General features: G+C 37.6%; 7 protein-coding genes, 3 pseudogenes and 6 gene segments (V, D, J or C); 11 read left to right on the forward strand and 5 right to left on the reverse strand.

Annotated features, from left to right (window-relative positions):
- Window positions 1-731: 731 nt before the first annotated feature.
- LOC130415388 (fibrocystin-L-like) lies at window positions 732-48143 on the forward strand. Its single transcript, XM_056741052.1, has 76 exons — window positions 732-817; window positions 929-1006; window positions 1282-1426; window positions 3381-3471; window positions 3569-3626; window positions 3712-3805; window positions 3943-3996; window positions 4073-4146; window positions 4234-4276; window positions 4378-4448; window positions 4538-4648; window positions 4818-4907; window positions 5127-5392; window positions 5852-5931; window positions 6660-6819; window positions 6960-7095; window positions 7199-7342; window positions 7569-7723; window positions 7812-7919; window positions 8074-8199; window positions 8304-8428; window positions 8576-8739; window positions 8865-9031; window positions 9713-9848; window positions 25438-25592; window positions 25867-25989; window positions 26676-26781; window positions 26868-26975; window positions 27159-27323; window positions 27409-27530; window positions 27731-27863; window positions 28148-28340; window positions 28434-28576; window positions 28675-28779; window positions 29262-29450; window positions 30391-30561; window positions 31436-31653; window positions 31804-32779; window positions 32954-33202; window positions 33307-33456; window positions 33689-33863; window positions 34124-34280; window positions 34389-34545; window positions 34678-34887; window positions 35037-35166; window positions 35479-35720; window positions 35839-35975; window positions 36095-37118; window positions 37242-37427; window positions 37517-37668; window positions 38105-38264; window positions 38447-38612; window positions 38698-38807; window positions 38920-39074; window positions 39350-39476; window positions 39619-39737; window positions 39996-40125; window positions 41296-41469; window positions 41728-41831; window positions 41944-42067; window positions 42177-42298; window positions 43034-43124; window positions 43263-43411; window positions 43539-43661; window positions 43859-43970; window positions 44511-44627; window positions 44697-44862; window positions 44966-45198; window positions 45365-45529; window positions 45622-45779; window positions 46011-46146; window positions 46288-46686; window positions 46772-46926; window positions 47095-47241; window positions 47392-47545; window positions 47681-48143. The coding sequence occupies exons 1-76, from the start codon at window positions 751-753 to the stop codon at window positions 47905-47907; spliced, it is 12642 nt and encodes a 4213-aa protein (XP_056597030.1). The 5' UTR covers window positions 732-750; the 3' UTR covers window positions 47908-48143.
- A 6297-nt stretch (window positions 48144-54440) lies between these two features.
- Window positions 54441-55775, reverse strand: LOC130416102 (zona pellucida sperm-binding protein 3-like). The gene is made up of 6 exons (XM_056742215.1): window positions 55360-55775; window positions 55170-55273; window positions 54917-55094; window positions 54736-54853; window positions 54578-54663; window positions 54441-54501 (listed from the first exon to the last, which is right to left on the reverse strand). The coding sequence occupies exons 1-6, from the start codon at window positions 55773-55775 to the stop codon at window positions 54441-54443; spliced, it is 963 nt and encodes a 320-aa protein (XP_056598193.1).
- Window positions 55776-57371: 1596 nt separating this feature from the next.
- On the forward strand, window positions 57372-59128 carry LOC130416103 (zona pellucida sperm-binding protein 4-like). Its single transcript, XM_056742216.1, has 8 exons — window positions 57372-57678; window positions 57750-57937; window positions 57999-58096; window positions 58171-58328; window positions 58419-58611; window positions 58683-58830; window positions 58914-58986; window positions 59058-59128. Exons 1-8 carry the CDS (start codon window positions 57372-57374, stop codon window positions 59126-59128), a joined length of 1236 nt encoding a protein of 411 aa, XP_056598194.1.
- Window positions 59129-61297: 2169 nt separating this feature from the next.
- Window positions 61298-63055, reverse strand: LOC130416104 (zona pellucida sperm-binding protein 4-like). Its single transcript, XM_056742217.1, has 8 exons — window positions 62749-63055; window positions 62490-62677; window positions 62331-62428; window positions 62099-62256; window positions 61814-62006; window positions 61595-61742; window positions 61439-61511; window positions 61298-61368 (listed from the first exon to the last, which is right to left on the reverse strand). The coding sequence occupies exons 1-8, from the start codon at window positions 63053-63055 to the stop codon at window positions 61298-61300; spliced, it is 1236 nt and encodes a 411-aa protein (XP_056598195.1).
- A 1420-nt stretch (window positions 63056-64475) lies between these two features.
- On the forward strand, window positions 64476-66449 carry LOC130416105 (zona pellucida sperm-binding protein 3-like). Its single transcript, XM_056742218.1, has 8 exons — window positions 64476-65171; window positions 65246-65367; window positions 65454-65557; window positions 65633-65810; window positions 65874-65991; window positions 66064-66149; window positions 66225-66304; window positions 66379-66449. Exons 1-8 carry the CDS (start codon window positions 64545-64547, stop codon window positions 66447-66449), a joined length of 1386 nt encoding a protein of 461 aa, XP_056598196.1. The 5' UTR covers window positions 64476-64544.
- Window positions 66450-69823: 3374 nt separating this feature from the next.
- On the forward strand, window positions 69824-71092 carry LOC130416106 (fibrocystin-L-like). The gene is made up of 4 exons (XM_056742219.1): window positions 69824-69947; window positions 70227-70475; window positions 70688-70837; window positions 71058-71092. Exons 2-4 carry the CDS (start codon window positions 70346-70348, stop codon window positions 71090-71092), a joined length of 315 nt encoding a protein of 104 aa, XP_056598197.1. The 5' UTR covers window positions 69824-69947; window positions 70227-70345.
- A 69-nt stretch (window positions 71093-71161) lies between these two features.
- Window positions 71162-101996, forward strand: LOC130415751 (fibrocystin-L-like; annotated as a pseudogene).
- Window positions 101997-104030: 2034 nt separating this feature from the next.
- Window positions 104031-146384, forward strand: LOC130416058 (fibrocystin-L-like; annotated as a pseudogene).
- A 2196-nt stretch (window positions 146385-148580) lies between these two features.
- On the forward strand, window positions 148581-192863 carry LOC130415707 (fibrocystin-L-like; annotated as a pseudogene).
- A 776-nt stretch (window positions 192864-193639) lies between these two features.
- gdf6b (growth differentiation factor 6b) lies at window positions 193640-195947 on the forward strand. Its single transcript, XM_056741578.1, has 2 exons — window positions 193640-194065; window positions 194601-195947. The coding sequence occupies exons 1-2, from the start codon at window positions 193708-193710 to the stop codon at window positions 195488-195490; spliced, it is 1248 nt and encodes a 415-aa protein (XP_056597556.1). The 5' UTR covers window positions 193640-193707; the 3' UTR covers window positions 195491-195947.
- Window positions 195948-205470: 9523 nt separating this feature from the next.
- On the forward strand, window positions 205471-210765 carry LOC130416107 (Ig kappa-b4 chain C region-like). The segment is given in 4 exon segments: window positions 205471-205506; window positions 205573-205635; window positions 209487-209565; window positions 210296-210765. Coding segments are annotated over 4 exon segments (501 nt in total).
- Window positions 210766-211979: 1214 nt separating this feature from the next.
- Window positions 211980-212547, reverse strand: LOC130416108 (Ig kappa chain V region 3381-like). The segment is given in 2 exon segments: window positions 211980-212341; window positions 212467-212547. Coding segments are annotated over 2 exon segments (411 nt in total).
- Window positions 212548-214847: 2300 nt separating this feature from the next.
- Window positions 214848-215363, reverse strand: LOC130416109 (Ig kappa chain V region 3547-like). The segment is given in 2 exon segments: window positions 214848-215158; window positions 215307-215363. Coding segments are annotated over 2 exon segments (357 nt in total).
- Window positions 215364-216033: 670 nt separating this feature from the next.
- Window positions 216034-217380, forward strand: LOC130415773 (Ig kappa-b4 chain C region-like). The segment is given in 2 exon segments: window positions 216034-216138; window positions 216895-217380. Coding segments are annotated over 2 exon segments (423 nt in total).
- A 3341-nt stretch (window positions 217381-220721) lies between these two features.
- LOC130416110 (Ig kappa-b4 chain C region-like) lies at window positions 220722-224996 on the forward strand. The segment is given in 3 exon segments: window positions 220722-220769; window positions 223725-223803; window positions 224536-224996. Coding segments are annotated over 3 exon segments (450 nt in total).
- A 654-nt stretch (window positions 224997-225650) lies between these two features.
- On the reverse strand, window positions 225651-226329 carry LOC130415517 (immunoglobulin kappa variable 4-1-like). The segment is given in 2 exon segments: window positions 225651-226120; window positions 226249-226329. Coding segments are annotated over 2 exon segments (411 nt in total).
- Between the last annotated feature and the right edge of the window lie 2587 nt (window positions 226330-228916).

Consider the following 228916-nt stretch of genomic DNA (forward strand, 5'->3'; position numbering starts at 1 on the left):
TACTATTAATTACTAGATAATTACTATCTGACAACATATTTACATGATGTTTTTCTATAATAGCCTAAATGATGTATAATAAATGATGAAATTCATTTCTTCAGCAAAGAAACCCTCAACGTAGGGAATGTAAAAAAATCATATTGTGTATTAGAAGGGTTTTACAAAAAAAGATATTTAAAAATTAAGAAAGCAAAAAAATAAAACCAATGAATATCTGGAATATGATTGAAATTAACTTCATGCAAAAATATAGAAAAAAGAAACTCTTCCTCATGTTGTGCACTTTCACTTAGATGAATGGGTACAATAGAAAGATCAAATGTTTGTTGACAGCAATTTCATGATTGACACAAAAACTAAACAAAGAAAGTTTCCACCCATGAGGGCAAATTGCCTACTATAAAAGGAGGAAGTTCTTGTTGTTAGTTTCCTAAAAGAGCTTTAACAGGTATGACGATTAATGTAAACTGTAATTAACTTTCAAAACCCCTGACTTTTTAGCATGCATTCTTATTTTGTTACATGCTTATTTGTTTTAATAATTTAATTCAAATTATGTTGGGTTTAAATTACAATATCTTTTATTAATACGATTTCTACACGTGCTACACTAACTAATAAACTGCTGCGTAATGAAAATAAAAACAGATTATAAGTTAAATACGATTTGTGACATAAGAATGTTCATTTATTTTTGGCGCAGAAGTGTGACACTGCTTTGAGTCACATCTGAGTCTATCAGAAAAGATGGAGCGCGCGCGCTGGCAGCTGCATCTGCTGCTTTATGTTTGTGAATTACTGTGGAGCCCGGCGGGTAAGCATCTGCGTTTTCTTTATTTGTATCGTTGCAATTTACTAGTGGTTGTCATTTTGCAAAGGAGACATAAGACGAGATGTAATCAAATATAGATTTCGTTTCATACAGGTGCGCAGCAGGTCATCCAGATAATCCCCTATGTTGGCAGTGTCAGTGGCGGAACGAGACTGACCATAAAGGGTGCAGGTATTAATATCATCATTATAGTCAACGAAAGCATTTGTAAGGGTTAGATCAAATATGGGTTGTTTCATTCCATTGCTGGGTCAAATATAGGGAAACCCAACCGTTGGTTTAAATGAAGAAAAAATAGGCTACAAAATATTGTCTACAAAAATGAGTGAATACATTGTATTTTACAGACTGCTGTATATATTTAAATGACCGTAAAGGAGTATACGAATGTGATCGAGGCCTTCTAGGATTGTTTTTATGTGATATTTGTGGTTTATTTTAATCAGGTTTTGCTCGAGCCAATCAGTTCAGTTTAAAAGCTGAAGATCCAAACATGGGTAACAGTGTGACACTGGTGTCTCGGACGAGATCTATTCCCTGTGATGTAGAAAGAGACACCAGTCACTCAAAACAGATCACGTGTTATACAAGGCAAGTATTAAACTTATCCCAATAATCGTTCGTTTTGTTCCATTTTTCTGCGTCCAATGTGTGTTTTTGTTGTTATAATACTATATACTCTCATAGTTGAAATACTTTAAAAATAGTACGATTTTCCGCAAGTTAATTCAAACTTTGATGTTTTGTCGATGCATTGTGTGATTTCATTGACAACTTGAAGGACTAATTTTAACCTGACATATCCATAGTAAAAACATTCGTTTAAGTCTTTAATTGAAAAGTATTTTATTGAAACCGGTAAAAAAAACTTCGTCTGACTGATCAGGTAATTTTTACAAGCCCTTTAATTCAGCTACTTCACATAACACATAGCTTAAAAAATAAATTGCACTAAAAATACAAATAAAGTGCACTAAAGGAATCAAAAGGTAGGTTAACTTTTACTTCAAAATTCAATTCACAATTCTTTTCCCTCAATTTTATTTACACGATATTTAATCTTTTATAAAAGGGCATAATAGGTACAATTCATCATACCATATTTTTTCATATACAATTTGCCTGCCGAAAAGTATTTTTGTGACAGTTTCCCAAGTGAAAATAAAAGTTCACTTAAATACACTAGTTTTAAGGAAACTTAGTACACATCCGTATAATGTACTAAAAGTGCTCTATTTTCGCACACTTATTTTTTACTTAATATAATAAAACGCTGTATTTAGTAGTTGTTAAGATAAACTTAAGATCATCTAAGCGTTCTCAACTGTGCTATTTTGAGACACCATGAAGTTGAACTAAAATGCACTTTTAACACACTATCTCTGTATTTAATTAAAACTTGAAATACACGTCAAACATTTATAAATATACTTATGATTAATTTTAAGTATAATAGTAATATAATAAAATAATATTCAAAATGTGTTAGGTTAAAAAAGTGCACTAAACTTCACTTAGCCAAATTTAAGCACATTAACGTATAATGTTCTAAAAGTGCTCTATTTTCGCAAACTCAATTTTTCATTAATATAATAAAAAGCAGAATGAAGTACTTGTTACGATTAACTTCAGATCATCTAAGTGTACTCAATAGTGCTTTTTTGAGACACCATGAAACTGAACAAAATTAGCTTTAAATATCTCTGCATTTCAATATGATTTTTTTCAGATATGTGTTATATGTTTTTTAAAACACGATTACCACATAGACAACACAGCAATGGTAGGGTGTGTACAAACAAAGAAAACAGTATTTTAGCTTCATCAAAACACTTTAAACTTTTTGTGCAATCCTTTCACATAAAAACAGATCATATTGTATTCTATGCTGTTTTATTTATTATGTATTTACAATATTTAATCTTAATGAAAATACCCTATATGTCATAGAAAAAAAAATCTTCTCGTATAGTTACAAGGCATAACCTCAAATAACATATCATTCACAGTGTTTGCTAATTCAAATTTTTTACAAGCTAAGCATTGTTTAACTTATGGAGATAATTTTTAAAAAGGGTTGTACACACTGTAAAAAGTGTAATTTTAGTCCAAATATAATGACCTGTTAATCGATTTACCGCTAAATAACATGCAAATACTTCATTCAGTAAAAACTGTTATCAAACTAAACATAATATTCATAATATAATAACAATAACACAATATGTGTTTGTTGAAATTAAAAAGTACGAATGACCATATGTTTGAGTGAAATACACACATTGTATTACACTTTTTTGTACTGTTTAAATTCGTTGATAGGGCCAGCAGGGTGGTACTAGTCCCCTTAGATTGAGTCAATTGATCAAGAGAAGCACAGAATAACTTTTTTACAGGGTTTTCACTTTTTTATTTTAATAGCACCGTACACAAATACAGTTGTTTAATGCATGAACGCTATGCAAAGTTAAACTCTCAGGAATAGCTAAACTGCATGATGTCAATAATATTTTTCAAACAAATCAATGCATTGTGTCTTTATTAGAGCTCTACCAGAAGATGACTATGAGATACACGTCAGCGTGGATGGTGTGCCAATTACACAGATGTGTAACCGGTGGAATTGTAAATTCTTTGTAAGTGAGAAAGAATGTTTGTAAAATCTTTGATACAAGATATCCTCTCAAAATATTACAACATATTTACATTTACATACATACTCTGCTTTTACAGAGTAGAATGTACTACACACCCACCATAAAAAGTCTTAGCCCACTCTCAGGTCTTCCAGGTGGGATTCTCGTTTTAGTTTGTAAATCTTTTATGGTGTGACTTTTTAAAGGGAAGTCATCCTAACTTTTTATGTGAATGTATAGGAACTGTGGTGACAATGAGAGGAAGAATTTTGACTGATGTGTACGGCAGCAGCACGGCCATAAGTTCCAATGGTTGGAATGCAAGATTTGTGAGGTCTGAAAAATCTAATAAAAATGATATGAACTATAACTATTTGTTTTAAAAATATCTGTTAAAATGTGTTTTATAATTACAGTCTCATGATGTTAGGTTTATCCCATTACTGTTTTAAATTTGTTTTCTTTAAACAGGGCATACATGGGTGGCATGCCTTGTGAACTACTGAAACCTAATTCAGATGAAAAGTAAGCATACGTCAAATAATCTAGCAATGAAAATAATGAACGATAAGATAGACTGCAACTATCTTTCATTTCTTAGACATGGCCTGAAATTGGACAGTCGGGGTAGCGAATGGGGATACATGAGTTGCAAAATGACAGGAACTTATGTTGGTGAGGAATTTATATAAAAGTTGAATATTTAAAAAAATGTACATACAATTTTTGGTTGAATAAATTGTTGTTGAACTTTTTCTTTAGGTCATCATAACCTCAGTTACATTCTGGATGGTGAATTTGGGAGGTCAGAGAAGTTTGATGTTACTTTACACCAAATTAACGCTGAAGTTTCTGCATCTCACCAATGTTAGTGAAAGTCTCAACAAAACACATTTTCTTTTCTAGGAGTCTTCCAGACTTTGGGCTTTTCAGTGTCTCAGCATTGAACAAAATCGCCATGTTCCAGACATATGCAGGTGCCGAACATTAATTCTTAATAAACGCAATCTATAACTGCCTGCAAAAACAGATATTTCTGAAAATTAAATATGTGTTTCTCTTTCAGAGGTGACAGGAGTTTCTCCATCTGAGGGCAGTGTGTTGGGCGGCACTTCACTAACTATTCATGGACGCTACTTTGATGAGACCGACCGGCCAGCTGTGGTTTTAGTAGGAGGTAAATTGTAATGCCATTTGTTTGTGGACTGGGTGCATTTTGGATATTTAATGTCAAGACGTGCACACAAAGCAACAAATAGGTGGACTTCACCTATGGTCTATGATCTAGTCAACGCAGTCAATTAACTTCCGCAACAATACGCAATTTTAATTATTATTGTCTACAGGTCACAAGTGTCAGATTAAGAAAATATCGGACAAGAAGATAGTCTGTCTGACTCCTGTTTATGAAAAAACCAACATGATATTGTTTCCAGGTGAGAAATGAACCTTAAATATCATCTTGGAATGGTGACGGCACATTTCTGTCGATATCATTCTTCAGTCTAATGTGCACTTCACAAACACCTATCCATAATATATGATGGTAACAGTTTACAATATTGCTGTGATTAATTAATGTACTTAATAAAAGATGTAATTAATAAAAAAGTATTGTAAGTATTATGGTTAAATGGTTGTGTTTACCTTCACAGGTGGTAGAGGTTTAAAAATGGAGATGTGGAATAACAGTAATCCAAGCAAACTAGACGATGTTCTGACCTATAATTCCAGCAGACCAGGTTATTCTGTACAGTGGCTGGATTCTCTGTCCTATGTGTGGCCCACTGCAACAATCAACTTTGTGGCTCGACTGAGTGGATTCTTTGTTCCGACAGAGACAGACAATTACTATTTCAGAATAAAAACATATGAAAGGTCCATGCTGTATTTCAGCAAGACGGGTCTTCCCAAGGATAAAGTATGTGAATGATAACAAAAAACATTAAATAAGTATTATTTGATTTATTGTATGTTTATGTAATTATGCACACTTATCAATTAAAACTAATTGAACATCGTACCTATATATATATATATATATATATATATATATATATATATACATACATACCTATGTAGAGTATATCTATATATACCTGTGCATACCAGTTTACACTTATTTACATACAGTATACATCTATATGCACATATATACATATATATATAAATAAATATAAATATATATATATATATATATGCAGGATCATGTAGTCAGTATGTTTATGTTTGTTACACCTTCATTTTATACCTTGTACCTTTTTACCTTGTACGGTGCTGTATTCTTTTTTCCACCCATTAATCTGCTTTGAAACAATGCAACATTATAAAAACCGCCTTATAAATCAACTTGGTTTGAATTGTTTTATACTTTTTCCAGGTCTGGATTGCACAACAGTATCCGTACTACAACAGTTTCTCCCAGAACTCGGAGGTCATGCGCTTAGAGAAGGGAAAACCGTAAGTGTTCTGAATCAAACGCAATATGACAATCTGAATCAAACGCAAAATATAAATGGCTATAAATTCATATTTTTGTCCTCTGTATAAGCTGTTATTGTTTTCGTTCTACGATATAATATCATATGTAACAATCTAAACTTGTTATGTAGGCAATAAAGTACGAGAGGATGTGATGTATCGTGAATAAGTCACACATTAATGTCGCTGTTAGGCACAACACAAAGCAGTGCTTATTCACAATAACACTGGAGTACCTATATATTTCATAAAATACTTACCACACAATACAAATATTACTGCGTAAAATGTGCCCTGTAGAAAACCAGTCTAAGGCTTTAAAATCAACATGACCTAACAACCATCAAAGTTTGATTTTAACTATTAATTTCACTGTAATTTCAATCTTTGACATGGCCTTACTCTGTCAATATTAAATATTAGGCTATACTTTTGTTATATTAAGTAGAATGATTTTATTTTAAACAAAACAGTAATCCCTGACTCGGTTTTCACAGGCATGGGTAACAAATGGGAAAAAAAGTCCCTGACCGACTTTGAACAGAAATGTTTCTGTTGCTAAGGGTTCTGGGTAATGATACACATAAGTGTTGGATGAAGCGTGATAGCTCTTTTATCATAATAAAAACAGCAATTGACCAATCAGAATCAAGGACTGAAACAAACCCTTTCCTGATATAAAACCATCTGTTTTCAATGTGCTGCAGGTACTACATTGAGGCTGTAGTGCAGAAATTGCATTATCAAGCTTCAGTCGACGTGGCCTTTTTTAAAGAGATCAGCCCATTCACAGCCCAGCAGACAACAGAAGCTGTTAATGAGAGACAGAGGATAAGCACCAGCTATAATGTTTTACCTGAAAAACAGGTATGTCAGGATAGATGAGAAATTTTTGGAAAATAGTAAAATGATATGCTAGAAGGAAGTTGATGGTTTATAGAAATTCATAACTGGCACTTGCACATGAAAAAACTGTAAAAAGTCTCAGATATAAACTACTGTTATAGGTGGTTACTTTCAAGGGATGGACACCAGTAAGCGCCGTCCAGGAGATGCAGACTTTGAGAATCAGCAGTGGCTGCTTTTCCATGGGCTTCTGTGATAACACATACTTCTTTCTGGCATATGGAGATCATACAACAGGTGCCTTATTATAGTTGTCATTATTATTGATGCAGATCAAGATCAAAATTTAGACAAATCTGTGTTTATGTATTTGTTGTGTTGTTTACCTTGCATTTTGCAGGGCCCATTCCCGTCAGTGCATCAGCGTTGGACTTGCAGAACTCTTTGAATGATTTGTGGACAATAAAACCAGACACAGTTACAGTCACAAAGGAGGAACTGAGCACAGAAGCACTTTACAATGTGACATTCAATTCAAATAGAGGTGAACAAAACGATTACCATAATACACAAGAAAAACTAAGTGAAGGCAATTCCTTAATAGTTTCTTCTTTTTTTAACATTACATGTAGCAGTCATATCTTTCATTTATTTACTAGGTACATGCATTAGCATTTACATTTATTGTGACAGAGTTACCAGCATTAACATTTAGTAAAAGTATTGACAAAATAGTGTATTTTAAAAGCTTGTAACTGTCTTGATCTCAGGTGACTTTGAGGATCTTCAATACTGGACCATGGGGTCAGATGTAAACATCACAGTTACTGAAGTAGTCAAAGGGAAGGCCAGTCTAGAGAATTTCACACTGCTCTGGGGCGGCGTCCCCTCACCTCCTCTGACTTATAATGCATCTGAGGCTGAGGTTTTTATTTGTTTGCATTTGTGTTCAAATGTAAAAGCATATTATGCTCTTTGTACATGTTTTTGACACTTTTGTTTTGTGAATAAAGGTGCTGGCTGCATTAAATGTGATGGTGTCAGCTAAATGTCCATCACAGATTCCAACCACTGAGAACTCCAACGTGAAATTTTTCAGAGATTATGAGGACGGTAGAGCAGTAAGTACAGCTTGTATTGATAACACAAACCAAACTAGTATAAGTTTTGTGTTGGTAATAGAACTGCATCCACAAGGCTTGAAATGACAAAGTTTTATCATAAAAAGTTACTTTGCCCAAATATTGAATTTATAACTTTGTCTCTGTCACCCAGTATTCAGGATCTGTGGTCACTAATTCTGAAGCTTTCTGTGGCCGTTGGTCTTTGAGAAACCCGTATTATATATTCCACTATTCTGACTCCCAGCACAACCCAATAACACTACAGACCTACAATACTGTAAGCATCAAACATCTCCGCAACTAGAAATAAATAGAAAATAAAATTCAGAAATGGCCAGAAATTTTTACATTTAAATTTGTGAAAATTTATTTTTATTATAGTTCTGCTTAGCCTACAAAGGCCAACTGATGAATCAACTTCAAATGATGTTCATGTACCTGACCGACGCAGGTTCTAACACGGAAGTGACTACACAAATCTCTGTGCAATTCGACTCAACGGATAAGTATGTTTATTCCCCTTAACATAGTTTCATTTTAGATCTTCCAATTGGAGTATCTGTTATCTGCTATATATACATACTAAATCCACAACCAGAGTATTTTTTTGTTGTCCTGTGAGCTTAAAGTAACATCTGTTTGGTCATTCTCAGGTGGACATACAAGTGTGTGGATCTCCTGGATACCCTTGAGCAAAGATTCTCAGGCTCCAACTATAGACTTTTTTGGATGAATTTGTTTGGAGAGAACACTAACTCTGTATACTACATAGATACTGTTCACATTGGACGGCCAATGACTGCTTTGGACCCAAACGGTATTTAGGAATTCTTGTGGTCATTTTTAAAAGCTTGTGTAAAATGATTCTGTTATTTACACAAACTGGATAAGATCTGTTCTGAAACATTGACTGCTATGCCTTCTTCGTGTGTTTCTCCTCAGTTATAATGCAGGGTAGACGGCCACCCGCTCTTGCCCGCTCAGGACATTTCATCTCCAACTTTGCAGTGCGCAAACAAGCAAACTCTTCCCAACTCAGTTATGAGATAACAGCCTCACCATACAATTGTGGCTTTGACATCCCATTGCTTAAAATCGGCTTTCTACAGGTGAGCTAAAGGAAGTAGTTAGGGCTAAAACAATAATTCTGTCAATATTAAAGTCCCAGTGAAACGCCTCGGAACGTGCAGCATTATTTTAGGTGTTGATGTAACTTCAAATGAAAAATGCAGATCCGGTGAGACGGAATATCTAGAAAGTTTTGTATGCTTATATCATCTTTAAGGCTAACATATGTTTGATAGAAAGGAAAATCTTTCATTTTGAATTTACTGGGGCTTTCACAAACATACAAAACTAAAGATATAAACTAAAATGAAGTTCATTAATAAAAGTAAACCATAGAATTATGATTACTAATGCATTGTAGCATAGCAGACATTGCAGTGTTTAAGTCTTGGTTACTACTCGCTTATAAGTTATGATTTTCTGTAAACTTTGACTTAAATTACAAAAAACCTCAAAACCTATTTTCCCACAAATATTTGTAGATTCATATTTTGTACAATCAGATTTAAAGGCTTGATTTTCGTGTTAAAGTTTAAACCTTGGACTCTGTTATGGTCTTGTAAGGTTGGTAAAACATTTCTGATATTGGATTAATAAAATATAAACAGATATTTCAATCATTTTTTTACAAATACATTCTATGAGAGTTTAAGTTTAGACTAAAATGTCACATCCATAATGCTGCAATAGCCCCATTCTTAAAACTAAATTATGTTTAACAGAAGCTAGAAAACCGCACAGAGGATCTACTGATTCAAAGCCAGGACAATGCCACAGTCACCATTACCCGCCCACAGAAAGCCACCCCGCCTCTAACTGGAACCTTTAATGTGGAGATCTTCGGTCGACGTGTTGAAGGTATTGTGTATAATTCTGATCATATTCTGTGTACTATGGGGCTTTTTATTTACCCCGATTATAAAGAAGTATTCATAGGAATGTTTGTAACAAAGACGTGTTAGTAGATCAGAAATCACATTAACTTAGAGATGTGTATTGGAGTAGATCAGAGAGTAGATCAGAAATCACATTAACTTAGAGATGAGTATTGGAACGATAAGATTGTTTGAATGATATAATCAATACATTTATGCATGATTCTTGACTTTATGAACTATTTTAATCATTTTCAGTAATACAAAATCCAGGGATGGTGTGAAGGCCAGACCCAAATAAATTATAGCACAGCTCATTTTTGAAAAGCCAGATGGCACAACTTATTTTTTAAAAAATTAAGTCAAGGTTGAGATTCCACTATTAGACATGAAACCTTGTTGCCTAAAGATAATGGTGGCAGACAAGGACAGTTAGGATGATAAAAAATAAAGTTGATAACGGGTAATTACCTGATTGGTTCACCTTTGAAAAGTTTCACTATAAGTAGAGGCTGGAAAACACCAAGTTTTCAGATGTTTTGGGGACTTGGAACATCTCACTTTGTTTGACTTGTACAAATAAAGTTGAAACTTTGACACCTGGACCTTCCTTGTCTGAGCAATTTTTTGAGCTAGAAGATCAACATTTTCCACAACATATTTTTGGCGCCCAACGTGGGGCTGGGCAGAGGCTGAAGGCATCGGACGACACCCGGGGGCGAATCATCCGGCTGACTGCACAGATCAGGTGAGCATGCTTTTGCTTAAAGTGTAAATTTTTATATCTGTGTGGTCTGCCGGAGGTGAGTTCTGGGTAGAGTTGATGTCTATAAAAAGCTTCTCCAGTCTAAGAACTAATTGACACTAATATTGCAGGAGGGCCCCAGGTCTCAAAGTAAAGAATGAACGAAGGCGAATGAATGATGTCTAGACATAATGTAAATAAGTGTTACCTGTTTTGAGAAGGTAACGGCCTTTAGTGAGTGGGCCATGTAAATAAGTGTTACCTGTTTTGAGAAGGTAACGGCCTTTAGTGAGTGGGCCATGTAAATAAGTGTTACCTGTTTTGAGAAGGTAACGGCCTTTAGTGAGTGGGCCATGTAAATAAGTGTTACCTGTTTTGAGAAGGTAACGGCCTTTAGTGAGTGGGCCATGTAAATAAGTCTTACCCGTTTTGAGAGGGTATTTGCCTGCTTGGAGAAGGCATGTATTTATTGTGAATTTACTGCAAAGAAGAGAACCACGTGGGGATGTAGAATAGTTCTGTTTGTCTGTGTCAGTGTCAGTGTCTAAAGAAATGGAGAGAGTAGGAAGGAGGGGCTGCTGGCCACAGTCCCAGAGTGAGCGGTGACTATGTGTGTGTGAGAAAGCATGTGTAAAGGAGCAAGGGAGAGAATAGATAACTATAAAACTATAATAAGTAAAGCTTTTTATTTTAAAAGGAATGAGTTTAAGATATAAATAAGAGTTATGAATGTATTTTGGTAATAATTTGATTATAGATAATATGATACTTTGAAAAAATAAGAAAATGTCATTGTATGCTGATATATTGTGACCAAAGTAAAAAAGAATACGAGGTGTATAGGAGACGATCAGGGCATTGCCTTGTGAGAGCTCATATAGGACAAACACCCAGATAAAAGAAGGTGATATATTAGGGATGATCACGGCTGAAAGGCTGTGTGAGAACCAACATAGGAAAATCACCCATGGTCACAATATGATGCATGTACTGCATTTTTTCTAAGCATATGGAATAATAAAAGATACGATAGTAACAAAAGTTATAAAAGCAGAAATACTTTGAGTCTAGATCTGAAAGTATCTGATTTATTAGTCTCAACCAAATACATTTTTAGTTGAGCTGTAAGAGTATTCCCCCTGGGAAAAATTGAGTCTTATAATTTCTAGCATCAAGTTTTATAAAACTACCCTTCTCCAATAGCTACTGTGTTTTATTTTTATTTTATTGCACCATTGGAGGATTAACATTGAGGTTTTTGATAATTACTCTTCTTATTGATTATTATAAAATGGTATGAAACTCTCATTGCCCATATTGATCAATGATCTTAAATTAATGGTTAAATTTCATGTCTTAAACTTTTTCCCCATTGGTGATTTTTGCTTTATGTTGTTTTTATTTCAGTACACTGCATTACAGTTGCATGGCTGAAGAGGGGCCAGGCCTTGATTATGAAAGAAGAGAGGCCTTTCATACTAAGATACTGACCCTAAGAAAAGTACTTTTTGAAACTAAGGGAATTGGAAATCATTTTTGGGAAGAAGATACATACATTGATGCCCAGGGGATAGAACAAATTCTGTTAGAAGAAAGAAAAGACTGGTACCTGAGTCAACTGACAGAGATTCGAAATCTAGAAATTGCCCAATCGGAGTGGCCTTACATAAATTGGGAAGAGATTGTTAAAAATTGTTGTAAAGTAAATGTATTGAATCACTACCTGAATGAAGTCTGTGCTTACCAGCATAACAGATCTAATTGTCCCTCAGGTCTGACTGCGAGAACTTTATTGGTTCAAAGGATCCCAATTGGTAGGCTCACAGGGGCTTACTTTGAGATAGGAGAGCTGCAGGGGTTTTCCTTAGGGCGAGGACAAACTGGGCGGCTTATTGGTTTCCCCGAGGTGAGAGTCTATGCAGAAACTCGATATGTAAATTGGACAAGCAAGATACTGTGTACTTGGAATGAAATTGGAGAAGTGGTTCCTCAACAGTTTGTGGCAGTATCTTTGAAAAAATTGGTGATGGAAATAGCCCCAGAGAACCCTAGGTCTTGGTTTGCACCTTAATGCTTAAATAAACAAATGAAAAACATTTAAAATCTCTGTATTTTCACTTTATAATAATACATTTAAGAATAATACTGATTTGTGCATTGTTTTAAGTATGTCATCCACCCCTGTAGATTTGTTGGGGTCCAGATACCCGGTATGCAAAAATTCAATAGAAAGAATATCTAAAAAATGGGCCGCAAGAACCAAAAACTTGAGAACAATATGGCCAGAAAATGGTACCTTTGATGTAACAGTGTGTGAGGAAATGGAGGGATTAATTAAAAATTATAAACCAAAAGACAGTAGCAAAAAACGAGAAGAAAAGAGAAAATTAGAACAGGAAGTACTCAACCTGTTCAGAAACGAAGGAGTTAATTTCCTGAAAAATATGAGAAAAATAAGAGAAGTGTTAAAAAAGGATGATGAGAAGAATGAAGAAAACTTTGAGAAAATGACTCAGCCACCTCCCTATGAACCTCCCAGCCAAAAGTTAGAAAAGATACAAACATCAACCCAAATGCCAATGGTAGCAATATCAGGAGATGTCAAAATAGAGGGGCAGGTAGAAATAGGTACAGAATCACCTGATAGAAGGGAAGCAGAAAAGAGAAAAAGTGACAGGGCTAGTCAACAATCCCCAGTTTATAGAGACCCAGAAGATGAGGAAGGCAGAGGTGCATGCAGTCCTGATCCTTATAGAGAACTGGCAGAGGCACTGAAAAACATGACAAAGAGACGTGAGGAGACCTACGAGAGTATGACAGAAGATCTAATGCAAATACATACAGATTCTGCACATGCTTTAAGTCAAGTTTCAGGCAACGCCTCAGAAGAAGAAGATGAGGAAGAAGACGATGCCGTAAAAGCCAGTAGCCAAGAAAGGACACGCCAGCCAGCGAGCAACCAAAGAGTCCGTTCGAGAGCGGCCACAAGAAGTCTGCCAAAAGGGGAGCGAAAGCTGGTCACAGGCAGTCTCTATCTCCAGGATGCAGACCTCGAACCGTGGCCACTGCCCTGGACCCGAACTCCAGAAGGGAGACTGAGAAGATCTGCAAGTACCACCCTCCTTCCTGAAGCCACAATACCGAAGTCACGCGGCACCAAAGAAGGGAAGCAGTTCCCCATACTGATAAAAGGGGCTCAAGCACAATACGTGCCATGGGCATCTCAAGACCTGGATGGACTGGTTGCACGTCTACCAAACCTAGATGAAGGGGCAGGCAAGTGGATAAGGATGCTGGAGGAGGAGACAACAGGGAAGCTATTGGCATTGGGGGATATCAAAGCACTCCTTGCCAAATGCGTGGGAAGTTCCAAGCTGAATGAACTTTTAAGAGCAGCACACATCCGAGCGATTGACATCCCAGATCTTGATGGACACCCATTCGACAGATATAGAAGGGATATATGGCAGGGGTTACGAGACGAATTTCCCAATCGCATCGATCCCAGAGCACTCAAGGGAGAACAGATGGGAGAAGAAGAGAACCCTGCCACATACATACAGAAACAACTGAGGAAGTGGAAGCAAGAACTTGAAAGAGATCCTGAAGAAGACTTATTGATGACGACATTGTTCAGGAATGCTGTTGTTGATGCAATGCCTCCGCTAGTTAAGACCAAGCTGGAAGATGTAGTGGGTCTGAACTCCAAGTCACATAAAGAGTTCTGTGATCATGTGACCCATGCAGTCAGACAGTATAGAAGTAATGAACTAAAGCTGAGGAACCAAGAAAAAGAACTTCAAAGAAAACTGGTACAGCTGCAGCTCGAAGAACTGGCAAGAAAGAAAAAGACGCAAGCCATGGTCAAAGACAAAGATGAAGAAAAAGATCATGCAGCAATGATGGCTCCAGTAAATGTCCCAGTTCCTATGACACAGCAACCGGGTGCAGTCACTGTGCAACAGATACCTGGAAGTGGACCTCAGCAGCCAGCACCTATCGTCATCTATGTGAAGCCTGAACAACAAAATAGATTTGGCCCAAGACCTGGGCAGGGAGAGCAAGGAAGACAGAATAGAGGAAGGAACTCATGCTGGGGATGTGGTCAACAGGGGCACAACAGAAGAGACTGTCCTACCAACCCTTGGAATACAAACCAGCAACAGAGTTCCCAATGGCAAGCAGGCCAACCACAACGACCTCCATGGCAAGGTCAGAGGCAGCAGCGACCCCCAGGGCAGGAAGGGCAACAGCAACCCCAATGGCAAGAGCAGAATCAACAGGGACCCCGCTGGCAGGACCAACAAAATCAACCAGAACAAGGACAACAGCAACAGGGACCAGTCAACCCATGGCGTGGTCCAGATATCGGATACTAGGGCTGCCAAGAAGATCCTACGGGGAGGGGTCAGCACCCACTGATAACGGAAGATGCTGACACAGAACCGATGCTGCAGGTCAATATTGAAGGCAAGAACACACCAATGATGATAGACACTGGAGCAACTTATACCTGTATAAGTTCAAGTCATGCCTCACACCTCCCCATGTCTGGCAAGTTCACAAAGACAGTAGGATTTTCCGGGCAAACGCAGCTAATTCCAATAACGGCTCCAGTGCGTCTGAGGACAAAGGACAAAGAAGTAACTCTGCCTATTTTAGTATCAGAGCAGACCCCTGTTAATCTGCTAGGGAGGGACGCCCTATGTAAACTAAAGCTACAAATATCATGTTCCCCTGAAGGTATTTACATAAGCAGCAAGGGAGTTAGGCAAATGGTAGTCACAGCCCCCCAGGCCAATGCCTACTGGATAGGAGATTTAGAGGAAGAGGTAGGAAAGACAGTGCAAAAATGGGAAAAGTTTGTTAAACAACAACTAAAAGATCCTAAGCTACCTGAATTAGAATTCCACTGTACCATGATATATGACCCACTGAGAAGAATAGACATAGAGAAAAAGTGGTTGCAAGAAACAAAAGACAAGAAAGTTCCCCTCATTTCACAGCACATAATTGTAGGACCACAAGGAGCGGCATTACAAGTTGACAGGAATGATTTTATTAAAGAATGGTTCCAGATCCCAAATTCAGTCCCCCATATAACATTATATTTAGAGCAGGGAAGTGAGAACAAAGAAATAGGCCCAATGATGAAGAAAGCCAAGGGAATACAATGGAAAAGCACAGACAACCCCTTAATTTTTATTTCAGCAGATAAACATTTCATGAAAATTGCATGTGCAACAATTATGCAGGGAACTCCTAGAGAGGTGGAAGTCAATAATCAGAGAAACATGAGTTCGGAAATCATCCTAGAAAAAGAGATGAAACAAACGGAACTAATTGAAGAAATGGAGCAATTAGTTCCTGAAAAATTGTGGTCAAAACATGACACAGATGTTGGGCTGATAAAATCTGCTAGCCCTATAGTCATTAAGACAAAATCAGGGGCTAAGTTGCCACACAAGTACCAATATCCCTTAAAACCTGAGGCAATAAAAGGCATCAGAGGTACTATAGAAGGACTAACCACAGCAGGAGTGCTGTTTGAGACATCCAGTCCTTGTAACACCCCTATATTGCCAGTTACCAAAGCGGATAAAGCAAAATGGCGCTTGGTGCATGATTTAAGGGCAGTCAATGACATAGTAGAAGATTGGCCAGCAGAAGTTCCGAATCCTCACACCCTGCTTACAAATGTGCCGCCTGATGCTAAGTATTTTACAGTGATTGATCTGTGCTCTGCCTTTTTCAGCATTCCATTGGCAGAGAGCAGCAGGCATTTGTTTGCCTTTACTTATGAGGGGAAGCAAATATCCTATACAAGGGTCCCTCAAGGGTTCCGCCATAGCCCTCACATATTTAATCAGCTGTTAAAAGCTGATCTGGAAGATCTAGTACTGGACAGTACACTTCTCCAGTATGTGGATGACTTGTTGATCTGTGCCCCTACACTTGAGCAATGCCACAGAGATTCCATTAAGGTTCTGACTAAATTGGCAGAAGGAGGACATAAAGCCTCCAAGACAAAGCTGCAGTATTGTCTTCCCCAGGTAGAATACTTGGGAAGAATAATTGCATATAAAACCAAAGCAATATCACAAAGTCAATTGGAAGGAATTAGCAAAGTGCCGCTTCCACAGACTGTTGGTCATATGATGACATTCCTGGGCATGACTGGATTCAGCTCAGATTGGATAGAGGATTATGCAATCAAAACTGCCCCATTAAGAGCCTTAATGAAACAGGCAGGGCAGCAAAATCTGAGAACCACACTAACATGGAATAATGATGCGACAATAGCATTTGAATCCATTAAAAGAGAACTGCAAAGTGCTCCAGCTCTCACAAGTCCTGACTATACAAAACCCTTTCACCTCTATGTAGCTAACAGAAAAGAGGGATATGCCTCTGCAGTATTGATGCAGGAGACTTGTAAGGGGAGGGGAAAACAGCCCATTGCCTTTTATAGTACAAAGTTGGACAGTGTAGCACAGGGGTATCCTCCTTGTTATCAAGGACTTGCAGCTGTATATTATGCTTATGAGAAGGCTTCTACTTTGACCATGGGATACCCTGTGATAATATATGCACATCACAAGGTGGTTGAAATGTTGGAACAAGGTAGATTTGTTTTAACACAGGCCAGAACCCTGGCATATTCAGCTCTTTTGACATATCCTGATGTAACATTAAAATATTGTGCTACTGTAAACCCAGCAAATTACATACCTCTGGATAATGAAGGCACGCCACATGATTGTGTGTCTGAATCGTTGGCGTTTACCCGTCTTAGACCAGATTTAGAGTCTACGCCCATACTAAATGCGGCGGCTGATTACTTTGTAGATGGCTCCTGCTTCAGAGACCATTTAGGAAATCATGCTGGTTTTGCTGTGGTCAAACGAGAAGGAAATGAATTTCTTCCTGTAATTTCTCAGCAGTGTGAACAGCCATGTTCAGCACAACTGGCTGAGTTGAAAGCCTTGACCACAGCTTGCCAGCTAGCAAAGGGGCAAGTTGTAAATATTTATACAGACTCTGCATATGCTCATGGAGTTTGTCATCTTTATGGAGCAGTTTGGAAACAAAGAGGGTTCAGGAAAAGTGATGGTTCCCCAATACAGCATGCTGAGCAGATAGTACAGTTAATTTCAGCTATGATGCAACCTAAACTCTTGGGTATTATTAAGTGCCAAGCTCACAAAAAGGGAAATGACTTTGTAATACAAGGAAATAATGCTGCCGACGCAGAGGCCAGAAAAGCCTCAGGGTGCCAAGTTGCTGTAATGGCCCCCATGGTGTTAATACAACCCGAGCCCCGAATTACAGACCTTGCTCGCATACAAGAGCAGGCAAGTGCTGTTGAACAATCAGTATGGCAGCAAAGGGGGGCCACAAGAGATGTAAATGGAGTATGGCGATCTCATGAAGGACTAATCATTGCACCACATGTTCTATTGACTGTGTTAATTTCTGAGACACATGGATTTGATCATTGCGGTCGAAATGAGATACTGAGAAAAATCAAGCAACAAGGATATTGGTCACCTTATTTGCAAGCGACAGTGGATGATTTTCTAACAGGGTGTGATATTTGTGCTCAGAACAATGTGAGAAAAGGGACTTCAGCACCTATAGGACACATCCCTGTACCCGAGGGACCTTTTAAACACTTGGTAATGGATTATGTCGACATGATCAAGTCAGTCAGAGGGAAGAGATACATGTTGGTGATAATAGATAGATTCAGCAGATGGGTGGAAGCTGTGCCATCATCAGACCAGGGCTCTGGGACTGTGATAAAGTTTTTGACGAGAGAAGTGATTCCCAGGTTTGGAATTCCCTCTGAGATCAGTTCGGACAACGGCTCCTCATTTATTCAAAGAACTGTAAAAACTGTCTTGCAACAGTTGCGAATAAAACAGCGGCTAGGGTGTGTCTACCATCCCCAATCTCAAGGAATGGTTGAGAAGGCAAACGGAACCTTAAAAGCAAAGATTAGTAAAATCTGTGCAGACACCAAGTTGAACTGGGTAGATGCCCTACCTCTGGCACTAATGAACTATCGCATGCAAACTAACAGGACTACAAATTTGACACCACATGAGATGCTCACGGGTAGGCCTATGCCGGTGCCCTACTTAAGAGGCCCATATGATGGACCGCCTTTGGAACAGCTGCAAGTTGAGTTAAGAACTTACATGAGACAATTAACTGCTATACATGAGGCTATATCTTCACAGGAGCAACGGCGAGGGCCTAGAGAGGACGAAGAAGCTCCATGTGCAATCGTACCAGGAGACAAAGTGTATCTAAGAGTCTTCAGAAGAAAATGGAATGAGCCAAGACGAGAGGGGCCCTACACAGTCACAAGAGCAACACCAACGGCAGTACAAGTGGAGGGGAGTACTACCTGGTACCATCTGAATCACTGCACCAGAGTACCACAACTGCGACGGCGAGATCCTGAGCAACCTGACGAGGAAGCCGAGGACCTATCGGAGACTTCAGACGAAGGTCAGAGCCAAGATGATAGTCAGAGAACCCCTGAGGGGATTCCAGAGTCCGCGCCAGAGACGCCGAGGGCAGCTGAGGGACCGGAGCAGCTCCCACAGCACGAGCCAGAGCAGAGGACACAGCAGGAGGAGCCACACCAGGAGCCAGAGCCGGCACAGTCAGAGCACGCATCACAGCCAGAGCAGGAGTCCGACGAGCCAAGACAGAGCACAGAACAGAGACACCCGGAGGAACATGCTATCAGGACTTTATACGATCCTGACATACATGGGGAACATAGTGCAGCTCGAGATAGCCGCCATAGACCAGAACCAGACACCACCCCAACCGCAACAGGCGCCGGTGAACCACGGCCGGGCCCAGGTCGGGAGGGAGATGCAGGACCTTATGGTCACGGTACTACTCTTGATGAGCTTGGTGCAGACCATACCACAGACCGAGAGTTTGCCAGCCCAGAATTATCCGACGAACAACTACTGGCAGAAGAGTTCCCAACAATTGACTTGTCAGCACTTGAATGGACACCCTACGAGTTCAACATGTGATGAAGCGCCCCAGTATGAGAGACTTTGGGACATTGCTGTTCAAAATGAATGGTACAGGTGGGCACACTTCACAGTGGACCAGTCGTACATGGATAGTTGCGTGTTTTGCACCCCGTCACCATTGAGCAAACTGTTCGTTGTACCAAACCCATATGATTACAGACATTGCGCTGGACATTATGCAGGGCACTGCAGTGCCAAGAGAAACACTGTTCCTTTTTGCCATGCAGAATGTTTAGCCCTGGCAGGCCGTGAAAATAGGGAACGTTACTATGCTCATTCATTATGGGGAGAGGAGTGTATGGATATTGATGTGAGGATCCCAACAAATATGATTGAAGTTCCCGCAGTTTATGAAATAGATTATACATTGCAGTACGAATGTTACAATAGCACAAATGAAAAAGAGGGCAATAATGTGGGAATTTTTGAAGGGAATTGTATAACTATTTGGCATTTAGATAAGACTATGAGAGGGCAGCAGGGGATAATAAGACAATGGAATAATAAATTTGCTTCCGCTACAATTTCAGATAATTTCACAGTGATAGGATGGGAAAATTGCCCAAAAATGACAATAGGGTGGCCCTTGATTGAATCGTATGAAAATCAGGCTAATGCTATAGCTGATTACTTTTGGGTTTGTGGTGGAGGCAAACTAAGACCAACACTACCAAAACACTGGAGAGGTTTATGTGCAAGAGTAAAGCTAATACAAGATGCCACTATGATCACATGGGATCCGAATGAGAATGTTAAAAGTGAGCCAAAACAGAAAATAGTGAAAAGGGCCTATCAGAGTGACCCAAATGTTTACATAGATGCCATTGGTCAACCTAGAAATATCCCACACCAGTTTAAAGCAAGAGATGAAGTTAAATCTGGATTTGAGTCTATTTTTGTATGGATTACCCCAAATAAGAACACAGAATGGATAAATTATCTGTATTACAATCAACAAAGGTTTATTAACTACACAAATGATGCACTTAAAGCTCTTGGAGAACAACTAGCCCCAACAAGTAAAATGGCATGGCAGAATAGACAAGCTCTGAATTGGTTATTAGCTGAAAAAGGAGGAGTCTGTGTAATGTTTGGAGAAGATTGCTGTACTTACATTCCTAATAACACTGCCCCTGATGGATCTTTTACTCATGCTATGGAGAAGTTGAAAAACCTTAGAGATGAAATAACGGCTAATGCAGGAAGAGATGTGGCATTTGGGACATGGTTTGAGACAATGTTTGGGTCCTGGGGAAAATGGCTGACCAAAGTAGGAATAACGATTGCTGTTGTATTAATGATCTTTGCAATATTGTTCTGTTGTGTTCTCCCCACACTAAGATCGTTGTTGGTTAAGGCCACAGCTAGACAAATGTTACTGCATACAGAGATAAATGTGCAACATGACTCTGAAGCATTTATGTTAACCATGATTACAGCAATGGACAAATGTGAAGAATCTGAGACCCCTTAGCTTGTTAAACAACCAAACCAGAAAAAGGGTGCCACTTTTATTTTGCTATTATGACTCTGTTTGTATATAAGAAAGGGAGAAAGTCTAGAATTGTATTTCCTTTTGGGGCGTGTAGCGTAGTTATATTCTTTTAGATATAAATAGGTAGGAAGATAGCTGATGTTTTGTTTGTTGTTTTTGGCAAAAAACCCTTTCCCCTTGTTTTTGTTGCCCATGGCAGATCCCAAAATGACAATAAGAGGGACATGCATTATGTGTTTCTTTCTTTCTTTCTTTCTCTCTTTCTGCTACTATTATCACAATATAGAGGCCAAGACTGGGTGTGTTCCTGGGAGAGAGTTGCAGGGGATCATCAAACTGACGTCAGCAGCGAGATACAGAAGACGACAGGAGGTTAAGATAGGGTGGAAACGACGCCTTCCACTGCAGGAGGAAGAATACGCATGGGGAAGGCAACAACACTGGAGTGAGAGAGTGGTGCTACATCCTTCACGACCGTGGTACCCCAGACTACACCTAGGACCAGCAGCACGACAAATACTGGAACAAGATCCAGCGGTTCTGGCCGTAGGACATTCAGTCGCTGTTCAAGCCTATTACGACAACCTGGCTGGAATAACTATTGTCTTTTTCTTTACACAACCTGGACAACGACCAGTTATAAATCGAGCGCAGAACATTTTGACAACTACACGTCACAACTTACCTATCACGGAGTGGGAATACCAGTGTGCACATTACCCAAGAAACTAGACCTAAGAAAGGAATACATGATTGATGTCAGCTGCCTTTAAGCAGTTTGCTGAGAAGTTCAGGCCATATCATATGATCGATTCTCCACACCGACAACCACCTGCGGACCGAATAAGAAGGACATCGCTCTATTTTCCATCAAGAAGTGAATGTACTGAGAGACAGTGTTGTTATGACTTGGTGATCTCTGGTTATGTGTCTGCATTTTCAGGACAAAGACAACCACAGTCACAGATAGACACTTTGAGATTGTTACCGCGGGATGATGCTATACTGGCAGTAGGATTTACTTCAACACAAGAGGATACATGGACTGAAAGAAAACCTAGTTGGACTTTGACTGTGTACACCCAATATTTGCTTTGGCCCTCAATTAACCTACATACAGGGATTTTGACATTAAAACCACATAATTGTCATACACGATTCAAAGCGGGATCCAGGTTAAAACCAGGTCAGTGGATGATCTTCAATTATCGTACCGAAGGATACGAGGTGAATTGAACCGTAGCAGCTATCACAATGGAAGGAAAGCGACACCCATGGCATCCCAGGGGGTTTCGAGGACTGTGCGGAGAGCGAGGCATAGCTTCTATGATGTTCATTTTAACATGTGTAATAATAATACCAATTATTATGAGAAACGGCATGAATATGGATCCAAATGACATGGACGTCTTGAACACTACCTTGGGACGGGTGGACTGTGGAGTAAATGGTACATCATCTGAACATTTCTTCGGCGATCTACTGGTTCCAGAGTCTGAGTCAAAGCATCAAAAGAAAAGACGAAGTGTCAACAGCAAGATGAGACAGCCTTCCGACGCATGGATGGAACACCCCAATCCCCCTCATCATTATGCTACTAACATGTGGTGGAGGTTGACGAATCATACCGTAAGAATGAATGCTGCCGGACACTGTTATGTTTGTGCTCACTTTCCTCACAGCACCACCGGAGGGGATTGGTGGCCACATCAGAATCCCAACAACACATTTGAAGCAGCCAAGGCTGCAGTAGCAGCTGCTGGACGAAAGAAAGGCCTTGACGCTAAATTACGAGAAGAAATAGGACTAAAGTTACCCCAAATTGATGAGAATATGATGCACGACACTTGGATTCCACACCCTCTTCCTAATAGACTTTTTGCTCAGATAGCAACTGTTAAACATGTCCCTAACTATCTAGTCTGTTATGAAAGAAAGTCAGGAAGTCATGCTTTGGGGACGATACCAGAGCAAAAATGTTCAGACATCTATAAGCCTATAAGCAAATCGGTGAAACAAAGTTGTATGGCCTGTCTTCGGTATGCAGACGACTTAAATCCCCCTGTTACAACTTTCACCGTTACTCATAAAGTACCACAGCCACTTGTTACCTACCAATATCTTCTTACTTCCGAAAAAGGACGAGCAAAATGTCCATCATGCTCAACTGTGCATGTTCCTGATCGCAAGGGAACTGGAGTCGTTGAAGGATACTATTGGCTCTGTGGCTATCAAATATATTTGTCACTACCAAAGAACTGGACAGGACTGTGTGCTTTGGTTCAGTTACATGGAGGAGTTATTATCTTGCCTCATCAAGCAATGAACAGTCAACGGCGTGTGAGAAGAGGATTGTTCAACTTCCTAACAGACAGCCCAGTGCCAAAAAATCATCACATATGGACAGTTGCAGAAAAGATTGCGGTTGCATTTGCTCCAGCAATAGGAGTAGAATCACTGATGACTGGTTTGGAAATCACTAGATATGAGTTTTCTTCATTCATCAACACAACAAAACTCATGATGAAAGGAATCAAGGAAGAATTACAAGGATTACGTCTTACTGCTCTTCAGAATCGTTTGGTATTGGATCAACTTACTGCATCGCAAGGAGGTGTTTGTGCTATGATTGGAGAGACTTGTTGCACATACATACCAGACAACGATGCAGATGGACATCTCATCGAACAAGGAATACAAAATATTTCAATGCTTTCTGCCATGATGGCAAAGGATGAAGTAGATTCAGATAATTGGATATGGAACTGGCTTAACAACATATTTCCCAATTTGCATAATATATTGATGTTGATAATCTGCATTGTGGCGCCAATTCTGATGTTACTGTGTCTTTGGCCTTGCATAATGCAGGCGGTAAGGAGGATTGCTAGACCTGCTCCTCACCATCAGATGGTAGTATACTCAGTCAGAGACGATCAATTTTTTGCAATCTAATACAGAGGGCATTGTTATTAAGTAAATGGTAACAAGCAGGAGTTGTCCGTGTTACGAGATAACCTAATCGGTCAGATGGATTTCTATTTTTATAGCTTATAAGCATGTCCTTTTAAGGCAATAACTATTATCATTACTGTTGATTATTCTTGCTCACGCACACATATATTCGTTTTGAAGCACACATATATTCGTTTTGAAGCACACATATATTCATTTTGAAGTACACATATATTCGTTTTGTAGAACACATATTTTAAGTAGAAATTCCTCCTCTGTTAGTAATAATCATGTGTGGGACTCTTACGGAGTCCCAAAGGGGGGAATATATTGTGTATAATTCTGATCATATTCTGTGTACTATGGGGCTTTTTATTTACCCCGATTATAAAGAAGTATTCATAGGAATGTTTGTAACAAAGACGTGTTAGTAGATCAGAAATCACATTAACTTAGAGATGTGTATTGGAGTAGATCAGAGAGTAGATCAGAAATCACATTAACTTAGAGATGAGTATTGGAACGATAAGATTGTTTGAATGATATAATCAATACATTTATGCATGATTCTTGACTTTATGAACTATTTTAATCATTTTCAGTAATACAAAATCCAGGGATGGTGTGAAGGCCAGACCCAAATAAATTATAGCACAGCTCATTTTTGAAAAGCCAGATGGCACAACTTATTTTTTAAAAAATTAAGTCAAGGTTGAGATTCCACTATTAGACATGAAACCTTGTTGCCTAAAGATAATGGTGGCAGACAAGGACAGTTAGGATGATAAAAAATAAAGTTGATAACGGGTAATTACCTGATTGGTTCACCTTTGAAAAGTTTCACTATAAGTAGAGGCTGGAAAACACCAAGTTTTCAGATGTTTTGGGGACTTGGAACATCTCACTTTGTTTGACTTGTACAAATAAAGTTGAAACTTTGACACCTGGACCTTCCTTGTCTGAGCAATTTTTTGAGCTAGAAGATCAACATTTTCCACAACAAAGGTAAACATGCTGGCTATAGGTTTATTATCTGAATTAGTTAGCTCATGGAAATTTGGACGCAATGTGACAAGACAGAGGACATTAACACATTGTACCTATTATAACTTCAAATTTTGTCAACACTGGATCTCCACAATCGGTGCAATGCGACAAACCCACCATGTCCTGTCGCATCGTGCCGGTTGCGTCCAATGTAGTCACAGTGTTATAGTTGCAAAACAGACTTTTGCTCTTGTCTTGTTTCTAAAATTAAATTGCAAATAACTGTTTTTTTCATGTCTTCGGTGTGGTGTTTGTACTTTAGGGCTGCCAGTAGACATCAGTGCTGGGGACCTCCAGTACGCACTTCAGGGGATTCCAGAGCTCGGTCAGCTAGATGTGCAGAGATATGGAGATTGTACATATAACATATGGGACATCAGCTGGCTCACCGTCCCTGGCAACCAGCCACTGATCAAGGCAAGAAACAAACTGATAACATCAAAGCAGAATGACAATCATCTGTCAACATAAATCAACTGAGAATGAATTAAAATGAAACTCTGTGCTTAAAGCTCCTGCCTCTCAGATTTCTCTGATAATAATTAATTCTAGTTTTAATTCTAAAAATATTTCTAGTGATTTCAAATATTTATTTTCCAGAATTTATATAGAGATAGATTTAAGTTTCCCCATAGTCTATGCTTTCATTTTCATTGAATAATCTTAAAGGAATACTTTATATGTTAACCAGATTAACTCCTCTGCCGTGGTCGGTGTGAACCCTTCAGTGACATCAGAAAAGATCGAGCAAGGAGGCCTCTTCAAACAAAGAATTATGGGAGACTTTCTGCGCATCCCATCAGATAAACCACAGGTGCTTTTCTCACACTACAGATTTTACAACAATACACGTATGTTCGCAATGCACAGCTCCTTTTAAATCTGTTTCCTCATGTCCACTGAGTGTGCAGATTTCAATAGTGTTACACAGTGTGTCAGCTGAAATGGCTCATACAAAAGCATGAAAGGTTTATCTGTGAAACAGAAAATCCACAGAGAGCCGCCCCAAAGAATCAAGCATTACTTACACTCCTTTATGTTTTCCAAATCATTATGAAACCTTTGACAATAAACGGTTGCGCATGAGTAATGGGTAAATCCGGGCTGTCCAGCATGTACTACAGTGTTGAACGAGGAAAGATATTGCAGCTTTGTGTGAGGAAATATTTGGTTTTCAGGAAGTCTTGGGGCACAGTCTTGCCTGACCGCATGGGTTACCATTTACTTTGATTGAATGGTCTTATGCTACCAATCAAATCTTATACTTCCTGTTTTCCAATATGCTTTTTTTGAAAAATAAAGCTAAGTCGCAGAAATGGGTTGTGGACAACAGTTGCAAAACATGCAAAATGCAACAAACATACGTATAATCATGCATTTTGGACAACAAAATAAAGGACTCTACATTTTAAAACCTTTTGAGGCCATACTTTAAGATGTCTCGAGAGCATTTGCATACAGGTACGATACATGTACACTTACATGCGTGTTATTCAAAAGGTGGAGGTCTTCATCAACGGCATCCCATCATGGTGTTCAGGGAATTGTAGTTTTACCTGGACTGAGTCGAAGACCCCAACGGTGACTGTAGTTTCTCCTACAGAAGGTGTAGTAGGCTATTAATAAAGTTGCACATACAATCAAAGCTGTCTTATCTATTTGTTTTACCATGTTACTGGTATTGCAATTTAGGTTCCAGTGGTTTGGCAACTGTTGTTAACATAACCGGATCTGGATTTGGTGGTGGTAACGTTACTGTCAAGACTGGTGATGTGGAATGCTCTATCCTGAATGTCACCGGTAAGTAAAAAAACAACAAGCTCTGAAGATCTTTTTGTCCCTTGAAAACAAAATAACTGTTTTGTAACTCCTATTCAATGTCAGTTCCCTCTTGAGAGCTTGTATGGGAACTTGTGTAGCTATTCATCTCACACACAATGTAGAAGAAATGTGACCATAAAGTATTTTTGTTATGCGTTCCAGACACATATATAACCTGCAGAGTTGGTCCAGCAAGTGCTGGCATCTATCCAGTGTCTCTGAGTTTCTCTGGCCTGGGCATTGCCCGATACCAGAACGGCACCAGTTTTAACTTCACACACCTGTTAGGAGTGACCTCCATACACCCCACCACAGGAAGTGAAGCAGGTACACAACAATTTTATGAGAAAAACAAACTGCATATTAATGCCTTAAATCCAGATTTTCCAACATGATATTTTTGGCTTCACAGGAGGAGCGATTCTGACTGTGTTTGGTTATGGATTCAGTATCGATACAGCTGTCACCATAGGCACTCAGCAGTGTAATGTTACTGGAGCTGAACTCACTCAACTGAGATGCATAGTTCCTGCTGTAAGTGAAGTGTGAAGGGGTTCATTTTACTTCATTTTCACTAAGATTCATAATTTATCTTATTCACCACGCATATGACTTTGTATTTATATGCTGTACAATCTCAACAAGAAGTCTGTCTGCTAACAGTTATTCAGACGTATAATAATGTTGCAGTTAATGATGCGTATACATATACTCTTGTTTGACATGTCAATCAGGGGTCATCAGGTGAACAGACTGTCACAGTGACCATGGGAGAGATGACAGCAACATCAACTGAATCCTTCACATACAACAACACTCTGATGGCCACCATCACTGCTGTCAGCCCACACACTACAACAGTATTTGGTAATAAATACAATATATTGGTCTGTTTTATGATTACATTAACCATAAAAGAGTAAACCCTCATTTGTCTCTATAACAAAATTACCTTAACATAAACATACATCAAACATACTTGTATTGTAGAACTGTATTAACACAACTATTATTTGCATGAACCCAATAATATTGTAAAATTTTGTACATGGTTCAGAGAAATTTACCCTCATTATATTCACCCCCAGAATAACAAACAAGTAGGATTTTGGTGATCTATTATTTACATTTTCTCTTTGTTTGTGTCAAAGGGCTCAAGATTCTCACAATCTCAGGCACAAATTTTGAAGAGCGGGTCAATGGCAGCTCAGTTCTGGTTGGTGAGACTGAGTGTGAATTGTTGCAGTGGACCAATGAAAACATTACCTGCATGCTGCCCAAACTCACCCCAGCTGTATATGACATCCACGTGAGAGTCGGGAACCAGGGAAACGCCTTAACCAGGTCTCAGATCACTCAATCTAATGTCATATTTTTTATGTTAAAAGCATACAGTTCACAAGAGAAAGATTAAATGTTTGTGTTTTCTTCATGTAGTGCTGGTGTTAACACCACTATAGAGTTTGTTCTGAAGGTGACAGGCTTCTCTCCACCGATGGGCTCTTTGTATGGAGGAACCACCATCACCATCAGAGGCTCTGGGTTCAGCTCGGTCCCATCAGAGAACAATGTGACTCTAGGTAAGTTTATGTAAGAGGTTAAAAGTTCAGAAAAAGTTGTCTGAGCAACTGAACATCTAGTTGTCATGGTTGTTACAAAAAAAAGTTTTTTTTCACAGGAGACAAACAATGCCAAGTAACAGACGCTTCAGAGGAACAACTGACATGTGTAACCCAGCCAACCAATAAAACATACACAGTGACAAATCAAGGTTTCCACCCAGGTAATATATCTTTTCTTTAACATTGTCACCCACATTAGTTAAATACTGCAGTGGCAGTGACACAATGGCTCACATGGCAATGAAAGTATAATAGCTGCCAGGAAAAAAGCAGGACCTTAAGTTCCTAAGTAGTCGTCTAAAGTGTAATTTTCTTATGAAACAAAATAGGCAGGGCCATGCAAGGCGTGCCTTTTTTATATAGCACATTTTATAAACAAAGCAATTCAAAGTGCTTTACATAAAATGATTGACAGACAAAAATAAGACGTATCTTTAAAATGCAAATGATTTAAGATCACAAACACTTTAGATTTTAAAGAAACAATAAAACAGCAATAAAATTGAATAAAAATGTGAGTGTATGTTACAGAAGCACAAATAGCTAAAGACTTGTTGAATGTGCTTCTGTGACCACATGCCTATGTTTGGATATGTGTGAACATTTGACTGAATATATAATCCATTATATTGTGTGTGTTTAGTGTATGGTCGGGGTTACGTCTGGAGCCCGTCTGCACTTATAGTCTCAGTTGGGGACACAGTGGTTTGGAGGTGGGAGGCACCAGCTTTTGTGTCTGATCTGGGCTACAGGGTCTTCAGTGTGTCCAGTCCCAGCAGTACTGATCATGATGACATGGTATTCAAAAGTGGAGAAAGCAAAACGGCCAGAGGTACAAAAACAACATTACCACATGCATATCTAACATATACTGTATCAACATTATTCATTCCAATTTATATTATATTATTTCAATTTCAAAAATCAGCACTTTCATAATATCGCACATTTAAAAAACATTAAACAGGATAAATCAAACCCCCTAAAAGCCTTTTTCTTCATGACATCTTCAACAAATTATGCCATGTCTTGTTTTTGTTTTACTATATAGTCTGTTTAGAGTTTCCTATTAGGTGAATCACAGATTATTAATCGATATATCACACATTTTTCATATTCAGGTAATGTTTTTTGTTTGTGCATGGAGCAATTTAGCACCTGCAGTGTATATTTTATATAAAAATGTGTGTTTTAAGATGAATTTAGGAAAATCATTATGGCATTTGGTTCATGTATCTGTCACTTGTATATTCCTGAGCACGAATAGACAAATTGTGTGCAGTAACGTGCTGAACGTTACATGTCAATGTCAGACGAAAGACAGGATTATCTGCTTTTGTTTTTTCCCAGGTGCCCTTAGAAAGCAACAACGAAAGCAAACATTGTGTATTCATTTTATGTCCGCACAAACTGCAAGCTGTTTTTGGACTTTTGATTGTTTGGACTTTTTTTTGAAGGAACTTTAGAGATCTTTTAAAGCGTGATCAAGACCTTGTTTTTTCATAGTGTCACATATCAGTTAAACAAAACTGAAGGTGTCTACTTTCTATTAATTATAGAACAAGCTTAATTATATACCAGCTTGCCAGTCACTGAAAACAATGTTTTGTGTAATGTTGTATTAAACAGAGCTTATAGATGCATTTAGAGAATAGACTTTGCGGTAAACTAAAGCTGCTTTACAGTAAAGGAAATAAAAGGACAATAAGATTTGTGACAAATGTCAGTTGGGGGAAAATCTGACGCTACTGCTCTTTGTGTTCCTGTTAAAGGATTTTTCAGCTACCGTTTCACATCTCCTGGAGTTTATTACTATAGTAGCGGCTTCATTGACTCTTATAACCAGAAGACGCTACAGGGCGTAGTGACCGTCAGACCTCTGGAGGAGAGACCTGTTGGGCTTCAGGTGTCTGTGGCTGGAATACAGGCCTCTGTGAATTTAGGTACAACAGCAACACTTTCATTCAAGTTAAACATGTTAATGTGTGTTTTCAGTTTAGACAGTTCAATCTTGCATTTTGATCTAGGATAAGTGTTAGCCTTGTCTGTGAAGAAAATGTCCCGCTGGGAAGATCAGTACATAAAAATTCCAATGTGTGCCTACCACACAAAGAGTTTAGTTCTGATTTAATAATTTCCCAAATCCTCCCTCATTAACATCTTCGCCTCATTTTTATTAGGTGACAAAAAGATTTTCATCATAGTTTCCATCAAGAAAAACAATGTTTGATGAAAACCACGAAGAAAATAATTTGGTAACATTGATAACCTTATGATAAAAAAAAAGACTTTTTACCAAAGGTTTCTACCAGACACAGTCAAGTCTCAAAGTTTTTAAACTTTTTTTTCAGTTTTCTATCGTCAGGTAACTGAATTGTCACAATCTACAACAATCCATATTATAAATGGCCACATGAAAATTAAAATAATTTAACACATTTTCTGGTCTATGAAGATTTGTTGGGTATTATTTGCTTTTGTTTTGCACTTTTTAATTCACAGAAATCCTACGAAGTATTTTGACAAAAACATGCATTCTTTTTGTCAGATCCATAAGATCCATAAGATCCATGAATTTTTCTCTCTTTTAAATAGAAAACTCATTCATTGACTGATATTTTTCTGATGTCTGAACTTTATCATCAGGGGTTTATTAAAATATAAACGGATGATTCGATATATTGCTAAGGTTTGGCAAAAAATGTCACATCCATAATGTTGGAGGTGTAGGAGAATCTATAAAAAAAAACATTACATCACAGTATGGTCTTACCCACTGAATACTCACCAAACCGTGTTCTCTTTTTTTATCTACAGCTTCAAGGCAAATGAACTCATCTGAGTCAGCGTGTTCGGCCACTTTTAACTGTGTCCGGAATCAGCTGGTATTTAATGACAGCTCTGATGGTCTGTACTTCACATTTGCCTCCTGTGCCAGTCCAATTGTGGATGACATTTCTCCAGAACACGGCACCACCCATAGCATCATCAGCATCCAGGGATCTGGCTTCAGCAGCATCTCCTGTGCAAATGAGGTGAGGTTTAGAGGTCAATAAAGACATCAAAACTGACCTCACTTTAGGGAATATCAAAGATATAAAATTCATTCCAATAATCAGGGATTCGTCAAGGTGATAATATAGAAAATGTGTATTTATTTAATTAAGTTAAAACCTCTGCTATAGGTCAAAGTTGGAGGTCATCTGTGTCGTATCATCAGAAGCACTTCAACACAGATTAACTGCAAACTCAGTCCTGACAGTGGCGCTGCAGTGGGCACCCTCCTACCCATAAACGTCCGGGTGAACAACTTGGGTACAGCCATCATGACAATTCCGAATGAGAACCACCGCAGATTTGTGGTTCTACCTGTGGTTGATTCCATCTCTCCCTCTGTGGGCAGCACGACCGGCTACACACGTCTCTCCATCTCTGGCTCTGGTTTTGTGAACGCATCTGTGATGGTAGCAAATGTTCAATGTAATGTAGTTTCCATGAACTACTCACAAATAGTGTGTGACACTTCACCGTCTCTGGCTCGCAGAGGAAATGTCACAGTCTATGTAAACACCATCTCCTCCTCTTGCAGTTCTGAGTGCATGTATGAATATTCTCAGTTTGTTACACCAGTTGTCTCCAGCGTGTCACCTGACTCTGTTACTGGAAACTCTACTACTGTTGTGGTCACTGGCAGTGGATTTGGGAACAATGCAGCTGATTTAAGGGTATCTGCTAATAACACTATGCTGGAAGTCACAGGGGTTACAGATGACAACATCACACTTTTGGTCGGTGCTCTGCCCGCTGGGGGACATGCCCTACGAGTGGTGGTCATGAGTAAAGGTCTCGCCACAGGACTATTGACCCTGACCAGCACACCACAGGCCAACATCCAACCAACATCAGGAAGCATTGCAGGAGGAACTTCACTCTTGATCGAAGGAAATGGCTTTGTGGCAGAACATACTGTAGTGAATCTTGATGGCATCCGTTGCCAGATTGTAGAAGTGACCCCAGACAGAGTGAAATGTTTAACACCTCCTCATGCAAAGGGAGAAGTGCGGGTGGATATTTGGGTGTATGGTGTTCTGTACCCGCAACTACGTTTCAACTACACCATCACACAAACTCCAAATGTCATCTCAGTGAGTCCAGTAACAGGTAAGAGTCATTTTATAAAAAATGTATATAATTTAATCATGCAACTAGCAAAAGTCAATGACCTTATGATTTATTGCCAGCTTCATCATTCCTGTTGTTACATTCAAGTGCTGCTTTTACTTGATATCAGCTCATTGCTCACATAATAATGCTGCTGACATGTTTTCATCACAGGTCCTGTTGGAACACAGATCACCATCTCTGGTTCAGGCTTTGGCACAGACGCAGCGCTCGTCTCAGTGAAGATTGATGCTGTGGGTTGTAATGTGACATCCATCACAGAAACACAGCTGATGTGCACTGTTGGGGAACACGCAGGAGGAACGTTTCCGGTTAGGTTATATCATCAGGTCAAAGGTCATGGCTTATCTCAGTCTGTCTTCAGCTATGAGCTGCTGCTGACAGGGGTCACACCAAACGAAGGTAATAAAAATTGCACTGAAATTGTTTTTCTATACACCATCATATATTTTGCATAAATACAGTAATAAGATACTACAGAATACATTTGTTCTGTGTTGTTTTAGGAAGCTATGCTGGAGGAGCTGTTGTTGCTGTTCAAGGTTCTGGATTCGACCCAAACACCACCAGAGTTCTTATCTGTGACAGAGAATGTAACGTAGACATGCAGACCTCCACATCTAACCAACTGAACTGTGAGGTCCCGTACAACAATGGTATGCATGATGATCGAGCATTGCACATGCGCCGTGAAATATGTGGTTTGTGTGACTAACCATTATTCATTATGCCTGTAGATCTGAAATATGTATTATGGTTTTCTGTGAAATGTTTGCCAGGAAGGCTAGGCTACAAATAATTTCCTTTTATGGATTCAAATGTGACCGCTTAGATGCAAGTCATATAACTTCCGATGAAAGATATGACCTGTCTGTTTACATTTTTCAGGGAATAAAACAGAGCAGGTCTGCATGGTTTACGTGATGAATGGAAATGATACCGTCAACATCACAGCGGGCTACACATACAGATCATCTTTAACTCCTGTGATCACTGATGTCACACCACGCAGGGGAGGAACAGCTGGAGGAACCAGACTCACTATTACAGGCTCAGGGTTCAGGTGAACAACAAAGCACACAAAACAAACAAAAAAAAAACTTTATGTATAAGGCTTTTCCTTGTGCACCTGTATGAACTGTTTGAAAGTTAGATTAAAGTTATTTCCAAAATAAATAAGAAAATTATGGATTGTGAGAACAATAACAACTACAGTAAATTTTGCTTTAAGTGGCCAAATACTATTTTAGACTAAAGTAATAGTTTATTCCAAACAGTTGACTTATTCTAATCTTCTGTATCTTTTGCCTGTCTCACCAGTAGTTCAAACACCAGTGAAGTTACTGTGACTATTGCGGGATCTGTCTGTGATGTCCAGTCAGCCAATGAGACACAGATTATTTGTGTGACCAACGATCAACCAAAATCCCAGGAAACTAAAGTTCGAGTCTTGATAGGAAACAGAGGAATCGCCAGAATGGTAACATCTAGATATATTTAATATAATATAATTAGACCATCTAAACTAGAAAAATATACAAATATAGAGTAACAAGCATTGTTGAAAGTGGATTCTCCTATTTTTCAGGATCGTGCTGATTTCTTCTACATTGATGTATGGTCATCTCCCTATACATGGGGTGGTCTCTCTCCTCCTGAGAAGGGCACATTTGCTGTAATCACTGCTGGTCAGACCATCCTGTTGGACACCAGCACCCCTGTCCTAAAGATGCTCCTAATACAAGGTGTGTTCTTTTACACAAATTCTACAATCTTCAATTTATTGTATAAAATCCAAAGGTAAACAACCTTAAGCCAGCACACCAACCCACATTATACACTGACGGCTTTGCGAATGTTATTATGTTTCTTTTAAGGCGGGCGGCTGATTTTTGATGAGGCAGATATTGAGCTACAGGCGGAGAACATTCTGATCACAGATGGTGGAGCTTTACAGATCGGCACAGAGCAGCAGCCATTCCAGCATAAAGCCATCATCACTCTTCATGGACACCTGCGGTCTAAAGAACTTCCTGTTTATGGTGCCAAGACCCTCGCTGTCAGAGAGGGGGTACTGGATCTGCATGGTATGCTTGTACAATACAATATTTACTTTATATACAGTACTGTATGCTGTGTAGACAAGGTTTTCTATAAATAAGACCTTAAGATGACTACCATAGAGAATGACTACCACATGCTTTGTGATGCTTTGTTTATAATCGTGTTTCTTCAGGAATCCCAGTACCTGTAACGTGGACTCGTCTTTCTCAGACTGCACAAAGTGGCTCAAGCACTCTGACACTGATGGATGCCGTCACCTGGAAGGCTGGAGATGAAATTGTCATTGCTTCCACGGGGAACAGGTACATTATGGATGCACTGACAAAAATGAAGCACTGACTGAATTGACTGATGTTTGCTGAATGGAAGCTGATGCACTTATGAAATAAAACCAAATCAGGAAGTACAATTTTCAAATAATTTTTGTCAGCGAAATATGCATCACAAGTTGGCCTTTTTGTCTGGACTGCATAATCCATGTGGCATTATCAACACCTTGGTTACTTTGTTGCCAAGTTATGCTTAAACATTTAAACAAGCAGCTAATAAAAATAGGGAATTGTTTAAGAGACATGTTTGATTTTGGAGCTTATCACTTTATTATAAATCCACAGACACAGCCAGACGGAGAATGAATTGAGGAGAATTGCCTCAGTTTCAGATGGAGGCAGGACCCTCAATCTGACCGAAACCCTCACCTACACTCATCTGGGTTTGTCCGTCAATCTGCCTGATGGGACTGCTTTTCAAGCAAGAGCAGAGGTGGGACTTCTTACCAGAAACATTGTTATCCGTGGATCCAACAACCAGGAGTGGAATGATCAGATTCCAGCTTGCCCTGATGGATTCAACACAGGTTTGAGTGTTTCTCCATCTGAGAGAGTTATTCATGCTCATTAAAACATCACTTGGCGAATCAATCTAGCAACCACATTCCAATAAATTGTATTAATAATACTCATATATTCTTACAGGGGAATTTGCAGTCCAGACATGTTTCCAGGGGAGGTTTGGAGAGGAAGTAGGAAGTGATGAGTTAGGTGGTTGCATCATGTTCCACGCACCACAACCAAACCAAAACCTGGCAATTGGAAGAATTGAATATGTTGAGGTAACAGTTTGATAAAGGACTACAAAAACCCAAATTTACTTTTAGACCTTAAAGATATTCAAAAATGTTTTTTTTTTGTATTATTTTGAAATCATAGTATTATTTCTTTCTTTTTGTAGATTTTTCATGCTGGACAGGCATTCCGTTTGGGACGCTACCCAATTCACTGGCATCTAATGGGAGATGTTCAGTACAAGTCGTACGTGCGTGGTTGTGCCATTCATCAATCTTTCAACCGTGCTATAAGCATCCACAACACTCACAACCTACTGGTGGAGCACAACGTCATCTACGACATTAAGGGTGGAGCCTTCTTTATTGAAGATGGCACTGAGACAGGAAACATCTTGCAGTATAATCTGGCAGTATTTGTAAAACAGAGCACAAGTTTGCAAAATGATGATGTGACTCCAGCTGCATTCTGGGTAACAAACCCAAACAACATCATTAGACATAACGCTGCGGCTGGTGGAACTCACTTTGGATTCTTGTACCGAATGAATGATCCTGATATTGAATCTTATTATACCAGCTGTCAGATGAGGGTACCACTTGGGCAGTTCTTCAACAATACGGTGCATTCTCAGGGCTGCTTCGGATTGTGGATCTTCCAAGATTATTTCCCCGTGCGTAATGGTCTCTGTTACTCTGTAACGCCGGCACCAGCCGTCTTTCGTCGCCTGACGTCCTGGAACAATGAGAAAGGAGCTGAATGGGTGAATGTTGGAGCTGTGCAGTTCAGCGAGTTCCTCATGGTCAATAATGAGAAAGCAGGAGTGGAGGCCAAGAGGATCATTTGGAACTATGTCAGTGGATGGGGCCTGGAAGGAGGTGCAGCTGTGGTAAACAGCACAATAGTGGGTCACGTAGATGAGCTGGGACTGGGAAATGATTACTGCACCACGCATGGTGTTGTTCTCCCTCTGGATGATGGTATGAGTGTCATCAACACCAAGTTTATGAGCTTCAACCGGTCATCGTGCGCAGCTGTCGGGGTTGCAGAAATCATTGGAACATGCACGTACCGCTGTGGAGGCTGGAGTGCCAGATTCAGTGGAATCCAATACTATCAGTCACCAAACAAGGCCAGATTCAGATGGGAGCATGAGGTGGCGCTCATAGATACTGATGGATCCCTGACAGGTACAGACTTATAACACAATAACATTACATATTAGAGATTATAGCAAATAGCAAACTGACATATAAGTGTAAATGCAACTGTAAAAGCTTCTGCGTAACAGTCTCTTTATATTTATAAAAAAGGCAACATGAACTCCAAGGTGGTGCCGATGAGCAACCTGCTCGACCCAAGTCACTGTTCTCAAGCAGCAGATTGGAGTGTTGGAGTAGCTGGAGCAGTATGTGACAACACCACTTACTTCCACCGGCTGGTTTTCTACAGTCCCTCTTCCTTTTGGAATAACAATGCGATTCTCACCAACTCATTTGGTAGGCTGAAATAATTTTCTTTTGGGATGATTGAGAAGTTGTTAGTACAATTCATTTTCAACAATGACAGACCTAACATGTCTCTTTAGGGTCATCTCTGCTACCCTTTCTTCAAACGATGGTGAGCCACTCATATGGTTGGATGGCACTGGTGCCGTCAGCCCAAGCCTACAACTGGCAGTTCGAGCGAGGTTCCCACATCACCAGCATGTCATATAACGCAATGATCTACGGTTTTAAGGTGAAGTGTGGGCATGACACAATGTCTTTAAATTAATGTCGACCACAACTTATGTTCCCAAAAATTAAAATGTTGTCATTATTAACTCATTCTTGTATTGTTTCAAATCCACATGCTGTTATTTTTCTGTAAAATATAGATGTATATATTTAAGCAGCATTTAACCAGCTCATGGTGTACATGACTGTCATAAACCAAACAGTAACAGTTCAAATTAGTTTCTGTGACTTGTTCACAGTCTGCACATGGCATACAACAGGGTAGGCTTCAGAACAAAAGTCAGCTTTACATTTCAAAAACAATACAAATGTGTTTTTTGAGAGCAATACCAACAGGTTTGCAATGGCATGAGTAAATAACAAGCTTTCATTTTTGGGTATACAATTCCTTTTATTTTATTTTAGTGTAATTCTGTGCCTCTTTTCTTCACTGACAGCCAGAAAATTACATCATCCTGAACCACAACTTTACTCAAGCACCTGACATGTTCCGCATTATAGATCAACGAAATGGTTCCTCCCAGCCTCTAAACCCTACAGTGAATGTAAATGGCGACTGGTTCTTCAACGAGTCTTCAAACAGTCTCTACTACATGGGTAAAACTCTTCATCACTTAATACACACATTTGGTTAAGATGCAAAATGTTAAGAGGACACATTTCAAATCAGTTCCAAGACAGTGTCATGTTCAAATGTCTACATAATGAATTATTCATTCAATGCAAAATCTCAATAATGTGGAACCATAAAAATTGAATGCTTGCTATATTTTGACTAGTGTCTGGAAAAGACCGTACAGCTAACAGGAGGAGGAGGAACAGTGTGGACCGGTCGCTTAAAGACAGATATGTGTATTTCTATGTGTATCAGTGTTACTATCCCAAGTGTATCGCACCAACACAACCTCCACCTCCTCTACCCGGCATTTTTCCCTCCGGATCCAAGTATGTTATAGACACACTTGCTCAGCACCTTTATTTTTATATTACCAAAGTATCTGTTGTTTGACTTTGATTATTTAATACACAGCCGCACATATAATGGTTGTAGTCTCTGGTCAAATGAGTCATTTTGGAGGTCAAGCCCAGAAAACAACTTTGCTGTTCCACAAACAGGCTCTAATGTGGTCATTCCATTAGGTAAGCATCTCTAACGCTGCAGGTCCAAAACAGTAAAAGGGTAGTTTATGGTGTATGTATCTAAACCCTAAAAATTGTCACAAATGTAGAAATTTCTCACTTTGTTTTAAAGGGACATGTGTGATTGTAGACACAGTAATTCCTTCCCTGAACAAGCTGACAATACATGGAGTTCTGGAGATTCCAGACACAAATAATGGCACTTCCAACAGCAGCGTTTCCCATTATAACAATGTTATTCTGAACGTCACATATATCTCCATTCAGGTAACAGTCTAGGCTGAATTTCAACCTTTGAATCAAACTCTTTTAGAGGGCTAAATTAGCTTACTAAACAATTCATTCAAACAAATCATTAAGAAAAGTGAAAATGGATCAAATAAATACACTTATTACATAGTAATAAAATAAAACTTATAAAATGTATCTTCGATCATATTTAATGCAGCTTTGCATTTGATAAATAGATATTAAGATACTTTAAGGATGTTGGATGTTTAACTGAAAAATAATTAAAGGAACTAATTTTACTTTGAATCAAGGGTGGACGTCTAATCGCTGGACGGGCTGATCAGCCCTTCAGAGGTGAACTACAGATTATACTGAAAGGAAACCATCTCACACCCGATTGGCTGTTGCCTGACATAAACCAGGGGTCTAAAGTGTTGGGTAAGAGCACTAAATAGATACCACAGTTCCTTAGAAAACAGTCTTAAAAGGGTCTGCGTAAAATAAATTCATGCAGACAACAGACAACGTAGTAAGTGACAAACTTAAAGTTTATATTTATTGGAACATTGCCGTTTTCCAGGTGTGTTTGGATCTCTTGATCTGTATGGCATGCCACACAATGTGTATCACACTAAACTGGAGAGAACAGTCCAGGCAGGAAACAACACACTCTTTCTGGAGGAAGCTGTTGACTGGAAGGTCAGAATCTTTTTAAAGATTACAACCCATCACTTACTGCCCAAGAGAACGACTTACTATGGGTTGCCATTTGAACAAGTTAAATTTAAGAATAATTTGATAGTAATTGTAATTAATTGTGTCATGAACAACTGGTAAAGCTTTCAAATATTAAAAGTATACACATTATATCATTGTGTTCTTCACATTTGCACTTTATACATGCTCTTTTTTGTTTCCATAAAAACATAATGTCATGAATCTTTATTTTACCTTCAGGTTGGAGATAGGATTCTTCTGTCCACCACCAGTTATGACCCATGGCAAACAGAAATCGGCACCATATCCGCAATTTCCGATTATGGCCGCACACTGATCCTGAACCAGCCTGTAACATACACACACATTGGTTTGTACTGTACTTAACACTTAAAATGTTGAAGGACACAAATATGACTTTTTAACCTGGGGACCCACACTTACAAAACCAGCCAATATATCCCTTATATAATTGCTTTTTCTTTTTACACCAGGTATGTTAACCATAGATTGAAAAAAAAGTTGTTTATGCAAGCAGAGGGTGATTCAATAGCTTAGTTTCATACACAAAACTACCCATATGGTAACGATGGTAAAAAATAACTCTTAATAATAATAAACAAAACAGGTAAATTCCTTAAAAAATACAATGCCTATTTTTTCATGAAATATTGCAGCGTCTATTGTAAATATTTTATCAATGTGGCTCATTCTCTTTTAAAAATTGATGTTCCCTCATAATCTTCAGTCAAAATCAGAAAATGCACTTCCATCCTTAAGTGACGTATGTTAGATGGCTTGGGCGGAGCTACTTTTCACTCCACCCCTTTAACTGGCAGTCTGCTACCACTTCAATTTCAAAATGCAACAGCTGTTTTTATACATCGAAACAAATCGCAGATAAAATCGAAAACCACGCCCACTATTTTTGTAATTTAAAAATAAAAATTCACCCGGAAATCAAATCAAAATACGGAAGTAAAAACGATAGCAACTTCCGGTTCACGGGAACTTTAAAATACCTCATTATTACCTCAGACAGTACTCACAATATGTTCACTGTTACGTTTACATAAACTGTTATCTTATAAACTAATATACTTTTTAAAAGTTTTTAATTAACTGGGCGTTCATTGACCTCTATAATTGGTCCGTTTCATAATCGCAGGGGTGTGTGTATAATAATTATAGAAAATTTTGACATAAATGTTTGAAATAAATGTTACAATAGCCCAGTAAATATAGCTCCAAAAAGATCAAGTTGTTCAATTTATACGATTTACTGCAAGACAATTAATAAAGTCAGTTCATACTGTCCTCAATACAAAAATATATTTTTTAAATCCCCAATTCAACAAGCAGTTTTTGTTGGACTCCCCAACAGGAAACATGAATGGAGGGTTGAAGCATAATTGTTTTCCATTTAATGCTAAGTTCTGTATGAAAATATATAACATCTAAGTTGAAAAATGATTGTATACATAATTGTACATCATTGTAAATGTATTATCTAACACAAAATATGGTTGTCGTCATATAGGACAAAGGTACAGTGTGCCAGGATCTTCTGGAAGCTATCAGCTTGCAGGAAATGTGGGTCTTCTGAGCAGGAACATCAAGATCATTGGACAGGAGTATCCAGAAATGAAAACACAGTCTTATGGAGCAAGAGTACTGGTGGGAACCTTCACAGAAAGAGGAATAATATACAGAGGTAAAACCCCTATAAAGGGATTCCAAACCTTTCTGTAATTCTTTAGAAGGTCACCTGCCGGTAACACCGTGTCTACACCGTACGCGACATATGCGTTACGACAGAACCCATTATAATTTCAAATATTGTCCACGCTGGATGTGGCGAGACGGTGTAAGTGACAAATAAAGTAATTAATTTATACCCTTCTACTACAAAAACACATGTGTCAGAATCATCTTTGTAAATGTGCCTGTAATTCTGATGCTTGCATTATAGGAAAAGCCCAGATCAGAAACGTTGAGTTCTACCGCACAGGACAGGAGGGATGGGACGACCCATCAGACCCGCGCTACTCTCTTGCATTTTTTAACCTGAGAAATGTAAGAGATCGTAAATCTTCATTTTGATCCCTGATGGATGTTTTCTGCACACCACATTCAGAACTGTTGTGCATTGCCGCAAAACACTAAAGCAAAATGGTGAATTTTATAGGTGACTGGTGAGTCCTACATCAAGGGATGTGCTTTCCATCATGGCTTCGCTCCTGCTATTGGTGTGTTTGGAACTGATGGACTGAACATCGATGACAACGTGATCCATCACACTGTTGGAGAAGGTGCTGAAAGAATGCCATCTACTGTAAACTATTTTGCAAATGGATTCCCAATGGAGAGTGCCAAAATTATTTTCTCTTCTGCAATTTTCATCTTACTGTATTTGTAAAGGAATCAGATTATGGGGTGACAAAAATGCTGTCCGGAGAAATCTGGTTACTCTGACACTGTGGCCGGGATCCTACAAAGGTGCAGCTGCGACCTTTAACACTGAATGGAATGCAGCCATTGAGGTATTATTTTCAATAAAAATACTGTTGTGACCATACCATGATACAGAAAAAGGATCATGATCATGTATGTATATGACACCCCAGGATACATTCACATTTATTTATTTATAAAATTTAACATCAAAACTATCACCTTAGCCTGGTTTACCTGCGTACAGAACATTCACTCAGTATTGTATCTCCTACCCAGTGTAGGGTAAGTTACTCTGAAAAAGTAATTAATTACTAGTTACTCATTACATATTCAATAGTGTAATTAGATTACTGTCCAAATTACTCTCTCCAAAAAGGAATTTAGTTACTCATTACTAATTACTTTATATATCCTACATCAACCTTGATAAGTTAACATAATATTATTAACTGACCAAAGTATTACAAATGTGAGAATTATAAATTAAAGCACAGATTTTAAAGTAAGACTTTGAATTTTGATGTGAATTACACTATTGAACACGCATATATTTCACAAAGTATTTAGTTTAATTACATCAAAAGTAACTGTAATTAAATTACCGAAAACATATGAGTAATCCCTTACTTTACTTTTTCAAGGGAAAAGTAATTAAATTACAGTAACTAATTACTTAGTAACTAGTTACACCCAACACTGGTCCTACCCTTTCAAAAAAACATGCAATATCATGGTACACTATTTTCTTCAGACAAAAAGAAGAAGAATTTTGCACACCTGAAAAAGCAGGAGCTACCTAAAAATGTTACTGTATATTTTAGGTCAATGAAGCAACCAACGTGATTCTTCAAGGGAATATTGTTGCTGGCTATGAACGAGTGGGATTCAGAATAGATGGAGAACCTTGTCCTGGTATACGATATTTTATATATTTTAAATGAATGGGTTCTTCAAAGAGCAACAGTCATAGTTGTTAAAGTCTTTTGAAGTAAAAAGCTTATATTACACACTTGAGTAATCTTGATTTACTATTTCATATTATGTCAACAGGATCTTCACATTCAGTGGCACAATGGAGTGAGAATGAAGCACATGGTGGTCTGTATGGAGTCTACATGAATAAAGACGGACTTGCTGGTTGCTCTCAAATCCAGGGTTTCACTGTCTGGAAAAGTTTTGATTTTGGCATTTACGTTCAAGTATGATAAACATCTCCCTTATACCCTAAAACTCATGAACTAAAAGGAATTCAACACTTGTTGAATTGCTAATTGTACAAATACAATATGTGATCATGTGAGCTTTATATCCTTTCCTGACCTACAGGTGTCCATGAATGTGTTTATTTCTAACGTGACCCTTGTTGATAATGGAATGGGCATCATGCCTATTATCTACAGACCTCCATCCGTCAGCCACGAGTACGCCAACAAAACCGTCCGTGTACAGGTGATGCAATGATTGGTCCAGTCAGAAGTTTTTAGATGTTACCAAAACATATCTAACTGTTTTCTTATATAATATGGATACATCGGTAATAACTGTGTCAAACTGTTTTTATTTCATGACACAGACATAAACTGTTGGTGTAAATATGATCAGGAACATTAATGTTCACTCATGCATATCTTTCCTGTTTTTTTCAGGGGTCTCTGATTGTGGGCAGCAGCCCCAATTTCAACTGTTTGGACACACTGGTAACAACTGAGACCTATGTTTCACTCAGCGAGAGTCACAGAGCACCGCGACCCCCTAAAGGTACCATGCTTTTGCTGCGTTACATTACTGTGTTACTGTAGTGAACTGCACAAGGGACTCGAAAGGTTGAGGATCCAAATGTCCTAGTCTTTAATAAACGGCAAATCCAAGATCATTCAAATAACAATAAATCCATCCAACAATAAAATGAAGGCAGAAGACATGGAAATAACAAACACCAGGCTTAAAAAAACAGATATTAGACCAATGTAAATGATACACAGGTGAATGAATCATGGGTACTGAGTCCAGCAAAGGGTTATGGGTAATGTAGTGTGATATGGCAGTCCAGGGGAAGTGGGGAGTGCCCTCTTGTGGAGCATTAGGGAACTCCAGCTGGTGAGTGTGACAGAGTTGTTTAAAATATTAGCAATACTACATTTACCTTTACAGATGATTTAATTCAAAGCAAAATGCAGTACATTTAATGGTTACAATTAAAATGCGGTATAGTAGTTGCGTTTTCTGAAATCATTTGATTGTTGAATGTATTTAATTATATTGATGTGATATAAAAGGTGCATTTTCTGGTTGCAACAGGTGGCAGGTCTGGTATTTGCTGGCCATCATTTGAATCTGAACACAACAAAGCACCACAGACACCTCACACTGGACACTTAAGCTATAATGCCATAGCTGGTTTCCTGACAGTCACCGGTGAGACACGTTCTCTCAAAATATGTTCAATTTGGTTACAAACTGCTAGAACTTAATTTCTGTCCCCAGATACAACATTTGTTGGCTTCAAGAATGTGTGTTCCACTGAAAGAAACTACATGTTCATGACCAACCCACGAAATGAGGACCTACAACATCCAATCAGTGTTGAGAGAATCACCAAGATAGACAGCACAGAAGAATCACTCGCATTCATTCATAACCCTGATCTGAGGTAAACTGTTCTGTCCTTTTCTTAACACAATGTGCAATTGTGACACTAAATATGTGCAAAAATACATTCTGATGTAAAAGTGATAAATTTGCTCTCACTGTAGTAAAGTGAACCCGTCAGACTGTGTGGACATGGACTGTGATGCTAAGAAGAAGACCATGTTGAAGGATCTGGATGGAAGTTTTCTGGGTGCAGTCGGAGCAGTGGTGCCCTATTCAGAGTACGAGTGGAACGGGGATCCGCGACATGGACTGGGCGATTACCGCATCCCTAAAGTCATGCTCACTGCTCTCAACGGCAGCCGCATACCTGTCAATCAAATAGCTCCTAATAAAGGTACATGCAATCTTGTTTTTTCCACAAACAACATCAATATATTATGAAACTGCAAATGTTAAATCTTCATCATAACCATAATTTGGTGTTATGGGCATTTTCATTGCTTTAGTAATATTTTTCTCTCTTGCTCTTAACATGTGATTATCATGTTTTATGTGTACAGGTGTAATCAGAGACTCTTGTACTTACATGAGCACCTGGCAGAGCTACAAGTGCTTTGGACTGAATTATCAGATGCTGGTGATCGAAAGTCTAGACGCAGATACACAGACAAGACGTCTTTCACCTGTTGCCATCCTGGGGGACACATATGTAGATCTGCTGAATGGTATAACCAACAGATTTTCCTCTTGATATTCATCATGTCATTGTTATGGTATTCATTTTAAACTTACTGTGGACATCCTTACATCATTACAGGTCCACAAGACCACGGCTGGTGTGCAGGCTACACCTGTAGGAAAAGAGTCTCTCTCTTTCATGCTATTGTGGCCACCAATAAGTCCTTTGACATCTTTTTCACCAGCACAACACCACAGAAGATGAGACTTATGATGCTCAACACTAAACCTACAGAGGTTAGTCAGTTAAGCATCTCCAGGTCAACTTCCCATAATAATTTGATAAAAAAAATATTTTTAATGTTCATGGAAAGAATAAACGCATATTACGCATAAAGAAATGTTTATGTAATCTTTGGGTGAAGAAACATTTAGTAGAACAAACACAGCACCATCTTTGTTGTCAAATCATACATTTATGACAGAAGGAATTTATAGGATTTATACAATTACTTCTGTTCTCTACAGGCTGTTAGAGTGGCTGTATTTTACTCAAGCCCTCAGCGGTTAGACGTCTATGTAAACAACAAACTTGTTGCTCCAACTAACGCTCAGTGGAATGCAGGCAATACTGAATACACAGCACTTGAGCCCACATATCCAGGTAGAGTACAGTAGAGTCATGTAGAATAATACAGCTCCCCTACTGAACAGTTGCTAAACATACAGTAAACCAGAGAAAAAAATACTGCAATGTAAGAGTTTCTCATTGTAATCCCTTTTAATTCCTCTCTGTTCTCTTTAGGTCAATATCTTCCAAGTTTTAACTCTGATCACGGCTCAAACTTCTTTGACCCAGACTACAAAATGTTGTACATACTTCTTCGTGGCTCAGAGCCGGTCCAGATCCGCACCTCGCCGCTTCTTGTCGTGGCCTTTAACCTCCCGGCCATGACTGAAGAACAGTTCTTCGGACCTGATCTGATCAGAAATCTGGCTGCATTCCTCAAAGTACCACAGAACATGATTCGAATCACCAAGATCATCCGTGCGGGCCGCGGGGCAAGAAGACGGCGCTCAACTGGACTGACGGTGGAGGTTGAGATCAGTCTGCCACCTGTACAGACGTTTAGCACCAACAGTACAAACGACATTAACAGCACCGACAGCACGACCAACACCAATAACACCACCGGCACCACTGGTAGGGCCAGACGATGTAAATAAAGCATTCATTTAATTGTAAGATAACTTCACAATGATTGAAATACCATTTTGGATATTTGCAGAAGACGAGCAGCAGTTTTTGATCCTGAAGAATGTCGCTGATGATCTGGGTCGTGCTGCCGTCTCAGGGAGTCTGAGTCAGTCCATCGGCTTCAACGTGTCGTCACTCGAGATGATCCCTCCTCCGCCCTCTTCCAGTGACCCATCCTGGAGTCAAGTAAGATCTTAGTCAGCTCATGTTATCACTAAAGTTGTAATTCATTTTTTATACATACCAGGCAGGAAGTACTGGAAAGTGACAAAATGAATAGTAACGAAAGCAACTATTAAAATGTATTTAATTGAATGATTGTTTTACCTACTTTACCTCTAATTTGTCTCTCAGGCGGCCACTCAGGAAGTGACTCGTGCAGACCAGCAGATGGAGTCGGTCAGAACAGTGTCTTCTTTGGTAATGGTGGTCCAGCCGGTGGCTGCGTTGTATCCTGGACCCCTCAGTGTGCAGCCCAGCATCATGGCTGTGGATTCAGAGGTGAAACAGGACTTTTGCTACGGACGTCATCTTAGCTTTGAAAATAATATCTGTTTAATGTTATGATGTAACATTTTAGGAAAGAAAGATAATAGTATTTGGGCTAAACTGTTCTTTTATAAATGTTTTTGTGTGTGTGTGTGTTTTTAGGGTGCCTGTGTGTCTGTGGGTGTGACGAGTCTAACAATCTCAGCTGTGCTCAAAGATGCTAATGGGAATCCAGTACAGGGACTTTCTGGAAACACCACCATCCTGTTCAGTGGCTGCTGGGCAAATTACACCGACCTCGCCATCATAACCAGCGGTGAGTCATGCCATTTCTACAAACTGTTTGGAAGCAAACATAAAACTATGCATTGTATTGCAGTTCCTAAAAAGAGTTACCAGTTCATTTTGTATCCTCAGAGTCATTTTCCCGCTTTCTTTGTCCTTTCTACAGGTGGAAACTTCATTTTAGCATTTACTCTGAATAAATGGAATGCTCAGTCTAGATCCTTTACTATCAGAGCAGTTACGACTCCTTCACAACATCCAGATACAACTATTACAGTACCCACAGGCTGCATCTTTTTTTGTATCTTTAACTCTGGTAGATCTATCATATCACCATCTGTGTATCTGCTCATGCTGTTAACTGGACTACTCCTCGTGTTCAGACAAACCTAGTGACAACTCAGAGCGAATATTGTAGTTTCTCCATTGGTTTCTGTTAAAAACTATTATTACTTCTCATTTCTTTTTATTGTTTTCTCATAATTATAATATCATGATTTCTAAAGCTATGCCTTTTAATCTGAAGGCATAATTTAATCATTTTGAAATTGAATTTTTGAATAGAAAATCAAATGCCTTTACAATGAATTATATACACAATCTTGTCCAATAAAAATCTATTTACAGCATTCTTGTGTTGTCTGTTATATTTTGATCAATTAATCTGGTCTGGAGCTGTCACTAGATGGCGGTGAAGTCCAATTCTCACACTACACATTCAGAGGCACTAACAAAAAACCCAAATCCTTAATCCTGGTAAAGTTTAAGAGAATAGTTCACCCCAAAATTAAAGTCTGTCATCATTTATTTACCACCATGTGATTTTAAAAACTGAATATGACCCTTTCTGTGTAAAACGTAAGATATTTCGAGAAATGTCTCGGACATACAATGGAAGTCAGCAGGGGTCAATGTTGTTAGTTCTTCAGATCCTTCGTGTTTTGCAGAGAAAAATCATACAGGTTTAAAAATGACATGACAAAACAAATGAAAAATCTTCATTTCTGAGTGAACTGGACCTTAAAAGTGGAACTATTAATGTAGTATTTAATGATTTACGTTTTTAAGCAGCCAAAGGCCATCACTGACAGACAGAAAAAATCATAACCTAAAATCACCCTGGTAGGTATGACAAGAATGTAAAATTAGCTCAAAATTAATGAAATATTTATTTGTCATTCAGAGAACATGGATATTTATCAAATTGACTTAAATAATACACATCAGACTTTTTTGATGTTTAGATATTTAAGATGTTATACTGTGATAGATCCACAATCAAATTATAAACATAATTTGATTTTAAAAGCAAGAGTTTTTTTAAAGCAAGGTTTTAAGAATGCACAGCAGGAATAAAAAGGAAGACTTAAAGGGATAGTTCGCACAAAATTTAAAATTAGAAACCACACAGCAGTACCCATTCACTTCTTTATGGACAAAAAAAACAATGCAAGATACCACTGCTGTTTGCATATCAACTTTCTTCAAAATATCGTATTTTGTGTTCAGCAGAAGAAAGAAATGAATGCAGGTTTAAAATGACTGGAGGTTGAGGAATGACAGAATTTTTATTGTGGGGTGAACTATCCCTTAAAGCTAAAAGAAAAGGTGTGGTTAAACTCTTCTATGGATGTTGTCAGTCGCATAGAGTGCTTGGATGATAGGGGATGGATCTCTGGCAGTGATTTAGTAATAGAACAAGATATCATGTACCCATATTAATTAAAATGATGGCATATTTTTTTTATTGTCACAAATTATAAAATACCAAAACAATCATGGCTGAAAGATATTAACTTTAAAACCTCATTGTCATGAAATGTTTTAAAATGTTTACGCTCAAAGGCAGTCTGCTTCTGCTGTAACAGTTCATTAAGATTTGCTGTGGTCTTGGTGACTTAAGTCCTCTTCACTAACGTTTACTTTTCAAAGATAAATGAGCTCATTTTAATGCTAAAACACTGTGTGAAATACTCTGAGCAAATATTTAAGCAGTGTTGGGTAAGTTGCTCTGAAAAAGTCATTAATTATAAGATGCTAATTACATATTCAATAGCGTAGATTGAATTCTGTTCAGATTACTCCCCAAAAAATATTGTATTACTAATTACTTTCTTTACCTGACATCAACCTCGATTAGTTAAGTGATTCAAGACACGAAACGACTCTTAATTCATTCAAATAAATAATATAAAACTACATAAAGTACTATTTTTAGCTGACTAAAGCATTACAAACGTGAGAAAAATACATTAATGCATGCATTTTAACGTAAGACTTTGAATTTTACTGTCAATTCCAATATTGTATACATACACAGTAATTAGTTCAATTACAACCAAAGCTACTGTAATTCAATTACAGAACAAATAAGATAAATCCATTACTTTACCTTTTTAAGGGGAAAGTAATTCAATAACAGTAACTTATTACTTAGTATACTGTTACACCCAACACTGGATTTAAGAGCCCTAACTTTTTTAAGAAAACAAATCGGTTCTATCTACAAAATAGAATTATAATTTGGTTCTATAATGTTCTTCCTACAAGCCAATCAGCACTTTGAATGCAAACAAGAGGACCAATCAGGATCAGCTGTCTTTGTCATGCGACCAGTCAGTGAGAGTGGGAAATATCTGAGAAAACAGTGCAACTCAAAACCATGTTTAAATGAAACGTCAATGTTGACTGTTGTATTGATACTCCACTCAAGGAGAGCATTTTGTGTAATTCACAAAAACGGTAAATTTCAGTGTTTTAATAATATATATCATGTTTTAAATTATATATCTCCTCAGAAGAGCACTTTCAAGAAGTTGGTATGATAGGGTCTTCATGAAATGTCTGGAAAATATTTAGCTTAAAATCACTCAATGGCTGTAAAAAACATACACAACGAGGGAGCTAGTTTGCTTTGACAGATTTTTCAGCCGAAACACGAATGATTTGAGACGTTTAAAAAAAACACAAGCGTTTGCCCCTGTTCATTGCCAAAACAAACCTTGCTGCTTGCCGCAGCTAAACATATTTATGCACATAATGTATTAACATTCATACAGCTAAACTCCAAGTGTCCATCTGCACTTACATGTATATACAGTGAGTTTAACACTGGCTTTGAAAGTTCCATTTAGCCTGTGACTGACTTTGCTCCCTTCGCTATCATATGCCAACGTTATCCTCCTATATATACGGTACATTTACGTCAATTCAGACTGTTGATAAATTTTTTGTCTCGTTCAGTTGGTCTCGATCCCTCTTGAGAAACAACTTTGAATCTAATCCTGCTTGTATTGTACCAGGTGTAAAAAACTCCGGTTTGAAGTGATTCGCGCATACAAGCAGGTTTTTACTTATTCAACTAAAAAGTAAATACATCCACTTATGTCTCTTCCTAGGTTTGGACTCTGTGCGGTGAGTGCATTGCATGTTGTCCATGAACTATAGCCATGGCGTCACGTATATGGCATGCCGATGGTGTCACAATTACGCCATAGATTAAACGCGTTTGTATCCGAACGCCGTTAAAAAGACGAGAAAAGCCGTCCATAACGCAGCATTTGACGACGTTTTAAGGCGGCCGAAAAGCGCCGCTTATTGCGCCGCAGTCTTGCCATATGACAGCGTAAAAAACAACGTTTTGGTTGCACAGAACCCGCGTCATTTACAGCGTTTCGTCTGTTGTATAATGAGCCCCTCCCACTGATTTCCAAAGCCAGTAAATTTGAACCGTTGTCAACTGAGCCAGACCAGACCAATTTACCACTGATCATTTCACAGCATTTTATTATGTGCGCAGTGTTTGCTAACATTAAACAAATTATTGCTTTCTTTCTGAAGAAACGACTTATTTTCTTTGATAATTTAAGAGCGTATTGCCTACGTAAAAAGCAAAAAAGCAATCGGTTGAAATATTGCATTATATTATCATTATACTATAAATCATTCCTGGTGCAAGCGAAGTCAGACAGAGCAAAAGGTAAACTGCCTTTCCTTTAATGGGTCCTTAGGTCTTTGTCACCACTGATTTACGGTTCGAGGCCCGCTCGGACCACCGGTCTTTTTTTACGTTGTTGGTCTTGATCTATTTATCTGTATCGCTGGGTAGTTTTTATATTTATATTTCAGTACTTAATGCGTGGTCAGTATGAAAAGAAAGTCTGGAATGAGAGATAATTTTATAAAACGGATCTGCACTTGATTTTTGCCGCTGAACTCACACATCATTGGACTTTCATGCTATAAACCGGACGACCGAACAGTTATAGATGTTGTATTTACGGATTTAGCAGACACCATTATCCAAAGCGACTTACAAGGGCCTTATAGTCAATGCATGTCTTTTATCAGTAGCCCAGGTGATTTTAGTTTCTATATTACAAAAATTTAATGACTATAATGATGGACAATAATGTTGCTCAATGATAGTAATGTAACAAGCATGGACTTATTTATTAAATATGGCTAACACAGCCCAAGTCAATGCCAAATCCCTTGCCGTTTACCTCCGTGAAGAGACTGACGCTATATCGTGTCTGCAAAAAAGCATACAATGAACAGACACATTTCCTTTTGGAATGGAAAAATAGTATGCGACTCATTTTCAGCACATGGATATAGGATTCAGGCCCGGTAACCCACCCATGCAATCAAGCCTATGCGAGAACGTAGCAAAATGAGTCGGGATGCGTGCATTTAGCTACAGGCAAAACAAATAAACATTAATTATAAATAAAAGCATATCATGCATATTAACGCACATATTTATTGAATGCTAAATAAAGTGGTTTCATTACATATTACTGCAAAAGCTGCATAGGCAATGTTCACTTCAAGAAGAGCGAGTCTGACTGTTGCGTTAAATGATTTAACATACTGTATACTAAAGAAAATAAAGTGAGGCACTTCATTGACGTTAAGGGTTATTCAAAGATGTTAAGACACAAAAATTATCTTACTGTGACTGAAACATGTATGTGTCTCGCAAACATAATTATGTCTCGATACATAAAGAAAGAAATGTGACCCCTGCTTTTAACCCGTCCAGTGAGTAGTAAACACATGCACAGCAAGTGGTGAACACACGTACACCCAGAGCAGTGGGCAGCTATCACTGCAGCTCCCGGGAAGCAAGTAGGGGTAAGGTGCCTTTCTCAAGGGCACCTCAATCGTTACATGCCGGCCCTGAGGATCCGGCAACCTTCTGGTCACGAGTCCGACTCTCTAACCATTAGGCCACAATTGCCCACGATGAGACCAATAACGATGTAATATTACTTCAGTGGTCAGGGAGGGACTCGAACTGGAAAACTACGAAACACGCAATTTAAAATCATCCAATCTAACCACTCGTCACACGCATTTATTCAAAGCGACTTCAGTGAGCAATAAGGCGATGTGTCATACAAGAGTCATACGTTTAACTCTGGCTGACCTTAATCATTATAGCCTACCAGGAATGATTTCTGGCGTTGGAGAAATCCAAAATTACTTTTTTGCCTTTCACGTAAGCAATTAACAGGGCACTATAGGGCCTATGTAATGATCATGGAATTCGAATGCTATAATTGCGGACCACGCTGTGTAACTTTAGATTTCCAAAAAGAAAAACTCCTTTAGAAAACAAGCTTTGATATGTTCAATGTTAGCAGAGGTACAGTAACTGTTACTGTGCACATAATATCCCGTATATTCAAAGGCATGATTGGTGGTAAATTGGTCAGGTCTGGCTCAGTTCATCAGTGATTGGGTGAGAACAGTTAATTTTTACTGGCTGTGGAAAACAGCAGGAGGGGCTCATATGACAAGCAAAACGCCGTAAATAACGTGCGGTCTGTGCAACAAAAATGGCGTTTTTTACGAGGTCATATGGAAAGCTGGCGGTGCAAAACGCGGCTCTTTTCAGGCGCTTGAAAACGCCCTTAAATATAGCGCTATAGACGGCTTTTCGCGTGTTTTTAAGGCGTTTGGAATCACGATACCGTATTTTGCGGCGGCACTAGTTTTGAAAGCCGTATTTTTACTCTTATTTTGATGCATGACATTAAGCTTTGTATTACTTGAACTGCTTAAAATTTGAGGTCAATAAATGTTCAAATCACATATCGCTGTTAATTGTTTTTTATTTTACGCCTTTTTTGGTACACTCATACTCCATTGGTCTATAACGTGTATGTATATTTTTTTATATATACACAACTTAAAGGTTGTCAATTGCGTTGCTAAAACCCATCTTCCAACTAAAAACAAAGTTGACCAGCTAAAATCTAAAAGCACGTGCATACTAAATGCAACATTGTGTACAATGGCAAGAACTCATCTTCAGCAATATCACTCAAGAATGACTCTAGCTTCAATTAAAACACCACTTACCACATATGCAATGCATCGAAGTAACTGCTAGAGAAGCCATATCATTAACAGAGTTCTTCACAAGCTACATGAGTCTTTGCAAACCTCAAAGCCCAAACTTAAAATGGGCGTTCTTCATTTTAACTTTGATCAAGTCTACATTGACCCTTGGAAAGAAAAAAAAACTAAAACCAAATCCAATTTAGGGAAGAATTTGCAGTTTGTGAAGTTAAGCTCAAAAACAAAGTTCCACACATTTAACCTCAAGGTATAGGGATGATATTTTGGGTAGGTACAGGCTTTTTGTACCTACAAGAATTCAGAATAACACCTGTAACAAGCACTCATCCAAATTGTCGCTTTACAAGGTAAAAGGGCTTTGAGTGACAAATCAGAATAAAAAAAAAAGGCAAACATGTAAATGATATGCAATTCTTCCTAAAGGACGACCACTTATAGACCATGTATAAATCACTAAAAAGATTTTATTCACATGACATGGCCGTTTCAAATTACAGTGGACCATAGCCAAATTCCTTCACATTCAGGGGCCCAACAGATGCTTGCTCCCACCGTTAGCTACAGGTTGAGTCACAGCAGCCACACACCTGATCAGATTCATCCACAGACACCCACCTGCCAAACAAAGTCACATCCTCAATGATAAACGTCAACCTACTGACCCAGTGAAGGCTATTTGGGGGAAACATACCCATTAGGGGAAAACGAGCAAGCCTTCTGCTCAGAATTTGTTGCAGTGGCTACAGGAACCGCCTTCAAAATGCATGTGATGTAGACCTGCAAAGACAACAGGGTTCGGGTTTCCAAACAGTTCACTAGAATGTCCTCAAAACCAAGGCCAATACATACCAGCCCACTGTTCGCTTGCTGGAACCTGAAAGCCTCCAGCTGAAACTGCACCTTATCAATTTGACTGCGAGGCAGGTAGCGAGAACTTGAGCCGGTGAACTTTGCATCAACCAGGCACCTGGTAAAGAAACAAGTTAAACACCGTGGAATACTTCTAGGATAGGCAGAGTAAATGCCTTACCCATTATTCTCAATGAAGGAGTATCTGGGAGCAGAGTTCACATCAGGGGACACAGTGGCTACGCAACGGTCCACAAACACACGCAAAGGTACATGGTTGTAAGTCTTCACAGAGGCCTCAATATTCACAATGTCACCCAGGAAATACTGGTTTGAAGGCCTCTCAAACAGCCACTCATCTGTTTCAAGGAAAAAAAATAGAAAAGGTCTACAAAATTAAGTTGAAGCTACATTAAAAGCTATATGATACATACCAGTCATAAGCTTGAGGGAAAAGACCAACCGCTCTACTGCAACCTTAGTAGCTGCATATGGTACCCAAGTGGGCACCAGGACATTGCTGCTCACATTATGCATTCTGTAGAATATAGAAAAAAGGTTGGTCACCGCAATATCTTTCACTACACGCATGAGAATGCCTCCACCTTGAACCCAGAACCGTACCTTGGATAGTGACACTCAATACTGACCACAGCACCACTACTCCTTACAATTGGAACACCATTTGAATACTCTTGGGGAGTATAGACCATTGAAGCCATTAGTAGTTGTCCAGTCCCAAAGAAGTCCTCCATCACTTCAACATACACAGAATTCTCCCCGCACTGAGCCCCTACACTATTGGGAGACAAAGGGTTCCGCAGCTCAAAAGGAATCTCTGGCTGTACAGGTTCTTCGGGTAGGCTTGGAAAGGTCCACGTCAGTTTAACCATGGGACCCTGCATAAGCTGCTTCGACTGAACACCAAGAGGATCTTGACCGAGATTTCCACCAACCGCACCAGGAGTCTGCATTGAAAACTGAGATGGAAATCTCTGTGGTACAAGCATGGGGTCGTTGGTTTGGGGAAAGTGAGGCATTCTGAATTCACTCTGCTGAGGAACTTGCACTTGTGACCAAGGCCTAAATGTACTAGATTTCTGTGTTTGAGCTGATCTTCCTCGCCATTGTGCATCAGACAAGCCAAATGCAATCACCAGCACTAACCCAAATCCAGCTTGCCACAACCCCATCATTACTGTGCTTGAGTTTCCGTGAAGCAGTTGAAGCCCAGCATTCATTTTTTATACATCTGGAAATCAGGATGGCTCCGCCCCTCTAGTGATTGGCGTAATGCTATTCTAGACCTGTTCATTTACCTATCCAGCTTGCAACAGGTGGATGTTGTTGGACATTTAGGACGCAGATATTTATCTTTGTTTTACTAGCTACCCTTGCCTTTTTAAATTAGGCCTAGTCCACACCTACACAAGTGGAATGAATTCGAAATGGCATACTTCCTCACTATAAAGTATTAATAGTCTGTATTCCCAAAATAGTATTCGAGAAATACCCGGTGGTGGACTATTTCTAACCACCTTTGTCCTAATACACCTACTTACCCACGATGTAGTAGAAGAAAACAGTACTTGGACAGAGTAGCATGTCCGAATCATCAGTATTCATAAAAGAGAAGGCGAGAAATTCCCGGATGGCTTACTGGTGACGCCCAGATTCCGATGCACTCAGCGACAGATACTTCATATACATCTATATGACTATATCCCATGAAACCCATGGGACAGAATACCACGCAGGATCGCAAAACAGTCTAAGCCGACCTTCATGTACAATTAAACATGTTGTTAATTATTGTACAGCTAATGTAACATAAACATAAACATTGACCTTGATTTGTTTTTAAATTGACCATGAAAAATTAAGAGACATTTAAAAATGGTGCAGTTTTATGGGCAAGGAAATAAATGAAGAGATGAGGAGGAAGTGAAACGTAAGCGAGAGCGTGGTCGGATAATATTTGAATAATGTCCATTTTTGGCACAAAAATAACACCACGGAAGAGATTGCCTCAGGTTTTTTTTCTAATACGTCAATAGAATGCATATTAGAGCAACGTATCTATGTGAGTGACATCAACCAATAGACAGAATACAGACAAAAGAATAATACGTCAAGCATTTTCTGTTACAAAAAAAACATTCTATTGGCAAAATCATTCTTCAAAAACTTAAACATTGCTAACTTTTATACCCGCTACCGCCTACTGCCTTGCCACATTACAGTGTTCGTGCCCCTTCAATTAACATTTCGACTTGAAATCATTCTCGAATACTTCTATGGTTAGCAGTCTGATGTTGTTTTATGTACGGCTTTCATTTAAATGTGTCCTTGTTTTGTTTTGAATGTATGGTCAACGAATAAAGGAATCAATAAAAATGACCCAAATTCCTCCCGTTTGTCTCGCCCCACTTTTTCATTTGTGGTTTGGTAGAGATAGGTCAAAACACGATTGTATAAAATCTTGAGAGTGAACAGAATTTAACGTTTGTAGCTTCCAGCAGGTCTGGAGAACAATCATTGTTAATTGATCAAGGAGGAGCTTAAAATTCTGACTGACGGTTTATAGAGTATATAAGACTAAACACACGGCTCTTAGAGTGTCTACTTGTGGTAAGATGGCAGGAAGTACAGGGATGGTTCTTCTTGTGGCTATTTGCATATGGTTTTCTGTGTTCTGTCATGCCGTGCCACAGTTTAGTAATTTTCCCCAGGAGGCTCAATCTCCAGTCTTCCAGCAAACTGAACAACAGTTTTCTCAGAAAATTCCACTTCAGATGCCAGCGGTGCAGTCAGAACCTCTTGACAAGTGTGCTGTAGCTGATTATGAGCAGATCCAGTGTGGACAACCTGGCATCAGTGGTGCAGAGTGTGAAGCTATAAACTGCTGCTTTAATGGACAGCAATGTTATTATGGATTGTCAGGTGGGGTGTAAAACCAGTCAAATGTTTCTTGCCAAGCTGATTACCTGATAACTTCCTCTGTCTCGTTGCAGTCACTGTCCAGTGTATAAGAGATGGTCAGTTTGTGCTGGTGGTGGCTAGAGATGTTACTCTGCCTCGTCTGAGTCTGGACACTGTCCGTCTGCTGGGTGGAAATGAAGCTTCTTGTGGTCCTGTCGGTTCCACGCCTTCCTTTGCCGTATACCAGTTTCCAGTCACCGCCTGTGGCACCAGCATAATGGTAAGTTTGATGAGTTTGATCTCTGGAACCAATTCGATGTCAATCGTGTTTTTGCTTGCAGGAGGAAAATGGCTATGTGGTGTATGAGAACAGAATGACTTCATCCTATGAAGTGGGGATTGGACCTCTTGGCTCCATCACAAGGGACAGTCAATTTGAGTAGGTCATCTGTGTTTTCTCTCAGTATTGTGAACTCTTGAACGGATTCAAGAAGCTCACCGTTTGTTGTCTAGACTTCTCTTCCAGTGTAGGTATTCTGCCACTGCTGTGGAAGCTCTGGTGGTTGAGGTCAACACTGTTCCACCACCTCCACCTGTAGCTGCACCTGGACCCCTCAGGGTGGAGCTTAGACTGGCAAATGGCCAATGTGTCACTAAAGGCTGTGCAGAAGGTAATGATGTGATCTTCATAAATAAAAAGTGCTACTTGTAGCACTTGTCTCACTCTAGCTGGGACCGTAACAGTAAGTGTTCATCCTCAGGAGATGAGGTGTATACGTCCTACTGTGGAGAGGATGAGTATCCAGTCACAAAGGTCCTGCGAGAGCCTGTGTATGTTGAGGTGCGCATTTTGGAGCGGACTGACCCAAATCTTGTCCTGATGTTGGGACACTGTTGGGCGACATCAGCCCCTAGTCCTCTCAGTCTACCCCAGTGGGATCTTCTAGTGAATGGGTGAGTAGGATCCCGAGCATTTGACCAGAAATTGTGATGTGAACGAGTCATGACTGTCACTTCGGTTTTAGATGTCCTTACCAGGATGACCGTTACCTGACAGCACTGGTTCCTGAAGTTGGCTCGTCTGGTCTTCAGTTCCCAACCCACTACAAGCGCTTTGTTGTGAAGATGTTCACGTTTGTGGATCCCTCTTCACTGGCCCCGCTGCAGGAGACCGTATGACTTCCTTGCAGCCTTTTTCATATCCTCTAAATTGCCTTTTTGTATTTGTTGTTAAAGCTGATCTCTTTGTTTGTCAGATCTATATTCACTGTAGTACCGCGGTGTGCCATCCTGCTTCTGGTTCCTGTGAGCAAAGCTGTGCCAGGAAAAGTAGGTGTTTTACTTTGGTTTGTGTACAACATTAAACATTTATCAGTTTCATCTGACTCTCTGTGTTCCAGGGAGAGCTATTGCTGGAAAAAGGAGTGAAGAAACTGTGGTTTCCAGTGGAGGTGTTTTCTTTACGATGTAAATTTCATTGCTGATTTTAATAAAGTTATTAGCCTACACCTGTTGTCAGCATTTTGTTAACATGGTGACTTGGGACAATTGAAGTGTCTTGAGAGTTTTTAAACCGCTTTATTGGATGATTTTTAGCTGTACAGCCCAAAGACGCATTGTGATGCAAGCATGTGCAACATTCTCTAACTGTCTTGATTCCTTGTGACACAAAACTCTATTGATAGCTTTGAAATGCCATACATTTTGGTTTCTATCTTGGTACTCAAAATGAAGACTTTTAGAGGAGTTTTAGGGGACGTTGGGATGTCTAAATGTGGAGAAATTGAACTTGTTCAATACAGTTTTGTTGGTTAACGTTGACCTCAACATTAAGGTGATTAAATGCTTCCATTCACATACAATGTGACCAAATGCTAGTCTGACATCAGCTCGGATCAACTCCACTTAAATTATATCATATGTATTCATTTTGGACTTTGAGGAAAAAATCTTTCATTTGACAGTTTGTACAACTTTAATGTAAAGTTACCCAGAAATATTTTATTGTAATTTTCGTGAAAGTGAAACGTAAACGAGAGTGTGAGAGTGCCCTACATAGCTTGGTTTTCTTTGCTTTTCTCTTAAGCTCCTGAAATGTATCACTGCCATAGTTTGCATAGGCCTACCAGGCAACCTTATTAAAAAAAATCGTTATCTCTTAACCCTCTGGAATTCTTCGATTAGGGGTAAACGGCTTAAAAATGTAAAAAAAATCAGGACAATTGGTGTTGTACGTTTTTGTTCAATAACGTTTTTTCTTGTTTCGTATTTGTAGAGAAATTGAGTAATATCTGTCACAATTACATTTTTACCGACAAAAAAATTAATATACTTTTAAATTAGTTTTCAATTAATGCATTTTATGGTAAACAGACCAGGCTTTTTAAAACCATTACCTTGAACATTTCTGACTAGACCCTTCTGGTTGTATAAAAACAATTGTAATTGCATGTGTACTGGAGTAGGGTTCCAGTACAGCCCTAGAGACGTTTATGAATTTGTAATTGTTCAGATATGATTTAGGATTTGAATTTACATTTAATTTTTTGGATATTTTTGGTCAGATACGTATCAAGCTTTGCATTGATTACCGTCAAACATTAAAATTTGTAATTAAAAACGTCATTACAAAACTCAGAGAGCGCGAAACAAACCCGTTTCTTAGCAAAGGCCTTCAAAGGTAATTCTCAATATTTCGTTTTTTTGATCCTCAGATTCCAGTTCTAAATAGTTATATCTCCGAAAAATAGGTGCCTAACAAACCCTGCATCGATCGAAAGGTTATTTATTCAGCTTTCAGATGATTATCTCAATTTCAAAGAATTTACCTATAAAACAGGTTTTGTGGTTCAGGGCCACACTCAGTTTATAACTAATGAACAATACTTCTATAGCTATTCGATTCAACATTGAAAAATGTCTGCTACAATTGATGAAAATGAGTCATGAACACAGAAATAGTTTGTATCAACCGTAAAGAATACTGTAACTTGTCCATTCAAGAGATTTTTCAGTTTTATTTTAAACTGACATTCAATTTTAAAGTCTCCCTACATTCGACTATGTGAAGAGGCCCAGAAAACTGAATGGAATCAATTGCACATTTTTTGTATAAAGTGTATGATTTATCACAATCCATTCCTTATTTGGTTACATATCTTTATTGTAAAATACTAAGTAACAAATTTTAATGTTTGACGGTAATCATAATGCACAACTTGATACATATCCAACCAAAAAATTAAATGTAAATTCATATCCTAAATCATATCTGAACAATTACAAGGAAATCAAAAACGTCTAGGGCTATACTGGAACCATACACCGGTACACATGCAAGTACAATTGTTTTTGGTTTTTATACAACCAGAAGGGTCTAAACAAAAACGTTCAAGGTAATGACTTTTTAAAAATCCTGGTCTCCGTTTCACCCTAAAATAATGCATTAATTGAAAAATAAATGTATATTTGAATTTTTTTCAGTCGGTTAAAATCTGTAATTGTGGCATAGATATTACCCTCAATTTCTCTAAAACTTTTCAATTGTCCTAAGGGGAAAAACCTCCTGAAAATGCCACTGTGTAAACAAATGCTGACAACAGGTGTAGTCTAGTAACTTTATTATAATCAGCATTGAAATTTACATCGTAAAGAAAACACCTCCACTGGAAACCACAGTTTCTTCACTCCTTTTTCCAGCAATAGCTCTCCCTGGAACACAAGAGTCAGATGAAACTGATAAATGTTTAATGTTGTACACAAACCAAAGTAAAACACCTACTTTTCCTGGCACAGCTTTGCTCACAGGAACCAGAAGCAGGATGGCACACCGCGGTACTACAGTGAATATAGATCTGACAAACAAAGAGATCAGCTTTAACAACAAATACAAAAAGGCAATTTAGAGGATATGAAAAAGGCTGCAAGGAAGTCATACGGTCTCCTGCAGAGGGGCCAGTGAAGAGGGATCCACAAACGTGAACATCTTCACAACAAAGCGCTTGTAGTGGGTTGGGAACTGAAGACCAGACGAACCAACTTCAGGAACCAGTGCTGTCAGGTAACGGTCATCCTGGTAAGGACATCTAAAACCGAAGTGACAGTCATGACTCGTTCACATCACAATTTCTGGTCAAATGCTCGGGATCCTACTCACCCATTCACTAGAAGATCCCACTGGGGTAGACTGAGAGGACTAGGGGCTGATGTCGCCCAACAGTGTCCCAACATCAGGACAAGATTTGGGTCAGTCCGCTCCAAAATGCGCACCTCAACATACACAGGCTCTCGCAGGACCTTTGTGACTGGATACTCATCCTCTCCATAGTAGGACGTATACACCTCATCTCCTGAGGATGAACACTTACTGTTACGGTCCCAGCTAGAGTGAGACAAGTGCTACAAGTAGCACTTTTTTTATTTATGAAGATCACATCATTACCTTCTGCACAGCCTTTAGTGACACATTGGCCATTTGCCAGTCTAAGCTCCACCCTGAGGGGTCCAGGTGCAGCTACAGGTGGAGGTGGTGGAACAGTGTTGACCTCAACCACCAGAGCTTCCACAGCAGTGGCAGAATACCTACACTGGAAGAGAAGTCTAGACAACAAACGGTGAGCTTCTTGAATCCGTTCAAGAGTTCACAATACTGAGAGAAAACACAGATGACCTACTCAAATTGACTGTCCCTTGTGATGGAGCCAAGAGGTCCAATCCCCACTTCATAGGATGAAGTCATTCTGTTCTCATACACCACATAGCCATTTTCCTCCTGCAAGCAAAAACACGATTGACATCAAATTGGTTCCAGAGATCAAACTCATCAAACTTACCATTATGCTGGTGCCACAGGCGGTGACTGGAAACTGGTATACGGCAAAGGAAGGCGTGGAACCGACAGGACCACAAGAAGCTTCATTTCCACCCAGCAGACGGACAGTGTCCAGACTCAGATGAGGCAGAGTAACATCTCTAGCCACCACCAGCACAAACTGACCATCTCTTATACACTGGACAGTGACTGCAACGAGACAGAGGAAGTTATCAGGTAATCAGCTTGGCAAGAAACATTTGACTGGTTTTACACCCCACCTGACAATCCATAATAACATTGCTGTCCATTAAAGCAGCAGTTTATAGCTTCACACTCTGCACCACTGATGCCAGGTTGTCCACACTGGATCTGCTCATAATCAGCTACAGCACACTTGTCAAGAGGTTCTGACTGCACCGCTGGCATCTGAAGTGGAATTTTCTGAGAAAACTGTTGTTCAGTTTGCTGGAAGACTGGAGATTGAGCCTCCTGGGGAAAATTACTAAACTGTGGCACGGCATGACAGAACACAGAAAACCATATGCAAATAGCCACAAGAAGAACCATCCCTGTACTTCCTGCCATCTTACCACCAGTAGACACTCTAAGAGCCGTGTGTTTAGTCTTATATACTCTATAAACCGTCAGTCAGAATTTTAAGCTCCTCCTTGATCAATTAACAATGATTGTTCTCCAGACCTGCTGGAAGCTACAAACGTTAAATTCTGTTCACTCTCAAGATTTTATACAATCGTGTTTTGACCTATCTCTACCAAACCACAAATGAAAAGTTGTCAACATTTGTTTGCTGTTCAAGTTTGTCAAAGTTCAAGTTTCTCAAAGTGTGGCACAGGCCCCACTGGTGGGGAATGGATACATGACAAGTGGGGCGAGACAAACGGGAGGAATTTGGGTCATTTTTATTGATTCCTTTATTCGTTGACCATACATTCAAAACAAAACAAGGACACATTTAAATGAAAGCCGTACATAAAACAACATCAGACTGCTAACCATAGAAGTATTCGAGAATGATTTCAAGTCGAAATGTTAATTGAAGGGGCACGAACACTTTAATGTGGAGAGGCAGTAGGCGGTAGCGGGTATAAAAGTTAGCAATGTTTAAGTTTTTGAAGAATGATTTTGCCAATAGAATGTTTTTTTTTGTAACAGAAAATGCTTGACGTATTATTCTTTTGTCTGTATTCTGTCTATTGGTTGATGTCACTCACATAGATACGTTGCTCTAATATGCATTCTATTGACGTATTAAAAAAAAACCTGAGGCAATCTCTTCCGTGGTGTTATTTTTTGTGCCAAAAAATGGACATTATTCAAATATTATCCGACCACGCTCTCGCTTACGTTTCACTTCCTCCTCATCTCTTCATTTATTTCCTTACCCATAAAACTGCACCATTTTTAAATGTCTCTTAATTTTTCATGGTCAATTTAAAAACAAATCAAGGTCAATGTTTATGTTTATGTTACAATAGCTGTACAATAATTAACAACATGTTTAATTGTACATGAAGGTCGGGTTAGACTGTTTTGCGATCCTGCGTGGTATTCTGTCCCGTGGGCTCATGGGATATAGTCATATAGATGTATATGAAGTATCTGTCGCTGAGTGCATCGGAATCTGGGCGTCACCATTAAGCCATCCGGGAATTTCTCGCCTTCTCTATTATGAATACTGATGATTCGGACATGCTACTCTGTCCAAGTACTGTTTTCTTCTACTACATCGTGGGTAAGTAGGTGTATTAGGACAAAGGTGGTGAGAAATAGTCCACCACCGGGTATTTCTCGAATACTATTTTGGGAATACAGACTATTAATACTTTATAGTGAGGAAGTATGCCATTTCGAATTCATTCCACTTGTGTAGGTGTGGACTAGGCCTAATTTAAAAAGGCAAGGGTAGCTAGTAAAATAAAGATTCATATCTGCGTCCTAAATGTCCAACAACATCCACCTGTTGCAAGCTGGATAGGTAAATGAACAGGTCTAAAATAGCATTACGCCAATCACTAGAGGGGCGGAGCCATCCTGATTTCCAGATGTATAAAAAATGAATGCTGGGCTTCAACTACTTCACGGAAACTCAAGCACAGCAATGATGGGGTTGTGGCAAGCTGGATTTGGGTTAGTGCTGGTGATTGTATTTGGCTTGTCTGATGCACAATGGCGAGGAAGATCAGCTCAAACACAGAAACCTAGTACATTTAGGCCTTGGTCACAAATGCAAGTTCCTCAGCAGAGTGAATCCAGAATGCCTCACTTTCCCCAAACCAACGACCCCATGCTTGTACCACAGAGATTTCCTTCTCAGTTTTCAATGCAGACCCCTGGTGCGGTTGGTGGAAATCTCGGTCAAGATCCTCTTGGTGTTCAGTCGAAGCAGCTTATGCAGGGTCCCATGGTTAAACTGACGTGGACCTTTCCAAGCCTACCCGAAGAACCTGTACAGCCAGAGATTCCTTTTGAGCTGCGGAACCCTTTGTCTCCCAATAGTGTAGGGGCTCAGTGCGGGGAGAATTCTGTGTATGTTGAAGTGATGGAGGACTTCTTTGGGACTGGACAACTACTAATGGCTTCTGGATTTGCACTGGGAGGCTGTGGACCAACCGGGCAGGACAATAATGCTAGAGTGCTTCTCTTTGAATCAGAACTGCATGGATGTGGCAGCATGTTAACGGTGAGAAGACTGATCCTCTTACCAAAAGTGATTTAGTTTTGAATAATTCTTGAGTAATGGACTTGTTTCTTTAGGTGACCGAAGATGAGCTTGTTTATACCTTCTCCCTGGTCTATACTCCCCAAGAGTATTCAAATGGTGTTCCAATTGTAAGGAGTAGTGGTGCTGTGGTCAGTATTGAGTGTCACTATCCAAGGTACGGTTCTGGGTTCAAGGTGGAGGCATTCTCATGCGTGTAGTGAAAGATATTGCGGTGACCAACCTTTTTTCTATATTCTACAGAATGCATAATGTGAGCAGCAATGTCCTGGTGCCCACTTGGGTACCATATGCAGCTACTAAGGTTGCAGTAGAGCGGTTGGTCTTTTCCCTCAAGCTTATGACTGGTATGTATCATATAGCTTTTAATGTAGCTTCAACTTAATTTTGTAGACCTTTTCTATTTTTTTTCCTTGAAACAGATGAGTGGCTGTTTGAGAGGCCTTCAAACCAGTATTTCCTGGGTGACATTGTGAATATTGAGGCCTCTGTGAAGACTTACAACCATGTACCTTTGCGTGTGTTTGTGGACCGTTGCGTAGCCACTGTGTCCCCTGATGTGAACTCTGCTCCCAGATACTCCTTCATTGAGAATAATGGGTAAGGCATTTACTCTGCCTATCCTAGAAGTATTCCACGGTGTTTAACTTGTTTCTTTACCAGGTGCCTGGTTGATGCAAAGTTCACCGGCTCAAGTTCTCGCTACCTGCCTCGCAGTCAAATTGATAAGGTGCAGTTTCAGCTGGAGGCTTTCAGGTTCCAGCAAGCGAACAGTGGGCTGGTATGTATTGGCCTTGGTTTTGAGGACATTCTAGTGAACTGTTTGGAAACCCGAACCCTGTTGTCTTTGCAGGTCTACATCACATGCATTTTGAAGGCGGTTCCTGTAGCCACTGCAACAAATTCTGAGCAGAAGGCTTGCTCGTTTTCCCCTAATGGGTATGTTGCCCCCAAATAGCCTGCACTGGGTCAGTAGGTTACGTTCATCATTGAGGATGTGTCTTTGTTTGGCAGGTGGGTGTCTGTGGATGAATCTGATCAGGTGTGTGGCTGCTGTGACTCAACCTGTAGTGCAAGCGATCAGGTTCATGGAGGTATAGGTTAAAACATGGATTAACTACGTGATTATGGTCTTGGAAGTTTCTCACTGCTTGTCTGTTCTCCATAGACCTACGGTGGGAGCAAGCATCTGTTGGGCCCCTGAATGTGAAGGAATTTGGCTATGGGTCACTAATTTGAAACGGCCATGATGTCATGTGAATAAAACCTTTTTAGTGATTTATACATGTTCTATAAGTGGTCGTCCTTTAGGAAGAATTGCATATCATTTACATGTTAGCCTTTTTTTTATGGTTCTGATTTGTCACTCAAAGCACTTTTACCTTGTAAAGCGACAATTTGGATGAGTACTTGTGGACTTATTCTGATTTTTATTAGGTAATGCATGGTAGGTACAAAAAGCCTGTACCTACCCAAAATAACATTCCTATACCGTGAGGTTAAATGTGTGGAACTTCGTTTTTGGGCTTAATTTCACAAACTGCAAATTCTTCCCTACATTGGATTTGTTTGAAGGATTTTTTTTTTCCAAGGGTCAATGTAGACTTGATCAAAGTTAAAATGAACGCCTATTTTAGGTTTGACGCTGCAATGACTCATGTAGCTTGTGATGAACTTTGTTAATGGTATGGCTTCTCTAGCAGTTACTTCGATGTAGTGTTTTAATTGAGAGTCATTCTTGTGTGACATCGCTGAAGCATGAAGATGAATTCTTGCCATTGTACACAATGTTTTATTTGGTATGCACATGCTTTTAGATTTTTCCCTTATCAACTTTGTTTTAGTTGGCAGATGGTTTTAGCAACGCAACTGATAACCTTTAAGTTGTATATAAAGAACCGTAAATATACATAAGTTATAGACCATACAAATAGAATATAAGCGTACCACAAAAGTAAATTAAAACAATTAAATTACAGCGATATGTAATTGGTGATTTGAATATTTATTGACCTCAAATTGAGACCAATTTAACTAATACAGAAAGCTTGTCACCCATCAAAATATTACACGCCCAAAATTGATGTGTTTACATGAAAAAAGTTTGTGTAAACACAATTAAAAACACAGCCAATAATATTGTGTTATGGCGATACAAACGATCGTGTCTTCAAATAACACGCCCAAAAACAACGGCGGTTGGTAGAACTGTGTAGATTAAGGGGAAAGGTACACCAAACCAACTTACTGGGTTCTTATTTTTCTTGTTTTCTGGGTTGCTAGATGCACCAGGGAACCCGGTTATAACACTTAAACAGAAAAAGTGGGGTCGTGTTTAACATTATTGGTGTGTTTTTTTATTTTTAAGATTGGTTGAATTAATATACTGTTGGGCCGTTTTAATCTACATAAACGAGTCATACTAGACCGTCTCATTTTCAGTTCGCTTCTTGAACTTTTGAGGCTGCGTGCTGTGAAAACCAAGTCCTCTTTTTTTTTAAAGGCGTCATTTGACACAGCTAAAACGAATATTAATGTTTGCTTTAGATGGAATATAATGTGTATACACGATTTAAGGTTAACAAAACGCTGTCTCTTCCACATACCGAGAATGTTTGTATCTCTACTTTGCTCCGCCTCTCTGAAACGCGATGATATTTTACAAAACTCATCGCTCTGAAAAGCGAGGTGTGCTATGATTGACCAGTTCACTAGTGCGTAGTGATTGGTCGAATACAGCACGGAAATGTAACACCTCTTACCATATTTGAAACATCATGTTCAAAAGCATATGTACTGACCTTAGTTGCGTTTAGATTTGGGCGGTCTTAGTCAAATCGTGTTACGAACTGACGTAGATTCGCCGGGGTGTGGTTACACGAGGCGTTTCAGGCAGGTCTGGGTAAAATAGATAAAATACATCTTTTGTTCCGACACAAAAATTTTATCTGTCTAATACATTCATGGGCAACTTATAAAACACCAAAGACAAAAAAATACGTATTTCCGGCGAATCACCCCTTTAAGTCCGCGACCTTGAAGGTTGCAGCCCCTGAATTAGGACACAGCTAATGTCGTGTCGAGCGACCCCGTCAATCACAGAATGTGTCTTTGGAATCAGAATGCAGGACTCTCAAGTCTCACGTATTGGGTGTGAGACACACGCATTTGAACCCGTTGTTGTGTTATATTCAGTTTCCGTGAAAAACTGTTCAATGGGGCGGGGTTAGTGTTGATATTCATTGTTCGTTCCACGGTGGGCGTGGTCTTTGAGCACAAGCGACTTGAATCGAGTGTGTTGTCTGCTCTCTTCCATAGTTTGGTGAAAGATTTTGTTAAAGTAATAAAGAGAATTGTCAAATTCGCTGTATAGATTATTTCATTCACATAATATGATTAAAATGCTTAGTTTTGGCAATGTTTAACTTTTCACTGTGTAGCTTACGTGGATGAAACTTAATGATAGGCCTACTAAATTGAATCGAACACATTAATCTTGTTTTGTTTTTTTTTGGCATTTAATTCAAGCCAAACTGGATCCTAGTCGCTGTGTTTTTTTCTTTTCTTAACTTTCATTGACTGCAATTACTCTTAAGATGTGGTTCCATGTATGTTCAATTTAAGATTTGTTCTCTGGTGTTGATTTGTGTTGACTCTTATAAGATTTTTTGTCAAGAGACTAACAACAATTCAAAAGAACAATAGGCAGGGGATAGGTGTTTATGGGTTTTTTCCCTGTGAGCTAAAAGACAATTTAGGAGAAGGGAGAACAATTGACAATGTGGACATTTTAAACGTATTGCCCATAAATTGCGTTGCTTCTAGTACTTCTAATCGCGCACATGCAGGCGCACCCACACACAAGTTTTCCCATTTCCTAAAAATCAATTTTATTCTTTTTTTTAGTTTAAAAGCAGCTTTATATGACAAAAAAACTAGGAAAGAATTAAAAGAGTATATTCACAGCACAGCAAGAACGAGTGTGTCTGTCAGTCACAGGGATTGTCATCATTCTCAAATGAGTCTGTTAGACTGGAGCTTGAAATAATATGATGATCCTGAGGTAATGTGGAAGGGCAGACAAAGAGTAGTCAACTGCAGTTTATGAATTTTCTTACAGCACATAATCATCATTACTGTTATTTGAATTTAATATTTTACTTTTAAACTGTAGACATAGGATGCATTCTTTAAATTCTGGCTAAAGAGATGTATTTTATTTAAATTAAGGTGATTACTAGCCAAATGGTATGTAGAAATCCTATTCCAAAGTTAAACAGGACCAAGGCCTCCAGGACAATCAAAAACATCCTTTAAATTGGGTCGGTTAACACATTCCCAGTAAAACCATGCTATTGTGGCTTTTCGGTAGCTATATTTTTTATTTAATAAGCTGGTGCATGGCAGGGCCTTCTGAACTCTATGGGGAACTTACTTGATTCCTCTTTTAGCAACACAACTTGGTGGGCATTTTCCTGGAAATTCCTCTGCGTGAGAAATACAAGGTGTGGTGAGTGATCGTGTGAACGTGTGAACGTGTTGAAATGCGTGTGTCTCACGCCCCATGCGTGAGACTTGAGAGCCCTGGCAGTGTCGATTAAGTTTGTAAATTATACAGTTGTTTGTCCTACAGTTGTCTGTCCAACTGCATTCTACTTTGGAGTACGCACCCAAGACTTTTACTCACCACAAAAGTTGATGTGACATTAAAAGTGAGTTGAGTGAGACCTGTAACAGGTAAGATTCATTTTGAATACGACATGCAGCTTACTTCAGGGAGGTTTACAATGTAGCATTTGTAATGATATATTACGATTGCAGCTTTGGTGTAGTATCAAAATCACTATAACATGGTGGTCACTATTCATCTGTTAAGTTCTGACCTTATGTTTTCTAGCCATCTCCATTAGTTTGGTTCCATTAGTTAGTGCCGTTACACCAAATTCAATTTACTTGATTGTAACATATCAGCTCATATACTCACATAATAATGCTGATGACATGTTTTCATCACAGGTCCTGTTGGAACACAGATCATCATCTCTGGTTCAGGCTTTGGCACAGACGCAGTGCTCGTCTCAGTGAAGATTGATGCTGTGGGTTGTAATGTGACATCCATCACAGATACACAGCTGATGTGCACTGTTGGGGAACACGCAGGAGGAACGTTTCCGGTTAGGTTAGATCATCAGGTCAAAGGTCATGCCTTATCTCAGTCTGTCTTCAGCTATGAGCTGCTGCTGAAAGGGGGCACACCAATTAAAGGTAAACAAATACCAAAAAAATAAAATCACTTTCTGAACTCAGATAAATTTTACATCACAATCGTAAATCCAATGTCAAACCGAAATTCAATATAAAATTTGGGTTCCACACCAAATAAAACCCACTCCCCAAATTGTCATTCAAATTGTCATTTTATTTGCCTAAATACAGTAATAAACACTACAGAATAGATTTGTTCTGTGTTGTTTTAGGAAGCTATGCTGGAGGAGCTTTTGTTGCCATTCAAGGTTATGGATTTCATCTGAACTCCACCATAGTTCTCAACTGTGACAGAAAATGTAACATGGACCTGCAGAACTCCACATCTACTCAACTTTACTGTGATGTCCCGTACAACAATGGTATGCACTTCCTCATGTAGCATTTCTCATGCATCTTGAAATGTTTGCACAACAACGTTACCATTAATCTAACAAATATTTCATGTTTCTGTAGATCTTAAATATGTTTTATGGTTTTGTGCGAAACATATGACAGGAAAGCTAAAACAAATCATGTGACTGCTCACAGAGAAATGAAAGAAACAATCTCACTGTTTGTTTACATGTGTCTGTCTTCCAGGGAATGAAACAAACCGGTCTGTATGGTTTTGGTGATTAATGGAAACAATACAAAATAATTAAGATCTTCCTCTTTTAACCTATTCACAGAGCTGAGAACAAATTGTACTAAAGAATAGAAAGGAATCTAAGGCTATGAGAAAAGGTGGGTAGCTATGGATGATGTCAGCAAACCCATTAACTATGGCCATAGTGACTGGCTGAAAAGGAAAGGAGCTCAGTTAGCGATTTAATCATACAAATATGTAGAAGGACCCATGTCTCCAAATGTGCACAAAACTTCATTGTTTAGTACATATGTGACATGGAAACTTGATGATTCCAAATAACGGCATCTATAGTTTTGGAAACACTCACTACAAACGACTGTCTCCCAAGAGTGCTTACAGGGTATGGGGGGTGATTTTGTAAGGATTCCTGATTGGTGCCCTGACTAGTGAACGAGAGCTGAGATGCACTTTTTCACAATGTCAGAAATGTTGTCACATAACTTGTAAAATGTTCTTTGTGTGCCTAAATCTAAATGAATAATGTTCTTGAGCCAAGATATAATTTTGACTGAATTAAGTACATTAGTCGATGATGATTTGTGCAACATTTTGAATACGCTTAAGAGATATTCTCTATAATATTGCTTTAAATGCATGTATTTGTACATACAGGACATGTTTATGTGTGTTGTGCAAACTAAAATAATGGCTGCACGACGCCCCAGGAAAGAATACAGTACATGTTTGTAGAATGACAAAAATGCTCATGATTGACAGACACGTCAAACAAAGAAAGTTTCACCCTGTTGGAAGATATAAAAAGAGGGACTTCTTGATTGATAGTGTGAGTTTCCAAAGTAATTTTAACCGGTATGTTGGTCTGAATGATGTTTAATGTAAACTTTTAAAAACTCTATTTAATTCAAAGAACTCGCTGACTCCTTAGCATAAGTTTTTTTCTTTTGTAATGCACTAATTTACTTTATTAATTTTATTTAAAAAAAATGTTATTCTCATAGCTGCATTTTATATCTTTCATTAATACTAGAATCTCATTAATATAATACTTAACACCTTATTGTCTAAAATTAATAATATTTGTGACCAGTATGCTTGTGAACAGAAGTATCATTGGTGCAGAAGGGTTGGTAACATTGCTTCGAGGCACATCCGAGTCTATCAGAAAAGATGGGGCGCATGCATCGGCAGCTGCATCTGCTGCTTGCTGTTTGTATAATACTGTGGAGCTCCGCAGGTAAGCGTATTCTTGAGTTTTCTTTATCATATCGATTGCAACTTAAAGTACATAATCATGCCATTTTAAAAATTGTTTCAGACCATTTGAGTGCCACATTGTTGTCAATAACAAACGAGATAGACCTATTCAAGCTTTAACTAACTTTCTATCATACAGAAGCGCAGAGGATCCACAGAATTACCCCTTATGTTGGCAGTGTCAATGGTGGAACAAGACTGACCATAGAGGGAGAAGGTATTAAAAGACGTTCATTTAGTATATAAAAGCAATTTTAGGGGTTGATTAAACCCTCTAAAAATGCTGAATTGTTTTGAACCATGGTTGTGTCAAGTATGGACAAACCCAACAGCTTGTTTGTTCTTCAGGTTTTTCTCAGGCCAATCAGTTCAGTTTAAATGCAGACGACCCAAATGTTGGTAACAGTGTGATGCTGGTGTCTCGGACAAGAGCTATTCCCTGTGATGTGGAAACAATCTCCAGTCACTCCAGACAGATCTTGTGCTATACAAGGTATTACCCAGTTCAATTTTATATGTAAATGATGTTTTTAAAGTCACTTCATATAGGTAGTAACAGTAAAGTATCCCACATTGCATGCAATGTTCTTTTAGCTAAAGTTTTTGTCTAAAAGTATAATAAAACTGTTTTCATTCAGCTGCAATACTTTTTGTCATTTCACATAGTAATTAAAATTCTATGAAATGGCATAATTTTAACTAAAGGGAAAGATTCTAGAAACATTTAAAAAATATAAATTCAGGTTTATAATTCAGAAAATAACAATTCAGAAATAAACTGCATAATGTGCAATATGTTTCTTAATCAAATCTTTGCTGTGTGTGTTTTTTAGAGCTTTGCCTGAAGATGACTACGATATACGAGTTAGTGTGGATGGTGTGCCAATTCCAAGTCAGTGCCTTTATTACTACTGGTATTACTGGAATTGTAAATTCCGTGTAAGTGAGAAACTTTTGTTAAAATCTTTACAGCATTTTCTCTAAACTTTAACAACATACTTAAAAATAAATGCTATGCTTTTACAGCCCAGATCGTATTATACACCATCCATACAAAGTCTCAGCCCACTCTCAGGTCTTCCAGGTGGGATTTTTGTTTTAGTTTGTCATTGAACTACAGAATAACAGTAAACCATAAATCAAGGTAAATGGATTGATGAAATTTTATGTGAATGTATAGGGACTGTGGTGACAATGCGAGGAAGGATTTTCACTGATGTGTACGGCAGCAGTACGGGCAGAAGTTCCAATGGTTGGAATACAAGATTTGTGAGGTCTGGAAATATCTAATAGGCCATAAAATTATATTTGTTTTAAACATATCTGTTAAAATGTGATTTAAAATGATAGTCTGATGTTAGGTTTATCCGATTACTGTTTTAAATTTGTTTTTCTTTAAACAGGGCATACCTTGGTGGCATGCCTTGTGAACTACTGAAACCCAATTCAGATGAAAAGTAAGTATACGTCAAATAATTTAGAAATGACAGTGATAAACAATCATATAAACTGCATCGATTACCTTTCATTTCTTAGATATGGCCTGAAACTGGATACGAGCGAATGGGGATACATGAGTTGCAAAATGACAGGAACTTACGTTGGTGAGGAATTTATAAAAAAAAGATGAATATTTAAAAGATGTACTTAATGTTTTTGTGTTTAATAAACTGTTATGGTTGTGTTTAGGTCATCATAACCTCAGTTACATTCTGGATGGTGAATTTGGGAGGTCAGAGTAGTTTGATGCACTTTACACCAATTTTACACTGACGTTTCTGCATCTCTTTAATGTTGTTGAAAGTCTCAACAAAACACATTTTCTTTCCTAGGAGTCTTCCAGACTTAGGACTTTTTAGTGTCTCAGCATTAAACAAAATCGCCATGTTCCAGACATATGCAGGTGCGGAAGAACATTTATTCTTATTAATAAATGCAAACTGTTATTCTTTGAAAAATAAGATATTTCTGAAATATTGGCATGTTGTTGATTTCTGTGTCTCTCGTTCAGAGGTGACAGGAGTTTCTCCATCTGAGGGTAGTGTGTTGGGTGGCACTTTACTCACCATTCAGGGACACTACTTTGATGAGACCGACCGGCCAGCTGTGGTTTTAGTAGGAGGTAAACACAATGTACTGTCAGAGTCCACTCTGAATATCTCTGATCTACATTTTAACTTAATCAAATGTAAAATAAAGATTATTTAAGATTGTATAGCATATAATATAATATTATTCATGATTCATGACAATTAGGTCTACATTTGTTCATTTATCAGATGCTTTTAGAGAGCATTTAACAATTTATCAGACTACAGAAAACATGCCAATGTACAAATGTACTTGATCAAATTATCAGTCCGACCACGTGAAATTACAGATCAGATTTGTTGCAAAGAAAGTATTGATTCACAAAGTTTTACAAAAAAACGTATTAGTTCAGAAATGCACAGAAAGTGAAGTTGCTTAAATGTATTTGAAGGACATCATTTGTGAATTGCTTTCTGTGCATTTGGAGATTCTGGAGTTTTTTTACGCCAAGACATGCACACAAATTCACAAAAGGGCTCCACCCACAGTCTGCTCAGTCCAATTTGGAAACCTCTTCAACAGATTGACCAATAGAAAATATTCTACAGAGTTTTCAATACTCAAAATAAATTGTTTTTCATAATAAGTTTACAATTTCTCTGCTTTCCAAATGTATCCCGTCCCAAACAGACTCGTTCAATTGAAAAGGATTTAAAATAACAGATGTTACCTTTGTACCTTTTTTATTACCTACAGGTCAGAAGTGTCAGATACAGAACATATCGGACAAGAAGATAGTCTGTGTGACTCCTGGTTATGAAAGGACTAACACGACACTGTTTCCAGGTGAGAAATCAATTTAAAATCTGATTTTTAAATGGTGATGGTACATGGTCAAATTCACACGTAAAATGGAAACACTTTGGTTCCATTTGTTAACATTAGCTAACTAAGTTAACCTGAAGAACTAGAGCCGATCTCAGCATATTGGGCCACAGTCACATCATTGAATAGAATATTGTCTTTGAAGAAACACTGGTTGTTTTTAATGATGGTTAAACTGTTGTGTTCACAGGTGGTAGAGGTTTAAAAATGGAGATGTGGAATAACAGTAATCCAGGGAATCTAGATGATGTTCTGACCTATAATTCCAGCACACCGAGTTATTCTGTACAGTGGCTGGATTCTCTGTCCTATGTGTGGCCCACTGCAATGATCAACTTTGTGGCTCGACTGAGTGGATTCTTTGTTCCGACAGAGACAGACAATTACTATTTCCAAAACAAAGGATACTATTATTGCCGACTGTTTTTCAGCAAGACAGGTCTTCCACAGGATAAAGTATGTAATGATAACAATCAATTTATTAATTCATAATTTGATATTTATAGTATGTGTTAGCAATTACACTTCATGTGATATAATTTCTTACCTTAATCTAGGTAAAGATTGCTAACTCTGCCCACCAAAAGTCAGAGGTCATGCGCTTAGAGAAGGGAAAACCGTAAGAGAATGTTTTCAAGAATTCAGATAACCAGACAATCTGTTGAAATTCAATTAAATACAAAAGGATTGGATAAAAAAACATATACATAAACATATACACGTTCCCAGATTATCTTTGCAGCTTTTATGGTTTTTGAATAATATTATATATAATGACATCCTTAATTATAAAATAATGTTCTGCTGCTTTCGATGTGCTGCAGGTATTACATTGAGGTTCTGGTTCAGGGATATTCTTATAATCAGGTTTCAGTTGACGTGGGCTTTTTCAAAGAGATCAGCCTATTTACAGCCCGGCAGACAACAGAAGCTGTTGATGAGAGACAGAGGATACGTGCAAACTATAATGTTTTACCTGAGAAACAGGTAAGTGAGCATACAAAAGAACTTTAGGGAAAGTACAAAGATTATTTCATCATGCTAGAAGGAAGTTAATAATGTTTCGAAATTCCTAACTGGCAGCTCAGATAGGAATTATTGTTTTACTTAAATTATCTGCTGTTATAGGTGGTTAGTTTCAAGGGATGGACACCAGTAAGCGCCATCCAGGAGGTGCAGACTTTGAGAGTCAGCAGTGAGTGCTTTCTTCTGAGCATGTGTAAAAACACATACTATATTCTGGCATATGGAGATCAAACAACAGGTGCATTAATGTTCCTCACTCTCTACTGATATTTTAAGAAGTTGTGAATATTGTGTTTTTGTGTCTAAAACAGTGGTTGTCACACTTTTTCGTTAAAAGCCTCACCTTGTTTGGGCCGCATTGCTTTGTGGCCCCCCAAATAAAGAATTATGATCTTAAACTTAGAATCGTAATTAAACCAAAGTCATATTCAAATATACAATGCAGGAACATCAATTCATTTGGTTGGTAGTCTCATTTTATGATGTATGATTGCACAAAATCTTTGATACATTTCTATATTTCATAAAATGAGACAAAAACTTTGGCCCCCCTGGACCGATCTTGGGCCTCCCCATGGGGCCACAGCCCCCAGTTTGAGAACCAGTAGTCTAAGAGAGCTAAGAGTATACTGTACTTCTCTAATTTTTTTTTATTTTTACCATCTTATAAAGTCTTTACATGTTTATTTGTTGTTGTTTTGATAACATATCATGTTTTGCATATGACAGAGCTGATTCCCGTCAGTGCGTCAGCGCTGGTGTTGCAGAACGCTCTGAATGATTTGTGGACAGTAAAACCAGACACAGTTACAGTCACGAAGGAGGAACAGAGCACAGAATCATTTTACAATATCACATTCAACTCAAACAGAGGTAAAATAAATGATCACAAAAAAAGAGTGATCTAATAAAGACAATTCCTTCATTCTTTTTTGTGTGTGAACATGTGCACCACAGCTACCATTACAAGTACAATTATTATTACAATTTTCACCATTTTGGGTTGTGCACTTGATTTCAGAAACAGAAACAATAGTCTAAATTGGCTTCTAAAAGCTTGTAACTATCTAGATCTCAGGTGACTTTGAGATCTTCAATACTGGACCATGGGGTCAGATGTAAACATCACAGTTACTGAAGTAGTCAAAGGGAAGGCCAGTCTGGAGAGTTTCACACTGCTGTGGGGCGGCGTCCCATCACCTCCTCTGACTTATAATGCATCTGAGGCTGAGGTTTCTATTTGTTTGCATTTGTGTTCAAATGTTAGACAAAGCAATTCTGTATCCAAAATGTCTTTTGACACATTTGTTTTGTGATTAAGGTGCTGGCTGCGTTAAATGTGATGCTCTCAGCTAAATGTCCATCACAGATTCCAACCACTGAGAACTCCAATGTGAAATTTTTCAGAGATTATGAGGACGGTAGAAGAGTAAGTAATGCTTGTAATTGATAATAAAAAAACCTAATTAGTATATATCTTGCATAGACACCCATTGATCGTAAAAAAAATCGAAATAAACATCTATTAGTTTGACCAAACATCAACTTTCTCTCTTCGTCAAGCAGTTTTCAGGATCCCTGGTCACTGATTCTGAAGCGTTCTGTGGCCGTTGGTCTCTAAGAAATCCAACTACTATATTAAATGATTATGAATATACAGAATCCGGAACCCAGTACAACCAAATACCACTGCAGCCGTATAATACCGTAAGCATCACAGTGTCTCCTCCAACCTTTTCTTAAAACCATTTTCCTCAACAAAAATAGAAATATTTATAAAATTTGTGAAATGTGTATTTTTATTGTAGTTCTGCATGGCCTACAAAGGCCGTCTGATGAATCAACTTGGACTGGTAATAGTTTATGACAGAAGCCCAACGTTTTCCCTGTCTGCGAATACAGAAATCTCTGTGCAGTTTGACTCAACCGATGAGTACGCTTCATTTTCTAAACTCTCTAAAGTCATCTATACATTATTTGGTGGATTTGTCACTTGCTATATAAATACTGAAACCAAAATCATAGTCATTTTAATTCTCAAGCTTGGAGTAACATCACTCTGGTCATTTCTCAGGTGGAAATATAAGTGTGTGGATCTCCTGGACCTTCTTCGAATGCAAAACTTCACAGGCTCCAATTTCAGACTCCATCGTCTGACTCTGCATCGACAGAACTATGACGATGTTTACTACGTAGATACTGTTCACATTGGACAGGCTGCTTTGGATCCAGATGGTATTTAGAAAAGTTGGATTTATTTAAGTTGTGGATTAATAAATGACTGTAAACTTAAATGTATGTTGAATTATGATTCTGCTACATAAGATCTGTTTCAAATGTTGTACTTTCTCAGCATTCTCTCAACATTGTACTTACTTTTCAGTTATAATGCAGGGTAGACACCCACCCGCTCTTGGCAGCTCTGGTCCTTTCTTTTCCAACATTAATGTGCACAAACAAACAAGCGCTTTACAAGTCACTTATGAGATCACAGCATGGCCGTACAACTGTGGTTTTGGCATCCCATTGCTTGAAATTGGCTTTCTAGAGGTGAGCTAAATGACTAAAAACACCAAAAATAATTCTTGTTTGCATATAGCTCACTCTTTTCCATACATTTACAATAATAAACAAAAGTGGCCCATAGAACTATATTCTGATAAAATGTATTTGTTGGGTGGTGACTAGACAGTTGGGAGTTTTACATTATAAATAATTGAACATCTTGACATTTTCTCCAGAGTTTACAGATTTTACTATCACTTATTTTCTTGTGGTTTGGTTGAATGTGAAACTACAGTACATTCTTTAAAATATCTTCTGCTGCTTTCCACAAATGATTTTTATATTTCTTACAAATCAATAAAGATATCAATAAACAAATCTTCAAAGATAAAAAAGTGAACAACTTTCATTATAAAGTACTGAAATCTTCCTCATGACTGATGTTTCAAATCACACCCCTATTACTATTTCTCTAAATTACTTCCTGCAGTTTGTACATGTTGTTCCAGGAACAATGTTTTTGGAACAACATTCCAATCAGATTTTAAGGCTTGGTTTAGTGCTTACTGTTTGTTTGTTTTAAATTAAGGACAGGGTTTAGTGCTTTGTTCACAAGTTTAGAAAATATGTTAACCCAGAAACATGCGAAACTTAAGCTGTATACGTGTGTTTCAACATATAGACTTTTTGTGCCAGATACTGCATTCTATTTTCTTAACATTATAATTGTGTTTTACAGAAGCTAGAAAACAGCACAGAGGACCTACTGATTCAAAGCCAGGACAATGCCACAGTCACTATTAGCCGTGTTCACAAAGCCAGTCCCCCTCTTACTGGAACCTTTGATGTAGCAAGCTTTGGCCAGAGTGTTGAAGGTATGAGTTTAAAGGGAACCACAGAGATGACGTATTTTTGTATGAAAAACCCGGAAGTGAGTTAGCATTTCACAACTTCGGGTCACATCGCTCCAAAGTATGTTTTTTTATGCTTTTTGGTAAATCGTCTGAAATACTTTAAGGTCGGTGGTTAACAAACCTAAAATTATTTTCACGTTTTAATCTATGAAATGAAACACACCAGTTACAACCTAATCATGATTTTTAAAACCCTAATTGTGTCTTTTAAACGGCGAATACATCTTTTGACAATATAAATCTCACAAATAATGGGGATTAATTTACATAGTTATTATTTACCAGGAAACACGTTTTTAATAAAGTTTGAAAATGTTTTCGGTGTTGGTGATGTTGAAATCGAGCGACCATGGTGTAGTCTATTTATAGCTTCATGTTAGATTTTCAATCTGGCGACTGTATTAATCTGGCGACTTCAAAGGTAACAGATGTTGTGTTAATTTGTAAAGATCATCTTGATAGACAAATCGTTGTAAACATTATAAACCTTAAAAAAAACCATTATAAACCTTTGTTAATCACAGATTTTTGTGATCTTCCAAAAGTCTATGGGAAAAATGCATATGGCTTTGGTCGAGACAACCAGCGCTAACTTCTTGATTGGCATACAAAAATACGATCCATTATTTAGTTCATGGGAATGTAGTTGCGTAAGAGACCTGTGCTCATGTTTTGTTCCTGAAATCAAACAACAGTGAACTACAGTTGATTTTCCTCTTTACATGAACCACAACCTTCAGTGGTTTAACTGGTTTTTCATGTCTTTGGTGTGGTGTTTGTACCTCAGGGCTGTCAGTAAACATCAGTGATGTAGACCTGCAGTACGCACTACAGGGGATTCCAGAGCTCGGCCAGCTGCGTGTGGAGAAATATGGAGATTGTAAAGGCTACTGGTGGGACATCCGTTGGCTCACTGTCCCGGGCGGTCAGCCACTGTTAGAGGCAAGAAGCAATAAACCAGTAGCGTCTCAGAATGACATATAGATATGTCAATAACCTATAAAAAAGCATAACAAATTAGAAAAATCCCTTGTTGTGTCTACTTAAAATAAATTATTTATGATTTGTTAACTAGATTAATTCCTCTGCTGTGGTCGGTTTGAACCCTTCAGTGACATCAGAAAAGATCGAGCAAGGAGGCCTTTTCAAACAGAAAATTTTGGGAGACTTTTTGCGCATCCCATCAGATAAACCACAGGTGCTTTTCTCACAACAATACTTCATTGTTCGAACAAATGTTGACCTCTGACTTTTAAATTCCTTTTTGTGACACCCAAAATAAAAATGTAGGCATTTTATCCAGGCATTTACTCAATTTACCTTATGACTATATGAAAGTCAAAAGTTTAGCATGTCTGGTCTTTTCAAAAATTAAAGCAAATGTGTACCAGGGTTATCCAGTGAGATATTATGATACTGCAGCTTTGTATGACGAAAAGACGAAACTGAAAAAAAATCTTTCTTGACAGCCTCACTTACTTCAAATTATGGTAAAAAGCAGATCGAATCATTTTCTATAAATTGTTTGTGTTCCTACGAGGAAGAAAAAAAGTTGTGTGATTTTTGGAAACATTAGGGGAATGTTTACTTTTGGGTTAAGAATTATTTTAATATTTTATAATAATGGTTCTAACATGGCTCGAATGCAGAAATTGCAGACAATGGACAAAAAAATTAAAAATGCAAAAAACAAAATGCAACTAAAGATATAATCCATGTTGGATGTAAGAATAGACTGGCTTACATTTTACATTTGAAACTTTTAGTTTTTTTTTTTACAAAAATATTTCAGAATCTGCATTACTCTGAGACATCTAATGTTGGTTCTTGAGAACTTTTACAATTATGTGTATATTTATGTGTGTGTTATCTGTAAGGTGGAGATTTTCATCAACGGCATCCCCTCATGGTGTTCAGGTGATTGTAGTTTCACCTGGAGTGAGTCTAAGACCCCAATGGTGACCGGAGTTTCTCCTACAGAAGGTGCAGTAAACAATTAAGTTGCAAAGCTGTCTTGTCCATGCTTTGGTTGTTAGTGTTCACTGCTTTATAGCACTGCTACGCATTTGATTACAGGTTCCAGTGGTTTGGCAACTGTTCTTAACATAACCGGATCTGGATTTGATGGTGGCAATGTCACAGTAAAGACTGGCAATGTGGAATGCTCTATCCAAGAGGTCACTAGTAAGTCAGAACCCATCAAGTCATTGTCCTATGAAAAAAATGTCTCAACTTTTATTCCATGTCTGTAAAAGGTAATGTAGTAGATGTCAACACAGTTTATACAGAGTTCATGTTCATGGACTTTAAAAGTAAGTGATTTAAAAACAAATCTGACCATGAAGTATTTTTGTTATCTTTTGCAGACACCTATACAACCTGCAGAGTTTGTCCAGCAAGTGCTGGCATCTATCCAGTGTCTCTGAGTTTCTCTGGCCTGGGCATTGCCCGATACAAGAATGGCACCAGTTTGAACTTCACACACCTGTTAGGAGTGAACTCCATTTACCCCACCACAGGAAGTACAGCAGGTACACAACAATGTTGTGAAGAAAAATAGACTTCACATTAAAGCTTTAAAACCAGATTTTCTACCAACATGATATTTGTGGCTTCACAGGAGGAGCGATTCTTACTGTGTTTGGTTATGGATTCAGTATCGATACAGCTGTCACCATTGGCACTCAGCAGTGTAATGTTACTGGAGCTGAAATCACTCAACTGAGATGCATAGTTCCTGCTGTAAGTGAAGAGGTTGATTTTCTTTGAGGGACATATGAAGGATTTAAAAAGTGCCGAACAAAAACCTCATCAGCTTGTCTTGAAAAAATATTCATGAGACACAAAATGTTTGCTTGCATATTATTCTCAAATCCCCCTCAAACAAGCAAGTCAAGCAAACATCTTTCGATGCAAACATGTAAATAAGCTTATTTTGCATTTTAATGTACGTATGTGTGCTGAAGTCATGCTGTACAATCTCAACAAGAGCAGAAGTCTGAATTCTTAAACCGTAATCGTTTATAATGATTTTACATTTAAAGTACTAATGTGCTATAATTTAGATACTTTATTGATAAGTCAATGAAACATATACATTTACAGTTTCATTTATTCATTTAGCAGACGCTGTTATCATATACTTTTGTGTGACATGTCAATCAGGGGTCATCAGGTAAACAGACTGTCACAGTGACCATGGGAGAGATGACAGCAACATCAACTGAATCCTTCACATACAACAACACTCTGATGGCCACCATCACTGCTGTCAGCCCACACACTACAACAGTATTTGGTAAGTATTATACCAAATAACTTGTTATTCCACCATTTAGCCATTCTTACTAAAATAGTGCTTTTTCTTTTTCTCTGCAAAACTATTGTATCTTCTTGTATACCTTTGTTAACATCTGATAGTCACAAAGAATTGCCCTAGATCTTCAGATATGTTTCTCAATACAGATTCATCTTGCTGGTTTTCTCATAGTTGGTATCTTGTGCATGTTTGCTAAATGTAACAACTGATTGTATTTCAGTCTGAAATGTGGCTGGATTAGTTGCTGACTTGGCGATTAAGTGCTCTATATTATATACATTTTCTCTTTGTGTCAAAGGGTTAAGGATTCTCACAATCTTAGGCTCAAATTTTGAAGAGCGGGTCAATGGCAGCTCAGTTCTGGTTGGTGAGACTGAGTGTGAATTGTTGCAGTGGACCAATGAAAACATTACCTGCATGTTGCCTAAACTCACCCCAGCTGTATATGACATCCATGTGAGAGTCGGGAACCAGGGATACGCCTTAACCAGGTCAGTCACTATAATACTTAATATAACAATTTCTATAGCAATGCAGTCGAAGTACTTGAATGTAAATATGTTTACAGTTGATGTATTTGGTTTTTATCATGATTTGTGCATTTGCAATGCCATTTTACCAAAAGTGAAATCTTTATAGTTACCAGTTCCAGTTAATGCCACTTTTAATTCTTAAGAATACAGATCAGAAGAAAGAATAAATTATTATTTTGTTTTCTTCATGTAGTGCTGGTGTTAACACCACTATACAGTTTGTTCTGAAGGTGACAGGCTTCTCTCCACCGATGGGCTCTTTGTATGGAGGAACCACCATCACCATCAGAGGCTCTGGGTTCAGCTCGGTCCCATCAGAAAACAACGTGACTCTAGGTAAGAACCAAAAACAATGTGTGCACTTTTTCCCCCCATTTTTACATGTAATGTCATTACTGCACATTGCATGAAAAAATGGGTAAAAAAATTACAGTCGCTGTATAGGCTTTTTGAGAAACGAGCGAAAAAGACAGTATAATCAATAGTACCCAGCTTTAGGTCACATGAAGACAAGCTGGTGTTGGTTCAGAATTAAAAATGTATCTACCCTCTACTTAAGTAACTTGTATGTTTAGAAAAGTATATAAAAGACCATTTATATTGAATAAAACGTCTGTATTTTCATGGTTGTTCCTATACAAAACTCTTTCTTACAGGAGACACAAAATGCCAAGTAACAGATGCTTTAGACCATCAACTGACATGTTTAACTCAACCTAAAGACAAAATACACTACGTGACAAACCAAGGCTTCCATCCCGGTAATCTCTTGTTTTATCTCTTTATCAGTAACACATATGAGCTGAATACATCAACATTTTGTGATGACACAAAATGTTAAGAACAGATAATGAAAGTACAACTGCTGCCAAGAAAACAACGTGCTTCTCTGACTACATGACAGTGTTTGTATGTGTATGCATAGAATTATATTGTGTGTGTGTTCAGTGTGGGGTCAGGGTTACGCCTGGAGCCCGTCTGCACTTATAGTCTCAGTTGGGGACACAGTGGTTTGGAGTTGGGAGACACCAGCTTTTGTGTCTGATCTGCGCTACAGGGTCTTCAGTGTGTCCAGTCCCAGCAGTACTGAATATGATGGCATGGCATTCGAAAGTGGACACAACAAAACATCTAGAGGTACAAAACTACATCACCGCATGCACATCTCATAATCCATTTATCAGTAATATATATAACAGTTTGTTTTACAATGGTCTGTTAAATATTAAGTGGACAATGCATCATTTGTCAATATTTGCTTAATATTGTTGCAGTTTGCGAACTTGCAGCATATACAGTATACAGTGTTAAACTATGAATTTACAAATGGTATTTGGGTCAATATAACTGTTGTTACTGCTCTTTGTTAATCTGTTTGTGTGTCTCTTTTGGCTTTAGGGTTTTTCAGCTATCGTTTCACATCTCCTGGAGTTTATTACTTCAGCAGCGGCTTCATTGACTCCAGTAACCAGAAGACGCTACAGGGCGTAGTGATCGTCAGACCTCTGGAGGAGAGAACTGTTGGGCTTCAGGTGTCTGTAGCTGGAATACAGGCCTCTGTGAATTTAGGTACAACAGCAACACTTTTATTTTGTGATTTTTTTTTTTTAAATCACTTGCATCAACAAATTGCATTGTGAAGATAAAAAAAACTCACCGTCTTCAGCTGGTTGGAAAGACGATAGTCCCATCCCAAACACACACAACTGGTTGCTGTGATAGGCTGCTTTTTATAGTGCCAGAGTGTTTACACTTCTGTCTGCGTTTTAGGATGGGATGGAAAGTATTTTACACAGAAAACATTACATACGCTTAAGGCTCTCATTGGTTTGGTGAGGAACAGGTGGATATAATGCTTTTCTCGTTTTGTTCTTCACAGTCTCAAGGCAAGTGATGTCAACTGAGTCACAGTGTGTGGCCACTCCCGACTGTCAAATGGGGGTTTCTTATGACCCCTCTACAGGTCTGTACTTCACATTTATCTCCTGTGCCACTCCTACTGTAAATAACATTACTCCTATCCATGGCACCACCCATGACATCATCACCATCCAGGGATCTGGCTTAAGCAGCATCTCCTGTGCAAATGAGGTGAGGTCAATAAAAACATCAAAACTGACCTCAGTTTAGGAAATTTTTGAGATTCAATAATAAATGAAATACAGATTTTTGATTGGAGTGGTTTTAATCATTTTATATTTTAATTATATTTAAATCATTTTATAATTATATCAATTTTTATAATATACAGTATTACATGTAAAACATTAGAATTGTATGTTGTGTGTTTGGAGGGGGGTGAATGCAGAGTAAGGCAAAACATAATTTCTTTCTGGGTTTGTCAACTAAAGGTTTATGTTGGAGGTCATCAGTGTCGTGTCATCAGCAGCACTTTAACTCAGATCAACTGCAAACTCAGTTCTGACAGTGGCGCTCCAGTGGGCACCCCCTTACCCATAACCCTCCGGGTGAACAACTTGGGCACAGCCATCATGACAATGCCGAATGAGAACCACCGCAGATTTGTGGTTCTACCTGTGGTTGATTCCGTCTCTCCCTCTGTGGGCAGCACGACCGGCTACACACGTCTCTCCATCTCTGGCTCTGGTTTTGTGAATGCATCTGTGATGGTAGCAAATGTTCAATGTAATGTAGTTTCCATGAACTACTCACAAATAGTGTGTGACACTTCACCGTCTCTGGCTCGCAGAGGAAATGTCACAGTCTATGTAAACACCATCTCCTCCTCTTGCAGTTCTGAGTGTATATATGAATATTCTCAGTCTGTAACACCAGTTGTCTCCAGCGTGTCACCTGACTCTGTTACTGGAAACTCTACTACTGTTGTGGTCACTGGCAGTGGATTTGGGAACAATGCAGCTGATTTAAGGGTATCTGCTAATAACACTATGCTGGAAGTCATAGGAGTTACAGATGACAACATCACACTTTTGGTCGGTGCTCTGCCCGCTGGGGGACATGCCCTACGAGTGGTGGTCATGAGGAAAGGTCTCGCCACAGGACTCGTCCACCTGACCAGCACACCACAGGCCACCATCCAACCAACATCAGGAAGCATTGCAGGAGGAACTCCACTCTTGATCGAAGGAAATGGCTTCGTGGCAGAATACACCATTGTGAATCTTGATGGCATCCATTGCCAGATTTTGGAAGTGACCCCAGACAGAGTGAAATGTTTAACACCTCCTCATACAAAGGGAGAAGTGCGGGTGGATATTTGGGTGTATGGTGTTCTGTACCCACAACTACGTTTCAACTACACCATCACACAAACTCCAAATGTCATCTCAGTGAGTCCAGTTACAGGTAAGAGTCAGGTTTCTTGCTTTCTGTATACAATCAGACTGTTTACTAACCGTTAAAGAGGGTGAATAAATCCCATTGAATGAGAAGACATAATAATGCTGCTGACATGTTTTCATTACAGGTCCTGTTGGAACACAGATCATCATCTCTGGTTCAGGCTTTGGCACAGACGCAGCGCTCGTCTCAGTGAAGATTGATGCTGTGGGTTGTAATGTGACATCCATCACAGATACACAGCTGATGTGCACTGTTGGGGAACACGCAGGAGGAACGTTTCCGGTTAGGTTATATCATCAGGTCAAAGGTCATGCCTTATCTCAGTCTGTCTTCAGCTATGAGCTGCTGCTGACAGGGGTCACACCAAACGAAGGTAATCAAATACCTAAAAAAATAAAATAAACCATACATCACAATCATAAATCCAAGGGCAAATCAAAATTCAATATCAAATTTGCGTTTCAAGACCCACTGCCCAAATAGTCATTCTTATTGTCATATTATTTGCCAAAATAGATTAATAAAACACTACAGAATACATTTGTTCTGTGTTATTTTAGGAAGCTTTGCTGGAGGAGCTGTTGTTGCTGTTCAAGGCTCTGGATTCGACCCAAACACCACCAGAGTTCTTATCTGTGACAGAGAATGTAACATGGATCTGCAGAACTCCACATCTAACCAACTGTACTGTGAGGTCCCGTACAACAATGGTATGCACTCCCTCATGTAGCATTGCTCATGTATCTTGAAATGTTTGCACAACAGCCTTACCATTAATCTAACAAATATATCAGTGTACATGTAGATCTAAAATATGTATTACAGTTCTGTGCGAAACGTATGCCAGGAAGGCTAAAAACAAATCAGGTTACGTAATGGATTGAAATTGTGTCTCCTCACAGATAATTAGATATGAAAGAAACAATCTACTGTTTGTTTACATGTGTCTGTCTTTCAGAGAATAAAACAGAGCAGGTCTGCATGGTTTCAGTGACTAATGGAAATGATACCGTCAACATCACAGCGGGCTACACGTACAGATCATCTTTAACTCCTGTGATCACTGATGTCACACCACGCAGGGGAGGAACAGCTGGAGGAACCAGACTCACTATTACAGGCTCAGGGTTCAGGTGACAAAGCAGATTTTCTTGTACTACAAAAAACAAAAAGTGTTTGATAAAAACAAACCTAATGCATGAATGTCTTCGCTTGAACAACTGTGGCAACTTTACAAATCTACAGAAAATTACGTACTTAGCCGGTTAATAGCCATTGCGAACTTTAAAATAAAAGTTATGAATATGGTAACAGAAAGGCATTTAGTGTATCTAAAGCAATTACAGTAAATTTGGCCATAGTGTGTCGTAAGTGTCCACATATACTGTATTTTAGGCTAATGCCTCCCAAACAGTTTACTTTTTGTAATCTTCTGTATCTTTTGCCTGTCTCACCTGTAGTTCAAACACCAGTGAAGTTACTGTGACTATTGCGGGATCTCTCTGTGATGTCCAGTCAGCCAATGAGACACAGATTATTTGTGTGACCAACAATCAACCAAAATCCCAAGAAACTAAAGTTCGAGTCCTGATAGGAAACAGTGGAATCGCCAGAATGGTAACACCAAGATATATTTATTATCAAAACACTGGTCCATCTAAAATAGAAACGTAACTATTGCTAACAAGATCTTGAAGAGCTTATCGTGACCCTTTAGCTACAGATCCTTAAAACTGTTATCAAACCTTTATTCTCATAATAAACCTTTTTAAAAAATACACTCATGTGATGACAGTCAGTGATGAAGATGCTTTTTCTGTTTTTCAGGATCGTGCTGATTTCTTCTACATTGACTTGTGGTCATCTCCCTATACGTGGGGTGGTCTCTCTCCTCCTGAGGAGGGCACATTTGCTATAATCACTGCTGGTCAGACCATCCTGTTAGACACCAGCACCCCTGTCCTAAAGATGCTCCTAATACAAGGTGTGTTCTTTCACACAAATACTACCTTCATAAGGAAATAACATTACTTTACATTGACATTTCTAAAAAAGGGGAAAGATATGTTTATTTTTAACCAATTTCCACAGGGGACACTGAAGGAGTTTTTTATGCACGTTTTACCTCCCAAGGTCGAATAATCCTAAACTAGATCAACAACACAGATTAATTGATGGCTTATTAATGGTTTTTCTCTTTTTAGGGGGACGGCTGATTTTTGATGAGGCAGATATTGAGCTACAGGCGGAGAACATTCTGATCACAGATGGTGGAGCTTTACAGATCGGCACAGAGCAGCAGCCCTTCCAGCATAAAGCCATCATCACTCTTCATGGACACCTGCGGTCTAAAGAACTTCCTGTTTATGGAGCCAAGACCCTCGGTGTCAGAGAGGGAGTGCTGGATCTGCATGGTATGCTTGTACAGTACAGCACAGTATTTACTTAATATACAGTACTGGATGCTGTGTATACAAGATTGTCTATAAATAAGACCTTGGGATGACAACCTTAGAGAAGTTCCCTGCTTTGTGATGCTTTGTTTATAATTGTTTTTCTTCAGGAATCCCAGTACCTATAACATGGACTCGTCTTTCTCAGACAGCACAAAGTGGCTCAAGCTTTTTGACACTGATAGATGCCGTCACCTGGAAGGCTGGAGATGAAATTGTCATTGCTTCCACAGGGAACAGGTACAGCACGGATATGCTTTCTAAGCTATAGTGAAACTCAGTTTCAGGTTGATTAAATAGAACTCAGTATTGAAACTAAATCAGAAACTAAAATCTTACATAAATTGACAAATAACACCCATATGAAGTTTTTACCATACTTATATAAATACTTGAATGACTATTTACATTACATACTATTAACAAAGTTTACTTCCAGCGTGCTTTAAAAATGTTTAGCACACACTCCTTAACAATGTCCCTTAACGTTTCTAAATTCACTCTTCTACATCTTTCTTGGGTTTATTGCTTATAAATCCACAGACATAGCCAGAGAGAGAATGAGTTGAGGAGAATTGCCTCCATTTCAGATGACGGCAGGACCCTCAATCTGACCAAACCCCTCACCTACACTCATCTGGGTGTATCCGTCAATCTGCCTGATGGGACTGTTTTTCAAGCAAGAGCAGAGGTGGGACTTCTTACCAGAAACATTGTTATCCGTGGATCCAACAACCAGGAGTGGAATGATCAGATTCCAGCTTGCCCTGATGGATTCGACACAGGTTTGGTTGTTTCTCCATCTTGTACAGAAAGAGGACAGTTACATACATAATTTCAGGAATGCTGTTTAAAGAAATTCATGACATGCTCATTACAATACATTGCCTTAAATAATGCACTAAATTAATTAAGTCCATTTTTTCTTACAGGGGAATTTGCAGTCCAGACATGCTTCCAGGGGAGGTTTGGAGAGGAAGAAGGAAGTGATGAGTTTGGTGGCTGCATCATGTTCCATGCACCAAATGGAAGTCTGGCAATTGGAAGAATTGAATATGTTGAGGTAACAGTTTAATGAACATATTACTTGAGTTTCAATATTTTTGAGACCTTTAGGGAAAATTTGAAGTTTTTTGCATTCTACTCTTATCATCAGATTATTCATCTCTATTAGATTTTTCATGCTGGACAGGCGTTCCGTCTGGGACGCTACCCAATCCACTGGCATCTAATGGGTGATGTTGGGAACAATTCGTACGTGCGTGGTTGTGCCATCCATCAATCTTACAACCGTGCTATAAGCATCCACAACACTCACAACCTGCTGGTGGAACACAACGTCATCTATAACATTAAGGGTGGAGCCTTCTTTATTGAAGATGGCATTGAGACAGGAAACATCTTGCAGTACAATTTAGCAGTATTTGTGAGACAGAGCACAAGTTTGCTGAATGATGACGTTACTCCAGCTGCATACTGGGTAACAAACCCAAACAACATCATTAGACACAACGCTGCAGCGGGTGGAACTCACTTTGGATTCTGGTACCGCATGAACAATAACCCTGATGGCCCGTCTTATGATCCCAACATCTGTCAGAAGAGAGTACCACTTGGGCAGTTCTTCAACAATACGGTGCATTCTCAGGGCTGGTTTGGCTTGTGGATCTTCCAAGAGTATTTCCCCATGCAAAATGGTTTCTGCTACTCCTCGACACCAGCACCAGCCGTCTTCCGCCGTCTGACGTCCTGGAACAATGAGAAAGGAGCTGAGTGGGTGAATGTTGGTGCTGTGCAGTTCAGTGAGTTCCTCATGGTCAATAATGAGAAAGCAGGAGTGGAGGCCAAGAGGATCTTTCGGGAGCATGTCAGTGGATGGGGCCTGGAAGGAGGTGCAGCTGTGGTAAACAGCACTATTGTGGGTCATGTGTCTGAGCTTGGAAATGATTACTGCACCACTCATGGTATTGTTCTGCCCCTGGATGATGGCATGAGTGTCATAAACACCAAATTTATGAGCTTCAACCGCTCATCGTGTGCAGCTGTCGGGGTGGCAGAAATGATTGGAACCTGCACGTTTCGCTGTGGAGGCTGGAGTGCCAGATTCAGTGGAATTCAATACCATCAGTCACCCAACAAGGCCAGATTCAGATGGGAGCACGAGGTGGCGCTCATAGATACTGATGGATCCCTGACTGGTAAAGACCTATAACACAATAACATTACATATTAGAGATTATAGCAAAGTGCAAACTGACATTGAAGTCTAAATGCAACTGTAAAAGCTTCTGCGTAACAGTCTCTTTATATTTATAAATAGGTAACATGAACTCCAAGGTGGTGCCGATGAGCAACCTGCTCGACCCAAGTCACTGTTCTCAAGCAGCAGATTGGAGTGTTGGAGTAGCTGGAGCTGTATGTGACAACACCACTTACTTCCACCGGCTGGTTTTCTACAGTCCCTCTTCCTTTTGGAATAACAATGTGATTCTTACCAACTCATTTGGTAGGCTGAAGTAATATTTTTTTGGGATGACTGATGTGTGGTCAGTACAATTCATTTTCATGAATGACAGACCTAACATGTCTCTTTAGGGTCATCTCTGCTACCCTTTCTTCAAACGATGGTGAGCCACTCATATGGCTGGATGGCACTGGTGCCCTCTGGCCAAACCTACAACTGGCAGTTTGAGCATGGTTCCCACATCACCAGCCTGTCATATTATGGAATGATCTATGGCTTTAAGGTGAAGTGTGGGCATGACACCACAATTTAAGTTTCCCCCAATATTTTTCTTCAGTGTTTACTCATCCTTTTATTGTTTCAAACCCACATGCTGTTATTTTTCTGTGGAGTAAAAATGTATTTATTTAAGCAGCTTTTAACCGGTTCATTGTAAACATCACATGACAGTCAAACACCAAACAGTAAGGGGTGGTTTTCCACACATGGATTAATTTAATCCAGGACTAGCCCTTCGTTTTAAAAGTACATACCTTGTAAAAACATTACTGGTGTGCATCTTGAAACAAAACAAATGCACTAAAATATTTTAAGATATGTCTGTGTTAGTTGGTTTCAATCAAGACACCTCTAACAGTTGAGTTGATCTCGAACTAGTCTTATGTCCTTTCCGGGAAACCTCTCCCTGAGAGTTTAAAGTTGTATCTGTGACTTGTTCACAGTCTGCACAAGGCATACAACAGGGTAGGCTTCAGAACAAAATGAAACTCATCTTCAAATTTCAAAAATGATACAAATTTGGTTGCTTTAGACGACACTGTACAGACAATGTTTTTTTTTTGAGAGCAATACCAGGAGGTTTGCATTGGCATGAGTAAATAACAAGTTTTAATTTTTGTGTATAAAATTCATTTTATTTCATTTTAGTCAAATTCTGTGCCTTTTTACTTCACTGACAGCCAGAAAATTACATCATCCTGAACCACAACTTTACTCAAGCACCTGACATGTTCCGCATTATAGATCAACGAAATGGTTCCTCCCAGCCTCTAAACCCTACAGTGAATGTAAATGGCGACTGGTTCTTCAACGAGTCTTCAAACAGTCTCTACTACATGGGTAAAACTCCTCATCACTTAAAACACAACGTTTGGTTAAGGGGCAAAATGTTAAGTGGACACATTTCAAATAAGTTCCAAGACAGTGTCATGTTCAAATGTCTATATCATGAATTATTCATTCATTTACATTTACGCATTTGCAGGCGCTTTTATCCAAAGCGACTTACATTGTATTATCCTATACATTTATACTTAGGCGTATGCAATCCCGCGTTGTTAACGCAATGTTCATACCACTGAGCTACAGGAAAGCATCTCATTCGATGCCAATATTTCAATACTGCGGAACCCAAAAAATGTAATGTTTGCTCATTTTTGACTACAGTGTCTGGAAGAGACCATGCAGCAAACCGGACAAAGAGGAACAGTGTGGACCGGTCGCTTAGAGACAGACCTGTGTACTTCAATGTGTATCAGTGTTACTATCCCAAGTGTATCGCACCAACACAACCTCCACCTCCTCTACCCGGCAATTTTACCTTCGGATCCAAGTATGTTGTAGACACACTTGCTCAGCACCTTTACTTTTATATTGCCACTGTATCTGTTGTTTGACTTTGATTATTTAATACACAGCCGCACATATAATGGTTGTAGTCTCTGGTCAGATGAGTCATTTTGGAGGTCGAGCCCAGAAAACAACTTTGCTGTTCCACAAACAGGCTCTAATGTGGTCATTCCATTGGGTAAGAATTTCTAACGCTGCAAATCCAAAACAGTAAAAGGGTAGTTTATGTTGTATGTTTCTAAAACCTAAAAAGTGTTACAAGTTTTTACTTTGTTTTAAAGGGAAATGTGTGATTGTAGACACAGTAATTCCTTCCCTGAACAAGCTGACAATATATGGATATCTGGAGATCCCAGACACAAATAATCGCACTTCCAACAGCAGCGTTTCCCAGTATAACAACGTTATTCTGAACGTCACATACATCTCCATTCAGGTAACAGTCTAGACCAAATTGCATCATACTATTCATTTAAATGGAATCAAACAGGTTTTAATTCTTTGTCAAGTAAACTAATTTAACAAAGTCACAAAGAAATCGTTAAGAAATGTGAAAATGGATTAAACAAAGACACTTATTAAATAGTAAAGATGCATTCTTTATCATAATGCAGCTTTGCATTTGATAAATATATATTAAGATACTTTAATTATTATTCAGTTAAACATCCAACATCCTTAAAGGCACTAATTTTACTTTGAATCAAGGGTGGACGTTTAATCGCTGGGTGGCCTAATCAGCCCTTCAGAGGTGAACTACAGATTATACTGAAAGGAAACCATCTCACACCCGATTGGCTGTTGCCTGACATAAACCAAGGGTCTAAAGTGTTGGGTAAGGGCGCTATACAGATACCACAGTTCCTTGAAAATGGAATTAAAGATAAATGTACTACCTAAAAGGGTCTGCATAGAAAAATGTAATCAGTAGCAGAATTGATATATACTGAAACTTTTTCCAGGTGTGTTTGGATCTCTTGATCTGTATGGCATGCCACACAATGTGTATCACACTAAACTGGCTAGAACGGTAGAGGCAGGAAACAACACTCTCTCTCTGGAGGAAGCTGTTGACTGGAAGGTCAGAAACTCTCCTCACATGATTAAAAGAACAATTTATTAGGGCTGTCAGTTCATTGTCATTTATTCTCTTCTTTGTGTAGTTTGCATTAAAACACTTTTTTACCTTCAGGCTGGGGATAAGATTCTGCTGTCCACCACCAGTTATGACCCATGGCAAACAGAAATACGCACCATATCTGCCGTCTTAGATCTCGGCCGAACACTGACCCTGGAACAGCCTGTAACATACACACACATTGGTAAGTGCTTAAATGTTTAGCTCGGTAACCTAGTTAGATATTTTTGTCTGGAATTCACACTTACAAAACTGCAATATTATGTTTTTTTTAACCATGATAGCATGTAACAGGTTAACTACGGAGCGTGCTAAAAATTCCAAAGCAACAATTTGTGCTACTTGAAAGAAAGCAACAAACAAAAATACTTAGTTCATGCTAACCAAAAATTGCAGTACATTGTAACAGAGGTTTGTAAAAATTTGCGTGACAGCCATACAGTACGGTAGCTCAAATTATAAACTATATTAAACTTTACAGAATTCCTCTCATCATTTAAAAAATAGCTTCGTTATTTAAAAAATAACTAAGAAAAACTTCACATTTATTTAAACGTACTAATATGACTACGTTACCCATTCTGATGACAGCGAGTTTCTCAACCAGGGGTAGGGGGATCTCTAGTGTTCTATAGCGTAGTTACAAGGGCTCCGTAGAAAAGTGTCAGTACCATTTTTATTGTTTATTGACAGTAATACAGCTACTAAAGATAATTTATTTTAGGTTGAAATTAAACTTTGTTTTGAAGTAACTGTATGTTACGTTAAAACAAAAAAAAGTAACTTTCAAACAGGCCTTTATTAAATGTCTGTAATAAACTGTTTATGTATTTAATTACAATTATTCTTATAACTATTTTGCTGTTAATGTTGTAAAGCACTATAATAATTTGTACATTAAAAAGAATTGTACATTATTATAAATGTATTATCTAACACACGACTGTGGTCATACAGGACAAAGGTACAGTGTGACAGGATCTTCTAGAAGCTATCAGCTTGCTGGAAATGTGGGTCTTCTGAGCAGGAACATCAAGATCATTGGACAGGAATATCCAGAAATGAAAACACAGTCTTATGGAGCAAGAGTGCTGGTGGGAACCTTCATAGAAAGAGGAATAAAATACAGAGGTAATTATATAACCTAATAACAAAATACCTTTAGCCAAAGAATCTAAAATCTTTAATTTACTGTTTACCTTTCATTCATCTGGCAATACTGTAAGTAACAAACAAAACAATTAATTTACACAGTAATTTAATTAATTTAATTTTAAACTTATCTGCAATTATGATGCTTTCGTTACAGGAAAAGCCCAGATCAGAAACGTTGAGTTCTACCACACAGGACAGGAGGGATGGAACGACCCGTCAGACCCGCGCTACTCTCTGGCATTTTTAAACCTGGGAAATGTGAGAATTCAAAAACTTTATTCTTAGACCCGATGGATGTTGTGCACGGTTTTAAACCACTGAAACCACATTGGTAACCACATTTTTTACAGGAGGGTAATTACTCCTACATCAAGGGATGTGCTTTCCATGATGGCTTTTCTCCTGCTATTGGTGTGTTTGGAACAGATGGACTGAATATCGATGACAACGTGATCCATCACACTGTTGGAGAAGGTGCTGAAACAATGGCATCTATACTATTCAATGTTAATGCACATGCAAAGACTAATTTAAATAGAATCCAAATAAAGTTTATTTTTCTTTTCTGAGATTTTTATCTTAATTGTAAAGGTATCCGAATATGGGGCGATAAAAATACTGTTCGGAGAAATCTGGTTACTCTGACACTGTGGCCGGGATCATACAAAGATGCAGCGGAGACTTTGAACACTGAATGGAATGCAGCCATTGAGGTATCATTTTCAATAAATAAAAAAAATCTGTGGTGGCCAAACCATGGTAATCGTGTAACAGTTTTATTAACAGGACATTTCAGTAACAGTACATTAAAGCAACACTTTGTACTTTTTCGACCTTAAAAAAAGTCTCTAAAATGATTTCAGTGGTAGAACAACTCTTAACCAGGTGGCACAGCACTAGATATATATATATATTGCTACTCAAATATTGCTGTTTTTATGTCTTCACAGAACTTAAAAAATAATATTTATTCCATTTTGTAAAAAATAGCTGCTGACATTATCACCCGAAAGAGTAGCATATACAGCGACATTATTTACAACACTGGTAACAGACAATTGCGCTTATCGACCAGTTGGGGGAACCCGTGAGAAAAGGTGCTAAAGTGTTGCTTTATAAAAATCATGGTATTGAACCGCACCCTAAAAAAAGCAATGGCACGGTACTTTAGGATGAAAAGTAAAATACATAATGTAAAAATGATTACTATTTCTGTAGGTTAACGAAGCAACTAACGTGATTCTTCAAGGGAATATTGTTGCTGGCTATGAACGTGTGGGATTCAGAGTTGATGGAGAACCTTGTCCAGGTATTTATTCACTTTGATAAAAAAGCTGGTTACCGTTAAATAATAAAAAATGCAAGTGTGAAGCTTACATACTTGTTTAATCTTAATTGAGTAATTTCTGTTTAATTTTCAATGTCAAAAGAATCAGGTTCAGTGGCACAATGGAGTGAGAATGAAGCACATGGTGGTCTGTATGGAGTTTACATGAATAAAGACGGAATTTATGGATGCTCTCAAATCCAGGGTTTCACCGTCTGGAGGAGTTTTGATTTTGGGATTTACGTTCAAGTATGATAAATGACGTTAATATACTCAAGCTCAGCTAGTTATGAAGTGTTGTATACAGCAGAAATCATTGTTGTTGAATGGCTAAATTTACAAATGCAGTGATCGTGTGAGGTTTATGCAGTTTCTTAGATATAAATGTTGTCCTATCCTGACTTCCAGGTCTTTATGAATGTGTTCATTTTTAACGTGACCCTTGTTGATAATGGAATGGGCATCATGCCTATTATCTACAGACCTTCATCCATTAGCCACGAATACACAGATAAAACCGTTCGTGTTCAGGTGAGGATGCACGGATTGATTCAGTCTGAAGTTTGTTTAACGAAAAACGAAATATCAAAGTGCTTTCTTATATAGCTAAGTTATTATATTAAATTGTTTTCAGTTTTACTACCATGTACACACATGCATGAACTTCCTGTTTTTTTCAGGAGTCTCTGATTGTGGGCAGCAGCCCCAATTTCAACTGTTCAGACACACTGGTAACAACTGAGACCTATGTTTCACTCAGTGCAAGCCACAGAGCACCACGACCCCCTAAAGGTAATGTACAATAGTGATACAGCAAAAACTATATAACTATATATTACATGCTTGGCAAAAGCAAATTACAGCGTATATTTTTGTAGTTCTATTTTCTGTATTAATTTTATTGTTTTTATAAAGTATAACTAATGCATTTTCTGTGTGCAACAGGTGGCAGGTCTGGCATTTGCTGGCCGACATTTGAATCTGAACACAACCAAGCACCACAGAAACCTCACGGTGGACTCATAAGCTACAATGCCATAGCTGGTTTAATGAAGGTCTCCGGTAAGACATCTCTAAAATGTCTTCATTTTTAATCTTCAGTGTAAAATTGGCTAAAATTGACATATTCCTGTCTGTTCCTATTCCCAGATACAACATTTGTTGGCTTCAAGAATGTGTGTTCCACTGAAAGAAACTACATGTTCATGACCAACCCAGGAAATGAGGACCTACAACATCCAATCAGTGTTGAGAGAATCACCAAGATAGACAGCACAGAAGAATCACTCGCATTCATTCATAACCCTGATCTGAGGTAAACTGTTCTGTCCTTTTCTTAACACAGTGTTGATGTGCAATTATTACTAAATACTTGCAACAAGTACATTCTGATGTAAAAGTGATACATTTGTTCACACACCAGTAAAGTGAACCCATCAGACTGTGTGGACATGGACTGTGATGCTAAGAAGAAGACCATGTTGAAGGATCTGGATGGAAGTTTTCTGGGTGCAGTCGGAGCAGTGGTGCCCTATTCAGAGTACGAGTGGAACGGGGATCCGCGACATGGACTGGGCGATTACCGCATCCCTAAAGTCATGCTCACTGCTCTCAACGGCAGCCGCATACCTGTCACTCAAATAGCTCCAAATAAAGGTACATCTGAGGGTTCTCGTTTGAGGGATAGAACAATTTTTTGTTAGTATATTTGCAATGTACTATTGATCAAATACATTTTAGATTTTTTCTTTTGTTTTTTAACATTACACTTGAACATTAAAACAATGGAGTATGAACTTTGTGTTTTATGTGAACAGGTGTGATCAGAGACTATTGTACTTACATGAGCACCTGGCAGAGCTACAAGTGCTTTGGACTGAATTATCAGATGCTGGTCATTGAAAGTCTAGACGCAGATACAGAGACAAGACGTCTTTCACCTGTGGCCATCCTGGGGGACACATATGTAGATCTGCTGAATGGTACTGATAGTAAATCCCTTCCTCTTGATATTATTTAAAGATTCAGTCAAATATATTTTCGACTGTAGGATTTTACTGAAAAATTGTCATTGTAAATATATGATATTCTTTCATTTTAAACTTTTAAACTTACATCATTACAGGTCCACAAGACCACGGCTGGTGTGCAGGCTACACCTGTAGGAGAAGAGTCTCTCTCTTTCATGCTATTGTGGCCACCAATAAATCCTTTGACATCTTTTTCACCAGCACAACACCACAGAAGATGAGACTTATGATTATCAATGCTAAACCAACAGAGGTTAGTCTATTACATAATACAGTATGTCAATCATACATTTATATTTCCATATGTGTTTGATTATAAGGTTTATGCATTATCCAGGACCATTGCACTCAACATCATTTCTCTACAGGCTGTTAGAGTGGCTGTATTTTACTCAAGCTCTCAGCGGTTAGACGTCTATGTAAACAACAAACTTGTTGCTCCAACTAACGCTCAGTGGAACTCAGGCAATACTGAATACACACCACTTGAGCCCACATATCCAGGTAGAGTACAGTAGAGTCATGTAGAATAATACAGCTCCCCTACAGGCCTGGAAGACCGAAATCTATATTTTTTCAAAAATGGAAATAAACAGTGTTTTTGGATTACAAAAATTCAAAACATATACTAATAATGCCATTTCTTTAAATATGTAGTTTAAAAAAAACTGTAGTTTGGACCTTTTGACTACAGAAGTTTCTAAACATAAACCCCCCAAAATTACTTTATACAGTAATATGAACACCACAGCAGAGTTTCTCATTGTAATTTACTTTTGATTCTTCTCTGTTCTCTTTAGGTCAATATCTTCCAAGTTTTAACTCTGATCACGGCTCAAACTTCTTTGATCCAGACTACAAAATGTTGTACATACTTCTTCGTGGCTCAGAGCCGGTCCAGATCCGCACCTCTCCGCTTCTTGTCGTGGCCTTTAACCTCCCGGCCATGACTGAAGAACAGTTCTTCGGACCTGAACTGATCAGAAATCTGGCTGCATTCCTCAAAGTACCACAGAACATGATTCGAATTACCAAGATCATCCGTCCGGGCACCGGGGCACGAAGACGGCGCTCAACTGGACTGACGGTCGAGGTTGAGATCAGCCAGCCACCTGCCCAGACATCCAGCACCAACAGTACCGCTGGTAGGGACAAACAGTAAATGTTAATTGAACTGTACGAACATTTTACACTGCTTGAAATGAATGATGAATGGATGATTCCATTCTGAATGTGTGCAGAAGAGGAACAGCAGTTCTCGGCTCTGAAGAACATCGCTGATGAACTGGGACGTGCCGCCATCTCAGGCAATCTGAATCAGTCCATCGGCTTCAATGTGTTGTCACTGGAGATGATCCCTCCTCCGCCCTCTTCCAGTGACCCATCCTGGAGTCAAGTATGAATTTAATCAGCTCATGTTATCACTAAAGTTGCATTACATTTTTTATAAAGATGCCATGCAGTTTTGGGCAGTAAGTGACAAAATGAAAAGTGACTACAACAACTATTAAAATGTATTGATTGAATGATGTTTTATCTACTTTTACCTCTAATTTATCTCTCAGGTGGCAACTCAGGAAGTGACTCGTGCAGACCAGCAGATGGAGTCGGTCAGTACGGTGTCTTCTCTGGTAATTGTGGATCAGCCGGTGGCTGCATTGTATCCTGGACCCCTCAGCGTGCAGCCCAGCATCAAGGCTGTGGATTCAGAGGTGAAACAGGATTTTTGCTAATGAAATTCGTTCCTGTGGATCATTTTGTAAAGCATTTTTGACTGAGCCATTGTAAAGGTCCATGGACTATGACGATAGCTATATCAACATTTTGTTTGAGAACAGTCGAGTCCACACCACAACTATAGCCACAAAGTTACAGAGGAACAACATTGCTGCAATGACTTTCAGTGTTGCAAAGTATTTGATGCAAACTGTGTATTTATAAGATTCTGCAGAGGTTTTCAAACAAATATGAAGTACATTTTCTGATACTTCCTCTTGTTTTTATTAATGAAAATGATCTGTGTGTGCATGTGTGTTTTCAGGGTAACTGTGTGTCTGTGGGTGTGACGAGTCTAACAATCTCAGCTGTGCTCAAAGATGCGAATGGGAATCCAGTACAGGGACTTTCTGGAAACACCACCATCCTCTTCAGTGGCTGCTGGGCAAATTACACTGACCTCACCATCTTAACCAGCGGTGAGTCATCTCAATTCTACACACTGGTTGGAAGATTTACAAGGCTTTTTAGTTTGTAGTCTCTTGAGTGAAATCATAAACCACCTATATTACCAATATTTAAATAAAAAATTGTCAATTATGTTACAGATCCATAAAAAATTTACTCACTTACTTGCGTGCATTTGTTCAGTTTGTGTTGGGGTAAACATCACGTTTTGTTCTATCTCTATAGTTTCTACAGGTGTGAAGTTGACATTGGCATTTACTCTGAATACATGGAATACAGAGTCTAGATCCTTCACAGTCAGAGCAGATTCATCTTCCACAGAACAGCCAGTTACAACTCCTGCGAAACGTCCAGTTACAACTCCGAGCCCTGTGTCTGTCACCACGCTCAAAAGCTCTTCAAGCATCTCTGGCTCCAGTTCAGCTATCTTTTCACCATCTGTGTGTCTGCTCATGCTGTTAACTGGTCAACTCCTCCTGTTCAGAAAAACCTAGGAACAACTCAAACTAATGTAGAAAATACAATGTGCTTTCTCGGTTAACCTTGAAAAACATTATGCATTTCTTGCTGTTTTCTTATAATCATGAACACTGCATAATCATTATAAATCAAGATTTTTAAGCTCTCCCTATTATTTCTGCAAGCATCCCCTAATGATTAAACTAGGCTTGTCAACATAGATTTTCACCACACGGTTATAAAAAAATAATGATCATGATATTATTGCGATATGTAATAAAACATTTTAAAATAAGTAAGTAATGTTGTCTGCAAATTCATCTTTTGTTCAGCTTATTTTTCTTTTTTTAGAGAGTTTGTGGTCGTTTTTCCTACATTTAACACCTGATTAATTCTTTACAATATAATCAAAATGAGGTGTACACAATATAGATAATTGTAGTTGTTAATGTCACGGTAATTGGCAATACCTTTATACTGTGACAGCTTTATATTACTTCTGTTCTAACCAATTTCAACTATTAGGCTATTTTTTAACTTGAATATTGAAAAAGATACTTTACATTTGACTGCATATGGATATGCTTTCTTCTATTACAAATAAAATTTCTAGCATCCTTGTGCTGTTTGCTATTTCTGACAATAATATCGCAAATTTTATATTTTTAAAGTTGTAAATACGTCGACGCTGTGATGATTGACAGCGGAAACCTGTCAGGTGCTGTAATAATGAGCAGCCACCAGAGGGCAGTGAAGTCAAACTCATACTACACCAGCAGAATCAGGAAAGGTCATCCTCAAAATGATATTACAAACATGCATAGCCGCAGCAGCCCCTGGCTTCGAGTAAAAAAAAACTTAATGTCAATACTAAATAAATAAAAATAGAACTCAATTTAATTTTTATAAATTAGTCTATTCACTTATATATATATATATATATATATATTGAAAACATTAATGGCGTCACTGTAAATGCTAAGCCACAATGACGACACATTTGAATAAAGATACTGTTTCGCGATTTGATTAATTTTATTCGCGTTTGTGGATCTATTTCATTATTTGATCAGTAATAATGCAAATAACTGATGTGGAATTTTCCTGCATTATTAAAGCTTTGCGCAATGATTTAAAATAATGCGCAATACCTGCAATCACGCGCTGAAATGAAGCCCTGCTTTAGCCCTGCAAACCCCCTGCTCAAAACTATTGATCCCACAGTTGTATTTTGTGTCCCTAGCATAACAATATCGCAAACTTAATTATACTTGCGGATTTGTTTAAATCTAATACGGTCAGTGGAATATCATGACAATCTTTGTTTCATGTGCCTTATTAGTTAAAATGTTCATAAAGCGTGAAACGTTTCTGTATAAATCAAGGGATTTGCTAATAACCTATATATTTATATATATTTTAGTGATATATTTTTTGTTTGGACCGCTGGTTCTGTTTTGTACTTGCCCTGCCAAATATTTTACTGGAATCACCACAAAAAAAGTAACAAACACATAAAGAAAAAATATACATTCATTGTTTTTGACCCGTGTAACCTTAATACATAAGGTTATGACATTTTATTAAACTTCTTGTTGCCTTGATGCCTCTGTAATGGAGTATGATATCCAGGCTTATATATTATTATATATGATATCTGGATATATTTTCTTTCTTTGGCATTCAGATTTCACCAAATAAAATAAGACCACTGAATTGTAATGACTGCTATGGATGATTATGAATCTAATATTAAGAGCTGATGAGACACACTGTTTTACGTGCAGTCTTAAACATGTTGTCTAATCATTTCTTTATGTGGTATCATATAAATAAACCAGAATATAACTTAATTTTACTGAATGAACTAGATGAGGAGACACCAGCAGGGTTTTTTAAGGTCAATATAACTGCATGTAGGACACTAACATTTTTTTTTTTAATGTAAACTGGAAAGATATTACTGTATACAGTATGTGTAGATTGACAACAATGATTGGCACACAAATTAAAAAAGAAAAAAACCTGTTTCCAACCTGGGCAGGTACTATATAAATAGGAGTTCTGTTAGGATTGTTAGTGAGAGTTTACTGAGAGAGTTTAACAGGTATGTGGATCTCAATGATGATTCATGCAAACTTTGAAGAACTGCATTTCATTTCTAAAAGCTCTTTGACTTGCATTTGTAAAGGCTTTAGGTAATTATTTTATAACAATGTATATTCAAAATAGGCTACATCAGGCTATATGCTGAGCAGTTTATTAGTTAATCTAAATACTACAAATAGCCTACTGTTTTTTTCTAAACTGGCACATAAAAAATATTTTGAACACAGGTATCTTGGTGTAGAAGTGATAACTGCAGGTGACATTTGAGGTGCACCTGAGACTATCAGAAAAGATGGGGCATGTGTGCCAGCAGTTCCATGTGACGCTTGCTGTTGTTTGTATGTTGCTGTGGAGCTCAGGTAAGCGATCTCTTTATTTTACTTTATTCGTATTGGCTACAATTTACTGGCAATCAAATAACGTATCATTCTGTCTACATGCTTCAGTGTTCGGCTGTGGAGGTCCCACAGAGATCCAAAAGATCTTAAATATTTATCTTGGGGCAAGTTGGGAGTCCCGTTGTTTTTTCATTAAAACTAGACTACTAAAAACCTTAAGTATTTTTTTTTGTCAGATTATCATGCTATAACGAAAAACTATCTGTCCAAATTTCATAAAACTACCAAATGTAGAATAAAACTAAATCTGACAATAAATAAGTCAAATCTCTAGTTCATTTAAATATACTAGTTCTAAAAATGGGGGAAACCCCATTCCTTATATACTGTACGTTCTCTAGGTAAAATAATTTCATTTATGTAAGTATATTCATTCAATGACTATTGCTATATAATTAATCATTGATTGAAGTGTCTAATACATTACAGTGACTGTAAAATATGTATTTTATGTATTAGAGTGGCATATTTTGAGTTGTAGTGTTTGGGCAACTAAAGGGCCACTATGGGGTATTAAAATATGAAAGTGAGCGAAAATATTTGAAAGCTTTTGCTTCCCCGAGAACATTGCGTTCATTTGCGAAACTTTTGCATTCCCGCCAGATATTTTTGTTCCCTTAGAAAATTTTGGCATTCCCCAGAGATTATTTTACTTTCCCTTGCAAACGTAAACTCAGACATACATGAGTAGGCCTTCTTTCTGGTTTAGCTTTTTCCTCTACTGCATTTGTTCATATGGATTATATTCATATACTTGATCAACATTACCAGGAGAATAATGACGTTCAAAAGTGACTGTGACTGGCTGGTTTGGCAGCTCTGTACACCGACGTGTCCCCTCCTGTTATCGCTCCAAGAAACATCTTTTTATGCAATTGTTCGTATGGATCTCTTTTTAATGGATTATTAACCATTTTAGGACATTAATTGCGTGTAATGTCAAATGACTGTAATCCAAACTATCATGTGAGTGATGCCTGCTTGCACTAGTAGAATGTTGTTTTCATTCTACAAACAAGACCGTTTTTAATATTCTTTCATGCAGGTGCGGTGTGGGTACACAGGATATTTCCCAATGTTGGCAGCATTAATGGAGGAACGAGACTGACGATAGAGGGTGAAGGTATGAAAAAACAAAGTTCCAAAATCTAAATGAACCTTTTTGGATCAAATATAAAGTGCATTTTTATAGACTATATTGATTTAGCTGTAAATAGTGGGAATATAATTTTTTTGTCTCCTTTACGAAACTCTTACTTTCCAGGCCGTCATGTAGCTTTGGTTATTTTTTCCTCAGGTTTTGCCAGTCAGTTTGGTTTAAATGCTGATGACCCAAACATTGGCAACAGTGTGACACTGGTGTCTCAGACAAGATCTATTCCCTGTGATGTAGAAACAGTCTCCTGTCACTCCAAACAAATCACGTGTTATACAAGGCAAGAAATTACCCAGTTCATTTTTATTTTTTTCATTTTTCTATACTTTACAGTTAATATTGGTAGACTAAACAGTACACTAAGGTCACTATTCAGTAGCCTAGCTTGATTCCGGAGTCACGGTTCGAAGTTTAGTATACAGTAAGCAATATATCCCAAATTTCAGGTTTTTAATATGAACAGACATGCAATTTACAAATTATTCCACCTAGCGACATTTACTCTGATGTTCTCTGTGGTCAATAATAGCCTTAGAGAGGTTTTTATCCCCCCCAAAAAACATAATACTAAGTAAATAATAATTTATGGAAGCCCATTTCCGCCACGTGATAAAAAATCTGGCTCTAAAATTTGAAATTATGAGATACAAAGTCATAATTATGAGATTGAAACTCATGATCAAGACTCAGCTTGCTGGCGACATCCACTGGTTAAAATGTTTTAAATGCAACTCAGTGGTTTATAAACCTATCCCAAATGGTTATACATATATTTTAGTTATTTGTTCTAAGTTCTTCGAGTTTTAAGAAATCACTGAAAGAAACTGAAATACAAATAGTTAATTAAAGTTAATGCCAAATTAGTTCAAAGATGTTGTGTTCATTTTGTATCAAGTCCGTTGATTTTCATGCACTTTACAAGAGTGGACAAGAAAGCAGCAATGATCTTCTCAGTAGTCTGGACTATCCGTACCTGTCCACTTGTAGCCATCAAACTGACAGTGATTAAAACGTACAGAACAACCATTGTTGGGCCCTAGGTGGGTCTCCCACTTCAGGTCTTGTTAGATTGTGGAGCCCGCAGGAACCAAAAGGACTCCACAGCCAAGTAATTACAAAATATTATGTTTAAGGGCATATTCAATGTATATGGAATACTTTCAACTAAAGATCTATGAGATACTGAAAGGTATTTGACTAGTTCCTATTGTGGCGAGTCTCCCAATGCTCAATCAGCGTCGCCATGGAAACGGAGGAATCAGCCCAGCAAACCTGCCGATCGACAGCACCTGATCCCCATTACGCCAGCTCGATATAAGCGGGAAAGAAGAAGGAAATGGTGCGCTTGGCCTCTGTATGCATATGGTTAACGTGTCGACTCGTCTCTTGTTACACAAAGAAACAAGTGGCTGAAGATCGGCAAGAACCATTATTCATCTCACCCGCAGAGTACCTTGTTTACACGAGATGGAGCACCTCCCCTGGATATTCACAATAAACTATTCATATTTCAACAGAGACGAGATCAATTGCGAGGGAACAATTTAGAATATTTAAACCCATGTATCAGTTTCTTTGTTAGTGATTTTCTTACGTATTAAAAAATTGGTTTGTAAACCACTGAGTTGCATTTACAACATTTAAACCTGTGAATGTCGCCAGCATGCTGTGTCTTGCCTGCACTGCACATGCGCATGTTAAATCATAAAGTCATAATTAAGACTTTGTATCTCATATTTAAGACTTTATTTCTCATAATTATGACTTTGTATCTCATAATTATGACTTTCAATCTTTTCAATCAAGAGCCTACATTTTTTAACACGTGGTGGAAATGGGCTTCCAGAATAATTACATCATAATTAGTAAGTGATAGATTACTCTAGCCTGTTTTTGAGTCTGTTTTGAAACGAACATAACCCTCAATATTAGTTATATATTCTGCATATTGTTTTTTTTATTCCATTGTGTTGTGGAGAACATTCAAACCAGCAGTAAAACTTACTTTGTGATCACCTCTTTGACTCATGAATTAGAACGTTGCATAAATTAGACATTTGAATCTTATAAAAGCTAAACTGTGTAATGTCAGTTGTATTTTTCAAACAAGTCATTGCATTGTCTTATTCAGACCTCTGCCAGAAGATGACTATAACATACATGTCAGCGTGGATGGAGTCTCTATTCCTGCAAGTCAAATGTGTAATGACGTCTGGTGGTGGTATAGCAACTGCAGGTTCCAGGTGAATGAGAAAGACTTCAGTTAAATGTTTACTATCCAAACTACTCCTATTATTCAAAATCATTTCAACATACAAATACTATGCTTTTTCAGAGTACAATGTACCATACACCGATGATACAAATTATTAGGCCACTGTCAGGTCTTCCAGGTAAGATTCTTGTTTTTGGTGGTTTGATAGTAATAACTTTATTATGTATTATTGGAGCTCTACTGAAGTAATATAGTAACTTTCTATAATATCAATGTGTAGGGACTGTGGTGAAAATGAGAGGAAGAATTATTACAGATGTGTACGGAAGCAATAGAGACAGAAGTTCCAATGGTGGTCGTAATACAAGATTTGTGAGGTATTTAAAGCTCAATAAATACCAACATTTGAATTCAAATATAATAATATGATATTAATATATGTTTAATCCTTTAAGTCTCTTGACAACAGGTTTTTTATGATTAGTCTTTTTTATTAGTTTTCTCAGGGCATACATGGGTGGCATGCCTTGTGAACTACTAAAACCTAATTCAGATGAAAAGTAAGCATATGTAATTTACTCCAGCAATGAAAATTTTAAAGTTGAATGAAAAAGTTCATGAAAATTGCATAATTTGCCTTTTATTTTCAGGTATGGCCTGGAATTGGAACATCAAGGGAGTGACTGGGGATACATGAGTTGCAAAATGACAGGAACTTATGTTGGCAAGACATTTCTTATTATTCATATAAAATATGGAATAAATAGTCATTTATATTTTTTGTTGAATAATCTGTTGTTTTCTTTGTCCTCAGGTCATCACAACCTAAGTTTCATTCTGGATGGTGAATATGGGAGGTCAGAGAATATTGATGTTACTTTACACCAAATTTACACTGAAGTTTCTACATCTCATCAATGATGTTAAACTTCTTGACAAAACACATTTTCTTTAGGAGTCTGCCAGACCTTGGGGTTTTCAGTGTCTCAGCATTAAACAAGCTTGCCATGTTCCAGACATACGCAGGTGCAGAAAAACTTTTATTCAAATTAGTACAGATTTTCTGAAAATCTTGACCTGTTGGTGATTAAATATGTGGTTCTCTTTCAGAGGTGACAGGAGTTTCTCCATCTGAGGGCAGCGTGTTGGGCGGCACTTTACTCACCATTCATGGACGCTACTTTGATGAGACCGACCGGCCAGCTGTGGTTTTAGTAGGAGGTAAACGTGATGTGGCTGTGGTCAATGTTTATGTAAATGCTTAAATTCAAAAGTCCACAATTGAAATCTGAGATTCAATATCTAACCTGAATCTAGAAACAAACTATGTTTGAAATAAAACAATTGGAGACCCTATTCTTAAAATGATATAGACGTATTTTGGGTTTCTGAAAATAAATGCCTGCATGAACTGATAATGTGAATTGTTTAAAAAGTGAGTTTGGGAAAAGGCGGATTCGAACTTCCGTCGCAAAGTCAAAACTACTTGTCGAGCCTGCATCTTTCTCACTACACCACCGAAGCTGCTAAAAAAGCGATTTTGTTTTTACACTATTAAAGCTTTTCTGTGGGAAACATTTTTCCGGCTTCTGAGATCCATGTTCATGAAATAAATACTGCCGCCAGCCCCTGTCATACCCAATTGACGCCTCTGAATGCATGCTAAAACAAGGCCGTTCGCAAAGGACATGCCAAATACTGAGAAATTTAAAATGCAAGTTAGATTTTTGCAAATAAAAGGTTCATTCAAATATATAGATAATATCATTTTAAATAAAAAATTAAATAAACACCGTAGACCAATGTATTATGTAAGAAGGACCACAAGTATTTGTTATAACAAATTTATGTTTTGCTTTTTCGTTTTTAGGTCACAAGTGTCAGATTCAGAATGTATCAGATGAGAAGATAGTCTGCATGACCCCTGATTATAAAAGGACCAACATTACAGTATTTCCAGGTGAGAATTAAAATCTGAACTCTGAATGGGGATGATTCTGTCAAATGTCTTTATATCGTCTAATGCCACAGTCCAATATTTGCTGTTTGTTGCGGACTTATTGTATAAACTGTTAAATACAAGTTAGCTTGGCTAAAACGCTAAAATCCCTAAAATCCCTAAAACGCTGCAGCAAAATACCTGCGGTTTGCATTCCTTACACTACAACATTCACAAAAGAAAATATATATTAAAGCAATAACCCCCAAGAAGCCGTGGGTTACAGTGCATTTTAGGAGCTAAGGGGCGTTGTTAGACACGACGCGAAGCGGAGTTCCTAAACCCACTTAGCTGTTATAAAATGCACTGTAACCCACGGCTTTGCGGGCCTTATTGCTTTTATAAAACAGTTACTCCGTATGCTTAGCAAGGTTTCATTAATTAAGTAAATAAAAAGATATTTAGGCTATGTGGTGCGGTCAGCCGTTATATATCGGGGTATTTTATAACAGCTTAGAACTCCGCTCAGCCAATCAGAATCAAGGACCAGAACTGACCGTTTTATAATTATTGTTAGATATTATATTGAACAAATAAGTATGACATTTGTCAAAATATTTGAGCCAAATGAAACTTTAAATTAGTGGAAGACTGCCACATTCATTTGATGGCATGAACTAAACATGAACTCTACATTAGGAGTGGGAACTTAAATGATTAAAGCCCATTCAAATTTATAAATGACAATGGATGCTTTTGTTCACATGGCTCTATTTATTCTATATGAAAATTGCCGTGCTTTACACTTCTCTCAAGTAATGTCAAGGTTTATTTTTGACCTGATTCTGAAACTATAGTCTGATCAATATTAACGTAAAACCCTTAAATCATTAACTTAAAGCCATTTCTGCAGTTGCTTGTGTATTTAAAAATATTTGGTATCCATTTTGAATACTTTAATGAAGACATTAATTACATGATGCATGATCAATTAAAAATCTATATTCTATATTCAGATGTCGATTAAGTTGTTATCTTGTAATGCCATGTTGTATTGGGAGCCTTCTTTAATATATATTGTCCTTTGACTTGCATGTAAACTGCATCTCACTGTAATCTTACCTGAGGTATTATACAGGAAAAACCCACAGTGAAAATATATAACTGACATTAAGCAGTGTTATGTCTATGCATTTATGTATTTAGGGTATTACAAAACATGAATTAAACATAATATCCTAGGGAAATAAGGTTTAGGGTTAAGATGTCTCTCTTTCATTGCCTCGGACATCTTGCTAAAAACAAAGGTGATTCACGATGCCATAGAAGAACCTTTTTTGGTCTAAATGGTTTCATAAAGAACCTTTAACACTTGAAGAACCCTTCAGTTTCACTAAGGCGAAAAAAAGTTCTTCAGATCATAAAAATGTGAGACAGGTATGGTTCTTTAAAGAACTTTTGACTCGGTGTGGAGAACCTTTGAAGCACCTTTAGCCAAAAATCAATTTGTATTTCAACAATTCGATTACAAGTAATTCGTCACGTTTTCAGTCTGTGATGTTATTTTAAGCGTTGGCAGCTGCCATTTTTTTTTGCGCTCATCGTTGGTGCTCTACGTTTTTTCCACGCAAAATGCTCAACTTGGGACACAAAGCTGCTGGAGTTTTCAGCCGATCTCCAGCCACGTAAAAGCACCTCAGTGAACAGAGGGAATATCCTCCTCAATGACAAAAAGCATATATATTTAACATACAATGACTTCAAACTTTATTATACTATCCTAGATATTTAAAAATATAGATTTTTCCAAAAATTAAACGTCTTGTTAAAACTGTTTGCAGGCAGCAGAGGATTACAAATGGAGATATGGAATGACACTTATACAGATAATCTGGAGGACGTCATGGACTACAATGCCAGTAGGCCAGGTTATTCTGTGAAGTGGGTGGATTCTCTGTCCTATGTGTGGCCCACTGCAATGAATAACTTCGTGGCTCGACTGCGTGGTTTCTTTGTTCCTATGGAGACAGACAACTACTACTTCCGAAGCAAAGGATACAGTTATTGCCTGTTGTATTTCAGCAAGACAGGTGTTCCCCAGGATAAAGTATGTGAATCACTGCAAATAAATAAATGATTGCGCAATTCAATTTCTAGTTGCATAAAAGTTATGATGACAAATGTCTTAAAACAATTGCTTCCATAGGAAAATATCCTTTTTATAATGGCCGAAACCGTTAATATTTGCATGACTCTGCCCATATGTACACGTAAAGGCGTAGCTTCAGTTATTGTGGATCTGCAGCCATCATTTCACAGCGGAAACGCATAAGACTTCACACCAATCCACTCCGACTCGGTGGCGAGGCGAACTGATGATCGTCCCGGCATGAGAGTTGCCTACTCTGGGCTTTCACACACTGTCTCAGCTGTGCTTGTATATGCGGTTTCGGTGTAACATTTCCGACACATGGAATCCAATGACACACACTACTCCAATGACACACACTGCACTTTCCAGAGCAATGAGTTTTGTAAAAATCGTCATTTTTAAGAAAGGCAGGGCATAGAGGAGTTGCAATAATGTACGGTAGCCTATGTTAAAAATATCTATGTGAGTTTTTTCAACCTTTAAACATATTACACATTGTATTGCACCAAAGTTAGTAACATTTGAAATCATGTCAAATCAGCCCTTTCAAACTTGCCATATACTTTTTTGTATCTTATGTCCCTTAGTGGCATATGCCTGCTTTACATCTTAGTGTCATTTTTAAAAATTAAATGCTAAGGTGTTGTATGGAAGCCAAACATTTAATAAATCGTCTGTTTTAAAAGAATCCAAATATCAGTCAATATACCATTCAATCACTAATATATGCAATGTATATTTGTCCAGGTAAGGATGGGACCAGTTTACTCCTATTACTCCAACTACTCCCAGGGATCAGATGTTTTACGCTTAGAGAAGGGAAAACCGTGAGTGAATTTTCAAGCATTTAGATCACCATTAAATGTGACAATTTAACTAAAATAAAAAGTTTGTGTCTTTTGGATGAACTGTTATTGTTTTCTACTAGAGTAAGAGATCATCCTCGATTATATAACAATGTTCTGCTTCTCGCAATGCGCCATAGGTACTACATTGAGGTTCTAGTTCAAGGATATTATTCATTTGATGTGGGCTTTTTCAAAGAGATCAGCCCGTTCACAGCCCAGCAGACAAGAGAAGCTGTTCAAGAGAAACAGAAGATAATCGCCAGCTATGATATCTTTCCTGAGAAACAGGTAAACTTACAGCAGTTTCAAGTTCTAAGCAGTATTTAGATATATAAAGTGGCACTGCACCTGAAAAACTTTATTGGAAAATAGTTTTTTTTTATTCTCTGCTGTTCTAGGTGGTCAGATTCGAAGGATGGACACCAGTAAGTGCCATCCAAGAGGTGCAGACTTTGAGAATCCGCAGTAACTGCTTTTCAATGGTCTTGTGTGACAACACTTATTACATCCTGACATATGGAATACATAAAACAGGTTCATTGCTGTACCTCACTCATGAAATTGTAAAAATGTATTGTTATTGTAATCGTGTTCTGATGCTTATCTTTGTTTTCTAAACGTGATAGTGAAGATTCCCGTCAGTGCATCAGCGTCGGAGTTGCAGAACGCTCTGAATGATTTGTGGACAGTAAAACCAGACACAGTTACAGTCACAAAGGAGGAACTGAGCACAGAAGCACTTTATAATGTCACATTCAACTCAAACAGAGGTGAACTAAACAGAGATAAATAATAGATTCAGTGATGTATTGAAAACAATTCCTTAACTCATTCTTTTGAGAGCATCTGTATCAGATCTGTACTACCAACATCTGTACTGCAACAACAAAATATTTTAAACACTATTTGTTCGACTTAATATTCATCAACATTTTGTTACACTGTGGGTTGCCACCTAACGTTCAGGGGAAATTTTCTATCTAATCACAAACTGTCTTGATCTCAGGTGACTTTGAGGATCTTCAATATTTGACCATGGGGTCAGATGTATACATCAAGGTTACTGAAGTAGTCAAAGGGAAGGCCAGTCTAGAGAATTTCACACTGCTTTGGGGCAGCGTCCCATCACCTCCTCTGACTTATAATGCATCTGAGGCTGAGGTTTTTGATCTTGTATTTGTGTTCATATTTACAATCTGATTAAATATTGGGCTTTCTACATGTCTTTTGACACATTTGTTTTGTGATTTAAGGTGCTGAAAGCAATAAAAGTAATGATCTCAGCTAAATGTCCAGAACAGATTCCAACCACTGAAAACTCCAATGTGAAGTATTTTAGAGATTATGAGAATGGTCGAGCAGTAAGTACAGCTTGTTTTGTTCCCGGGGAACACACATAGATAAAAGACATGTAAACTAAATGCATTATAACTCGCTTTGGATAAAAGCATCTGCCAAAATGCATACACCTAAAATCTATATATAAATTACAGTGGTGCACATACACCTTGCAGAAACTGGGAAATGACAGTGATTGTTCATACTATGCCATCCACTTCCACAGTCTTTTTTTATATTAAATTTGCGTATTCTGCCCCTGTCCATGCAGTAATGAATGTATGATGTTGAGATCCATAATTTGACACTGAGCAGAATCGAGAGACTGACTTAAAATCAGGTTTTAGTGATTGTTTGGACAGGTGAATAGTGAATATAGTGAATATCTTAATTTCTCATTTTCTAGTAATTCAAAAGCTATAAAATATATATAGTTTCCCAGGAACAAAGACAAAATAATATAAATGTACAATTATCACAAAACATACAAATTTTCATTGATTCCCCAAATATCATCGTAGAGTACAATCGAATATGTAAACTATTGAGCAGGGTTATTCTTAGAAATTCTGTTTTTATTCTGTGTTGTGGACTTTATCTAAACATTTCTTATGTAAATGTAGTTCAGGGAAGGACTAAAAAAAAGATGTTTTCTTAAATTTTCAACATTTTCCAGATTATTCAAGGTGTATGTCAACTTTTCAGCACCATTTTGGCCGAAGCATCAAAGTAATGTACCGCTTTTTCTCTGTCAAGCAGTATTCAGGATACCTGGTCAGTGATTCTGAAGCTTTCTGTGGCCGTTGGTCTCTAAGAAACCCATATTATATATTTCAATATTATGACACCCCATACAGCCCAGTGACACTACAGACATACAATATTGTAAGCATCATTAAACATCTCAATAATTCCTCCATTCTTTTTAAAAACGATTTTCCTTAGTATGGAATTAAGATTCTAAGATAGAAATGGATTTATTTTCTCCAATGAAATGTCTGAAAACTGTTTTTTCATTGTAGCTCTGCTTAGCCTACAAAGGCCGTCTGGCGAATGAACTAGGAATGTATTTCAGTTACAAAACCGATGGTTATTACCAGCAGATGAATACACAAATCTCTGTTCAGTTTGACTCAACAGATGAGTATGTGAATCCTGTAAACCTAAAGTCATCCTACATTCTTTGATGGAGGAATTGCCATCTGCTAAAATACACTAAATTTATTTTTACACAAATATATTTTTGTTTTGTGCTAGCATTGTGGTATTGCTTCGATTATTTTTTTAGGTGGAAATACAAGTGTGTGGACCTACTGGATTCTATTTGGAAAAGCTTTAACGGCTCTGACTACAAACTGCTTTGGCTCAGTGTGAATGGAGAGAGCGCTAACTCTGTGTACTACATAGATACTGTTCACATTGGACGGGCAGTAACTGCTTTGGATCCATCAGGTATTTTTTCGTATATATATTTTGGTGGTGAAAAACTAGCCATAGAGACAATGTCAGGAGTTATTTTGAAGTTATTAATGTGGAGGGCTTATAGCCATATTATAATTCTGCATATACACAATTTGATCAAGTGTTTCTCCACAGTTATAATGCAGAGAAGTCCACCCGCTCTTGGCAGCTCAGGACCTTTCTTTTCCAGCATTTATGTGCACAAACGAGCAAGCGCTTCACAACTCAGTTATGAGATCACAGCAACGCCATACTACTGTGGCTTTGGCATCCCCTTACTTGAAATCAGCTTTTTGCAGGTTAGTTAATGGAACAGTTGAGCCAAAACAATTTGACTTTCTACTAACATCATGTTTTTATGTTTCAAAATGACATTACTATTACAATTCACTTATACATAATTCACTTAATGAAACTATTGAAACTCAATCCTGTGACAAATATAATTTTGCTATTTCCTACAGTCTGTGCATGGTTTTGCTAGGTTTAGTAACAACATTCCTGACAGCCAATCAGATTCTAGAATTTTGTTTAGTGCTAGAACTGGGTGATGGGCTTGTACACCATTCCTATCAACATATTATTTCCCTCTAGTTCAAATAGGAACATTATGATTAGAGCTTAATTTCTTTAACAAGATTGTGATTTCAGGACCAACAAAATATTAACAACCAAATCCATAATTAGCAAAATCAGGATGTACCTTTGCAGTGACAAGGCTTAGGTTAGTTGTGATTCCCAACATTATACATTTAACCGCCAGCTGAAAATGTCGCCGTTTATTGCCATTTGTCAGACTGGTGACTTAAGTCCGGTTCACTTTTTGTGACTTGAAATGAAGATGCGCGGCAGACGCAAGCAAATAGGGAGCAACGCTGTCGTGAGGGGCATGCGGTGCGACGTGATGTGATGTGAATCGTCCCTTAGACTCTTAACACCAGTTCCTTATTTAGCAGGGGTGGGAATCTTTTGGTAGCTCACGATTCGATTTATATGTATTCTTGTGGTCACGATTCAATTAAAAAATAGATTCATGATTTTTTAATAACGATTCTTCCTCATAATTCGAAGTGCTTCATCTTCGCTTTACAAACCTTGCATATTGCATACGTCTTGTCAATCTCGCCAACACTGTTGCTGAGCTAAAGCTGTGCGGTAAAGAAAATCCTCCTTTTTTGTTCCTATAACATCCATCCATCCATCCATTTTCTACCGCTTATCCGAACTACCTCGGGTCACGGGGAGCCTGCGCCTATCTCAGGATTCATCGGGCATCAAGGCAGGATACACCCTGGATGGAGTGCCAACCCATCGCAGGGCACACACACTCACTCATTCACACACTCACACCCTACGGACAATTTTTCCAGAGATGCCAATCAACCTACCATGCATGTCTTTGGACCAGGGGAGGAAACCGGAGTACCCGGAGGAAACCCCCGAGGCACGGGGAGAACATGCAAACTCCACACACACAAGTCGGAAGCGGGAATCGAACTCCCAACCTTGGAGGTGTGAGGCGAACGTGCTAACCACTAAGCCACCGTGCCCCCTCCTATAACATCAACAATTGAAATATTAACTAGAAAATCATTTTTTTTAAATCTGTGAATCGATAAGAATCTCTAGAAGGACTGATTCGCGATTCATATGCAATCGATTTTTTTCACCCACCCCTATTATTTAGGTTATATGTCGCACAATTTCAGTACAGTTATTACAACCTTTTGGACACAAAAAATTAAATAACAATATTTGTATCGTTTATATTATTTATATTAAGGGTGTTTCATGAAAGTGTCTTTATGGGGGTGTATAAAGGTGGGTGGGGATCCGGTGATTGCGAAAAAATGTTTACTGAAGGGGGCCCGGCAAAAAACGTTTGGGAAACACAGATTTGGATAATGTACACACAGGATGTGTGCTGTGGATGATTGCATAACTGTCCCTACCACATTTTAACATACAGTAGATTTTGTGTCTTATACAGATATTTCTGTCTTGTAGAAAATGCCAAACAGCACAAAGGACGTTCTGGTTCAACGCCAGGACAATGCCACAGTCACTATAAGCCGTGTTCACAAAGCCAGTCCACCTCTTACCGGAACCTTTGACATTGCAATTTTTGGTCAACGTGTCGAGGGTACAAATTTTATTATTGGAATAAGTCACCTGACAGAAATTTGTATAGTTCTACAACAGACTTTTGCTCTTTGTTTTGTTCCTGTAATGAAATAATTGACAACCTTTATTAACCGATATTTAAATATTTGGTGTGGTTTTTGTACCTCAGGTCTGCCAGTAAACATCAGTGATGTAGACCTGCAGTACGCACTACAGGGGATTCCAGAGCTCGGCCAGCTGGAAGTGCACAGAAATGGAGATTGTACAGGCTACACGTGGGACATCTGGTGGCTCACCGTCCCGGGCAATCAGCCACTGTTAGAGGCAAGAAACAATAATCTGATAGCAAAATGATCACCATGTAATCCGTCAATCACCAATAAAAAACAGATGATATCTCTTTATTATATGTTAATCAGATTAATTCTTCTGCTGTGGTCGGCGTGAACCCTTCAGTGACCTCACATGAGATCAAGCAAGGAGGTCTTTTTAAACACAGAATTACGGGAGACTTTCTGCGTATCCCTAAAGAGAAACCACAGGTGCATTTCCCACACACTACAGATTTTAACAATAATGCTTTTTTGTTTCACATACATTAGCCATATGAAGGTGTGCCTGTGGAATTCCTGAACTGTTCATGCCACCTGTGGTGCAGAATTCAATAGTGTAACATAATGTATCATGAAAAGGCCTGTTAAAGGTTGTATAACCCTGTCTGAATAGTGTTGTGGGACTTTTGCATGTCTGGAGGATTATGAATTAAGCAATGCATGACAGGTTTATTTGTGTTACTCTTCATTTGTGGTATAGGCAGTTATGCAGGTAAATTATTGTTTGTACTGTATGTGACCGTCCCTGTTAAATGAACAGTAGCCTACATTTGTATTTGTACAACATACAATTCCGGCATTATTTACTTAACCTTATGTTGTTCCAAATCCTTATGAAATACTTTCTTTGTGTGAAAGACATAATAAGTTTAACATAATGCTTAGGCTTTTCTTCTTATAATAAAAAACAGATCATCATGGAGGGAATCCACAGACGTAGTGGGCTGTCTTTCAAAGCGCCCTCGAAAATGGAAACAAATCGTTTATTTAATACAATTATTATACAAAAATAAAAATGTACATATTAATATTAACACAAATTAAATAAATTATAAATCGTTAATATTGTTAGACACTTTCCAAACGCAACCCAAATTTAACAGGGGGTCCTCTTGAAAGGTCTGTAGGCAGCCTATTAATTCCGAACTGTGATCAAACTGACTGGAACTACCTGTGCATTAAAGTTTTTAATGCAAACCTTCCAGCCAATCAGAATCGAGTATTCAGACAGACCGTGGTATAAAAGCATAAAAAGAGAAAAAGGGAAGGGACAATTTTACTTTTTAAATTTGACAATAAAACAAAATATTTTTGAAAACATTTAAAGTGCATAAAAGTGTTAACTGACAGTATGTGCATATTTATGTGCATGTTATTCATAAGGTGGAGGTTTTCATCAACGGCATCCCGTCATGGTGTTCAGGTGATTGTAGTTTCACCTGGAGTGAGTCTAAGACCCCAACAGTGACCGGAGTTTCTCCTACAGAAGGTGCAGTGATAATTAATTTGGACAAATAGTAAAAAGCTGTCACATTCATTTGTTTTCGTGTTTAGAGGTTCATGTTACTGGTATTGTCTTTTAGGTTCCAGTGGTTTGGCAACTGTTGTTAAAATAACTGGGTCTGGATTTGATGGTGGTAATGTCACAGTAAAGACTGGTGAAGTGGAATGTTCTGTTCAAGACGTCTCCAGTAAGTCAAAACCTATATCATTTCTTAGGAAGTCCAATGAAAATAAAATAAGTTTTAAAGCTTCTAGTCCAAGTCTGTTCACCTTCGAGATAAGTATATCAGTGTTGCCCAATCCCGCTCCTGGCAAATGACTGTCCAGCTCTAACCTTAATCAAATACGCCTGAACCATGACGTCTTTAGGATCACACATGTCCACACCAGACAGGAAATGTGTCATAAAAAAAACTAAAAACAATTAATAATATTGAATCTATTGTAGCTTTTCATGTATTACTGTCACATCTGGAATGGGCAAAAACTTAAAATAATACAGGAAAGAAACGTGTTGCAATGCCACATCGTGTTATAAAATTACAGGCAAGCAGTTGCATATCACAGGGGCTAGAGCTGAACCTTGCAGGACAGTCGATCGCCATTGAAATGGCTGGGCACCAGGGAAATACTGATGTATATGATGTAAAGGGTGAAGTAAAGTTCATAAGGACTGGACCTTTTCATGCACTATTTAAGAAGAAATCTCAATAAAATCATTTTTGGGTATTTCAGGTACTTATATAACCTGCACAGTTGGCCCAGCAAGTGCTGGAATCCAACCAGTGTCTGTGAGATTCTCTGGTCTGGGCAATGCCCGAGATGACAATAGTGGTGGTTTTAACTTCACACACCTGTTAGGAGTGACCTCCATATTCCCAACAACAGGAAGTGAAGCAGGTACATGAAAAAACTCTGAAGAAACACTTGGCAACATCTTAAAGCCTTATTTAAAAAATAGAAATGATATTTTTTTCTTTAGCATTAAGCTTAAAAAAATTACCAAGCTATCTTTTGTGACCTGAAGTGTTGGATATGTCTTTTAGATACACAGTAAATGCCCAATTCAGTTTTATTCGCCCAATCTTACAAGATTTACTACTAACATGATCTTTCTTCCTTCACAGGAGGAGCGATTCTGACTGTGTTTGGTTATGGATTCAGTATCGAGACAGCTGTCACCATCGGCACTCAGCCGTGTAATGTTATTGAAGCAGAATTTACCAAGTTGAAATGCAGAGTTCCTGCTGTAAGTATGTTTGACCTTTTTCTTGATTTTCTTTGAGGGACTTGTGAATTATATGAAAGGTGGGGAACACATTAAAACCTTATCAGCGTGACTTATGCATATTAATCTTAGCAACATAACTTTTGTATTACGTTTAATTTCAAAAAGTCCACTAGCAGAAGTCCACACTCTCAAGTGATGCAACAATGTAAACACTGGGGGCAGATACAGTGCCAAAAGTTTTTGAAACATTGAGTGAAACGTTTCTTAATCAGGTGTATGCAAATTAGTTTCATAGATACTATTGTGCAAATATAAACTATTTTTATTAAAAACTAACATAATATTTATTGAAATGTCTATGAAATAGACAACTTTAACTGAATAATGAAAAAGAGCAACCAGTAAGAGGTCAGAATAGATGAAAAACATCTTTAATATTTTTTTAAAAGCATCTCAGGCTGAAATGCTCAAGGTGCCTCTTGATCAAATGCTAAGAGAACATTTCTGTAAACTCTAGAAAAAAGGTAACCACACTGAAGATATAAAAATATAGCAAGTTTAATTGTTTGATTTAGATTTTTTTAGTCACAACATAATTCTCATAGTTCCCTTTGTGTTGTTTCACAGTTTTGATCAGCTTACCTTTTTCTAAAATCTGGAAAAAATAAGAATAAGTAAGTGACGAAGTGTTCAAAAAATTGACTGGAAGTGTAAATAACACCTGAAAGAAACTTATGTTAGATTGCAAGACTTTCGTTCATTTTAGGAACACAAATGAACTATCGTTTATATTCCTTCTAAGTGAACTTACCCTTAATGACTGGTACAGTACAAATACATTAGAATTAAAAATGTCTCTTTGGTTTATCTAACGTTACTCAACTAAAATTACATTAAGTATAGACAATTATTTGAGTTTGAAAAAATATGATTTCTTTATAACACCACACTGCAGTTTTCATCAATATACTCTAATTTCTTTACTCATAAATATACATATTAACCGAAAGTATTTCATGAAGGGAGTCCCTCAAAAAAGGTTCATATTAGGGGGTCATTGGCATCAGTTTGAAAATGTTCTGGAATTGTTGTTTTAAATTTCAATGAAATCTTTAAGCTAACAGATATTCAGGCGTACGATGTTGCAATTCATTAAACATAGATCTTGTGTGTGACATGTCAATCAGGGTTCAGCAGGTCAACAGACTGTGACACTGACCATGGGAGAGATGACAGCAACATCAGATAAATCCTTCAGATACAACAAGTTTCTAATGGCCACCATCACTGCTGTCAGCCCACATACTACAACAGTATTCAGTAAGATTTATTTTTTATTTTCTGCTTTAATGAATCCTAATCAATTTTATAATTTGAGAGATAAGAGCACATTACATTTTAATTTCATTTTGGGGAACATCATTTGTCATTCTCCCATTCAACTTTCTAAAATAAGGCTTTCTAAAAATGAAAACACTCATTGACTTTGTTCCAAAATGAAAATTTCCTGTTTTCCGATACTCTCACGCTATCCCTCAAAATATAGCTGGCATCCTTGTATAGAATACTAAAAGGTAAACAAGGATCAATCATCTTTTAAACAAATTAAAACAGCAAATACCCTACTGTCAACAGTCAAACCGAGGTCTGTTGACAAAGCTGGTTTAAGTGGTTACCCCGGTAGGTGTTGGACTCAAGAAGGTAAATTGTTTTAAAGTGAAACTGGTTTTATTACCGTGATTACTTACACAACATGGCTAACTTGCTCTGGAGAAGGTTTTATTATGGGTAGGAGTTCACAAAAGGGGACCAGCCACAAAGTGATATAATTCTGATGGATTACTGTTAACCTTATAAAGAGGCACTTCAGAATATGCCTTTATTTGTGCACAGCGGTCACATGTAAGCCTATTCACATTGGCAAAAGTCACAGAAAAGCTGGTTTTGGTGCACTGGTCTAAGATTTTTTTATTTATTTATATTGAGCATCAACAAAATTACCTTCAAATCAAACGTTAAAAATGTGTTCATATTTCAGTTTATCAGCCGATAATGTTACATTTGGAAACGAGGTAGCTGACCTAGTTATCTTCACCCCCACACAAAGAGAAAAAATGTTCTATATTACAGTATATTAATTTTCCACCTTATTTTTGTTGTGGTAAAGGGCTCAGGAATCTTACTATCATGGGCACAAATTTTGAGAAGCGGGTCAATGGCAGCTCTGTTCTTATTGGTGAGACTGAGTGTGAATTGTTGCAGTGGACCAATGAAAACATTACTTGCATGCTGCCCAAACTCGGTCCAGCTGTATATGACATCCGTGTGAGAGTCGGGAACCAAGGCTACGCCAGAAGCAGGTGTCAGATCAGTCTCTGTAATACATAACAGTAGATTTTAGACTTCAACAACAGTGCAACTGCAGTATTTATATGTAAAAATGCATTTGCTGGAAGAAAAACTGTATTGACATTAAATGAAAAGAATTCAATACAATTAAAATGCAAAAAATATAAATTAATTTAAATAAATTGTCCAGTTATACACTTAAAACTGTTTATTTTGAAGAAAACAGATCAGAAGAATGATTAAATGTTTGTGTTTTTCTTCATGTAGTGCTGGTGTTAACACCACTATAGAGTTTGTTCTGAAGGTGACAGGCTTCTCTCCACCGATGGGCTCTTTGTATGGAGGAACCACCATCACCATCAGAGGCTCTGGGTTCAGCTCGGTCCCATCAGAAAACAATGTGACTCTGGGTAAGACAAAAATGTGTCAATTTCAAAGTGAAATTGGTCACTTATACAATGTTAGCACCAAACATAATAATATTTTTTAAACAGGTTTCCTTTTTAAACAAACAGATTGTCATGTAACAAATGTTCTGCATTGTTCTGTAAAAGGGCAAGAAAATACCATCATAAATTGAATAAAATTGCTGTATATGCATTGTGGTTGTGACTCAACAAAGTGTGTTTCTCACAGGAGATACTCAATGCAAGATAACAGATGCTTCAGAACAACAACTGATGTGTGTGACCCAGCCTATTGAAAAAATACACACTGTGACAAACCAAGGTCTCCACCCTGGTAATATCTATTTGCTTTCGCTTTCTTTCTCACACACTTGACATACATCAAAGTCAGTAACACAATGGATGTCTAGACTTAAAGGGACAGACACCCCCTCAGGTTGTTTCAAACCTATATAAAAATCTTTCTGTTAAACACAAAGAAATATATTTGTCAGAATGTTAGCAATTGTCAGTTTTGTGACATCATCCCCTACCATAGCAGGAGTTTTTTTAAATACTTTGATGTTCTGTTGAACACAAAGTGAGATATTTTAAAGAATTTAGGACCGCAAACAATTCTGGGGCACCTTTGACTACTAGTATTAAAACATGCTGAAAAGCATCACTGCTTATTGTTCGTTCATGTTATTTAATGCATTAGCTGAAGTTCAATCATGACATCCCTCCTGATATTTTCAACTAGCATTTATAAGCATAGACATGAGCTTGATTTTGGCGAACCAGATCTGCTACTCTGCTGCTGCTGCTGAGATAGAACAAAAGTTCAGATTGATTAAAATAATAAGGAAGGCTGCTGCAAGAATTGAAATCCCCATGGCAGATCACTACTGGTGGAGCTGGGGAGGAGGAGGGATGAAGAACTTCCATAATCGCACAGCATACTAGGCATGGTTAAGACGCGATATATACATATATATATATATAAACTGTATATATATATATGGTTACGTAATTAGGAAGTGTTTCTGATTGGTTGAATGGACCAATTTGCGATAGAGTTTCGTGCCAGAACCATCTATTTAACAAAAACAACCTTATTGTAAAGTGTTGCCTAGTTTTTCAACCAAACACAAGGTTCTGCAACATTATCTGCAACATTGACTGATTAACTCAAATCAACTCGCATAGTTTGACATTTAATCATATATTTATCCCAAATTAACATCTAAGTCACTGTTCGATTTTTGCACTGTTTATTTCTCAGTCTCTTCGTTATAATACAATAGAAATGTGTAAAAAGAATCAGCTGTTCAGGCTTAAGTGTGACCTCCCCGTAAGCTTGCTTCTGACTGTGCGATTTCAGGGATTTTATAAGATCATGACAGTTCACACATGGATCCTATAAACTTTGGAATGATCATAATACATACAATGTGTAGACTGTATAACGCAAGTTAGTAAACATCATCAGGGTGTGCTAGCTGTAAGTGTAAACAAACAGCAAACTGATTCATGCTGAGAGAAAGGACAAGTGGCGGAAGGAAGCAACGTTATTATTCCTTTATTATTTTCGGCACTATGGCGTTTACTTTTAGTGCAACTGACACCGCCAGAAGATGTTGCAGGCTGTCTTTGATCGCAAGACCGATGGCTTTCTTTTCATCTTCCTCATGTACGATGTAGGATCGAGCCACGACCACAGAAATCAGACTGATAAGAATAGAAGGAACATGGTTCTCTTAATAGATCCAACCCCAATTTCTAACATCTTACATATGTGTTGTTCTTACACATAAGTGAAATAGGCCTGCCTGCTTATGTGTATACTTTAAATACTATGATGTGTGTTCAGTGTACGGTCAGGGTTATGCCTGGAGCCCGTCTGCACTTATAGTCTCAGTTGGGGACACAGTGGTTTGGAGCTGGGAGACACCAGCTTTTGTGTCTGATCTGGGCTACAGGGTCTTCAGTGTGTCCAGTCTCAGCAGTACTGATCATGATAATGAAGGCATTGTTTTCAACAGTGGAGACAACAAAACTGCCAAAGGTAACCTATTTCACAACTCATGTCATTATTTTGTTTTATTACAATCCTCATAGTTTTTTTCATAAGCATATAACTTAATTTTATAACATAGTGATTCTAGAAAGTGCAAGTTATTTACCACTTATTTGTTTGGATCATGGCTAGGAAAGATATGTGTAGACTACACCTTTTGAATTTATCTAAACTTTGCATTTATGCAACTAAACTAAGTCGTCTAACAATAATTACAATGTAATTATGCAACGGCTTGCCAGTCACCGTGTAGAAAATTTGTATGGTGTACACAATACTCTTTATAATAAACTATGGTTGCAATTACTGTCAAGGAAATGAACAGGTCATTCAGTGTTGGGAACACGGTGTCAGGTTGATTGTGAAGTTGAAAAATCTGACTGGTCTTGGTTATCTGTTTGTGTGTCTCTTTTGGCTTTAGGGTTTTTCAGCTATCGTTTCACATCTCCTGGAGTTTATTATTACAGCAGCGGCTACATTGACTCCAGTAACCAGAAGACGCTACAGGGCGTAGTGACCGTCAGACCTCTGGAGGAGAGAACTGTTGACCTTCAGGTGTCTGTAGCTGGAATAAAGGCCTCTGTGAAGTTAGGTACAATAGTAACACTTTCATTTTAACATTAAAGATGCTGTTTAATTTATACAACACTAACATACACAGAGCATTGCAAAAATAAATGTTTTCAAAAACTGACATTAATATTTTAGTTTGACAAACTTGTAGTCCGGCAAAAACATGACAATTGGTTGAGCCAATGTAATTGTAGTTGTTTCTGATGTTGTGAAAATTCACACTATTAGCTCACATTATAGTTTTGTGGTGCACATTTCATCCGTCCAAGTTAATTCACTTTTCTTTCACAATCTTTAATCGAATCTGATAATGTACTTCCGCTCTGGGCTGGTGATGGAGAATGTTATATTCCTTCACTTTTTAGCTGTGATTGATTTGGTGAGGAAACGGTCTTCTTTCTTTTTTCTCCTCCACAGCCTCAAGGCAAAGGAACTTATCTGAGTCAGAGTGTGTGAATGGTATTTCTGATGGTCTGTACTTCAGTTTTACCTCCTGTGCCAGTCCTACTGTAGAAAACATTACTCCTAACCATGGCACCACACATGACATCATCACCATCACGGGATCTGGCTTTAGCAACATTGCCTGTGCAAATGAGGTGAGGTTCAGAGGTCAATAAGATTTTCATTTCAATCAACTTTTTTTATATGTGAGAATGTTATTGCATGATGTCATAAATTCTGATAAAAAGTATAGCAGATTGCACAATACAGCAGAAAACAGCATGAAAGGCATGAATGTATTTTAATTTATGATTTGCACTAGATGTTAATATCCTTAAATGTTTTTAAAGAAAGTTATTGTTATTAAAGTCCTGTTACTGAGAAAATCTTGCAGTCTGCAAATTCTGAAGTTTGTAAAGAGTGAAAACCGTAATAATTTCGTCCACTATGTTAATGTAATACTGCATTTGCAATGCATAAGCATTGTTTTTTTTGCAATCACAGGTCAAAGTTGGAAATCATACATGCCGTGTCATCAAAAGCATCTTCAATGAGATTACCTGCAAACTCAGTCCTGACAGCGGCGCTCCAGTGGGCACCCCCTTACCCATAACCGTCCATGTCAACAACTTGGGAAAAGCCATCATGACAATGCCGAATGAGAGCGACCGCAGATTTGTGGTTCTACCTGTGGTTGATTCCGTCTCTCCCTCTGTGGGCAGCACGACCGGCTACACACGTCTCTCCATCTCTGGCTCTGGTTTTGTGAACGCATCTGTGACGGTAGCAAAAGTTCAATGTAATGTAGTTTCCATGAACTACTCACAAATAGTGTGCGACACCTCACCTTCTCTGGCTCGCAGGGGAAAAGTTGTGGTTTATGGAAACACCATTTCCTCCTCTTGCAGTTCTGAGTGTATATATGAATATTCTCAGTCTGCTACACCAGTTGTCTCCAGCGTGTCACCTGACTCTGTTACTGGAAACTCTACTACTGTTGTGGTCACTGGCAGTGGCTTTGGAAGCAAGAAAGCCGATCTAAGGGTATCTGCTGATGACATTATCCTGGAGGTCACACAGATCAAAGATAACATCATCACACTTTTGGTTGGTGCTCTGCCCGCTGGGGGACATGCCCTACGAGTGGTGGTCATGAGTAACGGTCTCGCCACAGGACTCTTCAACCTGACCAGCACACCCCAGGCAACCATCCAACCAACATCAGGAAGCATTGCTGGAGGAACTCCACTCTTGATCGGTGGAAATGGCTTTTTGGTAGATTACACCACTGTGATGCTTGATTACCTCCCCTGCCAGAATTTGGAAGTGACCCCAGACAGAGTGAAATGTTTAACACCTCCTCATGCAGAGGGAAAAGTGCGGGTGGATATTTCGGTGTATGATGTTGAGTACCCACAACAAAGTTTCTACTACACCATTGACAAACTCCAGACATCATCTCAGTGAGCCCTGCAAAAGGTAAAGGAATCATTTAAATATACTGTTTGTCTAAACACGGTCATAACTTGTATTTGAAAACTTGAAATGGCAGTTTAAAGCAGTTTTTCCAACGGGAGGGGTGGATTATGAGGTTGGTTGCAGTTTGCAACCTTGCTGCTAGATTTCAGTGACTGGACCTTCAATTTTATCTTTGCTTTCCTCCTCAGCAGCACATGATTAATGTAACAAAGGGTCTCAAAACATTTTCATTAAGTTCTAAAGGCTGCTGCTTTATAAATAAATAACTCCTTTGTATTAAGTGTTTTAAATGGATAGATCACCCAAAAATGAAAATTCTGTCATCATTTTCTCTCTTTCAAGTTGTTCCAAACATACAATTCTTTGTTCTACTGGAGCCAAAGAAGATATTTGGAAGAATGACTGTACCTCAACAGATCTCTTCCCCCATTTACTGCCATAGTATTGAAAATAAATGCTATGGGAGTCAATGGGGGATGAGATCTGATTGGTTACTGACATACCTCCAAACAGCGTCCTTTGTGTTCAGCAGAAAAAAAATAATGAAAAGAGACTTGTAACAACCCGAGGGCAAGTAAATGATGACATAAATTTTAGGTGAACAGTTCTTTAAAGTCTTTGTTGCTTGAATGTTTAAGTGTGTTACACAATCTATGGTCATGACAAGCATGACAATCTATAGCTTGTTGATACAGTACAGGAGTAACCAGACAGGGCAGCTTGGATTAGTATGCAACATTGTTTTCATACTGTATGTTTAGTGTGCTGCTAGTGAGCCGTTTTATTTATTCAACATTCATTTATTACCTGTTTGACAACATCTTATTCACATTCAAACAAACCATGCAACATTTGTGCCAATACACACAATTACCGAAGATGTTGAATGTTTTGTGTTTAAAGTTGTGTCTATCCATTTAAACTGCAACTGAAAGCTAGAATTCATGTATTCATTGCATTCTGTTTTCAAATAAAAAACGTCCCCGGAAACGAAAAAAGAAGACTTAATACGTTTCTAAATCTTGTTAAACCAAAATGTAAAAACAAAGTTAATGCAAAAATGTATTACTTTATTTTTTAATAGAACATATTGATATATTAGGAAATTATGGACAGAGAGAGAAAGGGACAGAACCCGGGTGACACAAAATGCTAATGCCCAATATGTTGGCATACCACAGGTTCGTTTACACACATAATCCTAAGAGTACATTTAACAATCCACAACGCCCTACTTTCAATATGTAAACATCCACGCATGCAATTCATAATGATTCGAGAAGGTGACACACCTTATATCCGTGTTCTATTATTGCGTGTGTATTTCTAGCGTGACAAAATAATCTGCTTGCAAAACTGTGGCCCGCAGGTTTTGAGGTGTGCTCTTTACTGGTCTCAATCAAATTCTTACAAACAGCTCTACAGCGGGTGGAATTAAAGATTTTAATAATAAACACAAAACAAAAACCCACAATGAGGTAAAACAGCGGTACAAGGGTATAATACACGATGGGGTGACAGGAACATAGACTACATAGACTAGACTAGACTAGACTTGAACAGGAAATTCCTTGGAGCAAATGATCACAGTGATGCAAACAACGCGAGTCACAATGAAACGCACAAATCAAAATGAACAAGTAGGATCATGACAATATAGTTATTGCCCTATCACTGTACACAATGCACATTGTGTGTACATTTGCTGCTGTGAAGTTAAATGTAAATTATGTGTCATTTGTTACTATGGTCTAACACTTCTACAGAAATGATTACTGTATAAATGTGTACAAGAAATGTCTACTGGTAAGTAATTCTTTGTTACTTGTAATCTACATATCTGTCATACTGCCATGTTGGTCGGAACTGCATTCAAGTTTTACACCTACTGTTGCACTTGTGTATATGGTTGAGTGACAATAAAGGGATTTGATTTTGGTTTAATATTTTTTAGCCTGCTCTATTGATTTAAATGGTGCCATTTAATGGCTCTGAACATCCACATTATATCACAACTTTAGCTGGGATTTCACAAACAGAGTAATTTCTAATCACATAGTTACAATGCTGCTTTTCATCTCAGGTCCTGTTGGAACACAGATCATCATCTCTGGTTCAGGCTTTGGCACTGACGCAGCGCTCGTCTCAGTGAAGATTGATGCTGTGGGTTGTAATGTGAGATCCATCACAGATACACAGCTGATGTGCACTGTTGGGGAACACGCAGGAGGAACGTTTCCGCTTAGGTTATATCATCAGGTCAAAGGTCATGCCTTATCTCAATCTGTCTTTAGCTATGAGCTGCTGCTGACAGGGGTCACACCAAATGAAGGTATAATAAAAGAACGATTCTCACAAGTTTTTGTTCATAAAGAAGAAAATAAACTGGATTAAAATAATAGTATAATTTAATGATAACATTTATTAATAATGACATTTCTGTCTAGTTTCAACATGGGCTGCCCTTGTGCAATGTAAATCTGACACTCTTATAAGACACTGCAGCTACTGTATACCCCTTATTCTGTGTTGTTTTAGGAAGCTATGCTGGAGGAGCTGTTGTTGCCATTCAAGGCTCTGGTTTCGATCCAAACTCCACCAGAGTTCTCATCTGTGACAGAGAATGTAACGTGGACCTGAATCTCTCCACATCTTCTCAACTGTACTGTGAGGTCCCGTACAACAATGGTATGCACTTCCACAAATTCATCCTGTATGTGTTTTCAGAATGTGTTGCTTGCTTAACTAACCTTATTCAGTTATTGCACAACAAGATCAAAAACCGAGGCACATTTTAAAAGGAAAAACATGCCAAAAACAATGTTATAAGGAAAGGATGCCAGAAAGCTAAGACAAGTCAATGACGTAAAAGAGGAAGAGTGCAAATGACAGCAAACACAATTTACAGGTGATGTGAAATTATTTGATCTGATTACGTTACTTCCTTTCAGGAAATGAAACAGAGCAGGTCTGCATGGTTTCAGTGATGAATGGAAATGATACAGTCAACATCACAACCGGTTACACATACAGATCATCTTTAACTCCTGTGATCACTGATGTCACACCACGCAGGGGAGGAACAGCTGGAGGAACCAGACTCACTATTACAGGCTCAGGGTTCAGGTGACAAAGCAGATTTTCTCATGGTGCTAAAAACAATACAGTGAATATTGTTATGATGCACACACCAGAAAAACATGACCAGTTGATTGTCTAATACAGCGGCCACAGAGCATTAAACAAATTACTGCAAGACAACTTACTTCTCACATGTTTGATCTTGGTTTTAAAAATGTAACTTAAATTCAAGTTAAGTTACATTTAAATTAAAGCACTCTCTACCATGATCTAATAGTGAGTTATGTAATAGATAAATACATTTGCTCGATATTTGTTAATATTAGTTCATTTTGCATAAACTATTGTTAACAGATAAAACTTTTGAATTTAAAAATGTGTTTATAAATGTCCAATGAACATTAACTAAATGTAATAAAGGTATTATTGTGTGAATATATTAATTATTATGTTTATTTTCTCTCGAGCATCTAAAATATGCATTTGTGTCTTAAGTTTTTACACAGTTTTCAAAACTACATTATTAGTGCCTTAACAGTATATGCATGTTTTTAAAAACTTACCTTTGTATCATGTGTAGCACAAACACCATTAAAATTAATGTGACTATTGCGGGATCTGTCTGCAACGTCCATTCAGCCAATGAGACACAGATTATTTGTGTGACCAACGATCAACCAAAATCCCAGGAAACTAAAGTGCGAGTCCTGATAGGAAGCAGAGGAATCGCCAGAATGGTAAAAAAAGTCTCCTTTTCAAAATAGCTGAACTTCGACCCCCCCTGAAACTAAATACATACAAATATACAGTAAAAACTACCAAATTTTTCTTCTGTTCTCAATTCTAACACTGTTATTAGGATCAAGCTGATTTCTTCTACATTGATTTGTGGTCATCTCCCTATACGTGGGGTGGTCTCTCTCCTCCTGAGGAGGGCACATTTGCTGTAATCACTGCTGGTCAGACCATCCTGTTGGACACCAGCACCCCTGTCCTAAAGATGCTCCTAATACAAGGCATGTTCATTTACACAAATACTACCTTCATAAATCTGAATTCTATTTTGATTATTAATCATACAAGATAAAATATTCACTGTAGTCCTTGCTTAAGGTCAAATAAATCAAATAATCCTAGGCCAGCTCATCAATACAAATCAACCTATAGTATTTCTCCTCTAAGGCGGGCGGCTGATTTTTGATGAGGCAGATATTGAGCTACAGGCGGAGAACATTCTGATCACAGATGGTGGAGCTTTACAGATCGGCACAGAGCAGCAGCCCTTCCAGCATAAAGCCATCATCACTCTTCATGGACACCTGCGGTCTAAAGAACTTCCTGTCTACGGTACCAAGACCCTCGCTGTCAGAGAGGGAGTGCTGGATCTGCATGGTACGCTTGTAAAGAACAGGATTTACTAATAACACATTTAATATCCAGCATAACAATGAGCTGAAATCGATTATTTGGTGCAGAATGTCACCCATGCTTTAATGACAGCATGAACTCATTTACTTGTTTTCTACATAAAATCATCTTACATAATGTGAAAAACATTCCGTAAAAAGTAATCTCTTTCATAATGAATGAGTAAGGCCAATTCAAAGATTGAGAACAAAGTGAAATGAATTACTGAAATCTAAATTTTAGCGTTTTCCACTGTCGGGCCGAATTGTTTTCTGTGCGGATCAGTTTATTGGGCATGTTTTTTTCCCACTGTGGGATTAATACAAGATCTCGTTGCAATACAAATATGTCACACATTGCCTTGGTAATGCAGGAATTTACAGACGGAATGAGATCATATATTTCTGCTTTGAGGACTTCCTTTGATAATTGATCTGCGTTTATTTCACTAAAATAACGTGCTTGTTCAGCTAGAAAGAAACTGGTATCCAGACAACAGAAGTGTGACCAATCCTAAGGGGCAACGTCACTTCACAAACAATTTAGCATGGTTAGACAACCAGAATTCCAAACTAAGAACAGCTTGATACCATTCCGGGACGTTCTTAGAAGACAGGACAGTGGAAAAGCACTTTTGATGCTCTTTATCTAATAAAAGCATTTAACAGAGAGTCACAAATGAACAGGGCATCAATATGTCCCCTGAAGTGATATTTTTTACTATAATCCTGCTTCTTCAGGAATCCCAGTACCTGTAACATGGACTCGTCTTTCTAAGACCGCACAAAGTGGCTCAAGCACTCTGACACTGATGGATGCCGTCACCTGGAAGGCCGGAGATGAAATCGTCATTGCTTCCACAGGGAACAGGTACAGTATGGATGCACTTACAAAGGTAGAGTAAAACTTGTGCTTAGTGTAGGATTTTGGGAGTTCCTAGTAAACAATATTTGGTCAGATCACTCATCTCCACTATTCCTTACCGATGAAACAATCTTCCAAACTGCCGCACAGTTTGGAAGATAACGATGTTATAGAGATGTATCTCTTCTGGGAATACTTGACATGACCCTTTATAATATTTACACAAGACAAGACCCAGACTCATCCATCATTAGATTGGCAAACAGTGTAATGCAGTACATCACTCCACAGATCACGTTTCTATTAATAAATGGATTCAATGATTGAGGTGATCCACAATATTTTTTTCCATAAAGTATACTAACCTGGACACCGGTTCTACAATCAATTTACGAGTGCTTTTGGGAAATGCTTCCCAGCTCAATTGGCAAAACAATAACCCATTTTTGTAATAAATCAATGTCGCACCATAAAACCAATGTTTGCTTCATCAATTGATTGAGAGACAAAATAGTGTGTGTTAAAGATCTTTTGAAGATCTAGAAGCATGTTTGATCATTTGATCAGGTTGTGCTAGTAACATTAAAAAGACACCTGGACAAAGAAATCAAAAATAATTCCTTGATGAAACTGTTTTCATATAATTATCAGGTCACAACATTGGTTTTGAAAAACACACAAAATTAAAGCTGTTCTCATGAATCCACAGACACAGCCAGAGAGAGAATGAGTTGAGGAGAATTGCCTCCGTTTCAGATGACGGCAGGACCCTCAATCTGACCAAACCCCTCACCTACACGCATTTGGGTTTGTCCGTCAATCTGCCTGATGGGACTGTTTTTCAAGCAAGAGCAGAGGTGGGACTTCTTACCAGAAACATTGTTATCCGTGGATCCAACCAGGAGTGGAATGATCAGATTCCAGCTTGCTCTGATGGATTCGACACAGGTTTGGTTTCACAATCTTGGACAGAAAATAAGTCAGTTAAACACATTCATAAATTCTTTTAGATGAATTTGTGTGTAAGATGTGGTTGACTTGTCATAAATCTGGCCACATTATTACATGTACTACATTCGTATATTAACATTTTCTTACAGGGGAATTTGCAGTCCACACATGTTTCCAGGGGAGGTTTGGAGAGGAAGTAGGAAGTGATGAGTTAGGTGGCTGCATAATGTTCCATCCAGCACAACCAAACCAAAACCTGGCAATTGGAAGAATTGAATATGTTGAGGTAACCATTTGATAAAGGACAAAAACAACCCAAATGACTAAAGTTTCAAAATCCCCTTTAGACCCTTTAAGATATTCAAGCACAAAAATGTGTTTAAAATGATATTGCAATCATAAGATTATTCCTTTCTTATTTTAGATTGTTCATGCTGGACAGGCGTTCCGTCTGGGACGCCACCCAATCTACTGGCATCTAATGGGAGATGTTCAGTACAAGTCGTACTTGCGTGGTTGTGCCATCCATCAATCGTACAACCGTGCTGTTACTATCCACAACACTCACAACCTGCTGGTGGAGCACAACGTCATCTACAACATTAAGGGTGGAGCCTTCTTTATTGAAGACGGCATTGAGACAGGAAACATCTTGCAGTACAACTTAGCAGTATTTGTGAGACAGAGCACAAGTTTGCAAAACGATGATTTGTCTCCAGCTGCATACTGGGTAACAAACTCAAACAACACCATTAGACACAACGCTGTAGCTGGTGGGACACACTTTGGATTCTGGTACCGCATGAATGATCCTGATATTCAATCTTATTATACCATCTGTCCGAAGAGAGTGCCACTTGGGCAGTTCTTCAACAATACGGTGCATTCTCAGGGATGGTTTGGCTTGTGGATCTTCCAAGAATATTTCCTAATGCAGCATGGTTTCTGCAACTCCTCGACACCAGCCGTCTTCAGCCGTCTGACGTCCTGGAACAATGAGAAAGGAGCTGAGTGGGTGAATGTTGAAGCTGTGCAGTTCAGTGAGTTCCTTATGGTCAATAATGAGAAAGCAGGCGTGGAGTCCAAAAGGATCATTCGAGACGATTACAGTAGATGGGAGCTGAAAGGAGGTGCAGCTGTGGTAAACAGCACTATTGTGGGTCATCTGTCTGAGCTTGGAAATGATTACTGCACCACTCACGGTATTGTTCTGCCCCTGGATGATGGTCTCAGTGTCATCAACACCAAGTTTATGGGCTTCAACCAGTCAACTTGCGCAGCTGTCGGGGTGGCAGAAATGACTGAAACCTGCACGTACCACTGTGGAGGCTGGAGCGCCAGATTCAGTGGAATCCAATACTATCAGTCACCCAACAAAGCCAGATTCAGATCGGAGCACGAGGTGGCGCTCATAGATACTGATGGAACCCTGACAGGTAAAGAATGTTTAGACATTATTTTAGACTGAAAAGCATTACACAAGTTGGTTGTGCGCTTCATCCCACAACCTATTTTAGTATGGACACTAGTACTAATGAGCCAAGGAGTTGAAATAGATGTGTTTGATCATCAAGGTCTCCAAAACGTGTACTAGTTGGTGTTCCTCCAAAAACAGGGTTGGGAAGCACTGATTTCGAGATTTATTAGATTTTGTCACACTAACAAAAAGTACATTTAACATAAATAGAGATAGAAATAGAAGTAGACTATTCACATCACAACTATAACGAAAAGAAAAATTACATATTTTTCAGCTGAAGAATGATAAAACAGACTGCCAAACGGTCTCTGGTGGACCTTTAAAAGTTGTTTGGATATTGCCTGCGTGTGTTTTATGTCAAAATTAAAGACAGCAGCAGTCAGGAAGCGGAATATAAAACTTATTGATATCACACTTATACATTACAAGTCTTAGCAAGCTGTCATATGCTTTATATCTCGGACACGAACGCACCTTCAGAGAGAGAGCAGCAGGTCATCTACATTTATTTTACTGACTGTATTTGTACTTCAGTGCACAAGCTGAAAATGTACATAATGTTAACATTATCATACGCTGGTGTGGACTTAATCTAGTCATTGTTATAGTTATTACCATAATGTAAACGCTGCTTAACACTATTTGTTTCCAAAAAGGCAACCTGAACTCCAAGGTTGTGCCGATGAGTAACCTGCTCGACCCAAGTCACTGTTCTCAAGTAGCAGATTGGAGTGTTGGAGTCCCTGGAGCTGTATGTGACAACACCACCAACTTCCATCGCTTGTTTTTCTACAATCCCTCATCATATTGGCTTTTGGCTAACAATGTGATTCTTACAAATTCATTTGGTAGGGTGAAATAATTGACTTTTAAGATGACTGAGATATAAGAAGATGTGTGTGGATTTGTCTCTCATCATACATGTATGAACCTCTCTTTAGGGTCATGTGTGCTTAACTACACAGATGGCTGGATGGCATTGGTGCCTACAGGCCAAACATATAACTGGGAGTTTGAGCATAGTTCTCACATCAGCAGCCTGTCATATTACGGAACAATCTACGGCTTTAAGGTGAAGTGTGCACATGACACACTACTTAAAATATGATTTAGATTCTCATATTTAAACCATATAACATGCTGGTGTTTTTTTGGAATATAAAATGTATTAAATAATCTATTATTTAAGCTTTTAACCAGCTTTTCATTGTGACCATGCATGTCAAGTTCCAAAAAGCAACACTTTAAAATTAGTCTGTGTTTTACATACTGCACAAAACATAAACCAAAGACGTAAATCCATACATAAAGGGTTATCCAGAAGCATGAAACACAGCACAAAGGCAAAACTCAAAACAGCAAATAGACATGAACAATAACCAGCAGGACAATGGCAAAAGCAGATACACAATATTCAAAATAAAAGACCTGTTGTATCATTTTGTATGTCTAATTCTGTACCTCTTTTCCACCCTGACAGCCAGAGAATTACATTATTCTGAATCACAACTTTACTCAAGCACCAGATGCGTTCCACATTATAGATTACAGAAACGGTTCGTCTAAGCCCCTGGACCCTTCTGTGAATGTAAATGGGGACTGGTATTTCAACCAGTCTACAAACAACGTCTACTACCTGGGTAATACTACTTACCACTTCATACAAAAATTTGCTTATGTTACTTTTCTTTTTAAACTCAAGTCAGTTGAAATCCGATACAAATGATTAATTTAGATGCCATGTCAATACTGGCCAACTGTGACTTAAATATTGGTTGTATTTTTTTCAAAGTGTCTGGAAGAGACCATGTTGCTAGCCGGAGAAGAAGAAACAGTGTGGACCGGCCTCTTATAGACAGAAATATACACTTCTTCTCACATCACTGTTACTATCCAAAGTGTATCCAACCAACACAGCCTCCATCCCGCCCAACTCCTCCACCTCGTCTAAATGTCACAGCAGATCTACCTGGTATACTTTTTCCATCATTCCCTTTAGCCACTTTGTCCACCCCCGGACCTATGGACCAGTAAGTTAACAACGCCCACTTGTTAACCCCTTTTATGTAATATTACAATATTTGTTACTATATTAAGATTTTTTTATTAAATATATAGTGGATGTACTCTCTGGTCAAATACGTTATTTTGGATGTCAAGCCCCGAAAACAACTTTGCTGCACCAAAAACAGACTCTGATGTGGTCATTCCAATAGGTAAGCAACTCGAATGGCGTTAAGACTGTCATAGATCTTTATAGACCTACTAAAAATGCTAGTTGAAAAATAAGCACTACAGCTACCATAAGGATGTACATTTATATTATGAGTTATGACAGAATTTATTATATTGAATAAGTAACGATGACCACAGTGTTTATTAAAAACCTGTAAAAAGGACATTTCTGAGAGAAATGATGGTGAATAGCTTTCCAGATTGGCCTACAAATTGATGGCACAACCTAAAGAGCTCATTTTAAACTATAATGCTAAACACATGTTAATATTAAAGTGGTCACAAAAGTGAAAGTCTCTCACTTTGTTTTAAAGGGACATGTGTGATTGTAGACGTTGTAATTCCTTCCCTGAACAAGCTGACAATATCTGGAGTTCTGGTGATTCCAGACACAAATAATGGCACCTCCAGTATCAGTGGTTCACAATTTAACAACGTTGTTCTGAATGTTACGTACATCTCCATTAAGGTAAGAAGCCAGATATTAATGTGTCCTAGCAGTTATTTCAAATGGAAAATCTTTCAAAGTGACAAATTAGATTACCAAAACATACAAATGGGGGATTAAAGGGATAGAATTTTTTTTATTCTGTCATGAATTACTCACTCTCTAGTTGTTACAAAACTGTATAAATGTATTTGTTCTGATGAACACATAGAAAGATATTTGGACAAATTCTTGTAACCTAACAGTTCTTGGACCACAATGACTACCATCGTAGGAAAAGTTACAATGGTAGTCAAGAGTGCCCCAGAACTATTTGATGTCCTACATTCTTCAACATATCTAACTGTGTGTTCAACAAAATATGATAATGAAATTTTCCTACTATGGTAGTCAATGGGGTCCAGGAACTGTTTGGTAATAAGCATTCTTTCAAATATCTTTCATCAGATTAAAGACATTTATACAGAACTTGAGGGTGAGTAAATGATGACAGAATTTTTTTTGTGTTTTACCTTTAACAACATTAAAGCTGCAATCCATAACTCTTTTGTTTAAAACTGAACCAAATTCAGTTATTAACATAAATCAGTGTTTGAAACAGTCGCCTTACTTCACCCTTATTCACATTTGTAAACATACAATAATGATTTATAATTTGAGCTGTCAATTATGATGTTTCCAATTTGTTTTGTGTGTTGTATTTGTGAGGTTATGAAATTTCTGCAATTAAACAAAAGAGGACTAGCTACAATGTCTGTTGTGTGCTGCGAGTACTGGAGCATGTATAGCTTGTCCGTACAACAGTTGCACAAATGCATACTTTTCATGTGGCGACATTTAATTTGGAAAGTTATAAACAATCGTCTAGTGTATGTCATGTAAACAGTTAATTTTATGATTTTGTGATTTAATTTAAAACATCAACGTTTTCATTTGGTCAGAAGAAAAGTGGTAAATAAATACTGTAAGTTGCACAAACAAATTTTTTGCATACTGGATATACCTTGTCCAATGTTGTGCTGCTTATTTGGCAATTTTGTTTTAATATATGTTTCACTGGAAAATAAATCGAGGCACTAATTGAAATTCTAAATAGGGTGGACATCTGATCGCTGGACAGTCTGATAAACCCTTCAGAGGTGAACTACAGATTATACTGAGAGGAAACTATCTCACACAGGATTGGGAGTTGCCTAGAATAAATCAAGGGTCTAAAGTGCTGGGTAAGAGCCCCATAAAGATATCACAGTTCTTGAAATTGTAATCACGTCCAATTTATAAATGTTGATGTTTATAGAAGCATTGCTGACTTTCAGGTGTGTTTGGATCTCTTGATCTGTATGGCATGCCACACAATGTGTATCACACTAAACTGGCTAGAACAGTCCAAGCAGGAAACAACACTCTCTTTCTTGAGGAAGCAGTTGACTGGAAGGTATGAAGCTCTTTAAACATGACTAAACAGAATTTAAGAGAGCCTTCATGGACAAGGGCTGTCGATTTAACATGTCAACTCTGTTGGATTTAAATGAATACCACCTTATACATTACATCAACGTGCTCTCCACATTAGCTTTTATTCAAAGATGTTTTTCTCTTTCTTAGCATAGAGAGTTAACACACTGTGTCAATGACTCTTTCACTTTCAGGTTGGGGATAAGATTCTTCTGTCCACCACTAGTTATGACCCATGGCAAACAGAAATCCACACCATAACTGCTGTCTCGGATTATGGTCACACACTGATTCTGGACCGGCCTGTAAAATACACACACATTGGTTAGTGCTTAGGACTGAAACTTACATTTTTATCTGAGTATATAATTTGAATTTTAAATTGTAAATGGAAATATATCGTCGTTGTGGTCAAACAGGACAAAGGTACAATGTGCCAAAATCTTCTAGAAGCTATCAGCTTGCAGGAAATGTGGGTCTTCTGAGCAGGAACATCAAGATCATTGGACAGGAATATCCAGAAATGAAAACACAGTCTTATGGAGCAAGAGTACTGGTGGGAACCTTCACAGAGGGAGGAATAACATACAGAGGTACAAAATTCTCACTAAAGATGAGAAGCTTTTTTTAACCATCTAACAATGAGTCAAAGAAGAAAAGAAATATTTGCTTTAAAAATATAGTACTAGTTTAAAATAACTCTGTTACAAAGATGTGACAACATTTTAATTGTACAGTGCAACTAAGTCTCTTCCTACGAAGTAATTAGGAAGCGTTCCTTTGGTTGCTCAAGTAACATTTATAAACAAACCCTGCGGTAACTGATGAGAGATGGATGACGTGAGCTCCGCTGCTGTCCTCCTATTGGCAGTTGCTTGCGAAAAGTCTTTGCATAAAGTTGAGCAATTCTTCATTGAAATGAGTGGAATCATCTTACTTTGTTGCTGACAGTCTGAACAGGTGTAAAGCTTATGTGTCATTGTCATGATGTTTGCATTATAGGAAAAGCCCAGATCAGAAATGTTGAGTTCTACCACACAGGACAGGAGGGATGGAACGACCCGTCAGACCCGCGCTACTCTCTAGCATTTTTGAACCTGGGAAATGTGAGATAACACAAAATCTTCATGAACGTGTGCTTTTCTGCACAACACATTCATTGCTGTGATATACTGCTTTAGGCCACTGAAACCATGGCTACAACTATTTTTTATAGGTGGTGGATGAGTCTTACATCAAGGGATGTGCTTTCCATGATGGCTTTTCTCCTGCTATTGGTGTGTTTGGAACAGATGGACTGAATATCGATGACAATGTGATCCATCACACTGTTGGAGAAGGTGTCGACTTAATGGCAATCTAAGTAACAAACAAATGTATTCTCTTCAAAATTATTCTGTTGTGATTTATTGCTTTTCTTTTTTGAAATTTCTTCTTAAGGAATAAGAATATGGGGTGATAACAGCGCTGTTCGGAGAAATCTGGTTACTCTGACACTGTGGCCAGGATCCTACAATGGTGCAGCGGAGACTTTTAACACTGAATGGAATGCTGCCATTGAGGTGAAAATTAAAAGACATATCCCGCTTCTATTCCATACTGAAAAATGACCATTGTCATGTATTATGGTATTCACACGATATAAATCATAAAATGAACTTGAATTAATGGTATAATGAGAAATAATGGTACTCCCTCCTCTCCCCCCAAAAATACACTGCAATGTCAATTGCAAAATGCAGAAGTTAACTACATACTTGAAATTATTGTTTATGTTTCAGGTTAATGAAGCAACCAAAGTGATTCTTCAAGGGAATATTGTTGCTGGTTATGAACGAGTGGGATTCAGAATAAATGGAGAACCTTGTCCAGGTATATAAGACTGGTATATTATTTGAAATAGAATAAATGTGCTACGATGAAGAGGTTCTTAGTTGTTTAAGTAGTTTTAAGTATGAAACTTACATACGTGTGCGATAAATGATCACCACATTTCAATAATGTCAAAAGAATCAGGTTCAGTGACACAATGGAGTGAGAATGAAGCACATGGCGGTCTCTATGGGGTCTACATGAATAAAGACGGACTTGCTGGTTGCTCTCAAATCCAGGGTTTCACCGTCTGGAAGAGTTTTGATTTTGGCATTTACATTCAAGTATGATAAACATCTTATTTTAACACCCTAAAATTCAATCAACTGATAAGTTAAAGTGTTGTTGTTTCATAGTTGTTGAATGGCTTATTATACAAATGCGTACAGTGTGAGCTTTATGTATTTTCTTTCAACATAAATGTTGTCCCCTTTTGATCACCAGGTCTCTATGAATGTGTTAATTTCTAATGTGACCCTGGTTGATAATGGAATGGGCATTATGCCTATTATTTACAGTCCTCCCTCCATCAGTCATGAATATCAGGACAAAACCGTCCATGTACAGGTGAGGATGGGTGGATTGGTTCAGTCAAAGTTTTTAGATGCTTTGTTAATTAAAACTAAAATACGCTACAATTTTCAAATCTTTTTGGATATGAATCTAGTCAGGACTCAGAAACATTACTGTTTAGTCAACACTTAACTCTTGAATGGCCTTTATACTTTATTCAGGAGTCTCTGATTGTGGGCAGTAGCCCCAATTTCAACTGTTTGGACACACTGGTAACAACTGAGACCTATGTTTCACTCAGTGCAAGCCACAGAGCACCACGACCCCCTAGAGGTACTGTTCACTAGTGAAACAGCAAAAACAATACATCATTGTTCTAATTTTTGGAACAAATTTGATATTTTAATATTCAAAATATATATGTATGCATTTGGTTGATCCAAAGTAACTTGTAGAACATTTAAGCTCAACATGTTGAAGTGTTTCATTGGAATCAAATGTCGGACCTTCTCATTACTAGGACCATGTTAAAACAGTTGAGCAATAGGAAAGCAACAGTACTATATTTTCAAATTAGAGGAACTGTTTTATGGCCTACATTCTCTTCCTTATGCAGGATTAAAATGTTTTTAGTCAACACCAGAATTAAGTAGTTTGAAAAATGTAGTTTTGATCAGTTATAATGGTAGAATTTACCATGCAGTTATGTAGGTCAATTCATGAAATGCATTTTATTAATGCATGCGTTTATTTTTATTGATGTGTGTTCCGTGTGCAACAGGTGGCAGGTCTGGTATTTGCTGGCCAACATTTGAATCTGAACACAACCAAGCGCCACAAATGTCTCACATCGGACTCGTGAGCTATAATGCCATAGCTGGTTTACTGACAGTCTCGGGTGTGACACATTCTTTACAAAAAAGAATTCATCATTGCCTACAATCCACTACAATTGACAGTTTTCTGTCTCTTGCTATCCACAGATACAACATTTGTTGGCTTCAAGAATGTGTGTTCCACTGAAAGAAACTACATGTTCATGACCAACCCAGGAAATGAGGACCTACAACATCCAATCAGTGTTGAGAGGATCACCAAGATAGACAGCACAGAAGAATCACTCGCATTCATTCATAACCCTGATCTGGGGTAAACTGTTCTGTCCTTTTCTTAACACAGTGTTGATGGGCAATTGTGACACTAAATATCTGCAACAAGTAGATTCTGATGTAAAAGTGATACATTTGTTCACACTGTAGTAAAGTGAACCCATCAGACTGTGTGGACATGGACTGTGATGCTAAGAAGAAGACCATGTTGAAGGATCTGGATGGAAGTTTTCTGGGTGCAGTGGGAGCAGTGGTGCCCTATTCAGAGTACGAGTGGAACGGGGATCCACGACATGGACTGGGCGATTACCGCATCCCTAAAGTCATGCTCACTGCTCTCAACGGCAGCCGCATACCTGTCAATCAAATAGCTCCTAATAAAGGTACATGCAATCTTGTTTTTTCCACAAACAACATCAATATATTATGAAACTGAAAGTGTTAAATTTTCATCATAACCATGATTTGGTGTTATGGGCATTTTCATTGCTACAGTAATATTTTTCTCTCTTGCGCTTAACATGCGATTATGATGCTTTATGTGTAAAGGTGTGATCAGAGACTCTTGTACTTACATGAGCACCTGGCAGAGCTACAAGTGCTTTGGACTGAATTATCAGATGCTGGTCATTGAAAGTCTAGACTCAGATACAGAGACAAGACGTCTTTCACCTGTGGCCATCCTGGGGGACACATATGTAGATCTGCTAAATGGTATGAAATGATATTTCAAGACACAGTCAAATAAATGATCTACTCTAGGGTTTCATAGAAGCTGATAAGCTGTCATGGGTAATATAAAAATTTTTCATTTTAAAGTTACTGTGGACGTTTTTATTACAGGTCCACAAGACCACAGCTGGTGCACAGGCTACACCTGTAGGAGAAGAGTCTCTCTCTTTCATGCCATTGTGGCCACCAATAAATCCTTTGACATCTTTTTCACCAGCACAACACCACAGAAGATGAGACTTATGATGCTCAACGCTAAACCAACAGAGGTTAGTCTGATACATAAGACAGTACAGAAATCTTTGTAGCCAACCATACATTCATTTTCCATATATATTTGTTTATAATATTTTAGCATTATCCAGGACCATCTCACTCAACACTAAACTTCTTTTCTCTACAGGCTGTTAGGGCTGGTGTATTTTACTCAAGCTCTCAGCGGTTAGACGTCTATGTAAACAACAATTTTGTTGCTCCAACTAACGCTCAGTGGAATGCAGGCAATACTGAATACACAGCACTTGAGCCCACATATCCAGGTAGAGTACAGTAGAGTCATGTTGAATAATACAGCTTCCCCTTCAGTTTCTTATTGTAATTATTTTTGATTCCTCTCTGTTCTCTTTAGGTCAATATCTTCCAAGTTTTAACTCTGATCACGGCTCAAACTTCTTTGATCCAGACTACAAAATGTTGTACATACTTCTTCGTGGCTCAGAGGCGCTCCAGATCCGCACCTCGCCGCTTCTTGTTGTGGCCTTTAACCTCCCGGCCATGACTGAAGCAGAGTTCATCGGAGCTAATCTGATCAGAAATCTGGCTGCATTCCTCAAAGTACCACAGAACATGATTCGAATCACCAAGATCATCCGTGCAGGCACCGGGGCACGAAGACAGCGCTCAACTGGACTGACGGTCGAGGTTGAGATCAGCCAGCCACCTGCCCAGACATCCAGCACCAACAGTACCGCTGGTAGGGACAAACAGTAAATGTTAATTGAACTGTACGAACATTTTACACTGCTTGAAATGAATGATGAATGGATGATTCTATTCTGAATGTGTGCAGAAGAAGAACAGCAGTTCTCGGCTCTGAAGAACATTGCTGATGAACTGGGACGCGCCGCCATCTCAGGGAATCTGAGTCAGTCCATCGGCTTCAATGTGTCGTCACTGGAGATGATCCCTCCTCCGCCCTCTTCCAGTGACCCATCCTGGAGTCAAGTATGAATTTAGTCAGCTCATTGATTACATTCTCACTGAAGCTGAATTTCACATCTTAAAGTGTCAAGTTTAAGTTGTGCATGTATTTTAGTTATTTGACTTGTAACCGTTTCTCAGGTGGCCACTCGGGAGGTGACCAGCAGGTCAGACCAGCAGATGGAGTCGGTCAGTACGGTGTCTTCTCTGGTAATTGTGGATCAGCCGGTGGCTGCGTTGTATCCTGGACCCCTCAGCGTGCAGCCCAGCATCAAGGCTGTGGATTCAGAGGTGAAACAGGACTTATGCCAATGAAATTCATTCCTCTGGATCATTTTGTAAAGCATTTTTGACAGAGCTATTGTACAGGCACATGAACTAGGACGATAGATTCTGCAGAGGTTTTCAAACAAATGTGAAGTAGATTTTTGGATACTACCTCTTGTTTTTATTAATGAAAATGATCGCTGTGTGTTTGTGTATTTTTAGGGTACCTGTGTGTCTGTGGGTGTGACGAGTCTAACAATCTCAGCTGTGCTCAAAGATGCGAATGGGAATCTAGTACAGGGACTTTCTGGAAACACCACCATCCTGTTCAGTAGCTGCTGGGCAAATTACACCGACCTCGCCATCATAACCAGCGGTGAGTCATCTCAATTTTACAAACTGGTTAAAAGACATAAAAGGCGTTTAGGGAAATCACACACCACCTACATTTCCAATATTTGAATAATAAATTATCAAATATGTAACTGATCCTTAAAAAATTCACCATCCAATAACTTTACTCACTAAAGCCAATTCTTGCATGCATTTGTGTTCATTTTGTGTTCTGTGTAACCATCACATATTTTTCTCTCTCTATCTTTTCTACAGGTCGGAACATGACATTAGTATTTACTCTGAATACATGGAATACGCAGTCTAGATCCTTTACAGTCAGAGCGGTTTCATCTTCTACATCAAAGACTCCAGAACATACAGGACATGCAACTGTGATTTCCACAAAACGTCCAGTTACAACTCCCGCGAAACGTCCAGTTACTCTATCTGGCTCCAGTTCATCTATCTTTTCACCATCTGTGTGTCTGCTCATACTGTTAACTGGTCTTCTCCTCCTTTTCAGAAAAACTTAGGAACAACTCAAACCAATGTAGAAAATACAATGTGCTTTCTCGGTTAATTCCCAAAATGAAAACAGTATGGATTTCTTGCTGTTTTCTTTTAATCATGTGCACTGCATAATCACTTGTAACTAAAGATTTTCACTACACAGTTCATGATAATGATATTTTTGCAATATGTAATAAAAACATTATTTTGTGATTTCTCTTTTTAGAGAGTTTGTGATAATTCTTCAACATTTAAACAAGTGCTGAATTATTTACAATATTATCAAAATTATGTTTACAATGAACACAATATTGATAATCCCTCAAATATATTTTACTTCTGTTCTAACCAATTTCAACTGTAAGGCTATATTCTAACATGAAAAGTGAAAATATACATTTCACTACGTATGTACATGCTTTCTAATATTCCAAATAAAATTTCTAGCATACATGTGCTGTTTGTTATTCCTGATAATAATTCCGCATTTTTTTATATATTTTTTTCAATTTTACATATACATCACTGCTGTGAAGATTAACAGCTGAACTCTGTCAGGCGTTGTTATAATGGACCGCCACAAGAGGGCAGTGAAGTCCGATTCTCAATGAAGTCAGGAAAAGGTCATTCAAAAAATGATATTACAAACATGCATATTTCAAAGTATAATCCTTAAAGGAATAGTTCCGTCAAAAATATTGTCACCATTTGCTCACTCTCCAGTTGTTACAAACCTGTATACATGTCTTTGTTGCGCTGAACACAAATGAAGATATTTTGCAACTAAGCTAACAACGGTCATGTACCTTTATTCATTGAAATGTTTATAATGTGTGGTCCAAATCTGGTTTCTGTATAAAACAGGTGATTTGCTCATAATCTAGTGTTACATTTTTTTCTGGCCCAGTTCGGCCTGTGATTCAGATCAAATTTTTTATTGGCATCGACACAAAAAGTAACAAACACATAAATAATACATACATTCATTGTCATTAACCTGTGTTACCTTATAAAGAAAGTTATGACATTTTATTTTGCCTCTTGTTGCCTCTGTAATTAAGTATGATATATCGAGGCTTTAAAACAGCCCCCATATCTTTTTCCTCACTGTTCTATCAGGCAGTGTGACTTCTGAGGCAGCTCCAGAAAAAATGCAGACAGGCTTTTTCAAGTCTAACTGATGCAACAAACGGTAACATTCAATTCACATTCACATTGATCCAAAAACAGTGGTTTCACTGATCTAACAAACATCCACATAAGACTGCTACCGCCTATACAAACACTTTCAGAAGTCACTCACCAGACAGGATTTAAACTTTGTCAGTTAATGATCTTTAATTTTGCTTTGAAGACGAAATAGGCATTAAGCACAATGTTCTCTAACACACACATATGCCTGCTTTGGACATGCACAGGGTTGTGGTAAATCACAAGCAGTGAAAAGTGAAAGTGAAAGTAACCTTTAAGTCAGATATGGTGACCCATACCCGAAATATGACCTCTGCATTTAACCCATCCAGAGAGTAGTAAACACACGCACAGCAAGCTCAAGGGCACCTCAGTCGTTACCTGCCGGCCCTGAAAATCGAACCGGCAACCGTCTGGTCACAAGTCTGACTCTCTAAACATTAGCCCACAACTGCTCCAGGGAAGGATTCATCTATCTGCCTTACAAAAATCTATCTATAGGGTGTGTTACCCAAAAGCATTTTAGCTATGTCATGAATTCCATTTAACTCTGTCGGTAACAACGACACCCATCGTTGATTTTTTTAAGGCAGCATATGTTTCTGAGATAAAAGGTATCAATGCAACTCATCATAGCTAAAATGGAAAGAGAAAAGCCATTGTGTTATAATGAATGTCAATGGAGGAGAGGTTCACTATACTGAATAAAGTGCTTTTGTTATTTAATGAATCGACAGCCTGTCCACTAATCTTCAACATAATGAAATAACTTTTGCAGGGAACTGTATGTAGGTTTTACGTAAACAAACAATCAGCAGGTTGTAATTGCAGAATAGATCCAAATATTGTGTTCAGAACGAAGTGAAAAGGATGTTCTTGTATCACACTGAACGGGTTTATTTTGTGGTATATTTTCTTTCTTTGGCTTGCAGGTTTAAGACCACTGTTATGTAATGACCATGGATGATTATGAATATAATATTAAGAGCTGACTGAGACGCAATGTTTTACGTGTAGTCTTAAACATGTTGTCTAAACATTTGTGAAATTTCTATATGTAGTATCATATAAATAAGACGGAATATAACTTAATATTACTGAATAAATTAGGAGACATCAACATGTTTTTTTCAAGATCAATAACTGCATGAAGGACACTAGAATGATTTGTCTTTGTGGAAACTGGTAAGATTCTGTATATGTGTGTAGATTGACAACAATGATTGGCACACGGATTAAAAAAGAAAGAAAAACTGGTCCTGCTTCCAACCTGAGGGCAGGTACTATATAAGAAGGAGACCTGTTAGGATTGTTAGTGTATTGTATTGTAGAGAGTTTACTGAGAGAGCTTAACAGGTATGTGGATCTCAATGATGATAAATGGAAACTTTGAAGAACTGCAATTCATTTCTTATAGCTCTTTGATTTGCATTTGTAAAAGGCTACATCTAATCTCTTATATTAATGAATATGTAGGCTACATCAGGCTATATTCTGAGCAGTTATTAGTTAATCTAAATACCACAAATAGCCTACTGTATTTTCTAAACTGGCACATAAAAAATATTTTGAACACAGGTATCTTGGTGTAGAAGTGATAACTGCAGGTGGTATTTGAGGTGCACCTGAGACTATCAGAAAAGATGGGGCATGTGTGCCAGCAGTTCCATGTGACGCTTGCTGCTGTTTGTATGTTGCTGTGGAGCTCCGCAGGTAAGCGCTCTCTGTATTTTACTTTATTCTTATCGGCTCAAACTTACTAGCCGTTCATACAAGATCTCATTCTGAGCATCTGAAAGCTTCAGTGTTCGGCTTGGGAGGTCACAGATATACCATAAGCATGAAGGTGCCTCGCAAAAGGCATAAAATAATGAACTTGGGGGTCCCCTTGTTTTTCATTAAAACTAGACTATTAAAAACCTTAAGTAATTTGTTATGTCCAAATTTCATAAGATGATATTTAAAAAGACAGTTTTATCTGAAAAATAATGCATACTCAAGTGCACTATGATAACACATGTTGTTTTATATTCCGCCAAATGAAATTTAACATAGCCTACAGTATTTATAAATTGAAGTTGCCCTTGATGAATGCATTACCGAATCTAGCCTATAATAAAACTAAAACGGACAATAATTATGTCAAATATGTCAAATATTTCATTCAAATAGAATAGTTCTATAAAAGGGGGAAACCACATTTCCTATACGCATATGCAGTCTTAAATAATAGTAAATAATTGTATTTTTGTAAATATATTAATTCAATGACTACTGCTATGTAATTATTTTCATTGATTAAACTGTCTAAAACATAATACTGAGTGTAAAATATGTATTTTATGTATGAGTGCATATTTTGAGTTGTGGTGCAAAATATGAAAATGAAAATATGAAAGGCAGCGAAAATATTTGAAAACTTTTGCATTCCCCAAAGAATATTTTGCCAACTCAGAAAACTTTGGCATTCCAAAGAGATTATTTTACTCTCATTTGCAAACATAAGACCCGACTGTGACGAGTAAGATACCCTTCTGCTTTCGCCCAGAAGAAAGACAAGCTTTTTCTTCTTCTGCATTTGTTCATATGATTATTTCCATATGTTTGATCAACAGGAGAATAATCAAGTTAAAAACGCTTGTGACTGGCTGGTTTGGCAGCTCTGAACAGACACTATGACACTGACACTTCCCCTTCTGCTGTTGCGCTCAGAAACATGTTTTTGTTTCGGCAATTGTTAATATGGATCTATTTTTAAACTGATTATTAACCATTTTAGGACATTTATTGAGTGTAATGTCAAATGACTGTAATCCAAACTATCATCTGATTGATGTCTGCTTGCACTAGAGCATATTGTTTTAATTCTACAAATGAGACAGATTTAAATCACCTTTCATTCAGGTGCGCAGTTGATACACAGGATAAACCCCTATGTTGGCAGCGTCAATGGAGGAACGAGACTGACAATAGAGGGTGAAGGTATTAAAGAACAATTTGCTAAAATTTAAATGAACAGTTAATATTTTGTCAACGAAAGTCATTTTTGGATCAAACATTTTTAAAATGCATTTGGAATATGTTGATTTAGTTGTAAATAGTGGTAGTAGAAAAAAGAGGTGTCCTTTATGAGACTCTCTTTAATAGGCCGTCCTGTTGCTTTGGTTCATTTTTCCTCAGGTTTTGCCAGTCAGCTCAGCTTAAATGCTAATGAACCAAACATTGGCAACAGTGTGACACTGGTCTCTCAGACAAGATCTATTCCCTGCGATGTCGAAACAGTCTCCTGTCACTCCAAACAGATCACGTGTTATACAAGGCAAGAAATTACTCAATTCAAAATATGTTTGTTTTCACTTTATAGTAAATATATGTAGACAAAACAGTACACTATTCGGTGCAGTACCTTGATTCCGGAGTCACACTACGAAGTTCAGTATACAGTTAGCAATGTATCCCAAATTTCAGGTTTTTCTTCTTTTTATATCTTATTTTTTATTAATTAGAACTTTGCATTAATTAGAAATGCTAAATGCATAAATGAGACATTTGAAGTCTATGAAAAAGCTCAACTGTGTATTGTCATTATGTTTCTCAAACAAGTCAATGAATTGTCTTATTCAGACCTCTGCCAGAAGGTGACTATAGCATACATGTCAGTGTGGATGGGGTGCCTATTCCTGCAAGTCAAGTGTGTAATGGATACTGGTGGTGGGGGTGGTACAACAACTGCAGGTTCCAGGTAAATGAGAAAGACTTCAGTAAAATGTTTACGATCCAAAATACTACTAAAACATTTCAACATACAAATGCTGTGCTTTTTCAGACTAGAATGTACTATACACCGACCATAGAGAGTATTAGCCCACTGTCAGGTCTTCCAGGTAAGATTCTTATTTAAGATAGTTTGTTTTAGCTATAACTTTATCATCCATTATTTATCCTATATAGTTTAAAGTGAAATGATAAAAATAACTTTCTTATATTATCAATGTATAGGGACTGTGGTTACAATGAGAGGAAGTATTTTTACTGATGTGTATGGAAGCAATGTCGACAGAAGTTCCAATGGTCGTCGATTTGTGAGGTCTGTAAAGGTTTTATCCACAATAAATAAAAATAAATGAATTTAACTAATGATATTAAATTAAATGTTGTGAGTGATCTTTGTAATAATACGTAGGTCTGATTCCTCTTTTTTGATTTGTATTCTCAGGGCATACATGAGCGGCATGCCTTGTGAACTGCTGAAACCTAATTCAGATGAAATGTAAGCAAATGTAAATGTAGCAATGACAATGCTAACATTTACTGTAAATTGAATAATTTGCCTTTTATTTCCAGGTACGGCCTGAAATTAGTGAACAGTCAATGGGGATACATGAGTTGCAAAATGACAGGAACTTATGTTGGTGAGAGATTTTCATTATTCAATTAAAATATTTAGTATAAAGTAATTTACATTTTTGTTGAATAATCTGTTGTTATCCATGTCATCAGGTCATCACAACCTCAGTTACATTCTGGATGGTGAATATGGGAGGTCAGAGAAGTTTGATACTTTAGACTAAATTTACAGTCAGGTTTTCATCTCATCAATGATGGTAAAAGTCTTGACAAAACACATTTTCTTTAGGAGTCTGCCAGACCTTGGGGTTTTGAGAGTCTCAGCCTTAAACAAGCTTGCCATGTTCCAGACATACGCCGGTGTGGAACAACATCTATTTAAATGAATAGAAAATGTAATTTTGTGGAAAATTTTATTTTCTCAAGATTTTTGCCTGATTTATGTGTCTCTCTTTTAGAGGTGACAGGAGTTTCTCCTTCTGAGGGCAGCATGTTGGGCGGCACTTTACTCACTATTCAGGGACACTACTTTGATGAGACCGACCGGCCAGCTGTGGTTTTAGTCGGAGGTAAACTTGATGTTCTGTCAGCTGTCAATGTTTATGCAGTGGTCTAAAATCCACAATGGAAATCTGGGGTTCAATATCTAACCTGAACCTAGAAATAAACTATGTTTGAAATTTAGGACACTGTGACATAAAATTAAATTGAAATATTGACGGTTCGGAACTATATCTTTGTTAGGATTCAAATAAGCAAAATTATGAATAGACAATGTCATCAAGTCATCAGTTTTTGGAACTGAAAAAGTTATCCAGGCAAGCTCAAGTGCATGCTAAAACAAACAGTGGCATGCCAAATAATGAGACTTTCAAGTAAATTTTTACAAGTAAAATATTAATTCAAATTATGCTGATGATAAAATATTTAATGGAATTTTAACAGCAGAGTGGACCAATATCTTTGTTGAAAGGACCACAAATATGTGATGCAATTTTTATATTTTTTGGTTTCTAATCTTTAGGTCACGAGTGTCAGATTCGAAACATATCAGATGAGAATATAATCTGCATAACTCCTGGTTATGAAAGAACCAACATGACAGTGTTTCCAGGTGAGAAATGAAATCTGGGGCTGAGTCGGTCAGATATCTCTCTATTGTTTAATGCCACACTCCAATATTTGCTTTTTGTTGCTGACTTATTAAAAATGATTTAATTCAAGTAATTGTGACAGTGATAACTGCCCCTGACATCCAAATGATGCTAAATCCAATAATGCAAAAATGCTGCAGCAAAATATCTGCAGTTTATATTTCCTAACACATAAACTAATCCTAAGGAAATAAAAAATAAATATTACACATAATATTGACCAAATGATATGAGTCACATTATTTGAGCCAAATATTAACTGATGCATGATGATGATCATTTAAAAAAATATACAAACTTTAAATGTGGCTTCTGTTATCCCGTAGCATTGTCAGACTTCTTCACTGAATTTGACCTTTGACTCAAATGTTAACTGCATCTCACTTTAACAATACTGTATGTTAACCGGTGTACTATACTCAGAGCTGGGTAGATTACTCATGAATTGTAATCAGTAACTGATTAATAATTACATGACAAAATTGTAGTCAGTAATATAATAACTAAATACACATTTATGGTAGAGTAATCTGACTACTTTTGGATTACTCTTTTGACATAATCTTATTTAATGTCAAATATATTAAAGGAGGATATTTTTGACAGATAAAGAGAGGAAAATATATATTCCATTCTTAAATACCAACAACAACCTCAACACCTTTTTAAAGTACAGTACAAGGACAAAATACTACCAACACTGATGTAATTTGCTGTTATTGTTTCCTGATAGTAACACTGAATAGTATGCCCATGAGATTCCTTAAAAATGAAAAGGACTCTATTGAGTACTTCAGAGATGATGTATTTTTGTAGGCAAACCCCAGAAGCGAGTTAGTATTTTAGGACTTCCGGTTAGCTTTTTACATCTGCTGGTTGTATTTCGGCTTCAAAAGTAACAAATAAGGTGTTAATTTTTAAAGATTATCGTGATAGACAAAATGTGTAAACATCATAAACCTTTTTTAATCACAGAGGTTATTTTTTGCAAACTTCCGAAAGTCTATGGGAAAAATGCAAAGCCTTTCGGCCGAGGGAACCAGTACTGCTTTTACTTTCGGATTAGCCTTCCAAAAAAATTTAATCTCTGAGGTACTAGATTAGGGGTGTGACAAGATCTAGTGCCACAAGATCTCATGAGATTAAAATGTGTCAAGATTTCTCCTTGAAAGTCCCAGGCGAATAAGGTGTAAAGTTAAAGGGATAGTTCACCGAAAAATTAAAATTCTGTCATAATTTTCTCACCTGCAAATTGTTCCAAACCTGTATACATTTATTTGTTCTGCCGAACACAAATGAAGATATTTAGAAGAATGACAGTATCCAAACAGATATTATATCCCATTGACTCCCATAATATTTATTTTCCCTATATGGCAGTAAATGTGATATGAACTGTTTGGTTGCTGACGTTCTTCCAAATATCTTCCTTTGTGTTTAGCAGAACAAAGACATTTAAACAGGTTTGGAACAACCTGAGGATGAGTAAATCATAACAGAATTTTCATTTCTGGGTGAAATACACTCTTAAAAATTAAGTTACTTCAAAAGGTTCTTTGATGCCATAGAACTATTTTAGTTAAAATGGATCCTAAGAAGTGGATTGTCCCATTTTCAGTGTTAAGACTACTCTTGCTGGCTGACAATGAGCATATATAACATACAGTCACTCTTCTATGTAAAATATATTTTACACACATTTCAATGCACTATCTTGGGTATATAAACATTTTAAATGCAATTCCTACAAACCTATTAAACAAAATAATTTGCTAAAAAATACTGGTTGTATAAATTTTTTGTAAAACTGTTTGCAGGCAGTAGAGGATTACGAATGGAGATGTGGAATGACACTTATACAAGCAATCTAGAGGATGTTCTGACCTATAATGCCAGCAGGTCAGGTTATTCTGTACAGTGGCTGGATTCCCTGTCCTATGTGTGGCCCGCTGGAGTCAATAACTTTGTGGCTCGATTGAGTGGTTTCATTGTTCCGACAGAGACAGACAACTACTACTTCATTAACAATGGATACAGTTCTAACCTAGCGTATTTCAGCAAGACAGGTGTTCCCAAGGATAAAGTATGTGAATCACAGTAAAATAAATAGTTTTATAATTTAATTTATAGTAGTAAACAAATGAAATGAATTGTAACATTATAAGGATATTAAATTCTTCAACCTTTATCCCTTGTCCAGGTTAGAATTGAATTCCACAGACGAGAGGTCGTGCGCTTAGAGAAAGGAAAACCGTAAGTGAAGATTCAATTCATTAGTATTAAGATATCTATAAAACTAAAAAAATAAAGTAAAATTCAATCTGGCTATTATTTAGCCATTTCACGTGACTATGTGTGATATTGCATTTACTGTATATAACAGTTTGGCGCACAAAACAAAGCGGATTCAAGGCCGAGCATGACAGTTGAACGGGACTTTACTCATTTTAAACAAATGTAGAATTATTAACGCAGGAATGTGCTGCTTCAGTGAAGTTATTACTGTAAATCAGTGAGGTTAGTAGTGAGAAATAATAAGACAGGAGGTGTTTGTGTGAATGAAACAGAGAGAGACTGTAAGGGGCTATTCACACAGAACACGTTTTTTGATGCCACTGCCTTACTTTTCCATTGTTTTTGCAAGTGTTGCAAGCTTTTGTTTAAAGTAGTAAGTTGACATGCCAGTTTATCAAAAGCGTGTCTTGACTGTTGAATGGGAATGCATTTTAGTTTCAGTTTTATCGGTCTGACTTGGCCAAGTAGAGAAATAATACAAATGTGGAAATGGTTCATGTGGTGATACTGGTGGAATAGGCTCAGGGCTGGAAAGGCTCTCAGTCTCAGATTCGAGAAACAGAACTAACGCTTGTAAACAGTTTCATCGGACGCGCCTCGGGACTGCAGTTAACTTCCAGTTTTTGCTTGGCTAGTGTCTAATAATTTAACTATTATACTTTATTTAATTTATGTTAATAATAAATCGTATTATAATCGTATTGTATAAGCAATGTATTAAATAAGCAATTTGATAAATTTTGTTGTATGTTCATTTTATTAAATAAACAATTTGTTTCGTGGGGTTTTGACGTATTAAAAGTTTAATCAAGTAACGGTTCTTCTTGGTTTCTTTTGCTTGATATCAGAAATAATGTACTCTATGTAATAACGTAAGTTAAAAACAGTACAGACACGTGCATGCGCAGAAACATTTGTCTATCTTGTCACTTTGAAACCGTCTATATTGTTTGTAACAATGTCATCCTTAATTTCAAATGGTGCTCTGCTGTTTTCAATGTGCTGCAGGTACTACATTGAAGTTGTAGTTCAGGGACATTATTATTACTATCAAGCTTCAGTCGATGTGGGCTTTTTCAAAGACATCAGCCCTTTCACTGCCCAGCAGACAACAGAAGCTGTTCAAGAGAAACAGAAGATAATCGCCAGCTATGATGTTCTTCATGAGAAACAGGTGAGACTAATATTTTAAGTGTAGTTCCCAGAAGAAGTTAGTGGTGTTTAGAAATTTCAAACTGACTCAGCAACTGCAAAAACTGTAAAGGAAAGTCTCAACTGTCCCCATGTGTTTTTTTATTCTCTGCTTTTATAGGTGATTAGTTTTAAGGGATGGACACCTGTAAGTGCTGTCCAAGATGTGCAGACTTTGAGAATCAGCAGTGAGTGTTTTTCCATGGGTTTCTGTGACAACACATTCTACTTTCTGGCATATGGAGACCATAGAACAGGTACATTTCTGTACCTCACATACTTCTGACACTTTAGATTACAACAGCTTTTGATAAACAGTATTTATAGCGTAAATAATTGTAACAATTAGGTATTTTTTACTGTAAGCAGTGTTGGGTAAGTAACTCTGAAAAATAATTAATTACTAGTTACTCATTACATATTCTATAGTGTAATTAGATTATTGTCCAAATTACTCTTTCCAAAAAGTATTTAGTTACTCATTACTAATTACTTTCTATATCCTACATCAACCTTGATAAGTTAATATAATATTATTAACTGACCAAAGTATTACATATGTGAGAATTATACATTAAAGCACAGATTTTAAAGTAAGACTTTGAATTTTGATGTCAATTACACTATTGCACACGCATATATTTCATAAAGTATTTAGTTTAATTACATCAAAAGTAACTGTAATTAAATTACAGAAAACATATTAGTAGTCCCTTACTTTACTTTTTCAAGGGAAAAGTAATTAAATTACAGTAACTAATTAATTAGTAACTAGTTACACCCAACACTGAGTGGAAGTATTTTACAATTTAGGGGAACCTGTTTTAAAATTACGTGGTATGTATGAAAATATTTGTGTGTGTAGAATATTTGATTACTGTTGTTTAAAATAGCAGGAATAACCCATAATTAACAGGAATTATTTTTGACCAAAAATCCTAAAATCAATAAAACAAAAGTAAATCTTAAAATTTAAACTGTTACATTTTTCTTTCCTGTAGCTCAGTGGTAAGAGCATTGCGTTAACAACGCAAGGTTGTGGGTTCGATCCCAGGGATTGTAAATACCTATGTAAAATGTATAGGATAAAGAAATGTAAGTTGCTTTGGATAAAAGCATCTGCCAAATGCCTAAATATAAATGTACATTTGCAGTAGCTTATATCCATAGGGACATTGTTAATATAATTATGTAGTTTTTGTTCACGCTAACTTTCTCCTAAAAGATTGTTGTCTTGCACACTGTAGGCCATGCATACCATGTAATATTAAAATGGGTACACCTTAGTTTTAAAATTCTTACAGATTTTTCTGACTCTTACCTTTTAGTCCCCATACTTTGCAAATTGTTCCCCTTTACCTACATAAATTTACTGTAGAGGTATATTATTGTCGCAAGTAATTACGCTGTAAATACTGTTTAATTTTGCGGTAAATTGCTGGCTCTAATCTAAAGCGTTACCCAAATGTTTTGTTACTGTAATGGTGTATTTTCATGCTTATCTTTGTTAGTTTATTTTAAATGTTTGCACTCACCTTCTCATACCATTATGTTTGTTAATTTGCTGTTGTACTATTTCTTGATATTATTTTACATGTGACAGGACCGATTCCAGTCAGTGCATCAGCGTTGGAGTTGCAGAACGCTCTGAATGAGTTGAGGGGAATACAGCCAGACACAGTTACAGTCACAAAAGAGGAACTGAGCACAGAAGCACTTTACAATGTGACATTTAACTCAAACAGAGGTGACTAAAACGATCACTAAATTGTCAACTCTAAATAAAGAGCATATGAGAGGCCTCATTGGCTTGTTAAATCTTCTATTTGTTTTTATCTCAGGTGACTTTGAGGATCTTAAATATTTGACCATGGGGTCAGATGTATACATCACAGTTACTGAAATAGTAAAAGGGAAGGCCAGTCTGGAGACTTTCACACTGCTGTGGGATGGAGTTTCATCACCTCCTTTGACATTTGATGCATCTGAGTCTGAGGTTTTTGATTTTGTATTTGTGTTTATACATACAATCTGAATAAGGGCTATAGGCAAAACATTGTTATATTCTTTTTACACGTCTTATGACACTTTTGTTTTGTGATTAAAGGTGGTGGATGCAATTTATGTGATGCTCTCAGCTAAATGTCCTGCACAGATTCCAACCACTGAGAACACAAATGTCAAATACTTCAGAGATTATGAAGATGGTAGAGCAGTAAGTACAGCTTGTATTGTAATGCAATGTAATGCCATTTACTGTTTTGGAAATAAAGCTGCACACACAATGCTTGAAATTAAAAAGTTCTGTCATAATAAATATTTATAAAAGTGGTGATTAATAATTTACATACACTTTGCAGAATTTGAAAAATGATCCCTAGCCTAGAGTCTTTAATTTTCAGCAAATATGCATATTTAACCCTTGTCCAGCAGTAACTGTGTGATGTTGAGATCCATCTTTTGACACTTAGCAGAATCAAGAGAATCATACAGAACTATTACAAAAGATACACACACTCCCTGATGCTCAAGAAGTCAACACAATACATTAATAGTCCGCTGTATGTAAACAGGTTAGGTGATTGATTGGACAGGGTGACCAGTGTAAATTGATAAATTATAATAATTTTGTTTAAAAATATTATTTTCTCATTTAGAATTGCCCTTCAAAAGCTATTCGATTATATACATATATGTAGTTTACAAGAAAAAAAATTCATATCATTTCAAGATTTAACACCCACCTGAATTAATGTACAGTATGGCGTTGACTTCTTGAGAATCAGGGAATGTTTGAATGTTTTGCAATAATTGAATATGAGCTTGTCTTTACTGACTAGTTCAGTGCGGTAACAAATTATAATCAAACTTTATTTTTTATTCCTCAAATTTTTCTTTAAGGTCTACATGTTTGTTAAACTCCCAGTGAAATTAAAAACTTCCGTCCTCTGACATTCCATCTTAAATGACGTATGTAAGACGGCTTTGCCGGGACGTTTGTTAACTCCTCCCCATCAACTGTCAGTCTGCTGTCAGTTCCATTTCAAAATACAACGGCTGTTATTATACATCCAATCATATCGCAGAGAAAGACGAAAGCCACGTCCACCATTTCTCATTCCAAATTCCGTTTCGCTAGAAAATGCGTCAAAATACAGAAGAAACAACGATTCTGGTTCACTGGGACTTTAACTTTTGACCATGACTGTGCCTATAGCATCAAAGTAATGTATAGCTTTCTGTCTGTCAACCAGTTTACAGGATACTCGGTCTCTGATTCTGAAGCTTTCTGCGGCCGTTGGTCTCTAAGAAACCCATATTATATTTTCTACTATTATGAAACCCAGTACAACCCAGTCCCACTACAGACATACAATACTGTAAGCATCATTAAACATCTCAATCATTTCTCCATCCTTTTTGAAAAAAGATTTTCCTCAGAATGGAATCAAATTCTTTAAGTTAGAAATTTTCTCGGATGAAATATATAAATACTGTATTTTTATTGTAGCTCTGCTTGGCCTACAAAGGCCGTCTGGCGAATCAACTTGGAATGTATTTCAGTTACCAAAGCAGCGATTATGGTTATTACAACCAGATGAATATACAAATCTCTGTGCAGTTTGACTCAACAGATGAGTACGTTTAATCTTACATTCTTTGATTGAGGGATCTGCTAGACAAAAAGTACAACCAAATACATTTTTTAGCATTGAAGTAGCGATGCCTTGTTTATTCTCAGGTGGAAATACAAGTGTGTGGATCTCATGGATTCCATTCCGCAAAACATCAAAGGCTTCAACTACAATCTGCATGAGCTCACTGTGTCTGGAGAGAGCGCTAACTCAGTTTACTTCATAGATACTGTTCACATTGGAAGGGCGGTGACTGCTTTGGACCCTTCTGGTACTTTTTTGGACATATTATGGTGGTGTAAAACACAACTAAATATCGACAAAAAACTTTGACCAAAAAGCCATTAGAGAGGATGTCAGGAGCGACGTTATTGTAGGATGAAATAATGAGACGAAGCCTCGTTCATTACAGTCATATTATATTTCTGCGTATGTACACAAATTTAATTGAGTGTTTCTCCACAGTTATAATGCAGAGAAGTCCACCCGCTCTTGGCAGCTCAGGACCTTTCTTTTCCAGCATTTATGTGAACAAACAAGCAAGCTCTTCACAACTCAGTTATGTGATCACAGCGACGCCATACTACTGTGGCTTTGGCATCCCATTGCTTGAAATCGGCTTTCTAGAGGTGAGCTAAATAAATGAATAGTTATGCCAAACCCATTTGACTTTCTAAAAACACAATTCCATTCTTTTACTAAATTACATTTATAAGTTACTAACTTGTTTATTAAACTATTGAAACTTGATCCTCTGACAAATGTCCTTTTGCAATTTGTCTGTGCATTGTCTGGCCAAATATATCATTCTCAACCTTAAATGATTGATTTCCGTGCTTTAGAAAATGCCAAACAGCACAGAGGACGTACTGGTTCAACACCAGGACCATGCCACAGTAACCATTAGCCGTGTTCACAAAGCCAGTCCACCTCTTACTGGAACCTTTGATGTGGAGATCTATGGTCGATATGTTGAGGGTAAATATGATGGTTACAGTTGTATTATCCAAATAAGTTAGCTTACTAAAATTCCTAGTTGAACAACACACATTTGCTCTTTGTTTTGTTTCAGAAATTTTATTGTGCTGGATTTTCCTTCTCACGTTATTAATAACCTTCAGTGGTTTAACTGTTAAATTATATATTTGGTATGGTGTTTGTACCTAAGGGCTGCCAGTTAACATCAGTGCTGTAGACCTGCAGTACGCACTACAGGGGATTCCAGAGCTCGGCCAGCTGGAAGTGCACAGAAATGGAGATTGTAGAGGCTACACGTGGGACATCTGGTGGCTCACTGTCCCGGGCAATCAGCCACTGTTAGAGGCAAGAAACCATAAACTGATCACAGCAAGTCAGATTGAGCACCACGAAATCTGTCAATCACCTATAAAAAGCACAAAAAAGATCTCTTTAAAATCGTTTTTGCAGCTTGCAATCCACAAATCATTCCACACAATATGAATACCATTTATTCTGATTTATGTTTTCCACATTCATTTCATTTTCTTTAATGAATACTTTATAATGTCCTAACCAGATTAATTCCTCTGCTGTGGTCGGCGTGAACCCTTCAGTGACCTCACAAGAGATTGAGCAAGGAGGCATCTTTAAACGAAAAATTACGGGGGACTTTCTGCGTGTACCTACAGATAAACCACAGGTGCATTTCCAACAATTCTTGTTTGTTCCATACATCCAGTATAAATCCATATATTTAACTCTGTCTGAATACTAATTGTTATTGCCTTGTTCACCCTTTACTTTCATTCTATAAAAAATAGAGCACTAAACCTTTCCTATTAATAACTTCTGTTTCTACACAGAAGAAAGAAAGTAATGTGTTTTCTTAAGAATGTTCACAATTCCTTCAACACACCTTAAAAGTGTAGCTTCTCCTAAGCCACGTTCCAAAGAAGGGTTGGCAGGAGGAACGAAACTATACGCTGCAAAAAATAGCCATATCAAACATTAGCTTATAATTAAATAAAATAAAACAGAGGGGGGGAAATTGTACTTTCTAAATTTGACATTAAAGCAAAATCTCTTTCGAGACATCCAAAGTTGGTGTTTAAAGTGTTTACATATAATATGTGTTTATTTAAGTGCGTCTTTTCATAAGGTGGAGGTTTTCATCAACGGCATCCCATCATGGTGTTCAGGTGATTGTAGTTTCACCTGGAGTGAGTCTAAGACCCCAACAGTGACTGGAGTTTCTCCTACAGAAGGTGTAGTATTAATAAAGTTGCACGTGTAGTTAAAAGCTGTCATGTGTTTTCTGGTTTCTGTAACTTTACTTGTATTTCAGGTTCGCGTGGTTTGGCAACTGTTCTGAACATAACCGGATCTGGATTTGATAGTGGCAGAGTCACAGTAAAGACGGGTGATGTTGAATGTTCTGTTCAAGAGGTCTCCAGTAAGTCAACAACAATAATAATGTTTTTATCCAGTCCCATGAAATAAAAATGAGTTCTAAAGCTTTAAGCCCATGTCAGTTCATGCCTTTAGGATCACACGTGTCAGCACCAGACATGATACATGTCATGATTTTTTTTACTAATAAAGAATGTACTGTTACTTTAAACAATGTGGAAAAGATCACTTCTAATGTATTCCAATGTTGCATTGTGTCTGGCATGAACACTGTGTTACTTGAAAAATAACAGGCAGGGAGGTGTTTTTATTTAGGTTGGAGCTGAACCTTACATCAATCGCCAGGAGCAGGATTGAGCACCACTGATGTACTTTATACGATGTAGAGGGTGAAGTAAAGTTATTTTATACACTATTCAAGAAGGACCTTATTTTTGGTGTTTTAGGGACCTTTATAACCTGCAGAGTTGGTCCAGCAAGTGCTGGCACACAACCAGTGTCTCTGAGTTTCTCTGGCCTTGGTAATGCCCGATACCAGAACGGCACCAGTTTTAACTTCACACACCTGTTAGGAGTGACCTCCATACACCCCACCACAGGAAGTGAAGCAGGTACATGACAACTCTATAAAAGATCACTTGCCCTCAATAAAAAACACCTCTTAAGCTTAAATATGCTAGGCTATCTTTTTGTGAACTAAATTAGCTGGAAATGTCTTTCAGATACACAGTAAATGCACCATTCTTTGCCCTATCTAACAACCAGATTTTCTACTAACAAGATCTTTCTCGCTTCATAGGAGGAGTGATTATGACTGTGTCCGGTTATGGATTCAATATCGATACAACTGTCACCATTGGCACTCAGCAGTGTAATGTAATTGAAGCAGAATTTACCCAGCTGAGATGCATAGTTCCTGCTGTAAGTGAATTGGTTTATTGTACTGTATGAATGTAGATAAATAGTAGCAATTAAATATCACTCAATCAAGTTCAGACATGTTCAAGAGAACAATGTGCAATCCATGTCACATGTTTAAATGTTGTGTGTGACATGTCAATCAGGGGTCAGCAGGTGAACAGACTGTAACAGTGAACATGGGAGAGATAATGGGAACATCAACTGAATCCTTCACATACGACAACACTCTGATGGCCACCATCACTGCTGTCAGCCCACACACTACAACAGTATTTGGTGAGAATATATCTAACTTCTTTTAACTTTTTTCTCTGCAAAAATATTGAGTCAATGCTATTAAGATTAAGCCCATATAATTTCCTTTCTTACATTTTTTAATACTGATTTATCCTGTTGGTTCTGCCTACAGCTGGTTTTATTTTACAGTATTGCAAGCTGTCACATTTAATTGTGTTCAGATTGGAAAACTGGCATTGTGCCCATAATATACCACAATTTGCTATATTGTGAAAAATATTGTGAAAAAAATTCCAGCAGCAGCTGAGGTGCCAGAAACATACTTTAAAATAAAAGTCAAATTCTTATTTACATTAAACATTACGTACCAACAAGTACCAACACAACACAGTTTAAAAAATGGTTATCATTAAAACCATACAATCAAACATTAAAATCTATTGATATTGCAATTCATAAGCTTCGGCCCGAAAATGTGTTACATTTTGAAATTCATTAGTCTCTATCCCAAACAAAGAGGTAAAGTGTTCTATATTACAGTACAATATGTTAATTTTCTACCTTATTTTTGTGGTAAAGGGTTCAGGATTCTCACTAACCTTGGAGCAAATTTTAAGGAGCGGGTAAATGGCAGCTCAGTTCTGGTTGGTGAGACTGAGTGTGAATTGTTGCAGTGGACCAATGAAAACATTACCTGCATGCTGCCCAAACTCACCCCAGCTGTATATGACATCCGTGTGAGAGTCGGGAACCAAGGCTACGCCAAAAGAAGGTCTCAGATCACTGCTGTATTGCATAACAGCACATTATAGACTACAACAGCAGTGCAATTGCAGCATTTATATCTAAATATATAAAGTATAGAATATTTGTATTTAATTATTTCTGAAAACCTACTAATTTGTGTAATGATATTAAATCAAAGCTGAATCCTTTTATAAGCTCCACCAAAGAGTCTCTTTATTCCTTAATGCAGTGCAAACCACTGATGATTCAGTTTAGAAGCAAATAAATAAATTGTTTTATTTTCTTCATGTAGTGCTGGTGTTAACACCACTATAGAGTTTGTTCTGAAGGTGACAGGCTTCTCTCCACCGATGGGCTCTTTGTATGGAGGAACCACCATCACCATCAGAGGCTCTGGGTTCAGCTCGGTCCCATCAGAGAACAATGTGACTTTGGGTAAGACAAGAACTCACAACCAAAATGTGTCAATTTCAAGAAAAAGTTTTAAGATGGGGTTTATCATTTATACACTATCAGTAGCACCAAACAAAACTACAAAAATGTTTTCACAAAGGTTTCCTATTGGTTGAACAAACAGATTCTGACACTACTGAGTATAACAAATGTTCTGCCTTGACCGGTAAATGGGAAAGATATACAAACCTATGTATAATAAAATGGCCGTAGTTATATTGTGGTTGTGCAACTGTGATTTTCCCAGGAGACACACAATGCAAGGTAACAGACGCTTCAGACCAACAACTGATTTGTGTAACCCAGCCTGCAGAAAAAATACATTCCGTGACAAACCAGGGCCTCCACCCCGGTAAAGTCCATTTATTTTCACTTTCTTCTCACGCACATCACAAACATCAGATTCAGTAACACAATGACTGTCATTGTCAGTATGTAATCATGCGTCATTTGTCAAAGACAGAAAATGAAAGCATAGATGTTAATCCACGAAAGACTTGTTTTAAACAATATAGAAAAAGAGTATTCTTCCTAACTCGCTGTGTGTGCGTGCGTGTCTTTAAATATAATGCGATAAACTGTGCCTCAAAACTAGAGTATAAACTCCCGGGCTCGGTAAAAAGAGGGAAAAAACGGCGCAGTCAGCGTTTTGCACGCATTTTGTAGACGCAACATGTGAATAGTATGGCTGCTAACATTTCTTTAAAACATTAAACAGTTAAACATTGTTAAAACCTGTTTCTGTGTTAATGTATACTTTAAATACTATGATGTGTGTTCAGTGTCGGGTCAGGGTTACGCCTGGAGCCCGTCTGCACTTATAGTCTCAGTTGGGGACACAGTGGTTTGGAGTTGGGAGACACCAGCTTTTGTGTCTGATCTGGGCTACAGGGTCTTCAGTGTGTCCAGTCTCAGCAGTACTGAATATGATAAAGAAGGCATTGTTTTCAACAGTGGATACAACAAAACTGCCAAAGGTACAAAAAATACATCCCCTATCTCACATCCAATAAGTATCAGTCATTCTATTTTTTTTATAAATTGTATGTCAGAGTGTCAGCTGGATTGAGAAGTAAAAAAATCTGACTGGTCTTGTTTTACCTGTTTGACTCTCTTGGCTTTAGGGTTTTTCAGCCATCGTTTCACATCTCCTGGAGTTTATTATTACAGCAGCGGCTACATTGACTCCTATAACCAGAAGACGCTACAGGGCGTAGTGACCGTCAGACCTCTGGAGGAGAGAACTGTTGGGCTTCAGGTGTCTGTAGATGGAATACAGGCCTCTGTGAATTTAGGTACGACAGTAAAACTTTCATTTTTAGGGTAAAGCTGCTGTGTGTAATTTCTACTTCACTATCTTATACAGAGAATTCCAAAAATAACAAGTGTTTTCAAAAACCTTTGTTAGTTCAACAAACATGTACTCTCCCAAACACACAGTTTGTCGAGCCAATGTTGCTGTAGGCCTTGTCCCCATGAAATTAAAATTCCATTATTTACTTTGTTAGCTCACACAACTAGTTTTGTGGTAAACAACTGATCTCTGAAAGTCAATACACAAATTTCTATTAATCTGATCATGTAGTTTCACTCAGGGGTGGTGATGCAGAATATTAAACAGAATATTATATTCCTTCAATTTTTAGCTGTGATTGATTGGTGAGGAATCGGTCTTCTTTCATTTTTGTCCTCAACAGCCTCAAAGCAAATGAACTCATCTGAGTCTGAGTGTGTGTCCATTTCTGACTGTGTTCGACAACAACTGGAACGGAATGGTACTTCTAATGGTCTGTACTTCAGTTTTACCTCCTGTTCCAGTCCTACTGTAGAAAACATTACTCCTAACCATGGCACCAGCCATGACATCATCACCATCACGGGATCTGGCTTTAGCAACATTGCCTGTGCAAATGAGGTGAGGTTCAGAGGTCAATAAACACAAATGTGTCAGAGTGAGTCATGAATTCTCAGATGAATTCAGTAGTATTTGTTCTTTGAAAGCATCTAATGTAAATGCATAAATGTAAATGTATTTAAATCTAAACTGCACCACATTGCTGATCTGTACTAGAAGATGGGTTAGGTAATTGGTTAATGTTAGAAAGATTTTTTAATTAAATGATTGTGTCACTGATAATATCTGTCCCCTTGTGGTCTGGAAAGTCAAGATGTCTTTCTCTGTATTTGTAGAGGGAAGGCCATAATCAAGGACCATACTGGAAATAAGTTTTTGTGACATTTTTGTGTTATCCTTGACAAGAGTGTGATGCTGATGTATTGCTACTTTATGTCTGATAAAAAAACTAAACTAAAATAATCGATTTGTCTACTATGTAAACTTAATACTTACTGTAATTGTAATACAGAAGCAAACGTATCGTTCTATCGGTTTTTTTTGCCAATCACAGGTCAAAGTTGGAGGTCATCTTTGTCGTATCATCACAAGCACCTCCACTGACATTAACTGCAAAATCAGTCCAGACCGCGGCACTCCAGTGGGCACCCCCTTACCTGTAACCATCCGGGTCAACAACCTGGGTACAGCCATCATGACAATGCTAAACGAGTACGACCGCAGGTTTGTGGTTCTACCTGTGGTTGATTCCGTCTCTCCCTCTGTGGGCAGCACAACCGGCTACACACGTCTCCTTATCTCTGGCTCTGGTTTTGTGAACGCATCTGTGACAGTAGCAAATGTTCAATGTAATGTAGTTTCCATGAACTACTCACACATTGTGTGCGACACCTCACCATCTTTTGCTCGAAGGGGAAACGTTGTGGTTTATGTAAACACCATCCCTTCCTATTGCAGTTCTGAGTGTATGTTTCAATATTCTCAGTCTGTTACACCAGTTGTCTCCAGCGTGTCACCTGACTCTGTTACTGGAAACTCTACTACTGTTGTGGTCACTGGCAGTGGATTTGGAAGCAATAAAGCTGATTTAAAGGTATCTGCTGATGACATTATCCTGGAGGTCACACAGATCACAGACAACATCATCAAACTTTTGGTCGGAGCTCTGCCTGCTGGCGAACATGATCTACGAGTGGTGGTCATGAGTAAAGGTCTCGCCACAGGACTCTTCAACCTGACCAGCACACCACAGGCCACCATCCAACCAACATCAGGAAGCATTGCTGGAGGAACTCCACTCTTGATCGAAGGAAATGGCTTTGTGGTAGATAACACCACTGTGATGCTTGATTACATCCCCTGCCAGAATTTGGAAGTGACCCCAGACAGAGTGAAATGTTTAACACCTTATTATGCAGAAGGAGAAGTGCTGGTAAATATTTGGGTGTATGATGTTGTGTACCCACAGCAAAGTTTCTACTACACCATTGAACAAACTCCAGACATCATCTCAGTGAGCCCTGCAACAGGTAAAATTAAAAATAAAATTGTTTGTTGTGAAAAGGTAAACCTGTTATATAATTGATTATTATCTGTATATTTTGATAAAAATGTTACTAGTCAGTTAAACAACATTTTTTTCATACTTTTAGTCAGCTGGCTAAATAGTGTTTTTATCCATCAATCATACATTACCTGTTTGACAGCATCTTATTCACATTCAAACAAACCATGCAACATTCGTGCCAATACACAAAATTCCTGAATGGGGCTCGTCTCTAAAGTTATTTCAGAGAAACTTACATGAAAACTAGATTAGAGCAGAGACAATTCTTGATTTATGATATCCATTATTATTGTATTATAACCTCTAACCACATATTAAATGTTAAAATATGTTGAATATTTTTTTGCAGTCATCTTGGTAATAAAGGAGAATTGCAGTTCTGTGTTTACAGCTGTGTCCATTCAATAAGACAACTGAAACTGAAAGCTAGAATTTGTGAATTCATTCGTGTTTATTTGTGTATTCAGGTGTCCAGACTTTTTTATAGAACAATTTATACTTTAAAAAAATTGTAAAAAGAAAATATTAAAAATCTTCAAAAGCTCAATCAAGGATCTTAACATCATTATAAAAGGCATGAGAAGCAAAGACATTGCACATCAAGTTTTTTTTGGTCAAACAAACTTTTTGGTATTTATTTTTGAATGAACGTATGTCAAGAAATTATTTGAGAGAGAGAACACGGGTTTCCCAAAACATAAGGCTCATTCGACCTAATAGACCTTTGTTGGAACGCTGGAGAACTTGTTATGGGATCTTAATAATACATCTTAATCCACAGCGTGCTACTGTAGACATATAAACAACATTGCATGCTGTTCACCATCATTTGTAAAGGTGTAGGCCTACAGTTCCTCCACCTGTTATCCGTGTTTTATTATTGTGTGTATGTATTTCAAATATGTAAAATACTTTGCTTCTCAAACTGTGAGCTGTGGATTTTGGAGCAGTGCTCTGTGTCCAGTTGCATAAACTGCTTATACCAGTCTTATACTCATTTAATTTGTTTCTTCAAGACTGGTCATAACTTCTTTAAATCAGTCAAGAGGTGGATTAGGCTTATTGAAATACGAAAAGTGAGAGTGATTAGTCCTAACTAATGCTAGTCAGTGAGACTTGTTTTTCACCCTGGTCTCACCCGCAAAGGGAAAGCAAATCTATGTTCCTCAACTTGCATCCAAACGAACAGCTCTATATACTGTACAACCCTCCAATAACTGAAAAGTGTATGGAAATACTGTCACTTAGTGGTAAAGAGTTGCAATCACAACTGCTGTGGCAGTTCTCTGGTGGAGAACAATCTATTACATATTTATAGAGTTCTTGAAATACATGATGTTTAATAGCCAGCTCTATTGATTTAAATGGTGCCATTACACAGAATGTTCTTTACATTATGTAAGATAGTTTTATATTGAAAAGAGTAAATCAGAAAAAGGGACTTTAGCTGGGATTCGCATCTAATAATCATAACATTGTTGCTGACGTGTATTCATCTCAGGTCCTGTTGGAACACAGATCACAATCTCTGGTTCAGGCTTTGGCACAGACGCAGCGCTCGTCTCAGTGAACATTGATGCTGTGGGTTGTAATGTGACATCCATCACAGAAACACAGCTGATGTGCACTGTTGGAAAACACGCAGGAGGAACGTTTCCGGTTTTGTTATATCATCAGGTCAAAGGTCATGCCTTATCTCAGTCCGTCTTCAGCTATGAGCTGCTGCTGACAGGGGTCACACCAAACGAAGGTAAAAATCCCTTACAAGCCTTTGTTCAGAAAAGGAACAAAAAAGTGTCAAATCTAATTTATATCTAATTTCAAGAAATAAAAACAGAAACCTACCTCCTTCATATCATTTGCACAAGCATAACAAGACACTAGAGTTCTTATGACTAAGTTCTTATGTTCTTATGACCACTAGACACTAGAGTTCTTATGACCATTTGTTATTTATTGTTTTAGGAAGCTTTGCTGGAGGAGCTGTTGTTGCCCTTCGAGGCTCTGGATTTGATCCAAACTCTACCAGAATTCTCATCTGTGACAGAGAATGTAACGTGGACCTGAAGACATCCACATCTAACCAACTGTACTGTGAGGTCCCGTACAACAATGGTATGCAGTATGATCAAACATTGCATATAAGAATGTGTTGCTTCTTAACTAACCTTATCAAGTCAATGCACCAGAATATCAAAACAGAGGCACCTTTTAAATTTCAGGGAATGAAACAGAGCAGGTCTGCATGGTTTTAGTGACTAATGGAAATGATACCGTCAACATCACAGCGGGCTACACATACAGATCATCTTTAACTCCTGTGATCACTGATGTCACACCACGGAGGGGAGGAACAGCTGGAGGAACCAGACTCACTATTACAGGCTCAGGGTTCAGGTGACAATGCAGATTTTCTTGTACTACAAACAATACAAATATTGTTAATGTCCTGTTCTTCCAAATCCATGTATGGCGAAATTAGTTGTTTTTCAGGAAATGGAAAAAAACTGCACTTTATAAATGATTAGAACCGGTTTTATTGAAGTTGACAAGCATTTAAAATATTATAAAACAATAAAAAATAACATTGCAAGGGTCATTGCAAGAAATTCAAATTTAGGGTCAGATTTACCAATCATCTAAACATTGTAATTGTAGAATTATTATATGCATAACAGTTATAGTCTAACTCAGAAGCTCCTGATAGTACAAAAAGTTTATATATGGTATTGAATCATAATAATGAAAACAACAGGCAAAACACAGAGGGGCACAGTGAGTCTGTTCATGTGAACAAGCTTTACTGAGCTCCAGTGATATCAGGACCTGACAGTCCAGGTGATCTCCAGCATCACATGTGAAGAGTCGGTTGTGTTTACAGTTCGGCTTTTCATGAACATTTTACATTTAGTCAGTTAGCAGTTAGCGATTGTTCGAGTTTGGTGTGAACCCAGCATAAGCGGCCATTCAGATTTAGTGTCAAAACCCGATCTCTTGTTGCCGTTGATTCACACGATAAGCGGCAGCCAGTCGCGCGATTGTCTAGTTAATTTACAATGGGAAACATCCACTAAGTGGCAAAACGCGGGATGTTTCGTTGGTTTAGCGGAGGATGTGCGCACGCGGTGCTTCCAAAATCCTGCAACTTCCATGGGGACGGCTCTTTGTGGCATGTGCAGTTGAAGATACATATATTTGATCTTTTTGTGAACGGCAACGGCAGCCACATCGGCTTAAAGGCGGCTGCCGCACGGCAAATCCACCGCGTACCATGTGAATCCACCATCACATAATCCCCAATGTGCGCACAACATATACCGAAAAGTCGAAATATTTGCATCGGTTCTGACGGGCCTAGAATAATTTGCGCATGTCTACATAAAAAAACGAACTTGCGCACTTAATAGGCACAAAATGTGAATCGCCGATTGTACAGAACGTGTTTTTTGCAACTATAGCTAACATAATGAAACGCTGCGTGCTGTTTGAAATTTTCAAAAAGCATTTGATAAGTTACTGTAAGGCAACATAAGTTACAATAAACCATTCTCTAAAATGATCTATTAGTATGCAATAACTTATTTTGCAGAAAACATTAATAATTTTGTGCATGTTAGTTATATAATGTAAATGCAGTTATTTGTAATATTTGTTAAAGACATTTCAGTGTGCGTTTAATATTATCCATTGTTTGATTTTAAAAATGCATTTTGTTTTTAAAAGTAAATTAAAATGAATATAATGTGACGTTGTATATGTGTGTCAGTAATAAACTTTCCTTTCTTTATGTCATATGTAGCACACACACCGATCAAGTTAATGTGACCATTGCGGGGTCTGTCTGTGATGTCCAGAGAGCCAACGAGACACAGATTATATGTGTGACCAACGATCAACCAAACTCCAAGGAAACTAAAGTGCGAGTCCTGATAGGAAACAGAGGAATCGCCAGAATGGTAACACCAAGATATATTTGATCAGAAATTGGGCCATCTAAAATAAAAAATAACTACAAACTAAGTTCAGCCAAATCCTATGAAGCTGAAACGTGTCCTTCATGAAACAAACCCTATACAAACATACAGCACAAGCTACCAAACATTTTCTTTAGTTGTTTAGTTTTTTGATAAAATAACAACGTTTAAGACTAATCATTAGCATGGTGAAGGTCTGCCTGCTGTTTTTCAGGATCGTGCTGATTTCTTCTACATTGATGTGTGGTCATCTCCCTATACGTGGGGTGGTCTCTCTCCTCCTGAGAGGGCACATTTGCTGTAATTACTGCTGGTCAGACCATCCTGTTAGACACCAGCACCCCTGTCCTAAAGATGCTCCTTATCAAAGGTATGTTCAATTAGACAAATACAACCTATTTAAATCTGAATTCTATTTTGATCATTAATCATACAAGTTAAAAGTTTCACTGTAGTCCTTCCCTTAGGTCAAATAAGTCAAATAATCCTAGGCCAGCTCATCAATACATATTAACCAATGGTATTTCTCCTCTAAGGCGGGCGGCTGATTTTTGATGAGGCAGATATTGAACTGCAGGCGGAGAACATTCTGATCACAGATGGTGGAGCTTTACAGATCGGCACAGAGCAGCAGCCCTTCCAGCATAAAGCCATCATCACGCTTCATGGACACCTGCGGTCTAAAGAACTTCCTGTCTATGGTGCCAAGACCCTCGGTGTCAGAGAGGGGGTACTGGATCTGCATGGTATGTTTTTACAATACAGGATTTAACAGGTGTAATAACACTATGAAGAATATTCACCTGATGCATGCATTTCAAACTTTTTTTATTTAATATAGTTCTTTAAGAACAAATTATATATTAAGTATTACAACTCCCTTAAATCATGGGCGTCGGAAACATTGTATGTGGACCTACTCACTTTTACCCGTCAAAACCCACTATTGCACATAGAGTCCAAATTGCGTATGTGTTTATTCGTATTTGGCGCTCACTTGTACAGTGTCTCTGAATTGCCAAAACTCCTCTCAAAATGCTCGCTAGGGATGCGAAAAAACGCAGGAAATCTAACCCAGTCCGAATTTTTATATGACAGATGAAAATGTAAATGTGATTGACACATGAGGTCTTTTCTAACATGCGGAAATTTCTGACACCAATTTCTGACTCAATGTGCAATGGCCTTTATTCTGCGGTCACAATTGACTTTTTGTTCCATTGACTTCGATTCATAGAGAAACGCAAGCCGGTTCGAATATATTTCGCATAACGTGAGTGCGTGAGACCAATAGAAGATCAAAACATCACAAAATGTGACCTCTCGGTATAGAAATGTTAAAAATGGCACCATCCAAACAAATTTCGAATGCTCAAAGTCTAGTCCGACTGCAGCATTGGTAACTTCACCACTGAAGCTACTAATATAATTACATTTTACGTTTTTACACTCAGCATTCTTTTCAGGGGAGGAACCACTTAAATTTTTTGTGCTTCAGACTCCTCAGACTGAAACGGAGTTTCAAAATGTTTTAGGTATTTAGTACAATTTGTCACACTTGTTTGAAGACAGCATGAACTTAGGCAGTAATTGTTTTGCTATTAGCTGTTTGCACATAAAATAATTCTACATAAATATTATATATAAAAATTATGTTAAAATAATCATCTTTAACAGTAACCGAATAAGGCCATATCATATAGACAATCATTGTGAAATTAATAATGCTTTTCCACTGTTTCCACTCTCTCTAGCATGGATATTAGGGATGCACAGATAAGTGACCTTTGGCAGATAACGATACCCGATAATTATTGGACATTGGAAGCCGATAACCGATATATATGGGCCGATATAACATAACTGAGACTGAATTTTTTTTCTCCTGAAAATCATGTTCCAAGCCCACTTTAAGTCTTCTTTTAAACTTTTCTTGTACAATGTTTAGTTACTAAACAAATTAAAGATGTTCTTCTTGTACAAGTCTAACAGGTCTCAAGAAAAAAAGCATTCAGGCAACTGTCTGTTTCAAACAATATGCCCTATGTTTCTGTAATTTACACATTCATAAATATCTACATACTACATCAACAATGTTTGGCTCATAACAGTAAGTGAATGATCATGACAGAAAGACTGTACAGTATTTGGATTTTACCTGTGAGCAGCATCCAGCTGATGTGGTTCAACCAGAGGAAATGATTAATAATTTTCCCTCTATAATATATTGGCCTAAATTTAATTATTTGCCGATACCGATAACATTTAAATTTATCGACCGATACCGATATGGCGATAATCTATAGTGCATTCCTAATGGATATGTGTTTATTTTCCACAGGTTATTTTGTTGATAAAGACACCATAATGTGTAATAATCAGTTACCTGTAGCTACATGCTTTGATTAAGGTTTTACTATAATTGTGTTTCTTCAGGAATCCCAGTACCTGTAACGTGGACTCGTCTTTCCCAGACTGCACAGAATGGCTGCAGCACTCTGACACTGATGGATGCCGTCACCTGGAAGGCTGGAGATGAAATTGTCATTGCTTCCACAGGGAACAGGTACAGTATGAATTCACTGACAAAGCTGGAACAAAATTTATTTCATTGTAGGAACTTGGGAGTTGAAATACTTTATTCTGACTGGCTCATGACATACCTTGGTACATTTTTCCCTGATAATTACCTTTTAAAACTAAAAAACAATTGTACAGCTTCAGTTTAATATAACTTATAATTTAGATATGTGCTGTATATCATATGTATCTACAAATGGTAAAACAAAACTGCTTGTATGTCTCGTTTGAAATGTGTGTCTTGTATTTAAACCAAAGTGACTGACCATTGAGAGCTATGCAAGCATGGGCCTAACCCTTAATCATTAACACTCGCACTGTCTATAGTGATGAATATATTTATGTATAACTAAACTTAATTGTGTAATTACAAAAAAATATGAACGCAAAAAACGTGTTTTAAGTTTAGAAACATTTGAGTTCCCCTTCCCCCGCCTCACAGTGGTTTGGCTGTTTCCCCGTTCATATCACCTACAGTTAGAACGCTACACATAATTAAGGTATGCGGCTCAGTTCATAGTTGGCAGTTCATTAACGGCCACAATCAGCCACCGATCCTGCCATTCAGGTGCCATGTCACACACAGCCGTGAACATACAGATGACAATTTAATGTCTTTGCCACTATATATTAAGTGAATTTCTGACCTATTTCTGAGCTTTTATTTTGTGCAGTATGTGCGGATAAGCTAAACGTTCAGTTAACTGAAACTCAGATTCATCAAGGAGTACAACACAGAATTTAAGCATCTATCACTGTTACTGACTGTTTGTTTGGGTACACGAAGATGAACATAGTACATCTATTTACGCAGTTTGTTGACGAAGGCAGTGCACTACATGGGAAAATAACCACCACTCTTTAATGTAGATGTATGGTGACCTTGTCAGGATAAAATATGTTTAAGTGTTTAAAAAGTGACTCATTGTTAACATGTAATATCGTGGGTATTGTGTTTTTATACTAATTTCCTGTCTTGACAACAGATAGAAAAAAAAGATTAAATAGGTGTTCACTTGTATAACAGTGATAGTCCAATTCAGTTATAATATGACTGCAAGTCTGGATGATAAACGTATGAACCATAATGCATTTTGTTGCTTTGTGTCGTAGTAAGTACAATTTTGACTGTACTATTTGTGTCCCCTTCAAAAATTGAGAAATTTTATGTTTAATGTCCTCCCTACTGTTAAATTAGATTAACGCCCATGTGTGCAAGTACACCTGACTCCCCGAATTCAAGGGTTGCTTATCTTCCATACTGGACAGATGCTGGTTTCAGACCTGCTCGGGTTGAGTAGGACCAGTTAGTCATTTTGGACAACCACTAGCCACTAACATTTGTATGGAGAGTGGGGCATTCACATAAACAGTGGAGTCAGGACATACAAGTAGGCCTATTTGAACCTCATAATTAAATAATAAATGGGGGGGCGACAAAAAGGTCCACTTTTGAGAAAAAGAACCACCCCTTCCACAAGGCTTGGTATAGTCCTGGAATATCTCCAGGGGTTACACATCCTGAACAGACTAGTATCAAAGGGGGCATCCATGCATGAATTCACTGAGCTCTTTAGAATTACCAATTTTTTCCACCTTTGATGTAATTATGTTTTTTTATAATTATCAGGGCACATTATATGATTTAGTATAAAAAACAAAATAAAATCTTTGTTTATGAAACCACAGGCACAGCCAAAGAGAGAATGAGTTGAGGAGAATTGCCTCAGTTTCAGATGACGGCAGGACCCTCAATCTGACCGAACCCCTCACCTACACTCATCTGGGTTTGTCCGTCAATCTGCCTGATGGGACTGTTTTTCAACCAAGAGCAGAGGTGGGACTTCTTACCAGAAACATTGTTATCCGTGGATCCAACAACCAGGAGTGGAATGATCAGATTCCAGCTTGCCCTGACGGATTTAACACAGGTCTGGTTGCTGTTTATATTGGGTTACATACAAGTTGATGAATACTCCTTAGTATTTTTTTGTTCGATATGCCCATTTAAATATTACTTTGCCCAAATAATGAATTACATTAATTGTATTTACTGTATATTCATCTTTTCTTACAGGGGAATTTGCAGTGCAGACTTGCTTCCAGGGGAGGTTTGGAGAGGAAGAAGGAAGTGATGAGTTTGGTGGCTGCATCATGTTCCATCCACCACAACCAAACCAAAACCTGGCAATTGGAAGAATTGAATATGTTGAGGTAACAGTTTTGAGGAATGTTTAGCTGTAAAAAAATCTGAATTACTAACTTGAGTTTCAAAACTTCTTTGAGAACTTTAAGATTTCTTAATACAAAAACATATTTTAAATATATTATAAGAGTATTCCTCTTTCTTTTAGATGTTTCATGCTGGACAGGCGTTCCGTCTGGGGCGCTACCCAATTAACTGGCAACTAATGGGGGATGTTGGGAACAAGTCGTACATGCGTGGCTGTGCCATCCATAAATCTTACAACCGTGCTGTTACTATCCACAGGACCCACAACCTGCTGGTGGAGAACAACGTCATCTACGACATTAAGGGTGCAGCCTTCTTTATGACAAATGGTAATGAGACAGGAAACATCTTGCAGTATAATCTGGCAGTATTTGTAAGACAGAGCACAAGTTTGCAAAATGATGATGTGACTCCAGCTGCATTCTGGGTAACAAATCCTAACAACACCATTAGACATAACACCGCAGCCGGTGGGACTCACTTCGGTTTCTGGTACAACATGAAGGATCCTGACATTCAATCCTATGATACCTTCTGTCAAAAGAAAGTATCACTTGGGCAGTTCTTCAACAATACGGTGCATTCTCAAGGCTGGTTTGGATTGTGGATTTTTCAAGAGTATTTCCCAACTCAGAATGGTCTCTGCTACTACTCAACACCAAAACCAGTCGTCTTCCGTCGCCTGACGTCCTGGAACAATGAGAAAGGAGCTGAGTGGGTGAATGTTGGTGCTGTGCAGTTCAGTGAGTTCCTCATGGTCAATAATGAGAAAGCAGGAGTTGAGGCCAAGAGGATCTTTCGGAGCATGTCAGTGGATGGGGCCTGGAAGGTGGTGCAGCTGTGGTAAACAGCACTATTGTGGGTCATGTGTCTGAGCTTGGAAATGATTACTGCACCACCCATGGGATTGTTCTGCCCCTGGATGATGGTATGAGTGTCATCAACACCAAATTCATGAGCTTCAACAAGTCATCGTGTGCAGCTGTCGGGATGGCAGAGATCACTGAAACCTGCACGTACGGCTGTGGAGGCTGGAGCGCCAGATTCAGTGGATCCAATACTATCAGTCACCCAACAAGGCCAGATTCAGATGGGAGCACGAGGTGGCGCTCATAGATATTGATGGATCCCTGACAGGTACTGAACATTTAGATAATATTTTGGACAAGAATATATTACAACATTACACAAGTTGATTGTGTGCTGCATCTCACAATCTGTTTTAGTTCTGACACCAGCACTTATAGGCTAAGTAGTTGAAACAGATGTGTTTGATTTAGCGAGGCCTCCAAAATGTGTACCAGTTGGTGTATTTTGAAAGAATTTAGATATTATTAGGGATATCGGATTTAACTTTGGTTTTGCCACACTAAAAAAGATACAGGACAGTAAAGAAGCTAGAGAACAGTTAAGAGTAACTTATACATTAAAAAGAAAAATTATTTGCAGTACTTAATTTGAAAAAATAGTCCAGACAGAAAATCTAGTAAAGGGTCGTTCACACTATGTAAAGTTTTAGAAAAAGTTTATTTAAGAGAATAGCAGGGTTCAGCTCACAAACTATAATGATAAAGATACAGTGAACGATATCATTGGTATCGCTTTCAGAATTTTTTTTTCCAGCTGAAGAACGTATGACATACTGTCAAATGGTCTTTGGCGGATCTCTGAATGTTATTTGCTTATTGATCTGATTGAGACGCTGATTATTTATCCGAATTAATGATGTAAGTAGTCAGGAAGCAGTGTTTAGGTGGAGTATAATATTTATTGATATTAAACTGATATATTACAATTCTGATCCAGCTGCCAATACATACTGTATGCTTTACATTCTGGCCACAAGCACACCTTTAGCTTCCATTAAGAGCATCCAGCCATTCTTGTCAGATTTTCAAGAAAAGTATTACAGCATTGGAAACGTAAAGCAACAGCAGCACTTAGTCTTCATTCATTTTAGTTACTGTAAACACTGTAGCGCGAGCTGAAAATAAACAATGTTATCATTATCGTCCGCTGGTATGGACGCAAATATAGTTATGGTAATCGTCATAAGATAAACAACACTTAACAATATACATTTTTTTTTTTTAAAGGTAACATGAACTCCAAGGTGGTGCCGATGAGTAACCTGCTCGATCCAAGTCACTGCTCTCAAGTAGCAGATTGGAGTGTTGGCGTCCCTGGAGCTGTATGTGACAACACAACTAATTTCCATCGCTTGTTCTTCCACAATCCTGGACCGTATTCATTTAGAGATAACAGTGTTATTCTCACCAACTCATTTGGTAGGTTGAAACAATTGACTTTCGAGTACAATTCTCACTTTATGCATTTACTTTCTATTGATGGCTCTGTAATCTCCCTTTAGGGTCATGCATGCTTAACTATGCAGATGGCTGGGTGGCATTGGTGCCTTCAGGCCAGACCTATAACTGGGAGTTTGAGCGTGGTTCTCAAATCAGCAGCCTATCTTATAATGGAGCGATCTATGGCTTTAAGGTGAAGTGTGAACACAAATCAAAATATTACTTGTTGTACATTCTTTGAAAAAATATTCACAAAATAAAAATGATTTACTCATTTTCAATCCCCAACATGCTGGTACTTTGCTATGGAATATAAACTTTGAACAGTTACCAAAAGTTACGCAATAAAAGTATATTGTGTTTTACATGCTGCACAAAACATGAATCTATATGCTGATCAGAGGTGTTTAAATATTCCAATCATGAATAATCCTGAAGCATAGAATAAAGCACAGCTCTTAACAGCCCATAAACATGAACAGCAACCGGCAAGACAATGGCAAACACAAATGCTGTGTCTGAAACCATCTTCTTTTTTACTGTTCCATGTGAGTGAGTTTTTTGTTTAATCATGTCGCTACTTCCATTTTGTCCCTCATTTCCTCCCTTACAGCAAGAGGATTACATTATTATGAGTCACAACTTTACTCAAGCACCAGATGCGTTCCACATTATAGATTCCAGAAAAGGTTCCTCTGAGCCCCTGGACCCTTCTGTGAATGTAAATGGCGACTGGTACTTCAACGACCTCACAAACAGCGTCTACTACCTGGGTAAAGCTACTCATCACTTCATGAAAACATTTGCTTATGTTCCTTTTGTATTTAAAGTCATATGAAATCAGATGCTAGACTGTTCAAATAAATAATTCATTAGAGTTGTGACTTAAATGTTTGTTCAATTTTGATCACAGTGTCTGGAAGAGACCATGTAGCTAGCCGGAGGAGAAGAAACAGTGTGGACCGGTCGCTTTTAGACAGATATATAAACTTTTTCTCATATCAGTGTTACTATCCAAAGTGTATCCAACCAACACAACCTCCACCCCGTCCAACTTCTCCAACTGGTCCAACTGGTCCATCTGGTCCAATTGTTCCACCTGATCCAAATGGTGGATCTGTTACATCAGAACCTCAGGGCCCTTTGCCCACCCCCAACCCCAACACTGATAAGTACGTTACAGACACACACATGCTCAGAACTTAGAACAAATAAAGTGATAATATTTATAACTATATCTTCTTTTATTTATTTTATTTATATTTTATTCTTTTATTAAATATAAAGTGGATGCAGTCTCTGGTCAAATGAGTTATTTTGGCTGTCAAGTCCCGAAAACAACTTTGCTGTACCAAAAGCAGGCTCTGATGTGGTCATTCCATCAGGTAAGCAACCTAATGCCACAACGACTATAAAACAATGTATTGAGTTGCTAAGGTTGTTGTAATAAGGTTCGATAAAAGGAAGGAAGGAGGCGGGCACCGGCAGAAAATCAAATAAAGCTTTAATAAAAATAAACAAACTAAACCACGGAAGTAAAATGCCGGCTGGTACGTCATGATTGACAGCCGGCCATAACATAAGATACAAACATTAAAAACATATGTTGGGGCTAAACACATTTAATCATGAAATGGCCATGAATGTAAACGTAAACATGCCTCGCTTTGTTTTTATAGGGAAATGTGTGATTGTAGATATTGCAATTCCTTCCCTGAACAAGCTGACAATATTTGGAGTTCTGGAGATTCCAGACGAAAACAATGGCACCTCAAACATCGGGGGTTCCCGATATAACAACGTTGTTCTGAATGTTACTTACATCTCCATTCAGGTAAGAATCGAGACATCCTACTTCATTTTTTTACATTATACTTTAATCGTGCGAATAAAGGTAAAACATTAAAACTGCAATCCATAACTTTTTTGATAAAAATGAACAAAAATGATAAGGTTTGATTAATTGGTTTGGATTGTTTGAAAAAAACAGTGTGTAAAACAGTGTCCTTACTTTCACCCCGATTCACAACAGTACACTTAAAATATGAATTTATAATTTGAGGTATGGTATTTCAAATTTTTCTTTCGTATTTGTGTGGTCATGTCCACACAGAGAAAGAGGATTGGCTACTAGTATGTCAGGTGTGTGCTGTGGGTGACGTAGTGTATTTAGCTTGTTCTTACAACAGTTTAAAATGAATACTTGTCATAGATGACAATGTTTGATTTGGAAAGTCCTAAACTATCATCTTGGAAATATCTAACAGTAAGTGATTTATTTTAAAACATGAACGTTTTCACCGCTTAGAAAGTTGCAAAATTGACATTATATATGGATATGCATTATGTATTTCTTCAGATGTACAATGACAGTTCCACTCTGATGTTGTGATCACAGAGAACATAAAGAGAGGCAAAATTTATGTATTGCATCTTTAAGAAAAAAAGTATAGTTTGATAAAATACACTATACAATATTTAAAAATATTAAGTCGATATTGAAGACTTGTGAATATATCGACTAAGGCACTGTTGCTTTTTTGGTGCATCGTGTTAAGGATTTTTTATATTTTTACTGGAAAATAAATCAAGGCACTAATTTGACTTGTAATCCAGGGTGGATATCTGAGGGTTGGATGGTCTGATCAGCCCTTCAGAGGTGAACTACAGATTATACTGAAAGGAAACCATCTCACTCCTGATTGGGAGTTGCCTGGAATAAACCAAGGATCCAAAGTATTGGGTAAGGGCACTATAAAGATAACACAGTTTCTTGGACATGTAATCACTTTGAGCATGTTATTCTTAAAGGGTCTGCATAGAAAAAATCTGTAATTTAAATTTTAACATCAACATTTATATTATTATTAATACTATTTGTATGGAAACATTGCTATTTTCCAGGTGTATTTGGATCTCTTGATCTGTTTGGCATGCCACACAATGTGTATCACACTAAACTGGCTAGAACAGTCGAGGCAGGAAACAACACTCTCTTTCTGGAGGAAGCTGTTGACTGGAAGGTCATAAGCTCTTAACACATGACTTAAGAGAACCTAAGAGAACCATACATTGACTAGGGCTGTCGATTTGACATTTAAGTGTGATTTAATCACCGATAAAATCATGAAAAAAATGTTATTCATGTCATTGCCATGAACAACTGGTAAAGCTATCAGATTTTCATTGGAGCTTATATCAATGTGCTCTCCACATTTGTTTTACTTTAAACTTGTTCTCCTCTTTGTTTGCAAAATGCACCCTTTGTCATGCTTCTTTTTACCTTCAGGTTGGGCATAAGATCCTTCTGTCGACTACCAGTTATGACCCATGGCAAACAGAAATACGCACCATAACTGCAGTTTCAGATGATGGTCGCACACTGATTCTGGACAGGCCTGTAACATACACACACATTGGTTAGTACATAGCACTGAAACTTTTGCAGACCAGGACCCAATAGAGACTTTTTTGTTTGTGACCCACACTTGCAAAGCCATTCAAAATATAGCCACAGAACAAATCAAGAGACCAATTCAGAGACCGTCTTTTATTTAGATATGTACTATGGTACCTATGGTGTTTAGGTAAAATGGTCATTTTTGTTTCATTCTGTAATCTACTAATAATATTTTTTGCCAAATTTCAAATTGTATATTGTTCCTATTTGCATGTTTTGCTGAACATGAAAACTGGAGAAACAGGTGGAAATAACTGAAAGATGCTCTGTAGTTTTTTCAGACCTCAAATATCGCAAAGAAAACAAGTTAATATTCACTTTTAAGCAATACATCAGTAATATTCTTACATTTATTTAAGAAAAGTTATTTTTAGGAAGAAAAAAAAAGATCACCTCAATTGTTCAGTTAGTCACTTTTCTGTTGGATGACTTTGTCACTCCTGAGATTTGACTTTGCTGGACTGGAATATCCACAACATAGTTGTAACAAAGTTCGAAATAAATGGGAAGAAGGGGCCGGAAACCCGCAAACATATATCCAACTTTTAATTAAATAAACAAACAACAAAACAAAAGTAAAGTGCCGACAGCTCCCTCACGGTCGACTGCCAGCCACACAAACATAATAAAACCCCGACCTGGTCCTCTCTCGTCCTTCATTGCTGTCGCTCCTCCTTTCATGCTTCAGGAGCTCCTCCGTGAGAGATGCGAGACCAATGCAACGCGCAGCTGACGCGAGTGGCGCCGTTCCCTCACAGCCCTCGTCCTGCACTGCTTGTCACAACAGTACATCTAGAAATTATGATTTATAATACAATTTGGAATGGTCTCTTAATTTTTTCAGCGGCTGTATATCATCTGTTTATTGTAAAAGGTGTTTTTGAAGCACATCAGAATTATCCAAGACAGTACTTACATATTTCTCTCTTGTTTTACAATCTCTTTGTTGTACTCTTTGCAATATTTTGTATTCTTGAGCTGTTACTGTGCGCTAAGATCTTAGAGGATCTTGTTTTGGTGTGACAGTTTAAGCGTCCATTTTCCACATGACACATTCTGGACACTCCACGCGCTCCTAAAAGTTTTTGCAAAAACAAGACTAACTTGTCACTGAATGTGTAGTTTGTTCTGTTTAAGTAGACTACTCAAAAAGGCATTAGGACATACTGCCGGAACACAGTTAATGAAACTGAGTTCATTTGCTCAAAGTAATTCAACTTAGTCTTATGTTTAGGCACTCCTGAAAAAAACATTGAATGCTTGAGATCATTTTGCAAATATTTTTACAAAGTTTTGAATTAAGATTTTAAATGCATTCTCTGATACATTGCCGTCATATAGGACAAAGGTACAATGTGACAGGATCTTCTAGAAGCTATCAGCTTGCTGGAAATGTGGGTCTTCTGACCAGAAACATCAAGATCATTGGACAGGAATATCCAGAAATGAAAACACAGTCTTATGGAGCAAGAGTGCTGGTGGGAACCTTCATTCAAAGAGGATATCATTACAGAGGTGAAAAAATACCCCAATACACTAAATACACTAAAAAGGAAGATTTTTTGTCGTCCAAACCTTTTATTGACCTATAAGATGGCCATCTGACAATGAGTGAAAACAAAAAAAATGACAAATATGTGACAAAATCGTATGTGTACAGACTTAAGCTTACCTGTAAATATTATGATGATGTGTTTCACAGGAAATGCTCGGATCAGAGACGTTGAGTTCTACCGCACAGGACAGGAGGGATGGAACGACCCGTCAGACCCGCGCTACTCTCTGGCATTTTTGAACCTGGGAAATGTGAGAACTAACACGGATTCTTAGACCTGATGGAGGCTTTTCTACACCCATCATTCAGAACTGTTATACACTGCTGTAGGCCACTAAAACCATGATTTCAACTACATTTTACAGGTGGCTGTTGAATCCTACATCATGGGATGTGCTTTCCATGATGGCTTCGCTCCTGCTATTGGGGTTTTTGGAACAGATGGACTAAATATCGAAGATAGCATCATCCATCGTACTGTTGGAGAAGGTCACAACTTGATGGCAATCGAAGTAACAAACAAATGTAATCATTATAAAATATGGTTATATGATTTATTGTTTTTCCTTTTGCAATTCTTTCTTAAGGAATAAGAATATGGGGTGATAACAGCGCTGTTCGGAGAAATCTGGTAACTTTGACACTGTGGCCAGGATCCTACAATGGTGCAGCGGAGAGTACGAACATTGAATGGAATGCAGCCATTGAGGTGAAAATTTAAATACGGTGGCCATATTCATGTATTATGATATTCACAAGATATTCCAATATAAATAATATAATTACCTTCAGCTCATTTGACTGAATTACAAAGTTAAAAAGAGAAATCATGGTACTTCATCCCCCAAACAAAACTGCATTTCAGGGTGCACTTTTTGTAAGTGAAAATAAAGTGTCTCTCTCTTGAAAAGTTAACTACACAAAATATTATCCTTATTGTTTATGCATTTTAGGTTAATGAAGCAACCAACGTGATTCTTCAAGGGAATATTGTTGCTGGCTATGAACGAGTGGGATTCAGAATAGATGGAGAACCTTGTCCAGGTATATAAGACTGGTATATTTTAAATATAACTATGGTGGAGAGGTAGTCATAGTTGTTTAATTTGTTACGTGTGTATTCTTTATGAACAGAATCCGGTTCAATGACAAAATGGAGTGAGAATGAGGCACATGGTGGTCTGTATGGAGTCTACATGAATAAAGACGGACTTGCTGGTTGCTCTCAAATCCAGGGTTTCACCGTCTGGAAGAGTTTTGATTTTGGCATTTACTTTCAAGTATGATTAATAGATTACTTCAATTATACCATCACCAATAGTACCTTAGAAGTGTTGCATGTAGCAGCACTCATAGTTGTTGAATTGATAATGAAACAAATGCAGTACATTGATCATGTGAACTCTTTGCTGTTTCTTTAGTAACATTGTCCTCTCCTGACTTCCAGGTGTCTATGAATGTGTTCATTTCTAATGTGAACCTTGTTGATAATGGAATGGGCATCATGCCTATGATCTACAAACCTCCTTCCATCAGCCACGAATATGAGAACAAAACTGTCCGTGTACAGGTGAAAATGCCGTGTTTGATTTAGTTCACTTATGTTAAACTCTATAACTATCAATGAATCAGTTGTTCGATTTATTTTTAAATTTTTTATGTCTAAATGAACTTTGGCATGGATCGAATCAGGAACATTAGGCCTCTTGTTTGGTCGACAAAGATGCTTGAACGAGTTTGCTGTATTTTTCAGGAGTCTCTGATTGTGGGCAGCAGCCCCGATTTCAACTGTTCGGACACACTGTTAAAATCTAAGACCTATGTTTCACTCAGTGCAAGCCACAGAGCACCACGACCCCCTAAAGGTCAGTTTTGACAGAATTTGTTTCAACATTTAAAAGCAGCTTTTTTTACAATCACTACATTTGTACATTTGGTTGACCCAAAATAACTTGTAGCACATTTAAGTTTAAGATTTTTTCTTACAAGCATTTCCTGGGAATCAAACACATTGACCTTGTCATTGCTAACACCAAGCTCTACGAGTTGAGCTACAGAAAAGTCATATTTGCATATTTCCAAATCAGAGGAACCATTTTGATGAAACTGGTTTCTGAACAGTTTTGCACTAATGTATGTGTTAATATATAAACATATATCTTTTAATTTAACTTTTTGTATTATGGACTAAAATCTCTTCTTCGTGTTATCTTGCAGAATCAACACAGCAACAAAGTAGTTTGACAAAATTCTAAATTATTATGGCAAAAATGATCATGTAGTCTAGTAGTTACATTTAGAAAATGCTTTTAATAATGAAGGTATTTATTTTTTAGGGACATAAAAATTTTGCTTTCTGTGTGCAACAGGTGGCAGGTCTGGTATTTGCTGGCCGACATTTGAATCTGAACACAATCAAGCACCACAGAAACCTCACGCCGGAATCATGAGCTACAACGCCATAGCTGGTTTACTGACGGTCTCCGGTGAGACACATTCTCTCTAATCTGAAATTAGTTACAAGCTTCTACAGTAAATTTGACCATTCCTGTCTGCTCCTATTCACAGATACAACTTTTGTTGGCTTCAAGAATGTGTGTTCCACTGAAAGAGACTACATGTTCATGAGCAACCCACGAAATGAGGACCTACAACATCCAATCAGTGTTGAGAGAATCACCAAGATAGACAGCACAGAAGAATCACTCGCATTCATTCATAACCCTGATCTGAGGTAAACGGTTTTGTCCTTTTCTTAACACAGTGTCCCATACAAGGACATTTTTGTTAAATTAATAATTAACCGTGACTGTAAATATGTGCAAAAATGCATTCTGATGCTCTCACGGCAGTAAAGTGAACCCATCAGACTGTGTGGACATGGACTGTGATGCTAAGAAGAAGACCATGTTGAAGGATCTGGATGGAAGTTTTCTGGGTGCAGTCGGAGCTGTGGTGCCCTTTTCAGAGTACGAGTGGAACGGGGATCCGCGACATGGACTGGGCGATTACCGCATCCCTAAAGTCATGCTCACTGCTCTCAACGGCAGCCGCATACCTGTCAATCAAATAGCTCCTAATAAAGGTACATCTGAGGGTTCTTTATTGTGAAAATAAAAGCATGTTGTTAATATACTTTTTATTTATTTAGAGATAGTTTTTTCTTTTGGTTTTTAGCATTACACTTTAACATTTAACAACGGAGTGTGATATTTGTGTTTTATGTGTACAGGTGTGATCAGAGACTCTTGTACTTACATGAGCACCTGGCAGAGCTACAAGTGCTTTGGACTGAATTATCAGATGCTGGTCATTGAAAGTCTAGACGCAGATACAGAGACAAGACGTCTTTCACCTGTGGCCATCCTGGGGGACACATATGTAGATCTGCTGAATGGTACTGATATTATATCAACTCATCATGATTTTTCAAGAAACAGTTCCTGTACTGTAGGATTTTAAAAGAAGCCATTGTGAATAGGCTATTCTTTCATTTTAAACATATCTCTTACTGTCGTTACAGGTCCACAAGACCACAGCTGGTGCACAGGCTACGCCTGTAGGAGAAGAGTCTCTCTCTTTCATGCCATTGTGGCCACCAATAAATCCTTTGACATCTTTTTCACCAGCACAACACCACAGAAGATGAGTCTTATGATGCTCAACGCTAAACCTTCAGAGGTTAGTCTGATACATAAGACAGTACAATAGACACACAGCATATAGAACTGTTAACTGATATCTGAAGTTATGGAAATTTTATACTGAATGTCCTGGTAAGGTTTAAAACAGATTTTATATTTTAAAATCGTTTTTCCTTGTTTAAAGCTGGGTGTTTCAAACCGGGTCTCAGAGCGTCCCCCATAAGGTTCCAAGGGGTCCTCAGAAAATTTCAGAGAATAGAAAAATACTAATTATTATAAGTGTTTACATAGTAAAGCTGGTATAAAAACATGTAATCTGAGAGTTGCTGCAGTACAAATCAATTTGAATTGACAATGTTCGTCTTCAGGTTTATACATCCAATATAATAACAGTGTCAATTATTTGAGTTTGGAAACAATATGTTGTCATTGCAATATCTCACTTATTATTTATCTAACATAGTCTAAATGTTTCTTTACACATAGAAATATATGTATTTGAGGAATATATCTATTTTAGGAAGGGGGCCACTCACAAAAGGTTTATCATATTTTGGTATGCTGGGTTCCACAAAATATTATTGTAAATCTTAATGAAAAAAATACATAAAAATCAATGTTATCGTGCTAGTAGCCAACCACATATTTATGACCCACATTTCAATATACACTTGTTTAGAGGATTTATGCATTATCCATGACCATTGTATTATGCTTGATACCTTAATGCTTACTGTAACTTCTTTTCTCTACAGGCTGTTAGGGTTGGTGTATTTTACTCAAGCTCTCAGCGGTTAGACGTCTATGTAAACAACAATTTTGTTGCTCCAACTAACGCTGAGTGGAATGCAGGCAACAATGAATACACACCACTTGAGCCCACATATCCAGGTAGAGTAATATCCAGTAATTGCTTTTGTTACATTGTTAAATTTGGTATTTAACAAAATATAATGTGTTAATTGTAGCCATGTTTTATTTACAAAATGTCTTGGCATTTAAAAATGATTTTCAAAATTTTAAATATTTTTTAGATATTTAAAACAGTAAGTATTAGTGGTGTTGTACTGGTGGTCTCAGACATTCGGGCACTACTAATTCCTCAGTTGTTAATATTACAATCATTTTTGCATGATCAACAAATTAGGGTTTCTAATTGCATTCTTATCCCTGATTCCTCTCTGTTCTCTTTAGGTCAATATCTTCCAAGTTTTAACTCTGATGATCACGGCTCAAACTTCTTTGATCCAGACTACAAAATGTTGTACGTACTTCTCCGTGGCTCAGAGCCGGTCCAGATCCGCACCTCTCCGGTTCTTTTCTTGGCGTTTAATCTCCCGGCCATGACTGAAGCAGAGTTCTTCGGAGAAAATCTGATCAGAAATCTGGCTGCATTCCTCAAAGTACCACAGAACATGATTCGAATCACTAAAATAATCCGTGAGGGCAGCAGTGCACGAAGACGGCGCTCGACTGGACTGACGGTGGAGATTGAGATCAGTCTTCCACCTGTCCAGACATTTAGCACCAATACCACAAACAACATTAACAGCACCGACAGCACCAATAACACCACCGGCACCCCTGGTAGGGCCAGACAATATACATTTAGTAGGTAATTTGTACAATGCCTTAAATGCCGTTTTAAAAATTTGTTGTAGAAGACAACGACCAGCAGTTTGTGATTCTGAAGAACGCAGCCAATGAACTCGGTCGCGCTGCTGTCTCAGGGATTCTGAGCGAGTCCATCGGCTTCAATGTGTCATCACTGGAGTTGATCCCCCCTCCACCATCTTCTAGTGACCCTTCCTGGAGTGAGGTAGGCAACAGTCAGATTTGATTCAGAATTTGATTAGACAATGATTGTTATATTTTGTTTTATTGTTATGTTATGTAGAGTGTTCTGTTCATGTGGGGTTGTGTGTTTGTGTTTTGTTCATGTTTCCATGTGGGTGTGTATGAACCTGTGTGTGCGTGTCTGTGTTCTGTGTGTTCACCTTAGGGATGCGAGATAAATTATCGGCCATATCGGTATCAGCCGATTAATGGTCATTTTTAATGTTATCGGTATGGGCCGATAAGGATATTTAGGTCGATAAATCAGAAAAAAAATTATCTGGTTAAATTTCTTCAGCTGCACGGTGCCCACAGTTAAAATACAGTACGGTACTGTCTTTCTGTCAGGATCACTTACTGCTATTAGCAAAACATTGTTAATGTAGGTACGATATGTAGATACAGTATTAATGAATATGTAAATTAAAGGAAAAAAAGCATATTGTTTAAATCAGACTGATGTCTAGATGCTTTCTGTCTTGAGACTCGTGAGACATGTGGCTATTAAGAACATTTTTTTCTGGGTTGCTCTGGAAGAACATCTATAATTTTTTATTAAATATAAAAATATACCAGAAAAGTTAAAGAATCGTTAACTGGTGTAAAGTAGGCTTTATTTTCACGGGGAAAACAAGAGAACTAGTGTTTTCTGAAGTGAATGCTTTGAAACAAAAGCAGTTGTCCAGTTTTTGTTTTAGTCTAAGGGTATTTTATATGAATATTTAGATACTGTGTATCGGCAATATATCGGTTATTGACTTCCAATGTGAAATAATTTTTGTTTTTCATTATTGGCCAAGATTTTACATATCGGTGCATCCCTAGTTCACTTTGCTGTTCTTACTTCTACAATTTTAATGTTTTTCTTATAGTCAATATGTTTCATGTACAGCTGCTTTGTAACAATTAAAATTTTGAGTTGAGTATATATAAGCAACAAGTATGCCTAGGGTACCTTGCAAGAGGGTTTTTGTTGAAAGTGTGCGCCCCTGTACTCATATTGTAAGTCATATTTTTTTTAAACAATCAGAGGGTAGTTGGTTATTTAGGCGATTTACTTGACATTTACGTTAATTATTGTTATAAATTGAAGCAAAAAATTGCTTTTAAATATATCAGCATTTTCGTTTATCCCATTTACATTTATTGAAATATTTATTTTTGAGGTGGGAGAGGGGCAGCAATCTAAAATCTCACCTAGTCTACAAACAGAGCCTGGCCCAAGCCTTAATGTAATAAACTAATTCAATGATTTTCAGAAGAAGGCCGTAGTGTATCATTTTTTTTAATTTAAAGCTGCTTGGCTGTTGTTAGAAATCATAGTTTCCCAGGCAACAAGCAACAAATGAAAGTACAGAACCCGATGCCAAGCAATGCAGTAAGAGGCACAAGAGGGCTTATATGATATATTGCCGGATTAAGATCTAGTAATAAATAAGCACACCACATTTTCTCATTCTTTGACCTGTAACTGTCTGTCAGGTGGCCACTCAGGAGGTAACTCGTGAAGACCAGCAGGTGGAGTCTGTCAAGACAGTGTCTTCTCTGGTAATTGTGGATCAGCCGGTAGCTGCGTTGTATCCTGGACCCCTCAGCGTGCAGCCCAGCATCATGGCTGTGGATGCCGAGGTGAGACAGAATGTTTGCCACAATCCTACTTTAGCAACCATTGCAATCCACCTTTTAATCAGCTCTTTTTAAAGCCTTGCAGTCTGCATAGTTTTTAATCATTACTGAGCGGATTGTTGACTTCTTATACATTTACATTCGCGGATTTAGAAGATGCATTTATCTTAAAGACTTAAAAACTGAGGTAAAAATGAAGTGACAAAAAATGGTTAAAAGTCCTATGCAACATCACTATACCTTATCCTCTGTGAAAACATCTATTTAATTAATACATTTTTATGAACACTGAAATCTGCTCTATTCATTAATATGTAATGCTCTGTAAAGCATCTTTTACTGAGACACAGTAACCATGAGGGGCAGAGCTTGGCATAAGAAGTCATTTCATTAAGAACACTGTTTATGATACAAACCTATTTTTGAGATCCTGCAAGCAGGAGGTACTTTAAATACTAGGAAACTGCGTCATGCATTGATCAATTTCACAATATTTATTACACGTGTTCCGTATCTGCTTTCAGGGTAACTGTGTGTCTGTGGGTGTGACGAGTCTAACAATCTCAGCTGTGCTCAAAGATGAGAATGGGAATCCAGTACAGGGACTTTCTGGAAACACCACCATCCTGTTCAGTGGCTGCTGGGCAAATTACACCGACCTCGCCATCTTAACCAACGGTGAGTCATCTCATTTCTCTCTTTAATATGTGTTTATTTGAATTTCCCACCAACAAAATCGGCAATGTTTGTAAAAACATTAGTAAATTTCAGTTGCTCTCTTTAGTTTTATGTCTTTGAATTTCATACTCTGCAACGGTGGTAATGTTTCTGGAGTCACTTATTTTTCTCTCTCTCTCTCTTTTCTACAGGTGTGAACTTGAAGTTAGCATTTACTCTGACTGAATGGAGTACTGAGTCTAGATCATTTACTGTTAATGCAGTTACAACCCCCACAACACAACCGACCCCTGAGGTTGTCCCCACAGATGACGATTCATCAGGCATCTTTGACTCTAGTCCATCTTTCTCATCACCATCTATGTGTCTGCTCATGCTGTTAACTGCTCTTCTCTTCCTGTTCAGAGAAATCTAGTGACAATTCAAAACAACGTAGAAATTACAATGTGCCTTCTCTGTTCACCCTTAAAAATCATAATAATTACGCATTTATTCAGTTGTTTTATTATACATGTAATCATTTAGTAATCATGATTTCTGAGCTATTTCTGAGAGCACTTACTGTAAGATCGATTACTTCAATCAAAAGTCAATCATATTATTTTACTTGATTTATTTTATTAAACTATATGCACTAAGTAATTATGCATTTATTCAGTTGTTTTATTATGCATGCAATCGTTTAATAATCATGATTTCTAAACTATTTCTGAGAGCCCGTTCTATATTTCTGTCACATCTATTACTTCCATCAAAAGTGAATAATAATGTTTTTACTTGATTTATTTTGTTAAACTATATGAACATGCTTACTTCTATCCCCAATACAAATACATTTCTAGCATACTCGTGTGCTGTCTGTTTGTTTTTGACATGAAGATAACTGGTGGAACCCAGTAAGGTGCTGTTACAATGAGACGCCACTAGAGGGCAGTGAAATCCAATTCTCTCCGTACACCTGCAGAGACAAAACGTTTAAGAACAAAACAAAAGTTAATTAAATTAAACTTAATTAAAATGCATATTTCAAAGATTTTTTTTCAAAACGTTTAAGAACAATACAAAACTTAATTAAAATGAAACATAATTAAAATGTGTATTTCGAAGAAGGATTTTTTCAACTTTCTCCTTTATTTTTTTTCAAAGTTGTTAGAGGTATTTATTATATGTCATTGCACAATAGCTTTAATAAAAATATTAATTTGAATGATTAATGCATCAGTGACAAAATACATAAATAAATCAACAGCACGAGCATAAGCTTTTAAGTACACTTTAGCACAAAGATAAGGCCGTTTTGTTGTTGTTGTTGTTGTTGTTGTTGTTGTTAAAGAAGCTACAGAACACAAGGCAACATCGTATAGAGATCAGAAAAAATAAAACAATGTCCCTAAAAATACACAATATTTAACTAAACATATTTACACATTAGATACGTACAAGCCTATAGGGCATATACAAGCGATATAAACTAATGAGAGTTATACAGGAATTATGCGCAAAAGCAAATAATGAGCGATTTTAGTAGGCTATAGGCTGAAAGATCTCGTCATAAAGAAAAGCATTATGGCGTAAAAGAAATGAGCAATAATTGATCTTTGTTAAGGAGGCAGATGTCTTTAAAGTCTGCTTTTAGTGGTTTGAGTGGGTGCTAATAATGTCGTGCCTGTACTTAAGCGCGTGTGTTCTTCACAGAATCAGTCTGCGCTCCTCACATCACGCACCTCATACCTCATGTGATGTCTTCGTGTTTTCTCCACGCAAGCCGAACTGTTTCTCTCGTGCATTGACAAGATGCGTGCTCGTGCAGTATCTTTGCTATTTTTAAGCTTGAGCTTTCTCTCGCATTTTCTGTGCGCTCATACAATGACTCCTCTGTTTCCATCCGCATCCAAAGGCAACAAACTCGCCAAATCTGCGCCCGCCGATGGCCAGAGAAGATCAAAATATGGCAAGAGCATCGCGTCAGCCTCACCGTTATTTGGAAACGTGAAATCACGGCGGACGAATAAAGATTCGGTTGAACCTCATGACTACATGATCTCCATCTATAAAACTTTCTCCGCGGCTGAGAAACTGGGACTTAATGCGAGTTTTTTCCGCTCGTCGAAAGCGGCCAACACTATCACGAGTTTTGTGGACGAGGGTCAAGGTTAGTTGATGCTTGTAGATAATATGGGACTTTACTAGTGGCCGGACTATTATTTTTAAAGTTTTTTTGTTTGTTTTGTTTTTCTCTTTTTATGAGTGTTAGAATAATCGGCTTACAGGTGGGTTTGGGAAGACCAAGCCAAACTCGTGTTAGATCATTTGGCAACCACGTACAAAAATATACATTACAAAATGTAAAATTATTCTGTTAATATTTAGAAAGATCTAATTTAACTTTACAGTTCAAGTTTATATTTAAACATTTCTTTATATAAAAATAGATTTTATTAATTGTGCAAAGGCTTGACAGTAAAGTTAAAACATCACTCGTGCTCTACTTAAATAACTTCAGTTTGAGTCTGTTGTGTATTGTAGTCTTAGTATTTCTTATTTACTGTACAATTTTTATTTTATTTTATAGAAAGAAAACAATATGACATGAGATACTTTAATTGGTTGTAAAAGTTGGTTTATTTCTCATGCCTGTAAATTACTGTCCAGCTACTGACAATAAATATCTGTTCTCTTTGTTCCAGATGACCTTTTGAACTCTCCTCTATGGAGACAGAAATACTTGTTTGATGTATCAACCCTTTCTGAAAACGTCGAACTTCTGGGTGCTGAACTGAGAATATACACGAAGATCTCTGGAACTTTTCGAGCATCTGAAACCGGACCAATTGAGATACAGCTTCTCTCCTGTCACTCAGATGTCATCCTTGATTCCAAAACCCTGGATCTAGAGGACGCGCATAAACCGAAATGGGAGGTTTTTGATGTATGGGAGATTTTTAAGGAACGTCATCACCACTCGGAGGGAAGCCGCTTTTGTTTAGAGCTCAAGGCAACACTGGACAGTCCAGAGAGAGAAATAGACTTGCAATATCTCGGCTTTCGCAGACAAGGTCGTTCCCAGCTCAAGAAAGCCATACTGGTTGTTTTCACAAGGTCTAAAAAGAGGCAAAGCCTTTTTTATGAGAAGAGAGAGAAAATTAAGCTGTGGGGTCTTGGAAACCAGGAAAATGAGAAAGGACCTCATTCAAAGTCCAGAAGGAGAAGGCGGACCACCTTGCCCAACCGGCACGGTAAGAGGCACGGTAAAAAGACCAAATCTAGGTGCAGTAAGAAACCCCTGCATGTGAACTTCAGGGAGCTGGGATGGGACGACTGGGTCATCGCGCCTTTAGATTATGAGGCGTACCACTGTGAGGGCATGTGTGACTTTCCTCTCCGATCGCACCTGGAGCCGACCAATCATGCCATTATTCAAACTCTGATGAACTCGATGAACCCCAGCAACATGCCGCCCAGTTGCTGTGTCCCTTCAAAACTCAGTCCCATCAGCATCCTGTACATAGATGCTGGAAATAACGTTGTTTATAAGCAGTATGAAGACATGGTAGTGGAGTCCTGCGGCTGCAGGTGATTGTGCTACGAATACAGCTTTATGTAAATGAACGTTCAGTTGTCTGTATACCTAAAGTCAAGATGTGTAACTCAGCATCACTGCCTTTTTGTATTGTATTGACTGTATTGTTTAAAATCAGAAAACTACTGGAAAACTTAGTACATCATTCAGTGAATCACACATTTGGACTGTGATATAGCATTACATGAATAACAATAGAGATGAGGAACTAGTTCCAAATTTTACTGGTCACTACAGTCACTGAATTCACAACACACTGTTTTATTATTATATTATATGGAAAACTGTATGGGCAATTCCAAACCTCACATCTAAACATTTTTAAGCTGCAATTTTTGGATTTGTATGTAAATAAGTTTGTTCAATTGTACAGGTTCTAATTTAAATTTCTTTTCATTAAGTTATTTTTCCATTTATACCTTTAATAACTTTATATTTTAAGCTATTTTAGTTACTGTACAGTATCTACCTCATTTCTCAAATTTAGTTATTGTGTATTACTGTATGTAAATCTCTACCTTTAATAGACCATGTAAAAGTTTTGTAAATATTTTATAAAATATGCAAATGTATCATTACTACAATAAATTTCCATAAAATGAAATGTATTGTGGACCTGTTATTATATTAAAAATGAACTATGCACTTTGTAAATATTAATATATAATGTTCATATCAACACTAAATCCCCGCAATAAACGTTCAGAGAATGAATATTAAAACCTTTTCATTATTTACACACCCTTGTGTCGTTCGTAAGCCGCATGGTTAACTTTCTTCTGCAAACCCAAAGCAAGACATTCTGAAGACAATTGAAACCAATCAACACTGGCCGCCATTAACTTTTATTTTATAAACACACCCCCAGAGATATTTTTCATAATATCTTCTTTTGTGTTCCACATAAGAAAGAGAGTCATATACAGATTCTGAATGACATAAGGGTAAATAATTGATCACACATTTTTTTACATCTTTTAGTTGTTAAGTTTAAGTTGCAGTATTCACAATTCTTCTCAGTCTGAGCCTTGGAAAAAACAAGCATTACTGCATAAAGGCTAAAAATAATTTGATCCTCTATTTCACCCTCTATTTGTACCAACAGTGCTTCCAACAGTGCGGCTCACTTAGATGAAAAACAACCATTATTCATCTTTCCGCACCAGTCCTGCACTGCGTTACACAGTAAAAGTGCTAACTGACAAGTGGGAAGGCCCAGTAATTCAAAACTGGGTCTGCCCAAGAAAAATACTCCACACCTTGCTTTCATTTATGCCAACTCGAGATACAAAGATCCAAGTAATCTGTGTACACTGCTGTAAAGAGCTAAAGGCATATAATTGCAGTGTTTAGTGAAAGGTGAAAAAGGGGTCAACAGACACTCGGGACTGTCTTCCTTGGGTGGGCTGTGAGTCAGTGTGTGAACAGAATAAACCATGCACACACAGAGAAACATCCACACTAACTATTCTATTGGTAAACGGTGAACAGATGAACAGCTCTGACCCTGGTATCCAACCTAGCATTGATTCCTCGGGCAAAGACAATGGCTACCGAGGATGCAAACTTCAGATTAGGCTGGCCCAGAGGTCAAAGGTCGAGCATCCCTTTGTCTTTCGCCTCTGTGTGCGTTTAACACATCCAGTTAAGAGGGAGGAAGCAATCACCGCCGCACAACAAGAAGGAAGAATGTGCGTGATGCTATTACACCAGCTTTCTGCTTTGGACCGTTTGTCACGGCCTGGTCTATAAAACGCAAAGAGATATAAGCAAAGCAATGCAGCTGCTGAAGAACAATGGACAGGAATGTTGTGCGTCTCTAAAGGACATCTGTGGATGGACTGAGGTGTGCTGGTGAATGTTATCTTATGGTGATATCATGATCATCTGTCAAAAGGAATTATTAAAAAAGAAACGGGAGTTTACAGTGTTTACTCCATAAACCAGAATGACTTAAAGTGGAAACAAACAGATTTGCAATGTTTGACAGCCACTATGTTTTCTTATATGTGGAAATGTTCTGTAACACAACTGTTTGTGCTCCACTGAAGGCAGAAGGTTTTACGAGTTTGAGGGCGAGTTAATGATTAACCATTGCTTGAATTAAGCAGATGTTTTAACAGCAGTACAGGAGGAGTAACACAAGCCATTCGCTCTAAGAATCTCAGAAGTGGTGCAATGCAAAATTCCAAAATCGGCACAAAAAGTACAAAAACGTTGGGGTGACTGAGAAAGAGCCAAACTAAAGTTTCAAAAGTGAAAACGACTTAAAACAATCTTACCTACCTTGTGTCTTTAAATAGATCGTGTAGATGTAGATGGATGAAACAAATCATCGGTGATTTCTATTGTATTATGTCGTCTTGTGGTGCCATCCCAAAAAGGTAAAAAAATCGCTCTCACGAACCTTCTCTGGATCGGTTCCACATGGAATGATCTGCCTGCTGCTACAAAATCAGCATATTCTGTCAACCATCTTTAAGAATCGGCTGAAAACACATCTCTTCCGTCTGCACCTGACTGATCATTTCTGATTTCAATATCTTTTCTAAAATATCTAAAAAAAAAAGCGCATGCTTATTTATGCTTGATAAACTAAACTTGGCTCCGTACACTGTAGTATGCTTTGTGAGACATGCTTTTGTTGTCCTAATGTTTGACCCAATTGCTTCCATTGTTAACCCAACTTGTAAGTCGCTTTGGATAAAAGCGTCTGCTAAATGACTAAATGAAAATGTACTTGAAGATCAATTCTCAATCTGCAAGAACAAGCCAAATCATTTAATTTTTCACTAGAATCAAACTAGAAACTCACATATATGCAAGCCTTATGTTAAACTTTGCGTTTGGAATGTGTGTCATCGATTAGCTCATAGTTTATCTTAAGCACCGACACGGGTACTGTGACCGCTTTCTTTGTCAGCCCTGTTTGCTCTGATTTGCTTCATTGTCTTGTGTGTTTGGGAAGACGTCATCTCGTGCCCAAGACTCAAAAGCAGGTGACCTAGGAGTCAAGCAAACAGATGGTAAGCTGAGAAAAGACATTTGTAAAGTCAACTTCAGAAAGGAAAGTAAACCGGCGAGTTTAAATGGTCCGGCAACGCTGAGAGAAGGGAAGGCTATGGGTTAATCTGCTCTACTTAGCCTCTGTACACAAACTACCGGTGAGGGATTAACCGAGTTAACCCAAAACGCATTCATCAGACATGTTAAGTAAAATGTCAGATGATCCCGTTTTTTGCAGTAACTGATGCTACCTCAAGAGTTTGAAGTCTGAAGATAACATCCCACAACTAATAATTGAAGTTCAACTTTTTATTTTGTGATATGAGTATATATACAGTATGATTTTTATAGACTTAATAGCTAAACTGATGTGACACTAAAATTGAAAGGATCCTAAAGGAACCAACAAGCGTTCTTCTGGCACCGCTGTGAAGAACCCTTTCTAGCACCTCATGCCAGAAAGTGGTGATATTCCTCAGCGACTTGCATCGCAGGTCACCACCGACCCAACAGCTTTGCACCATCTATAAGGGGATAAACCGATGTTGAGGTGTCCAGATGTTTAAAACAGGCAGCTTTGGAGAACATGTGGATTTGGTTGAGACGGCCGGAGCGCTTCGAATACTGAGGTTTAGTTAGAAGGGGATTAGGCTACTTAGAGGAGGATTCAGAGTCGCTGCTAGACAGGTCTGACCCCGGCTCATGTGTTTTAACTGAATGATAATCAGACCTCTGGACTTCTTTTACATGTAAGAAACGGAGTCGATATGACAGGGGCCGCAGTATTTCTTTACAGTCTTTCTGCGCCGAAAATGCGAACCAGATGAGGCGAGTCTACAGTGAAGCCTTTTCTCCCCCGTTAATTAAAACTGCCTGTCGAGGATGTTTGGAGAGAGTTATGCCCCCGTATCGGTGTGACATTTGCACATCAAAAGGAAATGACACTGGACGCGGGGTTAGCCATTAGCAGAGAAGTTGTACGCAAAGATCACAGGCTTTCGTTTAGCCGTAATGACCTACAGATTGTCTCGCTCTCTAAACGTCTTCTCCCTTGTCAAAGCAACGGCCGATCGCAATCTCAGGTAAATCAGCAGGTTAACCAACTCAAAGTCTTTTCATCCCGTAATAAGCAATCACCATGGAGGGGTTGTGTTGTGATGTCATTGCTGGTAAGCAGAGCTACGCAGCTTTGTAATGGCAATTCTGAGCATCTCAACACTGACTCCCTGAACTCTTAACAGTATATAACAGTACAGGTCATGCAAGTAGACTTCCATCTGGATTTGGTCAAGATCCATATACCACAACCCATAAAAATATAATTTAAGACCCTAAAAGAAAGAATTAAGACACTACCTCTATTGAGTAGTATGAGCGAGTGCGTAGAATTTTATTTTATTTAAAAGTCCAGTTAGAGAAATTTAGTGTCATCTAGTGGTGAGGTTGCAAATTGCAACAAATGGCTCACTCCACCGCACGCCCCTCCCTTTTGAAGACCTATGGTGGCTGACAGAGAATCAAGACATCGTCAAGTTTTTGCTTCTTTGCTGAAGGAGATCAAGTATTTGCGAAACGCGCTCTGTGGAGCAGTTTGTCCGTTCAGAGCTACTGTAGAAACGACATGATGAATTCCATGCAAGGGGACTTGCGGTGAATGTAGATAGAAAAAGCTCATTCTAAGGCATTAAAACATAACACTTCATTATGTACAGTCTCTATACACCTCTAAAGACCTATGTATATTATAATGCATTTCTGTCAATGCTGTAGATCCTCCAAAAATTACACAAAGCACCTTTAAAGGGATAGTTCACCCAAAAATGTGTATGTCTATATGTCTTTTCTTTTGAAACACAAAAAAAGATATTTTGAGAAATGTCTCTGGGGTTTGTGTCTGTACAATGGAAGTCAAAAGAGTCCTACAGGTTTGGAATGAAATGAGGGTGAATAAACCTTGAGAGTATTTCTTTCTTTTTCAGGTGAACTATCCCTTTAAGGCCACTTTAATTATAGCATCCTTTGATCACTCTACAAACCTTCAAAATGTTCGCAGGAATTATGCAACAGCAAGGTGAAGCGGAACTTTATGGCCAATAAAAATCAGCAAAGTGTTCATTGATTGTGAAATCTTCGGTCCTTTGGGGGAAACTCAAAACCTGTCCAGTTCTGCCGAGCCAGTCTAGTGTCTGAATCTAGGAGGCAAAGGAAATTTGTTATGACACGAATAGGGTGGAAAAAGGAAGTATTTTTGCATTGAATTAAACAGGGGGAGGGGTTTTAAGAATGCACATATAGAAAAGTTCATATTAGCCACATTGAGACCCACACACGCATACAAGCACACACACAACTGCTCTGTCCGGTATTTTCTCAATTCCAGGTGTGAGCTGTTCAAGAGAGAATTTATTTGGGTTTATTTTCAAAAGCACCCACAACATACAATAAAGGCGTTTTAGTAAAGTAATTCATATGTTACCTGTCAACATAATGAGCAGCAGGCCCCTCTAATTCTGGTATACTTTCATCCATCCATCTTATCTGTAAAAACACAATGATCAAAATAAAGAGCAGATTTCACAAATCCCAGCGACAATCTTGATAGGTCAGGAGCACATTAAAAACATGCTTCCAATTTGAGCTCGCAAAATGCCTCCAGGATGACATTAGTAAGAAAGTGGATATGATAAGGTCCACACATCTTGAACGTCGAAATCCTCGATAAAACATCCAAGCAAAGAAAATAATCTTGTTTTAAACGGATTAAGCCGATTTGTGGTACACGTTTGATATCACCTTCTGCTTTAAGAATATAACTTGAATTGACCTTTCTTTACCAACAGAATTCCGGTAATTTTTTTATAGTTTCTTAAAGATGATATTTGTTTTTGGGTTAGAATTATTTAGCAAGCCCAAAAAACGTTTGAAAAAGTGTCTCCTTATCTTACCAAATTTATAATTTGAGCCGTCAGGTACAATTTTTCAGGTATAGATCATTTGACTTGCATAAAGGTAAGTAGGCAAAGTAACCTGCAGTGTTATGCTTCAAACAGAGAGGGCGATATAAGAGAAGTTACAGATAGTAGTTTTTACTAAAGAAAATTAGGGATTCTATGGTTGTCTGTACACATGCGTGAAAATGAGTGGATAAATGAACTGTTTATCGTTACCATGCGTATGCACACAATAACGTTTTTCTAGGTTACAGGATCATCCACAGAGTACGCAGAAAATACGCACAGGTAAATAAAATCTATATACAAATACAAAATTACACCATATATATGTAAACATCTTTTTTGGAAACATTAGAGATCATTCCAAAATTTCCTTTCTAGATGCGTTGTGCCCATTTCAGTCAAGTGTCTGTTGAATTTCATAAAAATTAAACCTCAGGAGTGACAAAGTCATCAAACAGCAATGTGAAATACTGACAGCATGACAATCAAGGTTATCGCATAAGACAATTATTAAGAACTTTTGATTAATACATGTACAAAAATAGCTGTTTTATTGCTTGAAAATGAATATGAACTTGTTTTCTACATTTACATTAGGCATTTAGCAGACGCTTTTATCCTAAGCGACTTAAAAGCGAGAAAGCAAAACAAAGCAGGAAATCGTTTTTCTTTCCAGTAATTGAAGGCTGAAAAATTACAGAGCATCTCTTCTGTTTTTTTTTACCTGTTTTTAAATTTTCTGCAAATAAATGCAAATGCAAACAATATTGGAATAAAATATTGTTAGAAGTTTAAAGAATGAAACAAAAATGATCCTTTTACCTAAACACTGAAATACCTAAAATGGCTACATCTGTTGCAACCAGAAAAATGTACACAGAAAAAACATTTAGATCCAAATAAACACACACAACAGCTGTCCCCTCTTGTGTCACATCATTGCAGGCAGTTAAATATGTGCTGGCCATCAGCAACATTCCTAAACAGAAAATTATGGTGGACAACATAAACGGTAAATACATTACACAAAAACACACACGCAAGTCACGCAAGCACACACACACAAGCAGGCAGAGCAAAGACAGAGGCTATTAGCATGCTAGACTGACCACAAGCTCCAGACTCACCCAACTAACCTCTAGGTGTTGATTGCTCAGAGGGATCTGATCCTGGATCAGGGGGACCATTCCCATGAAGATTTAAGTATACACTTGAAAGCCGCTCCAACAGGTCGCTTGTAAAGGGTCAGGGGTCAATTGCCTGGTTCTGCTTAATGGTAGCAAAAAAAACCTCCCGTCAGTCAGTTTAAATGGCCGCAGTGAGTTTTGTGGCCTGCGACTGGAGGAATGCAAAGAATTCTGGGGGTTAAAGTGGTGCCATGAGGTGGCAGACACCGACACGGGGCTCTGGAAGTTGGATACAATGTCACCCCCCCCCACACCATCACTCAACATTAGTCACTGCTCTTTCAACACCTTGTTGTCGCTGTGGGTATTAACCGTTGTTGGTTTACGGGGAGAGAATAAGCTGGATGACGATCGGAGGGAAAAACGTTTTCGGAGTTCAAGTTGATAAAACGTCAAAGAAAAAAAAAAACTCAATCATTTAATTAACGTTGTCAACAGATTAATCGCAATTTATAGCAGCCAGAATACATCTGTGTTGACATTTTATATGTCTGTGTAGTGTGCTGTATTTATAAACACAAAAACATACACATAAATGTGCATATACATTGGATAAAAGCGTCTGGCAAATGTATAAATGTGAATGTATTTATTTATATTTGCCAATAATTGAAATTGGACATAAATGTTAATTCATTTTTATATTTTTCTGAAATATGTGCATGTAAGTGTATATGTTTACTTTATAAATGCACACTAATCAGACATATATTATGTAAACACAAACTATTATTTTGAAAGCGATTAAGCACAATTAATCGTTTAACTGCCCTAAATTTAATATGTTAATATAGGACAGGGGTCAAGCTGAGACGCGAACTCAGGTCACCTAAAGGCTACCTTAAATTTAAGAGAGCAGCCCTAACTTTACTAAGGAAAGCATGGACTCCTTTACAACTAAAGTAACTGAAAGTAACTAAAGTAGATAAAGTAATCTACAATATATGCGAAATAAATAATAGAGCTTCATTTCAGGTTAAGGAGGCCACGGTAAAAAACAGGCACTTTGTAGGATTACCTAATGTTATTCTCAAAGCTGTTATTCAAAGTGCTTCTTAAAGCTGTTGCAACTGTGAAAACAAATGTCATCATCACGCTCCCAAGGCCAAATATTATAATTATTTTCCAAAGAAAACGACAAAAATCATTTGAAAGCGCTGTCAAGGCATACAAGCCATCATTTATGCGGCAGCACTTCAAAAGAATGTTGTCACGCATGGACTAACACAATTCGTAAAACGCCTCGACATGAAAGATCTCTTCCTCTTGCATCACAATCTTCTTCTGAACCTTTCGGCCCGAGCGTTCACCTGGCCTTCCATCGCTGCCAACGTGTTATTTCCTCCCCGAGTTTAAACTCATGATCTAACGACTGGCCTTTGGTCCAAAGTCAACACGGAGCGGGACTTGTCAATCATTTGATCCACTTCATTGGCATCGGGGCTTGATTGGGTACAATTAGTCCTTAGAAACAAATGACATCAATCTGCCCTGGATTTCCATCGAGGAAGGCTGATTATTTGCTTTAACCTGGAACCCTGATTTCATTTTCACCCCTCCGAGTCCCCCGGGGGTTAACAAACAGTGGAAAACATGTACGACTGACACAAGATCCTTTGGCCTTAGCGAGAGACGTTTTCAAATGTAATTTGCCCGAGCCCAGAGGGAGTCCAACTGCACAACAATTTTGGCAAGGCTCGCGCACCGCCCTTCAGATTTATTTCAGTTTATCTACGGGCTGTGTTGCACAGAGGCAGAGATTTCGGTGTCACCGATACCTTAACACCAGGCACATGGGAGTATGAATTGAAGAGTTAATTTGCAAAAACAGATAACTCCATATTTACAGTAATTGTGCATTCCAAGTAATATCAATCAAACTGCAGTTGGGTTGTTTTGATTAAGTAATAAAAACGGAAAAAAATAACACAATAAAACAAACAAAACATTTTAAACTTCAAATGCACAGGAAAACCTGCAAATAAACTCTTCAAATGCAGAGGAAAACCTGCAAATAAACTCTTCAATTGCAGAGGAAAACCGTTACAAGTCATGCTGTTATTGGCAAAAGAATAAAGAACACATGATTAGTTTATTTCATTTACAGTCCAAATATTAATAGAAAATTAATATCATAAGGACTACTGCAAAGTTTTCTACATTATTGTAAGCAAAGCTTCGAAAAACCTAAAATGGTACCGGCGCCCATGCAAACACTCCCATGTTTAATGTTTATGTACAGGGAATTACTAATGAACCATGGTCCATTAACTGCATGGATTTATTTTTCAACCAGTGTTATGAGTAGGCCGACATCTCTAAAAGTCAAGCTGTGAAACTGCAGTTTAACAATATTGACCTTTCGGCTGTGTTCTCTTACAGTAAAGAGAACACTGAGTTATAGAGAAGAGAAATACGGAGGTAACTGTAAGTAAATACAAACAAACAGTAAATTCACACCGAGCACAGAAAACACAGATCCACTGGTCACCAACATTACACTTATTAACAGTAACCATATATAAACAGCATGTCTGATGTGCGTCATAAAAGTACAGAAATCAGAGGACAAAATGTTTACATTGATCCACGCATTTTTGACCACCAAAGGATCAGCAAGTACATTAGAGAACATTCACACGTTACCACATTTTAACATCATCCAGATACAGTATGCTTTTAAATGCCAAGTGTAAACAGGGCCAAAGAGTAAACACAAATAAACATCGGGTTCATCATAACCATTCGGTAAACTTCTACGTCATTCACACATTTATAGCAGATCCACTCCAGTACTGAAAACTTGACGCTGCCCATTTATTGGGTGATGATGTTCGGTGCAGAGGCCACGCCTCCTCCGTCCGTATGCATGTCTGTGTGTGGGTGCATTGACCCAGAGTCACCCGCTGCTGTGTTCTGAACTCTACAGGAGAGTCGGATCAGAGCTGCTGATCAGAAGCTCAGATGTCAAACTCCTAATGAGCCTCAGAATGTAAGTCACCTAATGAGGCAACAGTAATGTCTGCTCGCCCCATAATTCCATGCGTAATAAACTTCACTACTGTATTAAAGGGATACTTCACCTAAAAATGAAAATTCTGTCATTGTTACTCACCATTATGCTGTAAATGTTACGCTCTATAAACGCAATGTTGTTACTATACATACTTCGCATCAAAATAGTATCTTTGGCAGCATGATTTTTGCATACTTGAGTAATTCTGTGGGGAAAATACACACAAAGCTATCAAACGGCTTTAGAATACATACCATGAAAATTTCAATTAAGAGACCATTTCCAATTTTCATTTTAATGTCTAAAGTGCCCATTCCAGTCCAGTGTTGTATTGCATACAAGTGAATATGACCTTGTTTTCTTTGCAGTATTTGAGGTCTGAAAAAAAAGGACCTCTTTTCTGTTATTTTCATCTGTTTCTCCAGATTTCATTTTCTGCAAATAAATACAAATGGAAACAATATTTTTGTTTGAACATTGTTCACAGAATAAAACAAAAATGTGCATTTTACCCGAACAACTACCTATAAATCGAAAACAGAAAAACGGTCCCTAAAATGGTCTCTTAATTTTCTCTGCAGCTGTTTAGCTGAACACATTTTGTAAATTTAATATAATAAACAAAAGAAATACAGAATATATGTCACATGCTTTGTTGCTCATTTGTCATGTTGACAAACTCGGACTATCCTGACATCACCAGTCCCCAATGTGGACACCCCATTTACTCTCATTATAGGGAAAAGTGCTTCCAAATCCAATACATATCATTTGCAAGATGTACACAACAGTGATCCAGAAGTATTTCCTGTTTTCGTTTTTTACAATTACAGAGACAAAACAACCAAATTAACATTTAGAATCAAAATGTAAAAGATCTTTAACACTAAACTAATATGTTGTGAATAAAAAAACAGAAACAATAAGTGCTTCTGGACCAGTTTTTACATCTTGTTCTATAATGGTCTATAAGCAGGCAGTCACTGTAAAAATGTATAAACCTGTTTATCTGCAAACCAGAAAAGTCAGTTATCTTTTTACAAGCAAACTCACACACTGCGTGCAAATCAATTCAATTAATAAATTAACCTGAAAACATCAATAGAGCAGGAATCTAAACACCTGCATTACTGACTCCTGCTCAGAGAACTCTCTCCTCCTCGTGGGGCAGCAAGGCTCCAACGGGATTATAACTATTCTTTTATTCTGCGCTTAACCTCCCCTGCAACAATACAGCCCTGTATGCCCATTCACCTGCCTCAGTATTAAATCTGATAGCACTTCAAAGTCCCACCCGGCTGACAGTGATGAGATGCTTAAAGTGAATGCGGTTTCAAGAGTTCATTCACCTGCTGAAAAAACGTTGAAGGGATTTAATGGTTATAATTTGAATTAGTTTTTTGGAAACTAATGGTCTCAGTGGATCTCAACTGGTGGGATGTTATCTGGCGAGTGGGAACCAATAGAACACCATTAAATCCTACTGGAATAAGATTTGAAACAGACTCCAATAGACATTTTGTAAAGGTTTTAGGGGCACACAGCTGATGGTTCATAATAGTTGTGTACACAAACTGTCAGAATGTGTCTTGTTTTTAAGCAGCTATTCCTTTGGAAAATTACATTAAACTAAAGTAGACTTGTTTTCTGTAATGCCATGAAACGAATGTAGACTCACTGCTTATACTTTTACACACCCAAAAAGCAACATTGACTAGTGCTGATTTACATCACAAGATAACGTACCATAAAATGTCTGTGTAAGTGAACTTATATATACACACCAAACCAATTTTTGTATTCAATTCGTGGAGGCCTACAAATCTTCCTCAGTTTGAGGTGAGGAGCGAGGATAATCGCACGCATGCTAATGGCGCCTCCTAGCGGCTATAATCTCTAACTACATTTAAATGCTGGTTGATTTAAGTGTTTAGAAATCGCCATATTATCAAAACCACGATGGATTGAGCTTCACAAGCAATTGACAAAATTGTAAAAAAATTGTCAAAGTGATTTGTGAACAACTGATATTTGGATATTACACGAACGATCTTGCACCAATATGTAAACCCTTATGTTTTTTTTTTTGCACATGTTAATGTGCAAAGGTTCACCCTTAATTCAGAAAGTTGTGAGTGTCCTTCTGTGTCAGAGTGAATATTTCGGAACGCCAAAAGCACGGCACAAATATTTACGAGATAAAAGACGATTATCATAATGAAAAATTGTCAATTAAACTCAGCGAGCGGCCTGTATCTAAACCAGAGCATCTTATGCAAAATATCGTAACGTTGGCTTTTCACAGCTGTAGTTACAGTTCACTTAACGAAATTGCACAGGTTTCATAAAAACAGGTGCTGTGAAAAGAGACTATAGTGTCCGTCATTATCCAGTAGGGGGCAGTAAAACATTAGGAGTGTTACCGCTTATTCAGACAGTTGAAAATTTTAACTTAAATCTTTAAAACTTTTTGAGAACAGCAAACGTAGCAGAAACAAACAAAAATAAATAAATTATGTAATATATCATTAAAAAATATATATATTTAAAAATGTATAAATTGTGAGTGTACGCATTCTGAACAGAAGGGGAGTTTTTGTGTGAGACATTTTCACTGTGTGAATACTGGACCACTATAATACCCCATACAGTAATACTCTCCGTCATCCTCAGGCTGAACTCCTTTTATGTTCAGTGTAAATGTGTATCCAGAATTAGTTCCACTGAACCGACTTGGAACTCCATATGCAAGGTTACTCGATCTGTAGATCAAGAGTTTAGGAGCTTTTCCAGCTTTCAGCTGATACCAGTTCAAGTCATAACCAATTCCAGAAGATGTAATGCAGTTAATAGAAGCTGATCCACCTGCTTTAACAGACAGAGACTTAGGAGACTGGTCCTCCTGATGAGACACTGAGAGAGGGTTAAAAACAAGACAAGTGTTACATTTGAATGATAATGATACGTCTTCATTATGAAACATTTGTAAAAAAGTCAAAAGCTATAAAATAATAAATATCACACAATTTCATAATAAAGAAAACAATGTTTTAAACGTTGAGTAAGTAGAGCCAGTGTTCCCAGAATGAGTGAAGCAGACATTATTGTTTTTGTGTGACTCTGGCAGGACTGAATCAAACTGATCTTCAGTAGCATATATGTATCAAAATCAGGAAATATGCAAAACCTCCATTCATCAGACTGTAGCCAAAAGCATATTTAGTTTTTATTGTAATTTTAAAAATGATTAAACAGTAAAACATGCATTATCGCAGTATTCGGTTGCAGACTGGTGCTTTTAAAGTGATGTTTGTACAGTTAAAAATGAGAAGGAATCACTTTGACTTTCATCGAAGGAACTGACTAATAGAAGTAAGTCCATATAAGAGGTTAAATTAATACTGAATAATTATTTTACATATATGAATCTGAATTTTAATTTTAATTAGGCAGAATTTTCATTTCCAAAAACTGCATTTATATTAGGCTACATACTGTTAGAGCTTCATTTTAAAATATTTAATTAAAGAAGTCTAAATGCAGTATAATAGTTAAAAAAATATATTATTTACGGGTAATAAATGTGCTGTTATACAACTTGTCAACAATACTGTAATTCTTTTAGAATCAAATGTGTTTAGTTGTTATGGTCAAGCCTACATTTGGGAAATCGACTCAATTAAATTAAATCAAATTAAATAAAAGTTACATATTTCCATTGTATCATGAATATTTATCATTTAACAGCAAAAGAACATCATGATATTGTTATTGTATTTATTCATCATATTTGGTGGTCAGTGTTAACGCTGTTGTTCATTGTGCAGGAGGTTTTTGTACAGCCGCTTAATGGGTTTGTATCACTGTGGTGGACTTTTGGTGGAGGCACAAGACTCTCAGTTGGAAGTAAGTACATTTCATTATACTGTATTTTCAACATAAGACATTAAAACAGTAAAAAAGTATAAATATTACGTATATTCAGAGAAAAAAGTTTATGAAGAATACATTCTTTGTTTGCCCAAAGTATCTCTCTCATTCATGCTCGTTTCTCTTCTAAATTGATTTGGTTTATAACTGGTTGTAATGTGATTTAATATGCTTGTTAATTTTGAAATGAATTTCACATAAGACAGAAATGTGACTGGAAAGATATATAATTGATGGAAAGCAGACAACAATTTTAAAATCTATATATGGGGAAAATCTAAATTGATCAGTATCCCTTAAAAAAGAAAACTAAAGAAAAATGTATTTAAGCAATCTTATGCAATTCTATGCACTTGGTGCAAAAACTTTTTGAGCTATTTTAATAATTAGTAAACACTACTAGTATAAAAGGGATGTATTAATTATTGTGTTGTGCATTTTAACACATTTTGTGTTATTATAGCACATTTTGTATTTATTTTGTATTAAATGAATGAAACAGACAACACAAGTTTTTACATTTTAATATTCTAAAATATTTGATACACTGAACCTGTCTCAATGTGTGAAATTTAAATTCTGTTTTAATGGGCCACTGCACTCAGATCTGCTTGATGAACTAAGAATCTATTAAAGGGAAGTGAAAACATTGAATGTAAGAAAGAAACTTCACAGTTTCCATCTCTCTCTGTCCCTCTTTCTCTAGCTAACTCTCAGCCGACTCTAACGGTCCTGTCACCCTCCAGAGATGAGTTGAATCAGGGTAAAGCTACAGTCATGTGTGTGGCCAGTAAGGGATTCCCCTCTGACTGGAAGTTGAGCTGGAAGGTGGATGGTAACAGCAGGAGCTCTGGTGTGAATCTGAGTCCAGGTGTCCTGCAGAAGGATGGACTGTACAGCTGGAGCAGCAGTCTGAGTCTCACTAACAGTGAATGGAGCTCAGCAAAAACCATCAGCTGTGAGGCCACACAGAGCTCTCAGAATCCAGTCTCCAAAATCCTCAATACGCAGGAGTGTGATATACAATGAGAGCAGACACACAAACCGTCACACCAAAATCTTATGAAAAATTAACATTCTTGTCTCTTGGTTTACAGAAGCCCTCTTGCTTTTTAAATGTTTGTAGTGCTTGAAAGCTGAGTCCTATTGCAAAAATAAAAGTATTTTTACTTCCAATAGTGTTTATTTTTCACTGTATTTTAATAATCTGTCAGAAACTTTGAACAATAGTTTTAAAGACCTGCTACATTTTATAATTATAACATTTTGGTTGCGAGTTGCACATTTCCCCTAAGTTGTAGTTACTGTCAGTTGTTCAGATCTCACAAAAGATCTCAATCAACCAAAAGTTTTTACTTTGACATCAATAAGGGACTATGAAAACTGTAACAACACGTCATTGTTTTGTTTAGCTAATATATAGCTATACAAATAATAATACTTTATTACATTTTAATATTATATAATATAATAATATATGATGTCCTGTCTACTGCATAATTTAGTCAAAGAGGTGAAGAAATTACTTGAAGTTTTCTTAAAATTAGCACAAGAATTATGCAATCTAAAATATGTTGTTACAATAACTTTACAACTAAGTAAATTATTTATAATTGTATAAAGAATGAGTATAAATAGCAACAATATATATATATATATATTACACACTCACCTAAAGGATTAACACTATACTAATACTGTGTTTGACACCCTTTTGCCTTCAGAACTGCCTTAATTCTACATGGCATTGACTCAACAAGGTGCTGAAAGCATTCTTTAGAAATGTTGGCACATATTGATAGGATAGCATCTTGCAGTTGATGGAGATTTGTGGGATGCACGAAGCTCCCGTTCCACCACCTCCCAAAGATGCTCTATTGGGTTGAGATCTGGTGACTGTGGGGGCCATTTTAGTACAGTGAACTCATTGTCATGTTCAAGAGACCAATCTGAAATGATTGGAGCTTTGTGACATGGTGCATTATCCTGCTGGAAGTAGCCATCAGATGATGGGTACATGGTGGTCATAAAGGGATGGACATGGTCAGAAACAATGCTCAGGTAGGCCGTGGCATTTAAACGATGCCCAATTGGCACTAAGGGGTCTAAAGTGTGCAAGGTGTTCCTAATAATCCTTTAGGTGAGTGTATATATTTTAGTGTTTAATAGGCTTGTTAATTTTTGTATAAAACGTCACATGAAAAGAAACAAACTTCTATTTAGATTTGAGGATATAAATTATTGGGAACAAAAATAGACAAAACTAAAAAGCCCTAATTTTCAAATGCAAGTTTCAAATCACAATATTGAAATGTGTTTATATAAAATATAAAAGATGTAAATACAGAAGGATGCATCTGCAGGTCTGATGGAGGTTTTTGTATGATGCTTTAACACTGTGTGAACACCCAGTCATAGTTCTTAGGGTCTCCTGTTCTAGAGTGTTGACTATGACAGTAATAAACTCCTGAATCTTCAGGCTGAACTTTACTGATGGTCAGAGTAAAATCAATATGTTTTCCATCCTCACTCCCACTAAATCTAGAGGAAACTCCTGAAGCTCTCCTTGATGTGTAATAGATCAGCGGTTTAGGAGTTTCTCCAGGAATCTGACTATACCAAGCCATGCAATAGTCAGTTGTGTTTGGCTTAGCACAGTTTAATGCTGGTATATGTTTACAATGAATACTGACAGTTTGACCAGAATCTACTGTTTGAGCTTCAGACTGAGTCAAAATCTGTCCCACGGCAACTGAAAGACAGAAGTGAAAACATAGAATCATATACTGTTAGACACAGTTGTCTCAAACACAGAAAAACACGTACAAAAGTGTTTATTTCTGTTCATATGTTTAATGTATAAATTGTTATACTTACCCCAGGTGCAGGCTGTAAGAATCCAAACAATAATGGGTATTAAAGTCATGTTTTGTTTCAAGGACCACAATTTTTTGTAAATCGAAAGATCCAGAGAATCAGTGATGAAATCAAACACACAGCAGGTCTATAACCACATTCAGTGCACTGAAGCATGACGTATCCATGCAAATGTGTTTTCACAATGTAAATGTTCTTCTTTAGTCTTTTACAGGAATATGACTCATCTAACACTGTTCAACTAACAAACTGCTAACTCTAACTAGTCCGTGTAACGCTTCACAGTTCAATTTTCAGACCATATGATGCAAATGCAAAAATTTTAACAAAAATGTCAGTTTTTTGGGGTTACTTTGTCAATGGATTCTCATCCTTTTTTTCATTTTACTTTTGCTAAATTGTGATTCAACAAATGATCATTTAAACAAATGAAAACTGACCCATTTTAATTGTTGTTTGTCTTTTCATTTGCGCTGTGGGCTGTACCATTAGCATGTGGGAGTGGAGCTCAACTGTTTTTTATTACAAGGACGGCACACAGGTCAGGTGATCTTGGATGGTCTTGGTCTTGATCTGCTCCGTGCTAGTGAGGGTTCAATCCAAGAATTGCACACACAAAATGCAAAATACCTCTTGGAAAATTAAACACAACATTTAAAATATCAAAAATATTTTGAAAGCAAACATTTGTCTTCTGTTGCAAACACCTTTACCATATTGTTATATTTTTTGATATATCATGTACACACAGTTATTCAAAACCTAAAGCTCTTCTTTCATGAGCTCCTCTGTGCATTTCTGTAGAAGAATCAAAGAAATTGAAAGTATAGTCTGGGACTGTAGGTGTTTCTGTTAATTTTGTTATATTTTTACTTTTTTACGTAACCAAAGGGCAGAAGTTTTTTTGTTTCTTTGTTTGTTGTCTGACTGCAATTTACAGTTTTTGCCCATTGCTACACACCAAATCGAATGCTTAGACCAAGTCCTCAATACCTAAACTTCTTGTAGCATACCTTAAACACTGTGTAACCGCTGAAACACATTGTCAACTTTGCACTTTGTTTGCAATTCGGTAACACACTTATTGCGAAACACTTGACACTTTTTTTTGCATTAGACACTTTGTTCAAAAATCACCTGTCAGGGCGACTCTGGTGGACCATGATAAATCATGGCCTGTCCATGAGTGGCAAAGAGTCCACCCTTACCTCAGTCACTACACAGTTTCATCGATAATAAGGACATTCTGACTGGAGAACAGGAATCTTCAAGTTTCTACTCCAGACTTAACCTACTGTCACATGATTCTGTGATTCATGAATTTCATTTTTAGAAAGTAGTGTTAAGTTTTGATTGCAGTGTTTCATTCTGGCATAGACCTGAGATGTTAATCTCCAAGTGTTATGTTTTATTTGCTTGTCTGTAGAGATTTAACATAATGTGCCAAATTCTGCAAAAAGTGTGTAAGCAATAGGCAAAAACTAGTGCTAATGTTTTAACTGAATGACTCGATTTCGTATCGGGTCTGCTGTGTTTTGATATAGTTAAAAAAGTTGAAAAAGGCATTCAGCATTTTGAAATGTAGACTACTTATTTAACAAAATGTGGTTTTGGCAAGAACGTTTACCCTTTCGCTAATTGTGTAATGTAGGTGTGTTACTGTGTTAAGAGTTTAAAAAACAGTACTTAAATTATTGTTAAACGCTTGTTAGCAATTGAAAAAACTGTAAGAGTGTAGCATTATGTAAAATGTATAAATTAATGTTTATTTTGTGCAAAGGTTAAGTGTGAGAATTAAGAACATTATCCTTAATTTAAAATGCTGTTAGTGTCCATCTGTGTAAGATTATAACGCCATGTTTTTCACAAGACCCACATCACAAATATTTATGAGAAAAAAAAAGATTATCATAATGAAAAACTGTCAATTACCGAGCGTACTTTATCTAAACCAGAGCATCTTATTCAAAATATCGTAACGTTGACCTTTTCACAGCTTTAGTTACAGTCCATTAAACAAAACTGCACAGGTTTCGTTGTAAACACGTGCTCTGATATGAGGATGTTGTCCTTTTTGTATCCAATAGGGGGCAGTAAAACATTACGGGTGTTACCGCTTTACTTTCAGACAGTTGAAACTTTAAACTTTGATCTTTTAAACTTAAAGTAATTAAGAACAGCAAACTTAGCAGAAACAATATTTGTATCATTTATATAATATAAAATAAAATATTTCAAAACAGTTTATAAATTGTGTGTGCGTGTGTGTGTGTGCGTGTGTGTGTGTGTGTGTGTGTGTGTGTGTGTGTGTGTGTAGGTGTGTGTATGTGTGTGTGATCGATGCATTCTGAATAGAAGGGGAGTTTTTGTGTGAGGCATTTTCACTGTGTGAATACTGAAGTGAACGCACCAACATAAGCCCCCATACAGTAATACTCTCCGTCATCCTCAGGCTGAACTCCTTTTATGTTCAGTGTAAATGTGTATCCAGAATTAGTTCCACTGAACCGACTTGGAACTCCATATGCAAGGTTACTCGATCTGTAGATCAAGAGTTTAGGAGCTTTTCCAGCTTTCAGCTGATACCAGCTCAAGTTATAATCAATTCCAGAAGATGTAATGCAGTTAATAGAAGCTGATCCACCTGCTTTAACAGACAGAGACTTAGGAGACTGGTCCTCCTGATGAGACACTGAGAGAGGGTGAAAAACAAGACAAGTGTTACATTTAAATGATAATGATAAGTATCACGTCCATTATGAAACATTTGTAAAAAAGTCCAAAGCTATAAATTAATAAATAACACACAATTTCATAATAAAGAAAACAATATTTTAAACCTTGAGTAAGTAGAGCCAGTGTTCCCAGAATGAGTAAAGCAGACATTATTGTTTTTGTGTGACTCTGGCAGGACTGAATCAAACTGATCTTCAGTGGCATATATGTATCAAAATCAGGAAATATGCAAAACCTCCATTCATCAGACTGTAGCCAAAAGTACATTTCATTTATGTTGTAATTTTAAAAATCATTCAACAGTAAAACATGCATTTTCTCAGGATTCTGTTGCAGACCGGTGCTTTTAAAGTGATGTTTGTACAGTAAAAAATGAGAAGGAATCACTTTGACTTTCATCGAAGGAACTGACTAAGTAAGTCCAGAGGTTAAATAAATACTGAATCAATATTTTACAAAAATAAATCTGAATTTTAATTAGGCAGAATTTTCAATTCCAAATACTGCTTTCATATTAGGCTACATACTGTTAGAGCTTAATTTTAAAATATTTCATTAAAGAAGTCTAAATGCAGTATAATAGTTAAAAATATATTATTTACGGGTAATTAATGTGCTATTATACAACTTGTCAACAATACTGTAATTCTTTTAGAATCAAATGTGTTTAGTTGTTATGGTCAAGCCTACATTTGGGAAATCGACTCAATTAAATTAAATTAAATTAAATAAAAGTTACATATTTCCATTGTATCATGAATATTTACCATTAAACAGCAAAAGAACATCGTGATAATGTTTTTGTATTTATTGATCATATTTGGTGTTTAGTGTTAATGCTGTTGTTCAGTGTGCAGGAGGTTTTTGTACAGCCGCTTAATGGGTTTGTATCACTGTGGTGGACTTTTGGTGGAGGCACAAGACTCTCAGTTGGAAGTAAGTACATTTCATTATACTGTATTTTCAACATAAGACATTAAAACAACATACGATGCGAAAGAGACACTAGTTGGGATAAAAGTATAAATATTACTTATATTCAGAGAATTTTTTTTTATGAAGAATACATTCTTTGTTTGACCAAAGTATCTCTCTCTTTCTTCGTTTATCTTCTGAATTTATTTGGTTTATAACTGGTTGTAATGTGATTTAATATGCTTGATGATGTTTAAATGAATTTCACATGAGACAGAAATGTTACTGGAAAGATATATAATTGAGGGAAAGCAGACAACAATTTTAAAATCTATTTATGGGAAAAATCTAAATTGATCAGTATCCCTTAAAAAAGAAAACTAAAGAAAAATGTATTTAAGCAATCTTATGCAATTCTATGCGCTTGGTGCAAAAACTTTTTGAGCTATTTTAATAGTTAGTAAACCCTACTAGTATAAAAGGGATGTATTAATTATTGTGTTGTGCATTTTAACACATTTTGTGTTATTATAGCACATTTTGTATTTATTTTGTATTAAATAAATGAAACGGAAAACACAAGTTTTTACATTTTAAATTTCTAAAATATTTGATATACTGAACCTGTCTCAATGTGTGAAATTTAAATTCTGTTTTAATGGGCCACTGCACTCAGATCTGCTTGATGAACTAAGAATCTATTAAAGGGAAGTGAAAACACAGAATGTGTGAAAGAAACTTCACAGTTTCCATCTCTCTCTTTCTCTCTTTCTCTAGCTAACGCTCAGCCGACTCTAACGGTCCTGTCACCCTCCAGAGATGAGTTGAATCAGGGTAAAGCTACAGTCATGTGTGTGGCCAGTAAGGGATTCCCCTCTGACTGGAAGTTGAGCTGGAAGGTGGATGGTAACAGCAGGAGCTCTGGTGTGAATCTGAGTCCAGGTGTCCTGCAGAAGGATGGACTGTACAGCTGGAGCAGCAGTCTGAGTCTCACTAACAGTGAATGGAGCTCAGCAAAAACCATCAGCTGTGAGGCCACACAGAGCTCTCAGAATCCAGTCTCCAAAATCCTCAACACGCAGGAGTGTGATATACAATGAAAGCAGACACACAAACCGACACACCAAAATCTTATTAAAAATTAACATTCTTGTCTTTTGGTTTGCAGAAGCCCTCTTGCTTTTTAAATGTTTGTAGTGCATGAAAGCAGGCTTGAATGATTCGCTGATTCCTATTGCAAAAATAAAAGTATTTTTACTTTAAGTAGTGTTTATTTTTCGTCAGAAACTTTGAACAATGTTTTAAAGACCTGCAACATTTTATAATTATAACATTTTGGTTGCGAGTTGCACATTTCCCCTAAGTAGTTACTGTCAGTTGTTCAGATCTCAACCAACCAAAAGTTTTTACTGTGACATAAATATATGTTGTTTCAATAACTTTACAACAAAATAAATATCTATAATTGTATAAAAAAATAAGTACAAATAGCAACAATATATATACAGTGAGGAAAATAAGTATTTGAACACCCTGCTATTTTGCATGTTCTCCCACTTAGAAATCATGGAGGGGTCTAAAAATTGTCATCGTAGGTGCACGTCCACTGTGAGAGACATAATCTAAAAAAATCCAGAAATCACATTGTATGATTTTTTAACTATTTATTTGTAAGATACAGCTGCAAGTTAGTATTTGAACACCTGTCTATCAGCTAGAATTCTGACCCTCAAAGACCTGTAAGTCTGCCTTCAATATGGCCACCTCCACTCCATTTATTATCCTAAATCAGATGCATTTGTTTGAGGTCGTTAGCTGCATAAAGACACCTGTCCACACCATACAATCAGTAAGAATCCAACTACTAACATTGCCAAGACCAAAGAGCTGTCCAAAGACACTAGAGACAAAATTGTACACCTCCACAAGACTGGAAAGGGCTACGGGGAAATTGCCACGCAGCTTGGTGAAAAAAGGGTCCACAGTTGGAGCAATCATTAGAAAATGGAAGAAGCTAAACATGACTGTCAATCTCCCTCGGACTGGGGCTCCATGCGAGATCTCACCTCGTGGGGTCTCAATGATCCTAAGAAAGGTGAGAAATCAGGCCAGAACTACACATGAGGAGCTGGTCAATGACCTGAAAAGAGCTGGGACCACCGTTTCCAAGGTTACTGTTGGTAATACACTAAGACGTCATGGTTTGAAATCATGCATGGCACTGAAGGTTCCCCTGCTTAAACCAGCACATGTTCAGGCCCGTCTTAAGTTTGCCAATGACCATTTTGATGATCCAGAGGAGTCATTGCAGAAAGTCATGTGGTCAGATGAGACCAAAATAGAACTTTTTGTTCATAATTCCACTAAACGCGTTTGGAGGAAGAACAATGATGAGTACCATCCCAAGAACACCATCCCTACTGTGAAGCATGGGGGTGGTAGCATCATGCTTTGGGGGTGTTTTTCTGCACATGGGACAGGGCGACTGCACTGTATTAAGGAGAGGATGACCAGGGCCATATATTGTGAGAATTTGGGGAACAACCTCCTTCCCTCAGATAGAGCATTGAAGATAGGTCGAGGCTGGGACTTCCAACATGACAATGACCCGAAGCACACAGCCAGGATAACCAATGAGTGGCTCTGTAAGAAGCATTTCAAGGTTCTGGCGTGGCCTAGCCAGTCTCCAGACCTAAACCCAATAGAGAATCTTTGGAGGGAGCTCAAAGTCCGTGTTTCTCAGCGACAGGCTAGAAACCTGACTGATCTAGAGAAGATCTGTGTGGAGGAGTGGGCCAAAATCCCTCCTGCAGTGTGTGCAAACCTGGTGAAAAACTACAGGAAACGTTTGACCTCTGTAATTGCAAACAAAGGCTACTGTACCAAATTTTAACATTGATTTTCTCAGGTGTTAAAATACTTATTTGCAGCTGTATCATACAAATAAATAGTTAAATAAATCATACATTGTGATTTCTGGATTTTTTTTTGATTATGTCTCTCACAGTGGACATGCACCTACGATGACAATTTTTAGACCCCTCCATGATTTCTAAGTGGGAGAACATGCAAAATAGCAGGGTGTTCAAATACTTATTTTCCTCACTGTTTATATAGAGTCACCTAAAGGATTATTAGGAACACCATACTAATACTGTGTTTGACCCCCTTTCGCCTTCAGAACTGCCTTAATTCTACGTGGGATTGATTCAACAAGGTGCTGAAAGCATTCTTTAGAAATGTTGGGCCATATTTATAGGATAGCATCTTTCAGTTGATGGAGATTTGTGGGATGCATGAAGCCAGGTAGGCTGTGGCATTTAAACGATGCCCAATTGGCACTAAGGGGCCAAATGTGTGCAAAGAAAACATCCCCCACACCATTACACCACCACCATAATTGCATTAATGAGAAATTGAACAGGTGTTCCTAATAATCCTTTAGGTGAGTGTATATATTTTAGTGTTTAATATGCTTGTAAATTTTTGTACTAAACGTCACATGAAAAGAAACAAACTTCTATTTAGATATGAGGATATAAATTATTTGGAACAAAAATAGACAAAAACTAAAAAGCCCTAATTTTCAAATGCAAGTTTTAAATCACAAATATTGAAATGTGTTTATATAAAATATAAAAGATGTAAATACAGAAGGATGCATCTGCAGGTCTGATGGAGGTTTTTGTATGATGCTTTAACACTGTGTGAACACCCAGTCATAGTTCTTAGGGTCTCCTGTTCTAGTGTGTTGACTTTGACAGTAATAAACTCCTGAATCTTCAGGCTGGACTTTACTGATGGTCAGAGTAAAATCAATATGTTTTCCATCCTCACTCCCACTAAATCTAGAGGAAACTCCTGAAGCTCTCCTTGATGTGTAATAGATCAGCGGTTTAGGAGTTTCTCCAGGAATCTGACTATACCAAGCCATGCAATAGTCAGTTGAGTTTGGCTTAGCACAGTCTAATGCTGGTATATGTTTACAATGAATACTGACAGTTTGACCAGAATCTACTGTTTGAGCTTCAGACTGAGTCAAAATCTGTCCCATGGCAACTGAAAGACAGAAGTGAAAACATAGAATCATATACTGTTAGACACAGTTGTCTCAAACACAGAAAAACATGTACAAAATTAAAGTTTATTTCTGTTCATATGTGTAATGTATACATTGTTATACTTACCCCAGGTGCAGGCTGTAAGAATCCAAACAATAATGGGTATTAAAGTCATATTTTGATTCAAGGCCCACAATTTTTTGTAAATCGAAAGATCCAGAGAATCAGTGATGAAATCAAACACACAGCAGGTCTATAACCACATTCAGTGCACTGAAGCATGACGTTTAACTAACAAACTGCTAACTCTAACTAGTCCGTGTAACGCTTCAAAGTTCAATTTTCAGACCATACGGTGCAAATTCAAAAATTTAAACAAAAATGTTTTTTTTATGGGGTTACTTTGTAAATGGATTCTCATCCTTTTTTTCATTTTACTTTTGCTAAATTGTGATTCAACAAATGATCATTTAAACAAATGAAAACTGACCCATTTTAATTGTTGTTTGTCTTTTCATTTGCTCTGTGGGCTGTACCATTAGCATGTGGGAGAGGACCTCAACTGTTTTTTATTACATGGACGGCACACAGGTCAGGTGTTCTTGGATGGTCTTGGTCTTGATCTGCTCCGTGCTAGTGAGGGTTCAATCCAAGAATTGCACACACAAAATGTAAAATACCTCTTGGAAAATTAAACACAACATTTAAAATATCAAAAACATTTTGAAAGCAAACATTGGTCTTCTGTTTCAAACACCTTTACCATAATGTTATATTTTTTGATATATCATGTACACACAGTTATTCAAAACCTAAAGCTCTTCTTTCATGAGCTCCTCTGTGCATTTCTGTAGAAGATTGTAAGAAATAGAAATTCAAAGTATAGACTGGGACTGTATGTGTTTCTGTTCATTTTGTTATATTTTTACTTTTTTTACGAAACCAAAGGGCAAAAGTTTTTTTGTTTGTTTGTTTGTTGTCTGACAGGAATTTACAGTTTTTGCCCATTGCTACACAACAAATCGAATGCTTAGACCTCAATACCTAAACTTCTTGTAGCATACCTTAAACACAGTGTAACCGCTGAAACACATTGTCAACTTTGCACTTTGTTTGCAATTCGGTAACACACTTATTGCGAAACACTTGACACTTTTTTTTGCATTAGACACTTTGTTCAAAATCGAAATCACCTGTCAGGGCGACTCTGGTGGAACATGATAAATCATGGCCTGTCCATGAGGGGCAAAGAGTCCACCCTAACCTCAGTCGTTACACAGTTTCATCGATAATAAGGACATTCTGACTGGAGAACAGGAATCTTCAAGTTTCTACTCCAGACTTAACCTACTGTCACTTGATTCTGTGATTCATGAATTTCATTTTTAGAAAGTAGTGTTAAGTTTTGATTGCAGTGTTTCATTCTGGCATAGATGTGAGATGTTAATCTCCAAGTGCTATGTCTGATATTCTTGTCTGTAGAGTTTTTACATAATGTGCCAAATTCTGCAAAAAGTGTGTAAGCAATAGGCAAAAACTAGTGCTAATGTTTTAACTGAATGACTTGCTGTGTTTTGAAAGAGTTAATAAAGTTGAGAAACGGAATGCAGCATTTTGAAATGTAGACTAAGTGTTTATTTAACAAAATGTGGTTTTGGCAAGAAAATGTACTATTTCGCTAATTGTGTAATGTAGGTGTGTTACTGTGTTAAGAGTTAAAAAAAGTACTTAAATTATTGTTAAACGCTTGTAAGCAAAAAACTGTAAAAGTGTAACATTGTGTAAAAAAAATGTATCAATTAATGTATATTTTTGCAAAGGTTAAGTGTGCGAATTAAGAACATAATCCTTAATTTAAAATGCTGTTAGTGTCCATCTGTGTAAGATTATAACGCCATGTTTTTCACCAGAACACGTCACAAATATTTATGAGAAAAAAAACGATTATCATAATGAAAAACTGTCAATTACCGAGCGGTCTTTATCTAAACCAGAGCATCTTATGCCGAATATCGTAACGTTACCCTTTTCACAGCTTTAGTTACAGTCCATTAAACAAAACAGCACAGGTTTCGTTGTAAACACGTGCTCTGATATGAGGATGTTGTCCTTTTTGTATCCAATAGGGGGCAGTAAAACATTACGGGTGTTACCGCTTTACTTTCAGACAGTTGAAACTTTTAAATTTAAACTTAAAGTAATTAAGAACAGCAAACGTAGCAGAAACAATATTTGTATTATTTATATAATATATAATAAAACAATTCAAAACAGTTTATAAATTGTGTGTGTGTGTGATCGATGCATTCTGATTAGACGGGGAGTTTTTGTGTGAGACATTTTCACTGTGTGAATACTGAAGTGAACGCACCAACATAAGCCCCCATACAGTAATACTCTCCGTCATCCTCAGGCTGAACTCCTTTTATGTTCAGTGTAAATGTGTATCCAGAATTAGTTCCACTGAACCGACTTGGAACTCCAGATGCAAGATAACTCGATGTATAGATCAAGAGTTTAGGAGCTTTTCCAGCTTTCAGCTGATACCAGCTCAAGTTATATTCAATTCCAGAAGATGTAATGCAGTTAATAGAAGCTGATCCACCTGCTTTAACAGACAGAGACTTAGGAGACTGGTCCTCCTGATGAGACACTGAGAGAGGGTTAAAAACAAGACAAGTGTTACATTTAATGATAATGATAAGTATCACGTCCATTATGAAACATTTGTAAAAAAGTCAAAAGCTTTAAAATAATAAATATCACACAATTTCATAATAAAGAAAACAATGTTTTAAACCTTGAGTAAGTAGAGCCAGTGTTCCCAGAATGAGTAAAGCAGACATTATTGTTTTTGAGTGACTCTGAATCAAACTGATCTTCAGTGGCATATATGTATCAAAATCAGGAAGTATGCAAAACCTCAATTCATCAGACTGTAGCCAAAAGTAAATTTCGTTTATGTTGTATTTAATAAAATGATTAAACAGTAAAACATGCATTTTCGCAGGATTTGGTTGCAGACTGGTGCTTTTAAAGTGATGTTTGTACAGTAAAAAATGAGAAGGAATCACTTTGACTTTCATTGAAGGAACTGACTAATAGAAGTAAGTCCACAGGTGTAAGAAGTTAAGTAAATACTGAATAAAACTTTTACAAATATGAATCTGAATTTTAATTAGGCAACATTTTACATCAAAATGTAGCTTTTATATTAGGCTACATACTGTTAGAGCTTCATTTTAAAATATTTAATTAAAGAAGTCTAAATGCAGTATAATAGTTACAAATATATAATTTACAGACTATTAATGTGCTGTTATATAATACTGTAATTCTTTTAGAATCAAATGTGTTTAGTTGTTATGGTCAAGCCTACATTTGGGAAATCGACTCAATTAAATTAAATTAAATTAAATAAAAGTTACATATTTCCATTGTATCATGAATATTTATCATTTAACAGCAAAAGAACATCATGATATTGTTATTGTATTTATTGATCATATTTGGTGGTCAGTGTTAACGCTGTTGTTCATTGTGCAGGAGGTTTTTGTACAGCCGCTTAATGGGTTTGTATCACTGTGGTGGACTTTTGGTGGAGGCACAAGACTCTCAGTTGGAAGTAAGTACATTTCATTATACTGTATTTTCAACATAAGACATTAAAACAGTAAAAAAGTATAAATATTACGTATATTCAGAGAAAAAAGTTTATGAAGAATACATTCTTTGTTTGCCCAAAGTATCTCTTTCATTCATGCTCGTTTCTCTTCTAAATTTATTTGGTTTATAACTGGTTGTAATGTGATTTAATATGCTTGTTAATTTTGAAATGAATTTCACATAAGACAGAAATGTGACTGGAAAGATATATAATTGATGGAAAGCAGACAACAATTTTAAAATCTATTTATGGGGAAAATCTAAATTGATCAGTGTCCCTAAAAAAGAAAACTAAAGAAAAATGTATTTAAGCAATCTTATGCAATTCTATGCGCTTGGTGCAAAAACATTTTGAGCTATTTTAATAGTTAGTAAACTCTAATAGTATAAAAGGGATGTATTAATTATTGTGTTGTGCATTTTAACACACTTTGTGTTATTATAGCACATTTTGTATTTATTTTGTATTAAATGAATGAAACAGACAACACAAGTTTTTACATTTTAATATTCTAAAATATTTGATATCCTGAACTCTCTCAATGTGTGATTAAAATGTAAATTCTGTTTTAATGGGCCACTGCACTCAGATCTGCTTGATGAACTAAGAATCTGTTAAAGGGAAGTGAAAACACTGAATGTGTGCAAGAAACTTCACAGTTTCCATCTCTCTCTGTCTCTCTTTCTCTAGCTAACTCTCAGCCGACTCTAACGGTCCTGTCACCCTCCAGAGATGAGTTGAATCAGGGTACAGCTACAGTCATGTGTGTGGCCAGTAAGGGATTCCCCTCTGACTGGAAGTTGAGCTGGAAGGTGGATGGTAACAGCAGGAGCTCTGGTGTGAATCTGAGTCCAGGTGTCCTGCAGAAGGATGGACTGTACAGCTGGAGCAGCAGTCTGAGTCTCACTAACAGTGAATGGAGCTCAGCGAAAACCATCAGCTGTGAGGCCACACAGGGCTCTCAGAATCCAGTCTCCAAAATCCTCAACACACAGGAGTGTGATATACAATGAAAGCAGACACACAAACCGTCACACCAAAATCTTATTAAAAATTAACATTCTTTTCTCTTGGTTTGCAGAAGCCCTCTTGCTTTTTAAATGTTTGTAGTGCATGCTTGAAGATCGCTGAGTCCTATTGCAAAAATAAAAGTATATCTACTTCAAGTAGTGTTTATTTTTCACTGTATTTTAATAATCCTTCAGAAACTTTGAACAATGTTTAAAGACTACATTTTATAATTATAACATTTTGGTTGCGGGTAGCACATTTCCCCTAAGTTGTGGTTACTGTGCGTTGTTCAGATCTCACAAAAGATCTCAACCAACCAAGAGTTTTTTACTGTGACATAAATAAGGGACTAAGAAAACCTTAACAACACGTCCTTGTTTGTTTAGCTAATATATAGCTGTAAAAATAATATTTTATTACATTTAAATATTATATAATATAATAATATATGATGTCCTGTCTGCCCTGCGATGGGTTGGCACTCCATCCAGGGTGTATCCTGCCTTGATGCCCGATGACTCCTGAGATAAGCACAGGCTCCCCGTGACCCGAGGTAGTTCGGATAAGCGGTAGAAAATGGAATGGAATGGAATGATGTCCTGTCTACTGCATAATATAGTAAAAGAGGTGAAGAAAAATTAAGTATATATAGCAACATATATATATTTTAGTGTTTAATATGCTTGTTAATTTTTGTATTAAACGTCACATGAAAAGAAACAAACGTCTATTTAGATATGAAGTTATAAATTATTGGGAACAAAAATAGACAAAAACAAAAAAGCCCTAATTTTCAAATGCAAGTTACAAATCACAAATATTGAAATGTTTATATAAAATATAAAAGATGTAAATACAGAAGGATGCATCTGCAGGTCTGATGGAGGTTTTTGTATGATGCTTTAACACTGTGTGAACACCCAGTCATAGTTCTTAGGATCTCCTGTTCTAGTGTGTTGACTATGACAGTAATAAACTCCTGAATCTTCAGGCTGGACTTTACTGATGGTCAGAGTAAAATCAATATGTTTTCCATCCTCACTCCCACTAAATCTAGAGGAAACTCCTGAAGCTCTCCTTGATGTGTAATAGATCAGCGGTTTAGGAGTTTCTCCAGGAATCTGACTATACCAAGCCATGCAATAGTCAGTTGTGTTTAGGTTAAAACAGTCTAATGCTGGTGTATGTTTACAATGAATACTGACAGTTTGACCAGAATCTACTGTTTGAGCTTCAGACTGAGTCAAAATCTGTCCCACGGCAACTGAAAGACAGAAGTGAAAACATAGAATCATATACTGTTAAACACAGTTGTCTCAAACACAGAAAAACATGTACAAAATAAAAGTTTATTTCTGTTCATATGTCAAATGTACAAATTGTTATACTTACCCCAGGTGCAGGCTGTAAGAATCCAAACAATAATGGGTATTAAAGTCATGTTTTGTTTCAAGGCCCACAATTTTTTGTAAATCGAAAGATCCAGAGAATCAGTGATGAAATCAAACACACAGCAGGTCTATAACCACATTCAGTGCACTGAAGCATGACGTATCCATGCAAATGTGTTTTCACAATGTAAATGTTCTTCTTGAGTCTTTTACAGGAATATGACTCATCTAACACTGTTCAACTAACAAACTGCTAACTCTAACTAGTCCGTGTAACGCTTCACAGTTCAATTTTCAGACCATATGATGCAAATGCAAACATTTTAACAAAAATGTCACTTTTTTGGGGTTACTTTGTCAATGGATTCTCATCCTTTTTTTCATTTTACTTTTGCTAAATTGTGATTCAACGAGTGATAATTTAAACAAAAGAAAACTGACCCATTTAAATTTTTGTTTGTCTTTTCATTTGCGCTGTGGGCTGTACCATTAGCATGTGGGATTGGACCTCAACTGTGTTTTATTACATGGACAGCACACAGGTCAGGTGATCTTGGATGGTCTTGGTCTTGATCTGCTCCGTGCTAGTGAGGCTTCAATCCAAGAATTGCACACACAAAATGTAAAATACCTCTTGGAAAATTAAACACAACATTTAAAATATCAAAAACATTTTGAAAGCAAACATTGGTCTTTTGTTTCAAACACCTTTACCATAATGTTATATTTTTTGATATATCATGTACACACAGTTATTCAAAACCTAAAGCTCTTCTTTCATGAGCTCCAATGTGCATTTCTGAAGAAGAATCAAAGAAATTGAAAGTATAGTCTGGGACTGTAGGTGTTTCTGTTAATTTTGTTATATTTTTACTTTTTTTACGTAACCAAAGGGCAGAAGTTTTTTTGTTTGTTTGTTTGTTGCCTGACTGCAATTTAGAGTTTTTGCCCATTGCTACACACCAAATCGAATGCTTAGACCAAGTCCTCAATACCTAAACTTTTTGTAGCATACCTTAAACACTGTGTAACCGCTGAAACACATTGTCAACTTTGCACTTTGTTTGCAATTCTGTAACACACTTATTGCGAAACACTTGACACTTTTTTGTGCATTAGACACTTTGTTCAAAATCGAAATCACCTGTCAGGGCGACTCTGGTGGAACATGATAAATCATGGCCTGTCCATGAGGGAGGCTGGGCAAAGAGTCCACCCTAACCTCAGTCACTACACAGTTTCATCGATAATAAGGACATTCTGACTGGAGAACAGGAATCTTCAAGCATTTTGAAATGTAGACTATTTATTTAACAAAATGTGGTTTTGGCAAGAACATTTACCCTTTCGCTAATTGTGTAATGTAGGTGTGTTACTGTGTTAAGAGGAAAAAACAGTACTTAAATTATTGTTAAACGCTTGTTAGCAATTGAAAAAAACTGTAAGAGTGTAGCATTATGTAAAATGTATAAATTAATGTTTATTTTTGCAAAGGTTAAGTGTGCGAATTAAGAACATAATCCTTAATTTAAAATGCTGTTAGTGTCCATCTGTGTAAGATTATAACGCCATGTTTTTCACCAGAACACGTCACAAATATTTATGAGAAAAAAAACGATTATCATAATGAAAAACTGTCAATTACCGAGCGGCCTTTATCTAAACCAGAGCATCTTATGCAAAATATCGTAACGTTGACCTTTTCACAGCTTTAGTTGCAGTCCATTAAACAAAACAGCACAGGTTTCGTTGTAAACACGTGCTCTGATATGAGGATGTTGTCCTTTTTGTATCCAATAGGGGGCAGTAAAACATTACGGGTGTTACCGCTTTACTTTCAGACAGTTGAAACTTTAAACTTTGATCTTTTAAACTTAAAGTAATTAAGAACAGCAAACGTAGCAAAAACAATATTTGTATTATTTATATAATATATAATAAAACAATTCAAAACAGTTTATAAATTGTGTGTGTGCGCGTGTGATCGATGCATTCAGATTAGAAGGGGAGTTTTTGTGTGAGACATTTTCACTGTGTGAAAACTTGAAACTTTAATATTATAAACTTAAAGTAATTAAGAACAGCAAACGTAGCAGAAACGATATTTGTATAATTTATATAATATAAAATAAAATATTTCAAAACAGTTTATAAATTGTGTGTGCGTGTGTCCGTGTGTGTGTGTGTGTAGGTGTGTGTGTGTGCGTGTGATCGATGCATTCTGAATAGAAGGGGAGTTTTTGTGTGAGGTATTTTCACTGTGTGAATACTGGAGTGAACACACCATAATACCCCATACAGTAATACTCTCCGTCATCCTCAGGCTGAACTCCTTTTATGTTCAGTGTAAATGTGTATCCAGAATTAGTTCCACTGAACCGACTTGGAACTCCAGATGCAAGATAACTCGATGTATAGATCAAGAGTTTAGGAGCTTTTCCAGCTTTCAGCTGATACCAGCTCAAGTTATAATCAATTCCAGAAGATGTAATGCAGTTAATAGAAGCTGATCCACCTGCTTTAACAGACAGAGACTTAGGAGACTGGTCCTCCTGATGAGACACTGAGAGAGGGTTAAAAACAAGACAAGTGTTACATTTGAATGATATTGATACGTCTCCATTATGAAACATTTGTAAAAAAAGTCAAAAGCTTTAAAATAATAAATA

Source organism: Triplophysa dalaica, chromosome 25, assembly GCF_015846415.1.
Source record: "Triplophysa dalaica isolate WHDGS20190420 chromosome 25, ASM1584641v1, whole genome shotgun sequence".
Taxonomy (NCBI): domain Eukaryota; kingdom Metazoa; phylum Chordata; class Actinopteri; order Cypriniformes; family Nemacheilidae; genus Triplophysa; species Triplophysa dalaica.

Bases quoted from the DNA above. Each gene is read 5' to 3' on its own strand.
- gdf6b (XM_056741578.1), top strand. From the start codon at position 193,708: ATGCGTGCTCGTGCAGTATCTTTGCTATTTTTAAGCTTGAGCTTTCTC. The intron at 194,066-194,600 runs GTTAGTTGATGC...TCTTTGTTCCAG, and splicing joins TTTTGTGGACGAGGGTCAAG to ATGACCTTTTGAACTCTCCT.
- LOC130415388 (XM_056741052.1), top strand. From the start codon at position 751: ATGGAGCGCGCGCGCTGGCAGCTGCATCTGCTGCTTTATGTTTGTGAA. The intron at 41,832-41,943 runs GTAAGAGATCGT...TGAATTTTATAG, and splicing joins CATTTTTTAACCTGAGAAAT to GTGACTGGTGAGTCCTACAT. The intron at 46,687-46,771 runs GTAGGGCCAGAC...GGATATTTGCAG, and splicing joins TAACACCACCGGCACCACTG to AAGACGAGCAGCAGTTTTTG.
- LOC130416104 (XM_056742217.1), bottom strand. From the start codon at position 63,055: ATGGCAGGAAGTACAGGGATGGTTCTTCTTGTGGCTATTTGCATATGG. The intron at 62,678-62,748 runs GTGGGGTGTAAA...GTCTCGTTGCAG, and splicing joins ATGTTATTATGGATTGTCAG to TCACTGTCCAGTGTATAAGA. The intron at 62,257-62,330 runs GTAGGTCATCTG...TTTGTTGTCTAG, and splicing joins ACAAGGGACAGTCAATTTGA to ACTTCTCTTCCAGTGTAGGT.
- LOC130416105 (XM_056742218.1), top strand. From the start codon at position 64,545: ATGAATGCTGGGCTTCAACTACTTCACGGAAACTCAAGCACAGCAATG. The intron at 65,172-65,245 runs GTGAGAAGACTG...TTGTTTCTTTAG, and splicing joins GATGTGGCAGCATGTTAACG to GTGACCGAAGATGAGCTTGT. The intron at 66,150-66,224 runs GTATGTTGCCCC...TTTGTTTGGCAG, and splicing joins TGCTCGTTTTCCCCTAATGG to GTGGGTGTCTGTGGATGAAT.
- LOC130416103 (XM_056742216.1), top strand. From the start codon at position 57,372: ATGGCAGGAAGTACAGGGATGGTTCTTCTTGTGGCTATTTGCATATGG. The intron at 58,097-58,170 runs GTAGGTCATCTG...TTTGTTGTCTAG, and splicing joins ACAAGGGACAGTCAATTTGA to ACTTCTCTTCCAGTGTAGGT. The intron at 58,612-58,682 runs GTGAGTAGGATC...CTTCGGTTTTAG, and splicing joins TGGGATCTTCTAGTGAATGG to ATGTCCTTACCAGGATGACC.
- LOC130416102 (XM_056742215.1), bottom strand. From the start codon at position 55,775: ATGCCTCACTTTCCCCAAACCAACGACCCCATGCTTGTACCACAGAGA. The intron at 55,095-55,169 runs GTATGTATCATA...TCCTTGAAACAG, and splicing joins TTCCCTCAAGCTTATGACTG to ATGAGTGGCTGTTTGAGAGG. The intron at 54,502-54,577 runs GTATGTTTCCCC...TTTGTTTGGCAG, and splicing joins TGCTCGTTTTCCCCTAATGG to GTGGGTGTCTGTGGATGAAT.
- LOC130416106 (XM_056742219.1), top strand. From the start codon at position 70,346: ATGTGCACTGTTGGGGAACACGCAGGAGGAACGTTTCCGGTTAGGTTA. The intron at 70,476-70,687 runs GTAAACAAATAC...GTGTTGTTTTAG, and splicing joins AGGGGGCACACCAATTAAAG to GAAGCTATGCTGGAGGAGCT. The intron at 70,838-71,057 runs GTATGCACTTCC...TCTGTCTTCCAG, and splicing joins TGATGTCCCGTACAACAATG to GGAATGAAACAAACCGGTCT.